The 279,877-nt window shown below is 54.1% G+C and overlaps 8 protein-coding genes across 14 annotated transcripts; 2 read left to right on the top strand and 6 right to left on the bottom strand.

Moving 5' to 3' along the window:
• Nucleotides 1-28,890: 28,890 nt before the first annotated feature.
• TULP1 (TUB like protein 1) lies at nt 28,891-43,826 on the top strand (the record flags this gene model as incomplete). The annotated part of the gene is made up of 14 exons (XM_084754353.1): nt 28,891-28,937; nt 29,052-29,103; nt 29,433-29,514; nt 29,619-29,774; nt 30,114-30,251; nt 31,615-31,710; nt 31,823-31,942; nt 32,179-32,291; nt 35,227-35,400; nt 35,666-35,778; nt 38,638-38,749; nt 38,851-38,949; nt 41,218-41,389; nt 43,369-43,826. The coding sequence occupies 14 exons, from the start codon at nt 28,891-28,893 to the stop codon at nt 43,500-43,502; spliced, it is 1,608 nt and encodes a 535-aa protein (XP_084610479.1). The 3' UTR covers nt 43,503-43,826.
• Nucleotides 43,827-55,330: 11,504 nt separating this feature from the next.
• TEAD3 (TEA domain transcription factor 3) lies at nt 55,331-64,656 on the top strand. Its single transcript, XM_084754872.1, has 12 exons — nt 55,331-55,464; nt 56,485-56,549; nt 60,026-60,088; nt 61,042-61,053; nt 61,517-61,654; nt 61,739-61,788; nt 62,107-62,168; nt 62,524-62,666; nt 62,797-62,970; nt 63,167-63,307; nt 63,397-63,549; nt 63,651-64,656. Exons 1-12 carry the CDS (start codon nt 55,458-55,460, stop codon nt 63,762-63,764), a joined length of 1,122 nt encoding a protein of 373 aa, XP_084610998.1. The 5' UTR covers nt 55,331-55,457; the 3' UTR covers nt 63,765-64,656.
• A 920-nt stretch (nt 64,657-65,576) lies between these two features.
• On the bottom strand, nt 65,577-68,265 carry RPL10A (ribosomal protein L10a). Its single transcript, XM_084754877.1, has 6 exons — nt 68,129-68,265; nt 67,834-67,908; nt 67,663-67,743; nt 67,146-67,294; nt 65,950-66,122; nt 65,577-65,775 (listed from the first exon to the last, which is right to left on the bottom strand). The coding sequence occupies exons 1-6, from the start codon at nt 68,131-68,133 to the stop codon at nt 65,605-65,607; spliced, it is 654 nt and encodes a 217-aa protein (XP_084611003.1). The 5' UTR covers nt 68,134-68,265; the 3' UTR covers nt 65,577-65,604.
• A 1,742-nt stretch (nt 68,266-70,007) lies between these two features.
• On the bottom strand, nt 70,008-83,419 carry FANCE (FA complementation group E; the record flags this gene model as incomplete). Its single annotated transcript, XM_084755216.1, has 10 exons — nt 70,008-70,569; nt 73,564-73,689; nt 76,492-76,558; nt 78,628-78,706; nt 78,873-78,996; nt 79,172-79,315; nt 79,596-79,664; nt 79,905-79,949; nt 80,782-81,379; nt 83,130-83,419. Coding segments are annotated over 10 exons (1,644 nt in total), but the record flags the coding sequence as incomplete, so codon positions are not given.
• A 10,173-nt stretch (nt 83,420-93,592) lies between these two features.
• PPARD (peroxisome proliferator activated receptor delta) lies at nt 93,593-163,368 on the bottom strand. 2 transcript variants are annotated; one of them, XM_084755218.1, is made up of 8 exons: nt 163,234-163,368; nt 158,666-158,749; nt 107,145-107,351; nt 99,263-99,414; nt 97,460-97,598; nt 96,803-97,005; nt 96,247-96,697; nt 93,593-95,587 (listed from the first exon to the last, which is right to left on the bottom strand). In XM_084755218.1, the coding sequence occupies exons 3-8, from the start codon at nt 107,269-107,271 to the stop codon at nt 95,340-95,342; spliced, it is 1,320 nt and encodes a 439-aa protein (XP_084611344.1). In that variant the 5' UTR covers nt 107,272-107,351; nt 158,666-158,749; nt 163,234-163,368; the 3' UTR covers nt 93,593-95,339. The 2 variants fall into 2 exon arrangements, with proteins under 2 accessions (XP_084611344.1, XP_084611345.1); XM_084755219.1 differs by lacking the exons at nt 158,666-158,749; nt 163,234-163,368 and adding an exon at nt 123,042-123,075.
• Nucleotides 163,369-170,288: 6,920 nt separating this feature from the next.
• DEF6 (DEF6 guanine nucleotide exchange factor) lies at nt 170,289-191,813 on the bottom strand. Its single transcript, XM_084754878.1, has 11 exons — nt 191,662-191,813; nt 184,347-184,487; nt 183,702-183,887; nt 181,232-181,468; nt 180,994-181,140; nt 177,262-177,370; nt 176,849-177,147; nt 174,390-174,556; nt 174,103-174,301; nt 171,591-171,681; nt 170,289-171,423 (listed from the first exon to the last, which is right to left on the bottom strand). Exons 1-11 carry the CDS (start codon nt 191,755-191,757, stop codon nt 171,203-171,205), a joined length of 1,893 nt encoding a protein of 630 aa, XP_084611004.1. The 5' UTR covers nt 191,758-191,813; the 3' UTR covers nt 170,289-171,202.
• Nucleotides 191,814-194,329: 2,516 nt separating this feature from the next.
• Nucleotides 194,330-221,470, bottom strand: ZNF76 (zinc finger protein 76). 2 transcript variants are annotated; one of them, XM_084753173.1, is made up of 14 exons: nt 221,199-221,470; nt 210,080-210,235; nt 205,335-205,415; nt 205,156-205,233; nt 202,834-203,033; nt 200,342-200,458; nt 200,114-200,189; nt 199,579-199,704; nt 199,319-199,498; nt 197,788-198,021; nt 197,537-197,700; nt 196,891-197,055; nt 195,915-196,028; nt 194,330-195,121 (listed from the first exon to the last, which is right to left on the bottom strand). In XM_084753173.1, exons 2-14 carry the CDS (start codon nt 210,150-210,152, stop codon nt 195,023-195,025), a joined length of 1,707 nt encoding a protein of 568 aa, XP_084609299.1. In that variant the 5' UTR covers nt 210,153-210,235; nt 221,199-221,470; the 3' UTR covers nt 194,330-195,022. The 2 variants fall into 2 exon arrangements, with proteins under 2 accessions (XP_084609299.1, XP_084609298.1); XM_084753172.1 differs by having other exon boundaries at nt 221,085-221,470.
• A 1,068-nt stretch (nt 221,471-222,538) lies between these two features.
• On the bottom strand, nt 222,539-256,010 carry SCUBE3 (signal peptide, CUB domain and EGF like domain containing 3). 5 transcript variants are annotated; one of them, XM_084753168.1, is made up of 23 exons: nt 255,536-256,010; nt 246,083-246,205; nt 245,167-245,292; nt 242,633-242,767; nt 241,473-241,595; nt 241,155-241,271; nt 239,278-239,325; nt 237,192-237,308; nt 235,759-235,881; nt 235,089-235,205; nt 234,269-234,394; nt 233,900-234,016; nt 233,659-233,763; nt 233,311-233,427; nt 232,901-233,059; nt 232,454-232,669; nt 231,971-232,132; nt 231,597-231,764; nt 230,967-231,128; nt 230,420-230,617; nt 229,947-230,099; nt 229,761-229,840; nt 222,539-226,298 (listed from the first exon to the last, which is right to left on the bottom strand). In XM_084753168.1, the coding sequence occupies exons 1-23, from the start codon at nt 255,618-255,620 to the stop codon at nt 226,149-226,151; spliced, it is 3,027 nt and encodes a 1,008-aa protein (XP_084609294.1). In that variant the 5' UTR covers nt 255,621-256,010; the 3' UTR covers nt 222,539-226,148. The 5 variants fall into 5 exon arrangements, with proteins under 5 accessions (XP_084609294.1, XP_084609293.1, XP_084609296.1 ...); XM_084753167.1 differs by having other exon boundaries at nt 241,473-241,598; nt 255,536-256,009; XM_084753170.1 differs by lacking the exon at nt 239,278-239,325.
• Between the last annotated feature and the right edge of the window lie 23,867 nt (nt 256,011-279,877).

The following is a 279,877-nucleotide window of genomic DNA, read 5'->3' on the forward strand; positions in this document are numbered from 1 at the left end:
GGTAGTGGTGCACGCCTTTAATCCCAGCACTCGGGAGGCAGAGGCAGGCGGATCACTGTGAGTTTGAGGCGAGCCTGGTCTACAAAGTGAGTCCTGGACAGTCAAGGCTACACAGAGAGATCCTGTCTCAAAAACCATAAGAAAGAAAGAAAGAAAGAAAGAAAGAAAGATGTTTTTGTCTTTAGCCATCATGCCCTAAACCCGACAGACCTGCACCGACCTCAGAAGCTAAACAGACAGGGCCTTTTCTTAGTCACTGTCCTATTGCTGTGATGAGACATCATGACCAAAGCAGTCATATAAAGGAGAGATTATTTGGGGCTTGAAATTTTAGAGTTAAGGGCTGGAGGTGGCAGAGCAAGGAGATAGTGGCAGAGCACCTGAGCCCTTACATCTTGGTCTTCAAGAACCAGGCAGAGAGAGCTGACTGGGAATAGCATGAGGTCTTTCATCGTAACACACCTCCCCTAACAAGGCCACACCCCCTAATCCTTCCCAAACAGTTCCACCAACCAAGGACCATCATCACTTAAACCACTGCAAGGCTGGTTTGTCCTCGGATGCAGAAACGCTATTGAGGTTGGAAAACTCTGATGGAGCCCAACTGAAGAAATGAGATTTGGAGGGCTGGAGAGATGGCTCAGTGGTTAAGAGCACTGGCTATGCTTTCAGAGGTCCTGAGTTCAATTCCCAGAAACCATGTAGTGGCTCACGACCATTTGTAATGGGATCCAATGTAGGTGAAAGTGCATACAGTGCGCTCATACATGAATAAGTAAATTTTTTTCTCTTTTAACGAGATTTGGAAACTGGGAGAAACAGCAAGCTTTCCCACTCGGCTCTCACCCCACCTGACTTCCAGGGCAATGCTGCAGTGATGCGCCTTGTTTACAGTGAGCCACATAACTGAAATCCAGTGTTTGCTTTTTGTCTTACTAGTGGATAATCCTGCTGTTTTAACTGATTTAGGAAATAATGCCTAACTATTCCCAATAATACATAAAACAGAAGTGGCCATCGAAGGCAGTGTCCTGTGCCAAGCATGCTTTATCTGGAGAGTCTCCAGATTTCCAGCTGCATGTGCTCTGCAGACCTCAGGTGTTGAAATGGCAGTGCCTCCTAAAAAGAAAAAAATTTAAACAAGCCAGGCATGGTGGCGCACTCCTTTAATCCCAGCCCTCAGGAGGCAGAAGCGTGTGGATCTCTGTGAGTTCAAGGCCAGTCTCAAAAAACCTAAAAAGAGAAGAGAGAGAAAGAAATGGCAGTGCCTGTCTACAAGGGCCTATAGGCCCCTTCGTCCCCTCAGTCACTTAGTTTGGGGGGGCTATTTGCAGCCCCCTCATCCCCTCAGTCATTTAGTTTGTGTGTGTGGGATATGTGTGTTTGCAGCCTGCCTGTCTCCTCAGTCACTTTGTGTGTGTGTGTGTGTGTGTGTGTGTGTGTGTGTGTGTGTGTGTGTGAGTGATATGTGTGTTTGCAGCCCGCCTGTCCCCTCAGTCACTTTGTGTGTGTGTGTGTGTGTGTGTGTGTGTGTGTGTGTGTGTGTGTGTGTGTGTGATATGTGTGTTTGCAGCCCGCCTGTCCCCTCAGTCACTTTGTGTATGTGTGTGTGTGTGTGTGTGTGTGTGTGTGTGTGTGATATGTGTGTTTGCAGCCTGCCTGTCCCCTCAGTCACTTTGTGTGGGGGGGGGGATATGTGTGTTTGCAGCCCGCCTGTCCCCTCAGTCACTTTGGGGCGGGGGTTGCACATGCACACAGGGAGGCCAGAAGCAGACATTCCACCATATCCCCTTGAAGTGGGTGTCTCACTGAGTCTGAAACTCACCAGTTCAGTGAGACAGAGTAGCCAGCAAGCCTCTGGACTCCACCACCACCTACTCAAGTGCTGGCATTACAGGTTGTGCACACAGCCACATTGTGCTTTGGTGGGGGAGGACTAGCTGTGAACTCAGAGATCCACCTGCCTCTGCCTTTGCCTCCCAAGTGCTGAGATTAAAGGCATGCACCACACCAGGCCAATTCCACATCTTTCTAAACAAATGTTTACTTAGGAACTTGGGGTGAGCCAGAGTCCTGCCGGGAACACTGTCACTGGGCTACACTTCCAAAAGCATGCTAGTGGGTGAGCTGTGCCCACACTTGGCCGTAGCACACCTCAAACGCTCCCTCAGCATGGTACGTCAGAACCCTGTGTCTTTAGAGGTCACTAGCACTGACATCACGCAGAACTCCAAAGCCACCTGGCCGGCCTGCACACGGCCCACCTGTACAGGTTGGGGACCCCTCAGCTTGCCCCTGGCTTTTTCTCTATCATGTGTCTGACAAATTTCTCTGCTAGGTTTAGAAAATTACAAAGAAGAGACATGGTTGCTCAGTTTGTAATGCCGGTTTACTTAGGTGACCTTCCTCTGTTTCCAGAGGCTGCAAGCCCTGCCACCACATAAAACTAGCTCTAATAGCTCACATTAGTCAGGCCAGCCCTGGGAAAGGGGGTCCACCAAGAATTCCAAGGGTGGATGTGGCAGCACAGACCTCTAAATCCAGCACTCAAGAGGCAGAGGCAGGCAGATCACTGAGTTCTGGATCAGCCAGGCTGCTAGAGAGGCCACGCGGGAGTAGCGCTGACTTTCTAGGAAAGGACAGTCTTCTCTGCTCTTCACTCATTTTGAGCAGCCAGATCTCCTGCTTGTTGGGATCCTGCTGTTGACTGACAGGAAGCCCGAGGCAGGGTGCTCAGCTGTGCTGCACAGACCCCCACATTCGGAGGGTCCATGGGATCCCTGCAGAGAACACCAGTGGGAAAGCCACAGAGTGGAATGGGGAACACTTACCGTCTCCAGAAGCCCCAGCCCAGCGCTCGGGCACTCTCCCTGGTAACTTCCAGATGCAGAAAGATGTGGCTGCTGCAAGGTTCTCCCGTTCTGAGATCCGGGAGAAGTTGTGAGCCTTGCTACCCAGGACCACAGGCCTGCGTGTCTCACGTGACAGGGTACAATCTACCTAGTCTCTGGGCCTCTTGTGGTAATTCAGTATTTTTGGCCCAAGTCTGCTTTGGGATAATGTGTTTCCATAAATTAGCTCTTATTCCAGGACACTATGACTCAGCTTCAAGTTAGGCTCTATAAAGCTCCTGACCAAGAAAAGACATAAGGCCGGGTAGTGGTGGCACACGCCTTTAATCCCAGCAGTCAGGAGGCTGAGGCAGGCGGATTGCTGTGAGTTCGAGGCCAGCCTGGTCTACAGAGTAAGTCCAGGACAGCCAAGGCTACACAGAGAAACTCTATCTCAAAAAACAAACAAAAAAACCCTTAACTCCAAAGTAGGCATAGTGGCACATACCTTTAATCTCTGTACTCAGGAGGTAGACGTAGGTGGATCTCTTGTAAATTGAAGGCCAGCTTGGTCTACACAGTGAGATTCTTTCTCAAAAAATAAATAAACCTTAAACCCATACATATACTGTTATTTTCTGAAACACCAATGATGTGTTTTCTTTGGTTGGTTGGTTGGTTGATTTTTTGTTTTTCGAGACAGGGTTTCTCTGTGTATCCTTGGCTGTCCTGGACTCACTCTGTAGACCAGGCTGGCCTCAAACTCACAGCGATTCGCCTGCCTCGTCCTCCTGAGTGCTGGGATTAAAGACGTGCGTCACCATGCCTCGCTATTGATGTCTTTTCTAAAGATGATACTGACTGAGGCTGGAGAGATGGGGCTCAGAGGTTAGGAGCACTGTCTGCTCTTCCAAAGTTCTTGAGTTGAATTCCCAGCAACCACATGGTGGCTCATAACCATCTATAATGAGACCTGGTGTCCTCTTCTGGTTCGTCGTGCAGGCAGAATACTATACATATAATAAATAAATAAATCTTTTTTAAAAAGTGATACTGACCTGGACATGAAGTTAGTAAGATGTGACTCACGGATGCACCTAAGAGACCTGGGAACGCACGCCTTGCTGCTCTGCTCTCCAAGCCCGGCATATGGCACACCTACCCAGTCTGGTCCAGGCTGGCCTTGAATTTACAGCGATCCACCTGCCTCTGCCTCCCGAGTGCTGAGATTAAAGACGTGTGCCACCTTGCTCAGTCTCTTTTCTTTTTTTAAAGACAGGCTGTTGCCATGTATCCCTGGCTGGCCTGGAACTCACAACATAGACCAGGCTAGCCTCAAAATCAGAGATCCACCCTCCCCAAGTGCTGGGATTAAAGGTGTGCGACACCATGCCCAGGCACTCTGGCTTTTTACATGGATGCTGGTGTTAGAATTCTGCTTCAGCCCTCTGCCCCCTCCCTCCCTCGCTACTCTCTACCCCGCCCCATCACACTCTTCTCTCTCAGTCTCTATCCTTTTCTGTCTCTTTCTCTGGGGTACCTCTCCCCCCTTTCCTTTTTGCCGCCCTCCCCATGCTCATTTAAGAAACTCCTCTATGCCGGCCATGGCAGCGCACGCCTTTAATCCCAGCACTCAGGAGGCAGAGGCAGGTGCATCGCTGTGAGTTCAAGGCCAGCCTGGTCTACAAAGTGAGTCCAGGATAGTCAAAGCTACACAGAGAAACCCTGTCTCGAAAAAACCAAAAAAGAAAAAAGAAACTCCTCTATAACATAATACCTGCTGCCTGGTATCTCATATCTTATTATGTGTTGTCATTATATTAATTATAAAAACTGGAGACCTCAACTTAGGTCCTCAAGCTTGCACGGAAAGCTCTTGGCTGACTCAGCCATCTTCCCAGTCCCATCTTAACATATTTAAGTCAGTAGTCAACATTGTCGGCCAGGCTGTGGTGGCACAGGCATATCTGTGGTGGAGACAGAAGGAGAGCTGGTCTACAGAGCTCCAGGACAACCAGAGCTACACAGAACCTCTCAAAGAGAGAGAGAAAGAGCGAGAGAGAGGGAAATAGTTTAACATTGTGCAATCAGCCTCCAAAACTTTCAACTCTCCATCTGTGCCATTAAACCTTAAGTTCTCAGAGTGCCCCCCCCCCAGCCCCTCTGGCCACCACTCCAAGCCTCCAGGGTTAACTGCTATACGCAAACTCACACCGTATTTCTCTTTTTTTAAATTTTTTTGCAGTTCTGGCTATCAAACTCACCCCTGCTAGGCAAGGGGTTTCTCGCAGGGCTACACCCCAGCCTGGTGCCTCTTGTCTTTCCATGACTGCATTCCTCCATTTCAGCCTTAGTTTTCCTTGTTGAAGCAGGTGTCAGGATTTCCTGTTCCAAAGCTGAATGGCCCATTGTATCCATTCAGTTCTGTTTATCCAGTCACCCGTGGGTGGGGGCGGTGGCTCTTGCTTCTTTTGCAGTTGCGAAAAGGCTGCTGTGAAGAGCCAGGTGAGTGTGGTGGTGCACACCTGTCGTCCCAGCACCTGGGAGGTGGAAGCAGGAAAATCAGGTGTTAAAAACTGGATTGGGAAGCTTAGGCGGTGACACACGCCTTGAATCCCAGCACTTGAGAGGCAGAGGCAGGCAATACCTGCGAGTTCGAGGCCAGCCTGGTCTACAAAGCAAGTTCAGAACAGCCAAGGCTGGCTACACAGAGAAACCCTGCCTCGAAAAACCAAACCAAACAAACAAAAAAACCGGACTGGGATACTTGAGACCCTGCCAAAAGAAAAACCGAGTATAGTAGTGTTTGGAAGAAAAAAATAAAAAACAACTTTGTGTAGAAAACAACTCATTGATTCATTTTCGGTGGCTATTGTGGGCTTTGGCGTGTGTGGTGTATATATTACATGTCTGTGCATGTATGTATGAGGACAGAGGTTGAGGTCAGTGTCTCTTGGATAGCTGGATGAGACTAGTTCTCCCACCGAACCAAACCTCATCCATTAGGCTGGGCTGGCCGGCCAGTGGGAGTCAGGGATCCACCTGTACTGCAGTTTCACATGTGGTACCCACAACAGGCAGCTCGGCTGTACCACTCACCATGGGTGCTGGGGGATCCGAAGCCGGGTCCCGGTGTAGTTTTTCCAGCTGAGCCCTCTCCCCAGTCCCTTAAAGCCTTTTTGACAGACACAATCTCCCCACTTGTCTGACTTTCTACCCTCCAGATTTTGTCTCCTGTTTTCCAAACCACACAGTCTCTTGGGGGGGGGGGCACATTGAAAGACGTAGGCTTTCCGTTTTGAGAGGAAGTGCATCTCCCCAGCAGGTACACCCGTGTGAGCATTGCTGAACCACACAGCCCGGGCCAGTGGACACACACTACACATGGTTGTTGGAAAACTCTGGAAAGAGGTTGGGACTGAACCCCAGGTCCTCTAGCTCCTTGTGTGGACAGGGAGTAGACATCTTGACTTAATACACCGATTTGGGGGGTTAGTTTGGTTTGGTTTTGCTTTTGCTTTTGAAACTAGGAAGTAATCTCTTTTTTGGCCTTCATCTGTGTACATGGTGTGGAGGTGTGCTTTTGAGTGGAGGTCAGAATTTGACATCAAGTGTATAACCTTGACCGTTGCCAGCTTACACATCGAGGCAGAGCCCCTCACCTGACCCCAGAGCTTGTCAAGTCAGCTCCTCAAGCTAGCCATCTGCTTGGGGGTCCTCTGTCTCCACCTCACCACAAGCACTGAGATCATGAGGTAGGCAGGCCAGCCTGTGCTTTACTATAGTGTTTTAGGGGTTTTGGTGGTTTGGTTTGGTTTTTTTTTATTTGGTTTTGTTTGGTTTTTTGGTTTTTTGAGACAGGGTTTCTCTGTGTAGACTAGGCTGGCCTCGAACTCACAGCGATCCGCCTGCCTCTGCCTCCCAAGTGCTGGGATTAAAGACATGCCACGCCACCACTGCTTGGCCAGTGTTTTAGTTTTTACATTCAAATGGACATGTGTAGCTTGTGGATTTTCACAGCATGCACTGCTGCCTGGTATAAGCAGCAGTCACTGTGCCCTATATGAAACCCCAAATGCCTCTACTTAGAGATGGAGGGAGAGTGTGTGCTCACACTAATACACTTGTACAGGCACATGCAGGTGTGGGGGGGGGGACGGACAAAAGAGGGCATAAGATTTCCTGCAGCTGGTGTTACAAGCAGCTGTGAGCTACCATGTGCAGATGTTGGGAAGCAGGTTTGGGTCTTTGAAAGTGCAGTACCAGCCCCTAAATGCTGAGCCATCTCTCCAGCCTCGTCTTACTGGACTTCACGGCTCCAACTTCTCCCCTCTGCCTCGCTGCAGCACATGGACTTCGGCGAGTTACCTTCTTGTTTTAGATTTGTTTTCATTGTATTTTGCCTGCATGTGTGTCTGTGCACCACATGGGTACCCAGTGCCAGATCCCCCAGAGCGGGAGTCAAGGGTGGTTGTGAGCTGCCACGTGGGTGCTGGGGGATTGAACCTGGGTCCTTTGCAAGAGCAGCCATCTCTCCAGGCTGAAATTTTGTTTTTATTATTCCTAAAGTATTTTCTAATTTCCTTTGTAATTTTTTTTTCTTTGACCCTCAGCCTGCTATGGAGTGTGCTCAGTTCCTGCATATTTGTGGCCCTTCCAAATGCCTTCCTTCTGTTATTAATCTGGTTTCGTTCCACTGCGGTCAGAGCTCGTACCGTGTACAGTTCATTGTTTGGTTTACATTCTTTTAAACGTATTGAGATGTTTCCCAGGCCACATATGGTCCGTCCCAGAGACTCTGTCCTGCTTGTAAGAAGGTTGTATGCATGCTTTTGCAGGGCATTTTATAAAAACTTTTATTATTACATTTTATGGTGTGTGTGTGTGTGTGTGTGTGTGTGTGTGTTGTACATATGTGGATGTGCATTTCAACAGACGTGTGGAGGTCAGAGGACAATTTGGGGAGTCAGTTCGGTTTTTCCACCAAGAGGGTCCACCTTGGTGGCTCACGGTGGCATTTCGTAGGTACCTGTGAGGCCTGCAGAGTTTCCGGTAAGTGCAGCCCTGGCTTGTGCTCCTGTCTAATAGTCCTGTGCCCTGGTGCAGTGTGCTGTTTGAAGTCCGGCCTGAGCTGTCTTGAATAGGCCTTTGGTTCCTCCAGCTTGGCTAGGTGTATTTTGGGGCTTTGGTGCACAACATATGTTTGTAACAATGTCTTTCTCATATTTTTACCTTTTCCACCGTGAGATCTTCAGCTCATCGTTCAAGAGAATTTGCTGCTGCTCTGCCAGGGGCCCCGGGTTCAGTCCCCAGCACACCACCTTCATGCCAGGCAAGCACTGTGCCAACTGAGCTACATCCCAGTGCCATTTTGCAAGTTTCTGTCTTACTGCTCTGCCCTGTCATTCTCTGTACTTCCTAGTGTGACATCCCAATTTCCTTGTCTTTTAATGTCTTAATAGGATTCAATAGCATATAAGGACTTTAGCCAAAGGGAGGCAGTGAGGGATAGCCACTTGCCTTTGATCCTGTTGAGGCAGAGGCAGGTGGGTCTCTGTGAGTTTGAGGCCAGCCTAGTCTACAAGGTGAGTCCAGGACAGCTAAGGCTACACAGAAAAACCCTGTCTTGAAGAAAAAATAAAAAAATAAAAAAACTTTAGCCAAGCATAGCTCCAGTCCTTGAGAGAGGAGGACAGGAGGGTTGGGATTTCAAGGCCAGCCTTTCCTTCCTGTCTGCCTACCTGCACCTCCTTCCAAGAGTGTGAGCCAGACAGTGTAGTTTATTCTTTTTTGTTTTGTTTTTGTTTGTTTTGGTTTTTGTTTTTGTTTTTTTTTTTTTATGAAACAGGGTTTCTCTGTGTAGCCTTGGCTGTCCTGAACTCGCTTTGTAGACCACGCTGGCCTTAAACTCACAGCAATCCCCCCGCCTCTGCCTCCTGAGTGCTGGGATTAAAGGCGTGCGCCACCACACCCGTCTTATTCTTTGTTAGTTTTAAGGGGGAGAGGGATTGTTTTGTTTTATTTTGTTTTGAGACAAGTTTTTCTGTGGAACCCTGGCTGTCCTGGAACTCACTGTAGACCAGGCTGGCCTCGAACTCAGAGACCTGCCTGCCTCTGGAGTAACAGGATTAAAGGCGTGCGCCACCACAGCCATCCAGCCAGTACCTCTAACTAAGGAGCTGTCTCTCCACTCCCCTTTGTTTGTACACGGGGTGGGATGGAGTTCTGTACTCTGCCTCTTACTTAAACTAAGGGACTCTCTTGGTGTTCCTCTCCTCCTCCGGCCTCAGCAATGGAGTTTGGGGTTTTTTAATTGAATCCCAACAGTTACCCCAAATCATTGGTATTGGGTTCAAATCCTAGCCAAAGATCTGGAGAGAGGAGGGTTTTATCACAGGCCTTCCTGGGGCGGGGGTAGGAGTGGTGGGTGCCAGGAAAGGGGTTTGTTTTGTCTCTCTACTCACTCTGACTTCCCTGCACACGTCAGCACACGTCACGGCGTCCACAGAGCAGCTCTCCTCTGCTCCAGGGGTCAGCATTCTAGAAACCGCAGGAAGGCCCAGGCAGCCATAGAAATGGAGACAGCATCTCAGGACAGCTGCTGCCCGGCCCCCAGGGTGACGTCAGCACCCAGCCATGAGCCCCGAGGCCAGCATGTGAGGGTGCAGGAAGTGAATAGAGTCTCAGTCACTGCCAACCTGAAGGCAAGAAAAGCCCCAGCCCTCCGTGGCCTTCATTGAGGTCAGCTCCACCAGCCTCACGCCCCATCCTCTGCCACAGCTGCCTGCACGGCCCAACCAGTGGGTCCCCACCTGCTGCCCAGGCTCTAAGGTGTTTAAGGCACCTCCAGCACAGTCCTCCCGCTACCCTGATGCGGCCTGCCTGGCAGCTTCCTGCAGTTCCAGGTTAGCACCCTCAAAGGACGTGTGGGCCTGCTGTGTGGTCTTCCGGTGATGGCTGAGAGGTGGGCGAAAGTCTGGAAGCAATCCCAGCAGGCCCTTCAGCTCAGTGCAGGGAGGTGCCCCTGTACAGCCTGCTGGGGGTGGAACTAGGAAGCCACAGAGTCACCCTGCTACCAGCTGTGATAGGAAGAGCCGAGGTGGACCAGAAGAAGGGTTTTTGTTTTTATTTTTGTTTTTGTTTTTGTTTTTTTTTTTGGGGGAAGGGGGGAGCAGCCCAGCTGATCAGGTCTTTTTTTATTATTATTATTAATTTATTTATTCACTTTACATCCTGGTCATAGGCCCCTCCCTTCTCTCCTCCCGGTCCCACCCTCCTTCCTCCCCTTCCCCTATCACTCAGAGAAGGGGAGCCCCCCCCCACCTACCCACCCACCCCAGCTCATCAAGTCGCATCCGGACTGAGTTCATCCTCTTCCCCTGTGGCCTGACAAGGCAGACCCATCGGGGGAAGTGATCAAAAAGCAGGCAACAGAGTCCATGTCAGAGACAGCCCCTGCTCCCTTGCTGCTGGGCCCACATGAAGCCTGAGCTGCCATTGGCTACATCTATATAGAGGACCTAGGTCCAGCCCATGCATGGTCCTTGGTGCTTCAGACTCCACAGGCCCCTATGTGCCCTGGTTAGTTGGCTCTGCTGGTTTTCTTGTGGAGCTCTTGTCACCTCTAGGTCCTTTTATTTCCCCCCTACACACACACACTTTCCCACAAGACTCCCTACACATGGCCCAGGTGGAGCCTCTGATAGGCTCCTGTCTGCAAGCAGAGCAGACAGTGTCAGGCGTTGGCTCTCTTCCGTGGAGTTGGTCTCGGGTTGGGCCAGGCATCAGTTGGACATTCCCTCAATCTCTGCCCTCTCGGGTCTGTCTTTATCCCTGCACATCTTGTAGGCAGGGTAAGTTTTTATGGGTGGGTTGGTGTTCCCCTCCCTCCACTAGGAGTCTTGTCTAATTAGAGGGTGCCCTCTTCAGTCTCATGGCCCCTGCTACTGGGAGTCTCAGCTAGAGTCCCTCTCCTATCTTCCCAGAGGCCTATTTTGACTTAGGTCTCCAGCTTGTCACAGAGATGCCCCCACCCACAGTTTCTCTTTTCTCCGCACACCTGTCCTCCAGTCCCCAGTGATCAATATTATTGTTGTCAAAGTCTCCACAGGCCATATACTCCTTATTGCAGGGCCTGAGATGCTGCCTGCCTCAGTCCCTTCAGATTTAGTCAGCTGGGGCTGGAGAGATGACTGGGCCATTAAGAGCACAGGCTGCTCCTACGGAGGACTGAAGTTCAGTTCCCAATAGCCAAGTCATGTGGCTCATAGCTGTCTCTAACCCCAGCTTCGAGAGATCTGGCCTGCGTGGTCACCTGCATCCGTGTGCACAGAGGCACGCACACATACATACATTCTTAAAAATCAACCTTTTTATGGGTTGATTTTTTTTTTAATCAATCCACTGAGGAAAACGTGACGTGGGGCTGAGGGTGTGGCTCTGTCACCAGGGTGTGCCACTAGCAACTACAAAGCTCTTGGTTCCACCTCAGCTCCTCACAAACTGGAGGTGCGCATCTTTCGTCCCTGCACTCACTCAGAAGGTAGAGACAGGAAGACCAGGGGTCCTGGGCTGACTTCAGCTATATAGCCCCGTCTCAAAAATAAATAAGCCAGGCTTGGTCGGTTGCCACCTGTTCAGGAGGTCCAGGATAGTCAGGGCTACAGAAATCCTGTCTCAAAAAACAAAAACAAACAAACAAAAAAAAAAAAACGAAGGGCCAGGAAGTTATGCCTTTAATTGCAGCACTTGGGAGGCAGAGGTAGGTGGATTGCTGTGAGTTCCAGGCCAGCCTGGTCTACAAAGTGAGTCCAGGACAGCTAGAGCTACACAGAGAAACCCTGTCTCCAAAAACAAACAACTAAATAAATAGGAAAAGAAAGCCAAGCCAGAGGTGACGCCATGTGCATTTAACCCCAGGACTGGGGAAGCAATGTAGTTTTGGGGTGAGAGAGGAATGGAGGGGACCCAAAGGCTGGGGAAAGGAGAGGTGGGTGGGGCAAGCCGAGTCTGGAGCAAGGTAAAGGATTTGTTCCCTCTGGGCTGAAGATTGAGCAGGGATTTTGATGGATGAGTCTTGTGGCCTGAAGGGACTCCGCTGCCCGGCCTGGCCTGCTCTGACCTGCCCTGAAGGTGAGGGAAGGGAAGAGGGAACAGTTGGGGTGACAGGGTGTCTGGGTAGAGGCTGCCTGTGGCCTGATGGCTACAGACTGCTAACACAGCCTTGGAGCCTGGATTTGCAGGCTCCTTCCTTCCCCCAGCTGTTCTAGTCCCCACAGCCTCTTGTCCCGGTGATGGTGACGTGGCTCCAGAACTCAGCCAGCGGCAGGTGGCCCATCCTGTAGTGAGGGCGAGTCCCAGCTTGGAGGTTCCACCTGTGGGATGTGGGACAGTGAAAAGGGAGACCATAGCAGAGAGGCTAGCCTGCTTGAACTGAAGGTGGAAACACCGAAACTCCACCAGAGGGCAGAAGGAGACCTCAGGTGGCTGTCTTGGAGACAGTCACCCTTTAGACTAAAGGCCATCAGTCTTTTAGGGGCTGAGATGACACTGAAAAGGGGCTCAGGCCTGATGACAAGGGCAGCACGGTGAAGCCAGCATTGTCCCACCTCACTGGAAGGAAGTGAATCTACCACCCCACCACCACCACCCCCCCCCCCCCCCGTTTCCTCCCATGAGAAGTTGTCAATTGGCTCTGAATAACAATTACTAAGAGATGCCAAGGATGAGGCAGGTGGATTGCTGTGAGTTCGAGGCCCGCCTAGTCTACAAAGGGAGTCTAGGACAGCCAAGGCTACACAGAGAGACCCTGTCTCAAAAATAAAAAATAAAAAGCCAAGGATGGCAGGATGGCTCAGTGGGTAAAGGTGTCTGCAGCAAGCCTGATGGCCTGTGTTTGACTCCTGCCTTCCACATGGTAGAAGGAAGAAACTGACTCCAGCAAGTTGTCTTCTGGTCTACACACACGCGTGCGTGCGCACACGCACACACACACTAAATAGCATGCTTTTTTTTCCTTTTCTCTTTTTGGTTTTTTGAGACAGGGTCTTTCTCTGAAGCCTTGGCTGTCCTGGACTCGCCTTGTAGACCAGGCTGGCCTCGGAACTCACAGCGATCCACCTGCCTCTGCCTCCCAAGTGCTGGAATTAAAGGTGTGCGCCACCACTGCCCATTTTTGTTTTTTTTTTTCCAGATTTAAGACAGGGTTTCTCTATGTAGCAGCCCTGGCTGGCTGTCCTAGATGTTGTAGACCAGGCTGGCTTTGAACTCACAGAGCTCCACCTGCCCCTGCCTCCTGAGTGCTGGGATTACAGGCCTGCGCCAGGCAGCACACCAGCTCCGAGGTATAATTCAGTTAGGCACCTGGCTATGGTGGTAAGGCTGCCCTTCCAGACCCATGTGCAGCTGGACAGAGGCCAGCAGGCTATGCAGGGCGATTACACAGCCTGGTGGAGATCGCTGAGCGGAGGGGTGTTGGGGGGTGTGTGGGGTGTGTGTGGGTGCCACAATAGAGTATATCTGCAGTGGGGACCCATGTACCTGGAAGACTTCCTGTCTACCCCTTCGCTGAAGAGTGGTTGCCTACTGGTTTAGCAGGCCTGTTTGTCATCTTTCCGGGCTCCCCGGGGCCTGAAGTATCTATCTCCCTCTTCGGCTGTGCACCTATTACTTCCTTCCCAGGCTGGCAGCGGCTGCTCCTCCCAGCAAGAGCGCGTGCCGGCAGACAACAGCAGCACAGCTACAGCCACGGCTGTGACAAGATGTGAGACCCTCACTCTAACCTCACCACCCTGGCCCAGAATCCTCTGCTCCTCTGCGTCTGCGTGCTTCCGCCTTCTCGACCTCACTCTCTGGACTCAGCGACAGCCCTCTCTCCGCTGACTGGCCTGCCTGATGTGCACAGGTCTCTGCCCTCTGCTGCCAGGCTCATCGATGTCCACTTACACACGGGCAGTGCTCCTCACACCATCACTCCGTTGGGATTAAAAACCGTCCCTGTTGTCTTAGGTCCAGAGGGCCCAGGTACCACCCACATGGCAGCTCGCTGTCTGTAATCCTAGGCTCGGGGCATGATCCATACCTTCTTTCAGCCTCCGAGGGTTCCGGGCACTTATACAGTGAACAGACATACACACAGGCAAAACACCGGATACGCATAAAATAAATAAATGTAAACATGAAAAAAAAATCCAGGACTCTGTTTAACAGAGAAACCAGTCTCGGGGAAAAATAAGAAAATAAAATAGAGCCAGATGGTGGTGGCGCACGCCTTTCATGCCAGCACCCGGGAGGCAGAGGTAGGTGGATCGCTGTGAGTTCCAGGCCAGCCTGGTCTACAAAGTGAGTCCAAGACAGTCAAGGCTACATCAAGAAACCATGTCGGGGTGGGGGAGGGAGATGGGGGAATCTATGAGCCAGGTGATGGAGGTGCACAGCCTTATTCCTGTCACTGGAGAGGCAGAGGCAGGTGGATTTCTGAATTAGAGGCTAGCCTGTTCTACAAAGTGAGTCCTTGGGCTGAACACAGTGACACCTGCACTGCCAGCACCTGAGTGGGAACCAGGAGGATCAGGACTTAGAGGCCAGCTTCAGCTAGATAAGATAAGCTAAATCAGGCAGCAGCCACATGCTGCACAGCTGCACACCTGCACGTGCAGCACTCAGGCGGCTGAGGCAGGAGGAAGAAGAGTTTCAGGAAAGTCTGGGCTACGTGATAAGACTCTTAAGCAAGCGACCAGCCAACCTTCTTAGAGCTAATAAACCAATTCACAGTGTTCTAGATCACGGCTCAAAAGCTGCTGGGTTTTCTTTTTCTTTTTCCTTTTTTAATTTTTTCTTTTCTTTCTTTCTTATTTTTTTTTTCCTTCGAAGACAGGATTTCTCTGTGTAGCCTTGGCTGTCCTGGACTCACTTTATAGACCAGGCTGGCCTTGAACTCACAGCGATCTGCCTGCCTCTGCCTCCCCAGTGCTGAGATTAAAGGCATGCGCCACCACCACGTGGCCAGCTGGGGGTTTTTCTATGAGTGAGGATGAAATGAAAAGCCAGCACAAACATTCCAGAGCCGGCTGTACCATCGTACCTGCAATCCCTGCCCAGGGAGATGGAGGCAGGAGATGCAGGAGCTGGGGGCTGTCCTCAGCGACAGAGTGAGTAAGCCTGGCTGCCTGAGGGATAAAATACAAAGGTGGCCATGGCCAGTAACATGGTCTGAGCTCAAGTCAGTGCCTAGGGCCTCGCACTAGGGGCACCTCTCTCCAAGGAGTTTTTTGTTTGTTTGTTTTTTAAGCCAGACATGAAAGCCAAATGTAGTGGCACTAGGGAGGCATAGACAGGGGCACGTCTTGAGTTTGAGGCCGGTCAGAGCTAACAAAAAGCCAGAGATGACTGGCAGGCAGCACTAGCCTCGGCATTCTCACACACGAGTGTGTAAAAGCCCACACCATCTGAATACACCACACACACTGAAAAAGTAAAGCTAAAAGTGAAAAATAAAATACAGAAATGCAGCCGGGCATGGTGGCGCATGCCTTTAATCCCAGCACTCAGGAGGCAGAGGCAGGCGGATCACTGTGAGTTCGAGGCCAGCCTGGTCTACAAAGTGAGTCCAGGACAGCCAAGGCTACACAGAGAAACCCTGTCTCGAAAAAAAAAAAATGCAGGGCTGTGGGTTGCGCCCCATGGTAAAGCACTTGCCTGGCATGTGTGAGGCCTTAGGGTCAATCCAGCCCACAGGAGGAAAAGGAAGATAAAAGACTCAGATGCAAACTAAAAAATACAAAACAACAACAACAACACCACCCCACAAACCTGTGTGGAGATGGACTTAGGAAGCTACAGAAGAGCGCCCGGGAGAGGGAAGGCCTAAGCTCTGAGGGATGCTCTGTGTCTGTGCACTAGGGGACAGTTTGCTTAGGAGGCCAGGCCTCCTTCACAAGCCTCCTAACTCTGGGCGCCTTCTAGAACATCCCAAATAGTCTGATGTAACGGCTCCTGGAATTTCAACTTTGTTACTATTAGACATGCCTGGATTTTAATACTTAGTTTTATTTTATTTTATGTGCATTAGTGTGAAGGGTTCAGATCCCCTGGAACTGGAGTTGCAGACAGTTGTGAGCTGCCATGTGGGTGCTGGGAATTGAACCCAGGTCCTTTAGACGAGCACCCAGTCCTCTTAACCACTGTCCAGTACCCATTGTTGTTTTGAGACAGGGTCTCAAGTAGGCCAGGCTGACCTCAAAGTCTGCTTGTAGGTAAGGGTGACCTTGAACCCTTTTCTCTAGTACTGAGTTTTATTTATGTGTCTCTGTGTGTGTCCTGTGTGGGCAGGCGTCCAGGGTGATGGATCTCCTAGAGCTACAGTTACAGGCAGTTGTGGGCTTCCTAGCCTAGGTGCTAGGAGCAGCACGGCCAGGAGAGCAGGGAGACTTCACTGCAGAAGCATCTCTCCAGCTTAGACCAGGGACTCCTGATTCTGTTCTACCTCCCAGTGCTATAACAGGTGGGCTGTGGCTTGACCAGGCCGGAAATGGCTCCTTTCCCCAAGCACTGATCAGCCAAGCACACATGCCACGCGCGCGTGCACGCACACACACACACATACTCACATAGACACCCACAGAGATATACACACGCACACAGAGTCATACACACACAGATGCTCACAGAGACACACACACACACAATCAAGTAATTACATGTAATAAACCTGGAGCTCAGAATTAGGCTGGTGAGTCCCAGGGATCCTGGCCTCTGCTCTTTGATGAGGTGCTAACAACCTCAGGTTAGTACGGCAAGCTCTTTGACGACTGGGCCTCCTTCACAAATCTCCTAACTCTGGGCGCCTTCTAGAACATCTCACGAGCAAGGGATGTACAAGTAACACATCTACTTCACACCTCGGTGCTTTTTTTTTAATTCCTCGGATTGTGTGTGTGTGTGTGTGTGTGTGTGTGTGTGTGTGTGTGTGTGTTGGTTGGGGTTTGGTTTTTTACTTGTGATTTTGGTTTTTTGTATGTTTGTTTTGTTTTTTGTTTTGTTGAGACAGGGCTTCTCTGTGTAGCCCTGGCTGTCCTGGGACTCCAACTTGAAGATCTGCTGCCTCCACCTCTCGCCTCCCAAGTCCTGGGTTATACTGTATCTCAGGCTGGCTTAGAACTCACAATGTAGCCCAGGATGACATTTAACTTACGGCAATCCCCCTGCCTCAGCCTCCCTAGTGCTAAGATTTCAGGTATGCATACCTCTTCTGGCTTCCTCTACACTGTCTCAGGGACACACTAGGGTCTCAGAGAAGTCACTAGATCTTAGGCGTTAGGCTCATCAAGCAAGCAGCAGGTGTCTCCTCTCATAGCACACAGGCTGACATAGTGTGAGGTGGCTGGAAAAGATGGCCATAGTTGCTCCCCACTCTGGTGGGTACCCCTATATGTCGTGACTTGGCCACAGACCCCCCTCAGGAATGAGTCTGTTTCTCCACCCACCTGAGCCAGGTTGGCCCTGTGACAAAAGAGCACTGAGTGCAAAATTAGGCAGAGACTGCTGAGCATTCCAGCCAGCTCTCCAGGACCTTGTGACTTCCAGTACCATGCTTGCCACGCCCCAAGGCTTCAAATGAAGAACAGGGTCAGCCTCCTGTGGCAGAAAGGCCACATCACTCTCCTGTTTCCAGCAGAGACCCCAGCTGATGCCATGGCATGAGCAAGTGAGGCCAAGAAAGAAAAAAAAATTGACTGAGCCAACGAGTCCCAGGCCCCCTAAATCCCAAGCAAATGCAACCTGGTTTTGTTCTGCCACAGGGATAACTAAGGCACACAGTACCCCTAGGGACCCAGGGAAGGAGCCTGTGTCCAGGAATGTCACACAGCAGCAGAAATGCTAAACCCCAAGTGGATGGGGACGATGCCCAAAGCATTGGAGGCCAAGAATGGGGTTGTGGGAAAAATGGCTGCAGTGGAGGTCTCCAATACGGTGGGTGGGTAGAGCCTCAAAGGTGAAGCACCTACCCAGGAGCAAATGAACACACAACAGAAAGAGACCAGGGACCTGAGAGGCAGCGGTAGGAGAAAGTGTGGACACAGAGAACCCTCAGAAGTGGTGATGGATCGGGGGGGGGGGGGGGGGGTACCAGGGACCTAGGTCACCACAGGCCTGAGTGGAAGAAATGTGTCCTGAGACCTTTGGAGAGAGGGAAGGTCCTGCCCTGGGAACCTATGGGATGTGGTGCCCTCCAGGCAGCGTGGCAGGAGCAGGGGGGCAGAGGAAGCAGCCACCAGCTGGGGGTGCCCCCTCACACCTTGGTCTGAGGCTTGGGGGAGACAGATGAGACAAGGGAAGAGGGCCAGATGGGGATTAAGGACAAGGGTGGGGGGCTGCTTGTAAGCAAGGATAAAGCCCTAATGAGCTTAGTCCTGAGGCTGCTGCAGACTGGGTAGGCAGGGCTACCTACCTGGGGGCAGGGGTGGGGGAGGTGGGGCAGGGATCCGCCCGCCGGCAGCCCCACGTGCATTAGGGGGTCCGTCTCTCCAGAGGCCTATGGAAACCAGCCTGCTCATCCATCTAGTACACCCCAGGGCAGAGATTTTTTTTTCCAGAGCTGAGCGCTTTCCAAACACACTCAGAAAAATCGAGGGGGAAGCGAGAGGCTCGGAGGTGTTGGCCCATATCTGAGTCAGGGTGATCCTTTAATGAGTAATGTAGCCCCCTCCCTCTGCCCCGCCTAGAAGATACCACATGAAGTAAATGCAGGGCTGCACAGGTCCTGGCTTTATCTCCAACACCATAGAAACTCATCCCAGCTCCCCCTGGGAGGTGGGAACAGGAGAGCCAGAAGGTGGTGAGTTCAAGGTCATCACGGGCTACAGTCCTCTGGGATTTAAGAAAAAAAAAGTCCCTGTCACACTGGCCTATGGCCAAGTCCCTGAGCCATTCTCTTCATTAATGGTTCACAGGGGAGCCCCCCCCCCCACTGCGGGCAGTGCCACCTTTGGGTGGATGGTCCTGGATGGTATAAGAAAGTAGGCTGAGCAAACCATGGGAAACAAGTCACCGGCAGCACTTGTCCACGGTCTCTGCTCCGATTCTGCCTCCACGGTCCTGCCCCCTTCATGACAGACCTCCCGCCCTAAGTTGCTTTTGGTCATGGAGTTGATCACAGCCATAGAAATCTACCTAGAAAGCCAGGAGGTGTGGTGGCGCACGCCTTTAATCCCCGCACTTGGGAGACAGGCAGAGGCAGGTGGATCGCTGTGAGTTCGAGGCCAGCCTGGTCTACAAAGTGAGTCCAGGACAGCCAAGACTAATACAGAGAAACCCTGTCTCAAAAAAACAAAACAAAACAAAAAACCAAGAAAGTCTTCGGCCAGCGAGATGGCTCAGCAGGTAAAGGTGCTTGCCACTAAGGCGGAGGACCTTAGTTCAAACCCCGAGACCCACATGGTGGAGGGAGAGAACAGGTGTGCTGTGGCATGCACCCATGGCAATGCTGGTCCAGACACTCTCACAGCTACACACACACAGCTAAGCAAGGAAATGTCAAAATGCCATTATTTTTCTTGTTTCTTCTTTCTTTCTTTCTTTCTTTTTTTTTTTTTTTAAGACAGGGTTTTCCTGTGTAGCCTTGGCTGTCCTAGACTCACCTTGTAGACCAGGCTGGCCTCAAACTCACAGCAATCCACCTGCCCCTGCCCCTGCCCCTGCCTCTGCCTCTGGAGTGCTGGGATTACAGGCATGCACCACCACGCCCGGCTGGAAATGTAATTACTTTTCAAAAGCTCTTCAGTGTGATTCTAGTACAATCTACCACAGAAATGCTCAGGTCTGTTCCAAGTGACAGAAAGATCCTGATTCGCCTATCTGAAGATTCTGGCGGTTCGTAGGAATAGTTGTGTATTTGTCTACTTTTATTGGTATAGCAAATTCCTCAAAGCTGAGTAAGTTGATAAAGAAAAGGGGTTTGTTGTTGTTGTTGGTTTTGGTTTTCCTTTTTTTGTTTTGTTTTGTTTTGTTTAAGATTTATTTATTTATTTATTTATTTATTTAATGTATATGAGTATTCTGTTTTCATGCACACCAGAAGAGGGAATCAGATTCCATTACAGATGGTTGCAAGCCACCATGTGGTTGCTAGGAATTGAACTCAGGACCTCTGGAAGAACATATAGTGCTCTTAACCTCTGAGCCATCTCTCCAGCCCCTTTTTTTGTTTTTTGTTTTGTTTTGGCTTTAGGTTTGGTTTGGTTTGGTTTGGTTTGGTTTGGTTTTTTGAGACAGGGTTTCTCTGTGTAGCCTTGGCTGTCCTGGACTCACTCTGTAGACCAGGTTGGCCTCGAACTCACAGAGATCCTCCTGCCTCTGCCTCCCGAGTGCTGAGATTAAAGGTGTGTGCTACCATCGCCCAGCCCTAGTTTTGGGTTTTCAAGACAGGGTTTCTCTGTGTTATAGCCCTGGCTGTCCTGGACTCACTCTGTAGAACAGGCTGGCCTTGAACTCACAGAGATCTGCCGGCTTTTGCCTCCCAAGTGCTGGGATTAAAGATGTGCACCACCATGCCTGGCTCTGAGACAGAGTTTTTCTTTTTCTTTTTCTTTCTTTTTTTTTGGGGGGGGGGGTGTTGAGATAGAATTTCTCTGTGTAGCCTTGGCTGTCCTGGACTCAATTTGTAGACCAGGCTGGCCTTGCACTTGCAGCGATCCACCTGTCTCTGCCTCCCGAGTGCTGAGATTAAAGGCGTGCTCCACCATGCCTGGCTATTTGCCTCAATTTTATAGGCTGAAAATCTAACAGGAAACAGCTCCTCATTTTCGCCTTTGGTGGGGTGCTCTTGATGGATGTCACCATGGTGGAAGAGACGGAGACAGCAGATTTGCTGCAGGACAAGTGCCTCCTGTGATCCCCCCACCTCAAAATGGACACATTGAGAACCACCCCTCTGGCCTCTGGGCCATGTGACTCCAGCAGTGGCCAGAGCAGGACACACATGTCTCCTTCTCCAGGGCCTCGGGAGTGGTCCTCAAGTGCTTCCTGCGCTGTCAGAGTCACGTGCTTACCTTTGACCAAGAACTGAGTCCTAAAGTGCACTGAGTCAGCACCCATGGGCCCTGGTCGGGAGGCAGGTGGAGCTGCTCGGGCAGGAAGCGCCACTGGGCAGGAGGAGGTCTGAAGCAGGTCAGAGAAAAGGTGTGGCCGGGGACAGCGCTAGGTGGATGGCAGGAAGCACCATCAGAGGGATGGAGGCTGGATTGCGACTGCAGGGGTGGGGCAGTTTCGAGTGATGACAGGGCCAGGGCGTGGCCGTGCCATCCGGGTGGTGGAGGTGTGAGAGCCACGTGCCAAAACTCCATTAAGAAGGGAGAAGCGTGAGGATGCCAGGGCCGCCTGAGTCAACAGCGTCTGACTCAAGGAGCTAACTCAGTGGCCTGGGGTCATTAAAGCCAGTTCAGGGTTGGGGGCTGACTCAGACTCAGTGGGGAACAGGGCTTGCTGCTCAAGGGCCTGAGTTCGGATCCTAGCGCCCACATAGAAGCTGGGCTTGGCCACTTGCTCCTGTAACCCCAGCACAGGGGAGCACTGACGTTGGTGTGTGACAGATTAGAATAGCCTGCATAGGGAGCTGCACCCGAGGAAGCAGCGTTCAGGTTGACTTGATTGATGTAGACCCACCCACCCCACCCCCGCTGTGGGCGGCACCGTCCCCAGCACTGACCAGGTGGAGGAGGTGCAGCCTAAGGAAGGGCGCCTTGCCCTTGAGCACTTGGCCTCCCTCTTGCCACAGAGCTAATTTGCCTGTTGCTGAGGCCGAGTCCTGATGCACAACCATTTAGTCCACCCTTTCGTCATAGCCCAGGGACCAGCAGCTTTCCAGGATCCTTACGGGTGTCCTGCGCCAGACTGGGACAACCGAGGCAGCGCCTGTAGACAGAGCCACTACCAGGTTCCCAGCTCTCAGGTGCGCTTTCTTCCGTTGTTACTCGTTTAAAGCTGATTTTAAAAGTACATGCACATGCGTGCATACACACAAAACATACCTACCTACACTTACACTCACACACACTTAGACTCACAAGCACACACTCACACACACACACACACACACACTCCATTAGTTCCTCTAAGAAACGTTGAGTAACACAGGGAGACAGAGACATGATCCCAAGTTTGCGGTGACACACACACACACACACACACACACACACACACACACACACACACACCACGGGGTTTGGTGAACACAATTGTGCACACGCCCCTCAGAGCCCATGCAGAGCCCGGCTGTCTCTGCCTCAGAGGGCTCAGTTAGGACCTTGGGCAGATCACATCCCCTCTGTGGGAAAAATGGGGAACCCATTTCCAGAGACATCACAATCAACATGGATTTTTTTTTTAAGAACCTGGGGAGCCTTTCCTCACCTGGCAGGTTCAGCACCAGCCTTCCCAAATCTCCCACCCCCACCCCCACCCCAGCCCTTCTGTGATCTCAAGGGTTATAGACCCAAAGTGCCTGGGTCACTTCCTTGGACAGTGACTAACAATGTTTTGGTGCCTTCCTACCCAAAAGATGAGACCCAGGAGAGGAAGGGTGGACAGAGAGGAGGGGGACCGTCTTAAGCGTGGTCTCCCCAGCAGGTGGGCTCTGCCGCCACCTGGTGGTGACACTGAGCCAGTGCGCCCTCACCTGAGGCCATCACCAGCCCCAGTTAGGGCAGCCTGGTGCTAAGACCTACAACCCAGTTAAGTTCAGTGTTTCTCAACCTATGGAGCAACCCCGTTTGGAGTCAAATGACCTTTTCACAGGGGTCGCCTAAGACCATCGGAAAATACAGATATTACATTACAATTCATAATGGTAGAAAAATTACAGTTATGAAGTTGGGGGTCACCAGAGCGTGAGGAACTGTATTAAAGGGACTCAGCGTTAGGAAGGTTGAAGTCATCGGGCCCTAGATGTTGAAGGCTGCCACACTGGAGCCCACAGGCGACCTCGCCTGGCCTCTTTCTACCTCTTTTCATGGGAATGGGGGAGAAATTCTCTAACCCAGGTTGACTTGACCTCACAACAGTCCTCCTGCCTCAGGTGCCAGAGTTACAGGTGTGGGCTCCTGCCCCCTCTTTAACTGGTGAGCTAACTCTGTGTTTGGGGCCTCATAGGCAGTGCTGCTGTTAGCAGAGTTAGGGGTGAGAGCCTGGACCCTGGCAGCCGTGAGCTGCCTGTTCTCAGCGGGGCCACATAAATTGACTGGCAAACTGGATATGTGACAGGGCACTCCTTTAATCCCAGCACTCAGAATCAGAGGCAGATCTCAGTGAGTTCGAAGCCAGCCAGAGTTACATGGTAAGACTGTCTTAAAAAACGAAACAAAACAAAAAATAGCCAGGCGTGGTGGCACACGCCTGTAATTCCTCGGGAGGCAGAGGCAGGCAGATCACTGTGAGTTTGAGGCTAGCCTGGTCTACATAAACGAGTCCAGGACAGCCAAGGCTACACAGAGAAACCCTGTCTCGAAAAACCTTAAAAAAAAAATAGTCATAATGAAAAGAAAAAAAAAAAAGGAGAGTTATTCAGTGTGGCCACATTGAGATGACAAAGGCCCAGTGACCCTCACGTCCATCTAAGCAGTCCTCGCAGAGTGGGGCCCCGCCCATCAGTGACCCAGCGCTGTGTGTCTGTCTGTCTGGGCTCCAGTCTCTGTACAAGGTGGTCTGACAGTTGTCAGAACCATGTGAAAATGTCTTCTGGGGAGACAGGCTCCCTTCCAGCTGGTCCCAGGCTTTGGGATTTCCTTCTCGAAGCATGAGAATCCTGGGGACATCCCAGTTATTTGGGGGCCATTGTCTCTGTAGTTGATTGGTCAAAGTGGGGGAGGTGTGTGCGCATGCATTTGCCCATGAGCATGTGCACGTGCGCACTACATGTGCATGCTTGTGTGCATGTGTGTGCATGTGTGTGTGTGTGTGTGTGTGTGTGTGTGTGTGTGTGTGTGTATCATCATCACACTCCTTAGGGGCCCCTAAACTGGCAGCTAGGGCTCCACACTGGCACTCCTGTTTCCCTGCCCTTGGGGCTCTGCCCTCTGGCTGGGGGTGACGGCCAACTGCTGGGTGAAGGCTTACAGATAGACAGGATGCCAAGCACAGGCGCATCAGGTTCTGCTGTAAGCCGGCTGTGCCATGTCGGACCAGCCGCTCAGCCTCCGTGTAAGACAGTCACCAGAGCACCTGTCTGTAGGTACACAGGTCTGTCGGTGGCTGTAATAGTGAGAGAAAAATAGCTGGGTTCACAATACAGGGGGGCACAAGCCCCCTTCACTTGCTCCCAGCGCAGACTCTGTCATGTAGCCTGCTTGGTATTGCCCAAGCTGGTTAAACAGTTGGTTAACACCTAGCACTTTCGCTCCCTCCATAGCAAACACTTCAGTAAGTGTCACATAGGTGACACTTAGATTTTTCCAAACCTATTTTATTTAGGGTCCTTAAGCGTTTCTACCTCCCTTCTAGTCCACCGACTAGAGGTAGAGGAAAAAGAAAGTTGATAGGAAGAGGGGGTTGTGTCCTGTTTAGACAAGTCCCTGGGCCAACTCCACTCTTGTCAGGATACCGGCACCCAGACCTATAGCAAACACCAGCCAGGTGGCGCACGCCTTTAATCCCAGCACTTGGGAGGCAGAGGCAGGCGGATCGCTGTGAGTTCGAGGCCAGCCTGGTCTACCAAAGCCAGTCCAGGATAGCCAAGGCTACACAGAGAAACCCTGTCTTGAAAAAAAAAAATAGCAAACACCAAACAGCAACATGAACCAGTAGCAGTGGCATGGTCCATCAGAAACAGCAAAGTTCCACGGAATCGACGTGAGTTGGTGGCAGTGGCGAGAATCAGCCAGAGTACCAACTTCTCTGGCGCATTTCTCTCTGTGGCGTGAAGACCAGCAAAATATTGCATGGGACAGCAATGCAAAAAGAATCCCCTCCCTGGCTGTGGGGTTTAATGTATATCCTTTCTAAACATCACATGCCCTCTCACGCGTCTGTTTTCAGCAAAACATCGCACACCCTCTCACAAGACAGCTACCAGAAAAACATGATATGAAACAACTTGAGGGTTTTTTTTTGTGTGTTTAGCTTGTTTGAGACAAGGTTTCTCTGTGTAACAAGGGAGAGAGGCCATCGTGATGTAATAAAGGTGTAGGGAGGGGGTCCAAGATGGCCAGTGTCTTCCTCAGCCTCCTAAGCAGCAGGCTGCCTGCCTGCTCAGGACTCGAAGCACAGTGGGTCTGGGCCAACTGACCATCCTGGCGAGGGAACTTCAGAAGCCTTGTAACCCTGCCCCTGGGAAGACTGGGTTTTTCAGCTGTCTGAGTCTCCTCTGCATGCAAAGGGTCTTTTTCTCTTCGTGTCTGCTGCAAATGTGTGCGTGTGCTGGTAGCGTGTGTGTGTGTGTGTGTATGTGTGTGTGTGTGTGTGTGTGTGTGTGTGTGTGTGTGTGTGCAGGCGTGTGTATGTGTGGGTGGCACATGTGCACAGGCGTGTGTCCTCACCCTGACAACCACTTTTCTTCACTTGCTGATTCTGTCTGCCATGTGTGAGGTTTCTCTCCTGCTGCCTGTTGCGCTTTAGATTTTCTCCTGCCTTTTTTTTTTTTTTAATTATTATTTATTTATTTACTTATTTTGGTTTTTCGAGACAGGGTCTCTCTGTGTAGCCTTGACTGTCCTGGACTCACTTTGTAGACCAGGCTGGCCTCGAACTCACAGCGATCCGCCTGCCTCTGCCTCCCAAGTGCTGGGATTAAAGTCGTGTGCCACCAAGCCAGGTATTGGCTGACTTTTCAAAGTCAAGGTCTCAAGTAGCCCAGGCTGGCCTCAAATTCTGTGTAGCCAAGGATGTTCCTCAACGCTCAGTCTTCCTGCTTCCACCTGCTGGGTGCAGGAATTACAGGCGGGCAACACCACTGACAAGGGAGACCTTAAAGGGCCCATCTGTGCCAGGGTGCCACTTCCGGAAACCCTGAGCATTCTGGGCTTGGTTCTCTGTGGCCAAGCCAGAGGAAGAGAAAGCCAGGGCTGTAGCGTTCAATTTATTTCTAACTCCCGCTTAGTATCTGAGGCTGTCTGAATGGGAAATGTCCCCCCAAGAGGCTCAGCTCTATGAATGCTTGATGCCTAGTTGGTGGCTCTGTATGGAGAGGTGGCACAGCCTGGCTGGAAGGAGCATGTCACAGGACAGGCTTTGGGGGACATGCTAGGAAAGCTCTCTATGAATTCCTAGAGGCGTATGCGAGGCCCTGTCACTCGTGGACACCTCACAGTCCTCAGTGCCCGGGAAAACGCAGGGCATAGGCCCCATTACCTGCTCTGCTGTCTCTCTGGGGGCCTGGGCTCAGAGAGCCTGCCCTGGCTCCTGATCCCTTCCTGGTGGCCAGGGAGAGACAGACAAGGACCTAAGTCCTGTTAGCAGCAGGTTCAGGGTCACTTAGGCAACGTTGCCATGCCCACTGTTGTTGGGGGCAAGCACTGCAAAGCCTTCGTGGGGAGCCCAGCTGCAGGCACAGCTCCCTGAACTTACTCCTGGGGGGTTTGAAAGCCCGTCAGGAGGAAGTAACCCTTCCGACGAGCAAACGAACTTCATACAGCGTTGACAGCTGTCCGTGGTCACCAGGCTGGGATGCGTGTGGCAGGACACACAATGCAGTCTGTTAACCCCAGCCTTCAGGTTCCTTCATGGTTTCTCCAGCTCCCTTCCATCTCAGCAGGGAGCCCAAGGACATGTCTGGTGGCCTTTCAAAGCTAGGGACCAGGACTAACAAGAAAATGTCCCCAGCAACCACATGGTGGCTACACACCATCTGTATTGTGTTGTGATGCCCTCTTCTGGCCTGCAGGTGTACATGCAGGCAGAGCACTGTATACATAAGAAAGAAAGAAAGAAAGAAAGAAAGAAAGAAAGAAAGAAAGAAAGAAAGAAAGTAAGTAAGTTTTGGCTGGGCGGTAGTGGCACACGCCTTTAATCCCAGCACTTGGGAGGCAGAGGCTGGTGGATCTCTGTGAGTTCGAGGCCAGCCTGGTCTACAAAGAGAGTACAGGACAGCCAAGGCTACACAGAGAAACCCTGCCTCGAAAAACAAAACAAAACAACGCCAGACACATAGTAGGTGTTTTGTTGGTGGTCTGAATCCACCGAGAGCAAGCTCTGTGACTTTAGGCACAGAACTTAAGCTCTCTGAGATATAAGAATATGTGGCTAGGATGAACGGGAGGTACTAGGTGATCTTTGTCTTCTGGAAGTTGATTTTAGAAAGCAGCTAAGGCCAGAGATGGTGGCGCACACACGTACGCCTTTCATCCAGGTGCTCAGGAGGCAGAGGCAGGCGGATCTCTGTGAGTTGGAGCCAGCCTGGTCTACAGAGAGAGTTTCAGGACAGCCAAGGCTTCATGGAGAAACCCTGTCTCAAAAAAACAAAACAACAACAAAAAAGAAAGCACAAAAGGAAGAAAAAAAGCAGTTAAGTTCATGTAGAATTGAGTCTGGTGACTAAGGCGAGGGATCCAGTTGAGAAATGATCCTTTGGGTTCAAAACAAGGTGTAATTATAGCGCCCAGGCCTGTTTGTCCTGCTGGCCAGGAGGCAGGCAGATCAAAGCGCCTGGTCCTTATCTGTGTCCCAGACCTGACTCTTGCCCTGCGCTGGACACACAGAATCCTCTGTCACCTCTGTCCCAAACCTGAGTGCCCGTCCCATACCTGTCTGCTGATCTCAGAGTGTTGTGTCTGGGCCATCGCCTCCCTGTGCTGTGCTGTTTGTGGTCTTCCTTGCCATCCCATGTCCTGTCCCCGCCCCAACAGCCCTGCCTGTGCCGATGCTAGGGAATTAAAATCCAATACATTTACTCAAGATGACTCAAATAATGATTCATTATTATTATTATTATTATTATTATTATTATTATTATTATTATTATTATTATTATTTTCGAGATAGGGTTTCTCTGTGTAACATCTGTAGCTGTCCTGGAACTCGCTCTCTAGACCAGGCTGGCCTCAAACTCACAGAGATCTGCCTGCCTCTACCTACCTAGTGCTGGGATTGAAGGTGTGCACCACCACACCCGGCCTATTTTTATTTTTAAAGTTATGTTTATTGCATATGTGTGTGCATGCCTGTGTGCATGCCTCTGCCTGTGTGTGTGTGTGCATGTGTGTGTGCACGTGCGTCTGTGTGTGTGTGTGTGTGTCTGCCTGTGTGTACATGTGTCTGGGTATGCATGTGTGTGTACATGCCTGCATGTGTGTCTGTGTGTGTGTGGTGTGGGGGTGCGCGCGCACGCGTGTGCTGGTATTACAGATTTGCATGCTCCCCCCCCCAGCTCTTTCACAGAACATTCTCAATGAGTAGATGGACCACAGACAATCTCCACTTCTAGCAAGTTCTAGATCAGTCTGGGCTGTACAGCGAAACCATGTCTTAAATAAATAAATACATAAATACAAAACAAAAACTAGGAAATGGCACACACCAGGCCCTTGCTGCCACATGGTGGACAGAGAGAACGATTTCAACAAATTAATCGATTATCATCAGACATGGCATGTATGCCATCTGCACATGCAATAAATAAATGTAAATAAATGTAAATAAACATATTTCAGGCCGGACATCATGTCACATGATGGCAAGCCTCACGCTCAGTACACTGGCGAGTCATGGGTTCCAGGCCAGCCACCCAGGGAGGCCCTGGCTACACAGTGAGACCCAGACTTTGGGGAGGGGGGAGGGGAACAACCTGGAGAGCCAGTCTAGCCTTTTCCTCTCCAGCGCCCCACCACCACCACCCCTCCCCTCATGCCACATAGGGAAGTCCCTGAGTTGGGGCGTCCTTCAGGCTGCTGTACCAAGGAGAGCTGGGGGATCCAGATCCTCCCCGCGGCGGCTGAGTCCATGGGCGGGACCTTCTTAATACTTAGAGCGGCGCAGGTGGGGAGAAGGCGCCCTGAGATTAGCTGGAGAGGAGGGGAAGCTGGGAGCTAGCTGCCAGGCCCTGGAGAGGGGTGACAGAGAGGCGCACAGAAGCACCATGCCGCTGCAGGAGGAGACCCTCAGGGAAGTATGGGCTTCAGACAGGTGGGAGCCCCCACATCGCCCCATCTGAACCCCAGGCCCAGTTTTGGGCGCCTAGTGGTGGGGGGAGTAGAGCGCAAAAAAGACACCAACAGCCCGGTTCCTTTGTACCCTCAGTGGCCAGGAAGAGGACTGGCTGAGCCCGGAGCCCCCGCTGCGCCCCAAACAGGTGTGTCACCCGATTTGGGAATCGGAAAGGAGGCACAAAGGTGCCCCCAGGTGTTTATAGGAAGGGGGCTTCCTAGGAGAGGTCCGCTCACCGGCACCCACCTGCAGCTCTTTGCCTGGAGAATTTAGGAGAAGAAAGGAGGTTTAGGATGTGGGGTGCCCAAGAGGACTTGGGGGGCTTTGGGTCTTGGAAGTAACCATCACACATGGACGGATCATCCATCCGGAGCACCCCTTGGGATAATCCGAGGCTATTTCTGGCGGTCCAAGGGATTAGAGGGCGTGGGAGCTCCAGAGTCCCTTTCTTTCCCCGTGACCCCTATTCTGCAGCGACCCACCCAAGGACAGAAGTTGAGGAAAAAGAAATCCGAGACTCCCGAGTCCCCGGGATCCAAGCCCCGCAAAGCTGGGGGTGAGTCGGGTTGTATGTGTGTGCGTGCAGGAGGGTGTGGGTTCGGGAGGCTGAGGTGGGGTCCTCCAGGCCAGGTCCCTGCTGAGCCCCACGTCTGGCCCCAGCTGGGCGCAGGAAGCACAAGGAGCCGCCTGCAGACCCAGCGGAGCCGCCGCGCGCTGCTCAGACGGTCTACGCCAAGTTCCTGCGGGACCCTGAGGCCAAGAAGCCAGACCCCTCGCAAACCTTCCTGGTTGCGCGTGCACCAGACGGAGGAGGCGGTGAGTGAGGGGAGGGGGATGAGGAACAGAGCTGGCGCAGGGAAGCAGGTGTCACCACCGGGGGTACCCAAGCCTGAGGCGGGTGCCCCGCTCTTTAACCAATACATTTATGGGGAGCCTTAAGTACCCCAGATGGGTCAGAAGCAGCCGCGTGAGGACAGCAGATGGCAAGTGGGGGTGGAGGGAAGGCAAACTGAAACACATAGGTAGACAGGTCAGGAGGGAGGGTGACAGGGCGCAGAGCAGGGTGCCTCCCACCGCAGCCCACTTCAGGGTGCCCCACAGCACCCTGCAGGGCCTGGACTTCCGGAGCCTGTTACCGGAGTATTCTATCCACAGAGGAAGAGGAGGACTCGGAGGATTTGGATGACGATGAGCAGGAAGAGAAGGAAAAGGGGAAAAAGGAGAAAAGCTCTCTGCCCCCCAAGAAACCACCCAAGGAAAGAGAGAGGAAAGGCGAGAGCCTGGGCGCAAGGGGTAGGTGCCGGGAGCGAGCGCACAAGAAGCCATGGGCAGGCAGAGCGAGACCCCAGCGCTCTGGCCTTGTCACCTTGTCACCTCCAGCCTTGTACAGAGACTATGCCTCCTCTGGCCCTTTTTCGTCACTGATGGTCCCTAAGGAGATACGTTCTCAAGGTTGCCACATACTGCAGAGGAGCCGGGAGAACTCTGTTTTCTTTGTGGGATTTCGCTTTAACTCCATGTGGATTCGCTATATATATATGAGACAGGGTTTCTCTATATAGCCCTGGTTGTCCTGGACAGGCTTTGTAGACCAGGCCGGCCTCGAACTCATGGACATCTGCCTGCCTCTGCCGCTCTGAGTGCTGGGATTAAAGGTCTGTGCCCAGCAAGTTATAGTGTTATCTTTTTAAAAATTTTTTTTATTTAATTTTAATTTATGTCCATTGGTGTGAGGGTGTCATATCTTGGGGTTACAGATAGTTGTGAGTTTCCACGTGGGTGCTGGGAATTGAACCCAGGTCCTTTCGAAGAGCAGGCAGTGCTCTTAACCACTGAGCCATCTCTCCAGCACTCCCCCCCCCCTTTTTTTTTTTTAGGTTTTTCGAGACAGGGTTTCTCTGTGTGGCCTTGGCTGTCCTGGACTTGCTTTTGTAGACCAGGCTGGCCTCGAACTCAGAGAGTTCTGCCTGCCTCTGCCTCCCGAGGGCTTGGATTAAAGGCATGCACCACCACTGCCCGGCTTAGAGTTATAATTTTTTTTAAAGATTTATTTATTACATAAACAGTGTTCTGCCTGCATGTACACTTGCACACCAGAAGAGGGTACCAGATCTCACTATAGATGGTTATGAGCCACCATGTGGTTGCTGGGAATTGAACTCAGGACCTCTGGAAGAGCAGATGGTGCTCTTAACCTCTGAGCCATCTCTCCAGCCCCCGAGTTGTTGTTTTTTTTTTTTTTTTAAGTAGATGAAAGTAAGAAGAAATATTTGGCTAAAGACCTAGGTGCCTGCCCAGGGAGGTCTGGTCAGAACTGTGCGGGATGCTGGGATCTGGTCTCTGTGGGGTCACAGAGGCTAAGAGCAGGGGTTGGGAAGGGTCCCTGGAGGAGGGCCGGAGTCTCAAGCGAAAGCCTGGTATTCCCTCCCTCACCCATCCCTTCCGCACCTCCTACGCTGGTTCCTAGCCAGATCGGATTTTTTAGACTCAGAAGAAAACTTCACTCAAGACCAACAGACCAGAGCTCCCTCTCTGGCGTTCAGCGCCCTGGGGACTTAAAGCTTGATGAGGGGTTAGAAGGCGGTTCTTAGCTCCAATAGATTTCTTCTTCCCCTGACCCTTGCCCACCCACCCCCAACTCATCTCCTATTCCCAGGGGACCCAGGAAGTCCCGATGCCCCTCCGAAACCGCTCCGAACCAAGAAGAAGGAGGCGGGGGAGGGAAGCAAGCTGAGAAAAGCCAAGAAGAAAGGTAAACTAGACAGCGGGGGTGAGGGGTTGGGGGAGGGGGCGCGCATGACAGGGGCCGGTGTGGGGGGGGGGGCGTGGCGCTGTGGAGACTCCTTCTTGTATCTTCTCTGCAGGGGCTGGGGAGACTGACAAGGACTCCTCAGGGACCCCAGGCGCTGTGAGGAAAAAGGTTCCAGCAGCCATGTTCCTGGTCGGCGAAGGTGGCTCCTCTGAGAAGGGCGTGAAGAAGAAAGGTGGGTGGTTGAAGGGTGCTGGGGACGTGAGCATCGCCTAAGCAGAGCTGAGCGCGCATGTGAGTGAGAGCTGGGCCACACTGGGGGGGGGGGGGCGCATCTTGCACCCCTGATCTCGAGGCTCTGACCAGAATGAGAGTTGACCTTTTTAATGGCTGTGGAGAGGATTAAAAGGAGTTGGGAAAACCTGGCCAATCGGGGTGAAGGGTCTACAGCCTTCCCCCCTCCATGCTCAGGGGCCCCCAAAGGATCAGAAGATCAGGAGGAGAAGGAGGAGGAGGAGGAAGAGGCGTCTGCAGTGATGAAGAACAGCAACCAGAAGGGCAAAGCGAAAGGGAAAGGCAAAAAGGTTGTCACCCGAGGGGCAGGTGTCGGGGCGGGGGTGGGGGGGCTTCGGGGTGAGGACCTGGCTCCCCATCTGTGACAGGGCACTAGGCCTAGGAACATCAGGTTCATGGGCAGGGAAGAGGCATGGCTCAGGGCCCCCATGGTCCTGTGCGCTCTGCTGTCCCAGCCTCCCCTCTGCAGGACAAGCATCATCGGGAAAGCTGAGCTCACGGCAGCAGAGCACTGGCTCTTTGCGGGGAGGGAGTGGATGGGAGAGAATACGATGTAGCCCAGGCTAGCTTAGAACGCCAGATCTTTCTGCCTTAGCCCGACTGGTTCTGGGGTCACAGGTAAGAGTCTCTGCCTGGCTTCCAGGAGGCACATCTTACCCACATTTGGGGGACAGTCAGTGGCTGGGAGTTTGGCTAGCTGGACCAGTTGTTAAAATGTTCCAGTCTGCTGCTCTGAGTTTACCTCTCGGGACTTCTAGCGTCCCAGTCACCAAATGGCTCTGGTTCCATGTGCATTGAGCCCTAGCGCATGGGACGTGCAGACAACAGGGTCAGAGCTAACCTCAGCTACCTAGTGAGGCTGAGACAAGCCTGGCCTACATGAAACCCTGTCTCAAAAATAAAATAGGACCACAAGAAAAAGAAAGAAAAAAAAGCTCTGCCTCAAAAACACAAAACAAACAAACAAACAAAAATAAAATAAAATAAAAAAGAAAGAAAGAAAGAAAAAAGGAAGAAAAGAAAGCTGGGCAATACTGGCCAGAAGATCTCTGTGAGTTCAAGGACAGCCTGGTCTACAGAGTAGGACAGCCAAGGCTATACAGAAAAATTGCCTCCAAAAGAAAGACAGGCAGCCCTCCACACAGCAGGCCTTTGAAAGTCACAGGTGTAGAAATGTTTGACTAAGTGATGACTTTTCCCACCTCGCATTCCAGACATAGTCTCCTGTTTCCCAGGTTTCTTCTGGAGCACAGTCAAGATGGTCATTTGCCCCTTGGCCGAGGGCCGCAGGCTGTGCCTTACCTCACACACAGTGTAGAGCTGCTCTCGGCAAAGTGCTCAGGGATAACTCTGATGCCTCAGGTCCTGAAGTCCCCAGCATGATAGGTCAGGCTCTCCCCTGAGGCACCTGCTTCCCTCCCATGAAGAACAGAACAGCAGGAGAAAGGGCACCAGGTCACACCCTGCCTCCTTCTGTATCTTGGTGTTACTAGGAAATTCTCCAAGAGCAAAGTGAGCTGACAGGATCAGGAGTCAGCTATGTCCTGCTGCATAACAAATGCCCCCCCCAAGCTTTCCTGCTTCCAAGAGTCGTAAACCCAAGGACAGCTTCCCCACACCATGTGGGCTCAGGGTGTATTCACCAGAAAGACTGGCTAGGAATAGACAGTTCATTTCTTTCTTTTTCTTTTTGTTTTTTGTTTTGTTTTGTTTTGTTTTTTGGCTTTTTCGAGACAGGGTTTCTCTGTGTAGCCTTGGCCATCCTGGACTCACTTTGTAGACCAGGCTGGCCTCGAACTCACAGCGATCCACCTGCCTCTGCCTCCCGAGTGCTGGGATTAAAGGCGTGCGCCACCACGCCCGGCTCTTTTTGTTTTTTTTTCGAGACAGGGTTTCTCTGTTTAGCCTTGGCTGTCCTGGACTCGCTTTGTAGACCAGGCTGGCCTCAAACTCATAGCGATCCGCCTGCCTGCCAAGTGATGAGATTAAAAGCATGTACCACCACGCCCAGCTGGGCTGGTTGTTTCTCACTAAGGTGGTTTAGTCCTTGGATGGAGACCTCTCTTCCTCTCAGTATGACCTTTCCTGTAGGCATGGCAAGACCTCAGTTTCTATACAACAGGGACAGCCACCCCAGTGTGTTAATGAAAACAGAAAGAGTTGCTATTTGGAGAATGGTGCACATCTCTACATTGAGAGGCCAAGGAGGATTGGAGCGAGGCCAGCCTGGGCTACAGAGTAAGTTTGAGGCCAGGCTCAGCTGTACAGTAAAACCCTATATGAAGTAAATAAAATAGGGGCTAGAGAGATGGCTCAGTGGTGAAGAGCACTTACTGCTCTGCCAGAGGTCCTGGGTTCAGTTCCCAGCAGCCACATGGCAGCTCACAACCATCCATAACAGAGGATCCTGTATCCTCTCCTGGCTTCCAGGGGCACCAGGCACACATGAGGTGCACAGACATACATGCAGACAAAACACTCACATATATTACAAAAAAACCCTGTCTTTAAAAATAAAAATGAGAGCTTGGTGTATTGGTGTATGCCTGTAATCTCAGCACTTGGGAAGCAGAGGCAGGTGGATTGCCATGAGTTCGAGGCCAGCCTGGTCTACAAAGTGAGTCTAGGACAGCCAAGGCTACACAGAGAAACCCTGTCTCAGAAAAACAAACAAACAAACAAAACCAAATAAATAAATAAAAATAAAATAAATTAAAACAAAAATGAACTTGAGATGCGGAGGCAGGTGGCACACACCTTTAATCCCCAGCATTTGAGGAGGCACAGGCAAGCAGATCTCTGTGAGTTTGAGGCCAGCCTGGTCCAGGACAGCCAAGGCTACACAGAGAAACCTTGTCTCAAAAAAACAGAAAGAAAGAAAGAAAGAAAGAAAGAAAGAAAGAAAGAAGAGAAGAAAGGAAAAAGAAAGAAAGGAAAGAAAGAAAGGTTTTATCCCCCTGACAGAGCCTTGATGGTGGGACCTGAACTTGATCTGGGACTGTCTGGACCCAAGCTAAATAGTTATACTAAATCACAGATTTCCAGCACCTTCTATCAGGGGGCTGAGTGTGGGGGTGGGAGGTGCCTCGGCTTTCAGGCCTGGATGCTAGGCCTAGCTCTTTTCTCCCTCCAGAAAGTGGTGAGTGGTGACCTGTCTTTCCTGGGGTGCAGAGAGGGGAACTATAGAGTGGGGTGGCCTGGCTGACGCACTGTCTGCCCACACAGAAGGAAGAGGAGAGGGCCCCATCTCCCCCTGTGGAAGTAGGTGACCCCCGGGAGTTTGTGCTGAAGCCAGCGCCCCAGGGCCGGGCAGTACGCTGCCGGCTGACACGTGACAAGAAGGGCATGGACCGCGGCATGTACCCGTCCTACTTCCTGCACCTGGACACGGAGAAGAAGGTCCTGAGAAAGGGGCTGGGGGCGGTGCTAGAGCTGGGGGAGGTGCTAGAGCTGGGGGCGGTGCTAGAGCTGGGGGCGGTGCTAGGGCTGGGGGCGGTGCTAGAGCTGGGGGCGGTGCTAGGGCTGGGGGCGGTGCTAGGGCTGGGGGCGGTGCTAGAGCTGGGGGCGGTGCTAGAGCTGGGGGCGGTGTCTGTCTAAGGCCTCCCTGGCCCCCTAGTTCCATCAGCCTTGCTCATCACCTCTCTTGGGGCACCCTTCTTTGTAGGTGTTCCTTTTGGCGGGCAGGAAGCGCAAGCGGAGTAAGACAGCCAACTACCTCATCTCCAGTGACCCCACCAACCTGTCCAGGGGAGGGGAGAATTTCATCGGAAAGCTGAGGTACAGCTGCGCTTCTGTGCCCCGACATGGGGTGCTCCATAGACATTCCCCCAGCCTAGGGCATTTCACACTCTGACATGCATAGGTCTCTCGGGGGCTTTGTCTAGATGACTTTGGGGCGTTGGGTGGGGTGGGCTCCTGCATGTCAACGTCTCCCCTAGGAGGTGCAGAGTGTACAGGCCTGACCAAAGATGTCCCAGAGAAGGGCTGTAGTCTCACAGGGCTGGGCCAGGCCTGTGGCCTTTGTCATTGAGAATTAGCACCTCCCACGTAGTATCTTTTCTAGGGAGGTATACTGCAGGGTGTGGTGGTGTACACGCCCATAATCCCAGCACTTGGGGAGTAGAAAGAATCTGGAGTTCAAGGTCATCTTTGGCTGAATAAGGAACTTGAGGCCAGCCTGGGCTACATTAGATGCTGTCCAATGGAGGTGGGGGTGGGGTGAGGATGTGCCTCAGTTACTGCACTGGGAGGCAACGGCAAGCAGAGCTTGGTGAGTTCAAGGCCACCGTGATCTACACTGTGAGACATTGTCTCAGAAGCAAACAAAAGCGTCAGGTGGTGGTGACACATTCCTTTAATCCCAGCACTCAGGGAGACAGGCAGGTGGATCACTGTGAGTTCCAGGCCAGCCTGGCCTACAAAGCAAGTCCAGGACGGCCAGGGCTACACAGAGAAGCCCTGTCTCAAAAAACCAAAGAACAACAACAACAAAAACAAAACAAAACAAACCAGCCAAATATGATTTCTTTCTTAAAAAAAAAGATTTACTTATTTTTATTTTATGTGCACTGGAGTTTTGCCTGCATGTGTGTCTACGAGGGTGTCAGATCCCCTGGAGTTGGAATTACAGACAGTTGTGAGCTGCCATGTAGGTACTGGGAATTGAACCCGGGTCCTCTGGAAGAACAGCCAATGCTTTTAATCACAGAGACATCTTTCCAGCCCCAAAGGTTTCTTTCTTTCTTTCTTTCTTTCTTTCTTTCTTTCTTTCTTTCTCTCTTTCTTTTTTTGTCATATAAACCAGAGAGGGGCCATAGCTATTCTGAATTGCAGGGGGAAAGCTGAAGGCCAGCAAGATAGCAGAGCAGGTGAGTGGCCTTGCCACCAAGCCTGATGACATGAGTTCAACCCCTGGGAGACACATGTTGGAAAGAAGAGTACTGAGGCCGGGCGGTGGTGGCACGCATGCCTGTAATCCTAGCACTCGGGAGGCAGAGGCAGGGGGATCGCTGTGAGTTCGAGGCCAGCCTGGTCTATAAAGCAAGTCCTGGACAGCCAGGGCTACACAGAGAAACCCTGTCTCAAAAAAAATGAATAAATAAAGCCGGGTGTGGTGGCTCACACCTTTAATCCCAGCACTCCGGAGGCAGAGGCAGGTGGATCGCTGTGAGTTCGAGGCCAGCCTGGTCTACAAAGTGAGCCCAGGATGGCCAAGGCTACACAGAGAAACCCTGTCTCGAAAAACCAAAAAAACAACAACAAAAAAAACAAATAAAAAAATAAAAAAATAAAAGGAGGGAACTGCCTCCTCTGACCTTCAGTGTGTGCACAACCGACACTCTTACGTTCAACTGGGACAGCCAAGGCTTTCCTAGGGCCATACAGAGGGAGGCAAAATCTGAATGATTCCTTTATTCTTTTTAAACATTATTAGTCTAGGTATGGTGTGTGCCGGCACTTGTATGTCCAGTGTGGGTTTTTTTGTTTTTCGAGACATAGTTTCTCTGTGTAGCCCTGGTCATCCTAGACTCACTCTGTAGACCAGGCCGGCCTCAAACTCACAGCGATCCTCCTGCCTCTGCCTCCCAAATGCTGGGATTAAAGGCGTGCGCCACCACGACAGCCCTAGTATGTTAATGTAGAGATCAAAGAACAATTTGTGGGGTCGGCTCTCTTTCTACCTTTGTGTGGGTTCCAGGAATCAAACCTGGGTCCTCAGGCTGTGCTACAGACACTAGTGACCACCGAGCTGCCCTGCTAGCCTTACTTTTGATTTTTCTTTTTTCTTTTTTTTTTTTTTGAGACAGGGTCTCATGTAGCCCAGGCTGGAGGATGACCCTAGCTGTCGCCACACCTGGCTCTGTTTTTCCTGCTGCTAGAGGTTGAACTCAGGACTTGAGGCATGCAGAGAAGTGCTACACCATTAAGCCCCAACAGCCAGACTGTTTCAAAATAACAATGATATACAGTAATAATAATAATAATAATTTTAAAAGTTCTCCTCTTCGGATCGATGTGAGTTCGAGGCCAGCCTGGTCTACAAAGTGAGTCCAGGACAGCCAAGGCTACACAGGGAAACCCTGTCTCGAAGAAGAAAAAAAAAGTTCTCCTTTTCAAGGGAAGCCTGGATTAGGTCAAATGACCTGCTCAGTTCCAAGTCACACAGTGCCCCTTGCTCTTGTTTGCTTGTTTGGTTTTTGATCTTTCAAGATAGGGTCCTCAGGCTGGAGAAGTGGCTCAGCGGTTAAGAGCACTGGCTGCTCTTCCAGAGGTCCTGAGTTCAATTCCCAGCAACCACATGGTGGCTCCCAACCATCTATAATGAGATGCCCTCTTCTGTTGTACAGGCACGTGTGCAGGCAGAACATTGCATGCATAATAAATACATCTTAAAAAAAAAAAAGATAGGGTTCCTGTGTAACAGCTCTGGCTGTTCTGGAACTCTGCAGGCCAGGCTGGCCTCAAACTCACAGAGATGCACCTGCCTCTGCCTCCCAAGTGCTGGGATTAAAGGCGTGCACCGCCACTACTGCCTGCTAGCCCTTGCTCTTAAACCGGGTGGTTGCCGGAAGGGTCTTGGGGTGAGGGGTGGTAGGTACACTCTTGTCTTGGCCCAATTTTTGCCCACACCCTCAGGTCTAACCTCCTGGGCAACCGTTTCACTGTCTTTGACAATGGGCAGAACCCACAGCGAGGTGGAGGCGGGGACGTGGAGAGCCTGCGCCAGGAGCTGGCAGCTGTGGTCTATGTAAGAAGCCACCTCCCTCCCCTGCTCCCTGCCCCCACCACCACCACCATGCCAGGCCTCCTCAGGTAAGATGCAGCCTGATGTCCATCTCTCTGTTTCAGGAAACCAATGTGTTAGGCTTCCGGGGACCACGTCGCATGACGGTCATCATCCCCGGGATGAACTCCGACAACGAGAGGGTCCCTATCCGTCCTCGAAACGTGAGCCCCCACCTTCCTACTCCCCCACCTTGTCCTTGCTCTCTACTGACCCACTCAACGAAGTCAGGGCCAGAGACTCAACTTGCCCAAGTGCTTGTCACAGATTCCTTCCGACCACCTGCAGAACGAACTCAGGGTCTCTGTTACCGAACTCATATGGGGGGCATGGTGGCACCCTCCTGTAACCCCAGAACCTGGGAGGTGGAGGTGGGTGGATCAGTAATTGAAGGGTCATCTCTAGGTACCCACTGAGGGTTCAAAACCAGCCTGAGCTGTTTGTGACCCCGTCTCAAAGAAATAAACAGGGGCCGGGCATGGTGGCGCATGCCTTTAATCCCAGCACTCGGGAGGCAGAGGCAGGTAGATCGACTGAGTTCGAGGCCAGCCTGGTCTACAAAGGGAGTCTAGAATAGCCAAGGCTACACAGAGAAACTCTGTCTCAAAAACAAAAACAACAACAACAAAAAAAAAACACAGCCAAGGCTACATAGAGAAACCCTGTCTTGGAAAACAAAACAAAACAAAACAAAACAAAAACAAAAACAAAAACCAAAAACAAAAACAAAAAAAAAGAAGTAAACGGGGCTGGAGAAATGGCTCAGCAGCTAAGAAAACATACTGTTCTTTCAGTTTATTTTTGTTTTGTTTTGTTTTTTTGGGGCGGGTGTTTCCAAGGCAGGGTCTTACTGTGTAGACCAAGCTGGCATTGAACTCACAGAGATCTGCCCGCCTCTGCCTCCTGAGCACCGGGGTGAGAGGCGTGCGCCACCGCGAAGCAATGTGACCCCTCTTGAAGCTGGAAAACCAGCAGAGAAAGGTAGAACTGCAGACAGTGATGATGACAAAGGAACAAAGGCTGGGAGGTGGCAGAGCCGGTGGTTAAGTGTTATAGGAGGAGGGAGAACAGAGGCGGGCAGTGAGCCACATGCCTGTCCTGTGCCATGCAGGTTTCAATCCTGGGCCTCAGCAATGCAAGGTGAGCGGCCTTTCCCGTCTGGGGTCTAGGTTTCGGGAAATGATGTTCAGTGAGGAGAGCCTGTGCAAAGGCCCTGAGACAGAAGGTATCCGATGAGTTGAGGGTCAGCAAGAGGACCACCATGGCTAAAGGTCATGAGGGCTGATTCCAAGGGGCAGAAGGTACCTGTTTTACTGGATTTTTTTTTTCTCTGAAAGAAATGAGACGTCATCGAAGAGTTTGGGCCCAAGGAAAGGCACTTTAAAGAAACACAGTTGGAATGTGTGCAGTGTGGGGTGAGAGGGAGAAGCTAAGTGTCCTGGGCTCTGTAGCTCTTGTAGGCCGGGTGAGCCCGGGGTTGGAGAGACCGATGAGTGGCACGTCCCATGTTCCTGGGTGACTGATGTCACTTTACTCACTTACAGTGAAAAGTAATACAGCTGTCAGCTGCTCGTTCCAGGGAGACCAGGCTGTCATCAGAGGCCAAGCTGGCCAGGAGGCTGGGCTCTGTAGGTTCTGTGGGCCCCACAATTCCTTCTTCTAAGCCCACTCAGTAAGGACCAAGGTCCAAATGTGCCACCGCAGTGCTTTGCTTAGAGTACTGCCTGGTGGGCTGGGGTGGCTCACCTGGCAGAGTACTCAGCTGGCAGACACGAGAGGCTCTGGGTTCCATCTTAGTGCCGCAAAAACCAGGCATCAGGAACCATGGTGCGCTCTTGCAATCCCAGCCCTCAGGAGGTAGAGGCAGGAAGATCCAACAATTAAGGTTATCCTCAGCCACACAGAGAATTTGAGGTCAGCCTGGGCTATATGGGACCCTGAAACACTCACACTCACACACACACACACACACACACACACACACACACACACACACACTCTAAAAGAGGGCTTGGAGATACCTCTGTCAATAAAGTACCCGCTGCACAAGTATGGGGCCTGCATGCACATCCCCAGCAGCCATGTAAAAGCTACACACAGTGGTGTGTCCCTGTCACCCAGCACTGGACAGATAGAGAGAGCCGGGTGGATCTCTGAAAGCATTGACCACCCAGTCTAGCTCAATCAACGAGCTCTAGGTTTAGCAGGAGACTAGAAGGTTCTAGAGCACCAGTGACACAAAACTCCGGCTGGGTGCCAGCTGTGCCTTTCTACTCTTTCTCCTCAGCGCTGCTCTCTCTGGCATCTGCTGCTGCCCTGTGTGGGCCCTGCAGTGTGGGTTGAACATCAGCTGCCCACACTCACCGGCCCCCCGAGTGAGCCCAGCCACCTCTAACCACCCTTTCTTTGTCGCCTCTCCTGGGGTACCCCAGTCCAGTGATGGGCTGCTGGTGCGCTGGCAGAACAGGGCGCTGGAGAGCCTCATCGAACTGCATAACAAGCCTCCCATCTGGAATGACGGCAGTGGCTCCTACACCCTCAACTTCCAGGGCCGCGTCACCCAGGCCTCAGTCAAGAACTTTCAGATTGTTCATGCTGAAGACCGTGAGTAGCTAAGGGCCACCCAGAACTTTCCCATCAACCCGCCCCCCCCATCTCCTGCCACCCTTGGGCAGGCGCTGGGACATCCCTATGAATACCATGATGAAGGGTATAGAGCAGGTGTTAAGGCTCAAGGCCACACAGAGGAAAAGAGTGAGTTAGAAAGTATTGTTATCAAGATGAATGTCTTTCCTTTCCTTTCTTTCTTTTTTTTCTCCCTGTTTTTCGAGACAGGGTTTCTCTGGGTAGCCTTGGCCATCCTGGACTCACTTTGTAGACCAGGCTGGCCTTGAACTCAGAGCGATCCGCCTGCCTCTGCCTCCTGAGTGCTGGGAGCAAAGGCGTGCGCCACCACGCCCTGCTTCAAGATAAATTGTCTTAAGACTATGTCTCACAGTATTGACTTGGCTGTTCTGAAACTCTCTGAGGACCTGGCTGGCCTCAAACTCACAGAGATCCCCCTCTCTTGGCTTCCCCACTGCAAGGATTAAAGGTGTGACAATCAAAAAAAGAAAAAAGAAAAAGAAAAAAAAAGAAAAAGGTGTGACTGTCTTCCCCACTAAGACAGAACAGGGATTGTTAGGGTTTGGGTAGCAGCACACACCAGTGTGTGTGTATGTGTGTGTGTGTGTGTGTGTGTGTGTGTGTGTGTGTGTGTGTGTGTGTGTGTGTTCGGAGGACAACCCACTGAACTCAGGGCTCTCCTTCCATCACTTAAGCTCCAGGAATCAAATTCAGGTCAGCAGGCTTGGCAGCAAGTAGGAAATATGGACCATGCATTCTAAGTATCTACAACTTTTTTTTGTTTGTTTGTTTTTCAAGACATGGTTTCTCTGTGTAGCCCTGGCTGTCCTGGACTTGATTTTTTCAGACCAGGCTGACCTCGAACTCACAGAGATCCACCTGCCTCTGCCTCCTGAGTGCTGAGATCATAGGCTTGTGCCACCACACCCAAAGAGGTTTGTTTTGTTTTGTTTTGTTTTCGAGACAGGGTTTCTCTGTGTAGCCTTGGCTGTCCTGAATTTACTTTGTAGACCAGGCTGGCCTCTGAACTCACAGAGATCTGCCTGCCTCTGCCTCCCAAGTGCTGGGATTACAGGCATGCACCACCACACCTTTATATGTGTGCACCTGCATGAATTATGTGCAGCTGGGACCCACAGAGGCCAGAGGGTCCCAGACGCCCTGGAACTGGAGTTGCAGGCAATTGTATGGGTGCTCAGCAACTGTACCTGAGTCCACTGAAAGAGCAGTACGTGCTGACAACTCACAGACCGCCCTTGAAGACTTACTGAGGGAAAGGAGTAGCTCTCTCAGAAGCTTGGGAGAGAGGTCCCACCAGGAGTGCCAATCCCCAGACCAGACCCGGGCAGAGGGTTTTGTGTTTTAAGGTGGCTGACCTGGTCCTCAGAGGGAGTTTTAAGCCAGGACATGTGGGAGAGGTGTAGGAGAAGGATTAGGGGTTCAAGGTTAACCTTGGCTACAAGGAAGTTCTGTCTCAGAAGGGACAGGGAAGGCAGGAAGTGGGTGATGATTAACATTGATTGGGACTGGTAGCTCTGATCAGAACACAAGAGGCAACTGGTTAAAGGAGGGAACACTTGGGGTTAGAGAACGGTCTGAACCAGGGTCAATGGTCGGCCTTAGAGACTTGGGGCAAGACTGAGGAATGAGGCCAAAAGACAACAGAAAAGCCGGTGAGGGAAGGGTTCTGGTCAGGGCAAGTTTGACAGGGTCCTGTACTGCTAGATTTCAGGTTTGCTGTAGCCCCTGGCGTCAGCTGATAAGGTGAGGCCCCTGCCCTGCGGACTTGGTGTGACAGACCCTGAACAGGAGGGGCTGGTTGGATGACACAGAAAGAGGAAGGTGGCTGTAGGCTGCCTAGGGGCTGTGACTTGGAGTCAAGGAGAAAAGACTTCCCTATGCTGAGGGTTTGTCTACCAATATCGGGTCCGAAGTCACCCCACTGTCATTGTTCACAGCCGACTATATAGTGCTACAGTTCGGCCGCGTGGCTGAGGACGCCTTCACCCTGGACTACCGGTACCCGCTGTGCGCCCTGCAGGCCTTCGCCATCGCCCTCTCCAGCTTCGACGGGAAGTTGGCCTGCGAGTGACCCCACAACCCCTCAGGGCTGGGAAAGCATTCAGTTGGGGGTGGTAGGGTCCCTCCCCCACAGCTTCCACGGAAGGGCTCACCCCTCTGCCTCTCGGTGACCTCGGCGCACCCTCCAGCCTGGCACCGGCCGAGGCGGAGGGGATGGAGATGAACATCTGGTTACACAGCAATGCCTGCCTCGCCCCCTTCTCCCCAGCCACTTTCTTCCCGGGAGCGCGAGTCTGACGATCGAAGCCCCTCCGGGTCTGCTCTGGGGGGCAGGGGGGTGGCCAGAAACGGGGTCAAGGACCCACATCCCCAATAAAGTCAGTCCCTGGCTGAACGCAGAGGTGGTTCCTGGATGCGTGCACGTAAACTCAGGTGCCCATGCTCCCGCGTCCCCTTCCCTTGTCGTCACGGGTCCTCTCGAACCTCAGCCAGGAGCGCAGGGTCCCGGCCCCCCGACTCTCTCGGCAGCAGGGCGGAGATGGAGGGCCCCAGAGGTCCAGGAAGAGGGAGAAAGGGAGAAATTCGAGAAACAAGCCACTCGGGGAGAACCAGACAAACCGGGTCCGGGCAGGGCGGAGCCAGGTCTGGGGCCCCCGGAATGGGGGGGCGGGCTCTCAGCGGGAGGAGCGCTGCTGAGGCCTCAGCTGCGGGGGACCAGGGTAGAAGGGTGGGGATCCGGAGACCCTGTGCGCCACTTGGATGCGCCGGAGGGTTCCTCGGGACCCTCGACACCTCCAGGAGTCCAGCCCAGTGGGCAGAGCTCACTTTTGGCTCCGCCCCAGGCCTGATCCCCAAGATTCAGCGGGGTACCCCAAACCGAATAGCACAGGGGAGGTGGGGACTCTAAGATAGAGAACTAGAAGTGGGGTGCGCGGGAAGGTGATCCGCAGTGACGGGCGTTCCTGGGGCTGGGTGGTCAGAGAGACAGCAGGCCCAGGCCCGCCTTAGACCACGCCCCCAAACACCGCCCACCCATGGGCCCGCCCAACACTTCTCCCGCCTACCGGACCCGCCCCTCCTGCCCGCAGCCCCCACCCCCCGCCCGGCTCCTCAACACAAACTTTCCGTCCCGCTCGCTCCCTCCTCCGCGCCCAGCACCTCCCGCTCCGGCCCGGCTCATTCCGTACATTCCGGCCATCCCCCTGCCCACGACCCCCCTTCCCGGCCCCCCTCACTACTCCCTTGGGCCCAGCGGAGCGGCCCGGCGGAGCGCCCCCCGGAGCTCGGAGCAGGTAAGTCCGGGGGACGCAACTCGGAGGCCTGGCGCGCAAAGGTGACTGCTCGGGTGGCTTCTGGATGGCGGGGACCCGGGACACTCTGGGGGCTCTGAGTTATTGTCCAGCCTGAGCCCGAGCTCAGGACTTGGGTGCCGGGAAGTTTGGAGGGAAGGGGGGAGACGCTCTCCGGGAAGCCCCGCCCACCCTCCACCTCCCCCCCCCCCTCCCCGCGACCCGGAGGCTGGGAAGCTCAGAGTGTCCCGGGTGCCCGGGCCTGGCCCAGCCGAGTGCCGGGGTGTGCGCCCGGAGCCGCGGGCTTGGAGTGCCTGCCGCGAGGACTCGTATCCGGGGTGCCCTTTGGACTCCGGGAGCTCGCGGGCCCGGGCTCCACGCAGGCCTTGGCCAGGGCGCGTCGGTGTGCGCGCTGCTCGCCGCTGCGCTGGGACTCGGCCGGGCTTCGGGAAGCCACACTGTGAGCCCGGAGCGAGTGCGCACCCAAGGGTGGTGGTGGGACGCCTGTCCCGTCCCCTCCAATTCTGCCCGCGTCGGGGCGAGGGCTTCAGAGTCCCAGCTTTGAGCTCCTGGAGCCTTGCTCGTGTCGCGGCTGGATTTGGGGCCTTCCCCTCACTTCTCCGGAGACCTTGTTAAGGCAATTGAGGGCGGCCGGTCTTCCTTTCCCACTCGAGTTCTCGCCATTGTCTGTCACGCCTTTATTTCTGCCTGGGAAAGAAGACCCGACTGCTGGTGTGGCTCTGTTTTCTAGCCCCACAGGCCCTGGGGCACTGTCACTTGAAGCCCCTCCTCACTACCCCCACCCCTAATAGGGGCCCCATTGAGGGCTTAGATTCTAAACAGCAAGGGGAAACACGGCCTGGGGCCGAGCTTCTCAGGGCCTGTGTCCCTCCGTATCTCGAGCTATCCAGGTAGAGGCAGAACCAGATCAGGCCTGGACTTGCAGCTCAGCCCGGTGGATGGGGGTGGGGTCTGGACACAGCTCTGAGGGGCTGGTGTCCATGGTGGCTCCGTGTACTCGCGCTCCCTTAGATCCCGCCTCAGTGCTGGGGTCTGGGACACCCCAAACACACACACCCCGGCTTCGGGATGCTACCGCCTGGGCCCGGGAGGGAAAACAGATACAAGTTGGAAATATAGGGAGACTATGGCTCTGCCCTTTCTAGTCCCCCCCCTCCACCCCATCTCCTTGGGAGACTCCCTTCTCCACACCTCTTCCGAGCGGCTGGTCTTCCCTTCCCGCTCACGTCTTCCCCATTGTTTTTCGTGGGTTTCACTCCTTCGTGGGAAGGATGGGGGGGTTGTCTACTCACTCCGTGGGCAAAGAATGGATACAAGACTGGAAACCCCCTCCTCAGGGAGGGGCTGGAAGCCAGGCCTTCCCCACCCACCCCCAGGGAGGGGACTGTAATTAATGCTAATTAGCACTTTGGGGCTGGGGTTTGTGGAACAGAATGGTCAGTGGTTGGCAGGAAAGCTTTGACTGTGTGTCCACACATAGGTGAGTGTCTATCCAGAGCACCCAGTCACTGAATTTTCACACCCTAACCCGTTATGCTGATGGGAGAAAGAAATACACTTGAAGGGACAGCTCCCTCCGTGGAGGTCCGCAGAAAGGTCTCCAGGTCACCAGCTGTGTTGGTGACTCCTCAGAGTGCTCAGAGCTTTGTCCCGGTGGCTGCGTCTGCCTTCCTGCCTTCCGTCTCCATCCCATTGTGGAAGCTGGACTTGGAGGGGTCTGGAGAGGTGGGTGGGTAGCCCCAGATGCTGCGAGGATGGATGGGGGTGGGGGCAGAGTCTGGGAGGGGTGAGAGGGGACCTGAAGCAGGCGTGATGGGACAGGGAGGCTGTGTGGAGTTGTGGGTGCGTGTCCTTGTAAGTGGGGTTCCGAGGTCATTGGATGGTCCTAGAGCCTTTCAAGGTGCCTAAGGCTCCTTGTAGGAGCCTCTGTTGGAACAGAAGCCATCTCCAGTCCTGTCCTCAGTGGATACAAGGAGCGGAGGGTTGGAGGGTGAGGTGAAAGGACTCCGGCCTGCAGAGTGGCAGAGGGAACCAGGGACTGTGAGGGCCTGACTGCCACAGTGTTCTGACACTCCCAGGAGGTCCCCGTGGCAGCCCTAGGGTCCCCAGCCTGAGCCTGTCTGGTTAAAGCTGGCGGTCAGCAGTTCACTGTCCTCCCTGCGCTCACTGCTTGCTCCAGACCCTCTGGGGGGGGGGGGAGAAGAGGGGGCTCAGAGAATGGGGATCCAGATCCCCGAAGCCCCTGGGGTTTCCTAGAGTGTTGATTGTTTCCTGGACTCCCTGCCAGGCCTGAAAGGACAGGAAGTGATGGGGGGAATGAGAGAGCAGCTGTGTGTGACTGGGTCTGAGCATAGGGGATGAGTGTGGGGCACACTGTGCAGTGGGCACGCGTGGGAAGGGGCCGGGCCTTTATAACCACACGTGAGAAAAGCCGTCTATGGTGATGTGTGCGCCAGAGCCACTGCGACGCTCTCCAGCGGCGTGGTCATGAGAGAAGCTGAGAACTTGGGCGGGTGAGATGTCAGGCGGTAGAAGTGTTTGTCTTCAACTGCAGACTTGAGTTCAGTGTCCAGGACCCGCATGGTGCAAAGAGAGAGCCTGTGAAAATCTGTGTGTGTGTGTGTGTGTGTGTGTGTGTGTGTGTGTGTGTGTGTGTGAGAGGGGGGGGGAGGGAGGGAGGGAGGAGCTGCTAGAATGACCTTCTTTTTTGGGGGTTTTGGTTTGGTTTTGTTTGGTTTTTGGTTTTTCAAGACAGGATTTCTCTGTAGACCATGCTGGCCTTGAACTCACAGAGATCCGCCTGCCTCTGCCTGCCAAGTGCTGGGACTAAAGGCGTGTGCCACCACCGCCTGGCTTCGAATGACATCCTGTTGCTGGGTATCACACTGGGGTGGTTGTGAAAAAGATTTGTGTGTCTGTGGGCACGCCGGCTGTGTGAGGGCTGTGTGTGATGCTGTGTTCTATATGAGGGGGATTCCATGTAACCTGTCAGGCCATGGTGTGGCCGCTTCTCTTGTCAGTTGTGAAATGACGTGTGAGGTGGCTTTGGGTTTGTCTGTGTGACTGTTCATGACACTGCACGGGAGCACGATGACAGGATCCTCTGCCACCGATGTGTATGAGGGTGCAGTGTGGAGCTGAGCACAGTATATACACCCTGTATGTATGAGATGGCCTGGGAGAGCCAGCCAGAGCCTGTGTCTCCCTGTGTGAGAAACTGGGGTGTGACTGAGAGCGACTCCGTGGGTGGTCACTGTCTCGGCTTGTGTGGGTGACATCCTCAGGGCTATGCCACACAGGGTGTGGGGGCCTGTGACCCCAATGCATGTGGCATCTACCTGGAAGACCTTGAAAAAGATACTGTCAAGCTGGGTGTGACCAGGTTCTAGCACAGCCAGAGATACTTTGTCTCAAAAAATCAAAGTAGAAACGTTAAAAGAGAAGCTATATACGCCAGTACCGCCGGGGCTGTAAAGTGAGCGCAACGGGATCCCATGAGTGATTTTTTTTTCTCACACTTGCAGTTCTCGACACATGGGAGGCTGAGGTGTGAGGATAGTAAGTTCAAGGCCAGCTAGAGCTACAAAGTGAGACTTTATATCAGAACCCAGTAGGGAAAAAAAAAAGTAGTTAAAAAGATACATTTGTCTCATAAATACACAAAACCCTAACCTGAATCTTTCCTCCTCTCTGTAAACCCCAACATTTGGGAGGACCACAAGTACCAGTGTAGCCTGCGTTCCTGGAGTGAAGATCCTCTTTATAAAAAGGGTGGCGGGCTCAGTGAGATGGCTCGGCAGGGAAGGGTGCTTCTTGTCAAGCCTAAGGACCTGAGTTCGATTCTCAGGACCTATGTGCTGGAAGGAGGGATTCGTCTCCCACAAGTTTGCCCCCTGACCTCCACACAGTGGCCTCTCCGTGGTCATACACACACACATGAGCAAATGATAACACTGTGAATATATATGTATACATATATTTTAAAAATGGGAGGCTAGCCGGGCGTGGTGGAGCACGCCTTTAATCCCAGCACTCGGGAGGCAGAGGCAAGTGGATCGCTGTGAGTTCGAGGCCAGCCTGGTCTACAAAGTGAGTCTAGGACAGCCAAGGCCATCCAGAGAGACCCTGTCTCGAAAAACAAAAAAAAACCAAACCAAACAAAAACGGGAAGCTAAGCCAGGCATAGTGGTGCAGCCCTTTCAGGAGGCAGAGGCAGGTGGATCTCTGTGAGGTCGCGGCCAGCCTGGTCTACAAAGCGAGTCTAGGATAGCCAGGCCCATTACCACAGAGAAACCTTGTCTGGAAAAACCAAAACCAAAATCAAGAAAACCCAACACTACCACCAAACCAGGAGGCTACAGCATACTCCAGCTGCGCCTTCATTGAGAGAGGATTTGCAAGGACACTGACTTCAGAAGGCTTTGCTTACTGCTGGGAGCCCAGTGGGTGACCTGGGTGGGGTAGATAGGGATTTTGTGAGAGCCCAGTTTCCCAGGTTATCCCTCAGTCTGTTCCCACTGTGTCTGAGGTTCCCTCAGCACAGAGACCCTGGAGACGGGTTGGGATTCGTCCTGGGACTGGTCAACTCAGTCTGGAGGAGCCCCGGGCCGGGGGAGGGGTGGGGGGGCAGGGTGTCTTTGAGGAGGGGTCTGTTTCCAGCCGGGGCTCCTAGAGGTTGGGGAGAGGGGTGGGGACCATGGTTCTCAAATTGGAAGCACATTAGTGTGCGGGAGAGGGGAGGCCCCGCCCCCACCAGTGGGCCTGTAAATTACTCCCTCCTGTGGAGAAAGGGAGAGGGTCCTCCCTCCCCAGCCTGGCAGGGTGTGGCTACTTGGCTAGTCCCTCCTGGGTCCTTAGACTGGAGGTGGGGAAGGCATAGAGCGTCCCTCCCCCTCCCCCTGGCCCATTCTGGTCCCAACCAGAACTTGGCCACTTGAAGGGTGGGAGCCTCTGGCAGCTGGAGAACAGCTGGCTGCGGTGGGGGTGGGGTAGAGGAAGGCAAGGCTGGGGGGTGGGGAGGCCCAACAGGGTGGAGCGCAGGGGGACCCACTGATCTGCCCTCATTGGGGTTATTGTTCCAGGAAGCTCTTGGGGGACCGGGGTCTCTGGAGGCCAGGTAGCTGCTGGCCTCAGGGCCAGCACCCCTCAGCTTCTGCACCCCTGGGAAACAGCAAAGTGCCACCTGACAACGCTTGTGGTCTCCGCTGTGCGCCCACCAGGGCACCAGCTCCGCCCGCCCCCCCCCCCCCCCCGAGCCTACGCCCAAGCTTCAGAGGGACCCCCCTCGGGTGGTGGCCTGGAGAGGCCAGGGCCTTCGCTGCCGCCCAACTCCTGCCTCCACGGAGAGCTGTCTGGCCAGTTCTGCCCGCAGAACTGGCCCCGGGGCAGGGAGTGGGCAGCCAAGGCCCTTATCTCCTCGGGCCTTCTGGCCCCCTTCCTCATCGCTGGCCAGAGGCACCTTCTGACCCCGCAGGCTGAAGGGTCTGGTGATTAGGAGGAGGCAGGTGTGACTGGCCTGCCGGCTAAGGGAGAGGCCACGGGGAGAACTCCGGCTTGAGGGAGAGGGTCTGTGGGGGGGAGGAGCTGAGCCAGGTCCCACCCCAACCCTCCCCCTCCCCCCTCCCCTCTCTCCACGTTCTGTCCCTTGCTCAGCACTCGCTCGCATCCCCTTACTTCCTACTGCGCTGTCCCTATGGGTCCCACCTCCTTAGCTGGGTGTCCTGAGCCCATCCCTGTGTCTTTGCTGGGTGTGGGTGGGTTACCCTCCCTCCTCCCTCCCTAGATGGGGGTCCCTGCCTGGGGAGCGGGCTGTCTGGCACCTGCGCTCTCTGTTCCCTCCCAAGTTCACTCTTGTCTGACTCCTGCTGGGTGACTCCTGGGACCCTCTGGTCCTTTCTCCCTGGGCACATTTACTCCTGCCGTTGCCTGCCCCTCTGTTCTTCTCGGAACATGGCCTACAGGTGGAGGTTGTCTGGGGGGGGGAGGGGGGCGGGGTCATGGCTCTCACCTACCTGCCCCAGTAAGTCAGCCCCTGGGGGGCTTGGGGGTGAGCACCCACACTCTGGCTGTGTCGTCATTCACCCACCATAATAACCCTGGGAGGGCAGCTGTGATCACCCCTGTAGCCTCCCACCCCTCCTGAGGGATGTCTCCTTGGAATGGATCCAGGAGATGCCTGCCCCTGCATCGCACATATGTGCTGCTGTGTGAGGCTGTTTTAGGGGTGCCATTTATGCCGCTTGTGTGGGCCCAGGAGCCATGTAGGGTATGTATTTTAGGGTCTCTACTCCTTGACACCCCCCTATGCCCTGTCCCCTCCCCAGCTATCCGAGATCCCAGCCAGGGGCTGCCCCATCCCCCAGTCTGTCCCAGCTCCCCGCGCTGCTCTGTTCGCCATATTTGGCCACATGCTCCCTCAGGAGGCGGGGCAGGACTGACATCACCCAGGAGGGGGGGCACGGCCTGGATGAGGGGGAGCAGCCAGAGACTTGGGGGAGGCCAGAAAGTTTTCTCAGAAGTCAGGCTGCCAGTCTCCCACCCTCCTCTCCCCGCCATGCACTGGGTCTGGCTGTTCCATCGGAGGCTGTGGGCCTTCTAGCTGGTCTGACTGCTCCGTTCACGTCAGACCATACCTGGGGAGGCTAACTCCTCCCCCATTGCCCCCCTCCCCCAGCTAACACAGCACCATGCCCCGGTTCTTCTGTTCCTGAGGTGAAGGACAGGCTCCAACAGAAGTGACTGACTCTTGCTGCCCACTGGCTACAGAGAGCCAGAGAGAGACACTCTTTTTTTGTTTGTTTGTTTGTTTGTTTTTCGAGACAGGGTCTCTCTGTGTAGCCTTGGCTATCCTGGACTCACTTTGTAGACCAGGCTGGCCTCGAACTCACAGTGATCTACCTGCCTCTGCCTCCCGAGTGCTGGGACTAAAGGCGTGCGCCACCACGCCCGGCTGAGAGACACTCTTGGGTGTCTCAGAAGCCACCAGAATGGCCAGTCTTGTGTGGTGGTGTGGGGCCTTTAAAGTTGTTGCAGGCGCTGGAGCGGAGGGGGCATAGTGGCCTGGACCTCCTCTTCCTGTCCAGGCGGTGGGTTTCACTGATGTTTTTCTTGTCTACATGAGCAGCAGGGGCCTCTCTTCTCCCCATGAACCCTGGCCCCCATCTCTGCCACCAGCCAGTTACTCTGTTTGAAACCCAGTTCTGTCAGTTACTTGCCGTGTGTCCCTCAAGGAAGTTGTTTAACTTCTCTGTTCCTTGGCTTTTCTCATGCACAAAGTAGGATTAATAATAGTACAGCAGCACACCTTTAATCCCAGCACTTGAGAGGCAGAGGCAGGTGGATCTCTGTGAGTTCAAGGCCAGCCTGGTCTATAAAGCGAGTCCAGGACAGGCAGGGCTGCACAGAGAAACCCTGTCTCAAAAAACCAAAAACCAAAACAAACCAACCAAACAACAACAAAATAATAATAATAATAATAATAATAATAATAATACCCCAAAGGGTTACTATGAAAATTGGGTAAGTCATTGTACAAAATCCCCAAACCGTGCCTGGCATATGGCAAGTTCCACTGCTAGAAATATTAAGTCTAAACCTGATGTCTAGAACTGTGTGCAGGTGCATTTATATGCCTGATATTCTACCACCTGGGAGGCTGAGGCAGGTGGGTGGCCAGCTGCTGGGAGGCCGAGGCAGGTGGGTGGCCAGCTACTGTCTCTAACATAAGATACATAAAATGAACTCCAAGCTTAACATTAGTTCAGACAGCATTCTTCTGTTTTGGTTTTTGAGACAGGGTTTCTCTATGTAGCCTTGGCTGTCCTGGACTCCCTCTGTAGACCAGGCTGGCTTTGAGCTCACTTAGATCCACTTGCCTCTGCCTCTGGAGCGCCAGGATTACTGGCGTGCGCCACTGTGCCACGGCCTCTCTGTACGCTTGCTTGACCAGAGCAAAGTTCATCAAGAGCCCCCAGAATTCTGACTTCAGGTTCTGGTATTGTGGGGTTGCTGGAGGTGTGAGATGCGTCGGGGCTGTTTGTGGGGCACAGAAAAGGTACCCCTCCATTCACAGCCATGTAGGCGTGGACAGGGCTGCTGTGGGGTGGAGGAGGTATGAGAACAGGAAGTGGATGGAGACTGGACAGACAGAGCCCGGCTGCTGGCTGCACCTCTTGCTGGCCTGAGCGTGGCCACTCCCAGGGCAGCGCCTGGCCCATGCTGAGGTCCTCTGTGCAGAAGGTGAGAGAGCAGTCTCTGTCACAGCAGGGCTGCCCTGAAAGCCCTGGCTGGGTCCCTCCTCACCTCTAGGGCACTCCTCTTCAGAGCTCCCCGGGCAGCCGAGGCCTCTGCGTTCTTGCTATGAGTAAACATCCTCCATGTCCGCCCGTGTAGAGGCTGACCAGATATGCAGGTGCCCTGTGGGGGCGGCCCTCACGTAACCCAGGCTGGGCTCAGTTTGCTGGGAATGCCCTTGAACTTCTGCCGTGAACCCCAGGCATCTCAGAAGGTTTTTAATCTGTGTTTGAGTCAGGGTCTTCCTGTGCAGTCCAGACTGAACGTTGAGCTTTGTAGCCCTCCTGCCTTGGCCTCCCAAGTGTGCAGCACCTGTTGATTGCACTATGGTAGTCGGCGATCAAGGAGATTTCTCCTCCTTTACTTTTTATTTCTTATTTTATTTGGTGTTTTGAGACAGGGTTTCTCTGTGTAACAGCTCTAGCTGTCCTGGAACTCACTCTGTAGACCAGGCTAGCCTCGAACTCACAGAGATCTGTCTGCCTCTGCCTTCCAAGTGCTGGGATTACAGGCATGCACCACCACCTCCCGGTGGTTTTGTTTTTGTTGTGTAATTTTTAAAAAAAATTTATTTAATTTTAATTTATGTGTGAGGGTGGCAGATCTTACAGTTACAGACAGTTGTGAGCTGCCATTTGGGTACTGGGAATTGAACCCAGGTCCTTTGGAAGAGCAGGCAGTGCTCTTAACCACTGAGCCATCTCTCCAGCCCCGTCTTGTCATTTTTTTGAGACAGGGTTTCTCTGCAGCCCTGGCTGTCCTTGGACTCACTTTGTAGATAAGGCTGGCTTTGAGTTCACAGTGATCCACCTGCCTCTGCCTCCCAGAGTGCTGGGATTACAGGCGTGCGCCACTGCACCCAGCTTTTAATTTATTCTTATTTCATGTGCACTGGTGTTTTGCCTGCATGTCTGTGTGACAGGCGTCAGAGCCCCTGTAACTGGACTTAGAGACAGTCATGCGGGGCCATGTGGGTGCTGGGAGTTGAACCCTTGTCCTCTGAAGGAGCAGAGCTTTTTAACTGTTGACCCATCTTTCCAGGTCTGTTTTTACCTTTTTCATTACAATGATTGGTTGAGTTGTTCCCGTGTGTGTGTCTGTGCCTGTGTGTGGCGGTCAGGGACAGCTTGCAGGGCTCGGCTCTCTCCTCCCACAGTGTGGCTCCTAGGCACTGGGCTCAGGTCATCTCGTCAGGCAGGTGCTCTTACTAGCTGACCCCCCTCTTGTCACCCCCTCTCTTTTGTGGGGGAGAGGGACAAGAAAGGTGAAGGTGTCATTGTAGTTCAGGCTGGCCCCCCAGAAGTCCTGTGTGGTAGAGGAGGCTGACCTCCTCCTGATCCTCCTGCCTCAGCCATCCAGGCGCCGGGCTCACAAGAGTGCATCACCACAGCCAGTACCATTATCATTATTTTTTGGTGTTTCCAACCTGGCTTTTTAAAAAAATTTTGTTAATTTTTGGTTTGGGTTTTGTTTGTGTCTGAGACAGGGTTTTTCTGTGTAGCCTTGGCTGTTCTGGACTTGCTGTAGACCAGGCTGGCCTTGAACTCATAGCTATCCACCTGCCTCTGCCTCCAGAGTGCTGGGATTACAGGTGTGCACCACTACACCTGGCCTCCAGCCTTGTTTTTTTTTAATTTTTTTATTTTTTTTATTTTTATTTTTAACCCTTGTAACTCAAGCAGATCCTTTTTAGTCTTAAAACAGGTTTGTTTTTTATTTTTGTGTATGTGTGGTAGCTGTTGGACATGGGTGTTGGGAATGGAACTGGGGCCCTCCGCTTTAGTGGGGAAGAGTTGTTTTATGCATGAATGCTCTGTCTGCGTGTACACCTGCAGGCCAGAAGAGGCATCAGATCCCAGTGCAGATGGTTGTGAGCCACCATGTGGTTGTTGGGAATTTAACTCAGGACCTCTGGAAGAGCAGACAGTGCTCTTAACCCGTGAGCCCTTGACTCTTAGCCATCTTCTCTTGTTCTCCCTTCCTGGAGACGGTTTTGACTTTTTATAGAACCCCTGCACAGAGAGGGACACTAACCCATCCAGGTCACACAGCTCTAAACAGGCTTAACCTCAGCTCCATCCAGCCTGGAGCAGCTGTCCCTGGTGTGGGGAGCACTGACTGAGTGTGGCCCCCGGGATGGGGAAAGCGTGCCCTAACCCTTGGCATCTGCTTGCCTAGGCACAGGCTATCCAGGGGGCTCAGGCCCAGAGCCCAGAGCAACCAGCACAATAGCGGCCAACAGCTGGACCACCAACAGCAGTCCCGGGGAGGCCCGGGAAGATGGGTCCGAAGGCCTGGACAAGGGGTTGGACAACGATGCCGAGGGAGTGTGGAGCCCGGACATCGAACAGAGCTTCCAGGAGGCCCTGGCCATCTACCCGCCCTGCGGCCGGCGCAAGATCATCCTGTCAGATGAGGGAAAGATGTACGGTGAGTGCGGCTGGCAGGGGTGGGCGGGGCCCCGCCCGCTGGCCCCGCCCCCTGCTCTCTGTCCCCTGCCAGACCGGTTGGTTGGGGGAACCCTGGCCGCCTGCCCGGCGGGCGAGTCTGGGCGCGCTCTGGCTGTGTGTGTCTGGGGCCTCCTCCAGCTGCACCTCGCAAACAGGCCTGCCGCAGCCCACACGCACCCCGCCTCTCCCTAGCCCTGCCGGCTGGAGGTTTCGGGGTGACTCAGGGGGTCTAGAAAACTGGGTCAGTCCAGGGAAATAAATGCCAGCCCCACTGGCTGGACAGGCCAGCCCTTAATGCCTAAACCCCACTCTTGAGACAGAAGGATGTTCCAGGGGTGCTTCCACTGGGTGAGGCCGCCTGCCCACGTTGCACCCTTAACAATGGCGGGGCAGGGGTATTTTTAGACAAGGGGCAGGGAGGAGCAGTGGGGCCCTGTTCTGTCATCGCGGAGGAATTTGGGGAATGTGGCAGTTCTGGGGAGGCCAAGAGGTTGGGGGGCTGAGCACACACCCTGGATGCTGACATACACCCTGTGGTATGTCTAGACAGCACCCATCTTGCACAGCCTACTTCCCAAGAGGGTCTCTGGTGCTGAGTAGAGCCCCTAGCCCAAGACTTAGAGATGATTGGGCAATGCCGTATGGGTCAGGGACACACCTTGACCCAAGCGGTCAGAGACAAGAGGCCTTATCAGAGATCTCCTGTCTTCCTTCACCAGAGAATGGACAGGGCTTGTCCAGGGTCCCCTGAGACAAAACTGCTCACAGATAGGGGACACGTGGGCTGAGACCCGCACCCCACCCCACCCAGGCTGGCGGGGAGTGATGGCCACGTTGACTAGGAAACCTGTCAAGGTGTTGCTTTTTCTGTAGGCCTTGCCCTCCCCCAAGTCCTGAGTTAAGAGCGGTGAGGGTTGGGGTGTCCAGCCCCCCTCCCCCCCCCACAGTTCTGCCCTGGTCCTCACTGGCTTGCGCTCTCTGTCTCTCTCCTTCTGACTAGGTCGAAATGAGCTGATTGCCCGCTACATCAAGTTGAGGACTGGAAAGACCAGGACGAGAAAGCAGGTAGAGAGATGGCCCTGGCCCCTGCCGCCCCACCCATGCGTGTCCAGAGTGCCTGCTAGACAGTCAGGAAGGTGGACATTTGCCTGGTGGGATGGAATAGCGAAACAGCTAGTGCTGGCCTGCTGGAGGGTAGCCTGGAGGAAGGACGCCAGGAACTGCCTGTGGCAGGTGTGGGAGTCAAGCTGACAGATCAGGCAGGGTAGCAGTCCGTCGCCACACTTGTGTTAGCCCACACCACAAAGCTGCCCGGTGATGTGGTAGTTGACAGCATGCAGCCTACCTGTGACTTGGGTTCCCGTTGCTATGGTAAAGACCCTGACCAAAATCAGCTTGGGAAGGCAAGGCTGTGTTTCACCTTACACTTCCAGAAAACAGCCCACCACCCAGGGAAGTCAGGGCAGGAACCCGGAGGCACGAGCTGAAGTTCAGGAGGCGGGGGTGGGTGCTTCCTGCTGCCTTTGCCTGCTGGACACCTCCCGGCGGTAGAACCGTCCAGAAAGGGCTGGTCCATCCCACATCAATCAAGAAAATGCACCACAGGCTGGTCCACGGGCCAGGCTGGTGGGGGCGTTTTTTTCCTCAAGTGAGGTTCCCTCTTCCCAAATGACTCTTAGCTTGTGTCAAGTTGACATCAAACTGGGAGAAGAGGGGTTAGCGCCTCCTGTTGTGTCACTGAGCCAGGAGAAGATGGAGTCTGCACTGGCCCCTAGACCTAGCCTACTGGAGCAGGTGGTGCAAAGGAGAGAGGGAGGGAGCCCTGGGTGTGGAGGCAGCTGTGGGGGGACGAGCCCCACCCCCCAGAAGCTGCCAGGGCACTGGGTCTGGGAGGCCAGTCAGGAGGAGGAAGCCCAGACTGCATTCACTGTGCTGGGGTTGGAGGGGTGTGTGATAGCCTTCCTTCTGGGTGACCAGGCAGAGGGGAACAAGTTGGATGAGTTGGATCTGGGGGAGGAGGGGCAAGGAAATGGGTCGATTCAATGCCCTGCCCAGCCCTTCCAGGGCTCGGGATTCAATCTCCCTTCCTCTTCTCCCCCCCCCCCCCCCCCCGGAGCGCAGGCGCCACTTGCCTTAACGTTGGTCCTCAAAGGGGAGGCTCCCTGCCCAGAGTGGGCATTTAGTGATGCTAGCCCTTGGTGGCCCAGGGAGTCCCTATGGCAAACTCTTGCAACAGCCCTCGGGACTTCGGGCGGTGGTGGCTCACGCCTTTAATCCCAGCACTCGGGAGGCAGAGGCCGTCAGGGATCGCTGAGTTCGAGGCCCGCTTGGTGTACAAAGTGAGTCCAGGACAGCCAAGGCTATACAGAGAAAACCTGTATCAAAAAACAAAACAAAACAAAAAAACCCAAACTCCATCATAGAGTGGCACATGCCTGTAATCCCAACGCTTGAGTGTGAGGCTCCAGAGCAAGGCCCCCGTCTCAATCCCGACAACCCCAGACAATGCAGTCTGATGTTCCAATACCCTGTTCTACCGGGGCTGTCTGTTTCCCAGTCTTGGCTCCTCGGCAACTGTAAATTAATTGATACGTGACCACCTAAAGCAGTAAGCACAGCTACTGCCACACGCAGAGTCTCGGGAACCTTCTGGTTGGCCCTGGGACGGGGCAGAGGGTCTGCAGGTTCAGACTCTGAATCAAACCCAAGCTGCCCAAAGCTTGGGCACATATCCTGGCTCATTCTGATCCCTCATTGCCCCTGCTCCTGGCTAGGCTCTCCGCATAGGGCGAGCCAGGCATCTGGGGACTGGTGCCCATATCTCCATCACTTGTAGCAGTGGGACCCCCCCCCCCATTGAACTATGCAGCCCAGGCTGGCTCCCTTCTACCTCCCAAGTGCTGGGGATCAAAGGTGTGTCCCATCGCGCCTGGAACAATGCCTTCATACTGTTGGGAGTGAGCCCCTGTGACTTGCAGCTGTTCAAGCTGGCCCCCAGAGTCATGCAGCCTGGGTTTGAACGCCAGCTCCGCCTCTGGCTGTGGGACTCTGGACACATAGCTGAGGGTTCTGGGCTTTGATGGGGTCATCTGTAAGTCAGAGGTCAGTGTTTGGCGGCTGTCAGCATTGTCACAGCATCAGGTGGGACTCCAGAGGCCCAGCTAGGGGGTGTTACTGGGTTCTGTGGGCATCACCCTCATGGTTTCATTCAGAGCAAGAACAAGCTCCTCTATGGGAATAAGACCCTCTCAGTGGTTAAGAGCACTGGCTGCTCTTCCAGAGGACTCAAGTTCGGTTCCCAGCACCCACATTACATCTCATAACTGTAACTCCAGTCCTGAGGGAATCAAGGCAAAACACCAATGTACATAAAAATAATTAAATCTAAAAAAACAAAAACAAAAACAAAAGCAAAACAAAACAAAAAAACAACAAGCCAGGCGTGGTGGCAGAGGTAGGTGGATCTTTGTGAGTTCGAGGCTAACCTGGTCTACAGAGTGAGTTCCAGCACAGCCAAGGCTACACAGAGAAACCCTGTCTAGAAAAGCCAAAAAAACAAAAACAAAACTTTCAAAGAAAGCCCACAGCAGCTTCCGTGGGGCAGCCTTGATGGCTTGTGGGTCCTGTAACCCATGGTGTCTTCCTGACCACGCCAGGGCTGTCACACAGGCTGGTCACTGTTGGCCTGGGTTTAGCTCAGCTTTGGTCTTTGGGTCTGCAAGGAGCAGGTTGCTGGGAAAGCAGCCTTCAAAGAAGATCCCCAGACATGCCTGTCTGGTGCAGCCGCTGAGGGAGGAAGGCAGGCGAGGCCGGGTTGAGAGTCAGGGGAGACAGGCCAGTGGAGAGGCCTTTGATAGAAGCTGTGGCTCATGCTTTTAATCCCAGCACTGGGGAGTCAGAGGCAGGTGGATCTCTGTAAGTTCCAGGCCGGCCTGGCCTATATAGTATGTTCCAGCCAAGGCTACATAGTGAGATCCCGTCTTTAAAAAAAAAAAAAAAAAAAAAAAAGCCGGGCGTGGTGGCGCACGCCTGTAATCCCAGCACTTGGGAGGCAGAGGCAGGCGGATCGCTGTGAGTTCGAGGCCAGCCTGGTCTACAAAGTGACTCCAGGACAACCAAGGCTGACACAGAGACCCCTTGTCTCGAAAAACAAACAAACAAACAAACAAACAAAAAAGAGTGGTTGTGGCTTCAGTAAGCAGCCCTGTCTCGCCTGTGTGGTATTCTCAGAGGTGAGGACTTCCATGAGGGCAACGATGCAGCCTTTGGGGCAGGTGCATCCCTCACCTGAGCATAGAGCTCATGGGCTGGGCTTCTGGTCCATTAACAACCTACACAAGAGGGCATGGTGGACCTTGAGGCTGCTGTGGGTTGATTCAAGGCCAAGGAGAAACAGAACGGGCAGTCCCAACAGGCGTGTGCTCACTGAGACCTTGGCCCCCAGAGAGGAAAGCCGGATGCAAGCTCCGCCCTGGCCGTCCTGGCTGTGTCTCCTCACCATCTGTATTTTCTTTTGTGGCGGGGCACGGGCCACCTCATAGGTGTCCAGCCACATACAGGTTCTAGCTCGGAAGAAGGTTCGGGAATACCAGGTTGGCATCAAGGTATGTCGGGTGCCTGGCAGGGCCTCTGGCCCTTCCCCGGCCTCCTCCGTGGTGCCTCGCCTGTTCTGCGCGCTGTAGGCCTCTGCCTCGGTCGGCCCTCCAGCCCTCTCTACCTCTTTCTGGCCTGAGCTCTGTTCTTGCCTCTCTCTTCTGTCCTTGGATCTTTTCTTTCTCTGCAGGGTCTCTAGTCACTTGCAGGTCCTAGCCAGGAGGAAATCTCGGGAGAGTCAGTCCAGGCTGAAGGTATGGGCCCCCTGCCACTTGGCCCAGCACAGGGCTGAGGGACCGAGAGGGTCTGAGACACACAAGTGACAGCAGTTAAGTTCAAAAGCTCCAAGTTGCCCAATATGGTGGCACTTTAACCCCTGCACTCAGGCAGAAGCAGGCAGATCTGAGTTCCAGGACAGCCAGGGCTACACACAGTGAGATGCTTGTCTCAGGAACAGAACAAAAATAGGCTGTCAAGCTTCACAGGCCCCAGGCCTGGGGACTGGACAAGCAGGTGGCCAATGTCTGAGGCCAGCTTCTGAGGGCTGCTCGAGCCTGCCTCTCCTCTGTTCCCCTTGCTCTTTTTTTTCCTGACTGTTGCTTGCTATTGGCCCGGGGGCTTGAGGGAGGGGATGACGGTTCCTGGCTGAGAGCTTCAGTCTGGGGTTCTGGATCTGCCCCCCGTTTTTCCTGCCTCTAAGTCCCCGAAGCCTATGGCACAATTCTAGCAGGGACGGACAGACCCATGGTCCTTTTTTTCTTTTTTTTTCTTTTTCATCCACTCTTTGCCAGGGCACTCCCTGGCTGGCATGGGATGGGGAGGGAATCCAGCTGCCTTTTGGCTGCCCTGGGAACTAACAACCAGAGCATGAGGTAGAAGTCACGGGAGGTTGCAAAAATACATGTCCCCTCCCACAGAGCGCTCCCTGTATCTTCTAATGCTCTGTCCCTCTTCTCCCTCACAGGCCATGAACCTGGTAAGTAACCGAGTACCCCTGGGGAGGGCTTGAGAGCACTTGGGTGACAGGGGCAGTGCGGTGGCACAGTGGTGGAGTGCTGCTCAACCAAGCCAAAGCCCCTGAACTTGTGAACTGAGTTTGGTTTCGTAGAAAAGTCACGGGTGATTTTGAGTATCCGGGCAGAACATGCAGTGTGTCTCTGCAGACACTCAATGTTGTCCCATGTAAAGGACTCGGGCACTCAGCATTTCAGTGTTATGAGGGAGATCCCGGACCAATCCCCACAAAGTTCACAAGGGACCGCCGTGGCGGGAGGGGACACAGAATAAAACAGTGTTTCACCCCGTGGGCTGTGCCCAGAAAGGAGACTGGGGCCCAGAGAGGATAGATACTACTGAACCCACACAGTAGAGCTGGAGCTAGGATTCCTACCTGAAGGGCCTGGCCGCGGCCTGATGTGATCACTGTATCCATCCCGCAGGACCAGGTCTCCAAGGACAAAGCTCTCCAGAGCATGGCATCCATGTCATCTGCACAGATTGTCTCCGCCAGTGTCCTGCAGAACAAGTTCAGCCCGCCCTCCCCTCTGCCCCAGGCCGTCTTCCCCACCTCCTCCAGGGTATGGGGGTGCTGGGCTTGGGGCTGGGGTGGACTGGGATGTGGCAAGGGCTTCTGGGTACTGAGACCCTAGCTTTGTTCACAGTTCTGGGGCAGCCCCTCTCTGCTAGGACAACAGCCTGGACCTTCTCAGGAGTAAGTATTGCTTGTGTCTTAATGCGTCCACTCCCCTCTTCCCTTCCTGAACCCCATCTCTCTCGGTGTTACCACCCCTGTAGTTGTTTCCTACTCAAGGAACCAAAGTTAAGCTCTGGTAACTACCAAGTGGGGAGCAAAAGTCAGGGGTCTCAGTTCTGAGACCGAGCTGACAGCCACACGGAAGAAGATCTTTTGCGGAGGGGAGGGGAGCATATCCATCAGCTGTGGGATGCAGACGGCAGCTGCGGGGAGGGCCTGGGGCAGGTGGAAGGTACCCGCAGCGAGGAGGACCTCTAACCTGCCCACTGTCTGCAGCATCAAGCCCTTTGTACAGCCTGCCTACCCCATCCAGCCTCCCCTGCCTCCGACACTCAACAGTAAGTGTCCCTCCAGGCCCTCCAGCGCCTGGTGCCTCTGTTTTCTGCCCTTCCATTTGGGATCTATCTGTGTCTTAGTACTAGGATGGGTGGCAGCGGTAGGGCTTTGAGAAGTTTCTATTCTCTAAGGTGGGGGGGGGGGTAAAGACACCAAAATCCTCCTGTAATTCCACCCTAGGGGGTTGCAGCTTTGCCTTCTGTGTAAACACACATTAGGAGTGGCACACAAAACCAACCGTCCCCAGTGACTTCTATATACCCCTTGACGCGTAGGCTGTGCACCGCACACTACCACCCAGTGTGAGTCAAGGTGCAACCTGCGCGTGGGCAGATGAGCTAAGGCTTGTCCTTTTAGGTTATGAGTCCCTGGCCCCGCTGCCCCCTGCCACTGCCTCCACTGCCTCTGTGCCTGCGTGGCAGGACCGCACCATCGCCTCCTCCCGCCTACGCCTCCTGGAGTATTCTGCCTTCATGGAGGTGCAACGGGACCCCGACACGGTAATGTGGGGGTGGTGGAGAGACTGGCCTTGGATCCAGCCTTCAGCTCAGGGTCCTTCCTAGCAGTTGGGGTCCTTGGGCCTGCGGGCTCAACCCCTGCAGGCTGATCCTGGTTCGGCCCTCCCCACAGTACAGCAAACACCTGTTTGTGCACATCGGCCAGACCAACCCTGCCTTCTCAGACCCGCCCCTGGAGGCGGTGGACGTCCGCCAGATCTACGACAAGTTCCCCGAGAAGAAGGGGGGGCTGAAGGAACTCTACGAGAAGGGGCCCCCGAACGCCTTCTTCCTTGTCAAGTTCTGGGTGAGGCCTCCTCTTAACCCAAGATGGGCAGCTGGCCCAGCTCCCTGCCCCTGTTCTCCCCCACGCCCCCCCCCATGACCAGCGGGCCCCTGGGAGGGAGCTGCGGGCCGCTGGGTAGGTGGGGTTGGAGGCATGGAGGTGGGGGAGCCGGAGGCTTTAGCCTCCAGCCCCTGCAGCGCTTGGTGCCCTCCCACAGGCTGACCTCAACAGCACAGTTCAGGAAGGCCCGGGGGCCTTCTACGGGGTCAGCTCGCAGTACAGCTCAGCGGACAGCATGACCATCAGCGTCTCCACCAAGGTGTGCTCCTTCGGCAAGCAGGTGGTAGAGAAAGTGGAGGTGAGCAGAGGCCTGAGGGGGGTGTGAGTGGCAGGCACAGGCAGGGCTGTGACACCCAGTGACGTCCACCCCCACCCCACCCCCCACAGACAGAGTATGCCCGTCTGGAGAATGGCCGCTTTGTGTACCGCATCCACCGCTCACCCATGTGCGAGTACATGATCAACTTCATCCACAAGCTCAAGCACCTGCCGGAGAAGTACATGATGAACAGCGTGTTGGAGAACTTCACCATCCTGCAGGTGTGAGGCCCGGCAGGGGGCAGGCCAGCCTGGAGAGGTCCGGCCCGCCCGGCCCCTGCTCTGCTGAGTCCCCGGGGGTCTCTTCCTCCCTGAACCCACAGGTCGTCACGAGTCGCGACTCCCAGGAAACTCTGCTTGTCATTGCTTTCGTCTTCGAAGTCTCCACCAGCGAGCACGGGGCACAGCACCATGTCTACAAGCTCGTCAAAGACTAGCGCGCCCTTGACGTCCACCAGGATGCAAGATGGACATCTTCCACACCCCTGCCGCCTGCCTGGCTTCCCGGGTGTGGGTGGGGAGGCTCGCCCACCCGTGGGTTTCAGGCTGGGACCCAGGCTGCCTCCCTGGCCCCGGCACACACGCTCCCTGCCACTGTCCCGCGCTTTACTGGAGAGAAGAGGGCTCCGTGGTGGGGTGGCCTGCCCAGGCACTGACCCGCAGATGACTAGGCTCCACCTGTGGGCTTAGTGCATGGTCCCTGGTCCCCTAGGGAGTGCGATGGGCAGGTGGAGGCCCTGGTACAAGGTGGCAGGTTGGGAGCTGGGTTGAGAAGGGCCCATTTCTTTGTGCCTTCTAGAGTACCGGCCTGTCCCTAGGCCTCGTGCACACCAAGTCTAAGTCTTTGCCAAGATGGAGGCCCACAGAGGTGGGCAGAGCTGGAACACAGATCCAGCTATCTCCCTACTACAGGGCTACAGCAAAGGGGAGCTGCTGGGCCGCAGTGGTGCAGCTGGACAGGGCAGGCACCCCTCCAATGTCCTGACAGGCGGCAAGGAACAGGAGGCTGGAACTTTTAATCCTTGTCCCCACCCCCACCCCAGGCATCCAGGCCTGTCCCCAGGTCACCTGGGTATTTATGAATTTCAAATGAAGTACTGTGCCCCTCCTCACATAGCCAGAGCTCCCTGAAGGCCTTCACTGTCTGCATACTGCTCAGGCCACCTCCAAACCCCACCTAGGTTTTGTAACATGTATTATATATGTATTTTTTGTGTATTTTTAAAATCCAGCTGTGATGGGCTGTATCGTAAACGGCTCACGGCAGGGGCCCCTCAAGGTCTGGCTCCTGCTAAAAAAACGAATTAAAAACGTTTCTGGGTCAGGACAGTTGAGCTGTGTACAACCTCCAACCCCTTACAGTTAATAGGTGTGACAGTCATGTCACACATGCACACCCAGCACCTTCCAAGAGACAGCTGCTTGTAGCCAGACTTAGGAGGCGGGGTTAACTGCTGCCAGGTGTGCAGTAGGCCAGGCTGGGCCAAAAGGCCTTCGCTTCCAGGCTAGACCAGGCCCTTAAGCAGCTGGATGAACCCTGAGATTCTCGGCCAAGTATGGAGACAGAATGAGGCATCTGGTGGATCAAGAATGTAGCTTGAGGCAGTGCTGGTGGCCCTCACACTGACCCATGTGACACAGTCCATGTGCAGGCTCTCAAGCCACCCAGTGCCTCTGGCTTTCATCTTAGGTGCTTGCATGAGCTGGGCTTGGGGGCACATGCCTGTAATCTTGGTACTTAGGAGGCAGAGGCAGGCAGATGTGTAAGGCCAGCCTGGTCTACAAAGGAGTCTGGGGCAGAAGGCAGAGCTCACTCATGTCCACTGCATCACAAAAAACCCACAACAGGACAGGCCACACCTCAGCTCGAACCATGTTTTCCTTCCTGGGAAACTTCACCCTTCTGTGTGCAGCTTTGTTCACAATCTTACAAGTAGGGGCCAGAAGCAAGGACACTGGATGAGGCTGGACAAGCACCCACATTCCAGCTGCACTGTCCTGCACCCTGCTTGGGGAATAACAGAACTTACTTCATGCAGCACCAATCTAGAAAACAAGACATAGCTGGTTCCCCCAGAACATGCACGTGCAGACTCCTACAGGTTCTTCTCACACACACAGGGTGTAGGGCACACCAGACACCAACCTGCCTCTGCCCCTCAGTGTTGGGGTTGCCGCCACCATAACCAGCCTCACACCCAGGAGTCAGACCGTGACCCATGCTGCCCCTAATCACAGACAGACCAGAGTGGTAGCACTAAGGTTTATTGGGGTGTCCTAGTACAGACGCTGGGGCTTGCCCATGGTGCTCTTAATGTACAAAGCCCGGACGTTTTGCCAGTTCTTCTTGAGCAAGGACACCAAGAAATTGACAGCCAGGTGGATGTTGTAGACCAGCTCGTCATCAGTCATCTTCACGTGGCCAACAGCAACAGCCAGACACAGCACCTGTGTGGAGGGAAAAGTGGTCAGGCGTAAGAGCATGTGTGTGGCAGGCCTGTCCCTCTCCCTGCATGACTATTCAAGAATCCAGGAGACCAGAGCCGTCTATTCAGAAAGCTGCACAGCCACTTACACCACAGCACGCTTCACACTGTGAGCCCTCCCCACAGCCAGACCAACCTTCTTCATCTGGAACTTGATGGTGGATTTCACCTCATCAACTTTGGCCACCATGTTTTCATTGTGTGTCAGCAGGGAAGGGAACTTGCCAGCCTTGTTCAGGCCTGGGCCCAGGATACGTGGGATCTGCTTGATCAGAGACTCTGAGGCCAAAAAGGCATCATATTTCTTGGCTGGAAGGAGAAGCCATGGGCTACAGTTAGCCAGAAAAGCACTTGAATCAACCCTTTAAAATGGCCACCAGTTTGCCTGCCTGGGCCACACCCACTGAAGAACTCCATATGCAGCGTCACTGGTCCTTAGGTCTTGAACCAGAATAACCGAAGCCATGGCATGCTGCACAGGACCAAGGGGTTGTGATGGCCCCCACCTGTTGTGGGGGGGGGACTCTGCAATTAAAGCTCAACTTGGCACTGCAGGCCTACAACCAAGCCCAGCTTTTTGGGGAGCCCAGAGCAGCACTGCCACAGTGCAGCCAGTACCAGAGCAGATCATAAGTGCTTCCAAAGGCGGTAAAGTCCAACCTCTGGTAACATTGGTTGGAGAGTCTGCTAGCCCAAATTTGTAAGGAAACCTGGAGATGGTCTCCCTTGTCTGTAAAAGCGGGTGTGCCGTCACCTGCCAATACCTGGCCCTACTATAACCAAGTGCACGAGCCCACCTAGCCGCAGAGCTCAGGGCCTACCACCATGCAAGGCTAACCTAACCCACCATAGACTTTCTCCTTTGCGACCCTGCATTAACAAACACTGTCTGCTCTTCCAAAGATCCTGAGTTCAATTCCCAGCAACCACATGGTGGCTCACAACCATCTATAATGAGATCTGGTGCCCTCTTCTGGCCTGCGCATGTACATGCAGGTAGAACACTGTATACATAGTAATAAAGTCTTAAAAAAGAAAAAGCCACAAAACAAAGCCAATAGCTCGGCACAGGTCAACTTCACACAGTCGGGAAGGAAAAGGCCTCAGCCGACTGACCAAAAGCCCCCATCAGATCAGCCTGTAGTGCCACCCGATGTGAAGGGCACTTCTGGGCAGGAGCTCACGGCCTGCATTAAGGCCAAGCCGGCACCCCACCTTCGGTCATCAGGGCCAGAGCGGCAGCCAAGGGCTCCTGTGGCATCTCCCAAAATCGCGCCCCCGGAACCGCCTCAAGCTCCCCCGCCTGCCCCAACCCCAGGCGGCGGCGCCTACCCAGCTTCTTGACCAACTTCTTGTTCTTGTTCAGTTTCTTGAGCGCCTCGATGTCCATGTGGGGGATGTCCACGGCCTTGGCCTCATCGCAGTGCTGCTGGTCCCCCAGGACGCACACCGAGAACTTGGGGCGGGGGGTGGACTTGAGCCTGCGTTTGGGGTGGGAGAAGGTGGGGGGAAGGCAGGACACGACAGGTCACGCACCGGCCAGCCGCCGAGTGCCCAGCCGACCCTGAAGGGGTCCGCGATGGCAGCAAGCCCCGAGTCTTACCCGGAGGTCTGTGCAACGCCAGCCTGGCTTCTCAGGCGGGCGGGCGGGCTCGGCCGAGGCCTCCCCACGCCTCCCCTCTTGTTTTAAGACCCAGGGTGGGGGTCCGTCCAGCCTGCGCGCGGCAGGACGCCTGGACTACCCTGGCGCGTCAGTGTCCCCCCGCGGGCGCCTCGGGCTCGCCCAGGGCGGCCCCCGGGAGGCGGCGCGGGGACACTGAGGGCCGGGTGGGGTCAGAGCGGTGCCAACCTGACGGTGCCCGAGAAGCGTTTGTCCTTCTGAGGGTCATAGTTTTTCAGGCTGATCTGCAGCTCCACCGTCTCCAGAAACCTAAGCGAGAAGGGGGCGGCGGTGTGAGCCCCCGGGTCCCGCGGCGCCCGTCCCCGCCCCGTCCCCCTGCCCGGGGAGGCCCGCGCGTACTTGCGGCGTTTGCGCTGGTTCCCGTGCAGGACTTCCCGCACCGCCTCGTACAGGGTGTCGCGGGAGACTTTGCTGCTGTTGGAGAGAAGCGACGGCGCTCAGGGTCGGCCATGCTGGACGCCGGGCGAGCGCCGGACCCCCGCGGCGAGCCCCGTGGCATGCCGGGAAGCCGCTCCCGACGGGAGAAGCCGCAGGGACCGGGGCCCGAGTCCGGCCGCAGGGTGCCCGCGGGACACAGAGGTGCGCGGATGGCCCCGGATGGCGGCCCGGTAACTTCGGCCCGGTAACTACCTACCTCATGGCTTGCTCGAGCGGCGAGAACCGGAAAAAAAAAGAGAACCAGGGCGCTCTGCGCGTGCGCTGAAATAGAGCTCGTGTTCTCGCGAGACTCCCTGGTTCCGCCGCACGCCCCGCGCTTTGCCTCGCCCGAGGAGCGCTGCGGGTGGCGGCCGCTGGGGGGCGCCGGCCCGCGCGGCTGCACCGTGAGCACCGCGCTAGGACCGGCAGGCGGTGATGCGCCGCCGGGACTGTTGGGGTTCCGGGCTCCCAGCTAAGGGGCTGGGGCCGAAGCTGAGCATCGAGATCGGATTTCTGCCGCCCGACTTCCGATCTTCTGCCTGACCTTCCACAGTCGCCAGCAGAACCGTTTCCCTTCGTCGCCTAATGTGGTGTCCCGAGAAGAGGCACCACCGGGCAGCCGCCCCCTCTGGCCCCTGCGTTGTGCGACAGGCCAGCCGCCGCATGTGGGCAGAGGCACCGATGACAGGAATAGCTCGAGGAAAAGATCTGCAGGGCCGAAAAGCGTCCTGTGACTAGATTAGGATCAGATGCGCCCCATTTAAGCGTAGCGTAAGCCTCCACCTGGGAGGAGGCGCCCACCAGTCTGCCCTGGCCATCTTTATAAACCGCCCCCTGATTCAGCCCCCAGGCAAGATGGACATCGGACAAATGCGCCCGTTTTCTTAAATAGCCTGGACTCATTTTGTTGGTGTGTGTGTGTGTGTGTTTTGGTTTGTTTTTTGTTTTGTTTTGTTTTTTTTTTGGTTTTTCGAGACAGGGTTTCTCTGTGTAGCCTTGGCTATCCTGGACTCACTTTGTAGGCCAGGCTGGCCTTGAACTCACAGCGATCCGCCTGCCTCTCCTCCCGAGTGCTGGGATTGAAGGCGTGCGCCACCACCATTCAGCTGTGTTTATTTTTTTCAAGATACGGTTTCTCTGTGTAGCCCTGACCGACCTAGAACTCACTGTGTAGGACAGGCTGACCTCGAGCTCTGCCTCCTGAGTTTGGAGATTAAAGGTGTGTGCGCCCAGCTGTGCGATAGTTGTTTTTTGAGTGAGGTACCTGCCCAGGTGCTGAGGGAACGTGGATGTCACGTAGGTCTGCAGCAGGCACCCCGTGTCTTTTCTGCTCCCTTTTCAGCCCACGGTAGCCCAGGCTGTCCTTTAGATCCCAGCTGACATGTTAGCTCAGTGGGAGAGCATCAGCGCAGCAGGCCCAACACCCTGGATTCCAGGCCCAGCATTGAAACAAAAGTTATGGGCCCCAAGCCCTCCCTCAGCAGCAGTCACCCAGGGTGCTGCAAGCCTTGGTACTCAACAGGCAGCTCTGACAGGCCTGCCGTGGCAGGAGGGCAACACGTAGCCTGGCTGCCCATAGACTAAGTTCACAATTACACTTAACGGACTTCTCACGCCTCCTCACTGAACGGCGGTGGGTGGGGGCCGTGACCTAGGGGGGCGGAGGCACTGCTTCCAAGGACACAGGCGCTTCTGTTTGTGCTTTACAAATGTCCCTGCATCTGACATGTGTATGTTCGTACACATTTGTGTTGTGCATGCATGGGCACTCTGGGATGCAAACATGCCACTGCACAAATGTGGAGGTCGGAGGACAACCTTGGTCTCAGGCTAAGCTGGCCCCCAGCTTTGGGGGACTCTCCTGCACCCCCCCTCCCCGCCCCATTTTTCCGTAAGAACAGGGATTACATGGGTTCTGGAGAATCACATGAAGACCCTAGTGCACTCAGCCGACTGTCTCCCAGCCACACCCACAGACTTTTCTGGAACATGGTCTCTCATGTAGTTTAGGCTGGCCTTAAACTCTGTGCAGTTGAGGATGACTCTACCTGAGCGCTGGAATTACAGGGGTGAACTTTCTTCTTCTTCTTTTAAACTATTTTTAAAGAGATTTATTTATTTACAACATATACAGTGTTCTGCCTACATGTAGGCCTGTATACCAGAAGAGGGCATCAGATCACATTATAGATGCTTGTGAGCCACCATGTGGTTGCTGGGAATTCAACTCAGGACCTCTGGAAGAGCAGTGCCAAGGCTATAGAGAAACCCTGTCTGGGAGGAGTCACAACATACACCCAAGCACTAAAGATTCACGCTGAGTACACTGGAACCGGGCTTTCAAGTACACACGACCATGCACACTGACCCTCCACGGTCTCTGCACTGTGAGACGCGAGTAGCAGCCAGCTCTGAGCCTCAGGCCTCCTCTCTGCTTTTTGTGATGTCAAGATGGCCTCTGCACAGGCTGGATGTTGGGCAAGATGCAGCTGACTCCTGAGATGGCTGTGCTCAGTTCTGAGGCAAGAGGCCAGGGCAGCATGCCCCTGTGTGCAGTCAGTGGACCAGATGTCTCAGTGCCGCCTGCAGGGACTTCCTCAGGAAGGTGGTGTTGGGCTCTAGGGCCACAGCCAGGTCCAGGCTCTGCTGCTGTGTGATCTGGATAAGAGAACTCAGGTCAGGACTGCAGCAGGCAGCAGATGGTCACCCCATCTCCTCACCGCCCCCACAGGCTCTGGTAGGGATGGGGACCAGACGCTGAGGGCAGGCTTCCAGAAATCAATCTATTTTTTTCCCTTAAGACTGATTTATTTATGTATGACTGCTCTATTTGCATGTGTGCCTGCACACCAGAAGAGGGCCGCAGATCTCATTATAGATGGTTATGAGCCACCATGTGGCTGCTGGGAATCAAACTCAGGACCTCTGAAGAAAAGTCAGTGCTCTTAACCACTGAGTCATCTCTCTAGCCCCCTAAGTGATGGATCTTCTTTAGATTTATTTTATTGTGTATATGGGTGTTTTGTCTGAGGAAGGCATTAGAACCCATGGGACTGCAGTTACAGATGGTTGTGAGCAACCATGTGGATGCTGGGACTTGAACTCAGGACCCGTGGAAGAGCAGCCTTTCTACTCCTTACTCCTTGAGGTGAAGAAAGCATGGGAGGCCCTGGAATTCCACCAGCTGTAGAGCTCAGGGGAGCCCCACTGCTAGATGAGGGGGGGACCGGTCAGGTGTGTCTCACACAGTCCTCATGGCCCTCCCAGGCTACAGATGAGAAGAGAGGGTTTGGGGCACTGCCCTGAGCCCCCACGCTCTCTTTCTGACCTGTTCTTATGTTCCTGCTCATGGGGCTCCAGCTCCACATCTCCACTTGCTAAGCCCCACCCCTCAAACAAGACAACAGCACCGTCCCTCTGCAGGACCCAGGAACCCCAAAACTGCATAGCACACTCAGTTCTGAGCCCCACTTTTCTGGAATCATGAAATCACCAAATTAGCTGTGTGATGGCCATCTTGGGTAAAGAAGGAGCCTCCACTGAGGATCTGCACCCCACCACCCCGTCATACGCCTGTGGGGCACTATGTACTGGTAGATAACACATGAGGGCTCAGCCTCCTGTGGGCAGTGCTGCCCCTGGCCAGGTGGTCCTGGAGTATATAAAACGCAAGCTGAGGCCAGCATAGTGGCCCCGGCCTTCAATTCCACCACTCAGGAGGCAGAGGCGGAGTGTGAGGCCAACCTGGTCAACACAGAGGGTTCAGGCTAGCCAAATCTACAGTCTAGCAAGCACAAAGCCCTGTGTTCCATGCCCAGCACTGCATGAGCCAGGCACAGCAGTGCACCTGGTTATCCTGGCATTCAGGAGCTGGACACAGGAGAGTCATATGGGCAAGGTCATTTTGGCTGCAAGGAAAATTCAAGGCCACCTGAGCCTCATGAGATCTTGTCTAAAAACAAAACGAAAAGAAAAGCTGCCCGTGAGCTGCACGGCCTTCAGGACTGAGCTAATTAATCTCCTAGTCTCTCTCCCCTCATCTGTAAAATGGAGCTGCTACATACACTATGGGGCAGGACAACAGCCCAGCAGAACAGGAGGCCAAGGCAGCAGGTCTATAAGCCTAGCGAGCAAGCAGCAGGCCCTATCTTAAAGCAAAACCAAGAAAAAAGGAGTTGACAGCGTCTTGAGGGCTGATGCACAGGACAGGCTGCAGCTAACAGCGTCTGAGGGCTGATGCACAGGACAGGCTGCAGCTGACAGCCTCTGAGGGCTGATGCACAGGACAGGCTGCAGCTGACAGCGTCTGAGGGCTGATGCACAGGACAGGCTACGGACTGCACAACCTCAAAGGGCTTGGTACAGTGTTTGAACTGTAGCAAGGAAGTGCTGGCCTTGCCCCAGCCAGCACTGGTTCTCACACTGTTAGCTCCTGGCCACAGGAGCTACTTGCAGATCCCCAGGAAGGGAAATCCTGGCACACACGGTATTCCTGGCCAGGAACAGCCTTCCATCAACCCAGCATTTGGTTTCCACTGCTTTTTATGTCTTATGTGTTCTGGGATGGGAGTGAAACTCTCATATAACTTGGACTAGCCTTGAACTTACCCTTTTATCTTCCCTGTCACTTAAAAAAAAAAGTCTCAGGGCTAGAGGGATGGCTCAGAGCACTGACTGCTCTTCCAGAGGTCCTGAGTTCAATTCCCAGCCACTACATGGTGGCTCACAACCATCTGTAATGTGATCTGATGCCCTCTTCTGGCCTGCAAGGGTACATGCAGGCAGAATACTGTGTACAAAGTAAACAAATACATCTTTAAACTCTTGAAAAAAAACAAAACAAAAACAAAACAGCCAAGGAGCCTCCAGTATTCTAGGCTGGCCCTGAACTTTTCTTTTTTTGGGGGGTGGGGTGGTTTGAGACAGGGTTTCTCTTGCAGTCCTGGCTGTCCTGGACTAGCTTTGTAGACCAGGCTGGCCTCAAACTCACAGAGATCCACCTGCCTCTGCCTCCCAAGAGCTGGGACTGTATGTCTGCCACACCCAGTTTACAAAGCATTCGGAACTGAGCCCAGGTTTTGTGTATGCTAGGCAAGTACTCTGCCAATTGAGCTATATCCCCAGCGCCCCCGCCTTGATGATGATGATGATGATGATGATGGTGGTGGTGGTGGTGGTGGTGATGATGATGATGGTGATGGTGATGGTGATGCTGATGGTGATGCTGATGCTGATGCTGATGATCAGGGTATTTACACAGCCCTGGCTGTCCGGGAACTATGTAGACCAGGCTGGCCTCAAACACAAAGAGATTCACCTACCTCTGCCTCCCCAACGCTGGGCAATTACCACCATGCCTGGCCTTATTTATTTATTTTTGTATTGTGTATTTACCTCACTATGTGGCCCATACTGGCCTTGAGCTTACAGCAATCCTCCCGCCTCAGCCTGGCCCACACACAGACCATCCCCAGGTCCCAATCCCCAACAAAGCTTAGCTGCTCTCCTCCTCTGTCACCAGGTGCCTGTGCTCGGCTCCTCCTGCAGAAGGGTCAGCTTTAGGGGCAGGCCAGCATGCCCCCCAGCACCGTGCCCCCCAGCACCACCCACCCCCTGCAGCACCGCCCACAGACGCTGGCTGCCCACACTCACGCTGGCCTGGTACTTGGTCATCACCGTCAGCATCAGCTTGGCGTAGGCCATGGAGGCGGCGGCTGCTGGCCCCTCTGTGCAGAGCCTCTGCATCAAGACCCCGAACACCTCAGGGGACATCTCCACCTGCACACATGGGGACACGGGACAGCAGCGTCACAAGGCCAGGCCTGGGTTCAACCCAATCTCTCTATTTCCCAGCAGGCAGTGGAACAGAGCTCTAGGATGGGTCTAGATTGTTCCTCCACAAACCCAAGTGCTGAAGGCTTGGTCCCTGAGTGAGGTGCTGGGAGATGCCAGAGCCTTTAGGCCGCTGGGGGTTTGTCTAAAGGGGACAGCAGTAGCCTGGCCACCGCTCTCCCTTCACTTCTTCAGCTGCCGTGATCCCAGGCACCTTCCTATCACACGCTCCTTCTTCCATGTTGGTGCCTCAAACAGGAGCAACAGAGGCAACAGCAGGTAGAAGCCTCTGAGCCGTGAACCCACACCAACCTTTCTCCCCGCTATTTACCTCAGGCATTTTGTCATAGTAAGGGGAAGCTGACACACCACGTAAAGCCCCATCCCCACAGCTGGACAGCAGAGCTCAAAGTAACCAAGGGTGACAGCATCATGCATGGCTTCATAGAACAGCGGCTCTCGCCTGCCTCAGTGACTGAAGCCTGACTGAGGCGAGGGTCCGTCAGCTCTTTGTAGTAAGGAATGACCACTAGCGTCAGGTGGCGGTCTGCATTTCACGCACTTGAAATCTCCCTGCACTCAGGGTGCCTCCTCTCAGATCCAGAGACCCGGCGTGTCTATGAGGGCGTCTCCCAACACCGGTCCACTGAAGGAAGATCCTTCTTGAACGCAGGAGCCACCACCCCTCAGGCTGGGGTCCCCTGGCAGAATGAGCTGAGATTCCTCTCTCTGCGTGAGGACACAGTATAACCAGCGGCCTCAGCCCCTGCCTCACCGCACTTCCCCCAACATGACAGGCTGGACCCTTAAACTGGGAGCCAAAATCAAGCCTTCCCTCTTCAAGTTGACTTTGTGAGGTATTTTATCACAGCAACAAAAGTAATCATTGGCTGGGCGTGGTGGCGCACGCCTTTAATCCCAGCACTCGGGAGGCAGAGGCAGGCGGATCGCTGTGAGTTCGAGGTAAGCTTGGTCCACAAAGTGAGTCCAGGACAGCCAAGGCTATACAGGGAAACCCTGTCTTGAAAAACAAACAAACAAACAAACAAACAAAAAGAAAGAAAGAAAGAAAAGTAATCAATTATGTAATAAAAAAATGAAAGAAGCCAGTAGTGGTGTTGTAGCCCAAGTCCACCTTTCTATATAGTGAGTTCAAAGCCAGCCTGGCCTACATGAGACCCTGTCCCAAAATACTCATAGTGAGATACTATGATGATGGGGAATTTTGGTTGTTTGTTTTCTTGAGACAGGGTTTCTCTGTGTAGCCTTGGCTGTCCTGGAACTCTCTTTGTAGACCAGGCTGGCCTCAAACTCACAGCCTGCTTCTGCCTCCAGAGTGCAGAGAGCCCAGCCGATGGAGAAATTTTTAAAAAGATTTATTTATTATCTATACAATGTTCTGCCTGCATGTGCGCCTGCATGCCAGAAGAGGGCACCAGATCTCATTATAGATGGTTATGTGGGTGCCCCCAATGATAAGAGAATTTTAGGTGGTAATATAGAAAAATGCCAAAACAGACTTCTAAAAAAGGGGTTGGGTTGGGGATGTGGCTCATGACTGGCGTGCATGAAGCCCTGGGTCAGTAAGTACCTAGCATCACATCAATAGGGCATGGGGACGCAGACCTGTGATGCAAGGTAGACGCAGGAGGAGTCACCCTGCACTGCGCTACATGGTGAGCTCATGGTTACTCTGGGCTACAAAAGACTCTATCAAAAACAAAAAACAAAGGGCTGGAGAGATGGTTCAGCAGTTAAGAGCACTGGCTGCTCTTCCAGAGGACCTGAGTTCAATTCCCAGCAACCACATGGTGGCTCACAACCATCTATAATGTGATCTGATGACCTCTCCTGGTGTACAGTTGTACATGCAGGCAGAACACTGTATACATAATAAATAAATAAACAAAAACAAACAAAGAAAAAAGGAAAGTAAAAGTAAAAAAGGTAAAAGCAAAGTACAGCCACCTATAGTCTCTCAGGCCTGTAACCCCAGTACTTGGGTGGCTGAGGCAGGAGGATCTTAAATTCCATGATAGCAGCTGGGTGTGGTAGTGCATGCCTTTAATCCCAGCACTTAAGAGGCAGAGGCAGGTGGATCACTGTAGGTTCAAGGCCAGCCTGGTCTACAAAGTGAGTTCAGGACAGCCAAGATAACACAGAGAAACCCTGTCTATTAAAAAAAAAAAAAAATCCATGATAGCCTGAGCTACAAACACAGTGAAACAGTGAAACCTTGTGTCCAAAACCAAGGGCTGGAACTATGCCTCCAAAGCAGAACACCTGCCTAGCATGTATGGCTCAAACCCCAGCTGGACAGGCAAGACTCAAGTTCAGGGAGCCCAGGGCTAGTGAGCACACCCCTCACACACACAGCACACACCCTGAGGAGCAGGAAAGGTGAGTTGAAGGCCTGCCTCTGCTGTTGAGCTTTTAAAGCTACAACTCTAAGTGGGTGTGGTAGGACACACCTGTATTCCCAGCATGAGGGAGAAGGACCAGGAGGAGTTCAAGGACCCCCTCCACTACATAGGGGGTTCCAGGCCAGCCCGGGCATGCGAGAGAGAAGGGGAGAGACTCCAGCCCCAAGTGCTACTAAGAGAGAGAGCTAGGTGAGCAGGGACCAGCGTGTGTCCTCACCTGCAGCTGCAGGGCCCAGCACAAACACTTAGCTGGAAGGCAGCGGCCTGCCCACCCGCCTAACACAGCCGCCCGGGTCCCACCCAGCCTCTCACGGCAGCCACTCACCTGCCGCTCCAGCAGCGCCTGCAACACCAGGAACGCCTCCTCCCTCCAGGCCAGCTCCAGGACATGCCTGCAGAGGACACCTGGTAAGGCCTGTCCTCCCACCACACCAGGGCCACAGAGCAGGCACCAGCCCCAGCACTGCAGCTGCAGACCCCAGAACCTTAACTGTCTGTGCAGAGCGGAAGCTGTGTAGGGTCTGAAGGGAACTGGTCAGCGAGCAGTGCCTGGTATTATTTGAGAAGTACCTTTCCCTCCCTCTTGACCCACTAGACATGATTTCTCTCTCTCTCTCTCCCTCTCTCTCTCTCCCTCCCTCCCTCTCTTTTCAAGATTTAGTTACTAACTTTATGTATATGAGTGCTCTATCTGCACTGACACCTGCATGCCAGAAGAGGGCATCAGATCCCAGCATAGGTATAGATGCTTGTAAGTTGCCATGTGGTGGTCTGAACTTGAACTCAGGACCTCTGGAAGAGCAGACAGTGTTCTTAACAGATGGCTTAACCTCTGAGCCATCTCTCCAGCCCTGTTTTTTTGTTTGTTTGTTTGTTTGTTTTGTTTTTTGTTTTTATTTTTCAAAAAAAGAACGACTCACAAGCCAGTTGTAGGCGTGGTGGTGCACACCTGCAAAGGCAGGGAGATCTCAAGTTCGAGACCAGCCTGGTCTACAAATTTAGTTTCAGGACGGCCGAGGCTACACAGAGAAACTCTGTCTCAGAAAATCAAAAGGACCCACTTTGTAGCCTAGGCTGTCCTGGAACTCAAAGCACTCTTTCTGCCTCACTTCCTCCTGAGTGCTGAAATTTGATGCATGAGCCCGCAATCAGCCTTCTATTTTACGCCTGGCTATGGAATGTTTTCCCTATTTATTTCAGGCGCACCTACCCTGCTTCCACCATGACGAGGTCAGACATGGTGGCAAGCACCTTTCCCCACTATCGTCTCTCCAGCCTCATTTTGTGTTTTGCTTTTAAGCTTTTTATTCTTTTTTTTTTGGGGGGGGGCGGCGGGTTTTAAGACAGGGTCTCTCTGTGTGTCCCGGCTGTCCCGGAACTCTCTTTGTAGACCAGGCTAGCCTCGAACTCACAGTGATCCATCTGCCTCTGCCTCCCAAGTGCTGGGATTAAAGGCGTGCGCCACCACGCCCGGCTTAGATTTTTATTCTTTTTAACTATGGGTACCTGTGTGGTTCACCTAAGTTCAGGTGGCCAGGAAGGCTGCTGGCGTCAGAGCCTCTCAAGCTGGAGTTACAGGGAGCCGTGAGCCACCTGACATGGGTGCTGGGAGCCAAACTTGGGTCTTGTGCAAGAAGAGCACACTGCCCCAGGCCCTACATCTTTGCTTAGGAAACAATATAGCCCAGGCTGGCCCTAAACTCGTCACATGGCCAAGGCTGGTCTTAAACTCCTGATCTTCCTGCCTCCACTTCCCAAGTGATAGATTATAGGCCCACACTAATGCCCAGCCAATCTTCAGTTTTACAGCCTAAATTTAATGCCAATTTCGAGCACCTATTACATACTAGAAATAGGACATCTATTTTGGTGCTGGGCCTCACATGTGCTAAACATGTGCTCCCCCACTGAGCAACACCTAGCGCCTTGGATGTCAGAGCTCCTGTGAACTTGCTATATGCACTACCACACGCACTACCTAGAAACCCTACAGAGTGACTACCAGGATCAGAGAGGAGGGGTGAGGAGGTCAGGCCCGGGTGTGCCACCATGTACTTGTTATCCTAGCACTTGGGAGGTAGATGGATGAGAGTTCAAGGCTAGCCTCAGCTACAAAGTTATGCTCAAGGCCAGCCTGGGCTACATGGACCCCTGCCTCAAAAATAATACATAAATAAATAAATAAACAAACAAACACAAGCTTGAACTTGAGTCCACCCATCTAAGTCAATAAGCAAGGCTGGGACTGAGCTAATGTCTGACTCTGGGAGCAAGGCAACACGTCCTGGCTAAGCTGAGCTACTTCTGAGAGGGACCTCCAGCTTTTGTCTGCTTGACCCCAGTGCCATGGCGTGCTTGTGCGCGCGCGCATGTGCTGCTGGGGATGGAACCATGGCCTCAGCATGCTGGCCTGGCCAGGGAGAAGGTGGGGTGGGGTTAGCATCAGAGCCTTCACACTCACCCCAGGATCTGCACTTGCATGTCCGGCTCCAGGGACTCATCCTTTGTAAGGGAACACAGTAACTCGGTCTGGGTGGGGCCTGGGAGGAAACAGGAAAGGAGAGAGGGCTTAGGGGAGGGCAGGCAAAGGCTGACTGGGACACGGTGCCCCACTGTCAGGGAAGGAGCCACCATTTACTCAGTGTAGTCCCAACTCCCAGCAGGCCCCCTGGGCACAGAGGAGCCTGGGGCTGCTTCTGCACTCACCTAAGCCTGGGTCCTGGAGCAGGGGACAGAGGACAGCCTTGCAGACTGGGTAGGTGTACTTCACACAGAAGGAGATGAGGGCAACTCTGAGCAGCCTGGAGGCAGAGGACGGCAGCGAGAGGATCTAGTCACCAGGGAGGGGGCGGAGTCACTTCTTCCCTTCAGAAGGGTACATCTCACACATGTTTCAGATGGGGTGGGGGGAAGCCAAGTGTCTGTAGCTCCCTAGGATCGCACTGGCTGGGGCCCACCCCTCCGCCCCTCTCCCAAACCCCCTTCCTGGTGCCCCCTGAACCCACCCGGTCCAGGAAGAGGCTCCTGGCCAGCACAGAGGCACTGCTGATGCTGAGGGCTGGCGTGAGACCCAGCAGGCGGCTGCAGAACTGAAGGAGGCCTTCGTCAGGGAGCTGGGGCAGTTGCAGCTGGCTGCACAGCAACTCCATCTGTGCAGGGGACACCAAGGACACTCAACTGGTTCTGCGGGGCTAACGAGCCCAGTGGGCAACAGAAAGGGCAGAGCAAGGACGTGAGGGAGGGGGAGCAGGGGAGAGGAGGGAGAGCTGCCACAGTGGGAGGGAGTGAGGACTAGGGAAAGACTCAAGGTGGACCCTACGGCAGGGGGAAGGGGCTGGAGAGAATGCAAGCCCCTCCCCCCGAGCTCCATGGGAGGTGGGGAAACTGAGGCAGGTGCAGAGGTAGACCTCAGGGCCAGGCCTGGCTCACCTGGCTGGGATTACATTCATGGAGGAACTTCAGATCCACTGGGGGCATCTCTTCCAACCCCTCCAGGCCCTGGGGAGGCAAATCCTGAGTAAGGGCTGGCAGGGTGCTTGTGACAGGTCACAGCGCCCGCTCTTGGTAGGACTTCCCGGGGGATGACGGCCTGTCCGAACTTGGCCCTGTGGTGACTGTCCTCACAGAGCTCCCTCCTACCCAGCCCCATGCCAGGTTCCATGATCTGGGGCTTCCCCGGGCGCAGCTAAGGTACAGACAGAAGCCAGAAGGCTGTGGTGAACAGGGAGAGCCGGTCACCTCCTGGAAGGCCCTCAGCAGCTGCTGCAGCCTGGGTACCTGATCCTGTGGGGAAGAGAGCAATCATTACCCATGTGGTCCAGGTGGACCTCCCAGCCCCCTCTGAGGAAAACACATGAGCAAGAGCAAGAAAAGGCTAACTGCTCCCTCAGAGGCCTGGGTTCAGCGCCCAGCACCCACACTGGACCGCTCGCTCCCAGTCACCTGCTTTTGTAGCTCTAGCTCACAAGACCACACCCTCTTCTGGCCTCCGTGGACACCACACGCGTGTGGTACACACAGACACGCAGGCCGACACATAAACAAAAACCTTAACAGGGTGTAAGGACCAACAGCAGCTGGTGGGCAACCAGGCTGTGTGAGGGCCAGCCCACTGCTTTGTCTTGTCTGCGTCCAACCCCAACAGGAAGGTAGACTCAGCGTGTGCAGGCTGGCTGGCTCCTGGCATGACTCCACCACCTCACAGAGCAGGAGAGGCTGAACCCTCAGATCGCACACCGTACACCATGAGGACAGGTGATTCCGGCTCCTAGTAACTCCCTCCTCACCTCCACAACCCACCCTCCTCATCCTCCACAACCCACCCTCCTCATCCTCCACAACCCACCCTCCTCATCCTCCACAACCCACCCTCCTCATCCTCCACAACCCACCCTCCTCATCCTCCACAACCCACCCTCCTCATCCTCCACAACCCACCCTCCTCATCCACAACCCACCCTCCTCATCCTCCACAACCCACCCTCCTCATCTCCACAACCCACCCCCATCCCTGTTCCATGTACTATACAGAGAGGTGCCTGTCGGGAAACGCGTCTCAAGCGGAGTTCACCATTACCCTGAAGGACATCCTGAAACCACTTCCCAACCACTGTACCTGGACAACGGCGGGCAAGGCCACACCCTCAGCTGGACCGTTGGCCTTCTCCGCAAGCGGGCTGGTCTGAGGCGGCTCAACTTCAGCTGACACACCTCCTGCCCCATCTGACGGGGACTGCAAGGACTCCAGCTCCGGTCTCTCTTCCAGGTCCTTCCCTTCGGCCACTGACTCCTCCTCACAACCCCGAAACCTTTTAGGGGTTCTCTGTGACCCAGGGCTGGCAGGCTCTTCCTCCGGCTCCTTCCTCCGTTTCCTACAAAGCTGAGAAGGCCTGTCCTCTTGTTCAGGATCTGGAGCCAGGGACAATTTCAGGCCCCGACCGCCCTGGTCCAGGCGCCGACACAGGTCTCGGAGCCGTGACTGACAGCTCGTAGATAACGGAGAGGCTTCCTCCACAGAGACGCCGGCACCCACATCCCTCCGCAGCAGCTCCCTGAGGGCGCGGAGCCAGGCGTCAGGGGTGGATGCTGTGTCCTGCTGGGCAAGCTGCAGCAGAGAATAGAGGCCGCTTTCCGGTAACAAGGGTCGAACAGCCATCAACAGGGACATCAGATTCTTCAGGCACACCCCAGGCAACCGCAGCAACAGTGGGACCCTGAGAACGAAGGGTTTTTATTTTCTAAGTTGAGGAACTCACTTAAGTAACCCAGGCTGGCCTTGACCTCTCAACCCTCCGCCTTAGTGCCCTAGGTGCTGATTACAGGCATGCGCCATACGGGTCGGGTTAGACTTGGTAAGGCGTTGAGCACTGGCAGGGAAGAGCCAGTGAGCGGATGGTGGTGCTGCAAGAGCTGCTGCTGAGGACAGGGGGCCAGGTGTGTTGGCGCACGCCTTTAATCCTGGCACTCCGGAGGCAGAGGCAGGCAGGTTGCTGTGAGTTCAAGGCCAGCCTGGTCTACAAAGTGAGCCTGGGGACTGCCAGGGCTACACAGAAAGACTGTTTCAAAACCACCATCACCACCACAACAACAACAACCAAGGGCTGAAGACATGATTCAGAGGTTAAGAGCACTGACTGCTCTTCCAGAGGTCCTGAGTTCAATTCCCAACAACCACGTGATAGCCCACAACCATCTATAATGTGATCTGGTGCCCTCTTCTGGTCTGCATGTGTACATGCAGGCAAAACATTATTATATACATAACAAAATAAATAGATCTTAAAAAAAAAACAAAAACAATCAATAACCAAGAGTTGCTGAAGGATGGAGAGGGAACAGGAGAGTCAGGATCTGCATGAGGCCCTGTTCTTAGCCCTCTAGTGCAGCTAAAAGCTGTGCCAGACCCAGGAGCAGAAAGGGCTTCACAGAGCAAGTGGGACACGAAACAGAAGGAACTGTGTCATAACCCCTTAGCCCACCCTTTACAGCTGCTGAGTGGCCAGCTGTGCAAGTAACTGGCATTCTCTCACTCAACCCTGTCTTTCGGGGGTCCCCAGGGCCCCATGCGCCCGGCGCTCTAGGATTCTAAGGCAGCAGTCCAGAGCCGGTGTGACCAGAAGCAAGCGACTGTGTCTCCACTCCACCTGTGACAGGGTCATTTATCATCACACAGAGGCCCTCGGCTTGTGAGGCTGTATTTTAACACAGACGTCCACAAGACTTAAGCGAATCTGTATTGGAGGTGTTTTTTTTTTAATTAAGATTTATTTATTATTTCTACAGTATTCTTCCCGCATGTGTGCCTGCACACTAGAAGAGGGCATCAGATCACATTATAGATGGTTGTGAACCACCACGTGGTTGCTGTGAATTGAACGCAGGACATTTGGAAGAACAGTCAGTGCTCATTTGTTTTGTTTTGTTTTTTTGAGACAAGGTTCTCTGTGTAGCCTTGGCTGTCCTGGGCTCCCTTTGTAGACCAGGCTGGCCTCCAACAGCGATCCGCCTGCCTCTGCCTCCCGAGTGCTGGTATTAAAGGTGTGCGCCACCACGCCCGGCTCAACAGTCAGTGCTCTTAACCTTTGAGCCATCTCTCCAGCGCCCTGGAGGTCCATTATTATTATTATTATTATTATTATTATTATTATTAATTTTAATGTTTTGACAAGGGTTTTTCTATGCAGCCCCTGGCTGGCCTTGAACTTGAAGAGATCCTCGTGCCTCTGCCTCCGGAACGCTAGACTGACTTAAATGCGTGCACCACCAGCTCAGCAACTGACTTTTTAAAAAAGGATGGATGTAGGCAAACAAAATCAAGTCCGCCTGACGAAAGACGTGTCTCAGGCCGGAGTTGGGGCGCACGCTTGTACTCCTAGCACTCAGGAGCCGGCTACAGGAGTTCGAAGCTAGCCTGACTCAACTGGACAAAGATGCAGGTGGTAGGGGCCACGGGCGGGGACTCACAGCTCCAGGCGGCCGTCGGGGCCCCGCACCTCGGGCTCTGCGCGGCCCAGCGCCTCCAGGAAGCCGGCCCAAGGGAAGTGCTCCGCGCGGCGGCCCAGGGCGCGCAGAACCCCCAGCCCGCGCCGCGCGCCCTCGGGCCCGGCCTGCAGCGCCTGCAACAGGAGGCGGGCGGGGGCCTCCAGGGTCTCCCAGGGCGCCGCCCCCGCAGGGGCCTCGGTGTCCGACGCCGACCTCTCCAGCGCAGAGCCGAGGCGGGGCGGCGGCCAGAACACGCCGGGCCTGGGCGATTCTCAGCCCGCGAAAAGATCCCGGCCCGGGAGAATCAGGGAGGACCACAGCAGGGCCTGGGAGAGCGGGGCTTCGCGCTCGCGGAGGGACCGGAAAGGGCGTGGATGTCGGGAGGGGCGGGGCCAGCCGCTAACCAGACCGGTAAGAGACCGGACCCGGAAAGGGGCGTGGCCTAGGGGCGGGGCGAGGGCACCAGGAAGGCGCTTAACCAGCAAATATAAGTGGGTTAGGGGCGCGGTCAATTTCAGCGGCTGCAGCTAATCCGGCTCAGGACTTGGTGGAGGGTACTAGACTCCACGTCTTTTTTTATTTTTATTTTTTATAACTTTCTAGGTACTATTTTAAAATATTTATTTAGTTATTTTACATATACGAGTGATCCATCTGCATGTACACCTGCTGCCAGAAGAGGGCATCAGATCCCAGTATAGATGGTTGTGAGCCACCGTGTGGTTGCTGGGAATCGAATTCAGAACCTCTGGAAGAAGCAGCCAGTGCTCTTAACCGCTGAGCCATCTCTCCAGCTGCTTCTCCATTTTTCCTTTTTCTGTGTATGTGTGTGCCTGTGTATATGTACAGGGGGCCAAGTGTGTGCAGGATCCTGTGTTACAGGCCACTGAGACTTCCCACTGCATTCTGGGAAAAAAACCCCAGTCTCCTACAAGAACAGTGACCATTCTTAACCACTGAGTCATCTCTCCAGCTCCAACCCCTTTACATTTTTTTAGTTTTAATCATGTTGGGGGGGTGGGGTATATGCAAGTGTGGGTGGGGTGTATGTGTGTGCATATATAGGATACGCGCGCCCCTGGAGGGTGGGAGTCTTTGGAGCTGGAGTTCTGAACCGCGATAGGACAGCAATATAGGCTCTTAACCGATGAGCCCTCTCTCTCTCCAGCTACAAACTGTCAGATACTTGGACTGTGATAACTACTTTGAGGAAGAATAAAGAAGAGATAAAGCGAGATGCCTTATAACAGGATGACGAGGCAAGATGAACCCGATAAAGCTCGGGTCAGTGAGCCTGTAGTGAGGTCACTGCGGGAAGAGAAGAAATAGTGCAGTGGCCCTGGGCAGCGGGGTGGAGTCAGAGAGTTCACCAGGCTTGAGGTCAAACAGAAGACATTGGCTCTCTGCCCTGAGTGCCTTGGGAAGCCACGGCCAGTATTTTGAACTGATGTTAATTTGGGCCAAAACTATTTGTTCTAAGAGGATGAGTTTGAGGAACCTTCTGGGCCAAAAAATAATAAATAAAAATAAAAGCTTTTCTTCTAGGAACCGTCTCTCTCCGGGAAGTGGCTTGGAGTAGATTTCTGGTGTTCTAGAGAGGAGCTGTGGGGAAGGTGGGCCCTGAGAAATAGAGCCAGGAGGGACCAGGAGTGCCAGAGAGCCTGCCACCCCCCACCCCACCCCCTGTCCCCGCTCCGAGCCCCAGCTGTGGTCTCACCCCCTAAGGGTCTGCATTGAGCCATCTGGGCAGAACTGGAGTGGAGTTCTAAACCTGGCTCTGGGACCCTGGAAGATTCTAACCCTTTCCAGGCTCAGGGAGGTCCAGGACAGTACATCCTTGTGCTCTGAGGAGTGTACAGGGAAGTCTCTCAGAAGCCAAGCACAACAGATGGCCCCTGAGGACAACTGTTAGACAGCACTGGGAGAGCTCAGTTCTATTTTATTGGTTTTTCTCCCAAAATCCTTCTACAAAACAGTAAAGTTTAAAAAACAAAACCACAAAAACTGGGGCTTGGAGAGACGGCTCAGGGGTTAAGAGCACTGACTGCTCTTTCAGAGGTCATGAGTTCAATTCCCAGCACAAGGGGGCTCACAACCATCTGTAATGTGATCTGATGCCCTCTTCTGGTGGGCAGATGTACATGCAGGCAAAGCACTATGTACATAATAAATAAATAAATCTTAAAAACAAAACAAAAACAAAAACCCACGACAACCAAGTCAGCTTAAGAAAGAGTTGACTTGGGCGTATGGTTCCACAAGCCTGGAGGCCCACGATGGCTCGAGGGCTGGAGTGGGAACATCTGATCTTAAACTACAGAGAGCAAACTGGGAATGGCACGTGGCTTCGAACCCTCAAAGCTTGTCCTGGGTGACATACTTCATCTAGCAAGGCCATGCTTCCTAAACCTAAATAGTGACACCAACTGGGGACCAAGTGACCAGGGGGCTCTGGCAGGAACTGCTGTGGGTGTATTCAGTGAGAGTTGAAAGCCCGTGGCCTTTCCCCCAAATGGAGAACTGGAAGCAGTTCAGGTTGAGAGGCAGTAAAAGGAGGGATGGACCATCAACTTCAGGCTGTGTTTTTCCAGGAGAAAAGGCCTCTCAAGACTGGCAGCTAGTGTTGCCAAAGACATACACTGTTCGGCTAGGATCTCCCAGTAGTTGACATTTATACCACCGTCTTCCAGCAGGTGGCAGTGAAGTGCCTTAAGGGAGCCCCCTTCTAGACTTCTGTCTGGGGCCGCCGGCTGAGGAATCTTTTTTTTTTTTTCTTCCTTTTTTTCAACGAATCTTTGCTAGTAACTTCCAAGGGAGGAGGTCACAGATAAGCCTCAGATGTGCTTCTGTGGGTGGCCTTAGGAGGGGGCAGCTGCCGGACAATGGATTTTGAGAGAGCAGACCAGAGGGACCTATTATGGACACTTGTGGCCAGCTTCTCGGAGGCCAGCCTGGGTAGTGAGAGCACAGGGGAGTTCTCGCCTTAAATCCAGGACAAACTAGGTTCTTCTCAGTCTCCACATAACCCTTCTAGGCCCAGAACCCTCAAAGCACATAAGTGGCAGCCGAAATCCCTCAAAACAACGGTCCTCTCCTCTTCCAGAAACTACCGCCAGGATGGCTCCATGGGCTGGCCCCGTGGGAGCTCTCTGGCTTCCCTTTCCTGGCCCCTACGTGACGCCAGCCATGGCAGCACCTGTGCTGGATGCTTTGGGTGACTTTTGTTTTGTTTTGAGACAAGCTGTCATGACGTAGCTGTGGCTGGAATCTTCTGGAATCTTGCGGCGTAAATCGAGTTGTAGCTGGTCTTTGCTATCGTATGGGCTATCCTCCTTCCCGCCTTTCATCCATCTGGGGGAGGGGGCCCTAGAATTTATGTCCCCTCTGAAAAGTTCCCAGAATTCCTAACGTCACACAGTTGCAGAAACTATCTGCAGCTGGCAAAAGCCACATCTCTGCTGGAGCACGGGGCAAATCAGCCCCGCATCCCGACACCTGGGATTAAAATCAAAGCATACTCTTATCATAGTCCTGTGTTTTATAAAGGAACCAAAATTCCAGAATTCTCGCTACATCAAGCTGGTCTCAAACTCTCCCCACTTCTGCCTCTGCTTCCTAAGTACTGGGATTAAAGGTGTGCACACCCCACACACGACTTCTTCCTCCTCCTCCTCCTCCTCCTCCTCCTCTTCTTCTTCTTCTAATGTTTTGGGGTTGTTTTGGTTTAATCTTCTGAGACACGGTTTCATGTTGCTCAGGCTGGCCTCGAATTTTCCATGTAGCCAAGGACAACATTGAAGCTCCGTTCTCGCTGCCTCCTCCACCTGAATGCCGGATTGCAGCTGGGTGACATCACACTGGGGATGGAGCTCAGAGCGCTGCCAACTGAGCCATCATCCCAGCCCTAAAGCACATGTTTTCTCTTTTCTTTTTTTTTTCCTTTTGAAGATTTGTTCTTTTTTGTTTGTTTTTCTTTTTTTTTCTTTTCTTTTTCTTTCTTTCTTTCTTTTTTTTTTTTTTTAATTTTTTATTTTTTTGAGACAGAGTTTCTCTGTGTAGCCTTGGCTGTCCTGGACTCCCTTTGTAGACCAGGCTGGCCTCCAACTCACAATGATCCGCCTGCCTCTGCCTCCCGAGTGCTGGGATTACAAGTGTGCATCACCACACCCGGCCTCTGTTTTTTTGTTTTTCTTTTTTTCTTTTCTTTTTGTTTTTTGTTTTTTTGGTTTTTCGAGACAGGGTCTCTCTGTGTTAGCCTTGGCTGTCCTGGACTCACTTTGTAGACCAGGCTGGCCTCGAACTCACAGTGATCCGCCCGCCTCTGCCTCCCGAGTGCTGGGATTAAAGGTGTGCGCCACCACGCCCAGCTTTGTTTTTTTGTTTTTCAAGACAGTGTTTCTCTGTGTAGCCTTGGCTGTCCTGTACTTGCTTTGTAGACCACGCTGGCCTCAAAGTCGTAGCGATTCACCTGCCTCTGCCTCCTGAGTGCTGGCATTAAAGGTGTGTGCCACCAAGCCCGGCACACCTAAGTTTCTTTTCTTTTTTTTTAAGATTTACTTATTATTGTGTATACAGTGCTCTGCCTGCATGTACACCTGCAGGCCAGAAGAGGGCGTCAGATCTCATTACAGATGGCTGTGAGCCACCATGCGGTTGCTGGGAATTGAACTCAGGACCTCTGGAAGAGCAGCCAGTGCTCTTAACCTCTGAGCCATCTCTCCAGCCCACACATAGGTTTCTTAAGTGTTCCTTCACCTCAGTCATTTGGTCTCCCAGGTGTCCTCTTCCTCCTAAGTTCTTTTCCTCCTCACCCCTCCTGGTCCCAGCTCGGGCCTGAGTACTGGAGTTCATCTCCCAGGTCCTAAAGTTACATAGTCTCTGCCTCAGTTTCTGTTTCCGTAGCTTGAGGGGAATAAGCATCATCACCTCACATAGCGAAGATAGGCCAAACCCCTCCTCACACCACAGACACTCATCATGGGAGCCCCTCCAGAATCTTCCAACGGGGATGCAAGTGGCTGGTGGCACGCCCACTTTAACCTTATGCCTATGACTTACTTACTTTCTCCTCCCAGAAAGCCCCGCGGTCCCTCCAGCATTGCCCTGGGAGCGCCTCACCCCCATCCCCACTAGCATTTCCCAAGTCTCTGACCGTGTGCCATTGCAGTTCCCAGGCAAGTCCAGGGCTGCAGATGAGGCTGATGGGGCTGAAGGTCAGCACGCTGCATTCCTCTCTCCTTCCCTGCCAGCCCTGGTGCCACTGTGACTTGATAACGCCCAGGGGGCAATGCTGCTGTCCTTCTGCCGTGGGCACAGGCACCTCAGGCTGTGGGAGTGGTTGGGCAAGACGCCCAAAGGCTCTGATTTTTATCCACACAGATGCCAAACATTGAATCCCAATTGTCCTCCTCCCACTGTGGCCGCAGGGGAGCTCAGACGCTTCTGAGCACGGCCGCAGGTGGCTCGCGGGTGGCACGGAATGCTTCTGAGCTCCCCAGTCCTCCAGGTCATGGCCACCTGACCCATCACACGCCCTCAGTGTCTGCCCCTCAGGGTCTAGCCCTGCTGTGGGGCCATGAGCTTGCGGATGAGCTGTGACTCAGCCTGAGGCTCCCAGGAGCGTCTGTGGTCTGCTCACTCACTCATGTGGCGTCTCCTGAGAGGCAAGCGCATGCAAGGCTTTGCAGGAGCAGAGGCTCTGGCCCAGGCCCTGCCCCGAGAAGACTCAGGAATCTCATATAACCACTGTGCACCCTCCAGCCTGGTACCCATAATCTGCAAGCAACCTGTAATGGTCCAAATTCATAGGTGTTCTGAGTGTAAAATACACTTAGCATAAAGGAAGACTAAAATAGTTTATGCTGACTGAATTAACTGATTAGGTTGCACATAGAATTTTATATTAAGACTACATAAGGGGCTGGAGAGATGGCTCAGAGTTTAAGAGCCCTGGCTGTTCATTCAGAGGTCCTGAGTTCAATTCCCAGCACACACGTGATGGCTCAAAACCATCTATAATGAGATCTGATGCCCTCTTGTGTGGGTGCTCATATATACAAATAAATCTTAAAAAAAAAAAAAGACTACATAAAATACCTTGGTACTGAGTCCTAGGATTACAGGTGTGAGCTGTTATGCCCAGCTACAGTGAAATCACTTTTAGCCATTAAAAAGGTGTCAAGTGGGCCAGGTGGTGGTGGCGCACACCTTTAATCCCAGCACTTGGGAGGCAGAGGCAGGTGGATCACTGTGAGTTCGAGGCCAGCCTGGTCTACAAAATGAGTCCAGGACAGTCAAGGCTACACAGAGAAACCCTGTCTCGGAAAACCAAACCAAACCAAACCCAAAAACAAAGACAAAAAGAAAATCCCAAACAAACAACGACCAAAAAAAAAAAAAAAAAAGCTATCAAGTGGGACTGGAGAGATGGCTCAGTGGTTAGGAGACCTTTGTGCTTTACAGAGGACCTAGGCTCAGTTCTAGCACCCACATGTCAGTTTACGATCATCGGTCACTGCTCACTCCAGCTCCATCAGATCCAAATCCCTTTCTGATTCACCTGCATGCGCTACACATGGTCCGCATAAACTTATGCAGACACAAATAAATAAAGAGTAATACATTAGCACCCGCATGCCCCTGCCCCCGCCCCCCCAAAAACCCCCAAACCTCTTTTGCAGGGTTTGGTGGTACATGCCTGTAAACACAGCACTCGGGAGGCTGAGGCCTTCTGTTTGAGGCCAGGCTGGGAAGGCCGCAGTGAGGGAAGGAAAGCGGCTGGGACAGAGGTTTCCAGGAAGCTGTCAGGACTGGTCGCGCCAAAAGGAGGCCACTGGGAAATGTGGTTGGTGAGAGGGCCAGGGGGAGCGCCAAACGAGTCCCTTCCATCTGGACTGCCACTCTCCGACCCTTCCTGACCCTGTGCAGGAAGGAAGCGCCAGGAATCTGTCATAGTAAACATCCTTTTGTGTTTTTGGCAAGTGAGTATGTGAATGTCTGACAGAAGGGCCGAGTGGATGCGCAGTGCCCAGACTCAAGACAGGAGAGAAAGAGGACAAGTGGGGCCGACCTGAGCTAGGCCTAGATACCTTGGCCTGTTCCTCCCCCCTCTGTGGCAAGAAGTTTGTTTGTTGGTTTGGTTTGATTTTTTGAGACAGGTTTTCTCTGTGTAGCCTTAACTGTCCTGGACTCACTTTGTAGACCAGGCTGGCCTCGAACTGACAGAGATCCATCTGCTTCTGCCTCCTGAGTGCTGGGATTAAAGGCATGCATGCACTGCTGCTGCTGCTGCTGCTGCTGCTGCTGCTGCCGCCGCCGCCGCTGCCACCACCACCGCCCAGTTTGTTTTTTGTTTTTTGAGTCGGGGTTTCTCTGTGCAACAACTCTGGCTTTTGTGGAACTCACATCAATCCCCCTGCCTCTGCCTCCCAAGTACTGGGATCAAAGGTGTACGCCTTAAGGGACTCAATTTTCATGGGTGAGATCCAGACCCATACCTCTACGGTGGCGGGAGACAGTTGCTGTCCCCTGGCTACAGTGTCCACCCAGCTACAGTCCTGACACGAAGCCAGAAGCAATGTCCTGGTGAAACTTTCATCCCGAAAAGGGAAGGCAACTCAGGCCTGAAGAGCTCTACCCACTGCAGGCCTGTGCATAGGGTAGGAAGCCTTAGGGGGCTTAAGTAAATATTGGAAGACTCCAAGGATTCTGGAAAGCAGGGTCACCTAGGAGTTGGTCATGAGGGCTTGGGACTCAGGGCTGCGGATGGGCACAGCTGAGGCCCGGTGGGAGCCTTCATTCTAGGAGGTGTGAAAAGCCTGTACAGCTAAGTGTAGTGTTCATGCTGGGCAGCTCCAGGGAGTCCTGGGGACCCAGCCTCCCATCCAGGTCACTGGGGCCTGGTCTGTTCTTATCCATGAACTCAGTTTGCTTCATGGGCCACAAGGAAATAGAATATTATTGGTGCCCCAGCCCAGGCCACAGTCAGAGGTAGACAGAGACGGGCGGGGCTTGTTCCACTCAATCAGGACACTTTGGGTTGGGTAGCCAGTCTGCTTGTTAGAGCCTCTCTTGAGTGGATCAGAGCAAGAGAGGTCATACGGAGCTAAAGAGGGAGTGACCCTGAGCATGTGTCCCGGTTCCCCCCATCACGCCTGGCATGTGAGATGGCCAACCTTCAATACGAGGCTGGCAAGCATCCCCTGAGCTCCATCGAGAAAAGTGTCAGGAACCCTCGCCAGAATCCCTTTGGCAGGTTCCGTCTCCGTGAATCTATCCTCATGACAGATTCCCAGGCTAAGTGATCTGGGTGGCATTCTGCTTGGTAGCAGGTGTGTTGGCCTTAAGATGCCCCCTCCTTCCCTGAGGGAGATGCCAACTAGCCTAGCTGGGTACAGAGACACTGGTGCCTGATAAGCCTCCTCCCTGGGGGACCCAGGCTGCCTTGAAGAGTGTAGGAGGTAGTCAGGGACTTTCCTCCCTGAGGTAAACAATCTGCTGCGTAAGTTGTTTTCAGCTGGGGACCTGTGATCTGCTGGGGCGATGGAGAGGGCGCGATGAGGTCATGCCTGAAGGATGCTTGGCACGTGCGGCTCAACGTGAGCTCTCAGCAGGGCAGGAATCAAGGCCTGGGGCCAGGAGACCCAATGTGACTTAGGTCAAGATGCTTCTGGGCCCTTGGTCTCAGCATCTTCTCTGCACTGTGATAAGATGGATGCTCAAAGGAAGGACCATGGCCTCTAAGCCGCCTTTGAGGATTTGACTCCCACTGGGCTCCTGTAAACCAGCGCTCACGCTGATGGACCAGGCTGGACCTCCCTGCTCAGAGTAGGAGGAGAGGGACAAGTGAGCGGGTCCAGTGAGAACTGGATCAGGTGAAAACGAAGCTTGTAAAGATTACTAGTCGGTAAGACAGGGTCTCACTATACAGCATACACTCCTGCTTGGCCTAGAACTCTGTGTAGATCAGGTTGGCCTTAAAGTCACCTACCTGCCTCTCCGTTCCGAGTGCTGAAAATAAAGGTGTGTGCCATCTCACCCAGGGAAGGAAGACTTCAGCTGAATTCCAACAACCGTCTGCTTCCTCCCAGTAGTTAAACCATTTGACTGTTTTGGTCACTGGGCACTTTTGATGCATATTTTACTTTTTTTAAATTAAAAAAAAAATGTTTTTTTCCCTCCAAGACAGGGTTTCTCTGTGTAGCCCTGGCTGTCCTGGACTCACTCTGTAGACCAGGCTGGCCTCGAATTGAACCTGGATGCTCTATAAAACACTAAGCACCCTTACCTGCTGAGCCACCTCCCCAGCGCTTGCTTTCTCTCTCCCTCCTTCTCTCTCTCTCTCTCTCTCTCTCTCTCTCCCTCTCTCTCTCTTCCCCCCCCCCCCCTGAGGCCCTGGCTGGCCTCTGATTTTTATTTTTTTTATGTTTTCTCAAAACAAGGTTTCTCTGTGTAGCCCTGGCTGTCCTGGACTCACTCTGTAGACCAGGCTGGCCTCGAACTCACAGAGACCCGCCTGCCTCCCAAGTGCTGGGATCACAGGCGTGCGCCATTGTGCCCGGCTTCCAGGCTGGCCCCTTAACACTAAGCAGCCCAGGATGAACTTGAGCTGACTCCATGCCTCTGCCTCCCGAGTGCTGACGGCATTGACAGGTACAGTTGGGCGGCTGGAGCCAGGACTAACTCGGTGGTTAAGAGCAGGGGCTGTTCTTTCCCTTCTGAGATGGGGTTTATGTAGCCCTGGTTGTCCTGGGACTCTCTGTGTAGACCAGGCTGATCTCAAATGAGCAGAGACCCACCTGCCTGTGCTACTATCCCCAGCTCTGGCTGCTCTTGCAGAGGACCCAGGCTCATAACTGTTTGTAACTCCAGGTCCAGGGAATCTGACATCCCCTTCTGGCTTCCAAGGGCACTGGAGATACAAACACTGAGCAGGCATACACGCAGACAAAACACCCATACATGTGAATAAAAAAAATTTAAAACTACTTTAAAAAGGGGGGGGGGGACAGCAAGATGGCTTAGTGGGTAAAGGCCTTTGCTGCTGAGCCTGACCACTTCCCTGGGACCCACAAGGTGGGAGAGAACGGACCTCAGCAAGTCAGTCAACGATGCATACCCTAACCATACCTCCGGCCTCCCTCTCCCGGTTCCACAGGAGATGAAGGAGAGGGAGGCCTAGTCTCCTGGGTCATGGCCACTCAAGGCCTCAGAGCCTCTGGGGCCCTTCCTCCTCCACGAGCCACGTACTGCTCTTCCCTCAGGCCTGACTCGTCCCCCATACCCACAGACTGGGAGGTGGTCCAGGGAGGGGCAGAGAGGACCACAGCAGATCCCAGGCCAGCACCAGGAGCCTCCTTTAGCCTCTGTGCTGCCAGCCCGGGATATGGAAGAGGTGTCCCCTTTTGTCCTCAGAACGGCAAGAAGAACTCAGTTGGCTTCAAGTCATCTCTTAAATACTTAATTCCCATTTATTTAAAGTTCTGTCAGTCTGTATACACTATTTATATTAAAAACACAGGAAGCTGGGGCTCCTAGCAAAAATATACATTTCAGTTTTGGAGACTTCAGACCCTGAGAGGAGCTGCATCCTCAGCACCAGACTTGGGGGGATGGGGCAGGGTTGGTGGGGGCAGGGCAGGGTGGGTCAGGGTATGCAGCTCCATTCACAGCCTGGGCCCCACAGGGAACACCCCAAGACCTGATCAGTAGAGGTGGGGGGCAGGGAGTGTGCTAGCAGGGAATAATCTGGCAAGGATGGGCACTGAACCACCGGCAGGGGCTGACACTGGGCTGGTCCCCCTCTCGGCTTCCCTCCAGAGCCTCGGTCTAACAGTTAAGGACCCTGGGGACAAAGGACCAGACAGGGATCCAGGATGTCAGGGAGCCTAGCTGGTGGCTCCCTGTGGGCCTGGACAGGGTCAGCTCTGTTGGGCTGGGCTCAGTTCTTGGTCTCAGGAGAGCCTGGAGGGGGCTGGGCAGAATATGGGAGCACCCGGCAAGCTCCAGGTCACTTGAAGCTCAAGCTAGGAGCTGGTGACCAGCCAGGCAAAAAAGAGAAGAGCTGTTGGGATGGGTGAATGGAAGAGGTGACAGGGCTGGAGGAACACAGGCAACTGTGCCTACGACCTGGCAGGACAGCCCAGCCTGCTCACAGACCCTAGGAGCAGGGCCACAGCTGCCCCCAGCCGCTTGGGGAGGGGAGGGGCTCTGTGGTGACCCGAGAGGTGAGCCAGTGTCATGGTTACACTGGGGCAGCTGCAGGGAGCAGATGTGTCCTTGTCATTCAGGAGATGAAAGAACAGCTGTGCTCCAACACCTGGCCCAGGGTCCTACCAGTCTGGGTGCTGGTACAGGGTAGAGGCCAGAGGGGGTACTGGCTGAGGGCCTGCCCCGCTTGCTGCCTGGCCTTAGCCCTGGGACCCAGGCCCGAGTCCTGGCATCAGAGCTAAGTGTGCTGCTGTTCCATCTGGCCAACGTCTACCCTCCTGCTCTTCAGTGGGGCTGTGCCCCCCACCCCCATATGGAGGGGATATCCCCAAGGCAGCACAAGCGCCCTCAGTGACAATGGCCTAGAACCCTTGCTAGAGGAATGCAGGGTATCAGGACGGGAGCGGGGTGCCGGGGAACATGGCTCCCAGCCCACTCTCCTCTGAAGGAGGAACCCTGTGACGGTGACCAGTGACCGCAGGCTGGGGCAGCAGTCAGTGCTGGGCCCAGAGCGTAGTGTTTCTTTGGGTCTTTGAAGAGGGAGACAGACACAGGCAGGCCTGGGCCAGTGCAGGGTCCGCTGCTCCTAGGTTGCTGGTGAGCGTACCGGCCGCCCCACTGACATGAATCAGACAGATGTGGGACAGGCAGGGGGAGGAGGGTGCTACAGAAGGCAAGGCGGAGAGCAGGGGGGCTGGGGAGACAGCAAGAACGGGAAGCGCTAGGCAGAAGGCAGGGAAGGTAGGGTCTGGCCATGTGTGTGTGTGGAGTGTTGTGAGTGGGGGGCTCCAGCTGCTTGGGCTGGGCCCAGTGCCTGTGGGCGGGATCTCCACACAGACAGTCCATGTCTGGGCCCAATGCCTGTGGGCGGGTCCCCCGCACAGACAGTCCATGGCTGGGCCCAGTGCCTGTGGGCGGGTCCCCCGCACAGACAGTCCACAGCTGGGCCCAGCTGGAGCCTGCAGGGAAGCCTGGGCTTCGGCCTCAGTACATGTCCTTGTAGATTTCCTGAAGCAGGGGGTGCAGCAAGGTCTCGCTCTCTGTCTTCTTGAGCCACTGCATCATCTGGGCATGCTCAGTGACCAGCTGCCGCAGGTCCGCCATCTTCTGCAGCAGCTTGGGGAAGAGGTACTGGCTGTCTGGGTGGTTGACCTGCAGGTGGAACTCCAGCGCCCGCAGAATGGTGTCCTGGATGGCCTCCACCTGTGGCACATTCATGAGGCCTGGCCGGTCTGCGAGGACACAGGGTATGAGCGGGGTCACAAGGCAGGGCAGAGGCGCCTCAGCCTACCCCGGGATCTCCTGGCCCAGGACAGATTCGAGCCTAGCTGTGTCGCTGGCCCCGTCTGTCACTGCCTGGGCACGCCAGTCCCCATCCCTGCTCTCCATCCACCTTCTGTTCCTGATCTGGCACGGCCGTGTGACCCCTGGCTATGACACCTGGTACCCAGATTCAGGTCCTGTCTCTGTGGGAGAATATCTTGGTGGCTCTGGGTTTCAGAGTCCTTAGCCCAGTTGCTGTGAGGACTGAGTGAGTTATAAACCAGGATGGTTCTTGCCTGAAGTGAGGTCCATGCCCCTGTGGGGGAGCGGGCTTACCCGTGTATTATACTGGACTAGAAAAGTGCAAAAGTAATACAGAAATTTCTCCATCACCCACAAATGACATAATGGTGTATCCTGTGTGTCATACCCTCCCCCTCCCCCTGCTCCCTCACACACTGGGGATGGAACTCAGGCCTCCTGCCTGCTAAATAACCACTCTACCTTCGAGCTGTAACCCCAGCAAGGCCAACTACGCCTCTATCTGCTTGACTAGATGCTACTGGCTCTGCAGGTGCCCTGTGCTACACTGAGGTCAGGCTTGGTCCCAGGCTGCGAGGGCCCTCACCTCCACACAGAATGATGGCCGCGATGAAAAGTGCCAGGTCGCTGTCATCGAGTTCCAGGGCATTGAACTTGACAGCAAACTCAAACTTGGGCTCAATGATGTCACTGAAGGGCTTGCGGAGACTTCGCAAGAACTCGTGGGTGACAAAGCCACTGCCGTTGGCCACCAGCAGCCCGTCTTTGTTGACGATGGAGGCCAGCATGGCGAAGATGGCCTCGTGCACGCCATACTTGAGGAGGGTCACCTGGTCGTTGAGGAAGAGGCCGCTGAAGTTGGGGATGCTCTTGGCGAACTCAGTGAGCTCCCGCACCGTCTCCACCGTGGTGCACTGGCAGCGGTAGAACACGTGGACGCTGATCTCCTTGTAGGGTGGCAGCCCATTCACCAGCTGCTTCCACACCAGGCCTTTCTCCGCCTGCCACAGTGTCTCGATGTCGTGGATGACAAAGGGCTGAAAACCAGGCCCATCAGAGGCCAGGCCTGGGGAAGGAGAGGGGCCCCGCCCACGTGTCCCGGGGACCCCACCGCAGAGCCCGGGCTGGCCAGCGACACTCACTGCATTGTGGCTGGACTTGCCGGTGAGGATGCTCCGCGCCTTCTTTTTGGTCATGTTGAAGTTTTTCAGGTAGGCGTTGTAGATGTGCTTGGAGAAGGCCTTCAGGTCGGCCAGCTGGGGGTTGTGCTGGCACCCTTCGCTGGCCGTCATCCCCGCCACCAGCTTCCTCTTCTCGGCCTCCGGCATCCGTCCAAAGCGGATGGCTGCGCAGGGGTGGAGGGCCAGTCATGGAGGAGCCAGCCAGGAGCCAGCGCCTCTCCTCCTCTGCGCCACTCAGGTGTGGAGGAGACGGGGACTCATCCTGTGGGAGCCCGGGGTCCTCAGAGGCCCCATAGTCAGCAAGGGAGCGAAGTGGAGGCAGCCCAGGACAAACTCCCTGAGAAACTTTGCTGACCTGGCTGGGGACAGGCATGGCGCGACAGCTAGGAAGGGAGCCTCTGGTGACCAGCGCCCAGACTGGAGCCCCAGCACATCACCTTTCTATTATGTGACTTTGTTCCCTCACCTTCTTTGTGGGTCAGGGAAAGAGGAGATCCTTAAAACTTACTACAACTCCCGCAGAACGGGTGAGCCACAGGCACAGGGAGCTGGTGACCGCTCAGGCCTGTGGGATGGCATGGGCGGGGCCCCGGGGGAGGATGCCGCGCATGCGCTCACCGTTGTGCGACATGCCGAGCGCCAGGCACTTCTGGAAGCGGCAGTACTGGCACTTGTTGCGGTTCTTCTTCTGGATCTTGCAGCTCCGCTCACACCTCTCGTACTCCAGCTTCATGCGAATCGTCCGGCGGAAGAAACCCTGCGGGACCAAGGGCGTGAGGCGCCGGCGCCGCCCCAGGGCCCAGTGGCATGTAAGGACACAAAAGTACTGGTGCCTGGAGTGATGGGGGAACGCTTAAGAAAATACATGTATAATTTTTAATTTTTATGTGCATTGGTGGTTGGTCTGCATATGTGCCTGTGTAAAGGGTGTCGTCAGAAGCCCTGTAGTTACAGACAGGTGTGAGCTGCCGTGTGGGTGCTGGGACTTGAACCTGGGGCCCCTGGAAGAGCATCCAGTACCTTCAACTGCTGAGCTCTCTCTCCATCCCCAGGGAGTATCTCTTTATTAATTATATCTTATTTGTATATATGGGAGTTCTGACTGCGTGCATGTCTGTGCACCACAGGTGTGCAGTGCCTGTGGCGGCTAGAAAGGGGGAGGTCAGTTTCCTGAGACTGGAGTCACGGGCTCCTACCACGTGGGTGCTGGGAACCAAACCCTGCTCCTTTACACGATCAGCCAGTGCTCCTAACCACTGAGGAAGCTCCCCAGGCCCCAGGGGAAAACTGTTTTTTTCTTTTTGGATAGGAAAGAAAGAAGAAAATGTATTCTTGGGGGGGGGGGGGATTAAAGCTGGGCAGTGGTGGAGCACATCTGTAATCCCAGTGCTTGGGAGGCTGTGGCAGGTGGATCTCTGAGTTCAGGGCCAGCCTGGTTTACACAGTGAATTCCAGGACAGCCAGAGCTGTCTCAACAAAACAAACAAAATTAATAAGGATTTAAAATTACAACCCTTTTTGCTTTCACAGGAGTATTTGCTTTACATTTTATCTGTTTATTTACCTTTGTGGGTATGTGAGGGAGGGCATGCCCATGAGGATCAGCAGACAAGGAGGGAGGGCTGGTCCCCTCCTCCAGTGCCGGTTCTTGGGAACTGAACTCAGGTCATCTGCCTTGGCAGCGAGGATCTTTACACACCAAGCCATCTTATCTTGCCAGCCTGACTTTGAGCTGATCTTGCCTTGATCTCCCAATTGCTGGGATCACGGTGTGCGGAGCCACGCCCAGCTGACATTGTGCTAGGGCTCAAACCAAGGGCTTTGTGCGGGTAGGCAAGCTCTCGGCTAACTGAGCCACACCCCATCCCACATGGCCATCTTAAAGACAGACTTTACTGTGTGTGTATCTGTGTGTGGGTGTACACATGTGGAGTGTGGGGGACCGCAGGCCAGAAGAGGGCTGGAGCTGGTGTTATAGGAGTTGTGAACCCCAGACGTGGCTGCTGGAAATCAAACTTGGATCCTGTGGAAGAGCAGCCGGTACGCTCAACCACCGAGCCGCCCGCCTCTCTCCAGATGGTGTTTCAATAAAACAATTTGTGAAGTTCTGATGTGTGTGTCATTAGAACAACCAAGAGAACTCTCTTAAGACACCAGGTCCTGGAGAATGGACTTGGAGTGGACACCCCGCCCAAGGCTCACTGTTGCCTGCCTGCCTGTCCGAGCCCAGGCCCCAGGGCGGGTCACCCACGGAGACTGAGTATGGAGTTGGGGCGGCAGGCAGGTGTACATTTGAATACTGTCTTCTCGTCTCTTGGGTTACCCAGGGCTCAGGCCTGGAAGGAACCAAGGAGTTTTGCTGGGGGTATTTTCAGGGTCCCAGCTGAAGCAGGCAAAACCCCTGAGCACCTCAGTCCGTACCTTGCACCCCTCGCACGCATGGACTCCATAGTGGAAGCCAGAGGCCTTGTCCCCGCACACCCGACACTCCATGCTAAGGCCGCCTGAGGCCCCATCGCAGCCCATCTGCAGCTGGTCCAGCAGGGAGGAAGGTGAGGGATTCTGGGAGAGCTCTGTGGACACAGGATGGAGGGACAGTTGAATAATCAGCCAGGCAGGAGGGAGACCTGCAGCCCCAGCTCAGACAGCCAGGGGCTGTGTGGCCTGGGGAGAAGCTTTGGGGGGGCCACTCACTTCACTGGGAGGACGGAGTCAAGGGCAGCAAGTTTTCCCATGAGTGTGACCCATAACAGGCAGGGTGTAGCTGCCACTTACAGCCTCCTGACTAGGGGAGGAGTGGGCCTGGTGGGGCTTTGGGGTACACAGGACCTTCAGTGGGCCCTTGATAAACACAATCCTGGGTGGATAAACACAGCTGGGAAGCTGTGGGGGTGCAGAGCTTCCCCCAACTGGCCCCCATCCCAGGAGTGTTAGCCTCTGTGGACTCCCAGGGTGCTCTTGGGGATTTCTCAGAGCCTCTAACTCACTCCCGGAAGTCCTGCTGGAGCGAATGCATGTGCCACGCTGGCTTGCCCTGTTCCACTGAATGCAGAAGTTAGGACAGCTCTGTCACACGACTGTCAGGGCCAGTGAGTCTCTTGTGGATCTATCTGGAGATCTGGGGATGAGACAAGGCTCTGCCTTGGGCTTCAGTCACCTGGCTCCACAGTGCTGCCCACCTGTCCCTGATGCTGGTTTACAGTCTGGGCTCTCCTGGGACTGCAGACTCACGTCCTCAGAGACAGGTGCCACTCCCTAGACTGGTGACAGACACTGAAGCAGGAGAAAGGCCCAAGCCAGGTGACCAACCCAGAGTAACACTCACAGCCTGCAACTCTGGCCACAGCGGGAGAACTCAGGCAACGGAGACCACTGGGGCGGAGGCGGGGGGTGTGTGTGTGTTTGGGGGGGGCCACTGCAGCCCTCCTGGATGCTAAGGTTTGGGGGGTGTGACATAAGCTCATGGTGGCCTAGAACTCCAGTTCCCAAAGACTGTCATTCCAAAGGTATATAAATGCTCCCTGGCCCCACTGAGGAGACTTGATTCCTCACTTTCTCTGGCAGGCTGGTCTGGAGGGTAAAGCAGCTTTGCATTTCTTGGTTAGTCTGGGACCTCCTGACAGGGGTTTGTGTGCTTGCCTGTGGGCACTACCGACTAGGTGTGAGAGCGGGAAGGACGGGCGCAATGAAGTCAGAGGCGAGCAGCTGTGGGTACCGGGCACATGGTCAGCGGCACAGTTCTCGGGGGCCGGGAGGAGCCTGACCCAGGCTCTCATCTCCTTCCACGCCTCTGCGCTGCTGTGGTCTCCGGCTGCGGCGGGGGCGGCTCAAGACCTCCAGAACCCTGGAACTAACCAAGATAACCAGACCCTACTGGTCCCCTGAGGTGCCGAGAGTGAGTGAGGGCGCAGGGGAATCCCTGCCGAGAGGGACAGGCCCAGCTCACCGGGGGTGAGTGTGTGAAATGCCGTGACCTGGGTGAGGACCTACTTAGCAGAACTATAGGCCGTAACTGATGCACAAGGCCAGAGAATTGGGACCAGTGGGGACAGCGTCATATGAGTGTGTGGGTGGCTTTTCCAAAAACAACGGCTCCATTTCTTCTGGACCACTTGGCTCAAGGATTTCTCCTCATATCACCACAGAATCTCATCCAAAAGTATAACAGCACCATAGGCACCAGGTCCTGGAGGTGAAGGGCCTCCCGGGTCAGAAAGCGGCCGGTGGTGAGCGGCCATTCTTCAAGCTGAAGGAAGCCCCGGCTAATTAGTTTTGAACTCACTATGTGGCTGAGGGTAGCCTTGAACGTGTGTGTGTGTTTCCAGTATGGTCTTTATTATTTTATTTTCTTATTTATTTATTTCGTTATTTATGTTCCTCTGTGTAACAACCTTGGCTGTCCTCGGCTCGCTTTGTAGACCAGGCTGGTCTTAAACTCACAAAGATCCACCTGCTTCTGCCTCCGAGTGCTGAGATTAAAGGCGTGAACCACCACTGTCTGGTTAATTTACTTATCTTTTTTTTTAAAAAAAGATTTATTTATTATATATTCAGTATTCTGCCTGCAGGCCAGAAGAGGGCACCAGATCTCATTACAGATGGTTGTGAGCCACCATGTGGTTGCTGGGAATTGAACTGAGGAACTCTGGAAGAGCAGCCAGTGCTCTTACCTCTGCTCTTGTGGGTAGGGAGATCATGCACACCCAGGGGTCGGAAGACAACTCTCAGGAGTTTGTTCTCTCCTTCCACTGTGTGAGTCCCAGGGATCAAACTCAGCAAAGCAGCCAAGCTTGGCAGCAAGCACCCTCACCCTCTGAGCCCTCTCACTGGCCCGCGCCTTGTTCTTTATGTGAGTGCTATGTATATGAACACACACAGACATACACCCTCATGTACGTGTGACAGTTGTCTGGGCCCATGGTCCCTTAGCCTCCCAAGTGCTGGGCCACACCCAAGGCCTGGAGTGTGCTACCAACTGAGCCCTCCTCAGTCTCTTCTTCCCTTGACTCAGGGTCTCACAACACTGTCACCCATGCTGGCCTGGAACTCAGCCTCCCGGCAGTGGGCACTACAGGCCGACTGGCACAGCCTGGCTACAGTTGTGGATTCTCAGTGTTCCCCGAGGGCTCGTATGCTCGAAGCTTGCTCCACAGGCTGTGGTGCTAATGGGAGGTGGGACCTAGTGGGTCCCTGGAGCTGAGCCTTTGAGAGACTGTTGGTCCCTGTCTCTTCTCTCCCAGCCCCCAGGACACAAGAGCAGCTCTCTGCCACAGAGTATGACTCTCCAGGAACCCAAAAGCAGTGGGGTCAGCTGACCTGGGCTGCCACCTCCAAAACTGTCATCTAAACAAAACCTTTCTTCTTTTAAGTTGTCTGTGTCGGGCATTTTGTCACAGGGATAGACAGCTAACACTTCTCCCAGCTTGCCCTGCTCCTCTCAGGAGGCATCTCTGCTCATCAGATAATATCTGCAGCTGGGCCCAGCATCCCACCCCGGTGCCCAGACCCCTCCCAAGGGCCAAAAGGACACTAAAGCCAGAGGAGGTAAAAAGTCTCACCAAGGCCACCTGCTGGCCCCGTGGTTAGGGCTGGGACCTGCTGCAGACTGTGTGCTTGCACACCTGTGCACCACAACTCTACTGGGAAATCCACGTCCCTTCATTTCACATAAAAACCTCAAAATAACCTTTCAAGTCGGGCTCTGTGCCCCTACCTTACAGGTGAGAAAACTGAGGTTGATGTGGTTAAAGACAGCTGTGGGAACGGCTTTCTGCGGTGATCTGGCTGAGTCATGGCAGCTGCCTCCCTCCGTAGACTAGTCTAGATGAATTTAATCCCAGCACTCAGGGAGGCAGAGGCAGATGGATCTCTGAGTTCGAGGCCAGCCTTGTCTACAGAGTGAGTTCCAGGACAGCCAGGGCTACGTAGAGAGACGCTATCTCAAAAAGAAAAAAGAAAAAAAGGAAAGAAGCCGGGCATGGTGGTGGTACACACCTTTAATCCCGGCACTTGGGACGCAGATGGATCTCTGAGTTCGAGGCCAGCCTGGTTTAAGAGAACGGCTGGGTCCTCTTTCCTTCTGGAAGAGGAGGCCCCACCTCCACTGCCTCCATGCTTGAACTGCTTCCTGGTGACTATAGGCTGGCCTTCAGGGTAAGAACTGGGGTCACCTATAGCTGCGAGCCAACCCTCTACACCACACACACACACACACACACACCCCAAAATAAAACAAACCCAACCATTATTGGTTCTGTCTATCTGGGAACCCCTGACTGAGGGGATGGCACGGTGAGGGTCAGAAATGAAACCACGCATCTCCCGGAGCTGTGCGCTCTACTGCAGCCCACAGGTGTGTGCTCTTGGCATCAAACAGGAGTACCATGAGGACAGCATGCAAGATCACCACTGAGGGTGGCATGAGGTGACGCCTCCTGGAAACAGGGCAAACCCTGGCCCTGGCCCTGGCCCTCCACGCAAGCACCAGGCTACACAGTCTGAGTACAAGCTCAGCAAACACATAGTATTGACTTATCCCCACACGCTCATGTGGCGGAAGGCTCCCCTGCTATCTCGCCTCGGGGCCTGGAAATATGTTGTTGTCACAGCCAGGAGGTGGCACATGGGCCAGCTTGGGTGTTTACTGTCCTGTCAGATCCTATCTTAGTTCTAACATTAGGGCAAGTGCAAAGAGAACCTGAGGCCGGGGCACTGGCTTCCTGGCTTCCTCTCTCCCTCCCTCTCCCCGCCCTCCCGCACCCCCCCACCCCATCCCAAGTCTGTCTGCCTGTCTGTCTGTCTCCATGTTTTTTGTTTGTTTGTCAAGACAGGGTTCCTCTGTGTAGCCCTGGCTGTCGTGGGACTTGCTCCATAGACCAGGCTGGCCTTGAACTCAGGGGTCTGCCTGTCTTGTGAGGGATTACAGGTGTGCGCCACCACACCCAGCTAACCAGGTGGTTTCTTGACTGTTGTCCCATTTTGCCTGGACTTTGGGCTCCTCTGGGCTGGTGTTCGGCCCTGTCCACCCCTGCCTGGCCCGCACTGGCATGCTGCCCGGCCCTGGACGCTCACCAAGTGCTGCTGAGGAAAGGAAACAGGAGGCAAGCGGAGAGGAGGAGAGCCTCTCTACCTGCCCCTCTGTGAGGGCTGCCACAAAGCGGGAGGGGACAGAGCCGGAGAGGCAGGCTGTGAGCGCTAGTGCCCTAGGACAGTCCCCTGGCAGCAGGGGCGCCTGGTCACGTACTTCCTTGTTGCTGTGTGCCACTGTGGAGCAAAAGCCCCAGACTCGTGGGCACATGGCAGGGGACTAGCCGGCACCGTGGCAAGTGAGGAGGAGCCTGAGACAAAGGCTGAGGCAGCAGTGAGGGTCACAGCCTGCAGTGGCCACCTGGGACCCCTGATGTGCTGTGGGTGATCTCTAGGTTCTTCTGACAGGATCTCACTGTGTAGACCAGGCTGGCCTCGAGCTCACAGAGCGCCTGCCTGCCTCTGCCCCCCAAGTGCTGGGATTAAAGGTGTGCGCCACTGTGCCTAGTCAATTTATCTATTTTAACTTTAGGACAAAAACAGAACAAGAGTGGTGGCGCTGTCCTACAGAGGCCACTCATGGCTGCTGAGGGAGGCACACGGGGCAGGCTGTGTCCTACAGAGGCCACTCATGGCTGCTGAGGGAGGCACACGGGGCAGGCTGTGTCCTACAGAGGCCACTCATGGCTGCTGGGGGAGGCACACGGGGCAGGCTGTGTCCTACAGAGGCCACTCATGGCTGCTGAGGGAGGCACACGTGAGGCAGGCCGGCCTGGAGTGTGTGATCCTGCTTCAGCTCCCAAGTGCTGGGACGACAGGTGTGAGCCACCACGCCTGCTTCTACCTTACCCTTAGGAACAAACAAACAAAACCCCCAAAACTTTCAGCAAGGTGGCGCACACCTTTAATCCCAGCACTCAGGAGACAGAGACAGGTGGATCTCTATGAGTTTTGGGGCCAGCCTGGTCTACAGAGTGAGTCCAGGGCAGCCAGGGCTATGTAGAGAGGCCTGGTCTCAACAAACAACAAAAAACCCTAAACATGTGATCTGTGTCAGGGGATGTGCGACCCGCCTAGCACACACAGAGGTGAGAGACACCTGCGCAGCTGGCCCTCTCTGTCCACCCTGATGTAGGTTCTAGGGGTCAGGCCCTGGCCTACATGGCAGGTCTTCACTACTGAGCTATCTTACCCATTTCTACCATATCCCTAACAAAACTACAGTGTGCGTGTGTGTATGCATGCAAGGCGCATGCGGAAGTCAGGGGACAACTTGCAGGAGTTTGGCTCTCTCCTTCCACCATGCGGGCTCCAGGGCCTCGAAGCCAGGTGGAGGCAAGCCCCTCATCACTGCAGCATCTCACCTGCCCCACTTCACCCCTCCTAAGGACTACAGAGTGCTCCCCTGAGGCTCAGGCAGGGCTTACCCAAGGGATTCCACACGAAGGTGACACCCCATTTCTGTTCCTCTGAGCTGTGCTGTGGTAAACAGACTGCTGGGTCACCTCCATGCACACAGAGGACACATCCCAGAGCAGAACTGCAGGACTAAAGGGGCAAAGACCGGCACCATCCTGTCACCACTGGCACCTGGGGGACTCTCCTCAGGCCAGCAGTCCTTCCACGGAGCTGGCAGACTGACATGTTGGGTTAGTCTCTGGTCACTGATGCCATCTCTGCTGCTTCCATTTATCTAAAACCCCAGGAGCTGACATGGTGCTCTGTAAGTCCCCACAGTCCACGCTGCCGCTCCAGATGCGCCTGCCACGCCTGTGCCCGACTCCGCTGCAGCCTCTGCACTTTGGCTGGCACGTGAACATTACAGCCTGAGTAATGGCTTGTGGTGGGAAATCACTTGTGTAGGGTGTGTGTGAAATCCCAGGACAAGACACTTCCTGCCCAGACCCAGATATGGGACAAGGTTGGCGGCAGGCGGCCAGGCCAGCCCTCATGCCCTTTTCCTCCCTGCTCACAACTTGTCCTGGGCATCGTCATAGCACTGGCACACTGCGGGTCCCCTGGGCTTCCTCCCCTTCCCTCTGGCCCCTTCCCTCTGCCTCTCCTCCACTCCTCTCTCTAGGCAAGGTCTCTCTCTATGTGGACCAATCTGAAGTCACAGAGATGCTCCAGCCTCTGCCTCCTGAGTGCTGGGACTAACAGCACGTACCATGCACCATACCCCTATCCCTGCCAGCCTCCCACGCCCGCCAGCCCCCTATGCCCACCAGCCCTGATCGTATCAAGCTATCCACAGTGCTGAATGACACCCGACCCCTGGAAGCCATTACTCTCTTCTGAGAATGCTTGGGGTTCCAAGGCCATCACAGCCACTCCCTCTAACGCGCACAGAAAAGCATGGGCTATTCTGGACTCTCACACCACACCTCAAACACTGGGTGGGGAGGCGGGGTCACTCTGAGGATGTGGGTAGATCGGCAGGACCGACTGACAGTGGTCCTTCCACCCACAAACTCAGAGATCTAAAGAGGAAAAGCCTTAGCTGGGCGCGGTGGCGCACTCCTTTAATCCCATCACTAAGGAGGCAGAGGCAGGGGGATCGCTGTGAGTTGGAAGGCCAGCCTGGTCTACAAAGTTAGTCCAGGACAGCCAGAGGAGGAGGGGCTGGGAGGGACAGGCTAGACGTTGTGTCATGAGGACGAGACGACAGGGCCGTGCTGGCCAGCAGAGAAGAATGTCACCACTGCTACCGTTAAAAGTGTCAATGAAGTGACCCAGCAAGTTGAGAGAACCAGCTGAAACCTGATGCTCTAAAGTGGCCCAAGGCACAGGCACTCATCCAAAGCACTCGGCTTTTACACTCAATCATGGCGAAGCACAGAGCTAGTACCAGGTGTCCTGTGTCAAGTGGTCCGTGACAACTGCAGGCATGACGCACAGCTCCCGCTGTGGTCAGGCCTAGGGCTGCAACTCCCAGGGGGAGTGTCTGCCTAGCAAGCACAGGCTCTGGGCCCATCCCCAGCGCCCACGCCTGCTCCCAAATGCTGCCTGGGGAGATGCGAATGTGGGGGCCAGAGACACTCGCTGGGTAGCAGAGACAAGAGGACGATGACAGCATGGCCCACACATGCCCTCTGACCTCACCTACCATTTCTGTATGTTTCCGGAAGGGCTTGATTTCCCAGGACCCCTCAGCCACCGGCTGGTGACTGGCGAGGCAGGACCCTCGGCTGTGGCATCCGTCATTGTCACTGTGTTCTTGGCACCCCAGGTTGTGCACAGAAACCCGCCCGACTCTTCCTCTCAGCCTTCTCCATACCTGTGCAGCTGCTGGAAGGAAGTGCGTGCTCTGCTCCCCCGTTGAGCTCTGGGGCTCCTTCAGCCGTGGCCACTTCCTCTTTCTCCTCTTCCCGGGCCTCAGGGGTCTCCTCCTGTGGCTGCTCCATGACTGACCCCCACTTGGCGTGGCGCCTGCAGGCCTGGTCATAGCTCTGACACCATCTGGGTCTGAGCGAAGATGGACCGCCTGGGCAGGAAGAGACAGAAGAGGTCAGGGGAGAGGATGGTGGGCACACTGCAGGGCCACTGTCACAGGGCGATGCAGTTCCAGCATCCTCAGTTCCTGCAGAGCTAGGCAAGCCCCCAGGCCCCCTGCCCTGGGTGTCTGGTTCTTGGGACAAGCTGGCAGGGCTGAGAGCGGCTTTCACTGAATAGATACAGTAACGAACGCCCTGCTGTGCTTTCTTCCCTTGCTTGCCTGCTCTGTGAGCCTCCCTAAATTGCCTGAGTGACTGATCAGAGGCCCTGTTCTGAGTGAGGGGCGTCCTGTTCTGCCTGAGGCCGCGGTAGGAAACAGCTCTGTGCTGACTCCCATGGGCCCACGGGCCCAGTTGTGGGTTCTATAAGAACGCAGGCCGAGCAAGCCATGAGGAACAAGCCAGGGAGCAGCACCCTCCACGGCCTCTCCTGACTTCTTCGATGCTGAAGTGTGAGCAGAACAAACCCTTTCCTCCCCAGGTTGATTTTGGTCACGTGTTTCATCACAGCAATAGTGACCCCAGCTAGGACAGGCTACTAGCTGGTGGCCCCAGTCCCCCTCACCAGTACGCCAATGTTCATTAAGTACAGATCCACCCATAAATGCTGCTCTCATAAGTGGTGACAACGGAGGCTATAGAGAGTCCACCTAGCAGGGAGCAGCAAGCAGTGACTCAGAGCAAAAGCTCAGAGCCTGAGCAGGCGGCATCCTCCTCATGCTTGTCCCACAGGCAGCCAATGGCATCCTGGGCAAACAGAAACGCCCTCTTCCTAGGAAGCTCCAGCCTCAGGACCTGCGTGTCTGTCTGTCCACCCTGGGATTCGGCTCCCCTCTCAGCCTGTTCTAGGCCCGCCAACTTGGCTACAGAACCTACATGGAATGTTCAGAATTGTGGACGGCCGGCCCATCTCTGGAGGTGATTACTCCATGGGTAGGTTTGGAGAGCAGTTTTATTTTTATTTTTGTTTGCTTTGTGAAGTAGGATCTCTTTATGTAGCCCAGGCTCCCCTGGAATCCCCAATGTAGACCAGGCTAGCCTAGAACTTAGGACGATCCACCTGGTTTTGCCCCCTGATTATGGGGTTAGAGGTGTGCACCTCTGGGTGGGTTCCATTTCCTATGTCCTGCAGCTGTGACGTGCGACCAAACTTGACAACTAACGCTGCTCAGCAAAGCGCCTCCACGCCCATGTCCTTCCTCACACTGAGCTCCCTCCAGCCATGCGGAGGCCGTGCCCTGCCTCGACTGCACAGGAGTCCCTCAGAGGCTGGCCTCTGGGCAGCTGGGCCTGCAGCCCTGAAGTCTAAGAAGAGCTAGAGAGCCGGAGATTCCCGCCAAGTGACAGTCACAGGAAGGGTGTGAGCACTCATCACATGCAAGTGTGCACGTACACACACACACACACACACACACACACACACACACACACACACACACACACAGATACACACCCCTGCCTCAAACCAAGAGAAAAGATGAAGTTTCTGGTAGCTGTGAGAACAACTGAGAAATCACTAATCTGGATGCTGGCCTGCACATCTACACCAAGACGACGCACAAATGCACCAGGGATTCAAAGTGAAAGCAGGGGTGGGCCAGCGAGGGCAGGGGTGCAGCTCTGTGTGCAGAGCGCTGGCCTCTCTAGCACACAAGTCTCTGGGTTTGACCCTCTGGTTCCATTAAGCAGGTGTGCTGGTGCACATCAGAAGCTCAGGGTTATCCCCCGCTACACAGAGAGTTTGAGGCCAGCCTGGGCTACAGGAGACCCTAACAAAACAATAAAAACCCTCATAAAGTACAAGAAACCACATGTTAACATAAAACTCATCTTACGTGAGTAGATGCAGGCCTGACCATAAACCCATAAAAGCTTTATGGTGTCCAGATTGCAGGTAAAAGATTAACATTTAATTATACAAAAGTTCTGCATAAAGGCAATTTAAGGAAAAACAAGTCAAGCGCTAGCCCGGGCTCTGTAGCTCGGTTGCTAGAGTGCCTCTGGGGCGCCCAGGAAGCCCTGGTTTGGTCCCCAGCACCACACAGATCAGGAATGGCAGCACAACTCGTGGTCCGGAGCAGAGGACACAGGACCAGGAGGCCAAGCTAGCTAACTCAGAGACATTGTCTTAAAACCCAGGGAGTCAACCAGGCAGACAATAAGCAGAGAAAAATACTTTCAACTTTTATCGAAGTGCTAAATTCTCTAACACAGATTCTAAATTCCCGAGAGTAGTAGGTCTGGCAAGGTAAGCCCGGTGTGGTGGCCATGTCTGCAGCCTTGTTCACATAGAGGCAGCCAGGGCTATGTGGTCAAAGGCGTGTACCACCACACCTGTCCCTGAGGTGTGTTTTTCAAATAAAACACACTAACATGAGGGGATGCGGAGCCTTGGCAGAGACTGGACAAGCATCTGTGGACTGTTAGGTTCAATCCTAGATGCTGAGAATCAACAAACATAACTCTGCAAAAGAAGGCACTGAGCCTTTTATTTATTTATTTATTGGTTTTTCGAGACAGTGTTTCTCTGTATAGTCTTGGCTGTCCTGGAGTCACTTTGTAGACCAGGCTGGCCTCGAACTCATAGAGACTGCTTGCCTCACGCCCAGCTACCATTACCACAAATTTTGAGCCAAATTTGAAGCAAGCTTTACTAAACGTTGGCAGGTCCATACCCAGCTCAGCCCTCCCCGTGTCTAAGGAGGAGCGCACGCACTGTGACTTGTGCAGGCTGTGTGTACGGTTATGCTTCCCCTAAGTGGATGGGCATGTGCTAATACAAGGCTAGCCTCCCATGGTCTGACTGCGGTGGGGCAGGTTAACAGGGCCCTAACAGCCGCAGGGAACGCATGTGGACTGACAAGGAAGCATCACTGGCAAGAACAATCCGGAGGACAGAGCTGCGCAGGGTGAGGCCAGGGGAGGGGAAAGCCAGACTGTAAATAGTTCATCCTGACCTCCCACCCTGCCCCCACCTCCTGGCTACCCTTTGAAACTGCGAGCCAACATAAGTCATTCCTCCCTTTAATGTGTTCTCTTGAATGTTTTGGTCAAAAGTACAGACAGAAAGCTAATTAACATGGTTACCTTTTCTACAGATAATCAGAATCAGGACCAAATAAAAAGGCAAAACTACCAGTAATGTGATGAGGGACCACACAGCCTTCAACTCTTTTTTTTTTTTTTTTAAGATTCATTTATTTATTATTTATATGGTACCCTGCCTGCATGTGCATCTGCACACCAGAAGAAGGCACCAGATCTCATTATAGATGGTTGTGAGCCACCATGTGGTTGCTGGGCATTGATCTCAGGACCTCTGGAAGCGCAGTCAGTGCTTTTAACCTCTGAGCCATCTCTCCAGCCCCCAACCTTCAACTCCTAAGTCCCTATTTTCCAGAAGTCAGCCACAGATGTCAGTTGTAAAACTCAAATGACGATTGGGATACAGGACTAGACTGGAGGGGGCTTGTGAAGCCTGGCTTGGGGCTCAGGAGGGCGCAGCAATCAAACACATACAGCCAAGCCCCACGACCCTAGCTGGATCCCTGTGGACCCACGTGACAGAAGGAGAGACATGGCTTTTGCAAGCTGTCTTCTGATCTCTCTGTCTCTGTCTCTGTCTGTCTGTCTGTCTGTCTGTCTGTCTGTCTGTCTGTCTGTCTGTCTGTCTCTCTCTCTCTCTCTCTCTCTCTCTCTCTCTCTCTCACACACACACACACACAGAGTGGGGGAAAGAACACATTAGGTCTGGGCAGGTTGGCTCCAGTCTCGGTCAGTAGTGTGTGCCCTCTGTGCTCTGCTGGGTCAAGAATGCACCAGAGGCTTCATCTCCCTGTCCCAGGGGCAAGATGCAGAGCGCCGGGACCTCCTCCAGCCTGAGTCAGGGATCCTCACTGTCACAGCCACAGCCACAGCCATAGCCCCACTGCCACAGCCCCCTGCCATAGCCCCACTGCCACAGCCCCCTGCCATAGCCCCACTGCCACAGCCCCCTGCCATAGCCCCACTGCCACAGCCCCCTGCCATAGCCCCACTGCCACAACCCCCTGCCACAGTCCCTGTAACAGCCCCCTGCCACAGGCTCCCTGCCACAGTCCCTGTAACAGCCCCCTGCCACAGGCCCCCTGCCACAGTCCCTGTAACAGCCCCCTGCCACAGGCTCCCTGCCACAGTCCCTGTAACAGCCCCCTGCCACAGGCTCCCTGCCACAGTCCCTGTAACAGCCCCCTGCCACGGGCCCCGGCCACAGGCCCTTCTGTCACAGGCTACTTGGCTACTCCTCACACAAAGCCACCACGTCAGAGCTGAAGGTGGCCACAGGCTCTGGTCCCTGAGTCTTTCTCTAGCCTCACCTCCCTGCTTTGTCCCCTGTCCCCTGCATTCCACGGTCACACTCAGGCCACAGTGGTTCTGGCTGGCTCTCCCTGGAGGAGAGTACTGGCTCCCCTGGGCTTTCACTGACTCTCCTTTCAGGAAGCCATCCTGGCCTAGCACCACTCTACCCTGCTTATTTACGTCAGTGCCCACTCCTCGGCATTGTACCCGGGAGTGTCCTCTGTTCTGCTGAGGTGGGTGCCCAGCGCCTGGCCCAGTGCCCTTGGTGAACGTGTAGGCACACTGACGGGCTTGGCCGGCAGCGCTCGCCAAGGGATCGCTTCCTGACGTCGCTGTCATTCATATAGCTTCTGTCAGGCTTGCATCAGACCCTGGATCCGTCCCTCCCCCAGCCCCTGCCTGGGGATGACACTCACTTCTGCAGATGTTCTCGGGCCTTAAAGGGAGCATACTGCAGCTGCCTACCAGTGAAGTCTAAGAAGCAGGGGGAAACTGAGGCAGGCGTGCTGGGCAGGGGCTGCGGCTGCTGTGTGTGTCACTGCCATTGCTCTTGAGGAGACTCAGCAGAGCGAGGCTACTGGTTTTAAAGTGTGCGAGCACCAGCACCCCTGGGCCTCCACCGCACCTGCCCCCTACCTCCCACCCACCTAGGAGACCTGCAGGGCGCTCATCGCTCTGTCCCCAATACCCTGAAGAGCAAAGTGAAAATAGAAGGAAAACACTCTGGAGAAGAGAGCGGCTTCTTTGCTGAGGGGATGGCCTGGGGCCTTCCTCCACTTCCTAGCCTTCTGTCACTGTTCCTGAGTACACTTCCTCCTTGCCCACTGCAGGGGGGGGGGGATGAAGGTGAGTAGTGTCACTGAGGCAGAGGTTGTCCCATGCCTCTGATGAGTGGTTTGGAACCAGCAAGTGGGGGAGGGGGAAAGAGGAAGGCCCTGGATGATCGTCCCAAGCTTTGCTTTTAATCAGTCATCTGTGTGCTGACCCAGTGACCCAATTTTCTGGGCCAGCAACTCCGAGGTGCTCACTGTTTCCAACTTGCCAATTTAGGTCACCCCATCTCCTCAGAGCACCCAAGGCCAAGGTAGACCCACCCTAGTGGGTACCTTAGGTCAAAGCCCGAAAGTGCCAGAGACAGCCGAAGCCACTGCTTGTGTTTCTACTTCTGCCCTGAGCACGCAGAAGCAGCACTAAGTGAAAAGAAAAGGCTCTGGCAATCAGAGACTATTCTGGAAAAGAGAACAGAGGGAAGGGTGCTCTTGCCTGAGCTGGGAAACTGGAAGTCAGGGGCCTCGGGTGGGCCATCCAGCTGCATGCTGCAGGGAGGGGCAGGCCCGGTTCTCAGCGGCCTGTTGACTCTGGGATTGGGAGGGTTAATGCAATGCCCACCCCCAAACTGTAGCTAGAAAGAGAAGGTTCCAAAATGTGAGTTATGTGAGAACTGGGACACAGAAACCAAACAGGCCTGGTGTAGTGCATGCCTGTGATTCCAGCTGAGGCTGAGGCAGGAGGATTGCTGCAAGCTCAAGGACAGCCTGGGCTACACTGTGAGACTTTGCTTTCCCCAAGGAGGGGTGCGGTTAGATGACCTGGGCATAAAGGTGCTTTACTACCTGCTGATCGGAATCCAGCTCCTGAGACTGGTTCCCACAGGTGAGCCTCTCACTTCCACAGGAATGGCGAGGCAATGCCGTGTAACTGCATGTGTGCACACACACAAACACACACAAATAAAAGAAAATCCTAAGCCAGGAAGGGAGCTTTCAAAGTGCTTGTCATGCAGTCACAAGGCCCTGAGTTCAATTCCCAGAAGCCATGTGAGAAAGCCAGGAGTAGTGGTGCACACTCGTAACACCGGAGTGTGGGGTCCAGGCGGAGGAGGCAGACACAGGCTAATGCCTGGCGCTTGCTGGCCAGCACAGCCTAGCCTATGACGCAGGTCAGTGAGACCCCAGCTCAGATACACAGTGGATAGTATCTGATGGATGACCAAGCATGACCAGTGGCTCCACACCCAAGTGGACACGTGTGTATGTGTACTTGTGCACACACCGACAGAACTAGAAACACAACCCATCGTCACTTAAAAAGATCTGTGTTGCTTCTTTTGAAACAGGGTCTTACCATGTAAACCTGGCTAGGCTGAAACCCACTACATAGACCAGGCTGGCTTTGAACTGAGAGAGATCTACCCACCTCTGCTTCTTGAGTGCGTGGATCAAAGGCATGCGCCACCATGCCCAGGTGCATGTAGTACTTCTTCTGCTGAGGGAGGAGGGGAAGTCTGAGCTAACCGGAAGGAAGGCCTGCCCAGGTTCTCGAAAGATTTGGGACTCTAATGACGGTTCTAAGCAAAGGCCTTCAGCACCCAGGGGCCTTCTGACCAGGAGGACCTGCTGTCATGAAGGCAGCCTCTCTAGAGCCCTGCCTGCCAGGGCCTTAGAGCTCTGTGTGCCAATGCCAACACCGTCCCTCTGCCAGTGGCTGCCATTTGCTGTCACCCACTCGTTCAGCAAACATTTGCTAAGTACGTTAGTCAAGAAGCAGACACACATACTGAACTGTGACTGATGGCCGTGTCTCTCTGAAGGAGTGACGCCAGGCGCTGCGGGGCACGAGTGCAGGGTGGAGTGACGCCAGGCGCTGCGGGGCACGAGTGCAGGGTGGAGTGACGCCAGGCGCTGCGGGTATGAGTGCAGCGTGGAGTGACACCAGGCGCTGCGGGTATGAGTGCAGCGTGGAGTGACACCAGGCGCTGCGGGGCACGAGTGCAGCGTGGAGTGACGCCAGGCGCTGCGGGTATGAGTGCAGCGTGGAGTGACGCCAGGCGCTGCGGGTATGAGTGCAGCGTGGAGTGACGCCAGGCGCTGCGGGTATGAGTGCAGCGTGGAGTGACGCCAGGCGCTGCGGGTATGAGTGCAGCGTGGAGTGACGCCAGGCGCTGCGGGTATGAGTGCAGCGTGGAGTGACGCCAGGCGCTGCGGGGCACGAGTGCAGCGTGGAGTGACGCCAGGCGCTGCGGGTATGAGTGCAGCGTGGAGTGACGCCAGGCGCTGCGGGGCACGAGTGCAGGGTGGAGTGACGCCAGGCGCTGCGGGGCACGAGTGCAGCGTGGAGTGACGACGCCAGGCGCTGCGGGGCACAAGTGCAGCGCACTGCTCTAGGGCAGGTGGTGGGAGCAGATGCAAAGAAGAGGACAGGGACAGCGGGACAGAGAAGGGTCATGTGGCTGCAGCTGGATGGCTCCTGGTACAGACAGGTAAAGGGTGGGAGGACCATCTACCTGGACAAAGGAGGGGCCCAGGAGGGCTCTGACAGAGAAAACAAAACAAAACAAAAAAACAAAACAAAACAAAACAAAAAAAACCCTCCCTGGCAGGGCTGAGAAAGACATTAGCAGGGAGGCTGGTTGAATCCAGGCGGGGAGCCAGTAGGAGAAAGGGCCCGCCTGTCCATTCCTGGAAAGATCCAAGCTGAGTCATCCAAGGATGACCGACACAGGGGCTGGTGCTGCTGAGGCCTGCTCTAAGACCCCACTGACCATACGGTAATCTCCAGGACCCCCTGCACATGCTCTGGCGTGCTCTGGTTCCCGCCTCCTGGGGCTGCTTGGATACACAGATACATGTACATGCACACACACCCCACACACACACACATACACACACTTCATGCATACACACGCCCCTACCTCTGCTGTGCTCATACACAGCTCACCTAAGTCCAGCTGACATGAACAGCCACATGCCTGGGTCTGACAGCTTCACGTGGTGTCCAAGGGCCCCTCGGGCTACGAAGCAGCAGCCCAGCCTTCTGGTTGCAGTGCTGTGGGGCTCTACAGTCACCAGGTCTAGACACCATCACTTTCCTTTCTCAACCACTAAGACTAGGGAAGCCTCCTGACTTCTGCAAGCACCCTCACCATCATCTGCTGGAGGACGGTCTTGTGCTTCCAGATGCTGGTTTCCTTGCCCCGAGACCAGGCTACTGCCCTGCTACTGGCATTGTTATGAATGTGGGACCGACCATCCTCTGTATCCATGGGATGTAAGGAACGCCCCCTACCCCCCCAACATCCCTGACTGGTTAATAAAGTTGCTGACAGCCTGGGCTGGGCAGAAGACAGGGAGGTAGAGCCAAGGTCCATGGTTTGGGGGTCTCAGGAGGACCACAGGGAGAAGACGAGGATGATGAAGACGGGAAGGAGACAGGAGGTTACTATGGAGTGACCAAGAGCGGCTTGCTCTGAGGACTGTTCTGATGGAGCAGCAGCAGCCCAAATGGAACACATGTGAGTATTTGGGATTCTGGGTGGGAAGCAACAAGAGGGCTGATGTCTGTTCGGCTCTGGGGCTCTAAGGCTTATTATAAATCTAACAAATTTTTGTGTCTTTTATTTGGAAAATAGCTGGTTTATGAATAATTGCTGCAGGAATAATTTCCTGATTAATGTGTACAGAATAATTCATTCATTTTACGATGATCTCATCTCACCTAGGCAGCCCACTGCGCTGGGCAGGCAGGACTGACTCAGTGCTGAGCGCTGACAACCCAGTACCCCACTTTATCACTCTGGCCTCCATCTGGGGAAATCCTGCCTTGCTCTGTCAGGAGTAGGAGACGAGCACCCAGCCAAGGGGAGGGCACGAAAATGACCCGAGCAGACAGGGTGATGGACGTAGGGAGGAGGCAGGGCAGGTGAGCAGGGCTGACTGGCTTCTGACCCTCTGGGGAGAGAGGGGCCACCCACATCTGTCCAGTACACCACGGCCACCAAACTTCAGCTCAGCCTGGGAATATTAGCCTCTGCGATGGACGTTTTAATTCCCTGTGCAGGAAAACACACAGGTGCCGGCTCCATATTTACAGTGCCGAAGAATCAACCCAGAGCCACTGCCCACAGAGGAACAGTCAGACAAACAGCACGTGCAGAAAAGGGAAACGTTACCCAGCCACAGAGCATGCTTTCTCAACACACTGAGATGAAGACATTTAACAGAATACAGACCACATCAAGCAGTGGGCGGCCTCCAAAATGACTAAAGAATTCTTTTACATTTCTGTAACTTTTGACTTTTTGTAAGGAGCCCAGTATTGTCCCCGATGCGACACCAGCTGAACCCGCTTCACTTTCCCTCCCCTCGGCTCCTAGAGTCACCACTGCTGTGACACATCCATGTGCCTCCTGGCTGGTCTAGATCCTCCTGCCCAAGGCGTTTATCTCCTGCCTCACCTCCTTCCCTCCCTTCTCCAAGGCCACCAGTTCAGTGAGGCACCCTCAAGGACTTGCAGCCTTCCCCACGCCATCTGCAGCCCAGTCCCTCAGCCTTCTGGGGTCTGCGCACAGTGACTCAGTTCTCCAATCAGCACTTGTCCCTTCCCTAAAGAATGTTAAGTCCCAGGCTGGGGCGATGGCTCAGTGGATAAGAGCACTGGCTGCAGCCAGGCCTGGTGGCGCGTGCCTGCAATCCCAGCACTCGGGAGGCAGAGGCAGGCAGATCTCTGTGAGTTCGAGGCCAGCCTGGGCTACAAAGTGAGTACAGGACAGCTAAGGCTACACAGAGAAACCCTGTATCGAAAAAAAAAGAGAAACAAAACAAACAAAAAATAAAACCCTAAACACAAGCACTAGCTGCTCCTATAGAGGGTCTTGGCTCAGATCCCAGCACCCACACAGCTGCTCGCACCTGTAATCCCAGTTCCAAGGGATCTGATGCTGTCTTCTGACCTCTGTGAGCACCACATGCCCTTGGTGACACCCCCCCCACACACACACACAGGCAAATCACTCACTTGTAGAGTGAGACGTGACCAACAGCCAATAAGTCTTTAGGTGCCTTCATGCTCTGGGCTCCCAGCGAGGTAGAGAAAGCCAGCACCTGCTACACACAGTGAGGGAGAAAGGCAGGGCAGGTGCTGGGTCCCCTCGGGAGGCCTCAGAGAAGGTCAAGGTCAAAGACAACTAGGCCATCCCGGATAATTCTGAGGATAAAATGTCCTCATTGGGCTGGACAGGTGGCTCAGTGGTTAAGAGCACTGACTACTCTTCCAGAGGTCCTGAGTTCAATTCCCAGCACTCACATGGTGGCTCACAACCATCTACAATGAGATCTGATGCCCTCTTCTGGCCTGCAGGTGTACATGCAGACAGAGCACTGTATACATTAAAAAAAAAAAAAAGTCCTCATTTTAGAAGAGAGTTGAGTTGAGAGAAGAAAATAAAGCCATGAATGAACAGATGGTTTTTGTTTGTTTTCCTTTTTGTTTTTCGGGATCGGGTTTCTCTGTGTAGCTTAGGTTGTCCTGGACTCGCTTTTGTAGACCAGGCTGGCCTCAAACTCAGAGACTGCCTGCCTCTGCCTCCTGAGTGCTGGGATTAAAGGTGTGCCCCGCCTCTGCCCAGCCAGATGGTTTTTAATAAAGACTGACGTGAGGCTGGTGCAGTTACACAGGATTCCAGCTTAGAAGGGGGAGGTGGAAGGAAAACTCCAGAGACCGTAGAGACAAGGGATAGAAAAGGCTGCGGAGGCCGGTGCACAGGGCAAGCTTTCTCCACGTCTTCCTACACGGAGCCCACCCACCCTCTGCGAGCGTCAAGCCGCGGGCCACCAGCCTCAGATGATCAGCACTGACAGTCACAGGAAGCCGCTGTTTTGGACTAGGCTCTCCCACCTGGCTCGAACAGATCAGACTAAACAACAACACAATGGAGTCACTTACACTAAAGTGCCACCTCCCAAGCTGTTATCTGGCCTTTCTGGGAGTCAGGGGTGAGACAGTGGTCCAGTTTCTCAAACAAGGCAGTCTCCACTGGCTTCCTAAGACAGCTCTGGTTTTATTTATTTCCTTATTATTATTTGTATCACTGGAATTTGGGTCCAGGGCTGGGTCCGTGCCAGGTAAACCTCTACCACTGAACTACTACTCCCTTTTTGCTTTAACCTTTATTTTTAAAAAAAAAGTGACCTGAAGTAACCCAGTACTAAACTCTTTTTTTGAGACGGGTCTCGTGTGGCTCAGGCTACCCTCCAACTCAGTATGAAGCTAAGCATGGCCTTGACATCCTGGTCCTTCTGCCTCAACCTGCAAACACTAAGATTGCTGGTGCACATCATGTCCATGATTACACATGGCTAGAGATCAGCGCCAAAGCTTTTTGCGATCTCTAGGCAAGGACCCCATCGACTGAGCCCCATCTCCTGCCACAACCAGCTACTTTCCTACTGTTCCGTCTCTCTGTCTTCTGAGAAAATAATTTTGCTTTTTGGCTTTGTTAAGACAATGTCTGGCTGGCTCAAAACTATATGTAGACCAGGCTGGCCCCAAACACATAGCGCTCCCCCTGCCTCTGCCGGGATTAAGGACACTAGCCACCTTGAAGGGAGCACCATGCTTTGGGGGCCCTTCCCTGGGAAAGGCTGGCCTCTGTTTAGCCAGGTTACTGTCTATCCGTTGGGATACACAGGTTATCTGTCGCAGTGTCCCAGATTCCCAGCTCACAAAGCCAGTCAAATCTCCAAACAGTGGCAACCACGCCCCATTCACAGAAGAGAAACCCAGAGCCCTGGAGAGAGACCGTGGGCAGGCAGGGATGAGAGCCAAGCCACCGTGAAGGCAGGAGCTTGTAGCCACGCCATGACCCCCTCTCGGTTCCACTCCTGGAACCTAAGACTACGAGAACGTTCCGTCTCCTGACCAAATGGACTCTCCTCCATCCTTGGCCCTGCCCTGCTTGGCGTCTGGTCACACAACAGAATCTTTTTTTTTTTTTTTAAAGTTTTTATTAATTTTATTTATTGCATAGGAGTGCTTTATCTGCAGAAGAGGGTATCAGATTACATTATAGATGGTTGTGAGCCACCATGTGGTTGCTGGGAATTGAACTCAGGACCTCTGGAAGAGCAGGCGGCACTCTTAACCACTGAGCCATCTCTCCAGCCCACACAACAGAATCTTATTCAGCACTAAGAATGGAACTAGGAAGTATTACAGACACACACACACCGTGTGCTCTCCCTCAAAGCAGGCTCTTCCTTCTGGTTTTTATGTGTGTGCACACATATGGAGTAACTCTAAGTAGAGGCCAGGGTACTAGAAAGCGGCCCGTGGAGGGCGTCGTGGCTAAGGGGGATGGGCAGGGAAGTGACAGACCACATGGGATATGAACGTGGACGGGGCGGACTGTGGGGAAGGGAAGCACCGGGTGGGACGGGCCAACCACAGCCAAGTGCATGAATGTGTTACAAAGAAACCTGTTAGCTTGTGTGCTGATTAAAAAAAAATACAGGTAAGTACATTTTTAAAAGGGTGATGTGGGGGGAAAAAGGATTTTTAAAAAAGTCATTTATCTTAAAAAAAAAAAAAAAAGCTCCCAGAAGATGGAAAAACCAATAGGTGGGTTTGCTGCACTTCCAGAGGGCCTGAGTTGGGTTCCTAGCACCCATCTGCGCAGTTTACAGCCACCTGTGACTCCAGGTTCAGGAGCTCTGACGCCCTCTTCCGGCCTTGAACAGCCCTGCATATGTTCACAGACACGATGTTCCCAATAAGGGAGACAGAACCTGTATGTGGAAGTATTTCCCACGGTGGCCCACGAGGACTCAGGTGGACAGCCATCACTGCCCGTGCAGGAAGGCAGTGCCCCCAGCCCTGTGCCTGCACAAGGAAGGCAGCGCCCCAAGCTCTGCGCCTGCCCCCAGCCTGCGCCTGTACAACAGAAGGCAGCTTTCCCAAAACTTGCTCCAGATGGCGCCTGTGGCCTACCGCCTGCAAGCAGAGTCCTGGAGGTCGTTTTGGTCTCTGCATTGAACCCTCAGCCTGCTGTCTACCTTGAGTCCAGTGTTTGTGCCCACTGAGGGTTCTCTGAGCCCGTGCTCCACACACACACTGTCCCTCCCTCTACCCTCTGTGAGTCTGAGTATCACAACTTCAAACTTCCTCCCAAGCTCAGAAGACACTGGGATAGTTTTGTCGACTTGATGTCATGCAGACTCCGCTGGGAAGAGCATTTCAGTGACAGCCGGTTGGATGTGGTTAGCCTGAGGGCATGTCTCAGGGAGGAGGCTGGCCAGTGGGCATGTCTCAGGAGGATTGTTGTCAGTGCATTAACACAAAGGGAGGTCCCACCCACTGTGGGTGACACCATGCCCTGGGTTTGGGTCTTGAATTGTGTAAGTGTGGAGAAAGCAAGCAAGCACGAGGCATGTGTGCCTTCTAGGCATGTGTGAGTGCGGTCTCTTTGCTCTTGACTGTGGACCTCCCGTTTCAAGTTCCTGCCTTGATTTCCCCAAAATGATGGACTATATTCTGGCACTGTGAGCTACGATAAGCCCTTTCTCCCAGAAGGTGCATTTGTCAGGATGTTTTATCACAGCAGCAGGAAGGGAACGAGGCTGGTGCTGAGGCTGCGTGCTGCTTGCCCACTTGAACTCAGCTCAACAACTTCATGCCCCCTAGAGAGGTGTGAAGCCAGCAGGCTCTGCAGCAGGCTCACTCGGCTGTCTTACCGAGCTGTGTGCCCTGGACCACCATCCAGCCTCTCTGTGGCTCAGGCCGCCATCTGAAGGCCGCCATCTGAAGGCCGCCATCTGAAGGCCAGGGCTTACCCACTCAGCCTAGAATAGGCATTGCACGGGAAAGACATTTCACAAATGTAAAGATGTATCTCTGTTGCTTTTAATCGTGAACATGCGTGCAGGTGTCCACAGAAGCCAAAAGAAGGCACCAGATTCCCAGAAGTTAGAGTAACAGGTTGTTGTAAGCTACCTGACATGGGTGCGGGGAGTGGAACAGGGGCCTCTGCAGGAGTAATAATAAGTGCCTATCACCTCTGAGCCATCTCTCCACTCCTGTTGTAATTTTTTGATTTCTTCAAAGTCTCACGTCACCTGAGCATGGTGGTGTGGCAAGTAGAGCTCTGTGAGTTCAAGGCCAGCCTGGTCTACATAGAGTTCCAGGCCAGCCAGAATTACATGGTGAGAGCCTGTCACAAGAGACGAAAGAGAGAGAGAGAGAGAGAGAGAGAGAGAGAGAGACAGACAGACAGACAGACAGACAGACAGACAGACAGACAGACACTCCTAATCTCATGTAACTCAATCTGGCTTTGAATTTACCACGGTCAAGGACAACACTGACCTCCTGATCCTTTGGTCTCTGCCTCCCAAGCTTTGGCATTAAGGCCACGCTGACACTGTACGGCCACGCTGACATCATATGGGTGTGCTAACAGTGGGTGAAGAAGTGAAGCTTGAAGCTCTGCCTATGAGACGCCTCAGTGGGTAAGGGCACAGCACCTGCCTCCAAGCCTGGGAAATCAATCCCGCGGATGCACGAGGGCGAGAGAACTGACTCCTTCCTCCAGGCTGGTCTCTGACATCCACACATGGGCACAGGCACTCAGAGACACTAAACAAGCAGGCAAATGCACTAACTTTAAAGAGAGGCAGCGGCTAAGCTCCCAGGAAGCAGCCTAGGAGGATGCTGCAGCCTAGGAGGATGCTGACATGGGTGAGGAAGCCACAGGGACACACCAGGTCCCTATTTGCTCTCAAGCGCACACCTCCTGGAGCTTTTTAGTCACGGATAAGAGCTGCTGAACATAGCTCTGGGAAGCAGGAAGTCCCGAAGGACTTCCTGGTCCCTGAGGAAAGGGAACAAGAAGTAAGTGAAAGGACAGTGAAGCAGACGGGTTCCCAGGCCTGAAAGCACTCTAGGGATCCGAACCTAATCATGTCCAGATCCCTCCTCACCTGACAGCAGCCCCCAAGCCAGTGAAAATCCACATACTCAAAGTGGGGGGGCCCACGAAGCCAGGAGGAGGGGTCTGTGGAAGCGATGTAGAAATGTCAGAACCAGGCCACAGGGACGACAATTCTCACACACCTCAGGTCACACTGGGTTCCTTCTCTATTTACCCCCCACACAGGACAGACCTGGCTCTCCACAGAAAACCAGGGAAGCGTGCGTCCGTCCAGCAGATGTCATGCTGGTGGCATGGCCAACCTGTGAATACTGCTTCCCTCAGGAGTCCGAGGTGACCATGAGCCAGGGAGAGAAATCCCAGCGCTTGCCCAGCCCACACAGTGCAAGCTGCTCCTTGCCTGAACTCTCTGGCCTTGGCAGGAGCTTCCCTGGAGGCCAAGTGGGGGTACAGTACAAGAGAGGCTCCTGGAATACCCCGAGAGCGGGCTCCCCTGGTAACACAGCAACAGGCAACAGGACAAGGTGGCACAGACAAGAAAGGCCACATCCCGACTTGGCTCTAGCCACCGGCTTCTCAACAATAATTGCTGTGGGAAACGATGTCAGGGAGAGTGAGGGCCAGAGTCCTCCGTACTCACCTAGGACTGAGGAGCGACTTCCTTGGAGGCTGCTGCAAACTGGGAAGAAAGAGCTCTGTGGGCTGCTGGTGGGCTGCCAGCTGAGGCCAGGAGGTCCAGCCTTCCCAGCCCTCTTTTCTGGCCACCTCCTCCAGAAGCTCCGCCCAAATCCTAGAGCTACCAGGTGGTATCTCCCCACCCCACCATAACCTGCTTGGCAAGACCTTGTGCACCTTTCCCCACTACTGCTTCCGGCTTCTCTCTCCCCCAGACGTCTAGACTGAGGTAGGGCCTTCCTTTATCTACCTGCGACTCACAGGCCAGCCTGGGACTCCAAGGCACCGACCTTACCATGGGTCACAGCCTGGTCCCTGCAGGCTGCACGTCCCTGTGGAGTAGGTGGAGGGTGAAAGGGTGCCTGCGGGACACCCTGGACACAGCCTTCCTTCTTCCTTCTGAGAGGGGCTGGGAGCACACAACAGCCCCACAGCTAGCCCAGGGGAGGGCCTGCTTCCTACCGGAGAGCCTGCCAGGTGCGCGGGATGCTGAAAAGACCCACGGCCTCCCCGACAAGGTGTGGTGTGCTGTGAGCCCTGGGCTGGCGTGACTAAGCTTGGTGCTGACCAGCCACCTCAGAGGCAGGACTGGCACAAGGACAAGAGGGCAGGGCTGTCCCCAGACACAAACTGGCTTGGCTCACTAGCAGAGCGGCCTGCGGAGCTGCTCAACTTCTCCTCAGGAGCAGGGAGGACGCATGGTCCCAAACCCAGGGATACTGGTTCCGAAGGCTCGTCTGCCCACACAAAATGTTTCTTAACTCAGTTACTCACGACACAGGCGTGATAGTGACTACGCAAAGGGCAGCCAGTGGCTCACAAATGCAGGGGAAGTCCTTCCAGGCCTGGGCTGGGATTAAAGGCACGGCTACCACACCCGGCTCCAGTTTTTTTTTTCCCCTCAAGTCAGGGTTTCTCTGTGTAGCCTTGGCTGTCCTCGACTCCCTTTGTAGACCAGGCTGTCCTCGAACTCACAGCGATGTGCCTGCCTCTGCCTCCCGAGTGCTGAGATTAAAGGCGTGTGCCACCACAGCCGGCTCTCCAGTTGATTTTTATTTGGCATTTTCACTCTATAGTCCTGGCTAGCCGGGGACTCACCATCTTCTTTCCTCGGCCGTCAGCCGGTGGGCCTAAAGGACGCAGTCTCCCAAACCACCTTTGAGACAGGGTTTCTCACAGCCTGGAAGTTGCCAGGTAGGCTAGGCGGCAGCAAGCTTCCTCTCTTCACCATCCAGTACTGGGGTTACTGGGGCTACTGGGGTTACGGGTGCACGCCCAGCTTTTTATTGTGGGTTCTACAAACTGAACTTAGGACTTCACACTTTGTCATAGAAAGACAACTCAAGATGAGTGTGATGTCACATGCCTGTGATGCCATCACGGGATGGAGACACGGGACGAGGTAGAGCTTGACACCCTCCTGGGCTTGACCATCAAGCAGAAAGGAAATGGGAACAAGGAGAGAGGCCAAGTCCGCTTCATAGCCTGATCTTCTAAAATTCATAAAGGGTTGGGAAAGATACAGAATAATTTATCATTTGAGGGATTTCTGGACATTTCTGTTTCATGTTCCCAAATCCTGAAGGCCAGTAACTGCTGGGGACCTGGAGTCAGTCTTGGCCTTCTGCAGCCTGCCATCGCTGTGCTCCTGGGGCAGACTCCCAGCAGCACCAGAGTCCTCCTCAGGGCACGTGTTACTTCCTGGGCCAGCATAGGGACGGGGTGGAGGGTAGGGGAATGGGAGGGTGAGGGGGGAGTAAGGAGTTGGGGGGGGCGTGCGTAAATGCAGGGGCCCAGGCAGTACTGCAGCAGCCTTTTTTAAAAGGTTTATTTATTTATTATTATGTATACAGTGCTCTGCTTGCATGTACTCCTGCAAGCCAGAAGAGGGCGCCATATCACATTACAGATAGTTATGAGCCACCATGTGGTTGCTGGGAATTGAACTCAGGACGTTTGGAAGAGCAGGCGGCGCTCTTAACCACTGAGTCATCTCTCCAGCCCCCAGCAGCCTGCCCTTTAGGATAAAGGGGAAAACATCCCTGTGTGGAGATCACACAGGAGGCAGGTGAGGCTAGCCAGACACAAAGTACAATAGGGAATGGTGAGCCACGCCACCCCTCTCCAAGGCATCCAGTTCTCTGAAGCACAGATGGGGGCAGGAAACAGCCTTGGTTCCCAATTATGAAAAGTGCACCTAATTCTGAGGCTGGGCCCAGGGAGTGCAGACGGGACTGGTGCTCTGAGCCCAATGCCTGCTAAGAGGGGAGACAGGGCTGGACCGATGGCTCAGCGGTTGGGAGCACTGGCTCCTCTTGCGGAGGACCTGGGTCTGATGCCCAGCACGTGCAGCTCACAACTGTCTGTAACTACAGTTCCAGGAGGACTGGATGTCCTCATCTGGCCTCTAAGGCAACAGAGCACCCAATCCCTTAAAATAAATCTTAATCTAAGGAGAAAGGGGGTGGGGGTGGGGGCAGAGGGAGGGAGGGAGGGAGGGGGGAGAGAGGGAGGGAAAGGTAGAAAGACCACCTCTCAGGAGAAGGTGAGGCTTGACGTCTTAGCTCACCAGTGGGCTCTCCCTGCCCTGAGGCACCAACAGGGGCAGCTCCTTCCACACCTCGACCCCTACTTAATCAGCTGCCTGCCTCTTCCTTCAAACTGCCGCTGAAACAGCACTTCCTTAGATAAGCCTTCCCCAGCTGGAGCTCTTCCCATACTTGCTTGCTAACGCAATGGATATTCATTTGGCTGCCTGGGGTGTGACCCTAGGCACACCTACATTTACTGTAGGTGTCTGTTGCCAAGATGGTGACCCCTTCCAGAACCCTGGAGAGTTCCTGAGTGTCTCCAGTCCCCATCCCCCACAGCCCAATCCCAACCCCCAGGAAGAGGTGACAGCTCTCCAGAGCAGGCACAGTCTGTGAGGCCCTTGGGGGACAGGTGCTGGGGAGGTACCCTCGCTTCCCATAGCCTCCAAAGTTTTGGGCACCAGGCAGGCAGAGAGGGGACTGAGAGCCACATGGACACTGCTTTGCCACCTTCCTGCCCCAAATGCCTAACCTTTCTTTTTCTTTTTTCTTTTTTTATTAATTTATTCATATTACATCTCAATAGTTATCCCATCTCTTGTATCCTCCCATTCCTCCCTCCCTCCCGCTTTCCCCACACTCCCCTCCCCTATGACTGTGACTGAGGGAGACCTCCTCCGCCTCCCCCCATATGCTCACAGGGTATCAAGTCTCTTCTTGGTGGCCTGCTATCCTTCCTCTGAGTACCACCAGGCCTCCCCATCAAGGGGACGTGGTCAAATATGGGGCCCCAGAGTTCGTGTGAAAGTCTCTCCACTCAACTGTGGAGACTGTCCTGTCCATTGGCTAGATCTGGGTCGGGGGCCTACCCTTTCTTAGCTGGCTCATTTGAACCGCCTTGCTAGCTCAGGCTGGCGGGACAGCTCAAGTGGTAAAGTGCTTGTTGAAAAACCATGGGGACCTGAGTTCAATGCCCAGAGCCCCCACATGAAAGAGCCGGGAGTGGTGGATGCACTTTGTAAGCCCAGCAATGTGGCGGCAGAGACAAGGCGGGTCCCTAGGGCTCGCTGACTAGTCAGCTTAGCCGGCTTGGCAAGCTCCACGTCCTATTGAGAGACTCTGTCTCAAACGCAAGCCGTACAGCTCCTGAGGAGCCACTCCTGAAGCTGCCCTCTGACCTCCACAAGCATGTGTACCCCTTCTGTCCCCCACAGAAGGGGCTGGCTCATGCTATGTCCATCTGGGAGGGCTTCACTTCCGTGAAACCCTGTGGCGCCTGCCACCTGCCTTGTTGAGCCCCTGAGTCTCTAGAAGGCTGTTTCCACGTTCCGGAAGCTCCCTCACCGGTTCAGAGAATCCTGGGCTGTAACTCCTTTCTGGCCTGTCGACACAGAGCTGGGAAGAACTTTACTTTAGAAGGCACAGTTCACTCAAGTCTATGGCTTTAAACATTTTGTGAGATTTTATTTATTTTTACGTGTATGAATGCTTGCCTGAATGCACCCTGTACCTGTGTGCAGTGTCGCAGAGGCCAGATGAAGGGCTGAAGTGACTGTGAGCAGCCAGTGCTCTTAGCTGCTGAGCCATCTCTTCAGCCCCCGAGTTTAAGGCTTTTTAGTGTCCAGTTGCACAAACGCTGCTTGCTTGGGGATCACTGGTTAAACTACACACACCCCACATGCACACCGAAAAGGTCTCGAAGAGAATTCAGTGGCTGATACGGAAAGAACCCGAGCGCAGACTCCAGTGAGAAAAGCTAGGTGTCAGGTCAACTTATGCTCCACAGCCTCAGGGTGTGGGAGCAGGAAAGAGCAACCGTGAGCACGTGTACGCGAGCGAATATGCGTGTCATGTCATGTGGTGTGTGTGTGTGTGTGTGTGTGTGTACACGCACGTGCGGGCAGGAGCCGGTCACACACTCCTTTGTTCTGGGGTGAGGCTGGCCTAGAGACAGCCTGTTCCTTCTGGCCGTACGCTTTCTGATCGGTGTACACGCTATTTTTGTATCAATAAACATGTTAACTTTAACACAAGCAAACAGGCTGAGCCTGCACCATCAAGAGTTCTCCCCACCTGTGCAGAGGTCATCTGAGGACACACTGAAGGACACCTGAAAACAGAGGCTCAGGCTCCAGATACCAGAAAGACTCCGCCACAGGCCTGGAGGCAGGCACATGGCTCTGATCAAGCTGCAGAGACATCAGGGCCCGGGCGCGGGCAAGCCTGTGATCCCAGCACTTGGCACGCAGGGAGACAGAAGTGGGAGCTCAAATCCAAGCTTGTTACACTGAGCCTGAAGTCAGAGTGGACAACATGAGACCTGACTAAAAAATATGTTTAGATAATTTTTTTTCAAGGCAGGGTGTCTCTACAGTTCTGATTATCCTGGAACTTGCTCTATAGGCCAGGCTGGCCTAGAACTCAAGAGATCCACCTGCCTCTGACTCGCAAACGCTGGGATTAAAGGTGTGTGCCACCATTCCTGACTTAATTTTGTTTTAAGGCACAGACAAGGATGTTCTAAGACAAGGACAGCCTGTGAGCTCACCCAGTGTGCTCCTGGGGCCTGTTGAGGACCAACAACTGATGTACCCCGTCTTCTGCTGCACAGTCAAAAACTAGGTGCTCAAAGCCAAGAACCAAGGGAAGCATTGAGCCCAGGCCCACTCTGGGCCAGTGCTGCCCACCCTCCTGCAGGGCCCACACTCCCCACCTTATGGATGTGCAAAGAGCCAACCAGAGCAGCTGGTACATGGATTCAGGAAAGAGTGTGTATAGTGTCCTTCTGCAAGGCCACGGCTGTCTACCGAGCAGCCCCGTCTGAAGCCTGTTCTCACGGCTAGTTGGACAACAAAGAAGCTTCTTACAGCCGCCTTGGTTTGTGTCTGCGTCCATTCTGGCTCCATCTTGACCTTGACCTTAGACTCCCAGAAGCAATTTCCTCCTCCGAAAACATCTCCCAAGATCCAATTTATCCCAAGACCAAAGGGACAGAGTGCGGAGTCCTGAGGACTCTTCTGACTGACATCCCAGCCACAGCCCCACAGGCTGTGCCTCCTGCCCTGGTCCAGCCTGTGGCCAGACTGAACTTTCTAGAATGGGGGAACTCAGACCTTTTTCTTTACTTCCCTGCTCTCAGAACAATCCTACACTCCTGGGTGCTGACCCAAGGTAGTCTTAGCCCTGGTCTCTGCATCTCTCTTTGCTGTCCCAGTCAAGTCCAGGGCTCTGGGCTGGGCCTCAGACTTCATGTCCTGTCTGTGAGCCTCCTCCTTTCTCCAAAGCCAGGCTATACATGGGGCCAGTAGGCTAGGCAGCCTCTCGCTCAGCTTCTGAAGCCTGAAGGGGGACAATCTGCCTCTGGTGTTTGGCTGACACTAAAGTGGAGGCTTCAGAAGCGTTACCAGCTACCCAAACACACACCATACGACACCCAGCAGAATGCCGCCCTCTCCTCCTGGTGAGTATGTCCCCAACCAGCTGGCTCTTCCCTCTTCCTCCAAGATGGGGACCTTCCTGGCTTCTGCCTCCCACCTGTGCCTGGCCACCTTCCTGCGCTGGAGGAACTGCCATCAGCTGACTCTGGTGCGGAGCCGGTCTCCTGCCGACTGTCTAAACACCACGCAGAGGCCTCGGAGAGCTCAACGCATCCAAGAGCAGTTATCTATGGCAGCCACAGGTGGCCCCATGCCAGCACAGCGCCTGGCAGGCAGCACACACTTCTGTCCTCTCCTGTCCCTCTGTTCCGTCCTGGGAGCTCCTCAGTCAAGGGACATGAGCCCAGGCACACAGGGCAATGTCCTAGCTCAGGAGCTGCCCCTCCCTAGTCACTCCTCCATCCGGTCCAGCCACTCCACACAGCTGCCACGCTCCTGCCCACAGAACCCCATTTCTTATCGTGGCATCCCACGCAGGCCCTTGCATGTGGGTGCGCCCACTACCTTCCAGCACTAGTGACACACTAGTGAGCCAACCCTGCACGATCCAAACGTGACAGATGAGGAAGCTGACCGGGATACCCAGGGTCACGGTCCAAGCTCCTGAGCAACGAATGCATCAGAGCCAGCCGCCTGTCCCACCCACAGTTTCCTGGAAACATTCCGAATACCACAGAGTGAGGCCAGGAACCGAGATCCTCACATGACTTGAGGAGAAGGCGCTAGAGAGATGGCTCAGGGGTAAGAGCACAGGCTGCTCTTCCAGAGGACCTCGGGGTTCAATTCCCAGCACCCACATGGCAGCTCACAGCTGTCTGTAACTCCAGTTCCAGGGGATCTGATGCATTCACACAGACATGCAGGCGAAACATCAATGCACACAAAATAAAAATTTAAAAATCCCAAGAAGAGACTTGTTATCCTATGAGCATATAGAAGGGGAGGAGGTCCCCCTCAGTCACAGTCATAGGGGAGGAGAGTTAGGGGAAAATGGGAGGGAGGGAGGAATGGGAGGATACAAGGGATGGGATAACAATTGAGATGTAATATGAATAAATTAATAAAATATATTATTAAAAATTGAAAAATCATAAAGGAGGAGGAGGAGTGCGTTCTTGCAGGGCTGGGGTACAGCTCAGATGTGGGTGTAAGACAAGCCTCAGGGAGGCTGACTCATCCATAGTAAGCAGAGACACACTCAGGTCCATTGCCACAGGGGGCACCCCTTCCCTCTCCGCCGCCTCCCTGCACCCCCCTCCCACTCATAAGAGTGCAGCAGTGAGCAGATCTGTGAAGAGATGAGAGATAAACACCCTAAGTGACACCTTCCGCCTGCCCCAGCCTGTAGCCGGATTGAACTTTCTAGAGAGTGAGCTCTGTCCTATTTCCTTACTTCCCTGCTCCTGTCAGGACAATGCCATACTCAGGCCAGCCGGGGCTGGGACTGTGGCTCAGTCAGGACAGCATTTGCCTCCTGTGCACAAAGTCTGACGCGTCATTCACAGCACCATGTGACCATCTGTTAACTGCAACACTAGGAACATCAGGCAGGAGAGTCACAAGTTCAAAGCCACTCTGGAATGTAACACTGTTGCTCCGGTAGCATCCTGGAAACTAAGAGCAGCTGACTGACTGTGGCAGGAAGATCCTGAGTTCAAGGACAGCCTGGGCTGCATAAGCAAACTATCTCAAAAATAAAAAATACAAGGGGGGGGGGAGAGAATGAGAATGAATCTAGTGTAATAATTATTCCTAAAATTTCCTCTGAATCCAGGAAAGAACACCAACATTTACTGTCATAGAAAGCTGTGCCTGGCCCATGGGGTAACGCCTCCCTGGCAGCGTGGACAAAACACTCACACTGGTGAATGGGCCTGGAAAAGGATCTCATGGTTCTGTGGATTCGTGTCCTGCTCCTGACGCCCTGTCCCTGGAGCCTGGCCACCTGGAGGTGGCCCAGTGTACCCAAGAATAAGACTATTTCCAGCCGCTGGCCTCCGAGCGTTGAGGCTGGAGTGCAGCTCTTCCCAGAGGCCCCTGCTAAGCCAGCTGCTTCCTCGGGTTCCAGGTGGTGGTGCTGATGTCAGAACCTGAGGAACAGAAGTCACTCCCAGCAACAAGGCCAGGATGACAAGGAAGAGAGGGCCACAGCAGGGCATGGGAGAGTGCTGATGGTAAGCCTGGAGAAGGTTCTGGGGTCTCCTGGCGCCCCTTCTTTGTGTTTCATCTGTCCTTGCCTTCTGGCTTGTTCCTCTTGGCCTGGGCAATGAGGATACTTTGGCTGGTCCTAGCAGACAGGGGCACTAAGTTAATGCTGCAGGAACGGTGGCTGCCTGCTTATTCTTACCCATAGCGCTCTCTTCTGCTTGCTCAGGGACAGAACGGGGGTTCTAGTCAAAGTAGCCAGGTGCCTCTGTGGAATACCTCCCACCTCCCTTGCAACTAAGAACAGCCAACGGAGGTGAGGTGGGACGGAAAAGCTACCAGGAGGGATACGCTGGAAAGCTCCGTAGGTGTGTGTGTGTAGGGGAGTGGCTTTGTGTGGTTTTCAACCCCTCGCCCCCCACCCTTGCAGCCCATGAGACAACCCTGGCTGGGGCTGGACTGCAGACCTAAGCCAGCCACCACATTTTTTCATATGCAATGAATGTCCACTGATTGAAGCCACTGCCATTTCTGGTGAAGCTACTAATTCGCACTTGACTTACAAATCAGTTGATCCCGGAGTGGTGGTAGACATCTTTACTAGCACCCTGGAGGCAGAGGCAAGTCGATTTCTATGTATTTAGAGGCTAGCCTGGTCTACCCAGCAGGTTCCAGGCCAGCCAGGACTACATAGAGAGAGCCTGACTCAAAAAACAAACAAACAACAACAACAACAAAAAACAAAACAACAACAACACAAGCAAACTCCAAATCAACTGAGCCTGGTTTCTCAACCCCTCACTGATCTGCAGTTCAGGCCAAGCTGTGCTGTGCGTGAGGGGTCTGCGGTTGATTCCCACTTCCTGGGAACTGAGGAGGGTGGAGGCCGGAAGGGAAGGACAGAAAGAGAGGGAGGGTGGGGATGGGAGGCAGGGCGGAACCTGAGAGAAAAGGCTGGAAGGCAGGTTAGAAGGAGCAAGAAACTAGAGCAGAGGCCATGGAGCCCCCCGGGTCAGGGGAGACGGGAAAGGAACTGCCCACCACCACAGCCATCACTGTCAACAGCGGACGCTCTTCCATGTGTCATGGCACGTTATAGATAAGTAGCCACAGCCCCGATGTGCTAAGTACCACACGTCCTCAGTCATGGGGTGGGGAAAAAGGCGACAATGATGGTGGTGACATTTTCTCCAAGGTTCCTTAAGAGACGAGACATGATTTCTTTCTCCAAGTCTCTCTGGGGTGACAGCTGGAACCATGGCAACCATTTTGGACTGTGAGAAGCACAGGCACACCCTAAAAATGGCGTGGCAAGGCATGCATGACTTAAGGGCTGCTCATACAGCTGCCTGGGGCCACCGAGCACCTTACTCAGATGCCATGCCATCCGTGGCCCCACCCTGAACTGCCGCAGAGCCAGGTGGCCCCACCCTTTTCTATCTTCAGCAGCAGATTCTGAGCCACTGCCTCTCGCCCACCCTGGGGTCCTGACCCAGCATCCGTGTTGAGCAGCTCACCTACAAAGAGGAAAGCTGGACTTGCAAGGCTGAGGGACCAATGGTGACCCAGAACCTAGCACCACTTGAGGGATGGAGAAAGAGAGGCTAACAAGAACGGCGACACATCACTGCCAGGGCCATACCTCAGACCAGCCCGCAACTGTTCTCCCCAGTCGCCCAAGGAAACGTCGCCCCTCAGTTCAGCCTCAAAGAGAAATACCTGCTGTGAAGGATTCACTGGTTGTCAGAGGCAGATGCACACACAGAGGCATCCCACAGAATGACCGACCTGCACCACGGCTGAGGTTTCTGTGGGCTCAGAGTTCTCTCCTCGGAGACAGCCAGCTCTGCTCAGGGAGGGAAGGGACTGTGCCAGGAGCCCTGAAATACCTGCAGCAATGGTAACATGACACAGCGCTGTACACATAGGTGCTTGCTCAGGGCCAAAGACTGAGAGTTGTAGAGGAGAAATAATGGGCCTGTACGTGACAGAAGGCCGTCTGTCCTTGCTATCTTGGTGTCCAGCCCAGGGGACGGAACCCTACCACACACGGCAGAGCACTGCTCCCGTGGTGCTGCTGTCACACAGGCACCTCTGAGGCTCTTTCTGTCCTGACAGCACTCCGGGGGATTCAGGCGCTGCTAAGGAGGAAGGCACGGACAGACCTGTTCAGCTCTGCTGAGGCCTGTCCATGCTGTCCTTTGCACCTGTTTGTCTCACTGAGGCAGAAACTGGAACCGGGTGAGGAGGGAGGAAGGGTACCAGGCTGTGCATGCCAAACAAGAGCCAAAGAGGGTAACACACACACGGAAGCCCACAGGGTTCTAGCTCCCAAGTACTCCGCGTGCAGGTAGTTTGGTTTGCTGAAGTGGAGAAGAGCTAAGTTTGCCAGGAGAGGCAGACTGGCTGGTGCATGGAGGGCTTTGCGCAGCGTACCAAGGGTGTGGCCTGAGACTGTTAGCAGCCACAGTCTGAGTGACCAGAGGCTTTGCCTTCCCCTCAGACATATCTCTGTCAGAATGAGGACGGAACCTGAGTAGGCCAGACTTACAAGGACCCAGCTGGCAGCTCCATGCTTGCTGTGGCTCAAGTGCAGGATGGAGACAAGAGCTGCAGGGCTGCCCAGCACAGGAGGGCCAGCCATTCCTTCCGGGTTATGGAGGCATGGTTAAGGGTATGGTGACAAAGGCTTTTTTTTTTTTAAATCCCAGCACAGAGGACCTTTGAGTTTGAGGCCAATCTGGTCTATATATTGAGTTTCAAGAAAGCCAGGGCTACATAGAGACCCTGTCTCAAAACAAACACAAACAAAAACAAAAACAAAAAATATAAATATATAAATATTTATATATAAAATGAGCATATGTACTTCTGAAAGCCAGAGGAGGGAGTCAAGTCCCTGGAGCTGGAGTTCCAGGTGGCTGTGAGCTGTCTGACATGGGTACTGAGAACAGCACTGGGTCCTGTCCTGTCCAAGAGTAGCAACTGTATTGCCTGCAAAGAATGACTCTCTCTGTCACATGTCCTCAGCTGATGGTGCTGTTTCACCAGTGGCCCAAAGCAACAGACTCAACTGACCATGGGTTGGAACCTCCAAACCTTTTTTCCTTGTACACTGATGACCTCAGGCATTCTGTGACAGTGATGGAGAGCTGACTAACACACCACCACCAGAAGCAAATCAGCTGCTCTTGAGGGACACTTCCCAAACCAGCACCCACAACTCCTTCCTGCAGATGAGCTCAGAAGCCAGGCTGCAAGCCACTAACATGCTAGCAGGAACACACACACACACACACACACACACACACACACACACAGGTACAGAGCCGACAGTGACTAGAGAAGGAAGTTCAGATGATACAGGAGCTGATGCCGCATAGAGTACAGAGACACGAGGGATGGCAACACCGGGGGCTCATAGTTCATGGCAGGGTTATAGCTCAGTGGTAAGGTGCTTGCCTAGCGTGCCTGAGGCTCGGGCTCTACGCCAACCACAGAAAGAAAAGAAAAGCTTTAGAAGCAGTGTGCTAAACCCAAGCACTACACTGGAGAACAGAGAGCTCACCTCCAAGTGGTTACTAGCCAGCGTCTACTGGGCAGGCAAGCGTCCTGCACGTCGAGAGGCTGGTGGTCAATGTGCCGTTTTCACATTTTCTCTAATCTTTTTCCTTGTTCACACAAGGTCTCGAGTAGCCCAAGCTGCCCCCCAGCCTATGATGTAGCTGAGGCTAGCCCTGAGCCGATTCTCCTTCTACTTTCCCTCTGACTATCCACGCCCACTAGTGTCCAGCCTGCTGTAACTGTCACCCTGACACAGCCTAGTGTCATCTAGGAAAGGCTTGATGGAGGGACTGCCTCGGTCAGTGGGCCTGTGGGCAGAGCTGAGAGAGACTGTCTTGACTGATGGGTGAGGGCCCCAGCCCACTGTGGGCAGCACCAGCCCTAGGAACCTGTTTATGAGAAAGCTAGCTGAATGTGAGCTGCAGAGCCGGCATGCAGCGTGTCGCTCCGTGGTCCCTGCCGACTCCCCTGACTGACAGACTGTGACCTGGGAGTACAAGCCAACTAGGCCTTTCCTCCCACAAGCGGCTGTGGCCATGGCAACAGAAATGAGGCCACATGACCTGCAATGAGGACACCATGACCTGCTTGATACATTTTTTAAAAGATTTGTTCAATGCGTGTGTGTGTGTTCTATTAGAATGTACACCTGCAGGTCAGAAGAGGGCACCAGATCTCATTATAGATGGCTGTGAGCCACCATGTGGTTGCCGGGAATTGAACTCAGGACCTCTGGAAGAGCAGGCAGTGCTCTTAACCACTGAGCTGCCTCTCCAGATTGATAGTTTTTAAAGTAAAAAGATCACAGGAGAATCCACATAATTGTTGTTGTTTTTTTGTTTTCAAAACAAAAAATCCAAAATGCAGGCATACTCCAAACCTCAGCCCCAGGACTGACCAGGACCGAGGCAGTCAACTGTGTTTCATACACTGCCTTACTAAACAAGATGGCGAGAGTGTTCTGCACACAGGGGAAGGAGCAGGGTTCAGTTAATATGCAGGGAATCAGGCTCAGCAGTGCTACAGGCCTTGCATCTCTACCTGGCCACAAGGTCCAATATAAAAAAACCAGTGACCCGGCCCAACAGTGACACGAGAGCACAAGCCCCGCAGCAGTACTTACTAAAGTCTACAGAGCCCAAGGAACAGAATGGCCCTTGTGGGATCTGGGGTAGGGTCATGATGTCACAGAAAAAGCAACAGAGGAAGATGTACTTTGCCAGAGTCCTAGGACATAAATCCTGGGCACCATGCGTCCTGTCCTGCAGCTGTGGGCCCAGTGCCTGGGGGTTGCCATGCACTCTCTGAGGCTGATTAGTCTTCCCCCGCACCCCCAGACAGGGTTTCTCTATGTAGCCCTGGCTGTCCAGGACTTGGTTTGTAGACCAGGCTGGCCTTGAACTCATAGAGATCCTCTTGCCTCCACTTCCTGAGTGCTGGGATTATAGGTGTGTACCACCACACCCTGCTCATACATGGTTCTTCACACACCCAGAAATAAGTGACTGGTGTATGGGCGTGTCAATTGCAATGTGCTGGCAGGGTTGAGTGCTGTGAGCCCTCCAGAGGCAACAGGATCAGGAAGTGCTGTCTCTGGGAGGTGACTAGGCTAGGAGACCTTCCAAAGGAGTTAGAAATGCAACCCTGTATTCCTGGAACTCAGAGCGCTGGGGCAGGAGGCTCATAAGCTATAGCCTAGGTCACACAGCAAGAGTCAGAAAACAAGGCTGGCTGTGGTGGTGGATCTCTAGGAGTTTAGGCTAACCTGGATTACACAGCAAGTTCCAGGCCAACCAGCGTGACATAGTGAGACCCTATTTTTTTTTTTAAAGGAAGATGGGCTGGAGAGATGGCTCACTGGTTAAGAGCACTGGCTGTTCTTCCAGAGGATCAGTGTTCAGTTCCCAGGAACCACATGGTGGCTCACAACCATCTACAGTGGAATCTGATTCCCTCTTCTGGTGTGCATGAAAACAGAGCACTCATGTAGACAAAGTAAACAAATCTTTTTTTAAGAAGACAAGAAAAAAGGAAGATGAAAGAAAGAAAGATGGAAAGGAATCTATGGAAGGATCAAAAATGCCTGTGGTCTTAGAAAAACAGGAGCAGGAGCCAGACCTGCAGACCTGACGGCCGACGGCATGGCAGGCAGGTAGAGGGATGGACCTGGTGCTCAGGAGAGACCATCTGGGGTGAGGCGTGAGGAGCCTGGTAAGGAGGGAAGGGGTGAACCGGAAGAGAGCTGAGAGGACAGGAGAGAAAGGGCAGAAGCAAAGGACATTCACTCAGGAAGCAGAAGGGAGTCCAGGCAGAGGACCAGAAGAGCAGAGCCATTTCCGCCAAGGAGGCCCAGGCTTACAGTTACGTGGCGCCAGGTGTTAGCCAGCTGCTGAAATAATGCCAGCCGCAGGGCTCTTCGAGGGACACTAAACACAGGGGACTCTGAGATGCCAAGAAAAGCTAGGGTAGTCAGGTGTGGATGTGTGGGAAAGATTAAGCTTTGTCAGAGGTGGAAGCAATCTTGGCGGGCTTTACCCTTGAGGCACACCATGAATACCTTGTGACAGACTGTTTGGAGCCTTCCTGGGCTTGGAATTCAGGAAGCCTACCTGGGAACCCCACCGTGGCTATTGTTTTCCTAATTGACCCTCGAAGGGAGAAGGAAACTGCCCTTTGCTTGTGACTGGGAAGGTGGGGGGGAAGACAAAACAACAGGTTGAGGCGAGGAGAGCGCACGGAGAGAGCAACCGGACCGGACCAGCTCGCGGGACAGAGAGACACCTAAAGACCCGTCCCATGGAACGGATACCGGAAGGTTCACTCTTCTGTCCCTTTAACCTTTTTTTCCTTCTTGTGTATGCTAGTTGGGTTGTATAATAAAGTTTAATTGTTAAGAAACAGAGCCAACATGTGGTGGGTGCTGCATGTCTTTAATTCCACACGAGGAGAGGCGGAGGCAAGAGAATGTCTGAGTTCAAGGCCAGCCTGGTTTACATAGTGAGCTCCAGGACAGCCAGGGGTACACAAAGAAACCCTGTTTTAAAGCAACAACAACAAAAAAGAAAGAAAGAAAGAAAGAAAGAAAGAAAGAGAAGGGAGAAGGAAGGAAAGAAGAAAGAAAGGAAAGCTCAGGGTGGGCTGGAGAGATGGCTCAGAGGTTAAGAGCACTGTCTGTTCTTCCAGAGGTCCTGAGTTCAATTCCCAGCACCCACATGGTGGCTCACAACCATCTATAATGTGATCTGGTGCCCTCTTCTGCCCTGCAAAGCATACAGGCAAATAGAACACTTATAGATAAAATAAATAAATAAATCTTTAAAAAAAAGAAAGAACGAAAGAAAGAAAATCTTGGGGCATCCCTGATACAGGCAATCTTTGAGGTGGGGCTGGGGAGAGCAGCTTCTTCAGAGGGGCTGGAGCTAGTGCAGGAGGCTTCAGGCAAACCACAAAGGAACTGAAACAGAAAACGAGGGAGCTAAGTAAATGTGACAAGATGAGGTGGGTTCTAGGCCCTTTGCTGACTCTCCAAGTACAGCCCCCCAAAACAGCAGCAGCCTGTACTCTTCGGTCCCCAGTGCACACCTCTGCAAATGTGAAAGCCCCCATGTTGTGAGCATGTTTGGAGAGGATGCTGAGACCCAAGCTCTGGGACTCTTGTTAGCTACCCAGCAGGCTTTGCCAGACAGGAAGTGTGTGAAGAGTAGCAGGGCCACCAGCTGGGGTGACTCAGACAGCGAGCACAGCTGTGTGGGGCCCACCTCCCTGACAGGCAGCCTGTAGATTGCATCAGACTTCCTGAAGTGCTCTTTACTGCCATGTCTGAAGGCACACAACTTTGGAGTGGCGTCTCTCCTGATGACCTCAGAAGGTTTTGGCGGCCACATCCGGAGCCCACACCTCTTACACACACACTACCCACCCAACGCCACTCCCTCAGCACAGCATGCCCACACACGACACTGCAAGTGGAGAGAGGGCTTCCGAAAGGCCACAGGAAGTGATGCAATCCCAGGGGACTAGCCAGACCTTATGTGGTCCATGGGGAAGAGCATCAATTTGTAAATGAACGGTTACTGTGGCAGCCCAGAAGGTGTCACACTCCAAACGACCACAGACTTCCGTATGAATTCATCCAGCTGGCAAGCTGGATGCTCTAGTACTGCAGTGAGAACATGCTAGAATTTGGTAAAACTTAACCGAAGTGAGGGCTGGCAAGATAGTTCCTCAGGTAAAGAGGCTCGCTGGCAAGCGCGCACACCTGAGTTTGATCCCCCCACATGGTGAAAGGAGGGACTAATTCCGGAAAGTTGTCCTCTGACCTCCACAGGTGTGCTGTGGTGTGCACATGAGTACATACACACAATAAATAAAATATAATAAAACTTTAAAAAATTATCAATGTCAGCCAGGCATGGTTGTGCACACCTTTAATACCAGCACTCAATAGGCAGAGGCAGGTGTATCCCTGTGAGTTCAAGGCCAGTTTTGTCTGCATAATGAGTTCAAGGACAGCCAGGGCTACAGTGAGACCCTAACTCAAAACAAAACAAAAACACACGAATCAATCTCTCTCTGTATCTGTCTTTCTCTTTCTCTCTCCCTCTCTCCCTCCCTGCCTCCTTCCTCCGTTCCCCTCCATCCTTTTCTCCCCCTCCCCCACAGAATGGCAGCCCTATCCAGGCATGATAGTACACAGCTGTCACCCCAATACTCAGGAGGTGAAGGTACAAGTATCAGAAAGTCATCCTTAGCTACACAGAAAGTTTGAGGCCAGTCTGAGACACAAAAGAACCCCCGGAAAATCTAACCCGCACACCTGCTGAAAATAAACCAGGAAGGGGATGAGGGTGAGGAGCTGAGCCAGGAAGGGGATGAGGGTGAGGAGCTGAACCAGGAAGGGGATGAGGGTGAGGAGCTGAACCAGGAAGGGGATGAGGGTGAGGAGCTGAGCCAGGAAGAGGGGATGAGGGTGAGGAGCTGAGTCAGGAAGGGGATGAGGGTGAGGAGCTGAAGCAGGAAGGGGATGAGGGTGAGGAGCTGAACCAGGAAGGGGATGAGGGTGAGGAGCTGAGCCAGGAAGAGGGGATGAGGGTGAGGAGCTGAGCCAGGAAGGGGATGAGGGTGAGGAGCTGAGCCAGGAAGGGGATGAGGGTGAGGAGCTGAGCCAGGAAGGGGATGAGGGTGAGGAGCTGAGCCAGGAAGGGGATGAGGGGGAGGAGCTGAGCCAGGAAGGGGATGAGGGGGAGGAGCTGAGCCAGGAAGGGGATGAGGGGGAGGAGCTGAGCCAGGAAGGGGATGAGGGGGAGGAGCTGAGCCAGGAAGGGGATGAGGGGGAGGAGCTGAGCCAGCAAGGGAAGGATCATAGTGAGGAGCTGAGTTGGGGGCGTGTGGTGGGGTTGGATGCTGGTGCCACTCTAGGTAGCTCGTTCTCCAGACAAGACGACTTCTGAGTGGGAACATCAGACCCCCAGGCCCCTCACCCCCAGATGGCCGGTGGTGTGTGAGCAGTACAGCACAGCCCTGGATCCTACCTTAACCTCAGCTATGTGGGACCCAAGGGCCGCCTCGCTTGCTGTTTCAGCTCTCAAGTACACACCCCACACACTTGTGTGAAAGACACGGGTGGGCATGCTGAGACCTGGGAACTCCATCCCACATCCCCAGCATGTTCTCTTGTGGCTCCTGATGAGCCTGTGACAGGAATTCATAGACAGGAAGTGTAGAATTTTTTCCCAATACATAAAGCCCATGACACAGTTGATTTACAAATTAGGTACAGAAAGCCCTCTTGGGTTGCAGATCTGAAGTCTGAACAATATAAAGGTGAGTGTGACTCCTGCACCGGACAGAACACAAGTTCAGGAAGTGCTGCAGGTTTTCATGGTACTTACACAGTCATGAAGAAATAATGAAACAGTGGCATTTGCAGACAAACAGATATTATGGGAGATCACTATGTTAAGCAAAATAAGCCAGACTCAGACAGGCCAATGGGAGTCAGGCGAGGTGGAGGCAGGAGGATCTCTGCTACACTAAGGCTATGTGGGATTCTGTCTCAAAAAAGCAAATAATAGCCGAGCGTGGTGGCGCACGCCTTTAATCCCAGCACTTGGGAGGCAGAGGCAGGTGGATCTCTGAGTTCAAGGCCAGCTTGGTCTATAAAGCAAATTCAGGTTAGCCAGGGTTATTACAGAGAAACCCTGTCTCAAAAAAAAAACAAAAAACAAAAAACAAAGAAAGAGAGAGAGAGAGAGAGAGCAAATAATAAAAAGACAAAAGCTGTAAGTTTTCTCTTGTGTGCAGAGCCCAGATTTCAGTGTGTCTGTGCCTCTGTCTGTCTGTCTGTCTACAATGAAAGTATAAACCAGGCTGTGATCAGGAGGGAAGCGATCTGAAGGGGAGGAGGGGAGAGCAGAAAGGGGGACTCTAGGGAGGATGAGGAGGGAGGCAGAGGCAGGTGGATCTCTGTGAGTTCGAGGCCAGCTTGGTTACAAAGCAAGTCCAGGACAGCCAAGGCTACACAGAGAAACCCTGTCTCAAAAAATGGAAAAACAACAACAAAACCAACAGAATGGTAATCAATGCTGAATGTAATAGTTAGCACAATGATGTAATAAAATACTTTCAACCCTGGGACATTCCATTGAGTTCTTTTGTAGCTCGGAGAATGAAGCTACAGAAAAAAGACCCTGTAAACGCAGAGGTGAGAGAGAGCTGGAGCGTGTATCAGCGGCACCAGTCGGGGAGACCGCACGCTGTCCTGAGACGGGGCACTGCTCTGCCTTGATATGAGGGCTTATGCCTGGTGATCTCCCTGGGAGGCTCCTCTTTTCTGAAGGGAAAGGGGAGGTGGGGGGCAGGGACTGGGAGGAGTGGAAACTGTGGTCAGCACGTAATGTATGAGAGAAGAATAAAAACAAGCAAGCATACAGAGAGTACTCCTGGGCTGTTAGACGCTTTCCAGAGGACACAAGTTCAGTGCCTAGCACCCACGTCAGGCAGCTCACAGCCCACCTGAACCTCAGCCCAAGGGGATCCAGAGCCCTCTTCTGGCTTCTGAGGGCACCTGTGCTCGCCTAACATACGCAGACACATCATACACACACACACACACACACACACACACACACACACACACACACACACACACCCCTAACATACGCCTGAACAAATAACTTATATAGGCACATTCGCCCGTACACACCTAACGTGCAGACACATATTTTTTAACTTTTTTTTTTTTTTTTTTTTTTTTTTTTTTTTTTTTTTGAGGAGCAGGGGTGTCTCAGGTAGGCAAGGCTGACCTTGAACTCACGATTCTCCTGTATCTCCCTTCCTTTGCTAGGATTACAGGCATCACCCCACACCCAGCAGTGTATAAACAAAACAAAACAGAACAGAAACCCTACAATATTCTTGAGCTGCAGAGCTGGCTCGGTGGTTGAGAGCTTGTACTGCGCTTGCAGAGGACCCAAGTTTGGTTCCCAGCACCCACATCCAGTGGCTCAAATACCTGTAAATTACTCCAGTTCTGTGAGATCCAGTGCCCTCTTCTGGCTTCTGAGGGCACTGCACTCACACACCTCATGAACATTTAAAAAATAATAAATAAAAATACAAATATTTTAAACACCTATACTCACATTGCTGGTAACATAACCACTTCGTGCAGCTTTCAAAGCAGTGTCCCATTTATGTCCAGTGAAAGGAGCCAGACTTTTACAAAAGATCACACCCTGGCAACTCATTTACAGGAAACATCCAGAAGAGGCAAATCCCAGGGGACAGAAGCAGCTTGGCAGCTGCCTGGGGCTGGGATGGGAAAGACCCAGCTGAGTGTGGACAGAGCCTTCTGTTTGGAGCAGTGACAATGTCCTCAAGTAGGTGGCCAGCTGTGTAAATACAAGGCCATTAAAGCACACACTGTACGCGGTGAACCCTGTGAACTACAGCTCACAAGGCTAAGCGGGGTGTGGTCTAACAGGTGGGAACTGAAGCTGAAGGGTCTCAGGTTCAAGGCCACGTAACAAGACTGCCTCAGAATAAATAAATGCACAGATGGATAGACAGATATAAACAGATGGATGGATGGATGGACACATATAAATGCATGGATGGATGGATGTGTGGACATATAGACAGACAGACAGATGACAGAAAAGAAAAGGTATGTCCCCCTCAATCACAGTCATAGGGGAGGGGAGTAAGGGGAAAATAGGAGGGAGGGAGGAATGGGAGGATACAAGGGATGGGATAACAATTGAGATGTAATATGAATAAATTAATAAAATATATTTTAAAAAATAAAATAAAATATTTTTTTAAAAAGTAAAGGTATGGGTGTGTGGGGGGCAAGAGAGACAGCAGTAAGACAACACAAAGAATCCACTGAAATATTAACCCATGGTGATTTTTGAGACAGTTCTAGGTAATTTGATTTTTCCCTTTACATTTCTTAGTGTTTTCCCTCCAAAGGAATTAGGTTGCTTCCTGAAGGAATCCGGCCCCTTTCTGAGGTGCCTGAGACTATGGGAGGAACCACTAACATCAGGCCAGTGTACCCACAAACCAGCGAGGGGCCTTACAGCATAGACAACACAGACTGCTGTGTGGTACCTTGGAAGTTCTAACTCTGTGGGCCGAGGAGGACAGGCTGGGAGAGGAGCTTTCCCAAAACTCCCTGGAAAGTCTGCCAGCCATGCCATGTGTGGGAACCACTCGTCCAGGCACCGCCTGGCACATCTCAAAGGCTGTCCAGTCTGCATATCCGTCTGCAAGCACGTAGTGCTGAGGGTCCCAGCCAGCCAGCACCACGGAGGGGGAACTCCGCAGGGGAATTCCACGGTGTCCGATGCCTCGGGGGCAGCTAGCAGGTCCCGGGGGCACAACCTATTTTGGAAGGCTCTTGGCTGCTCGTATGCAAATGGGGACTGGCACAATTCCCAACATAGAGGGTGCGAAGGGAAACTGGCACAATTCCTAAGCCAGCATGCTCTGCAGCGCCCTGAGAACCAGAAAGGGATGTGGCACGGTGACAGAGTATGGTGGCAGAGCTGCCAGGCTCTGGGTCCAAATCCCAGATCTCCATTGCTGGTGCACGGGGACTGAAGGTGGCCACATACGCTTTGCCACACTCGTCACACAGAGGTGTGTTCTCATCCGTGACCATGGGCGAGCCTGGTGATGGCTGACCCACAGAAGGTTGCTGAGGTAAAGACTCTAGGGCGAAACCTCAGTGTCCCACAGGGCACCCAGCTGTCAGGGTAGCTGGGCCCAGGCAGACCTCAGAGATAGGAGACGGGATGAACGGCGTGGATGGTATTCAGCCAGCGCTGCGAGAGGCGAGAGAGGCCCAGCTTCCCCTTGAGCAACAGGCTTGCCGTGAGTCTTGGCTTTCTCGTCATCGCTCAGCGAACGCTAACTTCGTCGGGCACTTGTGAGGCTTGACAGGCTGCTCTTGGCTGAGGAAGCTTCATCTATCCAAAGTACAGGAGCTATCACGCTCCGTGCAACTGGGGAGGACTCTACGCGTGAGCACCCCTGTTCCGGATGACTTACCATCTCTGCCACACCAACGTCCTGCCAGCCTCTTTTGCCTACTGGTGTCATCTCCGTGGCACCCTTAAGAGCCAGCCTCCCCATCTCACTCCAGCATCCAGAGAAGGGCCAGGGCCTTGTCACCCCACTTTCCCCACCTTCCCATGCCCTTCGGCGCTGAAGAGACGTGGCCCTCCAGTAGGCGGGCCTCAGTGCTCTGTGAGCGCTCAGTGTGCTCTTGTCTCTGAGGCCGTTCCCTGGACTGCAGGAAACCAGTCATCAAAACCTCCCTGTGGTTGTTTCCGAGAAAGCAGGTCTGCAGCACTGGAAGAGGCTCAAAAGTCGACCCAGGCGAGCGGAGACTCCCGTCAGCCAGATGTCTTGCTGTGATTTCTCCACTGTGATACCTCAGCAGTTCCAGTCTTAGGTGACATCCCTCATACTAGCTCCAACAATGGCTCCATCCTGACCCACGCCGTCCACACAGAACCCTGGTCATGGTGCCAAGCTTCAAAAACGGCTCTGGCTGGGATGCGGCTGGTAGAGTGCTTGGCCTGCAATGCGCGAAGCCCTGGCCACTACATAAAGGGGACATGGTGGTGCAGGTCTGAGCTCAGACGGTCCAGGCAGGAAAACAAGGAGTTCACTGGCATCCTCAGCTACGTACTGAGTTTGAGGCCAGCCTGGAATACGTGAGCCTCAAAAGTAAAGGGAAAGGGGCTGAGGCCTGCGATGGCTCAGTGGGTAAAGACTCCTGTGACCAAGTGTGACAAACTGAGTTTGAACGTGATCCCACATAGAAGGAGAGAGCTGACTCCCACACGTCCTTTGCTCTCCACACATGGTGCTGTGGTGTGTTTGTGCGTGTGCACAAATACATACAAAATGAATAATTACAGTTTATAATACTGAGGACTATAAATCAGGGTTAGAGGGATTTTCAGTGGTGAAGAGCACCGGCTGCCCTGAGGACCCGGGTCTGGATCCCAGCACTTACACGGTGGCTCGAAACCATCTGTAAGTCCAGGGCGAGAGGATGTGACGCCCACCTGCTTCCACCCTCCATGGTTACCAGGCATGCATGGCGCACATAAACGTACAACTAGGCAAATGCCCTTACACATAAAGTGACTTGTTTTCTAAGTAGAGGTCCCTGCACAGCCACAAAGCGGGGACATCGTACCGACAGAAGATGAAGTCACTGTGGAAAAAGACGGAAGCGATGCCGCCTATTCTGCAAGGATGACGGAGGTGTCTAAGCACAGGCTCGCCAGAGAGCACAGCGGTAGCCAGCCACCCAGAGCACTAACAGCAGAGGAGGGGCAGGCAGGGGTGCCCTCTTTCACCCCAGCACTCGGGAGCTCGGGAGGCAGAGGCAGGTGGAGCTCTGTGAGTTCTGGCCAGGAAGGGCTACATAGAGAGACCCTGTCCCCAAAATAAATAAATAAGTAAACATAAATAAATAAATAAATAAATAAATAAATAAATAATTTTTTTTAAAAAAAGGAAGCTCGCGCTGGAGAGCTGCTGAGCAGTTACGAGCAGCGGCTGCTCTTGCAGAGGACCTAGCTCAGTTTCCAGCACTGACAGTGGCTCACTGGTTACAGCTCCAGTTCCAGGGCCTTCTTCTAGCATCTGCGGACACCAGGGACACGTGAGATACACATGCGTACATGCACAGGCAAAACATTCATACACATATGAAGGAGGCTGAAACCAGTGGCTGCTGGGGTGTGGGTGTAGGAAGGGGTGTAGCTGACTGCTCAGAGGCGTAGGTCTGTTTGGGGTGAGGCAGATGTGCGACTAGACGGCGGCGGCGGAGCTGGTCACACGTGACTTTAGTAAAGATCATCTTAAACTGATGAGTTTTGTGTTATGCCAGGTGTATCTCAGTTCTAAAATGCTGAAAAGTATAAGCAGGGCAGGCTGGGGGAGGAGCACTAGGGAGCTATAACTGACAGCATCAGGTGTTTAGGCCAGCCTGGGCTACCTGGGACCCGGGTATCAAAAGACTATCCTATAAAACGGCTTGCAGTGTCCTGTGCCTGCTTGTCACCTCCGTCTGTGTCCCGTCGTCCTTTCTGGCTGCCCATCTACCCTCCTCCTCCTTCCCTTTGGCCCAGCCCTGGGCAAAACCAGACCCATCTTTTCCTGGCAGAACGACACCGACTTAGACGCGCCAGAGACCATCTGGAAGCCAAGCTGCCAGCCCCCGAAGTCACCCCAGACAAGCTGCCCAATGACTAGGGCTGCGGTTGCAGCCATGTGTCAGCTGAGGGATACAGTTTCACATGGGAACTTAATTATAGCTCTGGAGTGGAGGAAGGGAGAGGGGTCGGGCAGGCTTGAGGGATGAACAGGAAGTCACTGCGCTGGGCCTGGGCGTGCACGCAGGCCCACAGGAACACACAGCTTCTGCTAAGTGGACTCCTGGCCCACATGGCACAGAGGCCACCATGGCACATGGAAACCTGACACACAATATTCACTCACTGTTCTGCTTGCTGGAGACCTCACTGATCCGGGAGGGCCAGCTTGCTCCCCAGGAAACCTCATCCTCAGCTCTCTCACTGGCTTGGAGTTTTTCCTGGGATGGAATCTGAGCTGTGGATCTGAGGATCTGATTGGCCCCTCACCTGACTACTGTACTCACACCCCTGCCCACTGCCCAGGAACCTGCCGAGGAGGAAGGCAGCTGCTGCCACACAGGTGTCAGCCACTGGCCTGGGTACTGCCAGGTGGAGAAAGTTAGTGGGCTGAACAGAGAACTGCCACGGAGGTCACGGTCAGAGGTGAGGCTCCATACTCGCCAGGCCTCTTGCTGGCTAGCGAGAGCTCCCTGCCACGCCACTGCCTCAGCCACTGCCCAGTTCCCGCTGCCTCCAGAGTGAGTCGGGGACCAGCCCTGTCCCATCAGTGCTCTTCGACACTGCATCCCAGCCCAGGAACCTCAGGTTCTGTAGTGACAATTCTGAAACTTTGTTTTGTTTGCTTTTCGAGACAGGGTCTCTCTGTGTAGACTTGGCTGTCCTTGACTCAATCTGTAGACAAGGCTGGCCTCAAACTCGCAGAGATCTACCTGTCTCTGCCTCACGAGTGCTGGGATTAGAGGCGTGCGCCTGGTATGACTCACACCTTTAATCCAAGCACTCAGGAGGTGGAGGCAGGCAGATCTCTGAGTTCGAGGCCAGCCTGGTCTACAGATCCAGTTCCAGCCAAGGCTACATAGGCAAACTGTCTTAAAATAAACAGATAGGTAGATAGACAGATAGATTATAAAGTATAAAAATAAGAAGAGGAGGGGAAGAGCAGGCCTCTACCCTTAGGCAGCAACAAGAGACAGCCTGAGAGCTCGCCTCAGGGCCTCCCCACAGAGGGAATGCTGTAGGTCAGCCTCCAAGCACAGCAACGTGGATACTGCGGTTTATTCTTTTTTTTTTTCCAAGACAGGGTTTCTCTGTGTACCCTTGGTTATCCTGGACTCACTTTGTGGACCAGGCTGGCCTCGAATTCACAGCAATCTGCCTCCCTCTGCCTCCCGAGTGCTGGGATTAAAGGCAAGCACCACCACGCCCGGTGGATACTGCAGTCTTAATCTGACAAGCTGACAGCTGAGGAGACCCTGTGACATTCCCTCACAGGAGGGAGTGGCAAGGGTCATTAGCTCCCACCTGAGACTCAGCCCCACCTTCCTGCTGCTCCTGACAGAAGCAGGAACTCCACAGGGCAGCTCTGGGCATGCCTCCTCATGCTGAGGGGGTTACTTTTCAGTGGTTCATTTCTTGGGGCCACTCATTGGCTCACAATGTTGAACTCAGAAAGAAGACTGACATCTGCTCCTGTCTCCTCAGGCAGAGTTAGTGCAGCAGAAAGATCACAATGAAGCCAGCCCTGAGCTGAAAGTGAACATGTGGAATGTGGCAGACAAGGGGCTGCTGAAGGAGGGCGGGCCATCTCCTCCCTATAAGCACATCACTTCTTTTTAAAACGAACGGAAGAAACCATGCAGGGAAAAGGGGGTACAGCTTGGAAAGAATGGGGAGGGGAGAGAGGGGGATGGCAAGAACAGGTAATGGGAGTGGACATGCTCAAACCTTACATACGCCAGGCGTGGCGGCACACCTTTAGCCCCAGCACTCAGGAGGCAGCCACAGGCAGGGCTCTGTGAGTTCGAGACCAGCCTGATCTGACAGCCAGGGCTCTGTGTAACAGAGAAACTGTCTCAAAAACAACAACAACAACAACAACAAAAAACCTGTATTACATACAAAGTATGAAAACGCCACAGTGAAACCCATTACTATATATATTTATCATATGCTAATCAAACACAAACAAACAAACGAACAACCAGGCTTCTATAATCCGAGAGACCACAAGCCATGACTGACTACAATGACCTGCGTGACAGGAAATGGAACTGATTTTCTTCTGTGCTTACTCCTTTTCTCTCTGTCTCTCTCTGTCTGTCTCTGTCTGTCTGTCTGTCTGTCTCTGCCTGCCTGTCTGTCTGTCTCTGTCTGTCTGTCTGTCTCTCTCTCTTTCTGTGTTCTATTGTTGTTATCATTGTTTGTTTTTAGACAAGGTTTCTCTGTGTAGCCGTGGCTGTCCTGGAACCCAATATGTAGACCAGGCTGGCCTTGAACTCAGAGATCTAGCTGCCTCTATCCTCTGAGCACAGGGGTCAAAGGTGTGCGAGTGACACCAGGCCCAGTTCAGTGTTTTCTAACCAACTATTATAAGAGAGAATAATTTATATTAATAAAATATTTTAAAATAAAGATGTAGGGGCTGGAGAGATGGCTTAGTGATTTAGAGACTGTCTGTTCTTCCCATGGATGGGGTTCAATTCCCAGCAACCATATAGCACCTCACAGCTGTCTGTAATTCCAATCCCAAGGGATCTGACACCCTCATACCAACGCACATAAAATAAAATTAAATTTAAAATAAATAAATAAAGAAGATGGTCTCCCAAATCCCTCTGAGCCGGCCACGAGTGTCATGACTCCTCTTGAATCTGAGCCCTCCAAATACAGTCTTCTGACCACGTCCTTCCCTGTCACCAGCTGAACACCTGCCCGCTTGCTCCAGAGGTCATTAACAGGCAGGCAGTGCCTCAGGGAGAGTCAAGTGCAAAGCCAGAGCTGCAGCACAATCTCCTCAGGCTATAGGATTTCCCATAGCAACTCCTGCCTCCCCTGGAAGTGCCCTGCGGGGTCCCCAGGCTATCCTGGGGCAGCCCCTGGATATCACACAGGCCAGTGTTCAGCCACAGTGGAATGTGGTACTCGAATCTTGTTCACCCTGCGCTCCCAGGCCCACTTGCGGTGCAGGGCAATGACAGGACAGCCCTCTCACCAAACCAGAGACCCCTGGGGGATAGGACGGATAGCCACCACCTCACGGATGGCACAGTGATCGGCCCAAAGCCAGTCAGAATTGAGGCCCTTAGCTCCCGCAGCTGCTCCTAACCACAATGAGGTGTTCCCTCCAGTGAGCTGGAGTGGCCGGTGCCCATCCTGCTCAGAATCCACAGAAGCACCTGCCCCTCCAGCCTCAGAACCTGTCTGTAACACCATCAGGGGACTCCTCTCAGAGGCAGGATTGGGGTGGCAGAGTGCGTAGGCGGGGTGCTGCCTAGCTCAAGGGAGAGTCTGTGAAGGCAGTGCCCCCCATCTCTCCTCTCCCCATACCTAGACGGCTCAGCCCTCTTTGCTTTCCCCTTAGCACCTAGAGCAGAGACTGAGTCCTGCCCCTCCCCCACAAGGCTGCCCGCGGTTACTTGTGTTGCAGGGGCCCAAGGAGGCCCTGACCACTGTTCCCTTGGTCTTCTCGGCCTGTTTACTGGAATGAGCCCTGCCGGAGGCCTGCCAGAAGGTCCCTCAGCGAACAACAAGAAACTGTTCTCTGAAGCCAACACTACTCTAGTGAGTCAAACAGGTGATTTCCAACTGGACCAATCAGATTCGGCTGTCAATCACACATAAGAAACAGTCATTGGCTTTCATCATCTGGGTTCAAATCCTAGCTGTGCTATGTCAGCGAGAGTCACTGACAGTCCTGAAGTCACCATCTATCAGCCAAGTCCACCATTACATACCCTGGCAGGCGCCAGCCAGAGGTGGGGGCTTCAGTCAGAGCCGGAAGGGAGGAAGGCAGCAAGAGGGAGGCAGGGGAACTGGAAAAACCTTGCCATAGCCAACTGGTCCTCTGGTCCTCTGCGTTGAGCTTAAACAGGGAAAGGCAAAATGAGTCGCTGGCTTTATGGCCTTCCGCGAATGACTGCTCCTCCCAGAGAGGGTCACTCAGGGTAAGGTGGCCACCCTGGTGACACGCCACCATACCTGACCAGCGCTGCGGAGCTGGATTCTGGGGAGATGTCACCCATTGTGACCAGGGAATCCCCTCCAGGGCTGGGAGCTGGCTATGCCGCGGATCTTCAGTTCCTGAAATACATCTGGCAGACAGACTGCCGATCTCCCATGGTGGAAGGAGAAGGTAGAAAGGCAAGTGCAAGCTGCCGTCCCAGGAGCCAGCTCAGGAAGGCCCTGCCGCTACCCACCTCGCTCTCAGGGGGGCGCAGCTGGGCTGACAACACAGCACTTGCCACCAAACTTGACAGCCTGAGTTTGAGCCTCCAGTCCCGCACGGTGGCTGGAAAGAACCAATTCCCACAAGTTGCCCTCTGATCTCTACACACACACTAGGCACATGTTTACCCATGTATGTACATGCACACACGCACACACGTGCGCACACACACACACACACACACACACACACTCCCAACCAACCGATCAATAACTAATTTTCTCAGTTGAAGAAAATAAAAATAAGAAACAAGTGGTAGGTTCAGGGTGGTGATCCCAGTCCACACTTGCAGGGCACAGGCAAGCCCTGGCTTGGGTGCAGAGATGCCAGCAGGGTCAGGCAGTTAACCAGACAGCGGGGGAAGCTCGCTACAGCTGACCACAGCACTGCCACGGGCAGATTATACTACACATGTGCTACAAGTATGCTTGGCATAAACGACACTTGCTCCTCCTCCCCAGCTTACTCACCTAGCGACTTTCACCTGAGCAATAAAAACTGTTATTGGCCAATTTATTACCAATGGTTTCCCACCCAGGGGGAGACCACCCAGGGCCTTCTCGTGCTGAGCTGTTCTCTCAGCTCTGCTACTGGAGACGTCTATCTTCTGATAAGAATCAGTTTGGGATCATTACCTGAAATTATGACATCAGGGACACCGGCAAGAGGATTTCCTACATGCAGACAATTTGTGCCCTGGCCCCCAGATGACAGTGCAGATTACTACGGACTAAGTGACATGCTGGCATCTTAGGGAGTGGACAGGGAAGTAGAGGTGGCACAGGTCACGCGGTGGGGACGTGGGTTTTAGCCTGGACACCTTCAGCCTGTGGGGTCTGACTCTTAGACACCCAAGGACAGAGGTGGAAAAGAGGCGGGTGGGAGGCTTCATTCACCCCTGGAGAAGGGAAGAAGGCGGGTGTGGAAGTGGGGGTGGGAGAATGGGGGAGGGGAGGGGGTGGGGGTGCTGAGTCCGAGCAGGTGGAGTGCACAGCTGTTCAAGGAGGCCACACATACATCCTGGCTACCAGGCTGGCCTCAGAGAAGACAGCTCTCTGGTCCAGGAGGGAAGGACCAGGGGCTGAGAAAGCGTCTCAGGTGAGCATCTGTGGCAGAGTGAAAAGAGAGAGTGGGCTTGGGCCTAGTCCCCCTCACAGGCCTGTGGCTGACAGAGGTGAGGACCCCAGAAACGCAGACCTGGATGCTTTGAGCATGCCTACTTCTGGCACATGCCCCACAACGCTGAGGATGGGGGTGGGGGGTGAGTACCTGGGAAGAGGTGGCCACCTACTCCTCCTCCCCACCCACCCCCACCACGTCTTCTGCTGCGTCAGTCAGTTCTGCATACCTGGTGATCCCCCTGGGGACAAAGTGGTAACTGTTCTAGAGAGGAACAAAGGCAGGCCTAAGGGAGGGTGACACTCAGCTCCAGGGTGCGGGAGGTGAGGAGGCCAAAGCCAGCATGCTGCAGAGCCTCTCCTCCCTGGAGGCCCTCAGAGAGCACATTTCGCTGTCTTTCTCAGACAGAGCTGCATTCCTCACATTCTCTGGCCCCCTCTTCGGTTTTCAAAGCCAGAAGTATAGCATCTTGCACTGAGGTCACGTGCCTGTCCTGTGCCATGGGGAACCCACCAGGCAATCCAGCAAAACTGAAAAGCCCAGTTAGCCAGATGCCCCTACAGCGTCAGGGGCTTGTGGCCTCCATGTCTTCAGGGGACACTCTTCAGCTCACGATGGCAGAGCAACCAAGGACACTTAACAAACACAGGTCCCTGGCCAGACCGGGGGTCTGGTTGTGTCCCAGGATGGCTTCCTCCTTTGGCTCCGCCTACTTGCTGTTTTTAGGAGGATGGAGGCCAAGGGAGCTATGTGAGCCTTGGGGGACTCAGAGGGAGGGAAGGGGGTGTTCTCCAACCTCCCCAAGGGCTCCTGAGGACTGCGTGGCCGATGTGTGCTGACATCCAGGAGCTCCCCCACTTCCTCAGGGCTTTTGTCAGAGGTGAGCTGTAAGAACATTCTGGACCAGTCAAACACGCGCTGGGGATCAGGGTGGCAGGGACACGCTCTCTCTCGGCATCACAGTTGCCTGGGGCACAGGGAACTTAGGCAGAGGAGCCGCTGTGGTCGGAGTGCCCCATCCTCAGCCATGAAGACACCAGGATGGGTTGGTGTGTGGCAATGTCCACAGCAAATGTCACCAGCTGTCCCAGGAGTGTGGCTTTTGCAGACGTTAGAAAGTTTGGAGAAGTACAGCAGACACATGTGGCCCAGGAGATGACTGTGTCTCGGACGCTGCCCCTCTGCCATGTGGCCATCGCTGGGGCATGCTGCTCTTTGTAAACCACTTCCTGCCTTCCCAGAGCCCATGGCACCTGGTGAAGTGACAATGGTGTATTTCCCACCCAGGGACTACATGTCCTCCTTACCCAGTGTGCCCAGCTGGCCAGGAACACTTAGCAGGGAAACGGCAGGTAAGGGTACACTTGGCAATGTCTGGAGACCTTCTTTGGTTCCTACAGCTGGGGAGGGCCAGTGCCGCTGGCCTCTAGTGGACAGAAGACAGGCACTGCTACACCCCCCCCGCCCCAAAAGTCATTAACTCCCCCAATACACTCAGAAGACAGGGTTTCTCTGTGTAACAGCTTTTTCCTGAGTTCTTTACAACTCATTTTGAAAACTGCTTTCCTTGGAGGGGCACCTGAGGGAGGAGCACATGCGTGTCAGGGGGGCTCACACCTCTGTCCTTATGCTAGTGGGTGTCCCGAATGAGACTGCTGCAGTTTTCCTGTATGAGCCTTGGCACTTCCCATGCCCAGGAGTCAAGGCCTCTGAGGCTCAGAGAACTTGGCCTCCTCTCAACAGCTACACAGGCCAACTCTCTCTTCCAACTGGCAGCATGGCTGACTAGGCTTCTCTCACCTCGTGTATGCTGGAATTTTCTGGAACCCAGAACTTCACATATCTCCGTTCTCAAGCAAGCGAGGTTTGCTTTTCCTCGGTTCCCCTAAATGCCTAACCATTTCTGGGCTTGTAATTGTAATTTTTTCCCCCTCTGCCTCTGCTTCAACATTCTTGAGTACTGGCTGGTTGCTCAGGCTTCTGGCTGGACGTGGTGGCACACGCCTTTAATCCCAGAACTGGCAAAGGCAGGTGGATTTCTGATGAGTTCGAGGCCAGCCTGGTCTACAAAGCAAGTCCAGGACAGCCAGGGCTACACAGAGAAACCCTGTCTTGAAAAAGAAAAAGAACAATTCAGTAAGAGGAGAGCTGCTAAGAAGATGACGGGGCTGGGATAATGCAAGGTGCAGAAGACAGGACAGGAAAGAAAAAGATGGGGGCCACTGTTGTGTGCTGCCCTGGCTGCAGGGTCACGTGACAGGTGGTAAAGTCACTCGGTTCTGGCTCCCGAATGAACAGTGTAGCCTCCCAGGAAAGCCCTTCCTCAGCATCCAGAAGCCAGCGGACATACTGTGGCTTGTGGTTCCTTTTAATCTTCCCTGAGAAGCCACGGTTAACACAGCAGCTAAGAGCGGCTCCCTGTCAGCCTGCACCAAATCCACACAGGCCGCTTCAGACGAAGCACAGGCTCAGAACAGGGCTGCTGACCCGGGAGAGCACACTCTGAGAGCGCACAGAGCCTGGCCTCTTCCAGTGTCTCCTACAGTCAGCTTCCCTGCCCCTCGCTGCCACTCTCCAACATGGCCTCACTCCTCTCCTTCCTCCTTTTGTTTTTGAGGTTTGGTCCCATGAAGCCCAGGCTTGCCTCAGACTCCTCGAACTCCTGATCCTCCTGCCTCCACCTTCTATGTACTTGACCTGCAGGCCTCTGCCACCATGCCTGGTCCTACATAGGGCTATGTCCTCCAGCCCACATCGCCGCCATCTTCAGGAGTTTGCCTGGGTCTGCTTGCCAAGGGTCCTCGCAGCTGGGCTTGTAGACTCTTATGTTCCCAGGAGGGAGCGGGAAGGTCATGGGACCCTCGTCTGAATATCTAGACATTTCTTCAGCCAGATGTATGCAATTATACCCCAGCTGCCCTGGTGTCAAGGCCGCTAGGGACAGCTAAGGGACACAGGTGGAGAAGGACTGGGGGACGGCGACACCATCCACGCTGGGTACAGACCTATCATGGCTGCTTTAAGGTCACCCGTGTGCTGGTAACCCCTGACCCATGCTCAGTAAGTAAAGTCTGACAGACCCAGTCTCCCCAGTGCAGCTGGTGGAATCGCATGTTGGTTTGTCACTGGGACTGTGGAAGGAGTGTTCCAGTCTCCCAGGGAAATTTTAGTGGCACCTGGCTAGTGTCTGTCCCTGTTCTTAGCTACATCCATCTTTGCCTCTAAATGGTCTTTAAACTTAAGTATACTTGAAACAATTACTGGTGTTAAAAATTTTGTTGGGGCTGGAGAGATGTCTCAGAGGTTAAGAGCACTGGCTGCTCTTCCAAAGGTTCTGAGTTCAATTACCAGCAACCACATGGTGACTTATAACCATCTATAATGAGATCTGGTACCCTCTTCTGGCTCTGGTGTGTGGACAGAAAAGTGTACACATAATAAATAAGTGAATAAATAAATAAATAAATCTTTAAAAAATATTATTTTGTCTGCCAGGTGGTGGGACACACCTTTAATCCCAGCACTCGGGAGGCATAGGCAGGCAGATCTCTGTGAGTTTGAGGCCAGCTTGGTCTACAAAGTAAGTCCAGGACAGTCAAGATAACATAGAGAAACGCTGTGACAAAGCTTACAGTCTTTCCCACACATCCTGTCTTGTAAAACAAAAACAAAAATTTATTTTGTCTGCCTGGCTTTTCATTTTTTTAATAAAATGCCTAGCATTCTATGTGCCTTGGCCTTGACAATAAAGCTTAAGAGTAGCTGCCTTCTAACATGTATAAACCCGAAACAGGATTTCCTTTGAGACCACAAGCCAATGACATGGGGACCTTTTGTTTTTACTACATGCTTATGGCACGCTGAGCAGATTCTCAGAGACCTTAACCCGACTGTACCGGCCTGGCCTGTGTCCCCACATGTGGCCCGTTACCTGTGCATCTTAGTCCCTACTCCCTGTCTCTGCTTCTGCTCCATGTCCCGTGTGCCGCCTGAGAATCCTTCCCCTGGCCCTGGACCTCCTCTCTGCACTGTGACCCGCTCCGTCCCTGGGATGGGAAATCCAGCCCTCGCTCTCCTGCCCAGCTACTGGCTGTTCAGCTCTTTATTAACCAACCAGAGATGATGGAGAAGAGTTTTTCCACAATGCAGAGGCAGCAGATACATCATAGAAACGGCAACACCCACATCAGACTGCAGCCAGGCCTCTGGGCACAGAAACCAGCATCTGAATACAAGGTGCACACGGCCATCCCGCAACAGGACCCCCTTAGTTAATCCCTCCCATGTATCGACAACCCTAATGGGGATCCCTCTCTCGCTCTCTGGGTACTGATCGGACTGGTGGATGGATCAGGGCCAGTGCAGGTAGCTAGCTGCAGCCACAGGGAGGAAGATGAGAGCGGGGAAGTGCTCCCTCCTCCACTGAGACCTCCGAACAGGTCCTCCCACCGCCCACCCCCTTCTTCCTCTGTTCCAGCCACCTTCTGCAAATGAGCCTTCCTTCCCCACAGCTCTCACGGCTCCCCGCTGCCCAGTCACTACGGAAACACCTTCCCTTGGGACTCGGTGTCCAGAGGATCCCTAACAGGTACGCCCCATGAATGGAAGTGAGGAGGAAATACTCTGTTTCTGAAGAGACATGAGCATAGGCCAGGCAACCTCACCGCCGCCGCAGCAGCGTGCAGTGTGCAGCGTGCAGCATGGAGCGTGCAGTGTGCTCGACAGCAGTGCTGGGCTCGGGGAGGCCCCTCCCCCTCCACGGCTCTCCATGACACACCTCAGCTGACAGCCTCCCTCTGATCTGAACTGATCCTGTGACCAAAAGGACAGAGGTGATGACGCTGTGATTTCCGAGACGAGGTTATGAGGAGGTCTGCCATCTCTTTAGCGATCTCATTCTGGGATGTTCAGAGCCCAGCCATAGTGCTATGTGCAGCTGTTGTCCACGCATATGCCTCGGTGTGCCCATGCACCCATGCACCCAGACAGACACACAGACAAGCAAATTAACAAATGTAATTTTAAGAAAAGTGACTGGATTGACCCGGGAGTGGTGGTGCACGCCAGAGTCCAGGACAGCCAAGGCTACATAGAGAAACCCTGTCTCAAAAAACAAAAAACAAAACAAAACAAAAAAGTGCAAGGGTTGGATTATATATGGGTCACACTATTAATCCCAGCACTCTGGAGACAGAAGCAGGCAGATCTCTGTGACACCGAGGCCAGCCTGGTGTACAGGTGAGTTCCAGGCCAGGGCTAACACGGGTCAAAAAGAGACAGTAGGAGGGTGTTGCAATCACAAGTTTGAAAACCACTATTCTGCATGGTCCCTTCAAAGCACAGCGACCTTGTTTCTTCAGCCCTCCGGACACTGTCTAAAGATAAACCCACCAACCATCAGCTTCCTGAAAACTTATCCTACCATGTCTTCTCTCCCCAGCAAGGCTCCTCACCCCTGGAAGAAGGCGGCAACTGCAGACTATGGCCCAAGAAAGCAGTGTGAAGGCGTAAGACAGCAACAGCCCAGACCCTTGCTATGTGCACAGAAAGAGGAGATGAAGGCCCAGACGTGAGCCTCCGTGGAGGAGATGAAGGCTCATGCTGAGTGGAGAGCGGCCCTCGGGGCTGCGCACGTGACAGCAAGGCCAGTGCAGCTCAGCAGCTCTCTCAGCCTGGACGACTTCGTCCTCATCCTATTCGGGACCTTCAGAAGCCTCTACCTGCCTTCTTCCTCCCTCGCGCTCCCTTCAGAGGAAAGAGGCTACATGTGGGTCTGAGAACTGCAGGGGCTCTTGCCCCAGACTTTCCAGAAGGATCCACAAACAACCTGGCCCTTGTGACAGGCAGACAGACTCAGGCTGGTCACTCTGCTTGGCAACAGGAAAGCCTGCAGGCTGTAAATGGTAGGGAAAGGGAAGTGGAGCCCACAAACAGCTCCTGGACCCCTGAACATCAGAGATTAAAACAGGGCCAGGTTTCCCCTGCCCCCAGCAGGGACCCACCACAACCTTGCCTGCCAAGCCATCAGGACAATGGCCGTCGAACCCCCTGGTGCGCCCCTTCTGAGAGCTTCTAGAACCTGCCAGGCGTCCTGAGAACAGGGAAACTGTGGGGAGCCCAGAGCATTGTTAGACTGTGCAGAGGAGGAAGAGCCCTGTTTCTGACCTGAAGACCTGGGGGCGGAGATTAAACGGCTCTGTCACATCCCCAGAGCACACATGATGGCGCACACCTCCAAGTCCAGCACTTGGGAAGGGGAACCCGTCTGAGCCTGGGCTCTAGACCACCCTGGCTACAAACCCAGGCTCTGACTCAACGAAACCAAACAGCAACACATCGACTGCATAAATGGACGAAAACGATGAATGGCGTCCTGGTGGCCCAGGATCCTCTGTGCCCACATAAGCAGAAAAGAGTGCTAATTTAGTCACTCAACAAACTGTGACTCCCCTCTGGCCGGCAGCCCCTCAGACACAAGAGAAAGCCCCTGTCGCTGCAGAGTATTTCCAACACTCCTAAAAGACCTACGTAAGCCAGACACACTTGACAATTACCTAGTGAGTGCCCACTACACGCTAAGTGCCTGGGGCATCCTGCAAAAGCCAGGATCGTACGGGGCCTGTGGCAGGCGGCCAGACACGGAGTCAGTGAAGCGCGCTTACCTTTACTGCGTGTTCGTCTTCATCTGTCAGTGAGCAGAAGCTGCCGAGTGAATGCCACGTGCATACCCACGCCGCTGCACAGCACTGCGGGGCAGAAAACAACCAACATCGGTAACCAGGCGGTGCTGGGGTCCGAAAAATGCGCTAGGACGTTTTAAGTGGACACTCAGTGGGACTCAAGGACTAGTGGTCCCATATGACCGCGCGCGCACACACACACGCACCCCTATCTTGGAAGGCTGTCGATCTCAGCTTGAGTCAGCATATATTTCCCAACCCTGGAAGGATCCTGCACTTCCCAGCAAGCCAACACTGGCTTTGCTGATCCTACCTGGGTGGGGCACAAGGAACTGGCAAGGTGAGGAAGAGGTGATGCCCAGCACCCTCCAGCTCGTAAGAGGAAGGCCTTGTGTCACACCCCAGTCACCAGCCCTAAGTTAGGAAGGCCACGGGAGAAGATGCCTGAAACCTGATGCTGAAGGCCTGACGTCCTCCAACCAAGTACCTAGCTGCCCTCTGACACCCTGGAATCCAGCTGCTACGGCAAGCCACCCCTCCCCTGCCTCTAATGGCACACAGACACACTCAGCAACATCAAACCATCTCCAAGAAACAGCCACAGGGCAATCTGGGACGACATGGCACAGGCGAGGGCACCGGGCACAAGGCTTTGGACATAATACAAGCCAGGGCCTGGCAGGACAGACAAGCTTGTGTGGCTGCTGGGCAGGGAAGAATGCTCCCAGTGGGGACAGTGCCATGAGGCTAGTCCTGGCATTATCAGACACACAGACACACACAGACACACACAGACACACACACACACACACACACACACACCCGCCAGAGGCACCAGAGGAGGGCACAAGAGTGCACCCACCCATCCCCTAATATGCAGAGAGAAGCATCCTGCGGAAGTGGGCCTCGGCAGCACAGGACTTAGCTGTAGCCGATGGAAAGCACAGACGGGTCTCACACACCTCCTGAGGGGACAAGCCTCATTGTACCAGGTCATGCCGGGCTCAGGCCCTGGGGACAGCTTGCACAACAGGCGAGCTGCTTGTTCTGTCCAAAACAGAGGTCTACCAGCCTCCTAGGCTAGTCTCCAAACTGACCATCCTACCAGGCCTTTGGGAGGACGGTCAGGGACAGAAGGTGGAGCTGGGAAGACGTACGGCAGCTGCTTTCCCTGGGCGGCTTGAAGCCCACACCATAGAAAAGCTCCCGAGGCTGGGCGGCTGTGGTACGCACCTGTAATCCCGGTGCTAGGGAGGCAGAGGCAGGTGGATCTCGAGTCCAGCCTGGTCTACAGAGTAAATTTCAGGACAGCCAGGGCTACATAGAGAAATCCTGTCTTGGAGGAAAAAGAAAAAAAAAAAGTCCTCAAACAGAGCAGGGGGTCAGCCCAGTAAACTGTGGAGGTGACAGGTGATGCCACTAGCAAAGGCCTGTCCACCTCATACGCTGAAAACAGGCACTGACCCTCGATCTGTAAAAAAAATCACCGAGTGGATGCGCCCGAGGAAGCTGATTGGCCAGTGTTGCTTGGCCTTAAAAGGCTCTACCAGGGCTGGCCCTGAGCTGTGCTCAAGGCTCCTACGCGGCACCTCAGCACAGAGCACAAAGACAGGACAGCAACAGACTGCTCAAGGGTGGTAGGTAGGTAAGGGACTGGAGGTGGCTCAGAGGTTAGGAGCACTTGTGACTCTTGTAGAGGACCCAGGGTTGGTTCCCAGCGCCTACGTGGTGGTCACCATCTGTGACTCCAGTCCTAGGAGATCCAACACCCTCTGAGGGGACCGAGTACACAGGGGACACATGTGGTGCAGACATAGATGCAGGCAAAACACTCACACATAAAAGAAAATGAAAAATGAAGTCTGGCAGAGGCTCTAGGGAGCCAGAGACTCGACTAATGATTGCTAAGCACTTGACTGTACCCCTCAAAGATGACTCAGGTGGGGTGGTGTATCCCAGCCAGCAATACCAGCACTCAGAAGGCAGAGCAGGAAGACTGCCATTAGATAGGAGGCTAGCCTAGGCTACACAGTGAGATCAAGGCTAGCCTGGACTACACAATGATACTGTTCCAAACCTAAGAGGGGGGGACAGCTAGGAGGTGGTGGCACACGCCTTTAATACCAGCACTTGGGAGGCAGAGGCAGGCGGATCGCTGTGAGTTCGAGGCTAGCCTGGTCTACAAAGTGAGTCTAGGACAGCCAAGGCTACACAGAGAAACTATCTCAAAAAAAGGGGGGGGGGAGAAAGGGGGGTGGGGACAAGATGGCTCAGTGGGTAAAGGCATTTGAACTTGAGTTCAATCCCTGGGACCCAAATAACAGAAGGAGAAAACCTGACATCCTCCCCAAACTTGTCCTACACACTCACACAAACAGTAAATGTAAAAGAGAGTTGTTGTTGTTGTTTTCAACCTTGAGAGATGTTTTTCATAGGAAGAGAAGATTCTTTCTAACCCTCTCCACTCCACATACACCCCCCCCCCGTTATTTTGCATGGGGGGGGGGGGGCTTAGGAATCAGCGGAGAGGAGACTGGTGCACCAGAGGCCAGCCGCCGTCCTACCGCTCTCATGGAAAAGGGTCGGCGCACACGAGGACTACAAAGCTGTAAGGTCTGGTCAAGCTGGTTCAGTTGGCTCCCTGCTGTGGCTCCAGAAGGCTGCCTGTTCTGTGGCCAATTCTGTCTCAGTGACAGAGTGTGCGATCCTCAGAAGAGGAGACCTAGAAACCTGGTGCCAGCGCAACCACGGGCTCCCGCTTCTAATACGAGAGTGGGTCACATTTCCAGACTCTACAGAGAGCAGGTGGGGTAAGAAGAGGGGTGTGTTCTCTCCCTGAGGACGGATCCAGGGGTCCACAGCCTACGAAAGGGGCTCAAACACACACACACACACACACACACACACATACACACACACACACACACACACACACACACACACACACACACACGAGACGCCACCCATGTGCCTGGAAGCAGCCAGCTCCTCTTCCCAGTTAGGCATCGCTGGTGCAATCCCACAGCCTGCCCAGGCAGAGAGAGACCACACCTGGGCAAAGGGAACGTCAGCTGCCTCTCCCAGCCACAGGAAGTAAAGCCGCCCAGGAAAAGGAAGGAGAAAAGGTGCCAAGGGACCATGCCCAGTGACCAACATGCGAAGCACATTCTGTCAGTGAAAGACAGGAGAGACACACTCAGTGGCTGGTCCAGGACATCAAGACTAAAGGAAACAGATGCCCAACATCCCTAGGGCTATCAGGCCCACAGTCCATTTTTTAAAAACGCAAACAGGGAGAGGGAAAATGTGTTCTGGAGCTGGTGAAGTGGCTGAGCGGGTAGAGGCGCCTGCCCCCAAGCCTTGAGGATCCGAGTTTACTTCCAGAGCCCACAAGATAGAATCAGGGAACCAAATCCCAACTCCAGTAAGCTGTCCTCTGGCCTGCACATACCTACAACCACCCCACGTCCACAAATAAATGTAACTTTTACACCAAAAAAGCATCCAAGAGCCAGTACAAGGAGGAAAAGACAAGTTGAAGACCACTGTCATCCCTGGGCAAAGGTTCTGGAGAATTCTCTTAGCTCTATAGGATAGGGCAGCATGTGGAAGGGGGGAATGCGGTCACAGAGAGCTTTAAGTGACATGGTTTAAATAGGCTCCATAACGTCCCAAATGAATCCTGTTTCCTGGAAGGGGAAAAGAGTTACATGAAGCCTCGGGCTACCGCTGGCGCACACCCAACTCAGAGCCTCTCTCCCCAAGGGTTCCTGGAAGTCAGACTCGTAAAGGGGAAGCACTGTAAAGCTGAGATTACAAGGGCCTACCAACTGGACATGCCTCCCAGTGCAACACCCAGGAAACCCTCCCACCCGAACAAACCCGGTCAAGCTGTCGCGCTCAAAGCACCCCGCTCTACCGCCCTCCCATCTCAACCAAACATCAAACGGAAGCCCGTCGCGCATCTCTGGGCTGTCCCCAAAGCATAGGCAACCTAGAAGCGAACTGGTCGGGGGCGACAAGAGGTGAAAAGGACAAGACTGCTACCAAGAAGAGCAGAGCCGGGCAAAAGCAGGGCCTCTGCGGGTAGCCAGGATAGAAGAGGCTCCCCGTATAAACCAGACGGGCTCACAACATCCTAGGGAAGATGGGGAGGGATCGGTCAACCGCAGAAGCTGGGGACGGAGACGGGAAGAGAGGGCAATGACCCACAGGGCAAGGATGGGAGGCTGACGAGTGAGGCAGGAGGGGGCCTGGGTAGAGGGGCATCAGAAGAGGCACTCAGGACGGAAGGGAGGTGGACATGGGGTTCTCATGAAATCGGGGAAGGGGAGATGGAGCCACGGGACCCCAGAGAGGTCACGGTGAGTGGGAGGAGGCAGGGATCCCAGCTTGGAGCATCCACAGGGATCTAAGCACTGGGTACCCCGGCGGCGGCGTCTCAGGGCGCAGGCCGAGCGTGGACAAGCCGCGGCCCCGCGGAACGTCCACCGAATCCCACCGTCCACCTCGCCCCGGGCCGCGCTAACCTCTCCCGAACCAGCACGGACCTGTCCCGGCCGCCTCTCGCGCCGCCGCCGCCGCCGCAGCCGTCCCGCAGGCTCCGCAGAAAACCCCGGCTCCTGCCAAAACTTTTCCCATTAATCCCCAGCTCCGCCGCGGCCTGCGGCGTCACACGCTCCCAGCCCCGGCCCCGCCCCCGTGCCGTGACGTCACCGCGCCGCTCCCACCCACCTCCGCCAGGGCAGCAGCCAATCGCCGCGCCGCCTGGAGCCGGTCCCTTGATTTCCCATCGCTCCGCCCACCACAGCGCTGCCCCCTGGTGCGTCTACAGCGCCCTCTGTAGTCAGATGTGGGAGCGGCAGCTGAGGATGGCGCTGCCGGGGGACGAGCTAGCGCTAGTCAAACGAGTCCAGCAAGTCTCCCAAAAGGAAGCTTAAAGCTAGAAAAGAAGGTAGAGCTACCACATCCTCCTCACGCTTCTGTGACTTGAAGCAAGAAGCAAAGCTAAGGGAGGCGGAGTAACAGGAGTAGAGACAAAATTTAATTTTCAAAAAAGCTCGGGGGTGGAGGTGGAATAGGAGGAGACCAGGGAATGAAAATACATAAACAGAAGCTGGGCACTCCGGGAGGCAGAGGCAGGCTGATCTCTGTTAGTTCGAGGGCAGCCTGGGTCTACAAAGTGAGTCCAGCACAGGTAGGGCTGTTACACAGAGAAACCCTGACTCGAAAAAACAAAAAACAAAAAGAGAAAACGATAAATAAAAGAAAATATATACACAGGCACATACATTTAAAAAACATTTACCCATTTTTGTTGTGGTTTGTTTGTTTGTTTTCCGAGACAGGGTCTCTCTGTGTAGCCCTGGCTGTCTTGGACTCATTTTGTAGACCAGGCTGGCCTCACACTTACAGCAACCCGCCTGCCTCTGCCTCCCGAGTGCTGGGATTAAAGACGTGCCCCACCAAGCCTGGCACATTTACCTATTTTTATATGTGTGTGTTGTCTGCGTGTCTGTCTGCGCACCACATGTGTGCAGTGCCAGCAGAGGCTGGAAGCCGCCGTTGGAGCCCAGGAAGAGGAGTTGCAGATGATGGGAAGCTTCCATGTAGGTGCTGGGAACTGAAAAGCAGCCCCCTGCAAGGGCAGCAAGTGCTCGTCACCATGAACCATCTCTCCAGCTCCCCAGTTTCATAACTGAAAAAAACAAAAACAGAAAACCAAAACTGGGTGGCTTGTTTGAGGGCTCAGCAGGTAATCCTACTTTGCTTCCAAGCCTGGTGACCTGAGTTCAGTCCCTGGGCCCCACATAATGGGAGAAAAGAACTGCCTCCCGAACGTGTCATCTGAACTCTACACACCCGCATGTGCACACTTACACACACACACACACACACACACACACACACACACACTAATGTAATAATAATGTTAAAAGGAAAAAAGAAAGAACGGGGAGGCATGGTGACACTGTCACTCCAGCACTCAGGAGGCAGATGAGGAAATAGCAAAGATTCAAGGTCATCCTTACCTAAGTAGAGAAAGTTCTAAGTCAGCCTGTGCTATTCGAGACCCTGCCCCAACAGGAAAACAAATTCAAAGAGAACTTTGCTCCACCACGAGATTTCTGTCCCTGGAAATTCATGGGCCTGCATCTTTTGTCCACCTAAGTCAGGAGCAGCCTTCCCTGGGAGAGGAAATTCTGCTCTTGCCTAGAGGAGAGACCTGTCATCCCAGCTCGCCCCTTACCATGTACCATATATACCATATATAACACATACCATATACACCATGTACACCACATACACCACATACACAACATGCACCACGTATACCACACACATCACATATACCACGTACACCACGTATACCACGCACACCACGTATACCATAAGGGGGTATGCAGCCAAAGGCAATCTGGCAGGAGCTGGTTTCATCATCTTGGAAGGAACAGAACCTGACAGGCAGGAACAGTCGCCAGGCACTCCCTCCTCTACTCCTCCATTACAGGTTGCCTCTGCCCTCTCCTGGCTCTCCTTACACGACTCTCAGCTGATTCCCACACCATTTCTTTCCGCTTTGCGTGTGTGCGTGCGTGCCTGCCTGCCTGCCTGCGTCAGCTTGGAGGAGAGAGAAGGGTGTTGAGTGTCCTCCCAGGATGTATTTCCACACTGTTCCTGAGGCAGGGTCTCTCGTTGGCAGGAGCTCTTGTTTTGTGGGAATGGTCGTCAGGCAGCTCGCTGGTCTGGCTCTGCTCACTGGCCTGCAGTTAGAGGGGGTGTTCAGAACCACAGCGCCCTGCTTTTCCTGTGCGCTGGCATCTGCGCTCCGCATGCTCCGGTCCCCCGCCCTGCGTGTGCATCAGGCACCATTGACTTCCGAGCTGTCTTTCTAGCTCCTTCCCCCCCCCCCCCACACACACACAGGGTTTCTCTGTGTAGCCCTGGCTGTCCTGGACTCACTTTGTAGACCAGGCTGGCCTCGACAGAGATCTGCCTGCTGCCTGCCTCTGCCTCCTGAGTGCTGGAGTGTGCCACCATGCCAGGCTCTCTAGCTCCCTTTTATTGCTTTGGAAATGAATTTGTATTAATTTGTTTAGATGTCACCTTTCTTGTCCTCTGAGGCTGCAGTAAAAATGGCTGTGGAATTCAAAGATTTATGCCTTTTATTGTTGTTGTTTGTTTGTTTGTTTAGATAGGCTCTTGTGTGGGGTCTCTGGCTGCTCTTGAACTCCTGACCTTCCTGCCTCCACTTCCCGGCAAAAAACCAAGGTTTCTCTGAAGGATTTTTAAAAATATATTTTTGTTAGTTTTGAGAATTTCATACTTGCATAGTTTGTATTTTGACCATATTCACCCTCACTCCTAACTCCTCCTTTTGTTGTTGTTGTTGTTGTTGTTGTTGTTGTTGTTGTTGTTGTTTGAGACAGGGTCTCTCTGTGTATCCTTGACTGTCCTGGACTCCCTTTGTAGACCAGGCTGGCCTCAAACTCACAGTGATCCACCTGCCTCTGCTTCCCGAGAGCTGGGATTAAACGCATGCACCACCATGCCTGGCTCTTCCTTTTTTAAAAATTATCTATCTTTCTGTCTGTCTGTCTGCATTTGTGTTTCACCTGCCTGTATATGGAGTTACAGACAGCCATGAGCTGCCATGTGGATGATAGGAATTGACCTGAGGTCCTCTGGTAGAGCAGCCAGTGCCCTTAACTGTTGAACTATCTCCCCCCCCCCCCCCCCCCGCCACATTGTATTTATTGTGTTTGTGTGCATGTGTGTGTGTGCGCGCACGCGCATAAGCGTGCCATGCAGGACTCAGTCAGTCTTCCCACCATGTGGGTCCTGGGGCTTGAAATCAGAGCTCAGGCTTGGCAGCAGCGAGCACCTTTACACCCTGAGTCACCTCACCTGCCCCCCTTTGGTTCTTAACCACCCCACCTGGCCTCTTTTGTGTTCTTAATTATTCTGTTTATGGGCTGGTAAGACGGTGTGGTGGGTAAAGGTGCCTGCTGCCAGTCCTTGTTCACTCCTCCGGACCCGTATGGTGGAAGTGGAGAACTGGTTCCTTCAAGCTGTTGTCTGACCTCCATGCTTGTGCCACGGCAAACTCGCTCCCTTCCACAAATAAATAATTCGGTCAGTCTGCTTCTGTTACTTGAATCACAACCCTGACTGAAACAGTGTCCCCCAAATCTTTCCACTGGCTAGATTTGCCCTTTGGGACAGCTAAGTGGGAAAAACAGGCCCAAGTTTTTATGACGCTTTGAAGAGACCCAGGGATCTCAGCAACCCAGACCTGCCCAGCGATCTCCAGAGAAGTGTAGCTTGCCAGAGTACCCTACTCAAGGCATTGCCAGCCTCTGGCCTGCAGGTGGCGCTGGATCACTCTCCGGGATCAGTCCCCTTTCCTCCCTAAGACACCTGTGGCACTGTGGGCCCATGTCCCCACCCGTCCGTACAGAAACCACACAGAAGGACATCTGAAACAGAACACACTCTCCTCTCAAGATGTTGGACAGGATAGAGTTATTTTTCTAACTTTGAGACTAAAAAAAACCTAAGAAATAACTTCTTCTGCCCTCCCCCAAAGTGTCCCTCAAGATAACATTTTCCCACGATGCTCAAAACTAGATCACATTCAGACATCATATGCTCCACCTCTCCCTGGTATGTCATACCTCAACCATGCCCCACCACAGAGCACCGAGGAGCCCAGAAAAGACTCTGCTTTACCACTGGAGAAACTGAGGCACAGGGGGTGGAGTCTAAATTCTTCACAGGGCTAGGGATGTAGGAAGGCCCCAAGTTTCGTCACAGCATGGCAAGAACACAAGCTGGCCTTCACCACGCTCACACCCCAGCACTGAGGAGATACGGCAGAAGGAACCAGGGTTCGGAGCTAGCCTCAGCTACACAGTGAGCTCCAGGTCAGTTTGGGCTATAAGAGACTCTGGCTCAGTAAAAAACCCTCCAAATAGCAAACTTTATCTGAGGTAAGGTTGATGATCCAGCCAGTCATGGTAGGACCACAATACATGGTGGTACATGAGATCCCAGCTCTGGGAAGGCTAGGATTTCAAGTTCCTAACCAGTCTGGGCCATAGAGTAGGATCTTGTCACAAACAATGACAACAACAACAACAACAAAACCCATAAGATTTATAAATCTAGTAATCAACTCAACTGTCTTAGGGTTTCTTTTGCTGTGATGAAACACCAATACCAAATAGCAACTTGGTGAGGAAAGGATTTATTCAGCTTACACGTCTGCAGCATTGTTCCTCATTGAAGGATGTCAACACAGGAGCAGGGCAGGGACCTGGAGGCAGGAGCTGACGCAGAGGCCATGGCGGGGTGCTGCTCCCTGGCTTGCTCCCCATGGCTTGCTCAGCCTGCTTTCTTATAGAACCCAGGACCACCAGCCCAGGGGTGGTACCACCCACAACATGGTGGGCCCTCTCTCATTGATCACCAATTGAGAAAACACCTCACAGCTGGATCCCATGGAGGCATTTCCTCAACTGAGGCTCCTTCCTCTCTGATGACTGCAGATAGCGTGTCAAGTTGACACAGTTCCAGCCAGCACATCAACCAGTCAACTCTGCCCACCTTTAAAGAATCTCGGCAATCAGGTCTTCCTTTATCGTTTTCCCCTCCTCTCTGTCTCTCTCTCTCTCTCTCTCTCTGGATTTTTTAATTTTGATTTTATTTTTTGGGAAAATATGTGGGTGGGTGGATGGGTGGGTCTTACTCTGTTCCTGGCTGTCCTGGAACTCACTCTGAGGGCCAGGCTGCCCTCATAGAGATCTGCTTTTGATTTTTATTATTTCCCTCCCCCACTTTTCTTTTCTTTTCTTTTTTTTTTTTCTTTTTTTGGTTTTTCGAGACAGGGTTTCTCTGTGTAGCCTTGGCTGTCCTGGACTCGCTTTGTAGACCAGGCTGGCCTTGAACTCACAGCGATCCGCCTGCCTCTGCCTCCCGAGTGCTGGGATTAAAGGCGTGCGCCACCACGCCTGGCTCCCCCCCTTTTCTATTTTGTTGTTTTGTTATTGTTTTGAGACAGGGTTGAGACAGCCTCAAACTTCCTCTGTAGCCAATGATGTCTTTGAATTTCTGGCCCTCTTGCCTCACCAGGCAACTTATCACCATCGTGTGTGTGCACGCGTGCACATCCACAAGGACAAGGTCGGAGGACAGTGTCCGGGGACCTTGAACTGATTTTTTTTCCTGGAGAGTTCATTCTGGAAAGACAATGGCGGGTGCAGGGGTGGCCCGCCTTCTTTTGGGAGCAGAGAAGCTGAGATTGAAGGCGGAGAAAGTTTCAGTAGCTGGAGCTTGGGAACTACCAAACTGATTTTCTTCCAACACTTTGCACTCTATAGATTCCGTTTTCATTAGAAGAACATTAATCCATCAATCGTTACCTGCCCCCAACAGCCAGACACCTGCGCATGCGCACGCACGTGCACATGCAGAAACAGAACAGTGGAGCCCCGGGCAGTCTCAATTCCTACTCCCAGCGGAAGCTTCCCCTTGGCTTGTTTGGTTTTTCCCACAGCCCTCGGAGTTTGGACTTCACCACCCATCCATCAGGTCTGCACCCTCTCACTCCGGCAGCTGTTTCGTGACGCTTTAAATGTCAGAGACTTCCTTGAAAGAGCACAAGATGCACTTGCAGGAGCTGTGGACTTTGCGATCAGGTAGCAAGCGCGCTGCAGGGGGGCAGGAACCACCCCCCCCCATACTAGCTCACCCTGAGCATAAAAGCTGGCCCTGACTCCCCGAATTCGATGAGGGGCAGGCTTGTGCCTCAGTCTCATCAATGTCACCTTCTTCTAAACCTCACCACGCCCAGTCATGCGTCACATTCACCCAATCCATGTTACACAGCTTCCTCACAAGGAGGCCCCGTGTCCCAGCGGCATTGGGAGCCTCCGGGTGTTGAAGAAGATAATGTCCTTGTTTTCAAGGACCTCCAGCGTGTAGTTACACATGCTGTGGCATATACTATGAAAGGAAGAAGCTTAGGCTAGCTCCCTGAGGCAAAACTGCAGCGGGTCTTCCTGGGTAGATTACCCCAAGTGGGGGCTCGTGAAACTTGACCCCCCAAAACTTACAACGCAGGTCGAGGGTGACATGGCTCAGTGAGCAAAAAGGCGCCTGCTGCCAGGCTTGCTGACTTGAGTCAGATTCCTGGGGCTATGTGGTGGGAGGGGACAACCGACGCCTGAAAGCTGTCCTCGGACGCGACAGTCCCCATGGCGCACACACACGCACACACATGCACATATACGCACACACTATAATATTAACTCCTGGATATGGCTAAGCGCGGTTGTGCCTACCTGTAATCTCAACCCTGACTCAGGCTGAGTTGGAGGCTATCCTGGGCTATAGAGCGAGAGCCTGTCTCAAGCAACAGCACACAGTTTTTGGACAGCACTAAGAGGCTAGGAATGAGGAGTCCAGAAAAACACCTGCATTTTGGAAATCCCATCCAAGCATCAGGAGTGGAAGGCACCGCTCCCACCCCCCACACCCCCCAACCGCCCCCCACCCCGGCCAAATGGAGAGAAGAAGGAGGAGTCTTTGACACAAGCGACTGAACTGTTTTTTGTTTGTTTGTTTGTTTGTTTGGCGTACGTTTTGGAGGGCTCACTCTGTCGTGGCAGGGAATGGGTGGTGAAGCAGTTGGTGGCTTCCCCCAAGATGCTTTTTACATCCGGGCAGGACAGGAAGCAGAGAGCATAGAGTGACCCAGTACCCAGGAAAGTCCCACCTGCTTGCTAGAGGCTCTCTTGTCTGAGAGAATACGGGATGTAGCGGGTTTGGACTGCTTTGGACGCGCGATCCCCCATCTCCCGGAACCTCTATCACTGTAGTCATACTGACCCAGCGCTTAGGGGAATGAAGTCTTATGTGGGTGGCCTCGAGGCACACAGCAGATGCTCAATAAAACACTTCAGATCCTAGTAACGATGATGCTTGCTACTGCGCACGCTCCTCACAGGCCCTCCACCGCGGGGACTATGGGCATCTCCGTCAACCCATGCGGGGAGTGAAGTTCACCCACGAGAAAGCGGCACAGCCAGGTTCGGCCCACAGTACGTGCTCCTTACCACCTCGCCACACCTACTGTCTCTGGGAAGGAGGGACGGAGAGGCAGGAGCAGCGGGCACATGGGGGTTGGGGAGTTTTATTTGGAAGTCCGCCTCCGTGACTCGGCGGTAGTCTGAAGGGATGATGACCTTTGGTTTGTTCGCTTTTCTCTCCCAGCCCTGGTGACAGGGTCCTTGAGGCGGAAGCACAGAGCCATATTTTCAAGTATGAATATCCCACACATCCTCCACGGTCTGGGCCTGCTAAGAATGGCAACCAAGTCCCATCCTCGGACTGGCTTCTGGTCAGCGGGTGGTAGCACCAGGACCTTACCAGAGTGGGCGGGGCCACCCACAGGCCCGCGGCAGGGGGCCGGGTCCGAGGAGACACAGCGTTGGAAGAACGAGGGGTCAACAGAAGCTAATTTTCTGGCGCTGGATCCAGCTGATCTTCCTGAGAGGCAGAAGCCAGGGCGGGGGTCTCACCCCCACCATTGAGGGACTTCTGTTCACTGCTGTTGGCCGAAAGGGTTCTGCTGCCTTGGGAACCCCAGCGGGTCAGGCGCTTTAGAGAGGAGTCCCGGCGGGCAAGGGCAGAAGGCTGGAAGCCGGTGAAGGAGCTGCTGGTGGTGGGGCGCTTGTCTGGCAGAGAGAAGGGAGGCAGGAAGGAGAAAAGTGAGTCCGGGTGGGAGGAGTGAGGATCTTGCCTCAAGCCTGGGAGAGGGGAGGTCTTTGGCCTTCAGTTCCACGTTTGTGACCCAGGAGATCTGGGCAGCGCCCCCTTTTCTCCCAAGACAGGGAAAGCTCACCTCCGGGCTCAATTGGGTGCATGAGTCTGTTCATCTGGACGTTCCAGTGTTTCACATTGGTGCTGGCCTGGCGCAGCTTCCGCTGGGCAGCCTGTAGGGCAGGGTGGTGGGAGTGGGTCAGAACTGCGTCCATGGCGGTGGGGGGCTGCTCGCCTACTTATCACCTCCCTAGGAAACTCCTGCAAGGCTGGGCATTCTAATGCTAGCCCTTGGGGCGTGGGGGCGGGGGAGGGGCGGGGGGAGCAGGGCCTGGGCTACATAATGAGAGGCTATCATGGACTACATGAGATCCCATCTCAGAAAAGGGAGCCTGAGCCGGGCGTGGTGGCGCAGGCCTTTAATCCCAGCACTTGGGAGGCAGAGGCAGGCGGATCGCTGTGAGTTCGAGGCCAGCCTGGTCTACAGAGTGAGTGAGTGAGTCCAGAGCTACACAGAGAAACCTTGTCTCAAAAAAAAAAAAAAAAAAAAAAAAACCAAAAAAACAACAAAAAAAAAAAAAAAAAAAAAAAGAAAGAAAGAAAGAAAGAAAGAAAAGAAAAGAAAAGGGAGCCTGAGAGACATCTCAGTGGTCGACAGTACTCGCTGCTCTTGCAAAGGAACCAGGTGTGGCTCCCAGAACCTTCCGGGCAGCTCACAGCATCTGTAACTCCAGTTCCATGGGATCCAGTGCGCCTTCTAGTCTCCCAGGACACGCGCATGCCTGTTGTTCATGTACACATCACATAAAATACATTGATCTTTAAGAAAACAAAAATGCCAGGCATGGTGGTGGCGCACGCCTTTAATCCCAGCACTCCAGAGGCAGAGGCAGGTGGATTGCTGTGAGTTCGAGGCCAGCCTGGTCCACAAAGTAAGTCTAGGACAGCCAAGACTACACAGAGAAACCCTGTCTCAAAACAAAACAAAACAAACAAACAAACAAAACAACCCCAAACAAAACAAAACAAAACAAAAAAAGATTTGTTTGTAATGCTGGCACAGTGGCACACCCCTGTGATCCTAGCACTGAGGAGGCAGAGGCAGGCAGATCTCTGGGAGTTCGAGACCAGCCTGGTCTACAGAGTGAGTGAGTGAGTCCAGGACAGCTACTTAGGAAGGTATCATTTAAAACTGTGTATATCATGTTTGGGTGTAGGTATGTGCACATGAGTGAAGGTGCCCATGCACAGAGGCTGGAGGATCCACCGGAGCTGGAGTCACAGGTGGTTGTCAGGGAGCTGATGTGGGTGCTGGGATTCGAACTCTGGTCCTCTAGAAGAGCAGCAAGTGCTCATAACCAATGAGCCATCATTTCAGCTCCAATAAAAAGCTTTTTAGACAGGGTCTCACTATGTAGTTGGCTGACCCGAACTCATTTGGTAGACCAGGCTAGTCCAGAACTCAACGGAGATCCATTTGCCTCTGCCTCCTGAGTGCTGGGATTAAAGGCCTGTGACGTCATACCAAGCAAAAGCTTTTAAAAATGTATTTATTTGACTTCTTTTTTTATGGCACAGGGTCTCATGTATTCAAACTCACTGGCCTCAAACTCACTATGTAGCGGATGAGGACCTTGAACTTCTGATCTCGAGTGCAAAGTTACAGCCACAATGCCTGGAACAAATAGTGCTGGGAAAGAACCCAGGGCTCTGTGCACGCTAGGCGTGCAGCCTACGACCGAGCCACATCCCCAGATCCTAAAGGCATTAGTGGTAAGGACAAACCACCACTGCCGCCACAGCCACCACCCCCACAGCCAACAACAACAACAAAACATCATCGGCCTGGAGAACGGAGCAGCAGTTAAGTGCGCTGGCTGCTTTTAGAGGACCAGGGTTGGATTCTCAGCACCCACGTGGTGGCTCACAATCCTTTGTAACTCCATTCCCAGGGGGATCCAACAACTGATACCTTGTGGCCTCTGTGAGCACCGCTAACACGTGAGACACAGATGTACATGCACTCATACACACAAAAATTAAAAACATTAAAAAAAAAAAAATCAAACACCTAAGCCGGGCGTGGTGGCGCAGGCCTTTAATCCCAGCACTCAGGAGGCAGAGAGGCAGGTGGATAGCTGTGAATTCGAAGCCAGCCTGGTCTACAAAGCGAGCCTAGGACAGCCTAGGCTAACACAGAGAGACCTTGTCTCGAAAAAACAAAAACAAAAACAAAAAACAAACAAAAACCACCTATAACTCTTAATCTATAGATGTTCAAACTCCAAGTAACATTGTACAAATTTAGGGCTTAAAGGAGTCGGAGGGGGAATTCTTCCCCAGTCAATAGGACTGACAAAGGGTGTGTCGGTATTTACATACTAGCTGCCATGCATTAGCATGTTTCATTGCGCTAACAAGAGTTATGTTTCCTCTCCCGGATGAGAAACTTCGGACAGAGGTTAGGCAGTTTGTAGGCGGTAACGCAGCCAGCTGAAGACAATGAAAGTTTGAAGAAAGGTAGCTCGGCTCTGGGGTAGACGCAATGACATACTGGCCCCTCCTGCTTCTCCCGGTTCCCGCCGGTGCCTCACCTCCACGTCCTCGTCCGCCCTCTGTCGGTTCTGCCGCACCTCCTCCAGCTGCTGCTGGGCGCGCTGCAGGGAGCGGCTCTGCAGCGCCATCTCCTGCTGCAGCTCCTGCTTCTCCTGCTGCGCTTGCTCGATGTAGCGCTCTTGCTCCTCCTTCAGATGCATCAACTGCTTCAGCCTCTCCTCCTCCTCCTCCAGGAGCCTGCCGGAGCACCGGGGACGGCTCAGAGCTGAGGAGGGAGGGTCCGCGCAGGCGCCGGCGAGAAGGGGACCCTGGTCCTCGTGCCTACCTGGTCTGGGCGAGGCGCACGGCCTCCTCGTCCCGCCTAGCTTTCACCTCCAGTTGCAGGGCTTCCTGTAACCGCTCCTGCATCTCCTCCAACTCCGCGATGCGCTGCCGCTGCCGGGCCGCCTCTTCCTTCTTCAACTCCATCTCAGCCTGCATCGAGGCGCGGGCCTGTGGGGAGCGTAGAGCGGGTCAGGGGAGAAAGGACCCGCTACTGGCTCCCCAACCCCTCCCATCCCCCAGCCCCCCTGGCTCTGCCTGGTTGTGGGTATGAAGGGTCTTTTGTTCGGGGCTCCTGATCCGACCTGTCCAACAGCCCTGATACCTCAAATTATTCTTTCCTTGCACTGGCCTTAGAAACAGTAATTAGACGCCTGCTGGGTCTGTAGCTTGGAGGCAGAGGGCTTGCCTAGTATGCCCACAGCCCTGTGTTTGCTATCCAGCACCTCACACAAGACAACACCAGTTATAATTACATGTAATTAAACATCATAGTGTGTTATATTACAATAAAACAACATATTAAATGAAGGTAAGCCCTTCCTAGCTCCTACCCTAACAATTATAATCTCATTATGGCGGGTGTCAGGGACTGCAATTATTATTATTATTATTATTATTATTATTATTATTATTATTATTATTATTTTGATTTTTCAAGACAGAGTTTTCTGTGTAGCCTTGGCTGTCCAGGACTCACTTTGTAGACCAGGCTGGCCTCGAACTCACAACGATCCACCTGCCTCTGCCTCCCGAGTGCTAGGATTAAAGGCGTGCACCACCACTGCCCAGCTAGGGACTGCAATTATTACAAAACCCAAAAGTTACTGAACTCTTCCCCTTACCCCCCAGGAAACAGAGTCTCTCTGTGTAGCCCTGGCTGTCCTGGAACTCTCTCTGTAGACCAGGCTGGCCTTGAACTCACAGATCTACCTGCCTTGGCCTCCTGAGTGCTGGGATTAAAGGTGTGAGCCACCACTGCCAGCTTTTTTGTTTTGTTTTGTTTTGTTTTGTTCGTATTGTTTCATGTGCATGGGTGTTTTGGCTGCATATATATATGTCTGTGCACAACATGTGGTCAGTGATCCGCTGGCCGGTTATGAGCTGCGGTGTGGGTGCTGGCAGTCCGAGCTAGGTGCTCTGAGAAAGCAGCCAGTGCTCTTAACTGCAGGGCCATCACTCTAGCCCCACTTTGTTCTTTTTTTTTTTTTTTTTTTTTTTTCGAGACAAGGTTTCTCTGTGTAGATTTGGCTGTCCTAGGCTCACTTTGTAGACCAGGCTGGCCTCGAACTCACAGCGATCCACCTGCCTCTGCCTCCCAAGTGCTGGGATTAAAGGCGTGCGCCACCACGCCTGGCTCCCCACTTTGTTCTTTTGAGACAGGATCTCAGGTAGTCTAGGCTGGCCTCAAACTCACTAAGTAGCAAGGATGACCTTGAACTCTTGATTTTTTCCTATCTCCACCTCTTCAACAGATTACAGGTGTGAAATACCCTGCGTGGCTCTATTGAATTCCTTACAACCGTTTCTTCACTTATCACCAAGAACAGAAATCTAGGTACTGATACACACTTAGTGCGTGTCTGAGCTCATACAGCTCTGAAGGTGGAGGCGTGCCGGGCGCACATGCCACAGCATGCCTGCGGCGGTCAGAGGGCAACTTTGTGGAGCCGGTTCTCTCTGCCCACTTTTTGGGGGGGGGGTTTCCAGGAATAGAATGCAGGACGTTTGTGCGGCAGGCGCCTTCGCCCACTGAACAAGCTCTCTATGGCCGAGAACTGAGTTTTCTCAGATTTTAACTTCAATTGTTTCTTGTGCCCTCCACGTGCATCCTACCTACCAATCCTCCCCTCTAGTCCCCAAACTGGTTTTGTTAAATTTTAGTTCATATCTAGATTGATTTCATTCCAAACGACTTGCAATCACGAGATCTTAAGCAGCTTCTTTGGCCCAAGTCCTGCCCCGGAAGAGGTTTCTGGACTAGCTCCCATTCTGCACCAGGGGTTTGCCCAAGGCTATACCCACTGTTCCGGCCCCACCCCACCACCCACTAGGCCCCACCCACAACAGCCTCCATTCTATGGGCTCCACCATTTGTCCAGGACCCACTCCAAACTATTCCCCTCAGACCCCCTCAGGCCCCGCCTCTAACCTCCGACCAGCCTCTAAGTTCCACCCTATCTAGGCCCCTCCCATAGCATCCTTCAGACTGTAGGTTACGCCCTATACCTAGGCTTCATCAGGTACCTAGGCCTGGTCCTCTTCCCGTCACGCCCATGTCATGACCCATCCCTTACCTCTTCCCAGACCATGCCCCCAGGATTCTCGAGCCCCACCCCCACCCCGCCCAAGGCTCCACCCTGTACCCTAGTTCTGCCCCTAGTGCTCGCCCGGCATCTCAGAATTCTCCGGCCCGCAGGCTCCGCCCTCTGCCTAAGCCCCGCCCCTCTGGACCAGGTTCACCTGCTCCGCCTCCCGCAGCTGGCCCTCCAGAGCCTGCTGTAGCTCTTGATGCTGGCTGCGGCGGCGCTCCTCCTCCTCCTGCAGCAGCCTCTCCGCTTGCCGCTGCGCCTCCTGCAGCAGCTCCAGCTCCTGCAGCTTCCTCTCCTTCTCCTCCTGCAGCTGCTGCAGCCGCAGCAGCTCCTCCTCCTTGGCTACCCGGCGCCTCTCGCGCTGCTCCCGCTGCTCCCGCCGCTTCTGCTTCAGGTCCTTGTGCAGCGACGTCTTCCCCTCAGCCTGCAGCCGGATGGCGGTCTGGATGGCTATGGGCAGAGTGGGACGGAGTCAGCCTGAGCCCAGGCCACCAGCGTAAAGGGAGTCCAAGGGCCACTCAGATGAAAAGACCGAGGTCCAGCTAGATCAAGGCCGGCACTCACCGGCCGTCCACTCCTGGCGCTGGCGTGTGTCTGAGGCGCTCATCTCATATGTGCGGCTGGCAGTCTTCACACAAAACATGCAGCGCTTTCCTTCGCGGTCCGGAAGCACCTAGGAGATGGCCGGGCTGGGTGACTTCACTGAGATGGGGGCCACACCTGCCCCAGCTCCTCCTCCTCCTAGCTGACCATCTTCTCTGGGACCTTTCCCACCCAGCCAGAATGCATGGTCTGGGGTGGATGGTTAGCCCCGGGGTGCGTGTATGCCATTTTCATCTTGGTATGTCTCCACAGCTGCTGATTTCCACCTCGTCTCTCCAATGTTACTTGCTCTTCAAGGTTTTGGGGATAGTGGTAACACAGGGGTGTGTCTGGCGCCCTCGCCCTCACTAGCTGCCTTCATTAGCCTTCCTTTTCTTTCTTTCTTTTTCTTTTCTTTTCTTTTTTTTGAAGATTTCTTTATTCATTATTACGTATACAGTGCTCTGCCTGCCTGCATGTACACCCGCAGGCCAGAAGAGGGCACCAGATCTCATTATAGATGGTTGTGAGCCACCATGTGGTTGCTGGGAATTGAACTAAGGACCTCTGGAAGAGCAGCCAGTGCTCTTAACCGCTGAGCCATCTCTCCAGCCCTTTCCTTTTATTTCTTTTCCTTCTCCTTTCTTGTTTGTTTTTCAAGACAGAGTTCTTTTTTTTTTTAAATAAAAGATATATATATATATATTTTTTTTTTTTTTTTTTTTTTTTTGGTTTTTCGAGACAGGGTTTCTCTGTGGAGCCTTGGCCATCCTGGACTCACTTTGTAGACCAGGCTGGCCTCGAACTCACAACTCACAGCGATCCGCCTGCCTCTGCCTCCCGAGTGCTGGGATTAAAGGTGTGCGCCACCACGCCCGGCTTTATATTTATTATTTATACAGTTCTCTGCCTGCCACAAGAAGCCACCAGATCTCATTACAGATGGTCATGAGCCACCATGTAGTTGCTGGGAATTGAACTCAGGATCTCTGGAAGAGCAGACGTTGCTCTTAACCTCTGATCCATCTCTCCAGCCCCAATACAGAGTTTTTTAATGTCGTCCTGGCTGTCCTGGATCTGGCTCTGTAGACCAGGCTGGCCTCCAACTCAGAGATCCACCTGCCTCTGCCTCCCTAGTGCTGGGATTAAAAGTGTGGGCCACCACCGCCTGCCTGGGTTTTTGGGTTTTTTTCTTTGTTTGTTTTGTTTTTGTTTTTGTTTTTTGAGGCTATGTAGCTTTGGCTGCCAGTAACTCACTATGTAGGCCAGCCTGGCCTTGAGTTCACATAGTTTCTCCGGGTGCCAAGTGCTGGGATTAAAGGTGTGGGCCACCACTCCTGGCATACATTTTTAATGTAAAAACAACAAGAAAAAAAAAGCCTGTAATACTTGGATCCCACTGGTGAAAATATCAGATGATGTAACTGTTGAAAAAAAATGGCATTTCCTCAAAAGCTAGAATAATCACATGGTCCAGTGATGCTGTTCCTATGTAAGTATGCACCAAAGAGAAATGGAAATATACCCAACAGAAACATATCCAGAGCCGGGGGCGCGGGGGCTGGATCGACAGTTCAGGAGTTAAGAGTGCTTGCTTCTGTCTCCTGGAGATGGGCTGGGTCTGGTTCCCAGCACCCACACGGCTACGCACAACCATTCTTAACTCCAGTTCTAGGAGATCCGACTCCTCTTCTTACCTCCTCGCGTTCTTGAGCACATATGGCGCACATACGTACACTCAGGCACACATACAATTAAATGAACATTTAAAACCTAAGAGTCCAGTGCCAGCTGGGCGCAGTGGCATGTGCCTGTGATCCCACAACTCAGGGAGGCAGAGGTGGATCTCTGTGAGTTCGAGGCCAGCCTGGTCTACAAAGTGAGTCCAAGACAGGTCAGGCTACACAGAGAAACCCTGTCTCAAAAAATAAAAAAGCAAGCAAGCAAAGTGTCAGGTGTTAGTTATTTTTGGAGTTGTTGGCCAATGGGGTGCCATGACAGGCTACTGGAATTTGTCTTCAGAACCTGACAATAAGACACGTGCCTCAGGACACGGCAAAACCAAGCTGGTATGAACCTGGAAGCTTCATCTCTATTGGCTAGCTTTCATAGTGCTGTAAGGAGCATGATGCCGGCGCGAAGCCACCATCAGCCGTGCCTCAGCGGCCAAGCTTTCAGGTTACAGTAGTGACCGGCCAGGAAAGACACGCCCACTGGGGGGCGATAGTGGTTCGAACGTCATGGGAATGACCAGTCACGTTCTGATTGGCTCCAAGTCCCACTTTCATGGGTGAGACTCATACCTGACACCATTATTCGGCTACCTATGGGGCTACATGGTCACAAGCCCTAGAGGGGACTCCACTGCGGCCATGCTCCTAAACGGACAGAGTATTAAACTGACTCCTAATGATTCATCATTCTTCCCACAGGCCAGTGCATCTCGCATCCTTCATTTCAGGAACTTCTGGTCCCAGAAGATGGTGCCAGAGAATGAAGAGGGGTCAGGGGTGATCTCAGAAGAGGGCGGGAAGACTATATTAAGCACTGAGGTGGCTGATGACTACAAGGAAACATCGTCTTCTGTACATGGCAGGGCCGCTGCACAGACGAGCTCACAGCAGTGGTGACAGCCTGTCCACAACCTGTACACACCCAAGCCGGACACAGTCCCAATATGGAGAGCAGAGGTGGGCACACTCTCCCAAGCCCAAGCAGGGGGTCCTACTGGCAATTGTTAGCTGCTGGGAGAGGAAGAGCCTGTTTTCTCTTAAGAGTCAACCACTCTCACAGCAGGGCGGTGGTGGCGCACGCCTTTAATCCCAGCACTAGAGAGGCAGAGGCCGGTGGATCGCTGTGAGTTCAAGGCCAGCCTGGTCTACAAAGTGAGTCCAGGACAGCCAATGGCTGAGACAGGGACGGACCCTGTCTTAAAAAACAAAACAACAACAACAACAAAAACTAAAGCAGATAGTTCCTGAGGAATGACATCCCAGACTAAACTGTGGTTTCCATATATATATGTGCATGTACACCTATTAAAAAAAAGTACAAGTAGCCGGGCAGTGGTGGCACACGCCTTTAATCCCAGCACTTGGGAGGCAGAGGCAGGAGGATCGCTGTGAATTCGAGGCCAACAGCCTAGTCTACAAATCAAGTCCAGGATAGTCAAGGCTACACAGAGAAACCCTGTTTCGGGAAAAAAAAATGTGCCAGGAACATGCACACAATCCCAGTATTTGAGAAGTGGAAGCACAGGAATTAGGAATTCAAGGTCAGTCTTGACTTTGTAAGTTCAAGGCCACACTAGACTACAAGAAACCCTGTGCCAAAGGAAAACAAAACAAAACTGGGAAGATCTGCTGTGGAGTGTAGCCATGACCCAGGCATGGCCTCTGGGCTCTACCGAAGTCTCATAATCCACCAATGAGTTCGCATCTGCTTGTTGGCTTTAGTCTTTTTAAAGTGCTGATGCTGGGCTTGTATGGCAGAACACCCGTCAGTCATGAAGGAGACCCCAGGTTTGACCACTAACACTAACAAACGGGGGGGGGGGGGGGGGGGGGGAATGCCGAGGTGGATGAGAAAGGTCTCAAGGCAGCCATTTTGTGCGTCTGAGCTACGCAGGCCTAATCTAAGCGGAAACGCCACAGTAATGTCCCCTTTTCCTCCACCCTTGCTCCCGACCCCCTTGTCTGCACCCTGTGCCCTCACCTCCACACAGCAGTGAGCGTCCAGGGGGATGGTGCCTCTCTTCTCTTTGCACTCTTCACTCCCAAAGTAGCAGAGGCAGCTGGGTTGCAGCTGGAACCAGCGCTCCGCCCAGTTTCTCCTCAGGTGCCCTCGCTTCCACAGATAGCCCTGCGGCCAGAGGCAAGTCAGTGAGCGAGAGGCCTCCATCGCCCCCACCCCCCATCCCGATGATCCTCTCAGAGCTCCTGGCTCGGCTGACCTGTTTTAGGATGTCTTGGATGAGCTCCTGGTAGACTTCTTGGATGGCCATGCTGAGGGAGTCCCGCCCCACACCCCGCAGGCAGCGGCCTGAGTTGAAGAGCTCCAGGAACTGCCAGACGCTGAGTCCCCCCGACGTCTGCACTGCTTGGGCGTCCTGGGCCAGCAGCTCCTCCAGCTCGCCTAAGCTCATCTCCAAGCTGAGGCTGCCCAGAAGCTTCTTCAGCAGATATTCAACCTGGAAGGGGGAGGGAGGTCGGGTGACCTCCTCAGCAACCACTCCAGGGCGCGGGACAAGGGCTCAGGGAGCCAGGAGAGAGGATGGGGGGGGGGGGCGTAACACTAACTGCACCCCAGACATCCTGGCTCTTCCCTGTCCTAAGAACAAGTCCTTTCTGCCGTAAACTAGATGTAGGATCTTGTTGGGCTTGGTGGCGTATGCCTTTAATCCCTGTGCTTGGGAGGCAGAGGCAGGCAGATCTTTGTGAGGGCTTTTTTTGTGGGGTGTTTTTGGTTGGGGCAGGGGGAGGTTTAGACAGGGTTTCTCTGTGTTGCCCTATCTGTCCTGGAACTCGCTCTATAGACCAAACTCAGAGATCTACCTGCCTCTGCCTTCCAAGTGCCGGGATTAGTGGTGTGTGCCACCACGGCCTGGCCAAGATCTCTGTCAGTTTGAAGCAACCCTGTTCTGCATAGTATGACCTAGTTTTGATAAATTAATAAATTAAAAAAAAAAAAAAGAATGGGGTCAGGTAGAATTTGATAGGCCAACCAGAGTGGCAAGTCACAGTGACAGAGATGGTATAAGAACCCTCTTACCAGCCGGGCATGGTGGCACATGTCTTTAATGCCAGCACTCGGGAGGCAGAGGCAGGCAGATCTCTGTGAGTTCGAGGCTGGCAGTCCAGGACAGCCAGGGCTGTTAAACAGAGAAACCCTATCTCGAAAAACCAAAAAAAAAAAGAACCAAAGAACCCTAGCCAGGATGGTGGTGGTGCACACTTTTAATCCCAGCAACTCAAGAGGCAGAGGCAGATGGCTTTCTGTGAGTTCGAGGCCAGCCTGCTCTACAGCGTGAGCTGTAGGGCAGTCAAGGCTATACAGAGAAATCCTGCCTTGAAAAACAAAAAAGAAAAAAAAATCCGGGCATGGTAGTGCATGCCATTAATCCTAGCATTCAGGAGACAGAGGCTGTGAGTTTGAGGCCAGCCTGGTCTACAAAGTGAGTCCAAGACAGCCAAATCTACACAGAGAAACCCTATCTTGAAAAAAAAAAAAAAAAAGAACGCTGCTACCCAATACCCTCAACTTTCCATATGACAAAAACCAAGGACCAGTGTGGTAAGTGACTCACTTCGAGTCCCACAAGTGGGAAATGGCCAGTGCTTCATTTGGATTTCTAATTCTAAAGCCAACCCCAGCCCCCTGAGACCCTTCCCTGTGTGAGGGCCGTGGGACTAGGGCTGGGGGTGTAAGCAGGGCGGGCACAGGAAACCATGGTGTAGGAACAGGAAGTGGTGGTTGGGGTACATCCTGCTTCAGTTTGCTCTCACAGCAGCAAGAGCCTTCCTATTCTCTGAGGGGCCCCTTGCCCCAACTGGCAGGGACCTGATGTCACACTGGCAGTCTTGGGCAACTCTCTTTAGGGGTGCCATGGGGGGTGGTTAGTAGAAGGCATTAGTTCAGACCTCGGAGTTCCTCCAGAACTAAGGAGGCAGGGCCCAGACTCCTGGTCTCTTCCCCCAGCATGCCCTATATCTTGGAGTCTGTTGGGCTCTCCAGTCGAAAGAAACAAAGAAAAAGAAAGAAAAGAAACAAAGAAAAAGAAAAAAAGGACCTAAGTCTGAGGCCAGACTTGGTGGCCCACCTTGAGCTCCTCCTGTTTGCATATGGCTTCCTGGCTTCCCTTTATCCTTTTGATATGTTTTGTTTGTTTGTTTTTCGAGACAGGGTTTCTCTACATTATCTTGGCTGTCCTGGACTCGCTTTCTAGACCACGCTGGCCTCGAACTCACAGCGATCCGCCTACCTCTGCCTCCAGAGTGCAGGGATTAAAGGCATGTGCCTCCGCCACCTGGTGCCTCCCTTTATCTTAAAGCACCTTCCTAGGTAACCAGGCGCCTAGTGCTGCTGCTGCTGCATCAAATCCTGCTGTTGGATCCAAATGCCCTTCTTGAACATGCTCGGCCGCCGGGCTGAGCGTGTGCTGCATTTACATCGCTACAGAATCTGAAAGCCTGTGGCTCATTTCCCTCCCCGTCAAGAGCTAGCAAAGCCCCCTGATGGAAGCGTGGTTTTGCTTCTCCTGGAGGAAGGCACCCATGCTGTGATGTGGGCAAATCTCAGGGTCCAGAGAGAGCCAGGCAGGGACTAAAGCAGCATAGAGTGCTGGTGAAGAAAGGGGCCTCGGGGAGGCACAAGGACAACCGGGCCCTGAATAACTCAACCCCTGGGTCTGACGTCACCCTTACCTCATCCACAACCATGACCAGTGGGTACTTGTCCTCAGACAGGAAGTTGAAGAGACACCAGAGCCGGAAGGCATCCTGATTGGAGAGCAGGCTGTTTCCGTTGCTGTCGGTGCGGTAGTTCTTCTTGGCCGTCAGCGTCCAGCACAGCTCATCAAAGTGCTCCTTAACGAAAGCCCCCTCCTCCACCTCCCACCAGGCCTGCGAGTTAGCCAGCTGGCTTCTTGGGTTTATCTAGAAACCCCACTCCCCTCTCCTGCCAAGCCCAAGGCTAAACTCAAGCCGCCTCAGGCACTTCACCAATATCTCCCACCTTCACCCCTTAATTTCCATGGCAACAGTGAGACTAGTTTCTCAGCCCAAGGGAGAAAAGAGGGAAGCCCCCAGGGGGGACAGGATAGCCAAGGGCAACCTGCACGGGTGGTGGCGGGTGAGGAGAGGGGGGTGGAGGTCAGGGTGGGCTTTGGCCGGGAGATGGGGAAGCTAAAATAGAAGACAGACAATGGGGCACAGGCAGCTGGGGTAAGGGGCGGAGGTTGAGGAACAGGGATAGGCAGATTGGACAGAGATGGGAGTTTACAGGGAGGCGGGGTGGGGAGTTGGAATAGAAGGCTAGGTATTAGGGTGCTGGCGAGGGAAGCGCCTCACCTTGTCTAGGATATACTTGTTGAGGTAGGGCATGTAACCTTGACTGGACACAGGGCCATCGTCGTCATCCCGGAAGTGCTCCTCCAGGGCCACAGGGTCATGGGGGATGTGCAGGACGGTGTACAGGTTGTGGGACAGCACCTTGGACAGAAGCAACAGTTCACTTTCCTGCTCTACAATATGAGACCTTGACAGAAAGGCTGACTCCACCTTGCCCACCCGTCCATCCCCACCCTGCCCTGGCTGAGTCCTCCACGGATGACATCCCATCTGACACGCCCGAGCAGAGTCAGCACTTTGCATCGTCCACAGCAAACTATCCGTGTCCCCAGGTGACGGATGAGAAACCTTGATGGCCCCCTCACCTAGGCCACAGCCCCTGGAGGACACCCTTCCTCGCTTTACTTTGTTACTTGTTGGTAGCCAGGACTTGGAAGCTCCCGGGGTGGGCGCTCAGTAAGTGACCAAATGGGAGTTTGGGATTCCAGGCTTGTACAGTAAGAGGCTGCCCGCAAATGCCAGGCTATCTGCGGGGAGGCAGCAAGTGGGCCGATCCAGGGCAGGACCCTTGACTTGGCCACTTTTAATCAAAGCCTAGGGATTCAGGATGCTATGTGCACCCAGGTGAGTCTGATCTGGGACGGGAGCTAGGGAGGGCTCAAAGACTGCTCGTGACAAATGGCCGGTGAAATGGAGGAATAGGAGTGACCGTAGCCATGTGTGGGGGTGGGCACAGGCTGAGCAGATTTATGATGCTAAAACAAAGGGGTTGAGGTTAGTAAAAAAAAAGGGGGGGGGGAGTGGGGAAAGTGGCTTTGGAGAAACTGTTACACTGTTTAATGAGAGACAGTGTCAGTGTCTAAAAATAGTCACTTATTGGGTAGGGCACAGTGGCGAACCTTTAGTCCCAGCGCTCGGGAGGCACAGGCAGGTGGACCTCTGTGAGTTCTAGGCCATCCTGGTCTCCATAGAGTTCCAGGTCAGACAGTAAGACCCTGTCTCAAAGGGAGGAAAAACTCATTATTGTATACTTGCACTCCCTATGTACCAGTGATTTAAACTTTCCTTTTTTTCTTCTTGCTTTGTTTTTGCTTCTTGTTTTCTGAGACAGGGTTTCTTTGTGCAGCCTTGGCTGACCTGAAACTCTGTGGACCAGGCTGGCCTCGAACTCACAGAGATCTGCCTGCCTCTGCCTCGTAGCCACACCCTCCAGGTACCCCGCAGACCATTTTAAATGAGAGCCTTACTTATTCCCATCTGCTGAGTCTCTCCTCCAAGTGCCTCCTCCGTGAGCCCTGCAGAGCCCCAGCCAACCAGCTGCCCTCCAGTGAGGGGAGGGGCCAGGGGAAGCCAGGGACCCTCACTTTCTGCTTGTAGGGTCCCGGATAAGCCCCTTCATACTCTGAGCCTTCGTTTTGTTTTCAATACAATGGGCCATAGCCGCTGTGGACCATGAAGCACAGGATGACAAAGAGCCAGGCCCAGAGTTGCACACAGTGGATGTGAGTTCCTGTCCAGTGTGGAAATACTGAAAAAACTGGGGAAGTGGGGGCTTTAATATCCTGCTGCCAGAGCATGAATATACACACAACATACACATACACACACACACACACACACATAACACACAACACACACAACACACAACACACACACACATAACACACAACACACACACACACATAACACACAACACACACACACACAACACAACACACACACATAACACACAACACACACACACACACATAGCACACAACACACACACACACACACACACACACACACACACACACACACACACCATGTAGTCAAGGCTGGCCTTGAACTCACATTTAACCAAATATAACCCTGAGCTCATGATCTTCCCGTCTCTACATCCCAATGCTGGGAATACAGGTGGATGCTGCCATAACTGACTAAGTTAGGCATCTCTGTTTTGTTAAAGAGTCTATCAGTTTAAAATTGGATGTGGACTGGAGAGATGGTCCAGCAATTAAGAGCACTTGCTGCTCTTCCAGAGGACCAGAGCTCACGGCTGCCTGTCACTCAGGACATTAACTCCTCTTCTGGCCCCTGAGGGTTCCCATACTCGTAACTACACACACATCATCATCATCAACAATAAATTATGTATATATATTAAAATTGGTTATGGTGTTTGACCCAGTATTTCATTTCTTTTCTTTCTTTTTATTTTATGAAGATTTACTTTCTTTTTGTTATGTGATGTGATGTGTGTGCCTATGTGTGGGTATGTGCTCAAAAGTGTGGGCCCCTCAGAGGCCAGAGGAGTCACCAGACATCCTAGAGCTGAAGTTATAGGCTGTGAGCCTTCGGACGTGGGCATGGGGAGCCAACTTTGTTTGTTTGTTTGTTTTCCTTTTCTGTTTTGTTTTGTTTCAAGACAGGGTTTCTCTGGGTAGTCTTGGCTTTCCTGGACTAACTTTGTAGACCAGGCTGGCCTCAAACTCACAGAAATCTGCCTGCCTCTGCCTCCCAAGTGCTGGGATTAAAGGCGTGCGCCGCCACCACTGCCCAGCTCATTTCTAGGTCTTAAATACTGGAGTCACAGTTGTGAGTCACCGTAAGGTTCTAGGAACCAAACCCAGGTCCTCAGGAAGAGCAGCCAGCGCTCTTCACTGCAGAGCCATCCCTAAGGTGTTTGTTTGTTTTAACATTGTGTGTTTGTGTGTGTGTGTGTGTGTGTGAGAGAGAGAGAGAGAGAGAGAGAGAGAGAGAGAGAGAGAGAGAGAGAGAGAGAGAGAGAGAGCTACACACCTCAGAGCGTTCAGCAGTCACTCAGACATGCAACACAGATCCAGGGAGGCCATCAACTGAGCTCTGGGGAAAGGGTTTGGCTTAAAGGTTCTTGTCCTGCCTGGCATGTCTAAGCCTTTAATCCCAGCACTCGGGAGGCAGAGGCAGCCAGATCGCTGTGAGTTCGAGGCCAGCCTGGTCTACAAAGTGAGTCCAGGACAGCCAAGGCTACACAGAGAAACCCCGTCTCAAAAAACAAAAAACAAACAAACAAAAAATCTTATCCTTAAGGCATGGGTGTGACACCCAGAAATACACAAACAGGAGACAGCACATAGTCGTTTTACAGAGCCACTTAATAACTAGGTGGCATGGCTGGAATGCTTAATGATGCATTTTGTTTTTTTAAAATCTATTATTTTAACAGCTCTTGTCTGGAGAGCAGAGGAAAACTCATGGGGAGCCAGTTCTCTTCTTCCAACAGGCAGGTCCAGAGATCAAACTCAGGCTGTCAGGCTTGGCAGCTGGTACCTTAACTGGATGCGCTATCTCGCCAGCCTATCAGTTTGTTGTTCAAGTCTGGACCATATACTGCCTTTATGACAAAGAGTTGCAGAGGCTCCCTCTCTGTAGCCTAGGCTGGCCTCCCACTTCTTCTACCTGGTGCTGGGATTAAGGGTCAGTACCATCTGGCCTAACAGAAAGTTGCTAGTCAACATGTAGGCCCTCTGCAAGAGCAGCCAGTGCCTCTCAACCACTGAGCCATCTCGCCAACCCATTTCTCAGAGGAGCTGACCTCAGACTGCTAACCTTCCCTAGGCGTGTGGGGGTGGGGTAAGGGGGAGGGATCAGGCAGAGGAGGAAACAGCAAGGGTGGAGCCGAGGTGGGCAGGAGCTCACAGCAGATCTCAGTCAGCCCTGGGCCAGGAGGTAGGGACTCACTATTGGAGCTTCACAGGTGAGGAAATGGAGGCTCGGGAGGAAGTGACTCGCTCAGGGTCTAGCTCCGAGGCCCCTTCTGGGTCTCCACGGGAGCAGATGAAACCGAAAAGCCTGCCCCTCGGTGACCTACTGACTCAGAGTTTCCAGGGGTGGGGTCTAGGTGTCTGTTTCCCATACACTGTCATCTGGACTCCCTCACTCGCCCCTTGGCTCCTTGGGTCTAGAAGGTTCTGCGTATCTACCCTTCCCTCTGTGGGTGTCGGGTGGAGCTCTTCTCCCTGGGGATCTAGGTCCAGGGAGAGGTTGGCTTTCACGACTCCACTGACCACAAGAAACGGAAAGGTCTGCCTCTGCAGTGCCCAGCCTTCAGATCCTGGGCAGGGGACAGAGGCGCGCACACAGTGGGAGCCCATGAAAGCACCAGGCAACGACCTCATAAGGCATAAGTAATCTCTCTTTTATCTTTTCTTTTTTCGAGACAGGATCTTAACACTGTAGCCCAGGCTGCCTCAAATTCTCAGCAATCCTCCTGTCTCAATCTCCTGAGGGCCGGGATCATAGGTGTGACCTTGGTGTAGGTTCCAAGTCCTCCTTTTAAAAGACACAGCCAGGCAGCATGGTGTCACAGGCCTTTAGTCCCAGCACTTGGAGGAGGCAGAAGGATCTCTGTGACTTTGAGGCTAGCCTGGGCTACACTGAGTCCTGGGCCAAAGGCAAGATACTACGATGAGAACTCCCAGTCCCCAACTCCTAAATGTTTAATCTGAGTCCATTTGGGCAGGAGAACTCTTCTCAATGCTTTAGTTTCACTGCTCACAGCAAACTAGACAAAACCCATTGTACTTTCTAAGGCAATGCAGAGGGCCTGGGAGAAGACCAGCTCAGCAGGTAGAGGCGCTTGCCCATGCCCTGCCGCTGAGTTCAACCTCTGAGACCTGATGGAAGGAGAGAGCTGGCTTCCTAAGATGTCCTATGACCTTTACATGCACAGTGTGGGTCACATATACCTACACACATCCAGCACACAAGTAAATGCAACACAATTTAAATAAATCGCTAAATAAACAAATAAGAGCCTGGCAGTGGCAGCAGCGGAGGCGCACACCTTTAACCCCAGCACTCACGAGGCAGAGGCAGGTGGATCTCTGTGAGTTCAAGGCCAGCCTGGTCTACAGTTCCTGGATAGCTGTGGCCACACAGTGAAACCCTGTCTCAAAAAAACTGAGTAAGAAGACAAACAAACAAAAACCACACCACACTACACCCACCCCCTGCTACCCACCCCACCCCACCCCCCGGCAAGAAAACCAATAGGAGACATTATAGAAGAAATTGTGCTTCTCCCCCGACCAGCCTTGTATTCTCTAGGAAAAACAAAACCATTCTTCATCCTTTGGACTTGTTTGCTTGTTTTGTTGTTGTTTTGTTTTTGTTTTTGTTTTTTGAGACAATCTCCGGAGTGTCCTGTGTCAGCCCTAAGTACTGGACTCCCAGGTGCACGAGCACAGCCTCATGGGATTTTCCCAGCCCTTCTTTCCCTTCCTCTGGCCGCAGCTCAGCTCGACGCGCCCAAGCTAGCCCTCTACGAGCACCCCTCAGGGGGGAGAGGCAACCCACAGACACAGCTCGACTAGGAGGGGTACAGTCTCCTGCCTGCGGCTAACAGAGGGCACAAAGGCTAGCAACCATATTCATAAGACCAGCTAACCCTCCGCTCAGTGCCACGTCTACAGAAGACGGGGTGAGCCCCGCTGGTGTATCTGGCTCCTCGGCTTCTTCCTCCGCCTCCTGACCACTTCTCCATTACTCGGCTGCCTCTCCCCACCTCCAGCACTATCATTACTTCCACCGAGCCCAGCATCCTCCTCAGTGGGCCTGGGGAAACCCACCCCTCTCATGCAAAGGCCCTGACATTTCTGCCTCACCTCCACATGGCCCAAGACTCTCAGGGTTAGTTCGAGAGTGGGCAGTTCAGGCAGATGTGACATTTACTGTTGATCATGTGTGGCCAGCGATGTCACTGCAATGGGCTTGGCCTGAGCTGTGAAGTGCAGAGTTAAAGGATACACATGCTCAGAGAATCTTCCCCAGAAATAGTCAACCTGTGGGGGGTGGTGGAGGGCTGGGACTGGGGCCAGTCAGAAGTTGGGAGGCCTTCCTGACTGATCACACACACACACACACACACACACACACACACACACACACACACACACACACGGGAACTATTTAAGGGTTGCACCCTCTGCACACAAGGCACACAGAGAGCCGGGAGAGGTGTCAGAGGTCACAGACATAGAACATAGCATCTTGGAGCAAGAAGCCATGTGGCGGGGTATTACAGAAGGAGGGCGGGAGGAGGGTGGGTGTGGGGCCCAGTGTCTACAGGATTGGGGTTCAGATGATCCAGCATCCTTTCTTGGGTGGAAAATTCAACTAGAGGACACGAGCTGGGTGACACAGAAAAGAAGGGTTACCCTGCCTCCCTAGGGGACCATGGGTGGTACTGGATTCTCTTTCCAGGGGAAGAGGGGCATTATCCGCTATATGCTCACAAACCCAGCTAAGGGAAAGCCTGGGACAGATCTAACCGGAGCATCTAAGTTCATAGGACCCAACTCCAGCAATGCGGCAGAGGTGGGACAAGCCTATCCTGTTCCATTTGCCTCCCAGGTTTCCTGTCTGGGTCATTAACAGTGGAAGTTGTGAATACACCCTCTTTTGAGGGGAGAGTGAGAGGAGGGAGAGACAGCCTTGCCTCGTGTTGGCCTTACAGCCTCCAGTGGGGCACTTGATTAAAAAAATTTACAAGAGTGACTAGATCCCTAGCAGGGTCAGAGAATGGGGTGACCTGACACGTTGGCCAACTCTCCTGGGAAGAAGCCGCCTACCCAGGGACGAGAAAGGGTTTCTTCGTCCAGGCCTGAAGGCTTTAAGATGGCAAGAGTGGGAGCAGTGGGGGTGGGTGGGAGTGGGGGGGTTTGAGGGGTGGTCACTGATGGGGCTTTTCCGAGCCTGGCTTCCTTCCCTCTCCCATACCCAGCGTGAGGTCTCAAGGCAAAAGACAAACTTGCCAACCAGTTGTGTTCCTGCGACTGTAGGTGGAACAGGATGGTGAGCCATGGGGCAACTTTGGCCATGGCCCCCCGTAGCTGGTCCACGTTACTGGTTCAGTCGCTGGCTTGCTTTGCAAATGGAGGAGGCTCTTGGCACCAAAGGAAGTAGCTGGCAAGACTAACTAACTGTCTTTCTCCAAAGCTGTGAGGAAGCCACAGGGAGGAGCAGGGTACGTGCCCAAGCTTGACGCCGCCGGGGAACCCGCAAGCAGCTTGGGGAAGGGGCCTGGCTACTGACTCTAGGAACCTCACAATGCCACCTCTACCGTCGTCGGGTCAGGGTACCTGGTTCTGGACAGTGGCTCTGGTGACACAAACCTGGGGCCTCTGGGAAGCGTCCACTGAGCTACTGTGGGCTCTGCTACCCTGCGTCAGCACTCCACCCAGGGCCAAGGCTGCAGGGTGGCAAGGTGCTTCCATGGCTTCCACTGCTGACTCTCGGGGGATGGGAACCGGTGTGGTGGAGCGCCCCCCTAGGCCCCAAGGATGCCCCTCACCTTGAGTTGGGACTTGGAGACCTTGCCGCTCTTCTCCACGTCCAGCGCGGTGAAGGCGTACCAGACGGACTTTAGCAGCTCCTTGCGCAGGGCCATGGCTGAGGCGCCCGCCCCGGCCCAGGGGCGGCTCTCACATCAAGATCCGGTTTCAGGAAATGCAAACGGCTGCAGACCGCAGAGAGGCCCGGGTGCAGAGTGGAGCGAGAGCTCCACCTGCCTGCTCCCTGTGGCTTCCAGGGCTGGCCTGTTGCTCTGGCCGTAATGTGTAGCGGATGTAAACATGTTTTTTGTTTTGATCCCAAGTATGGGATGTGAAATAGACTCGAGTAAGGGTGTGCGGTGTTTTCCCAATGAAAACAGACTTGTGAGAGGACAGGTGATGTTTGTCCACTGGAAGAGGAACCGCCCTCCTGTAGGGGGGCATGGCCTTCGCCAACTGATGAACATCCTAGTACAGACTCTGAGAGGATATATACATGTGTGTGTGTACACACACACACACACACACACACACACACACACACACACACACGTGTGCCCCAAACAAGAGGCCTTTTGGTTTTGACTCTTCATCACTTCCCTTCAAGACGCTCCGAGAGAGAACTGCTCCACGGACCGCTCCAGATTCCAACTGCTACTCTGGGCTCTGGTTGTTGCTCCGGGTTGCAGCGGCTGCAGTTACAGTCACCTTCGCTGAATTGCTGGTTTACTATTGGAATCCTGCCGACTAGGCCAGTGGAATCGCTCCTGGGAACTGAGTCTAAAAAAGAGGTCTACCGCTCCTGTTCCCGTTAACCTCTCTTCCTTCCTGTCTAGGGCAGGTGGGTAGGAAGGGAGGTGTAAGCATTTTTTTTGTGTGTGTGGTTTTTTTGAGACAGGATTTCTCTGTGTATCCCTGGCTGTCCTGGACTCACTTTGTAGACCCGGCTGGCCTCGAACTCACAGTGATCCGCCTGCTTCTGCCTCCCGAGTGCTAGGATTAAAGGCGTGCGCCACCACGCCCGGCTCGGGAGGTGTAAGCATTAAAGAGCCCCAGACAAAGCAGGTCTGGGAAAGGTCGAAGTCTACAATACTGCCTGTCCCACTCCCTCCAGGGGACCAGGGGAACCTTCCCAAGACAGAGCCCGCACTTTGCCTGGCCCTGGCTCTGTCGGCACAGGTAGCCACTTTTGAAGCCTCCTTGTCCCAGAACTTTGCCAGGCTCCCAGTGGTAGCTCAAGAAGAGAGAAAGCACGCCCATCCTGACTCAGAGGGACACAGGTCGTGTCCCTTTGCTAAAGCTGACCACATGGAAGAGCTTGCAGGAGCTAACCCAGAGAGTCTATTCTTAGCAAATGGCCAGTTCCCACCTCACAGAGCTGTGTGGATGCCTGCTGCTGGACACATGGAAAGCAGTGGGCTTGGGACTGGGCATTTCCTTTAGGGCCACCTAGCAGGATCTCAGTGCTCTAGCCAAGCCAAAGAAACCCAACTGGAGGAGAATTGGACCAGCTGCTTCTCCAGGACGGGGTGACTTGGCACTGTGGTTTGCTCTTTCCCCTTCCCTGTGCCTGGGCTAAAAGAGACTTCAGAACACTGCCCACTTTGCGCCTGAGCACTTGAAGATATCGGAGCCTGTATCTAAGCATACAGGGTGACCTTGACAGTGGGGTGACCCTGGAAGTCACGGCAGGGACGGAGCCCTCTTCAGCAATGCCTTCGTTTACCCCAGTGCAATGTCCACACCGACTGGGATGTCCACACACCATGGTGGCCACTACATTTCAGGGAAGCCTTGCTGAGGCTGACTCTGGGAGGCTCCCACCCTCAGGGGAGCAAGCCCAGACCCTCTCCTTCCACGAGGCAGTGTCCAGAGATCATGGGAAGTGGGGTATGGAAGCACACACTGTAGCTCCTCACCTGAAGTTTCTAGAGCTTAGGTTGAGTTTGAGGCATCCAGGCTACAAAGCACAATTCTGTCTCAGAAACAAACTAACAAAAGTCCCCAAACAGCCAATAGCAGCTGTGAGCTTCCTGGGTACCTGGTGGGGGTCTAGGGGAGTACACTTGGCCCTTGATGTTCTGGCTCTGTCCTCAGGTGGCAGGAATGGGCTGGCGACCACTAAAGCCTCAAATAGAGGGCTGGGAAGGGGGGAAGGCACCCCAGTTCCTATAACGTTCCAACACATCTGTGGCCAGACTCACAGCTGTTCTCCATGAGGTGCAGCCAGTGTCTGTCCCATTGTGGCTGCTCCGGCCTTCTCGATGTCTTTGAAATCCCACACCATGGGTGTGGATGTCCTGCCCCCTTACCTGGGCCACAGAGCTGGGATGCCAGCGCTGGAGGACCGGAGCAGTAGAACCTTGGTGAGGTTCCCTGCAATGCGCTCACCCGGGGCTTTGTGTGTGGTGGGGGTGCCTGGAGAGGAAAGGCTCAGGCTCCATTCAGGGAGAGCAAAGCAGGAGCCGCAGAGTTCTCTCAGCACAAGCATCCCCAAGGTTTGCTGGCTCTGTTGGCGTAGGTGTGGGCAGAAGCTACCAGCCGCTCTTGAGGCTCACCTCTCCCAGGTGACCTCCTGCCTGGAGCTGTGGAGTGCTGCCTAGCTGCTGGGCTGTGCTAGGGAGGCAGGATGCATCTCGGCCAGGCCTGCCACCAGGGCCCAGCACTGAAATGACGGAGGAGCCCACGTGGAAACTTGCAACTTTTATTAAATACTCATTCCCTCGTTTGCCACCACCACCCAGAGCAGGAGAAAAATAATTATCAAAATAGAATTAAAAAAACCAAACCACAAAACAAATGGAGCCCAGCCCCCAGCAGTCTAGGTGCAGGCCACTCTCTGTCTCTCTGCCACAGACAAGTGAGGAGCCACTGGGGAGCCATGGTGCAGACACCGTTACTCCAGCCACAGGCCCCTGAGGAATGAACTCTGACTGTGGTGGCAGGAAGTCCCTGATGCCAAGTGGCGAGGCATGCCCTGGGAGATGGTTATTGCTGGGAGGCACGGGGCTGAAGAGCTGTTGGCCTTTTCCCTGGTGACCAGTCAGGGTGGAGGCCTGTCCTTGTCCACCTAGTCCTCCTCTCCCTGAGAAAGGGAGTAGACAGAAGCCTGAAGAATGTTCTCCCAAGGGAGGAAACAGGTGTCTGGGGCAGCCTGGTAACCAAGCTGGATGTCTTCGGCACCAGTGCCCGCTGCCTGGTGCTCATCTTGGGTACGGCCCACAGTCCTTCCCTCCAGAGGCCATTTTCCTGTTGCCTTCTCACCCTAGAGGCCCAAGTGGCCGCCATCTTGGGGTCAGCCACAGCCAGGGCCCCAGGAGGCAGGGCTGCCTATGAGCGCGCACCTTCTCCAGCATGGCATGGGAGCCGGTCCTCTTGGGCTCAGCAGCCGCTGCTGGTGGTTTCCAGGGTCACAGCCCCTTGCTGCATGGCCACAGTAGCTACACTTATGGCCTCCTCCAGCGTCTGCTGTTCCTCCAGCTGTGAACAGGTGCAGGAGGGAGCAGTGTAAGATCTTCCTTTCTGTCCCTAGAGGTGTGAGCAGTGCACCTGCTCTTTTCTTGTTTTTGTTTTTCCCAAAACAGAGTTTCTCTGTGTGACCACCCATGCTGTCCTAGAACTTGATCTGTAGACCAGGCTGGCCTCAAACTCACAGAGCTCTTCCTGTCTCTGCCTCCCGAACGCTAGGATTAAAGGCCTGCGCTACCACAGCTGCCACCACCACTACCACTGCCTGGCCTCACCTGATCTTATTAGGGCTCTAATAGGGGAACTCCTGATAAAGAGTTCTATTATGCCAGGCGCAGTGGTGCATGCCTGTAATCCCAGCACTTGGGCAGGCAGCCAGGCAGATCACTGTGAGTTCAAGGTCAGCCTGGTCTACTAGGAGAGGTTTGGACAGCCAGGGCTATCACACAGAGGAACCCTGTCTTGGGGGTTGGGGGGTATGGCCATAAAACAAACCAACAAACCAACCCCAAAACAAAACCAGAAGTCCTATTAGGTACAGCAGGGTAGGGCACAGGCTCCACTGGAAAGTCCTTACAGAGTGTGTTCCAGCTTCCTTATCTCCCGAGTGAAGAGAAAGACTCAAGCAGAAAAGGCTTCAACCACAGGCCGCTGCCTCAGTCACCCCCAAGGCAAAGGGAGTCCCCTCTGCGCCTCTGTGACGCGTGGGTGCAGGCGGGGAGGATCTCCTTCACCAGATCTGCACCTAGTCCACCTGGCCCCACTGCCTTTTTGGTCAGGAACCCCATTTCCTCCTCCTACCCACCTGCACTGCGATGTGGGTTCCGTTGGCTGTGGCCAACAGCGCCACCTGCTGATGGTGAAGAGACGCCATGCTTGACTCCTCAGTCACCAAGGTCCCAGAGGTAATGATTGTGACCTGCAGACCCAGAAGCAGAAGACCTTCCACCCACCTGCAGCTCCTATCCTCTCCCCAGAGGCTGGGAGCCACACAGAAGGGACCAGAGGACATTATGGAGGTCAGACTAAGTGGTCTGGGGTTCAGAAGTCATCAGGTTGGAGTTTTTCTTTAGTCTGCAGGATTTTCTGGAGCTTGGCCCTGTGCATAGTAAGGCAGGCAGACAAGGCCAGCTACTTCCCTCCGCCTTTTGTGCCTGTGTAGTTTCTGAGGCAACTCACCTAGCCTGAGCCTGAACTGTCGTAGGCCCGAGTGGCTGCAGGCCACCATGCCTGGCCTGCACACTGTCTGGAGATGTCTGCAGAAGGGTTGTGGTTTTGGTTTTGTTGTTGTTGTTGAGACAGGGTTTCTCTGTGTAGCCCTGGCTGTCCTGGACTCACTCTGTAGACCAGGCTGGCCTTCAACTCAGTGATCCACTGCCTACGCCTCCCGAGTGCTGGGATTACAGGTGTGAATCACCATTCCTGGCTTTTGAGGGGGAACTTTAAAATTTGGGGAGGGAGACGGGAACTGAGTCTAGAACTTCACGTATACAGACAGTAACTCTGCTACTGAGCTATATCCCACACCTTTCTTGCTTTAGTATGAGACAGGGTCTCACTAAGTTGCCCAGACTGACCTTAAACTTGTGCCCCCCAACCCCCCCCACTCCCACCCCGCCTTAGCTTCCCAGTAGCTACAATTCCAGGCCCATACGATGAGGCCTAGCAGGGAGACTTTTCGTGGTGACTTTGTGCCATGAGAAGTCACGGTTGCTTTGGTCTGTACATTTAACGCCCACCGTGGGAAGGGATCAGAGAAAGAGCAAACTGCCTGATCATACGGGCTGAGTCTGGGTGCCATCGGCGCTGACCATGGTGACCGTGTGTGTGCCAGATGTGGCCAGCTCATCCTGGTGACTGGGGATGGTGAGGGTGGTATTTCCATGCTGCGCCACCACACTGATGGCATTCCCCAGGGCCTGCAGGTCTTCCGGGGACAGGCTGACCTGCCGACAGGAGAGAATTAGGCTGGAGCACCAGGGAGGTCCACCTGCTGCCCTTAGATAAGCTACAGTCAGCTTCTGGTCACAGGGAGAAGAGTGCTGGGCTGGGGGACAGGCACACAGCACAGGGCCACAGCCACAGAGAGCAGTAAGGACAATCCTCTGACACACGTCTAGTCCCCATTAATCTGCCTCTGTAACCTGCAGCACGCAGTCAGGGTCGCCATTTATCTCATCTTCCTGATCAGTCTGGAAGGAAGATGCACACGACAGTGAGGTGTGGCCGGCGACACTGGCAGACTCCTGGCTGCCGTACCTCATCAAACACTGACGAGACCCTCTTGAGCACATGCATGCCATTCAGATGAGGAGGCTGAGAGGAGCAGGGCTTGGGTGACACATCAGTCCCCTCAGCTACAGCTCTCTGAAGTGAGAACATCAGGGGCCACTCTGAAGTTGCTCCACCCATCCCCAGGGCCTCTACCTGCTGGGTACCGTCCTGAGTGATCAGAGCAACCTGAGGGGCCCCATCCTCCTCCGTCACCATGGCTACTTGGGTTTGGATGCCATTGCTCTCTTCCTTCACTTCCGAAAGGTAAGCAATGTGGGCTCGTTTGGGTGGTGGGCTTTCCTCAGCAGCAGAAGCAGCTAGGAGAGGAGAGCCTGGGCTGTCACTCGCTGCCAGCTGCCGCCGGGAGCGGCCCAGTGGCCCCTCCCCACTTTCTGCCCCCTTACCCTCCAGCTGCTGCTGCTCATACAGGGCCTGCTCGCTCTCCTCGGTGGCCTCCAGCTCCCCGTGCGTGCTGCGCTTGTGCATGGCCAGGGTGGAGGTCTGCCGGTAGGTCTTGCCACAGCTGCTGCATGTATAGGGCTTGCAGTGCGTGTGCACCACGTGGTGTTTGTACAGGCTGGAGTACTCGGTGAAGCGCTTTCCGCAGCCTGGCACCGTGCAGACGTATGGCTTCTCCCCTGGGGACACTGGGCTGTGAGGGGGGTGGGAACTGGGGCTGGCAAGGGGGAAGCCAAGGGAAAGGACAGGGGCTGAGAACTGAGACTGCGTGGCAGGAGTTGGGGAGATGGCCTGTGGAAGACAGGAGGGCACGAGAGTGGGGCCTCTGCACCCAGAAACAAGGTAGAAAGAGTAAGGCCAGGCTTAGAGACGCAGAGCGAGGTGGGGCGCTGGATGGTGGGGTGTGGGAAGAAGAAAGGGTAGTGGGGCAGAGATGAAGTGTCGGGATGGGAGAAATGAGGCACATGGTTGAGAAGCGACATGAAGCTGGACAGGGTAAGGACACAAGAGTCATATGCACGGTAGATGCGCGGAGGAGAGGAAGGTGACATTTCACTCTGGTTCTTCAGACCCTGGCCTCCGTCAAGAGCTCAGTGGACGGGGAGACCTCAGAGGGGTATTGAAGTGTGGCTAGGAGCTGTCCAACTCTATTGGGGGGGGGGCAAGACCTGAAGACTAGACCCAACTACCAACGGGGAACTGCAGACAGCCATCTGGGGTACCCACCCCAGCCCAGCCTGGAGTGGCCAGCAGAGAAGGGCTGGGGCTGACAGGTGGCCCAGATCAGAAGTCTACATAAGAGGGGTGTGGGGGAGGGTGGCCCTCACACGCCAGCTGGCCCACCTGTATGGATAAGCATGTGGTGTGGGAAGGGGGCGGGGGAGGGTGGCCCTCACACGCCAGCTGGCCCACCTGTATGGATAAGCATGTGGTGTGGGAAGGGGGCGGGGGAGGGCGGCCCTCACATGCCAGCTGGCCCACCTGTATGGATAAGCATGTGGTGTGGGAAGGGGGCGGGGGAGGGTGGCCCTCACACGCCAGCTGGCCCGCCTGTATGGATAAGCATGTGGTGTGGGAAGGGGGCGGGGGAGGGCGGCCCTCACATGCCAGCTGGCCCGCCTGTATGGATAAGCATGTGGTGTGGGAAGGGGGCGGGGGAGGGCGGCCCTCACATGCCAGCTGGCCCACCTGTATGGATAAGCATGTGGTGTGGGAAGGGGGCGGGGGAGGGCGGCCCTCACATGCCAGCTGGCCCACCTGTATGGATAAGCATGTGGTGTGGGAAGGGGGCGGGGGAGGGCGGCCCTCACATGCCAGCTGGCCCACCTGTATGGATAAGCATGTGGTGTGGGGAGGGGGCGGGGGCGGGGGAGGGTGGCCCTCACATGCCAGCTGGCCCACCTGTATGGATAAGCATGTGGTGTGGGGAGGGGGCGGGGGCGGGGGAGGGCGGCCCTCACATGCCAGCTGGCCCACCTGTATGGATGCGCACGTGGTTCTTGTAGTTGGTGGCACTGGTGAAGCCGCGGCCACAGTGGGGCTCGGGGCAGGTGTAGGGCCGCTCGCCTGTGTGGGTGCGCACGTGCACCTTGCGGATGTTCGATGTGGTGAAGGAGCGGCCACAGCCCTCAAAAGGGCACCGGAACGGGCGTTCACCTGTGCAGATAGGAATTTGAGGGATGGCTCTGGTAGCTGGGCAGAGTGCGGCCCTGTGGATGGGGTGGCGTCCCGCTGACCTGTGTGGGTCCGGACGTGCTTCTGCAGGTCTCCTGAGGTCTTGAAGGCTTTGCTGCACAGCTCCTCTGGGCACTTGTATGGTTTCTCACCCGTGTGAGTACGGACGTGACTCTTTAGCCCGTAGCCTGTCCACATGTGGTGGGATTTAAAGCAAGCTGCCAATGGGACCGCGTTCCTGACGGCTCTCTATCCTAAGTGAGGCTCCAGGGGCCCAGGACGGCTTCTGTCCCACCCTGCCCAGGAAAAGCCCGCGGTGCCCTGTGACACTTTCCCAGGCCAGATGGAGACACTCCAGAACATGAGACTCAGGAAGCTTAGAGCAGCAGGGCCTAACGTCCTTGTTTCACAGAGGAAACAAAGGCAGAGAGGCCACAGCCCTGAGGGGCCCACAGCCGGTGGCTACCAGAGCTGACACGAGAGAATGACTGCTCTACCTGCGCCCAGGCCTCGTTGCCTTTGACGAGGATCCCAAGTGGATCTAGAGCCCTTTGCCCACAACTGGAAGCCAAGCTTGTCTTCATCCAGCTAAGTTACCTGTTGCAAAGGCCTTTCCACAGCTGGGGAAGTCACACCTGTACGGGCGGTCACCTGTGTGAGCTCGTTCATGTACCTGTGAGGAAAAGCAAACCTGTAACTCAGTGTGGGATGGGGCTGGGCTAAGTTCTTGGGTCCTCTTCCCTCCCACACTGTTGTCCCAGGGGACATGAGGGTAGAGCCAGGCAGAGAAGAGGACAGGGCTAAAGGCTGCCTGCCAGCCCTTACCTTTAAGTGATGGGCAGTGGTGTAGAGGCGCCCACAACCCTTGTAGCCACAGCGGAAAGCTCTGTCTCCAACTTGCTGCCCTTTGCCATTATGGGGAGCTTGGCTGTCATGCAGAACCTGAGGGAAAAGTCCCTGGTGTCCCTCTGTGCACTCCCTGAGGGAAAAGACCCTGGTGTCCCTCTGTGCACTCCCTGAGGGAAAAGACCCTGGTGTCCCTCTGTGCACTCCCTGAGGGGTGAGAAGGGAGGAGATAAGCTCAGCTTGTAGCCTGAGACCCAGTGAACAGACTAAGACAGCACGGGCAGGAGCAGGGATGCGAAGAGCTCATGTGTCCCACATGAGCACAGAGTGGAGAATAACTGCAAGTGGCATGAGGCTTTACATCTCAACGCCCATGCTTAGAGGCATTCTTCCTGCTGCATGTTCCAAATGTCCCCCAAACAGCATCACCAACTGAGGGCCAAGTGTTCAAGCATTCCCATCAGACCCCACAGCATGGCACTTGTGGCCAAAAACCCACCAGTCCCTTGAGCAACGTGTTTAGAACTGGAACTTCTTTGAAAACTTATTTTTATTAATATATAATGTGTAGCTTGTCTTTGCTACTTTGTGAGTTCTCTTTCCCACCCTTTATCCCTATCCCCCTCACTCCCTGCCCCCGTCTCACCCCATATCACTACATGCGAGAGAGGGGGAGAGAGAGAGATCCTTGAATCTAATTTCTTTCTGTCTTGTTTCTTCTTTGAGCATGAATACAAACAAACTGTGATCCCCTCCCCCAATGACCAACCACCAACCCCACCTATGAGGTCCTAGCATTCATGTGTCCTCTGAAACGTCCCCAGGACTCCAAATGTCACACAATTTCAGAAACTATCTGCAGCTGGCAAAACCACGCCTCTGCTAGAGCACGAGGCAAATCACAGTCAGCTGCTGTCCAAAGCAGCCCCATATTCCCCACACCTGACATTAAAGCGAAAACATGTTCTTATAATATTCCTGTGTTGTTTTTGTTTGTTTGGTTGGTTTTGTTTTTTTCAAGACAAGGTTTCTCTGTGTAACTGAGAAGTCCTGGCTGTCCTGGACTTGCTTTCTAGGCCAGGCTGGCCTCCAACTCACAGAGATCTACCTGCCTCTGCCTCCCAAGTGCTGGGATTACAGGCATGTGCCACCACACCTGGCTTTTTTATTTCTCTGTTTTTAAAAAAACCAAAATTCCAGAATTCTCACTACAATGATGTGTGTGAGAAAGTACATTTGAGGCAAACAGAGACTGACACGCAAGCATGCTATATGAGAGTTGGGGCTGGCGTGCAGTCATGGTGCCACCCTGACGGGTGAGGGAGGGTCCATGTTACAGGGCTCTAGCCATATCCCCTGGATAGCAGGGTGTGTGGGGAGCAGGGCTGCGTGGAGCTAGGTTCAGTTAGAACCCCCACTGACCACACACACCTAGGAGGCTGGGCTGCAAAGCAAGTCTCCCAGTAGGAGATCGTGCTGAGGAGCAAGCACAGTGGTTGAGGGATTGGTGTCATCAGAGCTGAAGTGATTTCTAAAATCACCTGGTCCCACTCAACTTGGATCTGTGAGGCTTCACCCAAGGCTGGACCAGGTAGCGTCAGAGCCAGCACTGACCTCAAGGCTCTTGCTTTAACTAAAGCTTGGGTCTTTTTCTGTCTCGCATTTGGGAGGTGTTGGCCGAATGTGGTAAGGTCAGTGCTTCCTTTTAAAGAGATATGAAAATTTCCTCTGTTCTCCTACAGCTTAGAACACTGACCCCTCCCAGGCTGCAGGCAATATTTGGGCAACTCTGCCCCAGCCATCCAAGGCTCTGGGGTCCAGCCCACTGTGCAGGCACACCCATGGCTCACGGGCTGCTGTCCTCAGCAGGCAGAACCACAGGTCCAGCAGAGACTGGGAGAACCAGGGCCCCTCTCACCAGGCCTCACGTCCCAAGGATCCCAACTGTTCTGGTGCACACGCCTGCTCCCTGCCTTCCGGGCTGATCTCCCCATGTGACTGAGTAAACCTCAGAGAAGCAACAGACACACAGCACCTTACTTCAGGAGAGGGGCAAATAATGAAAAGGCGCCGACGGAGCTTTCCCAAAGGCCAGAGAATTGCCAGCGGCAGCCTACAAGGGGCTGGGCCTGGACTCCTGCCACACAGAAGCACTGTTCCTTCCTTACAGCAGCCTTCCCTCCTCAGACAGCATAGACAAAGTAAGTGCACAGCTGTCTCCGAGTAGTGGGAGGGAGCTGGGGTAGAGGGGCTGAGGCGAGGGTAGCCTGGTCCTGCCCAGGCACAGGCCTGTCCAGTGCTCTCTAGAGAGGTGGAGTCCAGTGTTTGGTTTTGGTTTGAGATAGGCTCTTGTGTGGTCCACGATGGCGTCAAGCTCCTGTCTCCACACGCCAACGGCTAGAATTCCAGGCATGGACCACTATACTCAGCCAGAGAAGTAGGGGTTGAGAGCGCCAGGAGGTGGTGCTCACCTTGCTTGCATACTGCTCCAGGGCCACCACTGTGTCTGTGCGGAAGCCTTCTTCATCCTCTGCTGCCATGTCCTCCAAGCCCACCTCTGTCTGCACAGCCAGGATGGTGCTGTCCGATGGCACAGACACGGGATGATGGATGTAGGCAGTGGAGCCATCTTCCAGCTGGACAGCTTCCAGGGCGCTGGGGTCATAGCCCTCTACAGGGCACACGAGGTTAGTCCTGATGCCACACAGGGGAGACCCAGCTGAGACCCTGACTTTAGACCACTTGCGGTGAGCACACCAAGGGGCTTTCAGTGTGCGGTCTCTTCAGGACGCCCACTGTGGTGACTTCCTCTCACGAGGACACTGAGTGGGACTCGTTGGCTCCATTCTCATCTCAACCTAGGTTACCCCAGGAGCTTCCTGCCCAGTGGCTCCTCTCCTCGGCCCCCACCCGTTCACCCGAATCTCTAGTCTGAAGAGAGGGCGCACTCTGCCTTGGTTCCCGTCTCGCAGGCCTTGTTCTGGTGGGCCGTGCTGGGATGTCCTCCTTCTCAGGTCACCTCCCACACCCACACCCACTCCTGCACAGGCTGGTCCTGGCTGGAGTGCCGAGGCCAGCCATTGCTCTTCCCCTGGCTCGCAGCTGCTCAGACTGTGGACAGTGACCCCACATGGGTCTACTTAACTGAATGTGGGACCTGTGGAAAACTGGGCATCACCAAGCGTTTCTGAATATGCAGTGGCTGAAAACAGATTCAAAACAAAGCGTGCAGTGGATCTGAGGTGTTTCTGGGAGTGGCTAGTGTTGCTCACGTGACCTTACTGCAGGCTCAGTTCTGAACACCAACACACCGCGTGTTCTGCTCTCCAGCCACAAGACACAAGGCAACGAATGGCGTCTGAGACACTGCGACCAGATCCTGAGCTATCACTAGCAGATTCCTGCTCTTACAGAACCACAATTGTCTAACAGAAAATTAATATAATGTCTTTCTATTGTCATTGTTCAAGAAGTATTGGATCAGTTTACTTTTGGACTGCATTGTGTTATAAGTTTGATTTTTTTAAAGTGTAGTTTGAATTGATTTGAACCTCATAAAAATTGCTCAGTGAATTTTGGCTTGGGACGAGGACAGAATTTCCAGCCCCCTTTAAGATGACTCCACACACACTGCATGGTGTGAGGGGCACTTAGTATCACTCTATAATCATCACCGATACCAGCCACTGAAATGTTGAACATGTTCTACACCACGCCCCCATAATCATCCTGTGGTCCAAACACTCAGTCTAGAGCTCAGTATGCAAATCTGAATAGTTGTCTTCAATAACAGTGAAATCAGAACTGCCAAAGAACTGGGTTTTTTTAAGACTTAAAAATGTATGACCCAGCACTCGGGAGGCAGAGACAGGAGGACTGTTATGAGTTTGAGGCCAGCCTGGTCTACAAAGCAAGTCCAGGAGAGCCAAAGCTACACAGAGAAACCCTGTTTCAAAAACCAAGAAAACCAAACCAAACCAAACCTGTACGTGTATGTACAAGTGCCTACGTGAGCTTGCGTGCATCACTGGGAACACTGGGTCCTCTAGAACTAGAGCGAGGGGTGGTTGGGTGCTGCCCGACGGTGGGTGCTGCCCGACGGTGGGTGCTGCCCGATGGTGGGCGCTGCCCGACGGTGGGCGCTGCCTGACGGTGGGTGCTGGGAGGCAGCAGTGAGGGGTCCTAACTGCTCTCACCCCTCCAGCCCAGGAACCGTCCATTTCCTTTCGATTCATTCTCAGTGGCTGTTTATTTGTATAGAAGTTTTACATAACTACCTGTCTGGGGCCATTTAAAATTTCTTGTGCAAAAAAGGGGTGAGGAGGTGGAGAAGCTAAAGCAGCCTGGCTCCTGGTGAGTGGCTCCCTGAGTCTGCTCCCTGTGTGCAGCCAGCTCCTCCCTGACGGCCAGCCTGTGCTGAGGAGGGCCCTGTCTGACGGGGCTCTGCTGTGATGCTCCAGCACCAACACAGTGCCTAGTGTGCACTTGACTAAGCGATTGCTCTCTATTATGGTGAAACCCTTGCTCTTGTGGGTCTCTGAGACAGCCTCGTTCCATAGCCCTGGTTTGCCCAGAACACACTAGCGCTGCCCTTGAACTCCTGGAAATCCTGCCTCAGTTTCCCAAGTGCTGGGAGTATAGGTGTGAGCCACTGCCTGATTAGGACGATTCTTTCCCCTGCCCTCTTAGGGGGAGCAGGTGCACGGCTGTCTGAGGTGAGCATGGTGCGTGTGCTCACCCCCAGCCTCTCCCGTTCCCTTGTCTTACCCCACAGCATGAGGACCACGGCCCACCTTTGGGTGTGTGGTGTATGTAGGCCATGCTCCCATCCTCCAGCTGCACAGGCTGACCATCTTCAAAGGAGAAAGACTCTGAAAAGAGAGCAAAGCCAGCCGTCCTCTTGTGGCCTGGGACGGGCCTCCGTGGGGCAGCCTGGCCTCCCTCAGCACAGGGGGGTGCTGGGGCCCCTCACCTTTCTGTATCGTCACCTGGTGAACGTAGGCTGTGGTCCCGTCCTCCAGCTGGATCACCTGCCCTTCAAGCAGCTTCTCTCCTGGGGAGGTGGAAACAGAAGTGGGCCAGGCCTGGCCAAGGTCTACGGCATGCATGCCTGCCTCAGAGGACGCCTGCTTGAGTCTCTGAATCCTTGCCTGGGTAAGCATGGGTAACACCCACCGTGTTCCCTCATTCACCACCTCTTAAGCCTCATTCTGGAGGCTCTGAGGGAAAACCAAACCAAACCAGCCTGCCCGGAAGTAAGGAGCCGTAGGTGTCCCTTCCAATCGCCGCCCCCCCAGGAGCAGTCTCCTTAATTATTCTAGCCATGCCTGTGAGGACGTAGACCTCTAACCTAACAGTGGGGTGCTGAGATTGAGCTAAAGGGAGAACGAAGAATGTCCTGACATCAGGGGCGACCCCAAATGCTAACAAATTCAGAGACAGACTAAACTAACTAAATTAAAACGTATTTCCTCATTTCCCCCTGTAACAGTGAGCCCAAACCTGGGGCCTCAAACAAAGCAGCTTTGGCATGAACAGTGGGCTCTAGAGCCAGGGCCAACCTCCCAAGTGTAGAGCCCAGGCCCTTACTCACTGTGTGACCCTGGGCCACTTACTCAGCCTGTGCCTCAGCTTCCTGTTCATCTTCTCATACTGTGAGAGCTGAGTTCACTGGGAGCACGCCAGGTACATGGTTGGCCCCCCATAAGCTTCAGGGTTCACTCTAGTAAGTCCAATGGGCAGTTTGTTTGTTTTTGTTTTTTGAGACAGTTTCTCTGTATAGCCTTGGCTGTCCTGGACTTGCTCTGTAGACCAGGCTGGCCTCGAACTCACAGTGATCCACCTGCCCCTGCCTCTCGAGTGTTGGGATTAAAGGCATATGCCACCACGCCTGGCTTGTACCTAGCTTTTAAAAGATTTATATATTATGTATACAGTGCTCTGCCTGCATGTACACCTGCAGGTCAGAAGAGGGCATCAGATCTCATTACAGATGGTTGTGAGCCACCATGTGGTTGCTAGGAACTGAACTCAGGACCTCTGGAAGAGCAGACAGCACTCTTAACCACTGAGCCATTTCTCCAGCCCCTGCACTTAGCTTTTTATGGGGTACTGACAGTTGAACTGGTCCCCATGTTTATGTGCTAAATGAGTGAGCCATCTGCCTAGTCTAAGTGTGATGATTACTGTGTTATGTCTTACCTGTCACTTGATCACATTTCCTTAAGTGATCTTCACCATCTTTAAAAAAAATTTATTATAGTGTTTTGTCTGTATGTACACCTGCACACCAGAAGAGGGCACCAGATCTCACTACAGATGGTTGTGAGCCACCATGCGGTTGCTGGGAATTAAACTCAGGACCTTTGGAAGAACAGCCAGTGGTTTTTTTTGTTTTGTTTTGTTTTTTGGTTTTTCGAGACAGAGTTTCTTTGTGTAGCCTTGACTAATCTGGACTTGCTTTGTAGACCAGGCTAGCCTCGAACTCACAGCAATCCACCTGTCTCTGCCTCCCAAGTGCTGGAAATAAAGATGTGTGCCACCAATGCCGGGCTGCAGCCAGTGCTCTTAACCTCTGAGGCATCTCTCTTAAGCCCCACCTCCATCCTGATCTGAAGCGTCTCTGGAGCCAGGATCTTGCCGTGTAGCCTATGCTGACGCAGAATTTGCTACCTAGGCAAATGGAGACCTCAAAGGAGGGTAGATGCTCCAGTTCATGCAAGAGATGTGTTTGCTCCTTTCCTTAGAAGTTTCCAACTTAGGAACTTGAGGCCTGTAAGTCCGGAGAAACACCAGCTGGCTTCTGCTGACACAGTCATCTGCTGATATTTCCCCATTAGGGGAACCCCCAAGCTCACCCCTAAAGGGGAGCCTCTTGGGGTTCTGTTATATATGGCATGTTTATACACAGCACAGTTGTGGCTCATCAGTTTTATAGTTATTCATAACCTTGAAGAGCAAATGCTCTCCTATTTTGGAAAGTTCTGGAAACTATAGAAGGGCCTACTGGAAGAAGTAGGTCCCTGAGGTCACGTGGTGTGTGTGTGCTCTTTTTTCTTTGGCTCTTTCCTGCCTCACTTCCTCCTTCCTGTTTGCTGGCTCCCACAACCCACAAGGCCCTGTTTGCCATGATGGTCTCCTCTTAAGCACATGGGGCCAAATGACCGTGACCGCCTTAAACCCACGTGCCACAGTCACTCTTCTCTCTTTCGTGTCATTTCTGTGCAGCATCTCATCACAGCAAAGCAGAAGCAACTCACACAGAAACAGATGCCAGAGGAGAGGGCTGCTGGCTGGGCCCTGACAGCGTGGGTCTGAGTCTGGGGCCTCTCGGTGGGAGGACTGTGTAGTTTGGAGAGGCAGCGAGAAGACGCTTCGGCTGCTTATGCAGAACTTAACGTGCAGTTCGGTGGGAGGTCAGAAGCCCGGGGTGCCAAGAGGAAGTGGCCAGTGGAGACCACGCTCCCGTGGTTTTGGAGGGGAACAGGGACTCTGGTGGGAAAGAGGCTGGAGGGCCATTCATGGGACATTCTAGCAAACAGTATTGTGCATGTCCTAAGATGTTGAGTAATGCCAAATTTATTTATTTGTTTGTTTTTGTTTTTGAGACAGGGTTTCTCTGCGTAGCCCTGGCTGTCCTAGACTCACTTTGTAGACCAGGCTGGCCTCGAACTCACAGCGATCCACCTGCCTCTGCCTTCTGAGTGCTGGGATTAAAGGTGTGCGCCACCACACCCGGCTAATAAGAATGAATTTATAAGTAAAAAAGTAATTACTTTGATGGAGGAAATTTTTAAACTGTGTGTGTGTGCATGTGTGTGCATGTGTACATGAACACACACGTGCGCGTGCACACTGCAGTGTGATAGAGGAGAGGAAACAGACTGGAGAATGACGGAGAAAGACATAAACAGAGCTGGAGGAGGCAAAGACTTAACTTCAGAAGAGAAGATTTGAGAACAGTAGCTTCTGGGGTCAGACACCTCACTTTTTTGTTGTTTGCTCTTTGAAAAAGGGTCCCACTTTGTAGCTCAGGCTAGCCACAGCCTCCTGAATGCAGAATTATAGGCATGTGCCTGGCTACCAACCGTGCTTATTCACTGGCCTTCTGAAAGCTAAGCAGGAGAATGAGCAGAATTCTAAGGAGCAAACATGGCCCCACCTAGGAACCTTACATTCTTTCTCTCACACACTGCACCCGAGGGCAGGACTAACAGGAAGTCACTGGATACAACAGACAGTTTGTGACAGGCCTCCCAGAAACCCCACTACCTCAAGAGCTCACGCACAACATTTAGGGGAGGTCTCACATCATCATCAAGAAGCAAAATTTTAGGCCAAGCATGCAATCCCAGCACTCTGGAGGCAGAGGCAGGTAGTTCTGAGTTCGAGGCCTGCCTGGTCTACAGAGTGAGTTCCAGACAGCCAAAGCTACACAGAGAAACTGCCTCAATAAACAAACAAACAAAACAAAACAAAAAAGAGAGAAAAAGAGAAGAGAGAGAAGGGAAATCTTTCTTCTTTAAGTGAGATATCAGTACACAGGCGCCCGTGAGGCCGGCAGGGACGCTGTCTTAGCCATCGAGGAGGGCAGCACTGTGGTCTAAGGACAGCAATGCTCACAGAATCTGCGAACGGCAGGAGGGGCCAGTGGTTCTGCTCAGAAAAGACAAGATGGCATGAGGATGTCTGAGAGCGTTGGGAAGGAGGACGCCCCTCTCTAAGGCCCCTGCACCCAACAGCACCCTGCCGGCTACCCTCCCTTCTTGATCTGAGCTTCCCTGACACAGGAGCTGGGATGCCAGACGGAGCACACGACTCTTAGCTAGGTCTGAATTCCACACGAAGGACAAAGTCTCAGTACAAGTACTCCTAGTCTGAAAACTCACAATCTGCAATGCTTGAAGTCCTACCAAGCTTTAGGTAAGGAATGTGCAGGCTAAAGTCCAGGCAAACATTCCAACCCTAACACATGCCTGCATGGAGGATGCCTCATCGTCCTTAATGCTTTTTAAATTTTATTTATTTATTTATGTTTTTTTGAGACAGGGTTTCTCTGTGTAGCCTTGACTGTCCTGGACTCACTTTGTAGACCAGGCTGGCCTCAAACTCACAGAAATCCGCCTGCCTCTGCCTCCTACATGCTAGGACTAAAGGTGTGCACCGCCCCCCCCCCACCTGTTCTTAAGTACTATGGCGGATTGTTTTAGTGTTTAATCTATGGCTATAAGCACAAGGGCATGAAGATTTGAGGACATACACTACAGAAGAATCTGTTACCTATATGCAACTCCCATTTCTCTGTGAACCTGGAATGTTGATGTGGCGGCCACTGGCGTCACACACTAAGACATGAGCTGCATGCTGGGTGGCCCGCTGCACCCAGAGTACTCTGTATGTGGCAGAGACTGAGGACGGTAGCCGGGTGCCCACACGTGCTTCACTCAGAGGTGAACTGCCTCTGTCCAGGAAGCACCGTGAACTGGAACGGTGGTGTCTAAAAGCGGGGGTGGGGGGGTGGGGGGTGGGGGGTGGGGGCGGGCCTGGGCTAGCACTTGCTCATCCTCACCACAGATGTTCTTCTAACGAGTTCCCTTTTTATCAGGTGCACACAGAAGACACCCTCCCCTGCACAGCGGGCTGCAGTGGGTGGGGCCAGCAGGCAGGAGAGCAGGGCTGGCCAAGGGGCAGGGTTCTGAGGTCCTCAGCAACACTCACCTTTGACAGCTTGCTGGACGTAGGCTACCGTACCATCACTGAGGGTCACCGTCTGCAGCCCCAAGCTTTCCATGACAAACTGCCACTTGTGCCTTCAGACATGAAGTTGGCTTCTGGCTACCACTGAGCTCAGAGATTTCCTTCTGGGTCACCAAGCTGAGAAAATGGACAATGTCACATTAACAAAAAGTTTCACAGCTTCCTCTGGCTGCGGGCAGTTAATGAGGCCAGCCAACGACACACAGACACGTTTTCAGAGAACTAAGTTGGTTCCTGTGGAAAGTGTGTGAAATATACACACGGAGTTCTAAATGGTGGCTACAGAGCCATGGCAGTCAAGCTGCTTATGAAGTAAAACTCTGCTGATCTAAAGCCTTTGAAACTCGTGTCCTGTTAGAGCTCAGCCAGCTGGCAGCCTGGTACACTTTGCTCATTCATCATCTACCGTGTGCTCGGACCCGTCAGGCCACTGGCACTGTAGACACCCGCAAGGAATAAGTCCCTAACAGCACTCACAATACCCCCATGCCAAGGACAGTGCCTCCACCCACCCAGCAGCGGGTCACCCAAGGACTCTCCTCCTGAAAGCCAGCCTACTTATCTCAGGCCTCCTTTCTAACAGGCCGTGAGCACCAGGAAGAGGAAGGGCTTTAATCAGGGAGGCCGGGAGCAGGGCTCACCTCCTTCAGCATGCTGTCATGTAACCTGTGTCCCACTCAGGGCTCCTCTGGCTCTGGTTGCTCCAGGCCTGCATGCTGTACGCTGTAATGGGAGTAAATCCCTACGCCCTAGCAATGTGGAGCAGGCTCCGCCGTGGACCCCATACTGTGGCCTGTCAGGAGCCTGCAGCATCTGTTCTAGTTAAGACTCTCTCTCTTTCTTCCTTCAAAGAGGCATTTTCCTTCCTCACACTTATTGACAACCCGCAGGGAACTACCTGCCTTCCTCTACGTGGGTCCCAGCTATCAGTCTTGGCTACAAGTGCCTGTACCCACACAGCCATCTTGAGCCTCCTGATAGAGATTCTCCCAGCCTGCCTACCATCATCTCACAAGCCCCAGGTGATATTGTTTTCACGCTAATGTACCCAGAGGGTGTTGACATGTCACACAGCACATGTACGTGGCTTGAGGCCAGAAGTGACAAGTGAGGGCCTTGGCAGCCTCCAGGACTGAGAACGTCAGTATCTTGTTGTGACCACAGTCTACCTGTGACACGTTGTGGCCACAGTCCACCTGTGACACGTTGTGGCCACAGTCCACCTGTGACACGTTGTGGCCACAGTCCACCTGTGACATGTTGCTGTGATGCTCCATGCCAGGCCTGGCGTCTTTACTAGAACAACTCACTCACCGAATGCGCCACCTGCATCGGAGACTCTACACTCTGGCACCATCATGTTGCTTAGTTTAAAGACATCTTATATCTTGTGTGTGTGTGTGTGTGTGTATGTACACGCGCGCACGCGCACATGGGCATGTGGCGGTCAGAGCACAACTTGAAGGAGCTGGTTCTCTCCTTCCACCACATGGGTTCTGGGGACGGAACGCGGGTTGTCAGGGCTGGTGGCCTTTGCCCGTGGAGCCATCTTGCTGGCCCTGTTTTCTCTAGTTCATAGTTTAGTCCTAAGACATGAGTTGTGCCCACTAAGTGTGAGAGGAGGATTTGCACACGCACCATCTGGTACAGAACGAGAAATCAAGTTCTCTACTACGCTACCAAGCGCAGACTCTCCTGGGGGTTAGAAACCCTGAGGCCACTAAAAACTACTCTTGTGGAATACTGGCCTATATACACATTTTAAAGCGGTTGTCTAAGGCTGCCATGGAGCAGAGCACACAGGAACTGACACCTGAGCCACGTTCTCTGGAAGTGACCCGCCCTGGCTCCCGTCTCTGGTCCTGACTTGTCCCGGGCCCCTCTATAGCCCCCAACTCCCACCCTCTTGATCGGAGGGAGATTTTTTTTGTAACCCATTTTACTATAACTACAGTGAGAAATAAGGACACATATAAGACTTGGTCTAAATACAAAACCGACCACAGGTTGAAAGGCAGAATGGCCTCCAGCTTCCACAGCTGGGCTTGTAGTTCCTACAGGGACAGGCGGTTTAACTCTGGGTGTCTGCTCTCCCTGGAGTTCTGCAGTCAGATAGCCTTCATTCTAAACCAGGCACTATCTCTTAGAAGCTGTGCAGCCTGCGGCAAATGAATGACCCTCTCTGAGCCTCAGCTACCACAGCTGGGTCAGCAATGACAGTGCTTCCTAGGTTACTGTAAGGGTTACTGTACTGTCAGTCAGCACAGTGCTGGCACATGGCAAGCAACCCAGAACGGAGGCTCTGAGAAGGGAGGTGTGCTTTTTAGTTCAGGTCCTCATTAAGGGAATGTGTGGTTCTTGCCTTAGTTTACCTCTTTGTCTGCCTCCTTACCCGCTGGCCCCACTGGCCTGTCATGCTGCTCAGGGTAACACACTGATGACAGACACACCTGAATATATGCCAGGCACTCCTCAACGTGCTGGCGGGCACTGATCTTTTATGAGGAGGCGCACACAATCTCTTGCAGATGAAGCTACTGAAACTAGAGGATAAAGTGATCTGCTCAAGATGCCAAAGGTAGGCTGGCTGGCCGAGGCGTGGGCGGCCACACTTCCTACTGACAGCGAGTACAGGACTGCCAGGACCCAAAGCAGCCCAGCCTCACCCCAGCCTTCTCAGTCAGCCACAGGGGATGGGGTGAGGTGAAGGAGGAAAAGCTAGGAGCCAAAATGACCTAAAGAAACCCAAATCTACTCTTCCTTTTCTTTTTTCTCTTACCTTTCTTCTTCTCTTCCTTCCTGTACTGAGTCTTTTCTTTTTACTTTCTTTCTTCCTTCCTTTCTTTTCTAGTTTTTTAATGATTTCTCTGTGTAGCCCTGGCTGTTCTGGACTTGCTTTGTAGACCAGGCTGGCCTTGGAACTCACAGAGATCCTCCTGCCTCTGCCTCCTGGGTGCTGGGATTACAGGCCGGGCCCCATACTAGTCTAAATAGAGCATCAAGCAAAAACTGAGCCCGTGCTCCCCACCAGCCGCCTAGCCCAGCAGGCTAGTCCTTTGCCTGCTGGTCCTGAATGCAGGCTGAAGAGCCTGGCTTGCTCCCTCTCTCTTCAAGCCTCTGGGTCACACCCTGGAAGCAGCTCCCGCCTCTGAGTGCTATCCTAAAGCTTGTGACTTCCCTCTTCTTTCTTTCTTTTGCTTGAGATACGGTCTATGTTGCCCAGGATGGCCTTGAACTTCTGTGCCTTCTGAAGCTGGGATTACAGGTCTGTGCACTGAGTCTTGGGGCATCAAGTCTAAGGGGTGAGAGCCTTGACTGGTAGCCACCTGCCTTTAACCTGTAAGCCCCTTCTTGCATGGTTATGTGGCTGCTGAAACTGTACAGGTGAGAGCTAGTCACAGCGAGCAGGCAGAGTTCCAAAGGACAAGGAACGCAGGCCGTATCCTCACAGAACAGAACCCAGTTCATCTAAGACGAAATCTTAGCTACCCACTTAGTTACACTAGGTGGATTTTAACACCTAGACTTATGAACACCCAACACGGTGATCATGGCTCATGGTGATCTTACCCTCACTTTTAGTTCAGGAAAGTCCAGAATAATCTGGAAGGTTATACTAACTTTGAGTGGAAATTTGAACCAATAAGCAAATCAGAAGAGGTACGGACTAGGGAGTAGCAGAGCATGCCTTTAGTTTTATTTGTTTAAAAAATTCCCATCCACCCCCCTCCCCCCCAGCCAGGCAATGGTGGCGCATGCCTTTAATTCCAGCCTAGGAAGCAGAGGCAGGCAGATCTCTAAGTTTAAAGCCAGCCTGGGAGAGAGAGAGAGAGAGAGAGAGAGAGAGAGAGAGAGAGAGAGAGAGAGAGAGAGAGAGGGGCAGGCAGGCAGAGACAGAGACAGAGACGAGAGTGTGTGCGTGTGCATGTATGCACAAGTGTCTGAGTGCATGTGGAGGTCAGAGGCTGGAAGCTGACATTAGTGTCTTCCTGGATCCCTCTGGACCTCCCTTTTTGGGACAGGGTCTCTTGGGAACCTGAAATTCACTGACTGGCTAGGCTACATGGTCAGCATGCGCTGAGGACCTGTCTGTTTCCAACTCCTTAGTGCTGGAACCACAGAGGCAAACACTGCAACCGCTTTTCTGTGGCGCTGGGGATCCTCACGCCTGTTAGTAGTGAAGCTAATGATGGCTCATCTGTCGTGTTCCAGGAGGGCAGGTTCAGCCTCCAAAAGCACACCCTCAGGTGGCACTGGCCCATCACACACGGAGCATGCTCCCTGGCTATTATGGAGTACACGGCGTGGGCAGATCTCGCAGCCACTGAAGTGTGCCCACTACACCACGCACTTGCAGTCTTGTTTACTCTAAGCCTTAACGTCACCACCACTCACAGTGGAGTCAACATGGCAGCTCCCTTCTAGCCTGAGTCGGTCGTTTGGAAGGGAAGTCAGGAACCGTGGGTCACACAGTTACCTGGTGGCAGAGCCCAGACAGACCCCTAACCTTCTAGTTTCCCTTCTCCATGCATCTGTTGCCTGGCGCTGGGAGAGCAGAGAGCAAGGTCCCAGAGATTTGCATCGTGAGCTGCTTAGAAACAACTCTACCTTGCTGTCCAAAAATCTCTCACAAGTAACATGCTTATTCCAGGACAGCCAGGGCTACGCAGAGAAACCCTGTCTCAGAGAAAGAGCAAGACAAAACAAAACAGTGTATTCCAATATTAAAAGAAAACAAGTGAACCCTGGGGCTGAGGATGTGGACCAGGTCTGCAGTTCCACCCCTCAGCAGGTTCTGAGACCATGGAGTACTGAATGCTCAGGTCATCCTCTGATACACAGTAAGTTGGGGCCCAGCCTGGGCTAAGTGAGCTCAGGTAGAAAAAAAAAGGAAAAGGTAAGTTCCTAATCTCCTTTCTCACAGTCTGACTCTCCATCCTCCAGTCGCCCTGGCCACAGTCAATCCATTCCTCTGCGGGTACCTCTTTTTAAGCAAGTCCACAATTCAACAATTTCTCTTACTCTTATACTTTGGATCCAAGCCATCAACTTTTCTTTTCTGGACCACTGTAGGAGCCCCCCCATCAGTCCCCACTGCGGGAACACCCCATCAGTCCCCACTGCGGGAGCACCTCATCAGTCCCCACTGCGGGAGCACCCCATCAGTCCCCACTGTGGGAGCACCCCATCAGTCCCCACTGTGGGAGCACCCCATCAGTCCCCACTGCGGGAGCACCATCAGTCCCCACTGCGGGAGCACCCCATCAGTCCCCACTGTGGGAGCACCCCATCAGTCCCCACTGCGGGAGCACCCCATCAGTCCCCACTGCGGGAGCACCCCATCAGTCCCCACTGCGGGAGCACCCCATCAGTCCCCACTGTGGGAGCACCCCATCAGTCCCCACTGTAGGAGCCCCCCCATCAGTCCCCACTGCGGGAGCACCCCATCAGTTCCCACTGCGGGAGCAGCCCATCAGTTCCCACTGTGGGAGCACCCCATCAGTTCCCACTGTGGGAGCACTCCCATCAATGCCTGTCCTTCCACTCTGCCCCAGTACAGCTTATTCTCAACATAGCAGCTAAGAGTGACCTTTCAGAGCAAAGGTCAAATCATGTCACTTATCTGCCTAGACTGTTCTGGTGGCTGATGGCCTGTGAGACCCAGTCCCCTTCCTCCCTCAACAGCTCCTGCACCTTGTCAGATGGCAGCCGTTTGGGCTCTGCAGCTGTACCTGCTTGCTCCTCGTGTTTTTGGAATATACTGGCTTATTCTACCTCAGGGCCTTTGAGTTTGCTTGTCTACTGTGATGAAAATAAACTTCCTCAGATATCATCCTAACTTCTTCCAGGTCTTTGCTCAAATGTCACCTTTTCAGCAACAAGCTCCTTGCTGATTGTGTCTAAAACAAAAACCCTGGGCCACTCTCATCTCTACTTAATGGTTTCAATTGTTTTGTTTTGTTTTTTTTAACTTTTTGTCTGTCTCTCTTGACTATTCCCCAACAGGTGAACCCAGTCCTCTATCCCCAGCACCTAAAAGAGTGCTGTGCACACAGCAGATATCAATCAGATACTTCTAGAATGAATGGATGGATCGGTGAATGAACACCCAGGCCTTCAAGACGTGCAAGGTCAGAAGGAGACGATCCTTGCTGAGTCTAGTCTCCCTAACCCTGGGAGGGGGTTGGGGTACCCTCCCATTGCCTCACCTTTTTTCCAGGTCCAGTCCAGCTGTTTCTCACCAGATCCCACACCTGAGCTGGGGAGGTGGCAGGGCAGCGCCAGGCAACAGGTTCTCCTTGCTAGGATAGCGCCAGGCCCAGGCCGCCAGCGCAGACCTCTGCGGAGTGCTAATTTTTAAATGTGATCTGATCTCTCACCAACAGAAGAGGTCAGATACAGGTCAGGGCTAAATAGCCTACCAGCCTCGGTTTGCCCCGGGAGCAACAGAGGAGCATTTGGCTAGAGGTGTTTCCCCAGGAACAGGGCTAAACTTGTACACATTCATCTGGCTGGTGCCCCCCACCAACCTCCTGTTGTAGATTTCCAACACACACAAAAGTAGAACAGCAGTATTGAAACTGCTCACAGGCCTGACAGTCCCCAACAGCTAGCTAGCAACGTGGTTTCCTGTCCCCAACTCTTACCTAGCAGTTCATGTAGCCATTTTCCTGAAAACAAGTCTATAGGAGGCAGACTCTTGACTCTAACAGACCCTTACACACTTTTAACTGTTTATTTCTTCTGTGTGTGTGCACCCGCATCCACAAGCATGCCATGGCATTTGTGTGGAGGTCAGAGGGCAACTTGTAGGGATCAGTTCTCCCTTTCTCCCTGGGGATCAAATGGAGGTCACTGGGCTCTTTACCTGCTGAGCCATCTCGCCTAGGCTCTAGCATCTCTGCAGCCAACATTTTGGGGCTTACCCCCCCAAACGCAAACAAACCCGAAGCCCAGCACTATTATCCCTTCCCTTACCACAGCGACGGCTCAGCAAAGAGGCCACGTATGTTCTGCAGCACGTGACCTGTCAGCACGCTCACAGGGGGCTCTGGGAAGGACACAGCCACATGGCGTGTTTTACTTGCTTGTAGGTGACACAGAATTTCAGAGTCCGCTCAGTGCAGTAAGCAAGGGCTGACTACCTTCTACTGAAGGGGGGAGAGGGGAGGATCAAGCTGTCAGAAGATAAAAGGAGCAGGCCTCTGCTCTCAAGGAAGGCAGAGAGAGGGTGGCCAGTGGAGAAAAGCACCCACAAGGCAGAATATGTCCTGTACCCTACGAAAGATAAAAGCAGCCTGGAGTGGGAGGTCCTTCTGACATCCACCCACGGGACTCTGCCATTTTATACTCTGCTGACTGTGGCTATGAGGCCAAGATTGAGAAGTGGGTGACCCTAACAACACACTGATGGGCCTGGTTTTTTTAAGGTAGCATTTGTGGACTGGAGAGATGGCTCAGCGGTTAAGAGCACTGACTGTTCTTCCAGAGGTCCCGAGTTCAATTCCCAGCACCTGCATGGTGGCTCACAACCATCTATAATGTGATCGAATGTGCACTGTATAAAAAAAAAAAGGTAGCATTTACTTCCAGTGTGTGTTGGGGGGAGCCTAGGGCTTGGAGAACAACAGGACTAACTCAATGGCGGTGGGGGTGGGGCTGACCACACACTCCAGCCTCACAGGGTCTGCAGAGAAGCAACTTGAGGAAGAGGCTAGGAACAAGAGTGTGTTCAGGAGACACAGCCACATCCATCCGGAAGGACTGCCAAGGGCTCTCTCCTTACTCCTGGGGCTCACTCCTTACTCAGGACAAAAAAGAGGTTTAGCCACAGAGCCAGCAAGAGCAGAGCTGGGTGCGAGGGGAGATACACTATCATCCATTTGTTACCAAGACCCGTGGTAAGGGTGCTTCCTGACAGAACTGAGGGAGGGAGGGGCCTGTGCCACAGAGAGGAAGCAATGAAAGGCAACTTCTGTTTGGAAAGGATTCTGGATGAGAATGAGTGGGGTGAGATGCTGGGCCTCAGGAGGGGTGTGGGCAGTGAGATGCTGGGCCTCAGGAGGGGTGTGGGCAGTGAGATGCTGGGCCTCAGGAGGGGTGTGGGCAGTGAGATGCTGGGCCTCAGGAGGGGTGTGGGCAGTGAGATGCTGGGCCTCAGGAGGGGTGTGGGCAGTGAGATGCTGGGCCTCAGGAGGGGTGTGGGCAGTGAGATGCTGGGCCTCAGGAGGGGTGTGGGCAGTGAGATGCTGGGCCTCAGGAGGGGTGTGGGCAGTGAGATGCTGGGCCTCAGGAGGGGTGTGGGCAGAAGGGCGGGCGAGGGCACAGGTGTGTGGAGCCACTGGGCTGGGGATGGCAGAAGTTACGGGAGGAGCTAGCTAGCACACAGCGGCATGTGTACGCACCAGGGGTGGACTGGGGGTAGCACCAGTGACATCTCTGAATGAGGGCTGGGAGGCAAGTACAGACACATGAGCTGGGAATACGGCTTAGCGGTTCAGCAAGTTTAGTGGTACAGCGAACTCAGCGGTACAGCAAGTTTAGTGGTACAGCGAACTCAGCGGTACAGCGAACTCAGCGGTACAGCGAACTCAGCAGTACAGCGCTGGCTTAGCATGGCAGGAGTCAAGGATAAGTGGGTTCAGGACATGCCCCAAACGTGGCATTTTGACAGCATGAGAACCAAGGTCTGTCTTATCTTCTCTGAAGCATGTGATAGGTGTCCCCATTACCCAAGGGGAAGAAAACATCCTTAAAGATGCAGGTCACAGGTAAGAAGCTGAACATTTGGAGCTTGTTATGCCACCCCCATTTATCCTACTCTCTGGGCCTTATATTTTTCTTGAACTATTGATCTTCGCCAAGCCTAGAATAAAAATGCATGAGTTGGGGCTGGAGAGATGCCTCAGAGGTTAAGAGCACTGACTGCTCTTCCAGAGGTGCTGAGTTCAATTCCCAGCAACCACATGGTGGCTCACAACCATCTATAATGTGATATGATGTGCACTGTATACATAATAAATAAACAAATCTTTTAAAAAAATGCATGGCTTTAATCTTCAGGTCTTCACTTCCTTAAAGCTTCCCATTAAAGGCCACCTTTACCCCCGACTCTCAGGAGGCTGGGGCAGCTGCATCTCTGAGTTCGAGGCCAGCCTGGCCTACAGAGTGCATTCCAGGACAGCCAGGGCTACACAGAGAAACCCTGTCTTGAAAAAACCAAAAATAAATAAATAAGGATGTATGCCCCTCCCAAAGGTGAACTCTTATGGGATAAGAGTTCAAAGGTCATGAACAAGGTTAGAAAAGTTGCTAAGTCATAGGACAAAGAGGAGTAGAGACCCTTTTGGGTGACTAAATGAGCAGATGTTGAATTTAAGAATTACTAGAAAGCAAGGAACCAGGGTCCTAGGAGAATTTGGGAAACGAGGAAGTCAGGATGTATGAGAGACAATGGAGTGCCTGGGTTTTCTGAGAGCTCCCGGGAAAAGGCGGGAGTGGTGACAGATGTAACTCATACTTCCAGCTTGTGAGAGGTAAAGTTAATTTATATGAAGCCTGACAGAGAGTAACGGCCGGGGGAGGGAGGATGTAACTAAGGAGCTGCGGAAGGTAAAAGTGAGAGGTGAAGAGCCCTCCTCAGAGACAGCCCGGAATGCCAAGATGTCGGCGGCAGTGAGTACTACGGGCCATGTGCCGGTCGTCTGTGGAGTCCCTAGCAGCCATGACAGTTAGACCTTCACTAAAAACAACTGCCATAGCCGTGGGCCAGCAACCGTGCCGAGTGTTCTGCCTGGGTTAGCTACCGCAGGCATTTTAGCATCCTCCCTTGGCAGAGTTGGAGACTGAGGGGTCAGAAAGGCTTTACATGGTATGCCAAAGGGGCCACAGCCGCAGGGCCAGGCTTGTGATGTCAACGTCCCAGAAGGAAGCTCTCTGCTACCCTGCATCACAAACTGACAGAGCCCAAGCTAGGGGAAGGAGTGTGGCCAGTTAAGCGTAGGGTCACGGGAACGAAGAAAAACGGTTCAGTGAAGTTAGGCGGGCCCTGGGTGACGTTACATTTCTGGGGCTGGGCACACACACAAAAAAATGTTGGCTATTTTGACTTGACTAAGAATCGCAGACCTTTAATTGGAAGAAACATTTGGCATCACCGAACTCAATCTTATCATCACATTGATCAGAAACCGGAAGTCCAGCGTAAGGAAAGGACCTCTCCCGGGTCCCCAAAGCCCAACATGATAAAACCTCAAGTTGAACTACACATTCAATCCAGAATCCTTTGATGCCTCAATTGATCCTTCGTGTTCGTACAGGCTTCAGCACCACCCCGGTGGGGGCGGTCGGGGCTTAACTTATGTGCTGATTGACACTGGAGGCTGGGGGGGGGGAGGGGTCAAAGAGGGATGTCACTGGGGTGAAGATGAACGTGGTGTTACAGGGCGAAGCTGATGGGAGTTACGTGGACGAGTGGATGGGAAACTACTGGAGTGTGGTTTGCAGTAGCCAGGAGAGGTCTGCAGGATGTCCGCAGAGGGCACTTTAAGGGGTCACTAGGGACCGAGGGGGGATCTTGGAGTAGTGTGATGAGGTGTCAGAACTGAGGTCTGGTGGGTCCAGAGCAGGGCTGGGGTTAGCAGTCAATGAATCAGGGGTCACCTGGTGAGGGCAAAGGTCAGTGGGTGAGGTGTGTGTGGGCGGACGTGGGGGGGAGCGAAGGGGTGGAGGCGGGCGCGGTCTCGGGGTGGGGTTTGGGAGTCCTGGGGGAGGAGTCTCAGGGCGGAATGGAGGGGCAGGGACCCTGGGTGGGGGTGGGGCCAGGCCGCCGTCCAGGGAGGCCCAGCCGCCCGGCCAGGACCCGAGGAGGGTGGGCACGACGGGTTCGGGACCTTCCCGGGGCCCCGCGTCCGCCCGGCCTCCCGCCTCGGGGCACGGTGGACCCACTCTTCCCGCGGCCACCAACCTGACAGCCCCCGAGGGCGACTCCGCCGACAGACCGCCATGCACCGGGCCCAGCCACCAGCGCCGGCCCCGCAACCCGCCTGCGCCATAGCCCGCCCGCCCGCGCGCGGCTTGCCTCGCGCGATATCCAGGTTCCAGGGCGGCCGCACTTCCCTCTCGCTCCCGGCGCGGCCTCCGCCGGGCCCCGGAACCCGGATGACCAGCGCGGGGCCACGCTCCAGCCCGCCCCCCTCCGCCGCGGCGGCCGGCCGGCTTTATCCCGGTTCCCGGGCTGGCCGCCGAGTCTCCTCCGGCGAGCCTCGGAGCTCCGCCCCGCTCCCCTCTCCGCTGGCCGCCGGGTGACGCGGGCGGCCTCGCCAGCCCCGGGCGCCCGGGGAGGGCGTGATGACGTCACGACGCCGTGCGGAGGCCGCGGTCGCCATAGCAATGGGGAATGGATGCGCGGCGGGAGGAAGCCACTGCAGGTATCTCTTGGTGGTTACTGCCGAGGACGGTGCCGCCTAGGAGCCTCGAGGCGATGGGACTCCGAGGGATGGCGCCCTGACAGTCATCTCGGTGGGACGGTCCTCCCTACGGTACTGACCTCGTTCGGTGTTCTGGGGGATCAGGGCCCTGAGGAGCGAGTTTGTGAGGGATTCTGTGCCTCTTGGGACGCCCCTCCTGGCTCTCAAGGAAGGGCCCCTCTGCTTCATCCATCTCCCAGAGGGATGATCCTCCCTGAGGTACCATACTGCCCGAGGGAAGGTGCCCTGACAGCCCTTGCTGAGGAATGCATACTCCCTAGAGTAGTGCCTTCCCTGAGATTTCATTTTGAGGGACAGCCCTTGACAGTCTTCTCTGGTTTTCTTTAGTCTTCTTTTTTTAATTCAGTATTATGAAATCCTATAATACTTGGGATCTTTAAACTTAAAGTTCTCTTAACCTTTCCTCTCCAAACAGGGAAGGGTTATGGCTTATGATATGTGCAGAAACTTGGGAGAAAATGGAAAGGAAATGAACTTCCAGTTAAAAATAACTGGATTGAAAAAAATAAGTAGATTGAGAGTGGGAGGGCCCTTGGCGTGTGCCTGTTATCCTGACGTCTCCGTGTGGCACCGGAATATCCACCGCGTGCCCCACTGTGTCCCTAGTAGGAGCCAGCCCCGCTGCCCTAGTCCAACAGGCACGGGACCTTTCCAGGGTTTTATAGCATGGATTATTGGTTAGAAATACAGCAAGAAAACCAGACAGGCTAAATAAATCTTAAAACTAGCAGGCTCCGCAAGGGACGGTCCCTGACATGGCTTTGAAGAAAGCCAGGGACAAGGACTTCCAGACACAAAGTCCTTAGGACTAAGGTGAGTTGGGGGAGGAAGGAGCAGTCTGGTCTGGTCTGGAAGTCAGAAGACACTTTTGACTATTTAGGATTTTCCTTGGCGACAGGACAAGCTGTGGAGATAGAGGGAAAGAGGAGTGCCAAACTGAGGACTTTTATATTTTAATAATATAAAAAAGACAATACAAAACCCAAACATTCCTTTTTACAAGTTCAGATACATAATTTTCCCCAAGTGCAAAATACTCTACGAACCACACCATTGCTGTTTACTGTTGACCGGGGTGCTTGCTGTATGGGTGGCAGTGGAAGGCAGGTATAAATACAGTGCCCGGAGAGTTTCTTCTGCATTAAAAAGAAGAAAAAGAAAAAGAAACCTTCCACACGACGATTCTTCTTTGAAACTTCGACTCACACAGAACAAGATTTTCAGCTTGTCCAAACTGCTACCGGCCTTCTATTCTCTCCAACTCTTAAAGGATTCCTAGTCCCAATAGCGGCAGAAGGGCGGACGTGTGCTGGCTTTGAGACAGGTCCAATGTACAAGTTTCCTTTCTGCTGTCTGCATAGGAGAGAAACCAGGGCAGGGAACACGCTCTGCTTGGGGTCAGTTACACGTTGCCTCTGCTCCCCTGCTCTGAAGCTCAGCAGCAAACGCAGACCCCTGTACTTGCAACAGCCTTTCCTGACACTGAGACATAACTCCCTAGTCCTTGGACACGCACGTGGAACACACACTGCAGATTCACACAGACTCATGGAGCAGACTGTACCGCTGAACTTGAAGCAACAAATCTGTCCTTTTCCACATCTCAGGGGCACTGAGCCCAGCGAGGGCTTGACGGTGATCCTCCGAGGAGCGCTGAGGGCATCGGCTGGGCAGCTACAGTCCAGGCTCTGGTCAGCTTTCTCCTGATTCTTAGAATTACCTCAGGCTTAGGGATTGGCTGGCCTGACCACCAGAGGCAGAGGGCTACAGAGGCATCGTGGTACTGCTGCTGGAGACCTCAGTGCCTGCTCGAGGTGTGTCACATGACGCTCGTAGCCCTTGTGGAAATGACTTCCCACACTGGGACTGAGCTCAGAGCAGGGTTTGTGCTAAGATGGATGAGGTGCCACGGTTATGTGGCCTCACAAGCACTGTAGCCTGCAGTGAGGCTTCTGTTCCGAGTCAGTTCATGAAGGGTTCCTGTTTACACCATCTTCCCGCCCCCGCCCCCTCCTCCTAGAAAGCTCTGTTGTCTAACCGTGCAGTCCTAGTTAGTCCCTGAGTTGTTGACTCCTCCATTGGTCCACTTCAGCCCCACAGCTAGGTGCCCCAGGGCCAGATCTTCTGTGAGTGCAGCAGCAGCAGCTCTGCCTGGCCTCCTGACTGCCAGCTTGGTTGACAGTAGTAGCAGGTCCTTACTTGAGCTCCTCCATCTTGATCCCAGCTAAGCCAGGGGCCAGCTCTTTCTGGACCGTGGGACTCATGTGCAGTCCCCTCAGCCATCGAGTAAGTGATTAAAGACGTATCCCTGTGTGTATGGTGTGACAGGAAAGAGCAAGAAGAAGCCATACCCTAATTGCATACGCTGGGAGGGACTCCCACTGTGTGGCTTTCCAGGAGCTGGGCAAAATGGCAGAGAGAGGACTCTCAAAAGTTATCCTTGCTTCTAATAAGACAGCCAAAGTTGCTTTAGGCTGCCCTGGGGTACCTGTGGGGGAATACAGACGTTCCCACTGAATGCCGGTTCACCCTGTATTTAACAGCCTTACAATAGCTCTCTGTCCCAGACAGACAGCAGACCCCCACCCCTCCCCACGGTGTCGACTAACAGATGTCCAGGAAGCTAGCTTTGTTTCTGTTGGCTGTTATGTGGCAGTCAGACTATTGAGTGTTGAATCTCTTGGCAGTCACTTAGCGTTGGGCCTGAGGAGTCGTCGGTAGCTAGTGACTGTCCAGGACTACAGCCTCGAGAATGAGAAGGGACAATTGGAGACTTTACAGGCACAGCTGGTGAAGGGCAGAGCACACGCAGAGCCTGGCCTCAGGCAGGGGCTCTACTCTTCTTTTTGAAGAAGGCCTGCTGAGTCAGGCCTGGAGCCAGCTGGAAGAGGCAGGCAGCCATGTCAGGCGCATAACTGGTTCTCGTTCCTTCACCAGCTTCATACATGGCCAACCGTCCTGTTCTAGGCTGCTCCTGCCTTCTCTGCAGAGCTGGCCCAGCCCTGGAGTTTGCCCTGCTCTTCCTCCATGTGCGCGCCAGGGGGAAACATGAAAGCTAGGGAAGGACCAGGCTCTCCCTGGCTGCGGCAGGCCACTGGCCAGTTCCATCTGCCTCTGTGACCAGGAATCCAGAGAGGCCCGAGGACAGCAGGGGAGGCCCGCTCCACAGCCTCCCCCTCCTGCACTCTGCGGCACTGCAATCCTCTGAGGGATTGGCCTGGCTCTGAGGTTCCTGGTGGCCTCAGGTAGGACAGGGGGCTGAGATGCTCCTGAGAGTCAAACTGCTATTCCCTCACCCCCAACATGAACATGCTCTTCTCTCCTGGGCAGCTATAAATAGAGTTATTCTAAAAGGAAAAAGAAACAAACAAAAAACAAACCCCCTCCCTCCAGACGACATAGAAAGACTCAAAATGATTGCACTTCTCAGATGTGGGCAGGGTGGGCAGGCAGCCTGCCAAGGGCACACACGCATTCCTCTTGCTGCCCACAGCCCGAGGCCAGAGGTAGGCAGCTTCAGGCTGGCTGCAGAGTGGGGTCCTCTTTGGTGGAGCCCACAAGCCACCTGGGGCTACAAGGGAAAAACAACTGTGTAGCCAGGTATAGGCTGGTGAGGGTCAATGGCCAGGTTTCTTTAAGGACAGCACTTAGCAAGGGAGTAGGCCTCCCCCAGGGGGCACTTAGGTGGGGTGAGGGCACGGCTGGGCCAGGGAGGACTGGCAAGAAGAGGGTTAGTGTTCAAGGCTGGCTTCTGCTTGTTCTGCAGTCAGGTGCTTTCCCTGATACATTTTCTGTTTTGGGCAATGCTTTAAAACCCTGCTTTCTGTCCTGGGGAGCTATTTGAGAGCGCTATATGTCAGGAGCGCCTTCGGGGCCCTGGCACACAAGGAAATGCCACTGCTCTCCCTTACTCGGCCGGGGCTTTCTGCCCAGTGGTATGGAACACTTGTAAACTCTATGGAGTCAGCCCCAGGCAGACGGGAGCAAGGGGCTGGCTCTACAGATGAGAATGCCAACTGTGGGCACCCCAGGGCTCAAAACTGTGTGCCCCAGCAGCCTGGCATTGGCATAAAGCTGCTATGTCAAAGGCTTCTTTGTCGGGACTCTGAAGAGTCACTCTGGGGAGCACAGCAGGGGACATTTTGACTCCTGGCTAACAAGGCACAACCCTATGATGGCCGAGGCCTTTCTTACCCACCCCTACTCCCTAGCAGGCCCGTTCTTATTCTGGGCCTCCAGTACCCTTCCAGACTGATGGGGGGACTGGGGAGGTGAGCTGGTGAGCTGGGCAGAGGAGAGAGAGCTCTATTCCTCACCCCTGGGGGGGACAGAGACAGCACTGAAGGGCTTTTCCTGGGATCCCGGAAGAAGTAGAGGCTGAGAGAAGACAGGGTAACTTAAAAGACAGAAGGGGAGAGTGCCTGGTGTAGTGACGCTTCTCCGCCAGGAGAGGGCAGTTTCTCGGCTGAGGTTGGGGTACCAGCTCTGAGGAGGGCCAGGGAGGTGGGAGCTCCGAAAAGTGGGTCTCTGGGCCACGGGCACTATTTGTAAGGCCTCAGGAAGCTGGAGACCTTGGAGCGGAGCAGCTTGATGAAGGACTTTGGCAGCATCTCCTTGTGTTTCTCTGTGTACTTGAAGTAGTTTTGGGGGTGGGCCAGCACCTCAAAGAAGGCCTTGATAAGCTTCTTGTCCTGGAGAAGACAGTTGGCGGGTGGCAGTTGTCAGCTTCAGTGGCACAAGAGGAGGAGGAAGGCTCAGCCCCTCCTGGAGTCTAAGAACCTCCCTGGCCACCCCACCCCCACCCCCACCCCCCATCCCCCGCCGCCGCCACCCTCCCCGGCTACCCTGGGCTGCTCCTGCCATCCGCTCTGCCCCTCAGGCCCTGCCTGTGGAACTATCCTTGACCCCACTTTGGCACAGCTACAGCAAAGTGTCGAGTCTGCCTTTAGAATATACCCAGGGTCTGGTCAGCTTGCCGTCTCCACAGCCACCACATTGAGCCACGCCACCGTAATCTCTCACTTGAACTATTTCAAGAGCTGCTCTGTTCCTTTTGTTCATGTGGTCCTGAGGGCTGAGCCTCGGGCCTCATGTATACTAGGCTAGTGTTCTTTTTTCCTTTCTGGATTTACTTATGTGTATGTGTGTGCACTACATGCCTGCCTGGTGCTCCCAGAGGTCAGAGGAGGGCATGGCATCCCCTGGAACTGGAGTTATGGTGGCTGTGAGCCGCTGTGGGTGCCGGGAACTGAACCTGGCACCTCTGCAAGAGGCAACAAGAGCCCTAAGCTGCTGAGCCAACTCCCCAGCCTCGCCCTCGGCAGCACTCTACTAGTAAGCTGTAGCCAGCTCTCCCCATCTGCTTGACATGGTGTTTCACCAAGTTGCTCAAACTGGCGTTGAACTCACTTTGTAGCTGCAAGTAGCCCACAGCATGCCATCCTCCTGCCTCAGCCATGTGAATAACCAAGACTAGAGGTGTGAGCCAGTAGGCCTGACCTTGGTCTCCATGTTTCTATCCTTGACCCACCGTAGATTTTTTTTCCTCCTCACAGCAGCCATGGTGGGTGTTTAGTCAGTTGACGTCATGTTTGCAACACATTTTTTGCTTCTGCTCTCTGGTTTTCCTTCCCTGAGATGAGGCTCTCCTACCCTGTGGTTTTTTTTGTTTTTGTTTTTGTTTTTTGTTTTTTGTTTTTGGTTTTTCATGTAGACCAGGCTGGCCTCAAACTCACAGCAATCCACCTGCCTCTGCCTCCCAAGTGCTGGGAATTAAAGGTACGCGCCACCACGGGTAATCTTAAACCCCTGTGACCAAGCAATCCCTGCTCTGCCCCAGGAGCAGATCTACAGGCAGGTTCCATCATGTCTGGTGAAAGTTTCTTCTTTTTATAACAATGCCAATAAATTAGTGCCGGGAACTAAACCAGGGCCTCGTGCCTGACAAAGATTTCCCCGACACTGATTCCACGCCCAGCCCTTGCGCTTTCTTTCCTCACTCACAGGGAACGTCAGGTCCCTTGTGTGGCGTGCTAGCTTCCCCTGTGGTCTTCCTCCCCTGTGGAATGACAGGGTCTCAGGGTCCTTAAACACGGCACACTACTGCCGGACTCCCCCGCTCGGACCCTCCTCAGCCATCAGCAGCGCCTTTCAAGTCTTCGCACAGCCTCTCCTGCCTGCCTCTCTACAGTGCCAGGCACCGCCTTGAACTCTCCAGGGGCTGGCGAGATAACTCACCAGGGAAGGCCCTGCCACCAAGCCTGCCACCTCAGCTTGATTCCCAAGCCCACATGGCGGGAGGAGAGAGACAACCCTCCGAGCTGTCCTCAGCCTCCACGTTTACATACCCACACATACACAACACCCATAGATCCCAACTGATCCAACAATGGACCTCCTGGCTCATAGGCTGCACGAAGTTCTAAGCTAGGTGCGGCTCCCAGCCTCTCAGCTCCACTTGAACAGAGACCCTCGCACTATACAGCCTTTTGTTTTGAAACAGAGTCTCACTATGTGGCTGGGGCTGGCCTGAAGCCCACTGTGTAGACCAGGCTGACCCAAAACGCACAGCGATGCACTCGCCTCCTGAGTGCTGGGACCACAGGTGTGCGCCACCACGCCCAGTGCAGTTGTAGGACCTTATGAGATACAGTTGCATCTTGTACATTTGATTGGCTGCTTGAGATGGAGTCTAGCGTGCTGCCCAGGCCGTTCTCTTAACTCTGGGGCTCAAGTGACCCTTTCACGTCAGTTCCTGAGCAAACAGCACCATATGTGTGCACCATCACACCCAGCTACACGAGGTGTGAAATAACAGCTCAGAGCTGGTTAACTGTATATACTGTTCTTGCAGAGGACCTGGGCTTCCAGCACCCATACTGGGTGACCTATGACCCCATCTCCAGGGGGATCTGACATCTTGGGCCTCTTAGCATTCACACGAACATATCCACACAAATACCCATAATTAAAAATAGTGGAGTTGGGTCCAGGCATGGTGGCACACGTCTTTAATCCCAGCACTTGACAGGCAAAGGCAGGCGAATCGCTGTGAATTCGAGGCCAGTCTGGTCTACAAAGTGAGTTTAGGACAGCTAAGGCTATACAGAGAAACCCTGTCTCGAAAACAAACAAAATATAGTGAAGTGGGGCCAGGCATGGTGGTGCACACCTTTAATCACAGCACTTGGGAGGCAGAGGCAGGAAGATCACTGTGAGCTCCAGGGCAGCCAGGGCTCTGTTACATAGAGAGACCTTCTCTCGAAAATCAAAAAAAAAAAAAAAAAAAAAAAAAAAAAAAAAAGAAAGAAAGAAAGAAAGAAAAGAAAAGAAAAGAAAAAAAATAGTGAAATAAAAAAAATTGGGGGCCAGGTGGTGGTGGCGCATGCCTTTAATCCCAGCACTTGGGGGGCAGAGGCAGATGGATCTCTATTAGTTTGAGGCCAGCCTGGTCTACAAAGTGAGTCTAGTACAGCCAAGGCCACACAGAAAAACCCTGTCTCGAGAAAACAAAAACAAACAAACAAACAAAAATCTTTGGAAGGGTCTTACTGTGTATCTCTGGTTGTCCTAGAACTCCACACATATAGACCAGGCTGGCCTCAAAGTCAAAGACCCACCCACCTCTGCTCCCTGAGTGCTGGGATCCAAGGTGAGGGCCACCACGCTGGGCGAGCCTCACATGGGACCCGCACTGCTCGTGCCTCGGCGTTACGGGTGTTTCTTTCCCTCTGGGCCGATAATGAAAGGCACTTAAAGGGGAGAGGGGGTGGAGGAACCGAGTTCAAGGCCAGCCTGGACTACTAAGACCCTATCTCAAAAAAACAAAAACAAAAACAAAAAAACAACGCATTGTTCTCCGTTTTACCTTCCCTGCAACTCGTGGGGGACTAGGCAGGGGACTCTTCCTGTCCTCACCTTCTCTTTCGCCTCCCCTGGGCCTGCTGCAGTGTGGTGACACTAGTTGTATCAGGTGGACTCAGCCCAGGCCTGGCGCGGGCAAGCCCTGTACCTCTCCCTCGGGAAGTGGCCATGGAGGAAGCACATACCTCAGAGCCGGGAACTAGAAGATCAGTAGTGCTGGCACTTAGCATTGTGCCAGCACCTTGGTGCACGCCCACTTACATTAGCTGCCAGAGAAAATGGCCACTTGCCTTTAGGATCTCCTGGTGGTTTTCAGAGGCATAGAGCCGGCCATCCCGAACTATGTCTTCCACCAGCTGCTCGTAGTCCTCTGTAAAGTCAACCAGGTTGGGGGCTGAGGGGGGGAACTCTCTCTCTGTTCTCCTGGCGCCCTCCCAAGGCCCGCTGACCCCTTCCCCTCTCCTGCCCTTGCTCACCATCGTAGGTCACATAGGGAATCTGGAAGCCGCGGGCACTGTTGGCCTCGCTGGTCTTGAAGTTGATCCAGAGTTTCCTGGACCGGGCGGTGAAGGCAATGGGCCGCTCGTAGGTCTGGCAGGTCTCGTAAGTGGTGATGGAGGACGGGGAGGCTGGCAAGGCAAACATCAGGTCAGAAGAGCACTGGGGCCGCGACACACAGGCCAAGTCACGCTGGCAGAGGCTCCCTCTTCACTGCGTGACGGTGTGGTGTACCGACGTTGACATTTATGAGGTCAGACGGCAAAAAGGCTGGGGCTGGACTCTAGCACACCAGCATCCTGGCCCCACCGCTAGCTTCTTCACCGCTCTCCCCGAACCCGCACCTGTCACCGTGCTAGCTTCAGTCCCCCAATGGTCCCACTGCCCCGCTCTTCCTCTTTCCCAGCCAGATCCCGCCGCCCTGCCCTGAGCCAGCCCTGCAGTCACCCACAGTTCTTTCTCATGACCAGCACGTCCCCACACTCGTCCTCGGATGGTAGGAAGATCTCGGGGACCACGATAAGGATCTTGCGCTTGGGTGGGGGGTTGATGTTCCAGATGCACTCCACGCCGGCTGGGTAGTTGCCCGGGTAGTTGGGAGACTCGATGTAGCCAGTAAATTCGCCTAGCTCCCCACCACACTGCCGGTCTGCATCCATACACCCCAGCAGACAGAGCAGGAGGGAGATGGAGAGAGCCAGCTCAAGGGTTGGAAGGTGGAGGACAGCCACCGCCACCATGCTGGCTCACAAGTTCTGGGTCCAACCCCCTCCAACCTCCTCCCTGCCCTTTTAGTATCTGGGAGGGTGCTGCAGGCCTCGGCCTGACACTGGCCTAGAGCGGACTGGGACCGTGTGGAGGTTGGACTTGGCTGCCCACCCACCCACCCACTCACTCACCAGCCCTGCTTCCTGCTGGCTGGCTCACCCCCTCCCCCACCCCCATGTGAGTGGCTCCAAGGTCTCTCTCCATCTCCCACAGCCTGGCCTGCCACATACTCTTGCACTGGGCCACACTGGTAGAACCATCAAAGTCAGTGCTTGTATTTCCTGGGCAGCGGGTGCAGAAGTTCTGCCGGAAGTCTGGCTGGTAGGAGCCCACGGCACAGCGGATACAGCGATGGATGCTAGTGTTGTAGTAGTGGCCCGGGGAGCACTGGACTGCAGGCAAGAGGGAAGGAGGCATGAGCTAAGATGGTAGCAAAATAGGCAGCTGGGCCATGGATGGGCAGGACACATTTGTCACCTGTGGTTGGGAGATCAAAGACCCCCAAGTCTCCCCAGGGTCCCTCCCTACCTTTCCCAGCCATAATCTGAGGCCAAGGAAAAGAGACTTTTCCAAGCGGCCGGCCTCAGGCACTGAGAAGTGTCAGGCTGATACAAGAGCTCAGCGCGGGGTGGGGGCCACCCAATCTGCAAGGCAGCCTGGACAGTGGGGCTGTGAGGGACTTTGTCCCCAGGTTGTGCCCAAGGGACAGCTCTGAGAACAAGACTGTGTTTGGTCAGACAACTGGGTCCTCCCCCCTTTGCGGGAAAGATGGTGGGATACGATCCTGAGGTCTGTGGAGGGGGGTGTTTTGGAGGGCAGCTGAGTCAGGGACGCCCTTGTGGGGTGGGTACCCTGCTTACCTTTGGTGTCACAGTCCTGGAAAGAGACCGCCCCCTCATGCTTGGTAGTGAGGCCTCCACCACAGGGGAAGCACAGGGTCCGTCCCGCTTCAGGCTGGTAGGTGCCACGTGGGCATGGCTGGCAGGGCTTAAACCCGTCTACTGAATGGTGGCCAGGCGGGCACTGACCTGTAATGAAGCAAGGACCCAACTCTGATGGGGTGGGTCCTGAGTCACTCTGTGGGGTCACCCAGCCTTAGGGAGCAGAGGCGCATGAACAGGGCATCAACTAGGAGAAGAGCCTGGAGCCTGGGCCTGCCCTTTGGGAGATCCCGTGCCCGTGGGCATCCCAGTGCCCACCCTAGCCCAGCCTGTGGTGTTTGTTCCCCTGGCACCTGCACACGTGGTGACGTTGGTGGCTCCGAGAGGCCCGTGGGCATCACTCCCAGGGCAAAGGTCGCAGGAGAGCTGCCCTTCCCTCTCCTGGAAGGTGCCCGCTGGGCATGGCACACACTGCTCCGTCTGGCCGTGGTAATACGTTCCCTGCGGGCAGCTGACTGAGGGAGAGTCGGCCGCGCTAGCCACCCCCCCCCCCATCTCCCACCACCCAGGCCTAAGACTCCCCTTCCCGCTCTTCCAGATATGGGGGAAATCTATCAGGGGACTAACAGAATCCTACGTAGAGAGGTCGAGTCAGTGTGCCTGGTACCCTTAGCCCAGCCTGGGACCAGGAGAGGACCATGGGCAGGAGTGTCTTCACTGCCTCACTATTTGAGAACTGCACCTGAGGCAAAAGGTCCTGCTCTGCTCTGAGCCAGGGCCGAGTTGGGCCTCCCCCACTCCCCCCAGCACCCTTGCTTCCCGGCAAGCTTCCTTACCACACTTGGTGCCTGCTCGGTGCTGCCCGGGCCGGCAGACCTCCACTGGCTCTGTTCGGTCCCCAGCTACCAGGCCCGGCTTGTGGGCTAGCTCGTAGTCGAGGCCTGCTAGCCGCAGCAGGAACCGGTCCTGGTTGATGGACTTTCTGAGCATCTTCAGGGACCCTTTCAGTCTCCGCTCCATCCGCTGTCTGAGGCAAGGCAGCCCACAGCCAGCTGGCAATGGGTGGCCGTATGAGTCAGAGAGTGGCGTGGGGGAGAGCGGTCAGAGTGTGAGGGCAAGGGAGCAGTGGCAGGCGAGATGCAGGGAGAGGGGCAGTCCAGAGTACAGTGCGCCACGTCCTTCCCTTCCCCCTCCTCCCCCACCTTGCTCATCTCTCTCTCAGACCCAGGCCGTGTGTGTGCCCTCCTCTCTGGCCCTCCACGCAACAGTGTCCCTAGGCCCACCTGTCGTTTCTTCAGCTCTGACCTCAGCTTCTAATTCCAGGGTGAGCCGGGTAACCTCCTTGCCTGGAGGGGTCCGGGCCCGTCGGCCCTTGCCTTTCCGAGAAGAGTCACACTTAAGGTGGATGAAGGTGACCTGGCAGTCAGAGCAGGGGGCACCACCTAGAAAGAGAGGCCTTGTTAACCTCACACTCGGGGGCTCCACCCCAGATAGCCCTGAGCCCATCTCTGGCTGCACCCCTCTCCTCCTCTGGCCTACTCGGTGGGTAGGGATGACGGGGGACATCCTGGGTCTTAGCCTACAACAGCTGCTCTCCCTTTGCTGTCCAAAGTTTGGGGTACAGGTGAGTCACCGGACGGAACCGGGCGGAGGGTGGAGAGTTTGTTGGAACCCACTGGAGTGAGGTACAGACCTGGGCCTGGGACTCTGCTGCCTTCCTCCACTTTGCCTTTGTTTCGCAGATGAAGCCGGCATTTGGCGTCCTTGATCTTGAAGGAGGCCCTCTGCTTGACCGGGAGCACTGCAGCCTCTGGAGGGGCGAGAGAAGCTCAGCACAGCTGAGGCCCTGGAGGCGGCGGTTCAAAGCCGAGTCATGAGGTTTAGCTGGGGAGTAGGATGGTGGAAACCCAGGGTACCAGATAGGAGGGCCAGGGAACTAGAGAGTTACAGAGTAAAGCGTGAGGTGTGGGAGAAGTCGGCCAGGGATGAGGGCAGAACGGCGGTGCTTAGGAGGAGAGGCCGCCTTCGGGCAGGTGCTCACCGTGGCAGTGGTTGGAGGTGGCGTTATTCCCAGGGTGGACGGCTCGGGCTGGAGTGGCTTTAGAGCTGGGGGTCCCACAGCTCACCGTGAAACCGTTCTCTGACTCTGAGAGAAGGAGTCTGTCACAGCTCTGACCTGCCTCCCGAGCCCCAGTGTGGAGGAACCCAGGGACCAGGAGCTGCTGCACGGCCAGTCTCTCCTCCCTCCTCCCCAAGCCTTCCAGGCCCCTCCTCCCTCATACCTGGCAAAAACCGGGCCCGAGAAGGGCAGGTCAGGGCACAAGTGTCCTTCTTGCCAGACCGATTGCAGCTGAGCATGGCTTTTGAGGCCCCAGGACTGCTCTGACATTTCACTGGCTCTAGGAAGGGGAGCAAGGCCTGAGGATATGGAGCATGCCTTGCCCACCTTCCCCCTTAGACAGGTAATGCAGAAAAAGAGGTTATTTGTGTGCCGAATTAAAGATGTGCCCAAGGAGACAGCCCATTTTAAACCAGAAATGTCCTGTCTAACCCATTTCCCCACTCTTCTCCCCCCTCATACCTTCCCACCAGATCCCAACCTTCCCCAGAAACAGCACTGCCAGGTCTGTCCAGCAGAGGGCACCACACACCTGTGCAATCCTTCCCGTTCCAGTGCAGGCGGCCCTGACCAGCTGGGCAGGTACACTGATAGCTGCCGGGGGTGTTGATGCAGCCAAAGCGGCAGCCTCCCTTATTGATGCTGCATTCGTCCACATCTGTGGGAGGAGTAGGGAAACAGATGGGCAGTGGTGGTGGAGGAGCAAGAGGCAGGGACTGGGCTGTACGTGAGGACCTTTGGTAAGTGCCTAGACACGCTGAGGTACCCACGGTGATTGAGTAACTTGGAGATCTGCTGTGTATTTACAAATCTGTCAGGTGGGCAGCTCTCATATTAACGTCTTCACAGATACTTAAAGGGTTCTCTGGGCTGCAAAGAGCTCAGCCTTCTGCCCCTATTTTCTCCATCCCCAGCCAACAGCAGCCGTTAAGCAGGGACCAACCGAGCAGACCAGCCTTGCACCCTCACCCTCTCACTGGGCTAAAGGGTGCGTGGCTCTCTGGAAACAGCGACTGGGATGGAGGGCAGAATTAGGAGGCGGTCTGGGCATGGTGGGAAGAGAAGGCAGGAGGATCAGGGGTTTAGGGTCACCTCTGCGAACAGTGGGTTCGCAGCCAGCATGGACTACACAAGACCCTCAAGCATCTTGCTGACGGATGCCGTCTGCGGACATCACCCCCTAGCTGGCCTCAGGAAGCTGCCTTTCGTTTTATCATGTTGGAGGGAAGACTTGACACATGCACCCGAGCGCTGCCGTTACCGCCAGCCGGCACAGGACATCAGACACTTGGAGGGCGAAGAGCTGAGGGGCTGGGGCTGGGAAGCAGAAGGGGGTGAGCTTGCTGGCTTACCCCCGCAGTGGGTGACACCGTATAGTAGGTAGCCTCGATGACAGAGACACTGGAAACTTCCTGGTGTGTTGACACACATGTGGTCACAGGTTCTATCAAAGGAGCATTCATCTATATCTGCAGGAGCAAGGATTTGAACCGCTGAGTCTTGGGCTGCCTGACCCATGCCCAGGTGAAAGACTTCGGAACTGAAAGAGACCTTAAGTCATCCCAGAGTTATGGCTGAGTGGGGCCAACTTCCTCTGTGCCCTTTGTCTGGGGATTTGGGTGGTTTTTGTTTGTTGTTTTGAGACACAGGATTTCTTTATTTTTATCCCTGACCATCCTTGGAACTCACTCTGTAGACCAGGCTGGCCTCGAACTCACAGAGATCCACCTGCCTCTGCTTCTAAGTGCTGGGATTACAGGTGTGCGCCACCACGCCCAACCTGGAGCTTTTGTCAGGAACCTGGGGGCCGTGACCTCGCTGTAGCAGGCCACATTTGGGGAAAATCTGGTCTGGGAGAAGGAAGGACCACCATTGCTGTCTACAGCGTAACCCTGCCCTAGACACACTCCCATGGCTCCTGGGCTGCTTGGAGTCTGGCACCCCTGGACTCCCCGTCATCTAAGAACCCATCTGGAAGAGGTCCCACCCCCCACCCCCGCCCCGCGGCCCAGGCCTGCTCACCCTGGCAGCTCCTTTCGTTGATGAGAAGCTTGTAGCCTTTCTTGCAGCTGCACTCAAAGCTGCCCACTGTGTTTCTGCAGATGTGGTCACAGCCCCCGTTGTTCAAACGGCACTCATCTATGTCTGGGGCGGCAGACAAATAGAAGGAAGGACAGTAGTGAAGGCTAGGGCAAACAGGAGCCGGGGGAAAACCAAGGAGGGCCCTGGCCTGTCCCTTGTAGCCTGGCTGTCACCCTCTGTCTCCAAGTCTGGAGACTTCCCTGTTTGGGATGTCCGGCCATTAGTAACACCACCTCTTCTGAGGCTGAGTCAGGAACCACCAAGGGCAGCAGGGCACAGCTGCCTGGAGTTAGGGGAGCCCCAGGTGGGTCTGCATCCCTGACTCCCAAGACCAAAGGCGGGTTCCCCTTTCATGTCCTGACTCCTGTCACAAAGGCTGGGTCGGGAGTGCTGAGCTGGTGGCCGTGGTTCTGTGGAGAGCCTAAAGGGCAGCCTTCAGGGAAGAGAAGCTAGCCCGCAGAGGCCAGATAGAGCTTCCAAGAGAGGGCGAAAAGCTGAGGAGACGTGAGGACGAGGGGCCAGGCAGGGGACTGGGCTGGACCCATCTGGAAAGCCTGGCAGCTTTGACACTGGAGGGGAAAGGGGCGGGTGAGCAGCTTCCTTCCTGAGGTCAAGTTCCCCAAGCTGGTGGCAGACAGGGCCCAGGCAACTCACCACTTGTGGAGAGGAGGGGGCCTGCCTGTCAGCAGTCCTTCCCAGCAGGAAGCCTCTCAACTGCGGCTGGCTGACCTGTGGCCCCAGCCCCCCCCACCCCCACCCCTGAGTCCCCACTCCTCATAACTAGGAGACACAGACGTGAGGAGTCATCACTTTCAAAATGGCTACTCTGCCCTTTTCTTTCTCCTCTTCCCCAAATCCTGGCTAACTGGAAGGTGCAGAAACAGAATGGCTACTGTGGGCACTTCAGGGGGAATGACAGCTACGGCCGAAGGCTCCCGTGGGACAGCGCTGGTCATTCGTTGACAGCTCATCCATCCCCAGAGCATCGAATGAGCCAGGTGCAGTGGAGGAAACTGGGACACCACAGCATGTAGTGGCCATCCAGGCTCTGGTGTGGGTGCTCCCAGCTCGCTACTACAGCTTTTCTAAGGGAGAGATTGTTCTAGACCCACTGGGAAGCTCTGAGGAACGCAGGTTGAAGTGTAAAAACATCTGTGACCGAGGCCCAGAGTCAGGTCAGCTGTCCTTCAGCCCGGGAATGGCAAATGTTCCCCTCAACTCGGACACGGCTAAGAACCAGGGAGGCTTGGCCAAGAGGCCCCAGAGTGACAGGAGAGGCCCTGGAGCCTCGTCCTGGGTTCTTTGTAAGGAGGAGGTTGAGCTGCAGTGCTGAGAGCTCTGTCCCCACCTCACCTTCCTGGCGGAGGTCTCACCTTTGCAGGTCTTTCTGTCTGGCTGCAACATGAACCCCACAGGGCAGCTGCAGTGGGCGCCGGTCGCTGCATCGTGGCACTTGCTGTCGCAGCCTCCGTTGTTGACGGCGCAGGTCTCTGTTGAAGGAGGTGTGGGTGGTACTGGGGTTACTGGCCTAGAAGGATGCCAGGCTCCGGTAGCAGGGGCCTGAGGGAAGGCCTCAGCCACCTCACGGGGGTTGCATTAAGCGGAAGCTCCAGCCTCCCCTTCCCTCCCTGCACCCACCCCTCACAAGTGCAGGAAGCGCTCCACATCCCTGCCCCCTACTTGATTGAAACAAGGTGGACAGCAGTGAGGCAGGTACAAGCCAGAGCTGTCAGGCAGGAATGTGCCGGGGGCTGGGGGCGGGGCTGGTGGTTGGGGGGCTTGGGGGGGTAGCAAGAGAGATGAAGCTAAAGGAAGGGTTGTGCCTGCCAGGGAACACAAGGGGCAGAGCAGTTCTTCCCTTCTTGGCTGTGTGTGGAGGGGGTCGTGGTGGACAGTCTCCTAATAGGGCTGATGGGAAGAGTTTCTCAGGACCCTGAGGGCTGCCCAGCTCTGCCTCGGACATTGCAAGCCTGACTCCCTCCCTGCCTTGGCCGAGCTGGGTCACTCCCCCTTTGACGGCTCCTGAAACTGGCTGGTTCTTTTAATTTGCTAATGAGATAATGTGCAGGGGCTGGGTGGGAGGCTGGTGAGGTGGGGGGCTGGTGAGGTGGGGGGGCCCTAAGGAGAGGAAGAACCCAGAGAGGGAAGGTGGAAGAACACAGGGAAAGCTCAGCGCCTTCTTCAGCTAAGACTCCGGTCAGCTCAGTCTGCTGAGAGACCAGAGCAGAAGGAAGAGAGATGTCAACGGCTGCTTTGGAGAGAGTCCATGGGAGAGCAGGAGCCTGGCACGGGGACCTGGAGGGATGTCGCCTGACCTAGGCACAAGCATTTGCCCGTAGCATCCCAGGGCCTCCCTGGGGCAAGAGAGTTGCTCTCAGCATCAGGGTGTCAGGCCTTCCCTTGTCACCAAAGACGGCAGTGTGCCAGGGCTCCAAAAGAAGCCCACCTCTGCCTGGGAGTCCCTGGCACGTTCCATGTCCTGGTCTCATCGCGTCTCCCTGAGGTCCCCTTGACCATCAGGAGCCCAATCCAGGCTCCTAGTCCCCCAGAAGTGCTCTAAGTATGGAAAGCAGGCTACCAAGGCCTGGGTTAGCATGGGGGGGGGGGGCGCACCTATGACAACAAGATCCTGTCTGCCCGGGATGGGCACAACAGAATGGCATGGTGTCTACCCCAGGCTGGACCAGGAAGCTGGGCAGAGCTGCCCACCTCTGCAGGACCCTTGCTCAGAGCGGCAGCGGGGAAGGTGGCAGGAGGCATAGCTTGCCCTGTCCTGTGTGCAAGGCATTGACCACACACTACACTCTGTTTTGATAGTCACAGCTGAAGGAGGACTATCAGCTGTGGGCTGAGGACCAGAGCAGTGGGGGCACACTCGAGACCAGCTGGTGCTGGGGACCAGCGCAGTAGGGGCACACACGAGACCGGCTGGTGCTGGGGACCAGCGCAGTGGGGGCACACACGAGACCGGCTGGTGCTGGGGACCAGCGCAGTGGGGGCACACACGAGACCGGCTGGTGAAAACATGAGCCGGAGCCAGGACCCAGACTCAGGTTGACTGAACCCAGGGTCAGATCAGCAGCTGATGTCAGGTGATGTGCTAATGGTGGGAACCCAAGAAAGACGGCCCACCTCTGACACACCTCATGTCAGTGGTACAGTGGAGATGCAGGTGCAGAGGGGTGCAGATACCTGGGAAGGGACTGGGGTGTTGAGAGGTGGTGTAGGAGGAGGAAGCAGAAGCGGAAGAAGAGGGATGACAGGAGCCAGGAAGATGATGAGCGTCAAGGTCCCCAGGCCCCGTCTTAGGGACTCAGGTTTCCTGCCACCTGATGGTGCCAGAGCCCACACACTGCCAGGGGAGCCCTGCTGGGCATGCGGTTAGTGGGAGCCCCCGGCCAGCCGGTTAGCCCTTCCCTAGCAAGCTGGTGAGTGCGAGTGGAGAGCAGACATATTTACCATTAGAAACAGCCTGAGTGGGCGCACGCTGCTCTAGCCGCCTTTCCCCTGTTTGACATCGTAAAAACGCTGTTTAGATTGCAGGGCAGGACCCACTGACGCCCACTGGGTGCCCCAGGCCTACCCCCCACCCTCCACCCTGAGGGTTCAAATGCTAAACTTTGGGACCGCAAATTAGCCTCATTCCTCAGCTTCGCCCTGCCTGGTACCCTCAAAGAAGTCAAGCCCCCACAAGTGGCTATAAAGCAGAGCTTCGGAATCTCAGAGGGAGCAGCTGTGGGTCTAGCCGCACACAGCACGTCAGAAGCAAAGCTGGCAGGAGACGTCAAGTCTCACGTTTAGCTACCTCTCGTCTCCCTCCTGTCTTAACTACAGTACACTCCCAGTCTCCCCACTCAATCTGAGGGTCCCATGACCCCAGGGACATTTCCTCCTGCCAAGGCTGGCAAGAAAGATTAGCTACAAGGCAAGGAGGCTCCTTTCCCTCAGAGCAAAGGGACAAGGGTCGGGGAGGGCAGGCTGGCTTGCTCTGTCCTGTCTTGCTGGCTGCTGTTCAGTGGGTCAGGGTCAGAGAAAAGTCCAGTGTGATAAGGGCATTTTCAAAAAGCAGCCATGTTTGAGAACACCTGAACAGAAACCCAAGGGAACCCTGCCTCTTCCCCGGTGGGCCTCTGCCCTGCCTCGTGCCACTGCTCCCTAGGGACCACATGCAGCTTCTTCTGGAAGAAGTGTGCCCAAGGGATGGTGGGAGGTTTGCAAAGCAGAAGAATTAGAATATTAGAGGAGCTGGAACAGCCCAGTCAGAGAAGAGAACATGGAGACGTGAACAGAGAGGAGCAGGAGAGCTTAGGTGACAGCAGCACGTTCCAGCCACGCGTGTCTGGCCGGGAGCCCTGTATGAGAGCCCTGTGGCTGCAGTGAAGAGAGCTGGGTGCATGGGACTGCCTGGACGCAGGGCTTCACAGAGCCACTGCGCTCACTGGGGAACCTTCTCTTCCCCAGCCTGCTGCGGCTCACCAGCCCACCAGCCCTCCATTAGGACCAGGGCCCATACAACAAGCACGCCCACCTCTGCCTGGCTGGAGACCCTGCCTCGCGCCTAGCCAGAGCCCGCCCTTTTGTTTCCCACTTCTCTAAGGAGACACACGGCCAGTCACCCCACCACTGAGGTAATAGCAACGTAAGGAATTCAAGGGTAACTAAAGGACGTAGCTCATTCACAGTGTCTGGAGACCCGGGTCAGGCCCAGGAATTCAGGGGAAGGATGGAAGGCTGCATGTAGCAGGTGAGCAGTGTGGGCAGCCACAGGCCCAGTGAGGACCAGTGCTGCTGGGTGCTGGGTGGGAGGTGGGCCTCGAGGCACCCACTGAGGGCTAGGGAGGGGATTTGCAGGGGTGAAGGAGGGAGGGGTGCCTGAAGCCACCCCTACCTGTCCAGCCCAAGGCTAGCTGCTCTAGGAACAAGTACGGTGTCTTGGCATCAGTTCCACAGTGGGGACACTGGGCTGTGGCAGTTCCCACCTCGGCCCCACTGGTCAACAGGGCCTGGGTCAGCTGCTCTGCTGGCCTCCCCAGAGCGCCTCAAGTTATCCCTACGGCCTTGGTTGACCAGCACCTCCGCTAATGGTCCCTAATTTGGTAATGTTTCAGCCTTGGAGGAAGAGGAGGGAAAGGCTCCTGCGGAGGGTAGATGGTCAGGTACCCCCTTCAGTCTCTCAGAGCCATCCCCCAGGAGACCTGCCATCACATGACCCTTCCTTCCGCACTGTTACTCTATCCGGCACCTAGAACCCCCGGGGTTTCCCCTCCCCCCCTAGCCCCCTGCCCCCACCCCCACCCAGTCACAAGTGGCTCGAGTTGTCCCCTGGCTTCACCCACCGATGCATGTCTTCCCGTCACTGTGGAGCACAAACTTGACATGGCAGCCGCACCGGGGGCCCTGCTCTGTGTCGTCACACGTGTGCTGACAGCCGCCGTTACCGTAGTTGCAGGTCACTGCAGAGGGGGGGGCGGGCACGGGGAGGGGGGAAGCTGTCAGTCTCCTTTTCCCTCTTGCTGCAGGTCTGCAAGGCTGGAAAGCCACCCTCTTTCCTCACCGTGTCACCGCCTGCCCCCCCATGTCCCCAGTCTCTCTCTCCCCATCCCTGCCCTTTGGCTACTGAGGCCCCACCCCCCTCCTGCCCCTGTATGTCTCACATTTACAGTCCCGTTGGTTCTTGGTGAGCTCGAAGCCGGGGCGGCATTCACAGGCAATGCCCCCCTTGGGGGTCTCCCGGCAGATGTGGGCACAGCCGTGGTTCCTGTTCATGCAGTTCATTCCTTCTGAAAAGGGAGGGGGCGGTGATGCTGCTCCTGCACCTGTGCGTGCCTCAGGACACTATGAGGGTCAGCGGAGCCGGCCACCTGAGGCCTAGGACTTAGGAAGGGCCCAGAAAAATCTAAAACAGCATCTCTCTGCTCAAAGAGCTTACACTGAGATTAGAAACCTGAAGATTAATAGCAATCAGACTGATAATTCAGTAAGACCACTACGAAGCCCTATGGCACTTGTTTTTTTGTTTTGTTTTGGTTTTGTTGTTGTTGTTGTTGTTGGGTTTTTGGGTTTTTTGGGTTTTCTAAATAGTGTTTTTGGTTTTTTGAGACAGGGTTTCTCTGTGTAGCTTTGGCTGTCCTGGACTCACTTTGAAGACCAGGCTGGCATTGAACTCACAGCAATCAGCCTGCCTCTGCCTCCCTAAGTGCTAGGATTGCAGGGGTGTGCCACTGCACCTGGGTATGCCACTTTTTTGTTGTTGTTTTGTTTTTGTTTTTTAAGAGACAGGATTCTCTTCATACCCCTGACTGTCCTGGAACTCACTCTATAGACCAGGCTGGCCTTGAACTCAGAGATCCACCTGCCTCAGCCCTGACTGGGATTAAAGGCATTGGCCATCAGGCCCAGTTTGGCCACAAATGTATTAAGCTCCTAGCACTGTCAGGGCAGCACGCTAGGTGATGGGGAAAACAGGCAAAGCAGATGTAGCTGTTGTCCTCAGGATATCATAGTCCAGGGGGGGAATGAGCCGCAGACCCAGGCAGCATATACCCTGTGCTGCCTGCTGCCTGACAACTTTCCCCACCCAGGCCATGGAAACAGGTGAGGCCGTGCCAGTGAAACAGCTGGACCAGAGAACGCCCCCAAATAGCCTCAATTCCGTACCGACCACAGATGTATCCCCTGGTCTTCCCCTAATATAGTGTCTAGGCTGTGACTTAAGTTAAGGGGTAGAGAGGAGCTGAGTATGAGACATGGAGTGTTGAGGGCCAGGCAGGGCGGGGCGGGGCAGGGCGGCGCGGCTCCCAGGCCCTGGGCTGACCTTCTGGCCGCTGGATACAGGTGTGCTGGTTGTCGCTGAGGAAGAAGCCTTCTCGGCAGTGGCATTCGTAGCTGCCCATCATGTTGACGCAGCTCTGCTGACAGCCGCCATTGCCTTCAGCACACTCATCTACGTCTGTGCAAGAGAGGCTCATTGGTGGGTGGGGCTGTGGTTGCAGCACCAACTCCCCCCCCCCTTCCCACACACACAAAAGCCCACCCTTAGCAAGCAGGTAGGGTGGGGACCATCTGAATCTGGCCAGCCTAGGTGAGAGACGGCTCGGCCATTACGAGCACTGACTGCTCTTCCAGAAGACCTGAGTTCTAGTCCCAGTGCCCACGTTGGCAGCTAATTGCCTGCAAACCCAGTTCCAAGGAACCCAATGTCCTCTTCTGGCCTCTGCAGGCCCCGGAGGCACGTGGCACAGAGACACATGTGCAGGCAAACACCGTGCACATAAACTCTCAATAAGTTCAAGAGCCTGGGTCTAAGCACAGAGGTCAGGAGGAAAACCAGAGTAAGAGGACTGACTAGTGGCAAAGACAAGGAAGGGTACCAGTCGCACTGGCTGGCAGTGGCGGAGCAGGCATGGTAACCAGCTGTGGTGAGCAGCCCGGGGTCAGGGAACCTGGAAATGGCTCTCTCCTCAGACAGCAAGCAAGCAATGTGGCTGTGCTCCTGAAGGTGGAGGGAACAGCCCAGCCACAAGCCCTCAGGGCAAGGACCGTCTATAACCTCAGCATCCTCCCCTCCCCCAGACTGGGGTTCACTGCCATGTCCCCTACAAAGCACAGTTCTGTGGTATAGAAGGGTGGGGAAAGTGCCAGGCCACGCCCTGGATGGTAGAGGGGGAACAGTAGGGGTCCCCCAAGCCACCACCCCTAGAGCCAAGCTCACCCAGTGGATTCACTTCTTTATCCTGACTCCATCTCTAGGCTGGCTACTGCCCTCCCACCCTCTACTTCTCCCTGGGGAAACTGAGGCCCACAACATGGGTTCCCTAAGAGTTAAAGGGATGGGTGGAATTGAGGCTTTGAACCCTGCCCTTAAGCTGACTTTTGTAACTCTGACCCTCTCAGTGCCTGCTCTTTTCCTTGTTCTTAAGGTCAGATCTCATATTGTGGTGATAATTGGGGCTCGAGAGACCCAACGGAGGCCGGAGGCCAAAGAATTAGAACGCCCCATCCCTCTACCCAAGTAGTTCACGTCTTGTCCCTACAGAGTCCCTTGGGTGACAGGGCAGAGAAGGCTCTCCCACAGTAGCAGAGGGGCCAGGGAAGGCAGCCATGGGAAGGGCCTGCCAGGAACCTGGATAGGAGGGTGGCTGAGAGGGTCACATGCAGCTCAGCAGTAAGGGGGGGGGGCCCTGGGCCCTGGTGCATCTGGCAAACCAAGTTCCTGTGCTGATCCCCAGGTTTGAAATCTCAAATCTTGTTAGAAGCATAGGAGAAACCCTCACTTGGTCTGAGTAACTCAAAACCAAGGTGAAAGCTGAGTTCGGAGGTCTAGGGATTCTACCCATAATAAAGCTGCTGGGATGGCATCTCAGGTCAGACTGAGGCTCGGAACCCGAGAGAGGCTGAGACTAAAGACAGGAGAGGCGGCAAGGAGCAGAGGCTTCCAGGGCCTGGGGGTCGGGGGGTGGGGAGCATGCAGCATTAGCAACAGTGCTGCTCACTCAATCCCTGCTCCGAGCTGAAGCTGCACAGGGCATTTTACACATGTCTATGTGATGGGTCGCCCTCCCCCCCTGCCTTGACCGCCCCACAACAGCAGCCTCAGAGAAGGTCCTAACATCCCTCCCCCCCCCACACACACTTTAGGGATGAGCAATCTGAGATTCCCAGAGGCAGAATCAGGCTATGTGTGCAGCCAAGTTATCCCTCCCAAGCACTCAGCTGAACCTACCACCCCATCCTTTTTCCTGGGAGCTTCTTAGCAGTGGCTCAGGCTCTTTAGCCAGTGCAAGGCTGGTTCATCCTCCCTAGCCAGCCTCATGGCAGGGGGCTGGCTGCCCTTGCTCCTTTTTTTTTTTTTTTTTTCTTTTTTTGGTTTTTTAAGACAGGGTTTCTCTGTGTAGCGTTGGCTGTTCTGTACTCACTTTGTAGACTAGGCTGGTCTCGAACTCACAGGGATCCTCCTGCCTCTGCCTCCCAAATGCTGGGATTAAAGGCGTGCGCCACCAGCACCCGGCGGCGCCCTTGCTCTTTTTGACCACATTTTTTTTTCCTTGCCTGAGAAACACTGAAGCAACCTGGTTCCCCACCAATGCCAGCCAGCTGTCCCCTGCTCACCCAGACAGTTGTGAAACGGCCTGGTTCCTCACTAATCCCGGCCAGCCGTCCCCTGCTCACCCAGACAGTTGTGAAACAACCTAGTGCCCCACCAATGCCGGCCAGCCGTCCCCTGCTCACCCAGACAGTTGTGAAACAACCTAGTGCCCCACCAATGCCGACCAGCCGTCCCCTGCTCACCCAGACAGTTGTGAAACAACCTAGTGCCCCACCAATGCCGGCCAGCCGTCTCCTGCTCACCCAGACAGTTGTGTCCGTCATGCGCCAGATGGAAGCCGTCATAGCACGTGCACCGGTAATTGCCAGGGATGTTGACACAGTCGTGTACACAGCCTGCATTGTCCTCCCGTTCACACTCATCCACGTCTGTGCACAGAAGGAAAGTACACTGAAGATCATACGCAAACAGCTGTGTCATTTCACCTTTATGGTTTTGTTTGTTTGCTTTCTGAGACAGGGTTTCTCTGTGTAGCCCTGGCTGTCCTGGACTCACTTTGTAGACCAGGCTGGCCTCGAACTCACAGAGATCTGCCTGCCTCTGCCTCCCGAGTGCTGAGATTAAAGGCATGCGCCGCCGCCGCCGCCGCCACCACCACCACCACCACCCTTTATGTTTTTAATTATGCCATTTCATATAGAGGAACTTCTTTAATTGGAGTGTTGGTGTGTGGGGGTACCATCCTTGAACCAACACCCCTCAGGTCCCAGGGAGCAACTGAAGTTCTTAGTTTACTATCTCAACAGGAAGGGCCATGTACTTTGTCCACGGAAGCCTCACTGCTACACGGGGTCACACATTAAGATCGGTATTCCTCGACTACTTTGCAGTGTTTTTGTAGCAAAAGATAGGCTTGTTTGAGGGTGAATCCTACTGGGGTGCTCTGGTCCTGTCCCCTGAGCATAAGATGAAGGGCGCAAGTATAGGCTCCTGTTTCAGGGATCTTCGGGCCTTCGTTCTGTGACTGAGGGGCACCCATCCCAGACAGCTGCATGGCTATGAAGTGTTCACCCCAGCCCGTCACCTGCTTTGGGCAGCACTCCCTTTGGGAAGCTGTTGCTGTCCTCCTTGGCCTCAGGAACTGTGGTCCAGCCCCCGAGGCAACAGCATTAGTCCCCACTTTCCAGTGGGCTCCCCTCGGGGCGCCCCCAGCCTCACCTTTGCAGTGTTTGCCGTCCCCGGTGTAGCCAGACTTGCAGATGCACTTGTATGACCTTGGAGTGTTCTGGCAGATGGCGTCAATGTGACAATGGTCAGTCCCTTCCACACACTCATCCACATCTGTCGGGGCAGAGGGGGATACGTGAGAACAGACGTGCCTCACCCGGTGTGCCCCCCTCGAGTTTTCAAGGTGTGCTCCCCAAAGCCACAGTCCCCTCTTGAAGGCAGAGCAGTGCACGTCTGAGGCCCTCTGCCCACTGCTCTGAACACTTCATAAGTTCAGATGAGCCCTCACTGCCTCCAGGGCATTCAGAAGGCAGCGACAGCTCCAGGACTTCCTCACACTTCCGGCTTCAACCCGAACAGCACACCCGATGCATTAGACATAGGCAGCCCAGCGAGATTAGTTTATCTTTCTCAGCAGCAGACTAGGGGGAGGGAGAGGCACAGAGTCACAGTCACTGGGACACACGTAGTCCAGGCTGGCCTTGAACTCATTACACAGCTGAGGGTGGCCTTCAGGGCCTGAGCCTTCTGCCCAGCGCAGCTGGTCACTGGTAATTAAGCAAAGGAGATGGGGCACGCGTGGGAAGCTCATCGTCTCCCAGCCCAGCGTCACATCTGGTACAGCTGTGCACATCAGTGACCCTGCACTCAAGTACAGCAGTTCACACCATCGTGGCACTCGGAGACCAAGGCACAAGGGTCAGGTTAGATAGTGAGACACTGTCTCAAAAACCCAGACCATTAATCCCAGCACTCGTGAGGCCGAGGCAGGCGGATCGCTGTGAGTTCGAGGCCAGCCTGGTCTACAAAGTGAGTCCAGGACAGCCAAGGCTACACAGAGAAACCCTGTCTCGAAAAACCAAAAAAAAAAAAAAAAGGGGTGGGTGGGTGGGTGGGGCCAAATGTGGCAGGGCACCCCTTCCTTGGGAGGCAGGCATGGAGGTTTTCAAATTCAAGGATAGACAGGGCTACACAGAGAAACTTTGTCTCAAAAAATCAAAAATGAAAGAAAATAAAGAGATGGAGGCGGGGTTCAGGACATTAGGAAGCTGTGGACAACAGTGGTGCCCATGATGAACTGATAAAGAGAAAGCCTCATTCGGCCCCAGGGATTTCCTGTCGGGGCATCACACTGGCAGGTAGACAAATGACAGAAACCAGGAGCTGGTGGGTGCCATGAGGCATTAGGGGTGAGCTTCAACCCAGGCTGCAAAGCAGAACCAAGTTCACTAAAAATGCCCAAGGCCCCAAAGACTGTAGTCAACACGCCTGGGCTGGGCCCTGACAATCGGCTTCCAGATGATTCTAATGTGCAGCTGGGGTTAGAGCCTTGTCACAGCCTGAGGAGGAAGGCACCACGTCTCCCTATGAACTAGAAACACAGCCTATGGGTAGAAGTCGGCCAGTAAGTGAGCAGGGACCTGGGAGCAAGGCAGGGGAGCCCCCCCAGGCTGTAAAGTCAGCTGCTATAATGCAGGTTCGCAGGCCTCACCGGCCACCCAGGGAATACAGCTCCTGAAGGCGCACCAGGCAGAGGCGCATCCTGTACACACTCAGAAGCCAGTGCTAGACGCAGCCATTTGTCCTCTGTTCGGATGCTTCCAGAAGCACAGGCGGGGGGCGGGCTGGAGTACCCAGGGGCTGAGAACTGAACCGGGCACACCTCATACACCCCGCCTCAGACCCCCTGACTCTGTTGAGCTGTCGACCCCTCAGCTCTCCTTGTCACTTGCCATCCCAACAGTTCTGAGTGCCAGGAGACGGTCTACATGTACTGCCCAACTCAGCCGAGCTCGGCAGTCGCATGCCAGCCCGTCACCAAGTGGAGGGATGGAGGGGAGGGGCATGGAAGCCAAGCCCATAAGCCGAGCGAGAGTGACCTTGTGGGTGGCTAGAGACTGTTGGAGAACTAGTTTGTCCCACTGGTGGAGTGCGTACAGAAGCAAGAAATGTCCCGTCACAGGAAGGCCACCGGCAGCAGCGGAGACAGCCCCAGCTTAAAATCCGGCTCCACCATTTCCCTGGGGAGGCTCTTCTTACGTTTTCTTTTAAGAGACAAGGCTTTCCTATGTAGCGCAGGCTAACCTCGAACTCACGACCCCCTGTTCCAGCCCCTCCCTGGTGCGCCATCGCTCCTGTCCTTAGATTTCCCCCATAGAACGGGGTGACTGCACCTCCTCAGAAGAGGCTGTGAGCAGCTGACGGGGGAACGATTCATGGGAACCGCCTGATAAAGTGCAGGAAGCTTGAGATTACGAAGCTAAGGGTTGAGCAATAGGGGGCCTAGGTCTGTGCGGTCCACTGTGTGGCCACGGATCACACGCGGCCCTTTTCACTTCAAAGGCAGCTCCTCAGCCCCACCAGCCACAGGCCAAATGCTGGTGGTGGGCTGTGCGATAGGAGACACCCCAACGGCACAGAGCTCACGGAACAGTAGAGCTTAGGGGGTTCTGAATGAGGGACACTTCTGGGTCTGGCCCAGAAACATGGAGGCTCCTCCAAACGATCCTCTCTGCAACCATCTCAGAGGAGCCTGTCTCCGTGTGCTGGGGCTCGCCTCCCGTGCCTCCCCTCAAGGGCTCCCCGAGACTAGAGCCTGTCTGCTGGTTGCCTCAGCCACCTTCCCACTGGATACACCCTGCGCCTCCTCCCTCAGCACCACCTAACTGTCCGCCGCATCCCTCATATGGCCCGCACTCCCGTTCAGGCTGCAGGCTCATCCTCTTCAGCTTTTCCCTCCTGGCTCATTGTCTGCCCTGTCCCCGGTGAGCCCCAGGGCCAGGGACACTCAGCTTGCCCTCTCCGTGTGTGTGTGTGTGTGTGTGTGTGTGTGTGTGTGTGTGTGTGTGTGTGTGTTTCCTGCTGTGCCCCCGATACTCCGAAGCTGTCTCAAGTAACACGTCCCACTTCCCGTGTCGTGGCCGGGCGCCTGCTTAAGAAGGGACCTTCCAACTGTGTGCCTGAAATCTGAAGCAATGGGCCTGAGGCACAGAGCATGGCACCAGGGCCCCAAACGCACCTGCCAGCCCACAATGAGCCCTTGCAGGGACCTCCGTGGCACACACGGGCAACCTCAGCTTCGCCCACCCTCTCAGGGCACAGCTGTCTACCAGCTGCAAGCCGAGCGATGCGCTTGGCCATGGTCTACACTGGTGGGTCTCGGCTTAGGCTGCCCGCCAGAATCTGGGGACCTCTGAAGGCCCACCAGGTCAGGACCTCCAGGAAAGCCTGGGGCTACCTTTCTTTTCCAACTCACATAAATGAACTATCTGCCTGAGCTGGGAGGCTCTCCGGAGGTGGCGCCATGACACACTCGGAGGTTCTAGACCGATGCTACAGCAACCCTTAGTGCCGGCTTAGCCTCCTCTTTAGCCTCTGAGCGCACCCAGCTCCCTCCCCTGAAAACTCGTCACAGCACCATGGCGGGTGGGGGGGCACTGCTACCAGCATCAAGTCAGTTAGCACCCACCAAGCACCGGGTGCCACTGTGTTCAGCCGCCCAGCCACCCAGGTTCTCTTGGATGCTCGCTCCATGTAAACTCGCGTGCTGTGGCTTCCAGATCTTTGAACCCATGACACCACTGGCAAAGCTGTACATACCCGAGCACTCGGCAAATGGCCACCAGGTACTCGCCCGGGGGGGGGGGGGCGGCCAGCGCTGCGCCAGGTATTGGGGGCTCAGTAGCCAATGGGACAAGATGACCGCATGCGAGGGTTCTCTGTCATTACCCGTTAAATGTGGTGGGTGAGATCCTTACCTGAGGCACACCCCAGAGAAGAAGCCTGGCTTCTCTACTCCCCTGTGACCATCCTGGGATCAGGGGGCTCCCGCGGGGCCTTATTCTGAGAAGCAGAGTGCAACCATGAGGGCCTGGTCTAGAACTCCCCAGAACTCACATGAAGCGAGATTCAGCAGCGTGCACCTCTAAAAGCAAACGCTCCCAACAGCAAAAGGGGGAGGCAGAGACAGGAGAGTCCCCAGCTTGCCTAGCTTGTGCAGTGGTAAACAATGACAGACGCTGCCACAAACAAGGTGGAAGCCGAGAGCCGATGCCTGAGGTTGCCCTCTGACCTCCACATATGTGCTGTGGCAGTGTGCCTGCGCTTACACACACACAGGGGGTTTTATTGTTTAGTTTTCTTGTTGTTGTTTTTGTTTGGTATTTTGTTTTGTTTTTTCAAGACAGGGTTTCTCTGTGTATGTAGCCCTGGCTGTCCTGGACTCCCTTTGTAGACCAGGCTGGCCTCGAACTCACAGAGATCCGGCAGATGGTAGGATCTTGGGCTCCTTCGTCACACTCTGGGCGCTACGGCCATGTCTTATTAAGTGGATGTGGGAACCCCTAATGAGGTTATCTTGGGAAAGAGCCAAACTCACCCCTGGAAGTCTCCTCAAAGTATGGAGAGATGGCCCCCTCCCTCCTCCATGTCCCCCCAACTCGGCAGTTAGTTCTGCTCGCAGCAACCAACCTGCACAGAGCGCTGAGGTGGGATAGGGCTGGATCGGACAGCAGTCAAAGCCAGCACACCCCGAGGCTCTGAGGCCGAGGAGGGGGCCAGGGTAGACAGGGAGCGGGCAGACAGGCAGGCAAGAAGGGTAGGGCGGGCGGGCGGGCAGGCGCAGTGGCGGGCAGGTGTCAGCCATGGGATTCACTACTCTGGGGCCTTAGCAGCTGGTCAGAAACAAAAACAAACACCAGGGATACAGGTTCCTGCTGTTAACAGCTTCAAACCGCCGGAGGAAAACTCCAAATAAATATAATTAGAAACTAGTAAAAAAAAAAAAAAAAGTCCTCTCTGTAAACCTGTCCCCCCAGGATCTACCATTTAAGCACCCCATCCTTCTACAGCCCTCCCCTTGGCACCCACCTAGCCCGATTCGGCACATCATCCAGAGATTCATTAGGCCTCTTTTCTCATCCTACACCTTCCTATGGGCCAACAACCTCGTCCTCAGTTTGCCACTGTCAGTAACCAGGACCAGAAAGGCCCAGGCACAAAGCTCTGAAATGCAAAGCCCACAACAGCTCTCTGGGGGCTATGGTTTGTCACAGAGGAAAAGCCACTGGCAAACCAAGCCCTCCAGTGCCCTGTTCGGGGCGGGGCAGGGGGCGGGGTCATCACCCATATCTGAACACCAATTGTAGACCCAGCTCTAACCCCAGAGCAAACCCTTGACCTGAGGCGGGAAGGGCTGCTCCGGGCCCTGAGGGGAGGAGGCCAAGGGGAGCCACAGAGTTCACTCTTGGGCACCACGGGGTGAACACGGAAACTCTCTCGTGTACTCCTTGGGCTGCTTTCTTGGGGTGCTGCTCGCCTGACCAGGGGCTTTCAGGAAAAATACCAAGTGGCAGGGCCTCGGCAGGCAGAGCAGAACAGGGTCCAGGTGGAGAGGGGCCTTGCCTTGAGGTGGAAAACCCGGCCAGGTGGGGCCGCAGGACTGAGGCTATGAACCAGTTCAGGGACCCCAGAGTTGCCGGGAATTAGGGTCTGCACTAGCCAAAGCTCAGACCTTGTCTTCCGCCCACCTCGTGTGTGCCACCTGAGTCAGGCAGAGTGCAGGCTGGTGGGGAGAGAGTGGCCAGTCTCCAGACAGAAAGTCAGTGTCCTTTCTCTGCCCAGGTGAGTAGGCCATTCATACATCCGTGGGCTGGCTGACTTCACCTCTCCCTCAGCTCCAGCGGTCCACTCCTTCTCAGACTCCTGTCTCCCCAGGTCTGGGCCTCCCGTGAGCACTGCCAGCCCCGGAGCCTCAGAGCCGGCTCCGTAGTTTCCAGCCCTGACAGGAACTCTTTCTTACCGAGTGGTCATGTGCTAGGGGTATGGAGGCCCACACCCGCACACCGAAGTGGGCCGGGCAGCAGAGACCAGGGTGGGTTCTGGCAGCAAGCTCCTCCACCTCCGTCTTCAACAGGGGATCTGAGGCCGTGCCCTCCCTTCCCCCACCCTTAGGTCAAGGCGCTGGATCAAACCATTCTACCCTTTTCCTTCTCCAACTAAAACAACAGACACATTCCCTACTTCCTTCTCCCCTTCACCAGAGTGCCACACACATGTGCTCATACACACACACACACACACACACACACACACACACACAAGCATACACACGCACACACGCACGCACGCTCACACACCCAAGTGAATGCACACTTCCCATTGCCAAACTCACACTTGCCTGCCTCTACTTACAGCGGGTCCTAGCCGCTCACATCTCAAACTGGATCTCATGTCCTCAGATTCCAGAAGGTTCCAGAGCACAATCTTATCTGAGGGTCCCTGGCTGCCCTCTTCTTCCTCTGCCTGTAGCGGCTGTGGCTCCCAGGTCTTCTGGTCCCCTCTCCACTCTGCCCTACACTACAGAGACTCGGGGATGGACGGGTCTCCACTCCTAAGACATGCCATCAGCAAGCCACAGACAGAGGTCAAAGGGATTTCTGAGAACTTTCTTAAAATTGGGACGACTTAAGGAAACCGACTAAAAACAAAACAAAACAAAACAGGCTTTAAGAGTGGGGTCCGTCAGTCCATCCGTGTGTCTGTCTGTCTGTCTGTCTGTCTGTCTGTCTGTTCTCTCCAGTAGGGCCTCAATGGGGCACAAGCCGTAGTGGCTGCCCGAGGAGCCACCCGCACCCGCTGACATGGTTACAGGTTTTCATTTCATATTTCGGAGGGAGGGGCTAGGAGGAACAGTCCCCTCACTGTGGAGCTGGCCACAGGAGCCGAGGGAAGCAGGCAGGAGAGGAAGCAGAGAGGTGGGGGAAAGGAGAGAGACACATACTCCCAGACAGAGACCCAGAGACAGAGAGACACTGTTTGCTGCCAGATGACCGCTCGCTCTCGTTCTCAGGGACGGTGTGATTTCTAAATGGGTGACTTTCCCAAAACTCTATCCCTAACAGGGAAAGAAAGTCAAACGGCCAAGCTGGCTGTCCCAGAGGCCCTGAGACCTTTTCTTTCAGCGGCAACCTGAGCCCCGAAGTGAGGATTAGGTCTTTTTTAACCAAGGGTGTCCTCCCACCCCCACCCCACCCCCACCCCACCCCCAAAAGCAAGGCAAATTAATGCTTTTAAGTTTACAATTATCTCGGTCATCCAGTCTGTCTACTTTAAGACACACAGACAGGCACTTGAAAACTACTCAAGACCTTGTACCCGGCAAGCTCCCTCATCTCCAGTCCCACGGGCTGGCCCCAGGGTGTTGGTATTAGTGCAACCTCTGTCTGTCTGTCTGTCTGTCTGCTCTCCCTCCCTCCCTCCCTCTTTCCTCTTCTGTACTTAAGCTCCGGTCCTTTTCCTTGTCCTCCGCCCTCTCATCGCATGGCTTTGACCATCCCAGAGACACACATGTCTCCCCAGAGGTGCGGCCGCTCTTCTCAAAGGTGCTGAGGGTGACTGTAACTTTTACAGACCCTCCAGAGCACCACTGCAAAAGTGCCTGGCATCAAAGGCAAACTTCCTATCCTAGCCCTGATGATAGATGGCAGATATGCCGAGGGGGCAGGGGAGGCCTCCGGAAGCTCACAGCACTATGGGTAAGCCTGGGAGGCTCAGAGCGAACAGTTCTCATCCTGCCTGAAGCGCCTACCTGCACAGTGGCTTCCAAGGGGCAGCTCTGTATCCCAGCAAGCCTGTTGTTAGGCAACCTTTGATGGACAGGGCTTCACAGGTTTCCTAAATGGTGGGGTTAATGAGAAGTTCCATCCTAATCTAGCTAGACTCAGAAACCCTAAGAATGTGTGTGTGTGTGTGTGTGTGTGTGTGTGTGTGTGTGTGTGTGTGTGTTGCAGTTACTGCACCCTCATCAGGCAGGTGTAGCCCAGGATGGACATGAGCAGGAGCCTTGAGGGTACCACGTCCTCTCCAGCTGAGTGTCCCCCAGCAAGGAGGTGCCTTTGAGTACCCTGACTCTTTCTATCCCTGGCAGATGGGCTGGTCTCCAGGCTTGAGAGCTTTAGTTTCCCCACACCTGTCCCATTTAGGGGGTGTCCAGCTGCACCTGGAGCCCCTTTAATAGGCTGCCCCCCTTCCTGCCCCCCTTCCCACTAAGCCGCCACAGACACTGGCTCCAACATGAAAGAGCCCCTTATCTCGTCTCTAGATTACTGCGCGAAATCTGTTCCTTCCTCAGACTAAACTCCCTAGCTAATTCCATGTTACGAGTAAGTCAGCGCGCACTACAAAAGCCAGCTTTGTTTACGGAAAACACACAAGCAGATCCACAGCAAGGAGAGGGGCTGTTCCATGCAGCCGGCTGTTGGGAACCAAGGCTGCAGAAGGGAGGCTGGGGTGGGGTCTGGTACTTGACAGCTGAGGGACTCTGGTGCTTAGTTAGTAATTGGACAGGTTGGAGGGGCCGAGGGAAGAGGCAGTGTCCTGGGAGAAAAGGGAGCTGTTGGTCTAGCACAGTGAGACTCAGGCCCCTGGACAGTGAGTGCCAGACACTCAGACTTCCCCCAAATCCCAAGTTCAACTTTCCTTTTGGCTCAGACTCTTCGACATCTCTGGCTGGCTTCAGGACAATAAGCAGAATCTACCTCCCGGGCAAAATCTTGCTAAAAGGAATTTTCTTTTTGTCCATATAAATCTCTTTTGGGTGAGGACAACGTGGGGGGAGGGGTGCGGCAGGTCAATGGGGGAGGGGAGGCTGTCCCCAGAGAACTGTGGGACACCAGCCTGGTTTCTGCAAGGGCAGCCTTGGGACTGGCTGGGCAGTGAGCTCGGGGTCAGGGACCGGGGGCAGGGGGGCCTCCCAGTCTCTCTCTAATTCCTAGAGGGATCTGTCAGAGCTCCCAGCCTGGAATTTTACCTTGTTATTTTAATGCAATTCTGACCTGGATTTAAATGGAATTGGAAACCCCAGGCCTTAATAAATAAATATTATGATAAGAAATGAAAGCCATGCGAAACGAAAGAGATCCCCCCCTCCCAAGGCAGAAACGCAACGTTCGTGCCAGAAGTCAGTCACAGACATTTTCTCCTCCTGCCCCCTACCATCCCGTGACAGGCAGTCAGTTTCACCACGAAAGAGCCTGTTTTTCTTTAACATCTTTCGACTTGATAAGACGGCGACTTCGAAATTTCGGCCTGACTCCGCATGCGGGGAGGGGAGGAGGGTATGACACGCCTGAAAACTTCCTTCCCTCAGTCTCAAGTCCCCAACTGAAGTCCCAGGCAATGTTTGAGAGAAGATTCTCTGACCTTGGCGGAAAATGCTGGAGCTGGCAGGGAAAGCCGGCAGAAGTGCATGCTCCGGTCGGCTGGCCACCCCCAAGGCTCCTCCAAGCGCAATGCACAGAGGTCTGGCCCTGGGCGAGGAGTCCGGGCACCCGGCCGGGTCCTGACAGCCACGCACTTCCAGGCACCTGCCCCGGCTCGGACCCCGCCGGACCGCAGCCCCGCAACCCCACAGCCCCGCGCCACGCCGCGCCGCTCCTCCCTTACCTTGCGCAGCCTTGCCATGCTGGGCGGCGCGCGCGTGGACCAGCAGGACCAGCAGGCAGAGCCCGGGGACGCGCCCCGAGCCCATGGCCTGGAGCTCCGCGCGGCGGGGCCGCAGGGGTGTCGCAGCCCCGGGGAAGGCGCGCGAGGCCGAGGGGGAGGGGACTGGAGGGCGCCCCGCGGGGGCTCGGGGCTGGGCGTGGGGAGCGCGCGGCGGGGAACGCGGCCAGGCGCGGGGCGGCGGCCCGAGGGGCGGCCCGGGCTATCGCACCCGACGCCCAGCTTCGCCCGCGGGGAGCTGTAGCCCGAGAGCGAGCGCGCAGAGTCCAGGCTGGGACCTGAGAAAGGGGAGGGGAGAAGTAGCGCCTAAACACGCCCTTTCTGCTTCTTTCTTCCTCCCTTGCTTTCTCGTCTCCCTGGCTCCGTCTGTTTTTCTTCGCCTTTCTCCTCCTCCTCCTCCTCTTTCTCCTCCTCTCCTTGCTCCTTTTCGTTTTCTTCCTCCTCCCCTTCCCACTGCCCCTCCTGCTTCTCTTCTCCGTCCTCCTCCTCCTCCTTTTTCGTGCCTTTTTTTTTTCTTTCAAAGGGGGCCTCGGCGTGGCGGCCGCTCCCCCTGCGCGCCCGGGCGCGCGGCCCCCTCCCCAGGCTGCCGGGCCGCTGCCTGCAGGAATTTACAATCCGGCGCTGGGGGAGCGGGCCCGGTCTCCATGGAGACGGCTTCCCCGGGAGCAGGGAGGTCAGGCGCAGACCGCGCACAATCAATGGATCAATGCAAGCCCCCGCTCCGCTCCAGACCAAACAGCACCGGGGCTCCGGCTCGTCCTCTCTCGCGGTGGGGAGCTAGCGGGGGAGCTGAGGGTGCACACCCCCCCCCGCCCCGCGCGCGCTCGCACGCCAGGAGGCCCGAGCGGCGCAGGTCTACACGCGCACCTCTGCGGGGAGACAAAGAGGGCGCGAGGTGTTGGGGAGGCTGGAAGTGCTGCACCTCAGAACAGAGATGGGCTCACACTCCCGGGCCAAGTAAAGTCCTCCGAACTTTTACCTCTAAGTCACTACCACCCTCTGGACACAATCCTCATGCTCAGATCTGAGCCCATTCTAAAACTGTCCCGCTCCAGGGCAGGCTCTGTGGGCGTTAAAAGTACTCCCCTGAGGTGCCCTTCTCCGTGTGGCTCCTGTGTGTGCACTGTCTCGGTGTGGCTCCTACGGAGGTGCGCAGCACACCGGCCGAGGCTCACCCACGATCATCTTGGGCACACACAGAAGGCCCTGTACACTACCTCCAAGCCGGCTACCTCGGCTACCCTCACAGGCAGCAGAGACACACTGCTGAAGGAGCGAGTTCCCCCCTGCCCCCCATCCCTTCCATTGCTGTGAGCCAACTGTACCAGGCCTCAGAGTGCTGCTCCAGAGCCAGTTTTGTGCAGGACAGAAACTATCATCCCAGGGTACCCAAGAGAACTGGGCAGTGACCAAGGTCTCCTTAAAGATGACTCAGTTCTGAAACCCTTGACATTGGCAGCCGGCATCAGCTGGGGTGGGGGTGGGCTCTGACAGCAGGCGCCTTCCCACCCTGGGGACGAGTTGAGCCCTTCCTTTAGCAGGGATTAATGGAAACGTAAGAGAATGAAGAGGCTGAGGCTTTGAATTTCCTGTCCTGGCTCCTAAAACCGAGTCCTCTTGGCTTCCAGTCCCAACCCGACTTTCCTCAGTTTCCTCAGCTAGGATAACGGGGAGGGTGGAGAGGAGGGCGCGGGAGTCGGGGTCGCGGGGTGGGGGGAGAGGCGGGGGGGGGGGCGGCGGCACGGAATCATTGGCTAGGTGATGGAGGGGGACACTGCCCTTGGAAGGCTGGGAAGAGGAATCCTCGAGGCCCCTTGTGTAGTGTGAGAGATGGCGTGGGGGAGGTGAACACACGGGTCATGGGAATAGTGTGGTGGAGGCCACAGAAAGGTTGGTCAGATGACCCCCTACAAGGTCCCTCCCAGCCCTGTCGCTCTTGAGATTCCACCCCCCCCCCTCCATTCCTCTGGCAAACCCCTCCTTCTGTAGCAGCCTTGCCTGCTGCCACCAATTATGTGGAGGCTGCAAGACAAGTTCAAACTTGTCATTCTTTTTGTCCCAAACAAGAGAGGGAGAGAGAGAGGGAGGGAGGGACAGAGAGAGAGAGAGAGAGAGAGAGAGAGAGAGGGAATTGGAGGTAGCCAGACAGTGCCTGGGGGCACTGGAGAGAACTGAGGAGCCCCAGGGTGGGGAGGGAATTTCGTCTGGGCCTGGCTTGCCTTCACCTCTGCTGTCTTTGAGTATTAAATGTGCACCCTCCTGCATCCTGCGAGGAGGGGGGGGGGTGCTGCCAGCCCACTCCTGCCCCGCGGCTAAGGTGGGCATGGAGGCTCTCCAGCAGTTTTCTGAGGCCTTCTCCACAGTTCCCAGACCCCCTCAGAGTTTTGGGTGGGGGCACAGCGCCGTGCCCTTCCAAGGCACTGCATCCTCTGGGGCCCTGATGTTTTGTGGCAGTCCCTTTTTCTCTTTCCACTTCCCAGTCTCCCTTTGATCCTCCTCCCTGCTCCCCCACAACCCGGGGAGCTTCCCCTACACATCTGCTCCCTGCCCCCCCCACCCCTGACCATCCACTCCCTCAGAGGATTCTGTGGGGGTAGTAGCAGGGATTCTAGCCCTCGGCACAGTGAGTTTGGGTGTGGCCCCGTTGCCCTGTGCTCTGTCACTGTCTGCAGGGACTCACTCAAGGACTTGAGACCTCTAGGAGGAACACGGAGATGTCAGCAGCGATGACAAAGTGTACAAGTGTCCGGTGTTTCCTGGTCCTCTCCCCACTCACCTCTCAAGTACTTTAAAAATTTACCTTTAGCCATGCGTGTGGCGCACGCCTGTAATCCCAGCACTTAGGGAGGCAGAGGCAGGCTGATTTCTGTGAGTTCGAGGCCAGCCTGGTCTACATAGTGAGTCCAGGACTCAGCCTTTGCTTAACTTCTCAATTCCTCGGCTTTCTCTTTTTTTGTTTTGTTTTGTTTTTTGTTTTTTGTTTTTTAAGAGAAGGCTTTTCTCTGTGTAGCCCTGGCTGTCCTGGACTTACTTTGTAGACCAGGCTGGCCTCAAACTCACAGAGATCTACCTGTCTACGCCTCCCAAGTGAAACCAATCCACGTTGCTAGCATGATGGGCAAAACAGTCTACAGAGAGCAGGTATAAACCAGTATGGGCTGTCTTACCTTCAGTATGGAGCCTTGGTCACCTGGTGACCAGGAAGACAAGGTATTTATGGTGCTACTGCTGCCATGAACTGTATAGCTTAATTACTATGTAGGTGAAATCTCAACCCGGTTTCGTGTGTGTGTGTGTGTGTGTGTGTGTGTGTGTGTGTGTGTGTGTGTGTGCACACATTCGCACATGTTTAAGTGGTGGCCAGAGGTCAACATCCAGTGTCTTCTTTAACTGTTCTCAATATTTATTTTATTTGTTTATTTTTTTATTTTTGGGTTTTCGAGACAGGGTTTCTCTGTGTAGGCTCAGCTGTCCTGGACTCTCTTTGTAGACCAGGTTGGCCGTGAACACATAAAGAGCTGCCTGCCTCTGCCTCCCAAGTGCTGGGACTAAAGGCGTGCGCCACCATACCCAACTTTCTTTCTTTCTTTCTTGCTTGCTTGCTTATTTATGGTCTTGTTTTGTTTTGTTTTGGTTTTTGTTTTTTCAAGACAGGGTTTCTCTGTGTAACAGCTCTGGCTGTCCTGGAACTCTCTGTGTAGACCAGGCTGGCCTTGAACTCACAGAGCTCTACCTGTCTCTGCCTCCCAAGTGCTGGCATTAAAGGCGTTCACCACCACCGCCCGGCATTAATCGTCTTTTGAAACAAGGTTTCTCTGTGTAGCCCTAGATGTCCTGGGACTTGCCCTACAGACCAGGCTGGCCTCCAACTCAGAGATCCTCCTGCCTCAGCCTCCCAAGTGCTCGGATTAAATGGGGTGCATTATCGCTACCTGGCTTTTTTTTTTTCCCCTTTACCTTATCTTTTGAGGCAGGGTCTCTCTCTCTGAACCGGGAGCCCCCTACTGGCCAGTATGTCTCAGGCATCCTCCTGTCTCTGCCTCTGCTGTGCTGGGACTGCAGTGTGCACGGCAGCACCTGGCCTCATGTAGGCTCTGTAGAAGACCCAGGTCTTCACGTTTACACAGCAAGCCCTTATAGGAGCCTTCTCTTCACCCTCAGCCCTGATACCTACACAGCTTCTGACTAAAACATAACAGCCTCCAGGGAGTGCAGCATTAGTTCAGTGAGGTGATATGTGCGAAATATCTGGCGCGCAGAGCAGGCATCTGATAGAGTTCATGGCTGCTGCTTCCACCACCAGGCAGGAACAAAGGGCCTCAGTGTGGGATGGCTGACAGGTCCGGCAGAGCTGGGACAAAGCAGCCTGGGGTCAGGCTAGGCTTTGATGCTTGGGGTGCTGGCAAGGTCAACGGGGTTTGAGTCTTACCACCCCTAACAGGTTCCTGTCTGTCACACATTCCTACTGAGAAGGTTCCAGAAATTCCACGCATTCCAGTGCACAGCCCTTATCTGTAGCCTTCCATTTTTATGGAGCATGAAGAAGGGGCTCACCTTCGGGCACCTGCCCCTCCTTCCTTGTGCCCTGCTCCACCTGAGGAAGATGCAAACCACAGCCCCCAGTCAGCACTCACCTGCTGACCCTCCGCCGCATGCTCCAGCCAAGGCCTGGGAGGCAGGAATTTTAATTAATACCTCAACACTTCGTACCCCTAGTTCTGGGTGTTGAACTCAGGTCTCCTATGTGCTAGGCAAGCTCCCTAACGCTGGACCCTCTTTTTTTTTTTTTCCATTTTATTTTGAGATATCATCTAAGTTGTTGAGGCTGGTCTCGAACTCCCTCTGCAGCCCACGATAGCTTTAAGCATGTGGTCTCCCTGCCTCAGCAGAGTAGCTAGGGTCGCAGGCCCAAACTACCATGCCTGGCTGCGGTCCCGTTTGTATTGATGGGAAAACTGAGGCTCAGACGGATCGGCTTCCGTAGGATGCTACAAAGGACAGAGGCTGGGGGGGTGGGGGGCGCAACCACTACCTACAGCAGGTGATGCGAGAGGTCATGTGATAAGGCCAAGGTCACACCTTGCATATAAAGGTAAAGGCGGAAGCAGGCCACATCTCTCCTTAGATCTTAGGTCAGCACTCTTTGCTCTGATGTTCGGAGTTATCAGAACCCTCTTCATGCGCTTTGACCTGTCCACCAGTGCTGTGTGATGCCTGTCTTATCCCTCTTGGCACCCTCCTGTGCTCCACAGCGCTTGAGAGAATCAGAAAACGTGGTCCCTGGCCTGGGGCTCAGTGGGTAGAGCCTTTTCTGTTTATCCATAAGTTCTTGTGTTCAATGCCCAGCACCAAAGCAAGATGACCCCTGCCCCTCACCCCAGTGCACAGGAGGCAGGCAGGGGTGGAGTAGGGGCTGGGGGGGTGGGGGGTGGAGACGGACAGATGGCTCAGTGGTTAAAGGTGCTTGCTGCTTTTGCAGGGGACCTGACTTTAATCCCCAGCACCCACATCAGGTGTCTCACAACTGCCTGTAACCCCAGCTCCAGAGGCTCTAACACCCCTTTCTGGCCTCTGAGGTCACACACTCAGACCACATCCATAGGTAGGAGATTAAAGATAAAATCTTTAAAGAAAGAGAGAAGGGAGAGAGGGAAAGAAAGTGTGGTCCCCACTGGAAGTGCCTCTTCACCCTCTGAACCCCAAAGTCTTAGTGGGTGGCCAGGGTCTGGATGACATGGAGACATAAATGCACAAGCAGAAATATGAACACAAGTCAATGGTGGACAAATAGAAGCAGTGGCCAAAAACAGAACGAAGGATGGGTGGGGTCTCTATTAGGTGGCCCCTTGGGTCCGTTCAGATCTGGGATGGCTCAGATGGGTAGGGTCAGTGTGTTCCCGCCCTAGGTTCTAGAATCCACTTGCCCCAGCCCTTAGCCCTTATAGGGGTCACAAATAGCTCTACCAGGATGTGGCGAGGGGTCAGCCTGGTTGCCACACCTACATCTGCCCTAGCTTCTCCTATGGACATTGTGACCACCTTTGGTCTAGTGCTCATGTCTAACTGCCCTCCCCGCCTGCCCACCTCTGTATGTGAATCAAGGTGCCAGACTTCTCCCCAGGAGTTTGCATGAAAAAAACAGAAATCTCCAACTCTCCAGAACCAGTGCCTGGCCCCCAGAGCACGGTAGAACTTTGGTTCTCCCCCCTACCCACCCACCCCTGACCCCGTCTCTGCCACCCCTTGTCTCCTGGTACCCCAGACAGCATCCTTCACCAGCAGGGACATCCCCTCCCCGCCCTCCCTCCCCTCCCCACCTCCCCCCACCACTGGGACTGAGAGGGAGGCCCTTCCTCTTAGCCAGTACCATGTGCACGGACCTGCTCAGCCCATAGACTGGTTTTGGAGCACTCCCTGCTCCTACCACAGCGCAGCCACAAATCCATGCCCATCTCCCAGGCTCCCAGGCCTGCAGCAGGACCCTGCTTGCACCCAGGCCTGACCCAGCCATCCCTCACTCCAGCTTGGCACCGGGGGTGGGGGGGCCTGGCGCTGCTGCTCGGGAGCCAAGGTCTCTAGTGGTCTCACACACATTTTCACATTCTGGGCTGCCTGCCAAGCCTTATCAGCTTGACTCGATGACTGCGTCATCCCAAGGCCTCTGGACAATTTTCTCTCCTGTCTTGGAAGCCTCTTCTTTCCCTGGGTCCTTCTCCTGGCCAGTTTCATGGTTGGCATGTGGAACTTGGACACCTTCTAGTCCCCCTCCCCCCCCCCCCCCAACACAGCCTTTCATGATAGAGAGACATGGTAGTGAAAGGAATTTGGGCCGAGCCATCAGGCAGCCCTGGCCTTAAATCCCCACCTCGACAATTTGGGTACTAGGGGAGACCCTTCCACTCTAATCTGTGCCTCTTTACCTAGGAAATAGAGCAAACTCCAACCAGACATACAGGCTGCTGGGGGCAGGGAGGGGGCTCAGGACAGAGCTGCAGTGTATGGAGACCTTTTAGCCCCCCAACTCCAGCCCCTATCTCTAAGCCCCCTGACCTCCTGGCTCTCAGTCTGCATGTCCCGTTTGCAGGCTCCTCTCCAGGTCCCCCCTGCCACCCACCTTTTTTGGTCAGGTCCAATATTTCTGCCTGCTTAGAGTATTTTTCTTTTTCTTTTTCTTTCTTTCTTTCTTTTTTATTCTAGAGTATTTTTCTAATTTAAAATTTTTAAATATTATTTAGTTATTTTGAGACAGAATCTTGTTCGTTGTTGTTTTGTTTGTTTGTTTGTTGAGACCGTGTCTCTATGGTAGCCCGGGCTGTCCTGGAGTTCACTATGTAGACCAGACTGGCCTCAAACTCAGAGTTCCAGCTGCCCCTCTGGCTCCCGTGTGTGCCGTGATGAAAGGCATGCGCCACCACACTCAGCCTTTGAGACGGGGTCTTCTGTTGTTGGCCAGGGTGGCCTCCACAGAAAGCCAAGAACGACCTTGCTTTCTTATCTTCTCCCTCTGCCTCTCCCGTGCAGGGACTGTAGGCACACACCACCACCCCTGGCTTCTGAGGTGCTGGGGATGGAATCCAAGGCCTCATGTCGTAGGAGCACTCTGCCGACCGAACCGCATGCCTATGCTTCAGTGCGATTTAGGGCTGGAGAGATGGCTCAGTAGTTAAGAGCACTGTCTGTTCTTCCAAAGGTCCTGAGTTCGATTCCCAGCAACCACATGGTGGCTCACAACCATCTACAACGAGATCTGGTGCCCTCTTCTGGCCTGCAGGTGTACATGCAGGCAGAATATTGTATACATATAACTAATACAATTAACATACGTTAATAATATATTATATACATTAATAATATATTACTATAATTAATATATATAGTGTATATAATTTATACATGTATATAAATAAATCTTTTAAAAAACAAAAAAGAGCCGAGCTGAGTGGTCACATTACCTTCTCGGTGGTCACAGCTGGGCCAAATCCCTGAGCTCGACGGGACTTCTGACATCCTTCAAGTCCATCTGTTTTCTCTGTCCCCTGTACCTGCTGTGTCTCCCAGGGACCATGCCATGCAGTTTGAAGTTCTGGTGCCTCAGCGTGTCCAGATGGCCCTCCATGCTGGTCTGAACCGTTCTCTGTGGTGATGTTTGATGTGGCTCTCCTGAGGTCACTTCCCTCCACCCGGGCCACAGCATACCCAGCACGTAGCAAGTCCCGCCAGCCCCCACTGCCCTTTAAGATCCAGCATCAGGACCCCAACAGACTGGACCTCAGACGTCCTTGACACATACACACCATGACGGCCCCATCCACCTTCCGCAGGTCTGCCAGGCCTCTCAGGGCAGAGCTTCATTGGTCTCCACGTAACCTCAGCCTCAAGCACATCTCGGAATGGTTATGCCAAACAGACAGCTGTTGACTGACAGAAAGGATATAGGAACAAATGGCAGTGGCGGGGCGTGTCTGTCACCTCAGCGACGTCTCAAAGTCGACCAGACAAATCATGAAGGAGCAAAGGATGTTGGTGGAACCCTCAGCATAGGTAAAGCCGCCCCTGATGTGGTCTCCCTGCCTCCCACCACCTTGGAGATGGCACAGGTGGCCTAAAAGGCACAGGGCAGAAGTGGGCCCATGAAGTAGAGGGGCAGTGAGGAGACCCCCCAAGCCAAATGAAAACCATAGGGTTTTCCAGAAGACAAAGATAGAGAACCCAGAACCTTCCAAGACAGCGGCTAAGATGTCTCCAGAGTTTGGAGAACTGGATGATGGCAGCCTGCATCCAACAGTCAGAGGCAGGAGACTGGACACGAAGAAGCATAGTGCCAGAGGCCTGGGGTCAGAGAAGACAGAGTGAGGGACATAGGCAGTTCCCAGCTGAGTTACGGGAGACAACCCCCGCTGCTCTGCCAAAGATCTGCATACTGGGACTTAAAGTATTGCTGCAGAACAATCCTTTCCTGTGTCCGAGAAGGCATCTTATGTATCCCAGGTTAGACCCCCAACTCCCTATGTAGCTAAAGATGACCTTGAACTCCTGAGCCTCTCTCCCCTCTGCCTCTCAAGTTCTGGCATTTCCGGGACATGACACCACAACTGGGTTTATACAGAGCTAGCAGTCCACCCCATGGCTTTGTGCATACTACGAAGACCAAGAGTCCTTCTAGAAGCATCTGAGAACCAAGAGAGGAGTGTCTGTCAGAACGCTCAGGATATTGGTATTCCAAGCCTTAGCCTCCCGCCCCCCACCCCCCTTTTTTTCTGGCAAGAGGTCTCCTTATTGACTTAATACTTACTTAATTTATTTTTCTTTTGAGACTGGGTCTCACTGTCTAACCCAGGCCAGCCTCGGCCTCAGCCCCATCCCTGCTCCGCCCTGGGATGGCAGATGTGTGCCCTGTATTCTGACCCACTCCTCGGAGCTGACTTGGCAGAACTGAAGCTGAGATTCCCTGGGGTCCTGCTCTGGTCTAGGAAAATCCAGTCAGCAGGAAGTCACGGCGGACTGGGGAACAAGCTCTTCCGGGTGTCCCTGACCCCGTGCACTGTGTTGCCTCCGGATCAGGGGCAGGAGCTCAGCTGTGCTGGGCTTTCAGCCTTGGTCGGCCACCACCAAGCCGCTGCGGGAGCATCTTCTAGGCTGCAATACCGACCATCACCAGCAGGTGCCGCTGTCCAACATTCCATCCTCCAGCCCCAGGGTGAAGTTTTCAATGAGACCCCCAAAACCTCCCCCTCAAGAACCACAGGCCTCAAACACATTTGCAAGTGCATTTTAGAGATGAATGAGGTACACCCACACTGGGGAGGTGAAGGTGCCTTAACTGCGTGTGTTGCTTTATAACCATTGCTTGATCTTTAACATGGGTGCCAGGGTGGGATTCAGCGACGGGGATTCAGGGTGACCCCATGGGTAGAGGAGAAAGAGAGAGAGAGACACACACACAGGACTAATTAGCCTATGAGGCAGAACGTGATGGTGTCACGGGGCTTAAGGGCGGGCAGTTTGCCTTCAGAAGCACTCAGGATTCCCACCTGTGCAGCTCAGCGAAGAGGGGAGGGTGGCCGCAAGGCAGGAGCCAGGTGAGCAGCGTTTGTGGGCAGAGAGTGTCTCCCAGAAAGTAGTAACAACGGGACTCAAAAAGACACGGTATAGGCCGGGTGTGGTGGCACACGCCTTTAATCCCAGCCTTTGGGAGGCAGAGGCAGGCAGGTCGCTGTGAGTTCGAGGCCAGCCTGGTCTACAAAGCGATTCCAGGACAGTCAAGGCTACATAGAAGGGAAAGAAAGAAAGAAGGAAAGAAAGAAAGAAGGAAAGAAAGAAAGACAGACAGACAGGTGTGGGCCTGGGGACGCCCAGTGGTTAGAGAGCTCCCCTAGTGTGCCCAGAGACCTGGGCTCCGACCCCAGCACCACAGAAGGCTGGTGTGGGTGTGTGGACGGTGGGTGTGCGGATGGTGGGTGTGCGAAAGTCAGAGAACAGCTTTTGGGAATCCGTTCTCTCCTTCATCTTGTGGGTCCTCAAGGCTCTGGCTCAGGTCATCAGGCTTAAGATCATTACCCACTGAGCCAGCACTGCGGAGGGGGAGACAGGTGGAGCTCTGTGAGTTCGAGGCCAGCCTCGTCTACATTTTGAGTTCCAGGCCAGCCAGGGCTACACAGTGAGACCTTGTCTCAAACTAAAAATGGATCTGGAAGCCAAGAGAGAAGTGCCTTTTCCTCTTATTTAGAATATTTCAACCCCTCTCACTTTTATTTTGAGCAACACGGCCACCTGTTTCAGCTTGTGGGTTCCCAGGGAAGGGCTTTACATCCCTTCTTAAAATGGAAACATAATGACCCTGGTAAGTCATTTACATGTGTGTATAAGTTGGCAAATGCTGTCACATAAATGTTGAGGTGAGGCCTTTAGTCCCAACACTAAGGAGGCAGAGGCAGGTGGATCTCTTTGAGTTCCAGGCCAGCCTGGTCTACAAAGTGAGTCCAGGACAGCCAAGGCTAACACAGAGAGCCATGTCTCGAAAAAACAAACAAACAAACAAAAAGTGTTGAGGTGATTGGGACCTCCCCTCCAACATATACAAAATTCCATAACACATTCACTCGTAATTAAGATTAAAAATTCATAAATAGGGTACAAAAGGCCACTCTTCTCCCACCTCCCCCCTCTGGTTGTCAGCTTGATCCCTAAGATATCCTTGTTGTCCTCCTTGGAGACACTTCTCCACCCTCAGACCTCTCACCGTCGCCATGACCCAAGGATGGCTTTCCTGAGGGGCAGGAATGGGGCAGCAAGAGCACAGCTCTTTGGCTCTGGGCTGGTTTATCTGCCTGGCAGTGAGCGATGTCTCTTGGTGCCCATCGGGTAGTCATAAGCTTGCTGGATGCACAGGACACAGCCCTCCCTCAGTACCTGGATCCTCAGCAATTGCACAGCACGCTGGGAGGGCAGGAAGGGTGGGTGCTGGGCTGGCAGCAGCTGGAGAGAGGGAACCCCCTCAGCTTGAACAGCCCCACCTTCTTTGAGTTGTAGCAACATCTCCAAAAGGCCCCTGGAGAGCCGTAGGTGGCACATGTAGCCATCCTAACATTTGGGAAGCAAGGCTGGCCTTGGCTACTTAGTCCTGGGTCAGCCTTGGCTACATGAGACTGTGTTTCAATAACAATAAAGAGGGAGGGGAAAGGGAGTAGGAGAAAGAAAGAATGAGAGAGAGAGAGAGAGAGAGAGAGAGAGAGAGAGAGAGAGAGAGAGAGAGAAAGGAAAAGGGGGGCAGGCTAGGTAGATGGGTCCTTTAGTAAGTATTTCCCATGTGAGCATAAGGACCAAAGTTTAACCCTCAAACTCAGGTTAAAAATAACAACAGTTGGGTGGCGGCAGTGGCAGTGTTGGCTGCTCACGCCTTTAATCCCAGCACTGGGGAGGCAGAGGCAGGAGGATCCCTGAGTTAGAGGACAGCCTGGTCTATAGAGCAAGTTCCAGAACAGCCAGGGCTACCCTATCTCAAAAAGACTAACTAACTAACCAACCAACCAACCAACTAACTAGCTAACCAACCAACTAACCAACTAATTAACCAACTAGCTAACTAGCTAACTGTCTTAGGAAGGGCAAGTGGAAAGCATAGAGGAAGACATCAGACCTCAACCTCTGACCTTCGCACGCGCAGGCAGCCAAGGGAAAGGGAAAGTTGGAGGAACGTGGGGTGGGGTCCAGGTGGGCCAGCGCTGTGGCTGCAACCTGTTCCCCCTGCCCTGCAGTCTCTCTGTACCTTACGCGGATTACCGCGATCAGGGCAATCCTCTAGGGCCCAGGGAACCAGCTCTGTGACCACAGAGGAAGTCAACAGACTAATGAGACAACGGAGGAGGCCAGAGGAGCCGGGCCCGCCTCCATCCTCCCCTTCCTCTCGATGTGTGGCCTCGCCCAAGGCGCGACCCCATCGAACCTTGCGGCCGCCTTTGGAGAACAGTTAGCATTACCTGCCATGTTAAGAGGAGAGATGAGATCATGCTTGGGCCACGTTCTGAGCTTCGGAGACAATGGATGTATTCTTGCAAGCAGTAACAATAATAATAATTATGGCAAATCTATCCAGTAAATACACCCGGAGCTGCAGTGGGGCCCCTTGGAGGGTTAACAATGAAAGGTCTGGGGTTGTTCTTTAAGTCTCTAGGTGGGGGAGTTTTTTGGCCCCGTATTGATCTCTGGGGTTTGTGCAGTTGATACTGTGGGAGGGCTTGAGGCCCGCGGCAGTCTCTCAGTTCTATTCAGTGGCATTTGCTGACTTTTCCTCTGTGCTTGTGTGTCACCCCCCTCCCCACCCCCTATGGCTTCAAGTTCCCTTTTTCTTTCTTCTTTTGTTCGTTATGTTCTTGTTTTTCCAAGACAGGGTGTCATGTAGCCCAGGATAGCCTAAAACTCGTTATGCAGCCGAGGTTGCCTTTGACTTCCTGCTCCCCCCGCCCTGCCCCCCAGGAACACAGATGTGCACCACTTCCTCACTGGAGGTGGGTTCTAGGATTTCTCAGAACTCCTCCAGCAGCCAGTAGCATCCCAGCCACTCAAAGAGACAGCGGCCTGGCTGCCGGAGGCCCTGGGCGTTTATTTGAGCCTTAGCCACAAACTAGCCTGGACTGTGGGCACCAAGTCTCTTCCACCTGTCCCTCTTAGTGGGGCTGATGACAAGCCAAGATGTGCATGTGACACACCCGGGGTGATCCCAGTGCAGCCAGCTGGGTGCTGTTTGCATTTGGGCTTTTATTGGTCATCAGCCTTCAGCCATGTGCTGTGTGGTGACCGCCGGCGGCCGATCCACGCAGAGTGGAAGTTGATTTGATGGATAGAGGACAAGGGTGCTCTGACAGAAAAGCTACTGTGCGGGGAGGGGAGGGATGTAGGCTCAATTTTCTTAACCAATATATTTTATTAACAACTTAGTGACCGAGCCTACGTCACTTATAACCAGACTAACCAAAACAGTAGGAAATGAGGATTAATGGACACAATAACAAAACCGTAAGGATATCAGTTCCGAGGAACGATTCTCCTGGCATAATCAGCAGGATTTCTTCTGCTGGAACCTGGAGTAACCAGAACCCAGAATCTCAGCAGGAGCTGGAGCCCCGAAGCCTTCCCTCGAGTTGTTCTCTCTAGGAGCATCTCGAAGTGGAGCAATGAACAGCCAAAACTATCCCAAGTCTCCAAAAAGCCCCGCCTGCAGTTCTGGGCTCATTTATATATCTCCTCCCAGAGTCTGTTCATGGGATCTTTTCAGCTGGCAACAATCAAGCTCCCGCACGAGGTGGTTGGTCATCTAGTGGATTAACCTCACCTGTTCTCTCACAAAACCGTTCCAATCCCACACTTGGGATCCTAAAAAACAGGTTTATTTCTCCTTCAGAGGGACATGGCTCGGCTTCTCTAGCAGCATGAGGGCCCTAGTGGCAACCCCAGGGCCTTGTGTAGCACTGTAATCCAAGCACCAGGGGTTGAGACAGGGTGGTCATAAATTCAGGGTCATTCTTAGTCTATGACTGGAGGCAAATTCCACACTCCAGTTCCTAGGAGGGTCAACTGTCCTTCAACACAGCGCCAGGATAAGACAGGAACTCTGCGAAGACTGGACATTCGTGCCTGCTTGAATGAGATGACCCCACAAGTCTTGGGCAGGTGAATACTTGGTCCCCAGTTGGCGCTCTTTGGTGAGGACTAGGAGGCGTGGCCTTGCGGGAGGAAGTATGTCACCAGGGGAGGGGCTTTGGGGTTTCCTGCTAGCTCTCTCTGCTCCCTGTTTGTGGACTGAGATGTGGGGCGCTCTCAGCAGCTGCCCCAGCTGCCTACCACCTGCTACCTCTGCTCTGCCACCATGGACTCTGCGTCTCCGGGATCGTAAGCTCAAGCCAAACGCTTCCTTCTTTGAGACCAAGCAAGAGGAGGCCATGAGCTCCCAAAACTGCCGAGGACAGAGAACACAGAGCTTGGCCAACCTAAAGGGTGATGTGGAACCCTGTAAACATCTAAAGCTGGGGTTCTAAACCCTCCTGATGCTGCCGCCCTTAAAACAGCTTCCTCAGGTTGTGGTGACCCCAACCATAAAATTATTTTTGATGCTACTTGATAACTGTAATTTTGCTACTGTTATGATCATAATATAAATACTTGATATGTAGGATATCTGACCTTTGACCCCAGTGAAAGGGTCATTTGACACACACACATACCTCACAAAGGGTCACATCCCACAGGTTGAGAACTACTGATTTAAAGAATAGTAATTTGGAGCTAGGCTCTCTCAGGATGACCTCCGCTTGGGAGGCAGCAAGTGGGAGGAGAGGGGCGTGGGGGGAGGGGAAATGCGCATGCACGCATGCGCACACAGACACACACACACACACACACACACATGCACGCACGCACGCACGCACGCACACACGCACGACATGGAAGGTGCGGATTGGCTTCCCACAATAGGCAACCGGGGAATGCAGACAGGTTGTGGCTCCTGGCACTCAGGCGGTTGAGGCAGGAAGAGCCAGAGTTTGAGGCCAGCTTGGGTGACATGTTGAGATGCTCTCATAAAAATAAAAACTAAGGGGCTGGAGAGGTGGCTCAGTGGTGAAGAGCACTGGCTGCTCTTCCAAAGGACCCGGGTTCAGTTCCCAGCCCCCACATGTCAGCTCACAGCTGTCTGTAACTCCAAGATCTGACACCCTCACACCAATGCACATAAATTAAAATTAAATTTAAAAAATATTAAAAATACATAAATAAAATAAAAACTAAAAATAAGTATATCTGTATGCATTGCATATATAGGATTTAAGTTTAAGGGCAACTGGGCCCTGAGAGATGGCTCAGTGGTTATGAATATGGCTGCCCTTCCGGAGGACCCGGGTTCAATTCCTAGCACCTACATGGAATCTTAGAACTTTCTGTAACTCCGGTCCCAAGGGATCCAATGCCTTTATCTGGCCTCCTCGGGCACTAGGCACACACATGATGCACATACATATATCCAAGCAAAACATGTATATAAAATAAAAGTTATAGCCGGACATGTTGGCGCACACCTGTAATCCCAGTACTCGGGAGGCAGAGGCAGTCAGATTGCTGTGAGTTCGAGGTCAGCCTGGTCTACAAAGTGAGTCCAGGACAGCCAAGGCTACACAGAGAAACCTTGTCTAGAAAAACTAAAAAAAAAAAAAAAGGCAGAAAGATACAGGAAAAAGGAAAAGTGTAAAAATAACAAGATGATTCTTTAAAAATTGCATTAATAATACATGCTCTCCCTCACACACAAATAAATAAATAAATGTTATAGAAATTTTAATTAAAAACTATTAACCTTGCCAGGCGTGGTGGCCCATGCCTTTAATCCTACCACTCAGGAGGCAGAGGCAGGATCACTGAGTTGGAGGCTAGCCTGGTCTACGAGTTCTAAGGCAGCCTGGGCTACATAGAGAGACCCTGTCTGAGAACAGGTAGATGAATAAATGAAAAAGTCAGGTCTGTGGTGTACATCTGCAATCCCAAGACTCCCACAGGAAGATGCTTCAGGGACAGAACTGGCACGTGCACAGGGTGGCCATCCTGGCATGAGAGACCCATGTCAGCAACAGGTAAGGGCCAGCTTCCAGAGCTTTCCTCCGACGTCCACATATACCCCATAACATGTGCAAGGCCCACTTTTTTTTTTCTTTGACACAAAGTTTCTCTGTAGCCTTGGCTGTCCTGGACTCATTTTGTAGACCAGGCTGGCCTCGAACTCACAAAGGCCTGCCTGCCTCCACCTCCTGAGTGCTGGGATTAAAGACCTGTGCCACTACCACCTGCCCGCCCATTTTTAATTAAAAAAAAAAAAAGTTAGATGGGCAGTGCCGTCACACGCCTTTAATCCCAGCACTCGGGAGGCAGAGGCAGAGGCAGGTGGATCGCTGTGAGTTTGAGGCCAGCCTGGTCTACAAAGCAAGTCCAGGACAGCCAAGCCTACACAGAGAATCCCTGTCTCGAAAAAAAAAAAAAAGATTTATTTATTTATTACATATATAGTGTTTTGCCTGCATGCCAGAAGAGGGCACCAGATCACATTACAGATGGTTGTGAGCCACCATGTGGTTGCTGGGAATTGAACTCAGGACCTTTGGGAAAACAGCCAATGCTCTTATCCTCTGAGCCATCTCTCCAGCCCTATTTTTTTTTCTCTATTTATTTTTAATGTACATCTGGTGTTTGGCCTAAATGTACGTCTGTATGAGGGAGTCAGATTCACTGGAACTTGAGTTACAGACAGTTGTGAATAGCCACATGGGTGCTAGGAATTGAACCTGGGTCCTCTGGAAGAGCAGCCGGTGCTCTTAACCACGGAGCCACCTCTCCAGCCCCCAGAATCTAGCTTTTTATGTGATGTCCAAGGACCCCACAGGAACGGGCTGCACCTCAAGCTGTTTTGCCTGCCCATGGCTGTTTCTCCAGCCCCTTGGGGTTAATTAATTAGCCACCACTCTCAGCCAACCATTTTACCTTAAGGCAATGGCTGTGCCTTCCAGAAAACTTAGCCCCACTCCTGTTCCTATGAACAAAGTTTTCCTGGACAAATCACGGCTCGCATTGTTCTCTGTTCTGTCTGTGTAGTTGGGTAGTCAAAACAGATCATATGGCCTGCATAGCCTAATAATTGACTACTTTGTTCTTTTTTGTTTTGTTTTGTCTTTGAGACAAGGTTTCCCTGTGTAGCCTTGGCTGTCCTGGACCCGTTTTATAGACCAGGCTGGCCTTGAACTCACAGCCATCTGGCTGCCTCTGCCTCCCAAGTGCTGAGATTAAAGACGTGCGCCACCACGCCCAGCTTGCTACGTGGCTCTCAACAGAGTTTTTTTATTGGTGCGTAGAGAGGAGGAACACTTTGTGTTTTCTTTCAGGTTTATTTTGTGTGTACTTTTACATTCAGTGTTTTGCCCGTCTACGTGTCTGTGCACCATGTGAGCTCCTGGTGCCTGCAGAGGTGACAAAGAGGGAATCAGATTCCCTGGAACTGGAGTTCCAGAGGGTTGTGAGCCACCATGTGTGTCCTGGGAACCAAACCCAGGTCCTCTGTAGGAGTAGCCAGTGTTCTTACTGCTGAGCCATTCTCCAGCCCCAGGGGCACTTTCATTCTTCTGTCACTGTCAGGGGCCTCGGCAGGAGAGTGCCGGTCACTCATTATTACTTGATGGCTGAGAAATAAATGGTAAGGAATTGCCCGTTCAGGAAGCCACAAGAATGTTCTTGGGCCTCAAGAATTCTCTGTCGATGTGGCTCCGAGTTCATTCCTCCAGCATGGGCGAGATCCTAACTTCCATCCCTAGTGTTGTGTGTGTGTGTGGGGGGGAATGGTGGTCGAAACCTGTAGTACCAACAGTAAGGTAGATGGAAGGACAGAAGTTCAAGGCCATCCTCAGCTGCGTAGTGAGTTTGAGGCCAGCCTGGGCATGCAGGGTCGGTCAGGAAGGCTTCCTGGCCGGCTGACTCAGGTTTGATTTCCAACTCAGACACCCCCCCGGGGGCGTGGCCTCAGGCAGGCCCTTGACCCCCTTCACACCACAGAAGTGGTCGCTGGAGCAGAGTGACAGCCACAGAAGACATCAGAACCCCACCTGCCCAGACACATCCCCCTCCATCTGCCTCAGGCGTGGTCTCCAGTTACCAGGCCAGTTTCAGGCTCCTCTGTGTAGCCCTCCCCCCGCCCCCGCATTGCCAAGCTCTCTAGGGACGAGCCTCCACGGCCACCTCCTCCTTCGGCTGAACCCCGAAGCCTCGCTGACCCCTCACCCCTTGCCCTGGTCCCCAACAATGAGAAGTGAGCACACGGAACACTGAACAGGTCTGACCTAGCGTGGGGACAAGGGGGACACCCCTCTGGTGCGGGAGGGTGGCATTCCGCAGGCACCTACAGGCACAGAGCAGGTCCTTGACTAATCTCACCCTCTAGACAGGCCGGTTAAGAGGCAGGCGATTCCTGGAAGGAAGTCACCTGTGTGCAGCTTCTGGTCTGGAGTCAAGCCTTAGGGCTCTCTCGGTCTAACACTGTAGAACCAAGGCCTGAGTTGCCGCCCCGCCCGCCCTCAGAGTCAGGAGAAACCCCAGCTTTCTCAGCTAGGCCTGTGGGTAGGAGTCTTTCCCCAGGACTCTCCACCGATAGAACGTCAAAACAGAATAAGCCAGAAGATGTTCAGGGTGTGAGAAGTCACTGCCCAAAGGACTGGCACCTCAGCTCCTGGCAACTTCAAGGTCGGCCCACCTCCTTCTCCTTTGCCTCCTCCTTTTCTTCCTCTTCCTCCTCTTCCTCCTCCTCCACCACCTCCTCCTCCTCACCCTCCTTTTCCCATTCCTCCTTTTTCGAGACAGGCCCCATGTAGTCTAAACTGGCCTTGAAGTCGCTGTGCAGACCAGGCCAGCTGAGGCCTCCTAAGTGCTGGATTAAAGGCATGCACCACCCTGCTGGCAAGCCTTTTAACTTTACAAACGGGGACACTGAGGCCCAGAGAGAGGGAGTTGCTCAATCTGACACAGAGAGAAGACTCAACACTGAAAACTAGTCTCGGGTGGGGTGGGCAGAAGTGGAGGTAGTCAGGGGGCAGAAGCAGGGGCAGAGGCAGGGGCAGGGGCAGAAGCAGGGGCAGGGGCAGGGGCAGGGGCAGAAGGTGGCAGCCTTCCCTGTGCTGTGGGAAAGGGGTCATCTTTAGTACTGACCTCTCTGAGGGGACAGAGGGACGTCCCAGGCTTGACCAGCACAAACACAGAGAATCTGCTGTCCTCTCATCCAGGCCGAGTGCCACCTCCACTTGCCTGCAGCCACCCCGCCGAAGGAGGCCTCCCATCCCTTGGCCCAGGGAGAGAAAGTCGGCAACAATGCATTCAAACCGAAAACATCTCTGTCTTTCTCCACAGAACAATGGCCATTAACAGGCGTGGAACTGGAGTGGGGAAGGAGAAGGGAGCTGCAGAGGCGGAGGGCCTGGAGGGCTGAGGGGTACAGGGGTGCTGGGGAGAGCGTTTGTCCCAGGGCAACCACTGGACCCTACCCCACACGCACTCTCTGAGGACCCAAGCCTGCAGAGGACTGGTGCCCCCATGCCCGCCTCTCGCGCTGGACACTTGCCACCCACCGGGAAGTAAGAGACTTCAATAAGCCAACAATTTAAAACAGCTCCCGCCACACACATCCCCAGCAGGGTTAATTCTGTTCCAGGAAGCGCAGCCTTGACTGTCCTGCTGGAGGTGACAGGACCTCAGGCATCCCCCGAAGGCCAACGGCAGGTCTCCAGGTCCCTTACCATGGGAACCCCACCAGCCCAGGCCCTTTTTTTGTTTGTTTTCTTAGGGGGGTAGCTGAGACAGCGAGTCCTTGTCAGAGCGGGAGATGACGCATTTTTCTGCAGCCGCAAGCCACTTTTGACGGGTCCGCCCCATCGGGGAGCAACGGAAACCTCCTCCCACCCAGCACGGCTTTTGTCTGCACCACATATTTATCTTATTTGGAAGATTTTTGTGGGTTTTCCCGTCTTTCTCCAGTGCATACTGCCCTGAGGGGGACGCAGGCTGTGGGGCTGAGGGGGGGGAGCAGAGGGAAGGGTGAGGGGAGTTCTTGGGGCTCCTATGCCTGGGAGTTACAGCACATTCAAGGGCAGGGGAGGGGAATTTTCCCCCCAGCACCCTCCATGCCCCATGAAGATGCTAGAGACCTGGCCACACCAAAGCCCCCAGGCCTGTCTCTTCTGGGTCTCTCCTCAGTACTTGTGACGAAGGGTTTCAGGTATTGCAGGCTTGCCTGGAGCTCACTGGGCGGTGGTGGATGACCTTGAACTTCTGACCCTCCCCTTTCTCAGCTTCCCTTGAGTACCCCCATTTCTGAAAAAAAAATCCGTCTTTCTTTTCAAAGACAGGGTCTCCTGTAGCTCAGGCTAGCTCTATCTCTATGTAGCTGAAGCTGGCCTTGAGCTCCCAATGCTGTCTGCACCTCTCTTTTTTTTTTTTTTGGTTTTTCGAGACAGGGTCTCTCTGTGTTAGCCTTGGCTGTCCTGGACTCACTTTGTAGACCAGGCTGGCCTCGAACTCACAGCAATCCGCCCGCCTCTGCCTCCCGAGTGCTGGGATTAAAGGCGTGCGCCACCACGCCCGGCTTGTCTGCACCTCTCAAACGCTGAGGTTACAGGCTGGAGCCTCGAAGCACCTGCCTCCCAAGAGTTATTTCTTTTACGTCTGTGTGTCTGAATTTCTGTGCACCACATAAATGCAGGTACTCAACGAGGCCAGGAGAGGGCGCCAGAGAGCCTGGCGCTGGAGTTCCGAGGGGATGTGAGCCACCGGATGCAGGTGCTGAGAATTGAGCCAATCCCTCTGCAAGAGCAGGGAGCGCTCATAAGCGCCGAGCCTTCTCTCCTGCCGGTCTCCACATAGTTCTGACTGTGGCGGTGTCCTTGCTGGTGTTGAGATTAAACCGGCTACCTTCTGGCTTTCCGGCATTACTCTCAGCTAGGCTACATAAGTCTATCCCAGGGGCTGGAGAGATGGCTTAGTGGTTAAGGACGTGTGTCATTCTTGCAGAGGACTGAAGTTCAGTTCCCAGCACCCACATCAGGCAGCTCCAGGGCATACCCCTAACCTCGGGCACGTACACATATGCACACACACACACACACACGTGTACACGTGAATAAATAATAATAAAAATATTCCAGAAAGAACGTTCTAGTGTTTTGCCTCTCGTCTGCAGTCTCGCACTGAGGCCGTCTCTTCCTGCCTTGTTTCCTCTCTCTTACCTCCGCCCTTCAACGCCCTCCGCCGTTCAAATACAGAGTTGAGCCAGGCTGCTTTTTAACTCACTCTGTTGCTAGGGCTGATCTGTAACTCACAATCCTCCTGCCTCAGCCTCCCAAAAGCTGGCACGGCAGATAGGCAGCACCACACATAACCCTCCGCGGTGTTTGTTTTTTCTTAAATGGTTTTCCTTTGCTTTATGTGTACGCGTGTCTTGCCTGCACGCATGCCTGTGCACCGTGGAGGCCCGACGAGGGCATCAGATCCCCCGGAACTGGAGTGACAGAGGGTTGTGAGGCACAGTGCGGTGCTGAGGGTGGAGCCCCGGACTTCTGGAAGAGCAGCCAGCGCCCCTAACCACTGAGCCATCTCTCCAGCTCTTGTAGTTCTTTCTTCATTCTTTCTCCCCTGGGGTGGTGGGGGAGAGTTCCTATTGTGCCAGCTTTTAGCGCCCCATGCCCTGGGCGACCACAGATTTGGAGGTCCCCTCCCCATGCTGGGCCCCTCTCCAAACCGCACAAAAAAAAAATTCCCTCCGTCTCTGCATCCACAGAAGACGGCAGCCTCTCAGAGGGGTTCCCTGCCGTGAGCAGAATCATCTGACAGGGCAGGGGACAGGGGGGAGATGACGGACCAGGGCTGTGGCTTTGCCTGTTTCGAGTTGTGCTGAGCAGCCCTCCCCCATACTGTGGGAGGCACAGGGCATCCCCTGTGGAGGCCTGTCGTGTTGTGTTCCACACACACCTCAAAGGCGGTCTCCCAGCCAGTAGTGTGTGTTTTTAATGTGGCCATTCAGAGGGCTACCTGATGTTTTAGGCCAGAGAGGGTGACTCACTGTGGCTTTTCAGGCAGTGAGATATTTTGGGACAAGAAGCCTTGTAGTGGCCAGCCGGCTCCCTGGCCCCTGTGGGCAGTGGACAGCCTCCAGCCCCAAGCATATTTGCCTAAGGCCAGGTAATCCTCAAGGGGCTGTCCCTTCCAGACCCCAAGCTCATCATGTGGAAGCGTGACTGGTCTGTCCTGGGTGGCGCACAGTCTTTCTTTCTTCAAAATTTTATTTTTTATAAGAATTTAAAAAAATTTTATGTGTATGAGTATTTACCTGTACTGTGTGTGCAATGCCGAGGGAGACCAGAAGGGGGTGTCAGACTTATATGAATGGTTACGAGCTGCCACCACGTGAGTGCTGGGACCTATACCAGGATCCTTTGCAAAAGCAGCCAGTGCTCTTAATCACTGAGCCATCTCTCCAGCCCTCCTATTTGTGTGTGTATGTATGTGCGCGTGCGTGTGCATGTGCATGTAGGTGTGTGCCTGTGCGTGCAGGTGCCCATGGAGGCAGAGGTATCAGATCCTCTGGAGCTGGCTGTTAGAGGAAGTTAGGAGCCACCCAGTGTTGGTGCTGGGAACTGAATTTGGGTCCTTTCTAAGCCTAACTGCATCTCCATCCCGGCATCCGCGTCACTGCCCTTTCTCACACATCTGTATCTCTGATGAGTGAGGAGTTCCCATAAAAGCATGACAGAAATCTTTAAAATGTTCTTGACCCAGTCCTGAAAAAGAAACCCCCCCCCAAAAAAAAGAAAAGAAAAACACTGGCTACCTATGGGTAGCAGAAAAGCACGGTTTCTTCTTTCCTTTTGTAGATCAAGTGAGCCATTCGCCGGCCTCAGCCTCCTGTGTACTAAGACTGTAGGTGCGCCCCCCACACCAGCAGAATTGGGGGGCTGTCATTTGCTGTTTTCTGTGTCTTATACTATCCTGAGGTCCCCTGAGTGAGGGCGTCGGCCTTCTCTGAGGACTGCAGGCTCACCGAGGACGGGATGGGGCCTGTGCCTCCTGAGTATCCTTAATGCCTAGTTGTGACTGAACAGTGTTGTGTGTATATATATTGGGGGGCTTTACCTTGGGGGAGACGTCCCGGGTTCCCCAGACAGAGCTCAACGACAGTGAGATGCTCGGTGGCCAGTGGCTCGCGTACAGCTGCTGGGATGTGCCGTGGTACATCCATGCCGCCTTGTGAGTGTTCCTTTTTCAGTAGTGGGACTCAAACCTACGGCCTCACTTCTCCACCACTGAAGGCCCTCCCCCAGTCAGTGACTAAAGCATTTACTGATTTACTTATTGAGAGAGGAAATCGTGTACCCCAGGTTGACACCAAACTTGCCTGAGGTCAGAGAGCAGAACGTAGTTCTTTCCAGGGGTCAAACTCAGGTCATCAGGCTTTTCTCTCCTGCAAGCGCCCTGTGCCCGCCAGGAGCCAAGCACCGCCACACATAACCCTCTGCAGGGCCTTCCTTTCCGAGATGGTTTTCCTTTGTTTTACGCATGCGGGTGTGTTGCCTGGGTGCGTATCTGTGCACCAGGGAGGGAACCAAGATTGGCAACACCTGGGTTTCCTTTTAAATTGTCTGTGGGTGCCTGTGAGGGTTCGTATGCACTCACTTGCTGGGAAGCTGAGGCCAGCATGGCATGCTGGGTGGGTGTCTCTCACTTCATGCCTCACTGAACCGGAAGCTCGCTTTCCAGCTGACCGGCGGCTGCCCGACCAGCCCCAGAAGCTCAGCCAGTTCTTCCCCTGTGGGCATGGGCATCCACACCAGGATTCGTGTCGGGGCTTTGGGGTCCAGAACCAGACTCTCCATCTTGCACAGCAAGTGTTCTCACCTACTGAGTGGCTCCCCAGCCCTGAACCTGGGTTTCTAATGGGCTCCCCAATATCAGCTTGAAAGCTACTGATCTTTTTGGCCACCCCTCAAACAAGGCAAGACGAAGACAATTTTATTGCCCAGGTAAGAAAAGTGGGAGCCCAGAGAGGGAAATCCAATGTCCTAAGGTCACACAGCAGGATGAGGGTATGACTCTGGTGGGGGAAAGGAGTGGTCCCTAGACCTTATCGGCCCCTCCCCCAATCCTAAGCATTTAGCACTGAGAGCCAGGGCTCTGCATGGGCAGCAGCCTTCTGCAGAGGGTAAACTGCACCCCTCAGAGTCC

This window comes from Acomys minous (assembly GCF_964271855.1).
Source record: "Acomys minous genome assembly, chromosome: 13".
In the NCBI taxonomy this organism is placed as follows: Eukaryota; Metazoa; Chordata; class Mammalia; order Rodentia; family Muridae; genus Acomys; species Acomys minous.

Excerpts from the sequence above, each read along its gene's own strand:
- RPL10A (XM_084754877.1), bottom strand. Across the intron at positions 67,744-67,833 it reads AACCAGCGCAAACGCCGCAA|GTTTCTGGAGACGGTGGAGC; the intron begins GTACGCGCGGGC and ends CTTCTCGCTTAG. Across the intron at positions 67,295-67,662 it reads CGCTTCTCGGGCACCGTCAG|GCTCAAGTCCACCCCCCGCC; the intron begins GTTGGCACCGCT and ends CCCCAAACGCAG.
- ZNF76 (XM_084753173.1), bottom strand. The coding sequence starts at position 210,152 with ATGGAAAGCTTGGGGCTGCAGACGGTGACCCTCAGTGATGGTACGGTA. Across the intron at positions 200,190-200,341 it reads CCACTGCCCATCACTTAAAG|GTACATGAACGAGCTCACAC; the intron begins GTAAGGGCTGGC and ends TTTTCCTCACAG. Across the intron at positions 197,701-197,787 it reads TGAGCAGCAGCAGCTGGAGG|CTGCTTCTGCTGCTGAGGAA; the intron begins GTAAGGGGGCAG and ends CTCCTCTCCTAG.
- DEF6 (XM_084754878.1), bottom strand. The coding sequence starts at position 191,757 with ATGGCCCTGCGCAAGGAGCTGCTAAAGTCCGTCTGGTACGCCTTCACC. Across the intron at positions 181,141-181,231 it reads TCCAAGACATCCTAAAACAG|GGCTATCTGTGGAAGCGAGG; the intron begins GTCAGCCGAGCC and ends CTCTGGCCGCAG. Across the intron at positions 171,424-171,590 it reads GCACCCAATTGAGCCCGGAG|ACAAGCGCCCCACCACCAGC; the intron begins GTGAGCTTTCCC and ends TCTCTCTGCCAG.
- SCUBE3 (XM_084753167.1), bottom strand. The coding sequence starts at position 255,620 with ATGGGCTCGGGGCGCGTCCCCGGGCTCTGCCTGCTGGTCCTGCTGGTC. Across the intron at positions 241,272-241,472 it reads GAACCAACGGGACTGTAAAT|TGACCTGCAACTACGGTAAC; the intron begins GTGAGACATACA and ends CCCCCTCTGCAG. Across the intron at positions 234,395-235,088 it reads CGGTGTCACCCACTGCGGGG|ATGTGGACGAATGCAGCATC; the intron begins GTAAGCCAGCAA and ends CTCCTCCCACAG.
- PPARD (XM_084755218.1), bottom strand. The coding sequence starts at position 107,271 with ATGGAGCAGCCACAGGAGGAGACCCCTGAGGCCCGGGAAGAGGAGAAA. Across the intron at positions 97,599-99,262 it reads ATGCGTGCGAGGGGTGCAAG|GGTTTCTTCCGCCGGACGAT; the intron begins GTACGGACTGAG and ends TTGGTCCCGCAG. Across the intron at positions 96,698-96,802 it reads GCAAGTCCAGCCACAATGCA|CCCTTTGTCATCCACGACAT; the intron begins GTGAGTGTCGCT and ends CCTGGTTTTCAG.
- TEAD3 (XM_084754872.1), top strand. Across the intron at positions 56,550-60,025 it reads AGACCAGGACGAGAAAGCAG|GTGTCCAGCCACATACAGGT; the intron begins GTAGAGAGATGG and ends GCCACCTCATAG. Across the intron at positions 61,655-61,738 it reads TCTTCCCCACCTCCTCCAGG|TTCTGGGGCAGCCCCTCTCT; the intron begins GTATGGGGGTGC and ends CTTTGTTCACAG.